At 41.8% G+C, this 288,358-nt stretch overlaps 5 protein-coding genes and 2 long non-coding RNA genes across 21 annotated transcripts in view; 3 read left to right on the forward strand and 4 right to left on the reverse strand.

Moving 5' to 3' along the window:
• Nucleotides 1–529: 529 nt before the first annotated feature.
• Nucleotides 530–2,267, reverse strand: LOC309533375. Its single transcript, XR_014220185.1, has 2 exons — nucleotides 1,842–2,267; nucleotides 530–1,718 (listed from the first exon to the last, which is right to left on the reverse strand). It is a non-coding gene; the product is annotated as an uncharacterized lncRNA (long non-coding RNA).
• A 1,170-nt stretch (nucleotides 2,268–3,437) lies between these two features.
• On the reverse strand, nucleotides 3,438–32,987 carry ZBTB38 (zinc finger and BTB domain containing 38). 7 transcript variants are annotated; one of them, XM_082223930.1, is made up of 7 exons: nucleotides 32,866–32,987; nucleotides 31,921–32,012; nucleotides 29,048–29,148; nucleotides 26,028–27,663; nucleotides 19,481–19,536; nucleotides 13,366–13,450; nucleotides 3,438–7,373 (listed from the first exon to the last, which is right to left on the reverse strand). In XM_082223930.1, the coding sequence occupies exon 7, from the start codon at nucleotides 7,362–7,364 to the stop codon at nucleotides 3,798–3,800; it is 3,567 nt and encodes a 1,188-aa protein (XP_082080056.1). In that variant the 5' UTR covers nucleotides 7,365–7,373; nucleotides 13,366–13,450; nucleotides 19,481–19,536; nucleotides 26,028–27,663; nucleotides 29,048–29,148; nucleotides 31,921–32,012; nucleotides 32,866–32,987; the 3' UTR covers nucleotides 3,438–3,797. The 7 variants fall into 7 exon arrangements, with proteins under 7 accessions (XP_082080056.1, XP_082080057.1, XP_082080058.1 ...); XM_082223931.1 differs by lacking the exon at nucleotides 26,028–27,663; XM_082223932.1 differs by lacking the exon at nucleotides 26,028–27,663 and having other exon boundaries at nucleotides 29,044–29,148.
• A 26,928-nt stretch (nucleotides 32,988–59,915) lies between these two features.
• SLC16A14 (solute carrier family 16 member 14) lies at nucleotides 59,916–74,560 on the forward strand. Of its 5 annotated transcripts, none has more exons than XM_082224330.1 (6): nucleotides 60,245–60,353; nucleotides 61,095–61,235; nucleotides 65,153–65,429; nucleotides 65,792–65,935; nucleotides 70,265–71,251; nucleotides 72,111–74,560. In XM_082224330.1, exons 3-6 carry the CDS (start codon nucleotides 65,168–65,170, stop codon nucleotides 72,260–72,262), a joined length of 1,545 nt encoding a protein of 514 aa, XP_082080456.1. In that variant the 5' UTR covers nucleotides 60,245–60,353; nucleotides 61,095–61,235; nucleotides 65,153–65,167; the 3' UTR covers nucleotides 72,263–74,560. The 5 variants fall into 5 exon arrangements, with proteins under 5 accessions (XP_082080458.1, XP_082080456.1, XP_082080455.1 ...); XM_082224329.1 differs by having other exon boundaries at nucleotides 60,270–60,353; nucleotides 61,091–61,235; XM_082224332.1 differs by lacking the exon at nucleotides 61,095–61,235 and having other exon boundaries at nucleotides 59,916–60,353.
• A 4,308-nt stretch (nucleotides 74,561–78,868) lies between these two features.
• FBXO36 (F-box protein 36) lies at nucleotides 78,869–104,515 on the reverse strand. Its single transcript, XM_082224662.1, has 4 exons — nucleotides 103,879–104,515; nucleotides 88,445–88,553; nucleotides 80,622–80,794; nucleotides 78,869–79,090 (listed from the first exon to the last, which is right to left on the reverse strand). The coding sequence occupies exons 1-4, from the start codon at nucleotides 103,972–103,974 to the stop codon at nucleotides 78,899–78,901; spliced, it is 570 nt and encodes a 189-aa protein (XP_082080788.1). The 5' UTR covers nucleotides 103,975–104,515; the 3' UTR covers nucleotides 78,869–78,898.
• Nucleotides 104,506–174,581, forward strand: TRIP12 (thyroid hormone receptor interactor 12). Of its 5 annotated transcripts, none has more exons than XM_082223820.1 (42): nucleotides 104,506–104,646; nucleotides 127,741–127,887; nucleotides 130,036–130,161; nucleotides 130,744–131,552; nucleotides 135,902–136,007; nucleotides 136,661–136,797; nucleotides 138,358–138,441; nucleotides 139,478–139,573; nucleotides 142,164–142,312; nucleotides 142,839–142,874; nucleotides 143,200–143,295; nucleotides 144,705–144,797; nucleotides 144,954–145,115; nucleotides 145,456–145,524; nucleotides 145,611–145,776; nucleotides 147,369–147,486; nucleotides 147,620–147,776; nucleotides 148,296–148,449; nucleotides 149,633–149,861; nucleotides 150,515–150,633; nucleotides 150,955–151,162; nucleotides 151,439–151,539; nucleotides 152,395–152,569; nucleotides 153,365–153,506; nucleotides 155,308–155,499; nucleotides 155,973–156,124; nucleotides 157,735–157,907; nucleotides 159,477–159,550; nucleotides 159,631–159,830; nucleotides 162,031–162,158; nucleotides 162,318–162,469; nucleotides 163,155–163,297; nucleotides 164,016–164,172; nucleotides 165,630–165,728; nucleotides 166,865–166,979; nucleotides 167,350–167,504; nucleotides 167,946–168,110; nucleotides 169,356–169,520; nucleotides 170,194–170,307; nucleotides 171,624–171,718; nucleotides 171,886–171,989; nucleotides 173,091–174,581. In XM_082223820.1, the coding sequence occupies exons 2-42, from the start codon at nucleotides 127,790–127,792 to the stop codon at nucleotides 173,285–173,287; spliced, it is 6,210 nt and encodes a 2,069-aa protein (XP_082079946.1). In that variant the 5' UTR covers nucleotides 104,506–104,646; nucleotides 127,741–127,789; the 3' UTR covers nucleotides 173,288–174,581. The 5 variants fall into 5 exon arrangements, 4 of the variants coding, with proteins under 4 accessions (XP_082079946.1, XP_082079947.1, XP_082079948.1 ...); XM_082223821.1 differs by having other exon boundaries at nucleotides 157,750–157,907; XM_082223822.1 differs by having other exon boundaries at nucleotides 148,377–148,449.
• LOC309533425 lies at nucleotides 158,877–159,465 on the reverse strand. Its single transcript, XR_014220238.1, has 2 exons — nucleotides 159,326–159,465; nucleotides 158,877–159,097 (listed from the first exon to the last, which is right to left on the reverse strand). It is a non-coding gene; the product is annotated as an uncharacterized lncRNA (long non-coding RNA).
• A 14,578-nt stretch (nucleotides 174,582–189,159) lies between the features above and the next one.
• DNER (delta/notch like EGF repeat containing) overlaps nucleotides 189,160–288,358 on the forward strand; it is a 112,676-nt gene continuing 13,477 nt past the window's right edge. The window contains exons 1-8 of the mRNA XM_082224145.1: nucleotides 189,160–189,552; nucleotides 243,027–243,323; nucleotides 246,082–246,176; nucleotides 249,420–249,586; nucleotides 255,885–256,030; nucleotides 262,042–262,195; nucleotides 265,104–265,217; nucleotides 274,834–275,058. Coding sequence (XP_082080271.1) covers nucleotides 189,292–189,552; nucleotides 243,027–243,323; nucleotides 246,082–246,176; nucleotides 249,420–249,586; nucleotides 255,885–256,030; nucleotides 262,042–262,195; nucleotides 265,104–265,217; nucleotides 274,834–275,058 — 1,459 coding nt within the window. The 5' untranslated portion in view covers nucleotides 189,160–189,291. The remainder of the gene's footprint in view (nucleotides 189,553–243,026; nucleotides 243,324–246,081; nucleotides 246,177–249,419; nucleotides 249,587–255,884; nucleotides 256,031–262,041; nucleotides 262,196–265,103; nucleotides 265,218–274,833; nucleotides 275,059–288,358) is intronic.

A 288,358-nucleotide genomic window follows, 5' to 3' on the forward strand; every position in this document is an offset into this window, starting at 1 on the left:
GGGGAAATGACTAATATGTATTTGGAATTCCTTGGGATCAGAAGCTATGCTGGAGGAGACCAGACAGAATGTTCCTGGAGGCTGGATTTGGCTGTCTACCTGGCTATCTGCACTCCAACCCTAAACCTACTCTAAACATTTCCCATTAAAACCACCTTATGTTCCACCCACCCATATTTATCAAGTTTTCACCAGACATCCTACACTCACTCTGACGCTCTGCCTCAGATACAGTAGCACTGTCCTTACACAGCCATCCAAATGATTAAATGAGTCATATTCAGTAGTCACCATTTGGTTAGCATTAATTTTTTTCCAAATATTTAGAATTAAAAGATTGTTTTATCACACCAATAGGTGTGTGAAGTTTTCATATTAAATTAGCATAAACACATTAATAAGGGATAAGGCACTTTCAAATCACTTTCTCCATATTAAATCACTAGCTTGATTCCAGTTCCTTCAGATTGACCAGTTTGAGGATTATCATCAGCATCAATCTTGCAAAAAATAAACTGGATTCTTTACATAGTTCTGAACACCAGATTTTAATAGTTTTTTAAACAAAAATACAGAGACCATTATGTAGCAAACCACTGTCCTTAACAATATGTAACATCATTCCTACCTTGTTTTAATTCTAGTTTGTCAGTAATACTTTACTCATTATTTTTACATAATTCCAATAATTATAAACACAATGCTGCCATCTTAAAACTGCTTTTCTATAAATTGTAGAGAACATACAGAATTACAAAGTTATTGTGTTTTATCAAAATATACAAAGCCCTCAAACATAACAGAAGCTATTATTTCCCATATTAATTGCACAATTATAGAAAATTATAAAATTATCACTATGTATAAATATTACACATTATTGGCTTTGGTTTAGAATCATTCGCATACATGTCATTTGAGAAAATGTCATAATTTACTTATTTGAAATACCTCATGAAAATTGTATTTCCTAATTGCAACCATCTCAAACCAAAGCAACCCAGGGCACAATTAACTTCCTTCAATACTGGTTTCAGTTGTGTGAAATAGTTACTTCCTGTGTATTGTCCCCTAAAACAAGCAGGTAAGTGTATTAGTAGCTCTCTATGCTTGGTGGAGCTGAGAATCTAAATACTAATATACAAGGTCAGTGTCAAGTGTGGTATAATGGATATTCTTTAGAACATTCCTGTTCTATGAAATGTAGACTATAAGGTTGTATCACTAAGCAGCTTGTGCCATTGCACAAGGAGTTTTCCTATATCCTCCGCCACCCCCCCTAAATCTGTTCTAGGTTTCCCTCCAACCCTCCAGAGATTTTGGGGAAGCATGGGGCACATATAGCTGTGGGGAACCCCTTAGCACTAGTGTTAATGCTTAAAGGTAAAGGACCCTGTAGTTGCATACAGCCCTGTGGGCTTCTACTCTTAGAATCTGAAATATATTTATTTCCCTTTTTGTATCCCTACAGGACAATAAAGCTGGCCAGAAGCCAGTGAAGGGGTTAGAAGCTGAGCAAGTGCCACTCTGCTTTGAGAGTTGCCTGTTAGCAGGTGGTACTTATGCTCCTAAAGGCCACCCATATGCCTAGGCAAAATGCTATGGGTGTGGATGACCTGTCAGCAGTGGGGGGGGGGGGAGAGAGAGTGTAGGGGAAAACAGAATGTTTCAGGGGTGTGTCAAGGGTACCTCTTTACCCTAGCCCAGGCATGGCCAAACTTGGCCCTCCAGTTGTTTTGGGACTACAATTCCCATCACCCCTGACCACTGGTCCTGTTAGCTAGGGATGATGGGAGTTGTAATCCCAAAACAGCTGGAGGGCCCAATTTGGCCATGCCTACCTTAGCTTGTGGCACCTGAGACATGTGTTTTCAAGGCCCATCCTATTCCTGTGATTGGAATCTGTTTTAACTTTTTAATTTTAAATAGTTGTAACCTGCTGGTGAAGGATGGGTAATAAATTTGATGATGATAAGGATATGTTTGCAGAGGCTGTGGAGGTCCTAAGCCCCCTCATTTCCCTGGCATGTCCTTGAAAAGAACCCAAAACTACACCAGCCCTGGTGCTGACATAACAATTTCCCTCCATTAGCATCAATGGGGAGGAATAGCAATTAAAAATGGAATAATAAAAAGAGAGAATAAACATTGCTAGCCCCAGCATGGTCACAGCTAGCTGGCTGGGCTTCAGATGTGGCTCTACCACAGAATCTCTTCACCACCATAGGATTGTTCTCTTAAAGGTCTGTCATTCTTTTTCCTGACATAATATACAGTGGTGCCCCGCAAGACGAATGCCTTGCAAGACGGAAAACTCGCTAGACGAAAGAGTTTTCCGTTTTGGAGGTGCTTCGCAAAACGAATCTCCCATGGGCTTGCTTCGCAAGACGAAAATGTCTTGCGAGTTCCTGCGGTTTTTCCCCCCTCCCCCCTTTTTCTAAGCCGCTAAGCCGCTTATCAGCTGATCCGATAAGCCGATAAGCCGCTAAAAGCCGCTAATAGCGCTAATCCATCAATGGGCTTGCTTCGCAAGACGGAAAAACCGCTAGACGAAGAGAATCACAGAACGGATTCTTTTCGTCTTGCGAGGCACCACTGTATTTCATAAAATTCTTGTCTTCCTGAATATTTCTCTTGAGACCGTGGCTCCTTTTTATTTATTTCCCTATCAACCCTATTATTAATTTGTAGCCCTAGAGGCCTTACCAGTGATGTGAGGAAAACACAACCCATCTCCCCCAAACAATATATTTCTACTATTCTTAAGACAGCTTACCCTCCCCTTCATATTACCTAATATGCAGTGCCATCAAGCCTGATCAAATTAAATAAAAGTGCATAACTAATGGAAAAGATCAAATATTTTCTTAATAGGGTGGATGTTAATTGTCTGCTGAAGAATCTTCCAAGACTTGTTCCCTCTGTTTCTAAAGTTCTGAGGCAAATACTGATCCTTTCATAGCCTATTTTGCCCCATCCATGCCAAGAGGGAGGTATCAGCATGGATAGGGGAGCTCCAAGGTTTGCTGAAGTACAAACAAAGCAGAAATAGAGGGGGAAACCAAAACAGCCAGTTGAGGAATTGAGTGCACTCAGTGGCCATGGAATGTTAAATGACAATTATGACACAAAAAACTGGGTGGTAGCAGAAATGGAATATGGTATCTTAGAGGACAGCTGATTGAACTCTAAGCAGGAAAACATTTTGTTGCAGGGCTTTTGCCAGGTCATTGGGGAAGAAAGGAATAGCTGTATATAGGAGATGTGCATGGATTTTCACATGAAAGTTATAGACTGACTGCTGTTGTATACACACGTGGGAGGGAGGGAAGAGGGTTCAGCCCTATGGACTGTTTGCCTTTTCTAGCTGTGTGATCAAGCTAGCCACCTGATAGCACTAATATATAACAAGCCTGTGACACACTTGCAGTACACTCTTAATAACATAGTGATTTATTAGAATCCATCCTCACATATATGAGAATGAATGAATGGTTCAGACTCTTAATAAACTAGTCATAATCCACCTCAATGGGAAATCATTTAAAATATACTAACATGTTTAAATTAGGCATATTTTTTCTTCTATGAGACATAAATGTCTACTTCTATAAAATTCTCATTTTAGCTTTTTCTGGCACATTTTTTCTTGTAATATATTAAATATATTTAAATGCAATACCTCAAGTTTTAGAACTTCAATAAGTCTAGACTATTATTATTGTCTATTAATTAAGTACTCGTACTTCTGGTCTCTCTTCTTTCTGTTTTCTTTGCCTGTTGTGTGTTTTTCTTACTCAAAGTCCAACATCTGATGCATAATTCTGAATGCCAGTTGCCTCATGCCCATCTGCATCAATTGCATTTTGACTTGGTAAAGGTTTAGCTGTTTCCTGCCCATCTGAGTCAATGAAGTGTTGACTTGCAAATGGCTTAGTGCTTTCATGAAATGGATAATCTTTTCTATCCTCTTGCTTGGAGCTTTTGAACAAATGTTTCTTCTGGTGCATTCCAAGGGCTGCAGCTGTCTTGCAAACTTTTGGGCACTGAAAACAGGCATATCCCTTCCCGCTATGCTCACGTTTATGCTTTTGCTCATGATTCTTTTTGGTAGAAAGGTACAAGAAGCTCTGGAAGCAAAACTGACAGTGGTAGCGCTTTTCACCTGTGTGGATTCGCTCATGTATTTTGAGTGTTTCATTTAGAGTGAATGCCTTGTTGCAGTACTGACAGACAAACTCCTTGACCTTTGAGTGGGTGTGTTCATGCTTCTGCAAGTTTCCTGCTACTGAAAACCTCTTCCCACAGGTTTTGCAAGGGTAGGGCTTCTCTCCTGTATGACATCGCATATGCATCCTTAGAGCAGATGGGCTCTGGAACCCCTTTTGGCATACCTCACAAATATAGGACCCAGAAGCAGTTCTCTCCCAGTGTAAATGTTCATTGGCTCCTTCAGTAGAAGAGCTCTCTCTTTTACAGAGTTCACAGGGAAGACTCGGCATTCCGCCATCATCTTCCTGATTAGGGACCTTTTCTTCAGGAATGTTCCGAAGTGCATAACTTGTGACGCATGGCTTTTCACTTTCTCTGTAGGAATTTCTGCTTTTGTACTTCTCTCTCCATTTTGCCTTTCTCATTTTCCTTAGTTGTTTAGATTTCTTTTTTGGTTTGTAATTGTAATATGGGCGCCACGGTTTATCATTGGAGTCATGGTCGCTTACATCATCACAGATTTCATTGAGTTCAATGTAGTCTGGTCGACAAACTCGAGGCGTACTTCTCTCTCGCTTTTCTCGTTCTGCAGCCTGAGTTGCATGATCTTCTCTGGATTCATATTTAGGTCTCCTTCCTTTTTTGTAAAACAATTTTGACCCCAAAATTTGTCTTTTCACAATGGCTTCATTCCCAATTTTAACTGTTATTTGACACAGAGGAGCCACATTGCTATCGGCAGATGTTCCTGGCAATGCAGGTTTTGCAATGTAGGTTTCAGTCTTACTTGAAGGTTCAAAGATACCAGTGGGTCTGTCAGAGATTTCTGTATTTGTCATATATTTTAATTCCTCCGATGTCTCTTCTTTGTCATACAGTGGTACTTTTTTCTTTTCCTTATTGCTTCTTGACCTACCATTGCTTTTGAGATCATCTGACCCATTGCTTGCCCCTTGGCTGGCCGTAATATCTGGGGTTGCTATAATGCTGCTTCCTATTGCATTGACAGAGTTACTGTGCATTATTACAGATGAAACTCTACCCTGGTGCACTATCACAGGGGATGCTGAATTATTGTAGTTAATAACAGAGGTTGGATTTTCATTGACATTGCTACTACTAAACGTTTGAAGAGAGTTATCATATTCCTGAGGACCAGAGTTAAGTTCTGTGAAAGGCAATGGCCTTTCTGTAGTATAAGTATTATTTTTAAGGTCTGATTCTGATGTACCACATTCCCAGGAAGAACTATTTGGAGGGTTCACAGGTACTGCCCTTGCATCACTACATGAAGAGGTTTCCAAGGAGACACTTGTGTTTGAAAAATTCAATTCAGAAGTGACAGTATTCTGAACGATGCAGGTACTAGAAGGTATTTCATTAACTTGCACATTTGCTTGCATACTTTCATATGTTGAGTTTCCGTAACTTTTATACGGCGCTCTTTTGCATTTCATAGGCAAAAGCCTATAAAGTTTGTAAGGATATACACCTGGCTTCAAGCCGCCATTGGCCGTTTTCTTATTAACTCCAAGCCGATGGTCAATTGCATGGAAAGATTTCTGGTGGTTTTTGAGTATGTAATACGTCATAAAGGTCTCGAGGCAGAAGATACACTGGTATCGCCTTTCTCCTGTGTGCCAGATTTCGTGTCTGGTACGGTATTCTGCCAATGCAAATACTTTGTTGCAGTAATGGCAAGGGTAAGTCCTTCTCCACGAATGGACATTTGAATGTCTTCGGAGGCTAGACAAGGTGACATAGGTCCGTTTGCAGACATTGCAAGTATAAAGTATTTGTCCATCAACGACGTTAACAAAGTGGTCCGTTTCTGGCATTGCGGAGTTTGTGACAGAATAATCGGGAATATTGTTTTCTGTCATTGCAGGCTCTAGGTTCACATACGAGGTGCCAGTTTTTCCATTAGAAGTTGCAAAATTATCTAAACAACTCTGCTCATTTTCACTTGGAGCACACAAGCTGCCCAATTCCCTGCATACTTGCTCATGTGTCTCTAGTCCGGTAGCACTTTCAAATTGTTTGCTGCAGTACCTGCAGACGAAAGGTTCTTGGGGTTGTGGGTGAAGTTGAAGATGAGTGCAGAACTGAGTCCCATCATTAAGTGGTTTGGTGCAACAGTTATAGACATGTGGAATGACTGTGACTACTGATCCAGAAATGTGATCCGATTTATTTTCATCTTCCTTCGAAGGGAGGACGGTATTTGGGTGGGATTTATCGAAAGAAATTGTGTGATCATTTACTGCTTTGTGGTGACCTTCCGCACTGGTTCCTTTGTGGTTTGATCCCTTTGCTGCAGGTACTTCACTGTCATGGGAGTTATAAGTAGCCTTTGGCATACTGTATGTTTGAATTACGGATTCAGCCAGAGGCATTGACTGGACAGCTTCAGGTTCTTCTTCACCCATTTTACAAGCGGCGCTATTTTCATTGTTATAAAAGGAATTTCGTTGAAAAGAATCAAAACCTGTAGTAACAGCATAGGAATGTTCCGCTAATGTGCTGGCTGGCTCCACATCTTTGCAAGCCCCATTCCTATCCTGACCAGTGCTGGGTGCTTTATTTGCTTCTGGAATTTTTTTAAAACTTGCTCTCAGATCAAGAGGAGAAAACAAATTATTACTATTTTCTGTCTCAAAAATTGAGTATGCATTTGTGATTCTTGGTCCGTTTGTGATAGCTGAATCGTCTTGTCTTTTTTCTTCTTTTACTTCACCCTTTTCACTATTGCAAAATGAGTATGGGCAAGGAGAACTTGAAGGCCCTTTTTCCATAAGATCTTCTAGAAAGGATATTCCCAGTTTTTTCCCTGCAGCTGCAAGGTCTAGGACAGTCTCCTGCTTTTTAACAACTACAGTGGAACTGTAGATATAATTGAGTATTTCTGTGAACACTTCAGCCTTGAGGTCGTTTAGCTCTAGTACATGTCCAGAAATACATGCAGCACGACTCAAAAATATATTTTTGAAATAAAGGCTTGAAGCAGCCAAGACGTTGCTGTGGGCTTTAAATTTGGTGTCTTCCACAATTATAGTAACATCACATAAAACACCCCGATTGCGTTGTTCATTTAGGATGGAAAGGACTGTGTCACTGTGGAAGTTGTCTTTGAGATCCTTTAAGTGGGACATGATGGTCAGCTGTATAAAATAAAAAGAGACAAAAAAGTTAACTGGATCAAAAAGCAGTATCATCTGCTGTTCAGTGACATCTCAATGCTTTATCTGACAACATTGCTCTTTCAAAAGACTATTGCACTATTCAATCTATAAGGATAATAGAATCATTTTCTCTAATAAAGAACTTGGTGATTCTATATGCTAACCAGCAGGTCAGTGAAAATGTAGACAGAACAGGAAATTCTGCATACTCATATGACTCCTCAGTTTTGCAGGATTTTTTTTAAAATTATTATTCTTTAAAGACATTTCTATGGGGAGGATTGGAGAGGAAATGCTTCTTCCATTCTTAATTTACTACCCCTCCAATATCTCTCCAAAGGGGCAGGCAGAGTCCCTAATAGCTTAAAGTAGTCTTTGACAACCTGATGGAGCAATCTAAAAATGAAGGTGAAGGCAAATAAATTTAAAAGGGGAATAAATGGATTTTAAGCTCCCCCTAATGGATACTGTGCACAGTATTTTCTTAATTTTTTTATATCATTATTATAGGTGTGCCCCCCATTTATGTGCAATCAACTCACACACAACCATGTATACAAACGGCGCCAGTAAATAAGTAATTCAAACCCGGAAATGGCGGGGGAGAGCTGGAGAGTCCCTGTGGCTCATGAGGAGACCCTCCGCAGAGCCAGAAGAGGATGTAAGTGAGGGCGAAGGAAGCCCCTAAGAGACCAGAGGTGTAGCAGGGCTTTGTTTGCACTGCTAAGCCTCCCCGCCTAACAGCCACCGCTGCCTTTCAATGCATCCTCCAGTCTCCGGCTAGTCCCAGAGCTTCAGTTCTAGTTGTGGATAATTTTGGTGCAATTCTTCTTTGTACCTAGCTCCCCACTTCACGTGATTTCACTTATGTGCACAGGGGCTTGGAACGTAGCCCCCGCGTAAGTGGAGGGACACCTGTAGTAATTTCATTTATGAATCACTTTATGTGAAGCATCTCAAAGCAATTTCAGCAATGCAATAAAACATATATAAACAGTTGCATATATAAAAACAATTACAGATATGAAAATGGTTAAAACAATTTACATATATAAAAATTTCAGATCCAGTACAGATATTGACTGCGGGGCAAGCAGAACGTCTGCTTCAAAAGCTTTCCCCCCTTGTGTTGTAGTAGTACTGTGCAGTTTTCTCTTCCGACTTAGAAAGGTTGTTCTCTGCACATCACTGCCAACTTGTTCAGTTTAAATATTTTGATAATCTCAGGATCATGGGTTTGACAAAAGATCATGTTGGACAAAAGATTCCTGCATTGCAGGGGATTGGACTAGATTACCCTCATGGTTGCTTCCAACTGTACAATTCTATGATTCCATGATCACTGTACAATGACAACACCGGGCAGGGGGTGGGATGGAAGGAGGCACAGAAGAAGCAAAGTGCATTGGGGAGGGGAGGCAAGCACATTGAAAAGTGTCTTTCCTTCCAGTAATCACAGGGGTCCAGCTGTGGTCAGGAGGTGGGGGTAATATATCTACCAGAGAGGAGGGAGGTTTTCCTTCTTACTCTCCCTTTCACATCAACTATGTCACTAAAGATGGGAATTATCTGTGGGATTGAGTGTAGGTATGTTGTAGGTATGTTGTATGTATGTAGGTATGCTGTATGAAATGTATGTTTGTTTGTTTGTATGTGTATTAATGTTGGATTATTTTAACAATATTTTTTTTTAAAAAAATAATAAAGTAAAAAAAGAAAAAAAAGAAAAGATGACTCTCAGCGCAAACCTAGGCACATTTACTCTGAAATAAGTCTGAATGAATTAAATGAGACACACTCCCAGGTAAATGTGTATGAGTGTACCCTAAACTATTCAGGTTTCTTCCCAGGTAAGTGGGTACAGAATTACAGTTTACCATCCTTTGCAGCAAAGAGCAAATATCTTGTTCCCCCACTGCAAACATTCCCTCTGAATGAACCCCTTCACTCCCGTAACCTCTTCTAGAAAGACATATTTCATATGCAACAAAGGGAGTAAATACAGATAAAGTGAGTTTTCTTCCACACTGATTTGATGGTCCTTCATTTTCATTATGGTTAATAATAATAATTTATTATTTGTACCCTGTCCATCCAGCTGGGTTGAATCTTGTGCACCAAATTCTTTAAAAATAAACCACCATGGTTCCAAGTTTTTATGGATACAAAGCTTATCTTAACCATCTCTGTCAGAGACTGAGAAGCCAAATTATCACAAGACAGTGTAATAAGCTTTAAACAGGCCTGATCTCTAATTGCCCTGTTCCAATTAAAGGCCTAGAAGTCCTGGTGAGGAAACTGAAACAGCTGAGCAATCAAAATCCATAGGATTGTTAGAGCCTGTGAAAACAAAAACTGCACTAAATGAGACAGTTTCAATTAACCCAGAGACAGAGAGGGAAGCACTTGTGTATTAGAACTTGCAGTAGAGGAGCATTCAGACTGAATGTTTGGAATTGAAAGACAGGTTATTTGCTTTTGCTGCAAAGGATGGCACATTGAGGCTACAATGAAAGTAAAACTGTTGAACTCAATTGGGCTTACTTTTGAGTATACATGCATAGGCCTGCACTGTGAAAGACTTAAATTCTATTTTGTGTAGGCAAAAGCAGTCAGGGAGTGGTAATGGAAGATGTACATTAAGAACTTTTATGCCCAGTCCTGGAAAACAAGACAAGTATTAAATGGCAATTTCGAAAGCAAAGCAGCTGTGTATATACTTAAATAAAAAATACCGTTGTAGTTTAAATATAAGGGTTAAATTTTTGGCACTACCTATAAAGTATTGTTATATGTTGTTTATAAAACTATATTAAGATGCTAGCTTTAAAATAGAAAACAATTTTGAAATGCATTTGGCAAAGGTCAGCAGTAAAATCAGTGGCACACCCCCCCCCACACACATATAGCTTAAGAGGAATTGTGAAATACAGTCTTATCAGAACTGCAAATGGACAAATTTCATAGCATTTTGCAAGTACAGTTTACAAGGTACATAACTCAAATCAATAATTTATGTCATCTTTATTGGATAATTAATTTAGGACCATATTCTGAAATTTGAATATAAAACCACACATATAAAACCAACTGGACTACTTTTTGTAGAAAACTGTATCTGTGCCATTATGTTGGCCATTAAAAATAATAAATCAAAACTCAGTGGATGTATCCTGATATATGCCGACGCTAAAGTTGTTCCTCCTCTTTCATATCCATAGATCTCAAATATTAACACAGAAAAGGAAATGTTAGCTAACAGTAATCAGAAAGTTACTGACCTGAAATTTGCATTAGTTAACATAGCTCTGGTTGGTCCCATATATGGAAACTTACATAATTATGGAGCTGGATGTACAAGAAAAGATCTAGAACATAAAAAGTACTGACAAGACTCCTGCTTCACGCAAGCAGCCACAACCCTACAGATAACACTGTATTAGCAACTGTTCTTCCTGTAGACAAGGTCTGAGATTACGTCAGCTTTGCTCATGTGATACGGAATTAGAAGCACAAGCTTCTGACGTCTAAAGGAGATTTCACAACTGAAGCTATTGATAGGGGTTATTTTTCAAGTCCAGAAATACATGTTGTCAACTTTTCCTCCGGATGTTCATATTGACAAAACATTACTGGGCTGATCTCCTGCCCACTCACTCCTGTGGACGATGCAGCACAGCGACCATGCTTTTCAAAGGAAATACGGCATAACTGTTCCTAAGTAGTAAGGTACTGGTGCTTGAGAATGCAGAGGAAGGCTGATTTCTAATAAGTAGAGGAAAATAATAGGTGCCATATAAACAAGTTGGGAACCCAATTGAGTTAGGAGGAGGAGTTTGGAGCAATGATGTAGTGGAGCAGGGATGGACAGGGACGAAGTGCAGTGGTACCTCGGGTTACATACGCTTCAGGTTACATACGAGTCAGGTTACACACTCCGCTAACCCAGAAATAGTGCTTCAGGTTAAGAACTTTGCTTCAGGATAAGAACAGAAATTGGGCTCCGGTGGCGCGGCAGCAGCGGGAGGCCCCATTAGCTAAAGTGGTGCTTCAGGTTAAGAACAGTTTCAGGTTAAGAACGGACCTCCGGAACGAATTAAGTACTTAACCTGAGGTACCACTGTAATGCTATTTATTTCACAGCTGAAATTATGGGGTCATCTCCTGGGGTGCTATTTACCAGTCCTCTGCATGACAACTAAATAAGGGTTTTCCCAGAGAGAAACCCAACTAAAAAATATGGAGCCCTCCATTGCTTATGCTACTTTTAAAACCACTCTGATGAGCCATAGACGCTGTAGTAATAACTGAAGTGAAAGCAGTAATCATTTTTGTTGTAGCTGTTGTTGACACAAGAACCAGTCAATCAGCTGTATGTTCAACATTTCAGAAAAATAGCTTTCCCCTCCTTCAGATCTGGAGAAGGTTGTAACGTACTTCTGAACAAAATGTGTTGAGCAGACTTCCATTGCAACCTAACCCCTAGAAGGATGTATGTTTTGAATTCCCCTCAATTCCATGAAACTCTATATGAAATCACACAACCCACTCGCCAACTATTCAGCATATCTTCTGTTTGTCTGTGTCTCATAACATATTCTCTGTCTCTTGCATACATAACCACAAGATGGAGCTAGGTACAAAGAAGAATTGCAGCAAACTAGTGGAAAGAAAAATTCCTGACGTAATTTCAATAATGTGAATGAGCTATTCATAAATAAGCTGTTAGCTATTAGCGGCTTATGATTAATAAACAACACTTTTTATTTTACCCTTAGCATCAGCATCTTTTATTTACTGAATTTGTTGTGCAACTAGAAATTGTCTTCACATTTCTTTAACATGGTGTTTCCTGCTTATGGATAATGGCTGTCAAGCAATAATTTAGACCCAAGGCTGTGTGTCTGTTTCAATACAGCTATTTCCCAAAATTATCCTCAAATCATTATCAATATCCCATTCTGTGTTTAATATGGCTAAAATAATCTTTTTGTTTTTGTTTTAATTGGAAAAAAATAGTCCTAGACTGAAAGAAGTCATGGTCGCCATGTTTGTTGTGGGCATGTGGGCTGACAGTATAGTAGCAAATCAAAGTGTAGGGATTAGCATATTGCACACGTCATGACAACAATCATGGGGCTGTGTTTCAGTAACCATATAATATCTGTTGTTCTGCAATTGGCTGAGACATCGTTGTTATCTCTTTAAATGTGAAACAGCTTTAGAAATTGTGGGAGGCAATGGTATATCACATCTCACTTCTTCTGCAATAGGGCACAAGGATTGAGCACTAGTCTAGATCCTTAAAAGAGGCTAGCTTTTGATCTGTTTATATTTCTCTAATATTACAGCCCTGACAAGAACCCAAACCACAATTAACATCACTTGGTATTTAATGTACGTAGAAAAGAACACAGCCAAGCTTAGAATAACCCAAGCAAGGTCTTGGAAAAGTAGGCTTTTGTCTTATAATTTGAAATGTATTTGTTTGCTGCCTGCATGCATTCGCTTAGAAAGGTATTTGCTGCTATTTGGGGCATGATCCAGTTAAACACTTTGAAGTCCCTTGTTTTCAAGCACATGCTTAATCTCTTCTGCTGAAATCCATGTGATTCAAAAGAGCTTTTGGCTGGATCATGTCCTATGTTGGTTTTCTTGCACTTAAAAAAAGGGATATTGGCTAAGCATTTACAGGCTTAATTATTATTATAATGCACACAGAGAATTTACACACACACACACAGATGAACTATGACCTGGGAGACCAGGATTCAAATCTCCGCTCAGCTATGAAGCCGACTGGGTGACCTTGGGCCAGTCACTGCCTCTCAGCCGAACCTCCCTCATAGGGTTGTTTTGAGGATAAAATGGGGAGGAGAACCATGTGCAACACCTTGAGCTCCTTGGGAGAAAAGGCGGTATTTAATTAATTAATTAATTAATTAATTAAATAATAAACATCTATACATACCTATACACACACACAAAATGTAATTTGCATGCCTGCAAATGATGCTGCAAAGAAAATGAAGCGCTCCCAAAGACAGAGATAATATCTGTAAAAGAAATACGTACATTACGAAATGCGATATAATTGAAAAGGTGCTACAATTAAAATGTCAGTGATGCATACCGAGTTTGCAAATGACAGGCACAAAATCAAGGGCACACTTGCCACTATTTCCTGAAACACTCCACAAATGATACCTATTTTGAGCTGCTGTCCTGCCTTTGTGCCTGAATGGTCAGCATTCATCAGCTCAAGCTGCCGAGGCCTGCAGTCGCTGTTGGCACATGCTCAGAACTTGATTACTTTAATCACTTACTAGGATTCGGCCAGGGAGACCCAGGCTCAAATATTTTCTCAGGCATTAAGCTAAACTAGGTGACTGTGGATCAGTCACTACGTCTCAGCCTAACCTCGTTTCCGATACCCTCAGATGTGCAGGGAATGGTGCTTTTTCGGTGGCAGCCCCTAAATTGTGGTTTCAAAAGAATACAGGTCTACTTCTCTGCTGAGTCATTTCCCCTTCTACTTCTGTCTTCTTGCAGCAGCTCTTCTTGCAAAGGACCAGAGCTGCAATTGCAAGCTTTGCACTACATCAAAGCTCTTTCCCCTCTCAACTGAGCAGGCAATAAGGGCTAGGTCCCTGGGACTTGTTCTGCTGCTGCCTGCGCTACAGTTGTCAAGAGACACTGCAAGCATGCACATGCACAAAATAAGAACTTTGAAAAAAGAATCCTAAATTGCGTTTCTCTCTGTTAATTATAGAGAAAAAGTCATGTTTAGTGGGCCAAAGACTGTTTGAGTTGATGGAGGCTTGCATATCATGAAGTTGGTTTGTAGTTCAAAATATACATCTCTTAGAAAAACTCAGAACAATTAAGGGAATTAAGGAGCTAAAAAAAAAAAAATCTAAATGTTGACTGATTCAGTATACCTTCGGCAGTCTTACAGTTATGCGTTAACTGTAGTACAGTGGTACCCCAGGTTAAGTATTTAATTCGTTCCGGAGGTCCATTCTTAACCTGGAACTGTTCTTAACCTGAAGCACCAGTTTAGCTAATGGGACCTCCTGCTGCTGCCGCGCCGTCGGAGCACAATTTCTGTTCTTATCCTGAAGCAAAGTTCTTAACCTGAAGCACTATTTCTGGGTTAGTGGAGTGTGTAACCTGCAGCGTATGTAACCTGCAGCGTATGTAATCCGAGGTACCACTGTATACGGTATGGCATACTTCATAGAGCAAGGGTGAGAAATGTGGGTCAAATGGTTTTGGGGACTCTCACCAAGCCATACATCCCCCTGAACCACACACACTCCACCCAGGACACCCCCCTCACCCGTCCTCCTTTGTACCCTCCTTGCCTCTGGCCCCACCCACCACTGGCATGTGACCTCTAGGAGATTCCCCCAAAGGGAATGTGACCTTTGGGCTGAATCCTCCACCACACCAGAGGACCTCAAGCTAGCGTAGGGGGTGCCGGACAGACCATGTGGCACACATAGCTCTGTCATCCAACAGATGGGATTGCTTGAGAGCTGCCACCCTCCGCAACACTCCATCAGCTGTTGCCTGAGGCAGTCACCTGACTCTAGCTAATAGGAGGGCCGGCTCTGTTAGTGGTAGAGCACATGCAGAAGGTCCTATGTTCAGCATCCACTTAAAGGATCAGGCAGAAGTAGACCTGTGCTGTGCCGCTTCATGTGAGAATAACCAAGAGCAACCGAAGCTTCACACCACAAATGTGCATCAAATGCATAAAAATCAAACTTATTCAAGGCAATGAAGGAGTGGCTGATTGCATGGGTATTCTTTTGAGATGCATGCTGATTTTTCTGATTGCTGGGGTCATTCAACAGGCCATGAGCACAGTGGGCCAGCACAAGACATTCTTGCTGGACCCGTAGGTGCCTCCCTCCATTGCACATATAGATGTTGACCAGACTGCCAGTTACTTCAAAACTGGTGACAGGACAGCATCTTCCACTGCAACTGGGGGCACTTTAGGGGGCACGAGACAGGCTGCAATGTGCCTTCCAATACTTCATTGCTGCTTACTAACAGCTCCATTAGGCAGTTGGCAAAAGCTGCAGTGCAGCAGCAGAGGTGCCAACATGTACAATGTGAGCAGAGCAACACATTACCACGTGCAATGGCTGCTGGGTGTGTGGAGCTTGTACTGGTAGCCTCACAGTCTGCTTGCTCAGTCTGGGCTTTTTTCAAGCTACTGGAAGAAGGTGACGCAGCCAGACAGAAGCAGCCAGAACAAGCAAGCAAAACCATCACCAGCTCAGGGGAATTAGGGTGGCTGCTGCCATATCACCCAGCCCAGTATCTACCACCTGAAGCAGCCGCCTCCCTTTGCCTAATGGTAGGGTTGACCGTGTGAGCTTCCCAAAGCATCTTGCCGGCCATGGCTGGAGGCAAAAAACTGGTATTGATGGGCTCTTGGTTTGTTACAGCTATGCAATTTTCAATGTTCTTTTCCTTCTGAGTCCGCTGATTATAGTAAGAAAACTGCTTGGAAAATTACATTAACGTGAGATAGTTCCCCTAATCAATGGTTTTTATGTTTAACACTGAGCAATGGAATTTTTTACTTATTTATTTCTTAAATTTATTAAATTTACACACTGCCCTTCATCTGAAGAGCACAGAGTGGTTTGCAGCAAGTAAAGGTTAAGCGGGCTCAAATATAAACAAGATTTTCTGTGTCCGTCCATCACGCCCACCCTCCTGCATTCGCATTATGGAGAAGGAAGTTAAAACAGCTGCATATAGCCATGTGCAAGGCAAACAAATTAATCCACATAGTTTAAGTCTGTGGTTCCACGGTTGAAAACACCATTTGCTGTTTCTGCTGAAGAGGTTTCAATATTATATCCATCTTTGCAGTGTGATTTTTCCAGCTGACAGTAACTACTGTTATGAGGTTGTGAACCAGAACTGAAGGTGCCCATTCTCTTTTGCTGTACATTTTCTTGTGTTTAGCTGTTGCCTCAGCTGGTAAGCTTCACACAAAAGCACCAAGTAAGAGCCACAACCCAACATATAAGAAGTCACACTAGACCAGGGGTCAGCAAACTTTTTCAGCAGGGGGCCGGTCCACTGTCCCACAGACCTTGTGGGGGGCCGGAATATATATATATATATATATATATATATATATATATATATATATATATATATATATGCAGGTTTTGGTGTCTTCGGGTGTCTTCCCGTGTAAGAGTCGGGGTGTCTGTGCGACGTTTCGACGAGGTCTCACTCGTCATCTTCAGGCTGGTGCTTTCGGCTTCTTGTTACTGGAACAGAGCAGAATCTGGTGTTTGAGTTCCTATAAATACTGTTGAGGGGTGTGGTGTATAGCCTCCAACGTTCTGGGCAGAGAGGAAGTTCCTAGATTAGTGTGCCTTTTCTTCTTTTGTTCCTTAATTACTTGAGGGATATCTTGGGTGATTTCATGAGTGATATTCTGAATACCACTGGGTGGGTCATTAAGTGTAGATTAGTTGCTAAAGCTTTCGTGTCTTGACCTCTTGAGCTTGTGAAGAGTTTTTCTGAGAAGATGGCTGTGCTGCATTTAGTTGTGCTCTGGCTTGGCTTCGTGTATAGGGGAGAGCTGTGGTTTTGTGCCTTGTGCCAGCCAGATGGAGGCTATACACCACACCCCTCAACAGTATTTATAGGAACTCAAACACCAGACTCTGCTCTGTTCCAGTAACAAGAAGCCGAAAGCACCAGCCTGAAGATGACGAGTGAGACCTCGTCGAAACGTCGCACAGACACCCCGACTCTTACACGGGAAGACACCCGAAGACACCAAAACCTGCATTCCTGTACCCGTGAAAATCTACGAAAGCATATATATATATATATATATATATATATATATATATATATATTTGGGGAGGGGAGAGAGCGAATTCCTATGCCCCACAAATAACCCAGAGATGCATTTTAAATAAAAGCACACATTCTGCTCATGTAAAAACACTAGGCAGGCCCCACCCCACAAATAACCCAGAGATGCATTTTAAATACAGTGGTACCTCGGGTTACATACGCTTCAGGTTACAGACTCCGCTAACCCAGAAATAGTACCTCGGGTTAAGAACTTTGTTTCAGCATGAGAACAGAAATCGTGCTCCAGCAGTGCGGCAGCAGGCCCCATTAGCTAAAATGGTGCTTCAGGTTAAGAACAGTTTCAGGTTAAGAACGCACCTCCGGAACGAATTAAGGACTTAACCCGAGGTACCACTGTAAAAGGACACATTCTACTTGTGTAAAAACACTCTGATTCCCGGACTGTACATGGGCCGGATTTAGAAGGCTATTGGGCCGGATCCGGCCCCCAGGCCTTAGTTTGCCTACCCATGCACCAGACCATGTTTTATTGTGACGGAAACAAGCTCACAGTGTGGGCAAAGCTGCTACGCCAGCTTCCAGGAAGGTCGGTCACTGTTGCTTATGGGTAGAAGTTGGCATGGAACAATCCAGCATAGCTGAAAGTGGTTTGGGAAAACAACCTGCAGGCCAAACTGGGATCTATGCCAGGCTTAATTGAGTCTGTGGGCTGCAGGCTCCTCACCCCTGCTGTATCGTATCAAGATATAAACAGGTGTGAGGTAGCAGCACCCTGATGTCCACTGATATTCCTAAGGTATATAGCAAAGCATCCTGACAAAGCTTCGTAAGTGGTAGCAATGTGTTCAGGGATGCGAACGACAAGAGATTTGGGAATTCAACTCTTTCCATGATCGGGGCCTTGAGTGAGCTTCTGCAGATCTGTTTTCTTCAATAACTGCAGCACCAATCCTTTGAGAATGGAAAATTCTCTCCCAGGTACTCTCTTCCTAAGCGCAGCTCTGAGCAATTTCCCCTCCCCTAACCATGCATTAATTATTATGAGCCCATGCTATAGGAGTGCGCATGCACCAGCGCACCTCTGCAGCTTTGTTCGTTTCCCCTTTATTGCTATGTGGTTGTCAGGAAATGGGTGACGGCACACATTAATCCTGGATAAAAGCTTGAGTAGCCGCTTAGGGCCACTGCCTATACAAAATACCTTTATTTCTTCTTATTTTTTTATTAAAATTCTATACCGCTCTTTGTCCAAAGATCACAGGGCAGTTTACAATATAAAAACACAAAAAAATCATGCCACAGTAACAAACAAAACAGTTAGGTAGCCGTCTTGGTCTGACACAGTCGAAATAAATAAATTAGTCCAGTAGCACCTTAGAGACTGACTAAGTTTGTTCTGGATATAAGCTTTCGTGTATCTGAAGAAGTGTGCATGCACACGAAAACTAATACCTAGAACAAACTTAGCTGGTCTCTAAGGTGCTACTGGCCTTTTTTTTTTTATTTAAACAAAACAGTAATAATAATAATTTATTATTTATACCCCGCGCATGTGACTAACACACCATAGATAGTTTAATTAGCCAAAGTTGTGGGAGAAGAGGAATATTTTTGCCAGGTGCCTAAAGATACATAAAGAAGGTGCCAGTCAAGTCTCCCTGGGATTTGTCGCCAATCTATAGCTGCTCCACCATACCCTCAATGATATATCTTGCTATAGGGTCATGATAATATAGCAATCATAGATTAATCTAGGAATGGTGCTGTTTTACTACAGCAACATGGTTAGTTGCTCACTTTATTTACACGCTGGGCCAAGCTGTCTAGTAAAACAGTGTTTTCTATACAGAAATTATAGACTTAAAGGCTATTTTCTAAATAAAAAAATTCCTTCCAGTAGCACCTTAAAGACCAACTAAGTTAGTTCTTGGTATGAGCTTTCGTGTGCATGCACACTTCTTCAGCTATTTTCTAAAACATACATTTCCCCCACATATTTTGAATGTTCTTTTTATGTTGCTGCTTTAAATCAACTTCATCAAAAAAATTAATTGCTGTAGTAATCAAGTAGAAAAGTACTCCAACAAGGATTTGTTTCAGACCAATACATATGCCCATTTCCTATCCTATCACTGTCTAGTTGTAGACGGATCATAGCTGAGTTGTCAAAGTCAAGTGGATATAAATTGGTCACGTGGCAACATTATGTCACTTACCAACAACTGTATCCGAAACAGCCGGCAACCATAAGGCTGGAGCCTGAAGAAGAAATCTAGGCGAAAAAAGGATGGAGTTGCCCAAATCAGAACTTGAATCAGGATGACACATTAACAGCACAATCCTATGCATGTTTTCCCATAAGTAAGCCCCACTATGCTCAGTACTCCTTAATCGCAGGAAAGTGGGTACAGGATTGCAGCCTAACTGCCCAGACTGCCCAAGGTTTATAGGTCAATGTCAGCAACCTAAATTTCATACAAAAATAAAATAAAATACTGGAAGTCAATACAGATCCAGACTCGGACATAATAGAAAAGGAGAGCTTCTTGCTAAGAGAACAAGCTGCAGCAGTCCTCATGATTACATGCTCCATAATACATTTCTATTATGATTTGCGGCACTTACGATAGCGGCAGTTTATTTTCAATGTCTTTCCTAGTGATTCCTAGTATGGAATTTTCCTGTAGCAAGTAAATTTCCTGTAGCAAGTTAATTGCTGGGTTGTGTGTCATTGCCATCTGCTGTGGCACTCAGTCAGGAGGAGAAGGGTTAAGAAGGCACGGGTGGATGCAAAAGAGGCAATAGGGTGCGATCCTATGAGGCATGTGCTTCCATGCATCTTCAACATGTTGCCTGGGCCTCTCTGGAGAAGCACAGGATTAAAATCTAACTAAAAATAGCAGTTGCCTGCATTTGTTTAGAGGGATTTGGTTTTTCTCGCATAGAAATTTATGCAGATTAATCAATCAATGGAGGATATGATGGGCGGGGAAGAGCTGTGGCTGTGAAGGGTCGTGTCTCGGTAATAAAGCATCTGCTTTGCATACTTTGCATGCTGATGGTTCCCAGGTTTCAGGAAGGGTAGTGAGACCCAGACTAACCACCCACCCCCATTTAAAACCATATCGTCTGCATCTGTGACAAAATAATTTTTGGAAATGGCAAGTAATTCCAGCATGAACGTTTGCTTAACTTGCTAAAGAAAGGAAGAAGAAATGTACCACCAAAAAGGGGGCGTGTAAAAAAAATATGTGTATGGTTATTTAGATACATGGGTGGTTGTGTGCCCTATTTTGCAGAGGACCAGAGGACAGTCCTCTATTTGAAGAGCTGCCAAGGGACAGTGGTCTTTCTGAAGGATAGGACTCTTATCATAAAGGCTGGCAAATCTAAATCCTGTTTATGAAACTATAAGAAGGGAGAGCAGAAACCTAGAAGTTATCCACCAGCAGTTAGGACCTGGACAGCAGACACAGGCCATCTAGTTTCCCCCATTGTGGAAATATGCATTCTGTTTCTTATTTAAAGTTTATTTAGTGGTGCACAAATAAAAGTTAAAATTCACAAACAAATAAAACACACACACACAAATATCCATAAAATGCATCATCATTAAAACAGAGCTAGAAACCAAGCAAAAATCAATTTTAAATTGTTATTCTTTCTAAATTTCTATCTATGCAGATAAATGTACACACACCCATTTTAAAAGGTGATTCTTATTTTTTTTTAGCAATGCAATAAATAGACAACCTAATTTGATCTTGAATATATGCATCCACTGTGGTCTTGTTTTCATGAGAGCAGAAGAGACAGGAACATGCAAAACATTTTAGAGACAGAATTAAATGTGAACAGGATTTTCCAGACCTGCAGAGAACAGCTATAGAACCCAGGCAAACATGATCTTCAAATTTACATTGTTTATATCCTTTCTTACACACATCCTGCCTCTGTAGTTTTCGACTTGGAGCCAACCGTTAGCAAACGTCCTTTCCCCAACCTTCCAGAAAGTAGACACGTCATTCATTTTCCTGCCCTCTGCCTCTTCCGTTGCCCAAACATGAGTTCCTTCCCCGTCGTTTCATATGCATGGCTCCCTGTGCTTTACTCTTTCCTACAGAGTATCACAGGTTCATGTTTTCCCACTGAGCTCAAAATGATTATATGATCCACTCCCATCCAGATTTCGCTTCCCCTCAGCAATTTATTCAATCCAAAACAAAGCATGTATGGCAGGAGCTGAACCAGACAAAACCATGTCCTTTTCCTGAAACCTGACTTAGGGTTGATATTACTATCTTTAAAAGCATTTAACCAAACATTGGAGAGCATATATTAGAGATCTGAATGGCTTTTGAAGTGCATTGAGGGTGGAGATACTGAAAAATCACCTGCAGGAAACATCTTTACAAATACATGAGAATGCATCGGAACATTTTATTGACATGCCAGGCACCAAAGCCTACAGGGAATATAGCAGGAGCCGAAGCAATCCTGAATGTACTGCTATGGTGATTCAGAAACTCTGTGGATTTTTATGGAGGTGAAGGATATAGGATACAAAATACAGATTGCACAATATACTAAACATCATCATCATCACCAGCCCATCCCACTTCATTTCAAAAGCCATTTGGAAGAACACGTATTTGCATTGTTTATGTTCTGAGAACGATGAAGCACTTTGCTGGATTGCAAGTCACCCACTATAGCTATATGGGTGAAATGATCTAACATCAGGCAAGAGCATGTCTCCTTCCTCTCCTCCCCATTGCAGCAGCACCACCCCAACTTGCTCCAGAGGGTCCCCAACCCTCCTGAGCATATGGGGGGCGGGGGCGGGATATGGGGAGCTGCCGGGAGGAAGACAGAAAAGTAAAGTTCTGCAAGTCCATTCCACTCATAGATGGACCCAGTTGGCTGTCTCCCATAGATAGATATGGGAAGTTCAAGGACTGCAAGCTGAACTAATGACTTCATGCAAGACATCTCTCTCAACCTCAGCCTTCCCACTACCCACCTGAAATCTGTACTGCTGGAAAACAATGCTGGGCATGGACTACTAAGATAATACCTGTGACACCCAGGTGCTATATGAATTCTTAGTACCTTACTGATTATAGAAGAAAGGGAGATAGCTGTAAGCACACATACACGTTCTTTGTGGAGACTGATGGGGGTCTGTCTGATGTTTCGTACAGATGGTGGTTCAGTCTCCCACAGTCATCTCAATTTATTTCAGCGGCCATTTGGAAGGGCACTGCTTTTCTGCTTTTCTGTTTAGCCATTTGAGGTTGATCCCTAAAGACCACTGTGTAAACAGCCAGTCCACAATTGCTGTAATACATTCCCATGGCCATTTGGAAATCCAGTGTACTCCCCATGGCCATTTAGAGGAAAATAATGCATTCCTATAGCCCATGCAGCGTTGTTCATTTTTGTGTGCCAAAATGGCTGAAACGGAGGAAAGGATGGCTGGTAAGTCTTTTGGGTACGTGTTGGTATGTTCCAAATCTCATAGCAAAAGACAGCATTTTCCTCACTGTAACAGCCAGTCAGCATTCATGCTAAATATTCAAACAAGGGAGCACTTTTATCATTAAACAAAACACAAGGCACCACCACTGCCATGCAAATAACCCAACTCTTTTGGCATAGGAATTGCTGGCCGAAAACTTCTGATTATTTTCCTCAAAAAGGCAGTGTGAATTTAGTCTTCATAAAATGAGTGAGTGAGTCAGGGTGAGTGAGAACGAGAGAGAAAATACTCCTTTGATGCAAGAGAGGAATCAAAACCCACCATCCTGAAACATATTAGACTGAAGCAAGAGGGAATTCCAAGAGCAATACTTTGTAAACCATCATTCACATCCTCTCCTGTGCAAAAGCTTAAAATAAATGGACATATAATAATATGCTTGGCAGTAAATTACTTTTTAAAAGTCCATGCATGAAATAAATTATGTTAATGCAAGCATCAAAGAACTGATGTGTAAAAGTTATCCCCCAAAATAAGTAATCAAAATTAATCACTTACAGATAATGAAATCATGAACCCCTGTACTGAAAAATATCGTTCAAATGAATTTGTTTTAGAAGCAACTTAATAAAAACAGAATGGGGACATCTAGCTTTAGTAAATTTATCAAATATCGTTATTTTGGATTTAATGTTGTTCTATTATGTCGTTCTAAAACAGCTGTTATCAGCCATCCTCTAGAATAGATGTATTATATTTTTCTTTAGTGAATTGGTAATCTTCAGAAAGAAGAGAAAATTAACATTGTACCTTTAAGATTGCTTTGCGATTTGCAGTAATGTAAACGTCCAATAGAATTATACTTTTAGTATTTCTATTAACCCAGTGAATCTGTTGTTGTTGATCGCGATCGATACATCAGCTTTAGTAGTATCGAAGTCAAGGACATGAAAAGAAAATGGCTACCATGCAGAAAAATAGCTTTGCAGTGAGATGTGCTTCAGTTAGAAGGAAAGAATTCATGTTTTCAAGGAGCTATATTAAATGTGTAGCAACGGTTAACAATACCTTTTATCCTAGGTTTGGTTTTTACAGCTCCTATTATACATGAGCTGCTTTTCATGAAATATTATAAATTTGAACTTGCATTAGGGTTACAGTAAATCACATATTAAATTATCCCCTCTCCCCTCTCCTTCTTTGTCATCTCACAACGTTGGTTAAACTGACTGATTCTTTTAGGTTCTGTCTACTAAAAAGTTTCTAATTATTGCTGAATGTAACGATGGAGAAAAGAGATTTAAACATAATTACAATTTTCAGCTGCTTACAATTTCAGCCATATTCGTTCAATACTGAGATGAAATTAACTATTTTAAGAACACATACATGTCCTGCGTGTGTCTCACTAAGATGTACTACTTCATACTGTGTGGTTGTTTTTGTGAGAAAGACGGTTGCATTGCTTGAAACAGTCAATTCAAGATGAGAGAAAGGTTACTGTTACATGCAAACCTCCTATCATTTAATGCATTATAGCTACCCAGAAATGCAGTATGAGATCATAATTTGCATTGTGGAATTAAACAATAATAACTGTCTTTGCATCTCTGCTACTGCATCCTTTAACAGGATTTGGTTGCCAAGGAAACTGGTTTTGGCCCAATGTTAACATGAAATACCTATGTCCCAAAATATATCCAGTGTCACACCATGATGATTTAAAAATTAAGTCACAGGTTAGCATATCTATACATGGCTGGTTTTAATTTGTTAACCCTTTGAAATAAGCCAGACTCAACAATTAATATTGAGTTCCAGATGAAAAGGACATATTTAGGTGTTTCTCTCTTTTGACATAGCCAGCATCTTAAAAGAAAATAAAGACTATAATGAAATACGTCCTTACTTTATTTCCGCAATATTTATAAGATAAACGATAAGACAAATGTTTATAGCAAACGTTGACAGACCGCTTCCTAAGGCAAAATTAAAATATTTTTTAAAAAATTTCACAGCTCTGTCCACAACTTACAGTTTTGTATCTTAGCAAACAGCTTAATCATGTTCATAACCGGGATCAAAATCCTTTGGACGATAAGCTTTTAAAAAACGCATTTGCTGCATAAGCGGTGCCACGCCCCGATTATCTAGTAGACGGGCTATTTCTAATTTCAAAATAATGTATGCTTTTAAATAGGGAAACCCATGCAAAGTCACGGCATTTAGAATTAGATCCTTTTGGGGGGGGGATAACCTGGTTTAATAGATCTCGGTTATATTTCATTTCCTTGCATCATGGAACGAGAATAGGTAAAAGCATGCAAATCTCCACCTACCTGTGTATATGTCTTAATGAAGTCTTAGCACGCCATTGCACCCAGCCATTTGTATACAAAGTGAGGGAGAGACGCTGAAATCTTAGACGTCTCAAAAAAATAAAATAAATAGCTCTTTTCAAAAAGCAGCTTGCTTGAATGGACTGTGATCAAGATAGCTGAACTTATCAATGGGGAGGACAGAAGTGAGTGCGTCTGTCAGGGAGGGAGGAGATGCCCTCATCCAAGGTGGTGGGTGGTTTTTTTTAATAAGCTGCAGCAAAGGGCTTCCTGCTCACCCCCCCTTTCCCTTTTGAGGGTTCAAAGCTGACCACTGCAAAGACCACTTGTCACATTTGTTGAAAATCAGCCCAGTGCTATCCCTGTCGAAAAGGAAAAACTCAGCAGCCAAAGCCCACTGCACAACACACGCAGACTGCGTAAGAGTTAAAAATAGATTGGACGTGCCTGCATAATAAATATGTCACTTCCAAGGGCTTTAAATTTGATATTGCCATTAATTAACAATACAACATCTATTATTTAAATAGCAGTAAAGGCAAGAGGAATAAGACTGACCCCACCTGGAAGCAGAGTTCGCTAAAAAAATTAATAAATCCAATTTTTTAAAAAATAAAATAGAGCTAATGCTGGTTTAGAATGCGACGATAAACTAACAGCCCACTGCACTGAAAATGAAATTGAATGCTAAAGGTGGCTGCTTAAATAGTTATGCCCATCAGGAAGCCCAAGTCTTCACTACGACATGATATGGCACACAGACCATTTACATACTCCCATTCGAAATACTAGGCATGGCATAATGAATTCTGTATCCACAGCATGCAGACAGCACAAGCAACATTAATCCTGCCTGCCATTTTAGGCTCGCAGCAGCAGCAGCATGATGCACACACTACAGCAGCACAGATCTGGTTAAACGGGAGGCAAGGAACCGCTCACCTTAAAAGCAGTATCTGATTAATGTTGTTTAAGTGATATTGCAAATCGGCTGCTGAATCTTAGAGCAACTGGGTGGGAGGGAACAAAGAAAAAAATGTCATCAACTGATGATGCAAGACGAATCGTTACTCTGCACTGCTCAGTCAAGCTCCATGTTCTGCAATGATACAATCTCAAGTATTTCAGATTCTGTAGCAAAAAAACCCCCCGAAACCTGTCTGCAGAGTGGCTGTCTCCATCTACCGAGAAAAGCAGAAGATTCCTTTCACTCGCTGGAGGGAGGGATGGAAAGAATATCTGCAGAAATATCTTATTGACGGAAGAAGATTTCATATAGTACGTATTAGGTCCTAGATATGTATCCCTATTGCTGTCTTTTTCTTAACCCGTGTAATTTGCTTTTTGTTGTTGTTAAGCACGTAATTGCCAAGCATGTAACAGACGAAATCATCATTGCTTAAACTCTCATTCTGCACCGGATTATCGAAAAGCTGAGCGTATTGACAAAATCGCAAGGACGCAGAGGGTCTGGCTGCAGAATCAGCTGTCTGCTTCTGTGTTGCTGCCTGCTTAACCACAAGCAAGGTTAGAGCTAAATATATCTGCAAGGCATAAACGGAAGCTATTTTGCTGTACAGATTACGTTACAAAATGCTCCATCCTTAAGAGCTCATAAGATGAGTGCCTATTAGAAAATGTTTTGCTGCTACCCTGCATCGCTCTACACATCAGGCAGTGAAAGACTGTGGAGACTGCTCTTAAATCTAGTGACCTAAATAATGCTAAGATGGCTTAAGTAATATACACACATACTCAGCACCAAAGGCAGGAAATGAAACAAGGGGTGTCTCATCAGAATGCAAGTACAGTACCAATTCTAAATAAAATGCAGTGCCCTGTATATGCACATCTTATGCTAAGATGGAGAGGATGGGATGCTTATTCTTTTCATTTTTTGTTATTGTCAGGATAGGTTTTTTTGTTTTCATCCTCAGAGGCTTTCCTTAGCTACGGCATCTGTGACATCTCGATTCCTGGCATCATGGAGGTTAACGCAGGCACATCTTAACGGTCCAATTTTTAATTCTGCAAATCCAAATAAGCTTTTAAAGCAACAACATTGAATTAAATTCACCAAAACACTATACTTCAACACCTCTAAACAGGCACTGATGCTTTTGGCCTTGGTTCTTGAGTTTTGTTGTTAAGATCAATAACACGTTTCACTGCATGAATAAGATGGGTATTATTCTAGACCGAGTCTGTGAGAATTAGTGGGGTTTTTTTAATGAAATGAAATAGAAAATTTTGAAACAAGGGAAGCTTAAACTGCATTAAATATGTAAGATGGAAGGAGAGTAAGAATAAAAAGGTGGATTGGTTCACTTTTTTTCTTTTTCGGTGCCTAGAATGTGAGAGGGTCTTCTGCTTCGTATTCAATGCCAGCATCTCCCCAAGGGGGGAAATTAGGGAGGGATAGAACAGCTGGCTACGACCACTGCTGCAGTCCCTTAAGGCTGAAGTGTTAGTTAAAAGGAAAAACAAACATCTGAAACGTACCTGCCTGGCTATATCAAGATCCTTTCTTTCTACGGCATGCCACTTTTCTTTTAAGCAGGTCTAAACGCTCCCTCTCCTGTAATGTGACACACAAAACTGAGAGCTGCTGAAATCTGGAAAAAACAGCTGAATATATTTCTGACCTTACTGGAAAATTCTCCTTGAATGTTATAGATCTGTTTAATGCTACATTAGCTCCTGATGCACCCACACTATTTATGGGAGATTAATTCAATAGGCAAACATGGTTTGGGTACATATTTCTGTAACGCCAAAATAAATGCTTAACAATAAATGCAGCCGCATCCTCAACACATTTATTCATGAGCTAGTCACGAGAGGTCATTGCTTGCAATCTATATTGTCAATTACGAACAATTGCCACTTAAATAACTGAAGACTGCCATGCAAATAAATATTTCATAGAATTCCAGCCAAAACGGTCCCACCTTCTCAGAACATCATTCCCGTTGTTTATGGCTCTTTTATAAGAGGAATAAATTTCTCTGCCTTTTTAAAAATCCCCCTTAAGACTTTTTTTTCCAGATTTTGTACATTGTGTCGCTGGGTTTATTGCTTGAGATTCAAAAGACCTAAAAGCTGGCATTTAAAAAATGTGCTTCTCAAATGTATGACATCAGTCAAGCAGCGGCAGAAGCAACCCAGAGACAACAGAGGTCGGGCTCACGAACACACGTGACACAAACAGGCTATTACAAACTGTGTTCTTTCCCCCTTGACAGGCTTATTGCAGTATATTCAGCTAACATTTCAAAACTAGGGACTATATGCAAGGGCAGATTTTGCATCTAAAGAAGAAAAATAATGGCTGGCATATGGCTATGCTAATGTACGGTTTTACGCTATTGTCTGCTAGTAGCAGCAGCAGAATTCACATGTTCACAGATTATGTATAATTACAATACCGGTTTTCATTTGGAAGGACTCTTTCCCCGCTTTTATATTTTAATGAAAAGCCCTCTTGTACTATTGTGTGTAACGCCAAGGACAATTCAGTCAGTCTCCAGGTGATCAAGGTCCATATGAAACATCTGATGTTGTTCTGTATCAGACCCGTGCAAGAATTCTCAAGTGCGAAAATTCATCATAACAATCCTCATATCCGTACCCCCATACTAAGACCATTTTTAAAAAAAATAAAAAACCCAGTTATTAATGGGGATGAATTAGTAAAGAGGGAGGGAGGGAAAGCATTGTGTAGTGTTTAGAGTTTTGGACTAGGGCTGGGGAGCTCTGGATTCAAATCTGCACTTAGTCATGAAGCTCACTGAATGACTTTGGGCTGATTGTTATCTCCCAGTCTAATTGACTCACACAGTTTTTTCTAAGGAGCGGAGGGGGGTAGAGAGCACTATGGGAAGGAGGCTGGATAGGAGGAAGGAAAAGAGAGACCCTGGAGGGACAGAGTGATTTGCAGGGAGCCAAGCACCCATACTTACCTAGGGGATAACTAGGCGCAATGGCTGTAGTTCTCAAGGTGCACGCTGTAGCCGTGACTCTTTTCCAACCAACTCAGGCAGGCAGGGGTGATGAAAGAATCCTGGAAAAGACATATGCAAAGGCCAGATTGGTAAGGCATAAGTCTTCTAGCAAAGGGCTACTGTTGATTGATTCTGGAAGCCAAGAAGGGGATCATGCCCCTAGTTTACACTTCTGTTGATTCATTACATACCGAGTACTATTTTCATTAGTGCTGTAAACCGAAGGGAAATAAAACATGTACTGTTTTACGGGTCCATCCTGTGTCGTTTGTGGTCATTGCTGGGAATATGGATGCTATGGGATCTGAGGTGCTCCTCCCCCCATCCCAGAACCCATGACATTATGCATTATCAAATCTGCCTCCTAATCAAATATTTCAGTTCATCTTTTCTTTTTGCCATACAGCACATAAAATTAACATGGTGGTATTATTCTTTTTAAAAGTTTATTTACACAAAACATTATTATTTTTATTTCATAAAGATTATATGCCACTTGATTTTAAATAAAGCAGTTTACAGAAAGAATATGTCAAGCATGCTAAAACAGCAAAGAAGATGCCTTTCTTTGTCTGGTCCTGGTTTGAGGTTGACAGGGGAAAGCTGACATCAGCAGAAGCATTTCATTCAGCACATTCAGCACATTCAGCTAGGAAGGGCCGCATCCCACAAGGCAAAGCCTGTCAGGACCCTAGACAGAACACTCTGGTGAGGACCACCTAAACTGAGAGCTCTTGCAGGTGCCTTTCCAAAGCTGGCTGGTTTGGTCCTGCTGTTGGTGGCGACGAAGTGGCTGTGTTTTTAAAGCAGGGTTTCTCAAACTTGGGTCCTTGGATGTTGTTGGACTACAACTCCCACCATCCCTGAACACTGGTCTTGCTAGCTAGGGATGATGGGAGCTGTAGTCCAACAACAGCTGGGGACCAAAGCTGTCAACGTTTCCCTTTTTTTAAGGGAAATTCCCTTATTCCGAATTGGTTCCTCACAAGAAAATGGAAAAGTTGACAGCTATGCTGGGGACCCAGTTTGAGGAACTGAACTTCTGATTCTGCAGAAGTTGGCTCCTACTGTGTGGGGGTGATAGGGAATGCAATAGAAACCTGGTGAGTTTGGAAAGCCAACTTATCTTCTGACCAAGAAGGTCCTGCAGTGTGGAATGTCAACTCTCTGAGGGGCACCTTCTCCTGATCATCGTCCTCCTCAAAGTTCAAGGGAGGACTGAGGTCAGAGCACACGGCATTGCCAAAACCAGCCCCTGCCCTAGAAGTGAGCTGTCATTGGCACCAACACACCAGGCTCTACTTCCAGGCCCCTACATAGGCCACAAACCAGATCCTTTCCCAATTGTAGGAACCGCCTGTCCTACTTTTGACCCAGTCGTCTCATAAAAGGATATTAAACTTCTAAGTTTTGTTGCACACCTCACACAACCTTACCGGAAGATGAAGGACACTACCAAAGAGATGTTTACCACGTGCAGGCTCACTGATTACCTCAGAAGCAACACCAGATTTGCAATGCTTTACAGAGGAAAACACCAGTAGCCACTTATATCTCAGTACTGGCAACGAAGTGAATGAGACTGTGTAGATAAAGAGGGCTGATGGAACATCTTCAAAATCTATGGGTGCTTCCAGACGTTCTGTTTATGCTAGATGACGTTGCGTCAAAGCAAGTGTTACCCAGCCCTTACCGTATTTCCATCACTTTCCATCTCTTGAAAAGCCCAGTCTTTGGGGGAAGTGAGCATGTAGTGCAACGCCTCCCAGTCAACTATAATTGAACAAACTTAAACTTTCTGATTTTTGAGGCGCAAAAGGGCTGTAGGGGAGACTGACAAAATCACACACCCTCTTCCACTGGTAGAATTCTGTGACCACGTTGGTAAAATTCCTGCTGGTAGAAGCTTATTTGTGATTTAAGCCATTAGCCTTATTCAGCCTTTTTCTTGGCTCCATTGTTGAACAGTTAAGGAGGAGATAGGCCATGCAGAATACCTTGTTCCAACACTGCAAACTCTTCCCTCGACATCTGTGCACACAGCACAAATATCTGAAGCAAGTGGGCCTTCACACATTTAGTTACACACATGAAGGCATTCCCTAGAATCAAAGAATAGTAGAGTTGGAAGGGATCAGTAGGATCATCAAGTCCAATCCCTAGCAATGCAGGGCTTTTTTTGCCCAATGTAGCTCTCAAACCCACAACCCTGAGATTAAGAGTTTCATGCTCTACCAACTGAGCCATCCCTCAGGAATTAAATATAACCTGATTGTTCGGGGAAGCCTCCATATGTACGTAAGCACAAAGGCCCATCACTACAGATGTTCATGCTGTATGAGCGAATGTCAGGTAAGGATTGGGCAACACTAGGGGTGAGACTTCTCAGCGTAGCCCACCTTCTTGTTTCTATATTGTTCAATGCAGGAATGAAGAAGACCCATACATAGCTAACATATTTTAGGAAGATGCATCCTTGGGCAAAATGAGTACAGCACCTTCTTCTCACGCTGCCACTTTCCGCGGGGTGAAAACAATATTAAGTTTGGGCCTAACCATCACAGCCCCAGTTGCTTGCACCCTAGACAGAAAGGTGAGGTGGTAGCTTCCCAGCTTTTTTCCGTCTTCTCCTTTGCCTTTTCAAAGCAATCTAATAAAATATTATAATCCAGCCTGATTTCTCCTAGGTATTAACATACTCATTAAAATAAACCTTGCACATCTTAGGAGGTTCTGCCACACAGAATATGCTGCTGCGAGTAGAGCAGATGTACTGAAACTCATGCGGCAGGCCTGGAGCTTGACAGCTACAGAAAAGACATTCGACGCACCTGTCAAGATACGTGGGTTTTCAGAACACAAGTCGCAGACGGAAGGCCCCAGCAGCATCTTGTTCAAAACGATACTTGGCAGCTTAAATTACCTTTTAAAAGACAGAACTGAAATTCACACTTGAAGATTTCCAATTCTCTGACACATATATACTTTCGTATACCGTAGGTCTTCCAGCAACATTACCAACATAACACCGCCAAGAACAAATCCATCTCTTGGGCTAGCAGAAGTAGTTTGCACTTTGAAATCTGTTCTATCTGTTGATCAATGCAATAGCCGTTCCTTTTTAATGCTCCTTGCATGCTCAGTTAATGTGTGTACAGGTGTGTGCGTATGTGGCTGGGGGTGAGGGTGAGGGGAGAGACCAGGCCTCCTTCCATCCTATACATATTCATAAGAAAATCTACAGAGGAAAGTTCCACGTTAGGGGAGGGGGGCTTCTACCAGGGTTCATTTGAACTTGTGTGGATTGTGGCAGAGTCTGAGCTGTGCTGCACTCACATGTTCAATGAATGCATGAACAATGCCTGCAAGGATCAAGTGCCGAATGGTCAGGAGACAATTGTATCATGAGAGACAAAAGTCGGAGGACAGATTTCAGCCCAACACTAGTCCAAACAGCAGCAAATTAAAACCCCCAAGAAGCACAGCTTATCAGAAACGAAACATTGCAGCCCAGCAACAAATCCTAAAGTCAATCCAGGCCCACCCTCACAGACCCAGAAGGAATGAGCCAAAAAGAGAGAAAGGGTCTTTGCAGCACTCACAACTGACTCGTCCCCACATAATTTACATCACTTCTCCCGTATCTCATTCATACAATGCCTGCTCGCTATTTCTTCTGAATGTGTATCCTGTACAATAGTACACCCTGTACAATCAACTTTTTAAAAAGCCTGAGCTTGAGCAAACCGTTTCGGCACAGCTCTTCCCACGCTGACCTGTCCCTGCAGAAGCAAGAGCAGCAGGCAAGGCGACTGTGGGCCGTCATTCTGAGGCCTAAGGCCCAGCTGTTCTGCATCCGGTGCACAAACTCTGCTCGCAGCCTCCTCTCATCGCTGCTGTACAGTGTTTCTGAGCCTCCTGGTGTTCAAAGAGGGGACTGGCAGTTTCTACAGCAAGCATGTAAAAAGCCCAGATGAGCTGGAGGGCCAGATTCTTAAGAAATAGTCGCTCTGGAATCTCGCCCATATTTTTTTTCCCAATTCCGCCTTCATTTTATGAATGTTGTTCATTTTAGGAACATCAGCTGGCTACATAACACACACCGCTCACTGCAAGTGTTTCACTTCCTCAGATAAACCTCATGCATGGAAAACACACTCTGGGAGCAGAGGGGAAACATGAGGACTTGCTGCAAGATTGCTTTGGCACGTGAAGTAGTGTGAAGGACAAGCTGGGGCCATTTCAGCTGTGGATTTACATATGAGTAAGTATGCCAGCTCACCCCTCATGCCTCCTTGGCCCTCAAAATTATAGAACAGTGTGGATTGCTGTGGGCTTTGCCCAGGGGTCATGGAAGCCTGAGGGCTTTATGCTTGAGATCCCAGAAGTACAGGAGCCGTGAAACTGCCTAATGGTACCAGCTGATAGGGCATCCCATCACTGTGTTGGGCGCACAGTAGTGGCGTACTTTGGGCTCTCAAACCTCAGTGCCAACCTGGTTGATGCTAAAATTCAGCGCTCCCCCCCGCCCCCGCCTCTCATGCTCCATTCCACAGTGTTCTAAGGCCTCAAATATAAAATAAATGTTCATAAATGTACAAGGCAAACACACACATAACTATATAAACATGTCTGAAATATTACAGGAGAGCAATCCTGAAGCCATTTTGACTCTCCCAGTGACCCCAGATAATCCTCTGCAGTAAGGGGGCGGGGGTGGGGAAAGCCCTCCCATTGTCTTTTTGCTTACAAATCCCGTCTTAAAGGGCGTGTTTGTGTGTATGAATGGGGTGAGCCTGTGACCTGGATTCAGGAGCTGAAGTATTTACCATCACAAAAGAATGGCCAAGCTGCCCAGGCAAAGCAATCAGTGACCATTATGAGGTATCCTGGCAGACAGGATTTCTGCTGTAGACTGCCTCCTGTGATGTATTTCTGCTGTAGACCACCTCCTTTTGTGATGTATGTATGATGTCTTGTGGGGTGGGCTACAGGGTGGGCAATTTCAAAAGTCTATGTAAGGGCTTGCACACCATTGTTCTGTTTTCTCTCCTCCCTCCTGCGTGTGGGGAGTGGGGACCCTCCCAAATAAAGATCAGGCTTGCTAGCTGCTTTGCTTCTCAATATACCCTGGTTGGCCTCTGATATTTTCTCCTCCCAATAGGGAACCCACCTAAAGACTCTATACAGGCTCTTATATAAGGGAAAAGAAGCAGGTTTTTCTTATAACAGTAGCATTGTTTGGGTGGTCCCTGCAGCGTGGCACCCGGTGCGACCATACTGGTCACACCACCCTAAAAACACCTCTGCCAACAGTTCATCAAGACACTATAGTCACTTCTCATTCTGTAATGAACATTATTTCAATAAGAATCTGACCAGGTTGCAGATCTAGGAAAAGATTTGTTGCAGATCTAGGAAAAGATTTGTTTTTTGCTAGCCTGGGTTCCTTTGGAAGGAAAGGTGGGGTATAAAATTAAGAAAGAAGAAACCTAGTGAACAGGGGTTCAGCCTTCAGACTAGGTACATCCTAACCTGGAAGAGTTTGCAGGTGTATAATGCATTGTTTTGCTTTGAATTGTATTTCATTCGTTTTTGAAATACAAAGAGAAGTCAGAAAAGGCATCCTATTAATGTATTAGCAGGTCTACCTAATGCCCATTTCACCCTTTATCTCTAACCCACCATGTTTACAAATGACCATTTAGCTCCTCCTAAGGGAAGAATGTGGGCAGGGCAGGGAGAGAGAGAGAGAGAAAATGATCAGAAGAAAGAAAGAAATAGGAAGATGAGTGAATAGGAGGGAGGCTGGTTGTTGGGGCCATTTGAGGTATTTGAGCCGCTCTATCCCTGTTTGTACACAACAAAGCACTGACGTCACACCAGCTTGCGGGTGTTTGGTTGTACCACACCTATTCAGCTTTCGTACCCTTTAATTAAAATTTCCCTGTACTTGTCCTCCTTTATTTAAAAGCTCCATATTAGGAGGGTTCTCATAATGATATCAACACTAACCTGTTCAGAATTGCTCACAGTCTAGTCAATAGGATGGCAACAAATTGCTTCAGGCAAACCTACTGTGTTTCCCAGATACAACACCCACAAACCTTCTCTCTAGAGGTTCCTCTGGGCGCTGTTCTCTGTGCATGTGCAACCACCCAATTCTCTTATTCCTTTCCCGCCGCCCTGGCCAACCCCATTTGTACAGGGATACTGTACTGTTTTATGCTTAGGGCTATTATAATTTGAATTTGCACTTTTCAAACTTCTGCTTCGCTTCCTTACTATTTGAGTTTGCCAGGTGGATTTCACTAGTGAAATATGTCAGCTGTTGTTGTGCGTCAGCAGCCTGTATTACAGAAAGAAAACCTGCTCAGCAAATATTCTTCAGCCTCAAGGATTTTTGGCCAGTTTCCAGGATCCCTGCACTGTTCAAACATGGTGCTAGCCCTGAAACCACAAAAATTTGCAACAGGATTTTACTGAGAAGTGAACTCCTTTTGCACTACAGTATATATGCAATTTTCAGGCATTTCTTGATGATCAGAATCTCAAAGCCATACACTCTTTCCTGCCTCACACCTATTTTATACGTCCTTGAACATACCGAAGCATTCTGTCAATCTTCTGGTCTCTGGCCAATCAGCTCTCAGCACCACCCAGTCAATCCTAATCCAAAAGCATAGCTGTGGCAAAGGGCTCCCTCCCATGTGCCTCTGAGCAGAAAAAAACATGTACTGGAACTGATAGGGCTGCCCAAAAATCAGCCCTAGTAGCAGAGATCTTCCTCCATCACTTGCTAGGCCTACAGCTGCTGTAGGAGATATGGGAGTAGACTGAGGTGCTTCGAAAACAGCCCTGTGTGGCAGCTATGGGAATAGTTTGTTGCCTCTTTAAGAAGTCTCAGAGCAAATGTTGTGTTCACCATAAACTGGTTGCAACCACTTGGTGGATCTTGGTGACTGGGAAGGAAAGAAGCAGCCAGTGGCGTAGCGTGAGGGGTGCAGGCCGCACTGGGCGCAACATCTGGGGGGTTAGGGTTAGGGGGCGCAAATCCACGGGTTAGGGGGCGCAAATTACTTGCCTTGCCCCGGGTGCTGACAACCCACGCTACGCCACTGGAAGCAGCTCCTAAATTTGTAGGCTTGTGTTCTGAAGAGTTCTGCCTTTCTGAAATATAATTTTGTTTGGAATCAGAAGGCCAGTAATAATAATAATAAAATAATAATAATAATAATAATAATAATAATAATAATAATAATAATTTATTATTTATACCCCGCCCATCTGGCTGGGTGTCCCCAGCCACTCTGGGCGGCTTCCATAAAAACCAAAAATACAGTAAAATATCACACGTTAAAAACTTCCCTGAACAGGGCTGCCTTAAGATGTCTTCTGAATGTCAGGTAGTTGTTTATCGTTTTGACATCTGCTGGAGGGGCGTTCCACAGGGCGGGCGCCACTACCGAGAAGGCCGTCTGCCTGGTTCCCTGTAGCTTTGTTTCTCGCAATGAGGGAACCGCCAGAAGGCCCTCAGCGCTGGACCTCAGCGTCCGGGCAGAATGATGGGGGTGGAGACGCTCCTTCAGGTATACTGGACCGAGGCCGTTTAGGGCTTTAAAGGTCAGCACCAACACTTTGAATTGTGCTTGGAAGCGTACTGGGAGCCAATGTAGGTCTTTCAAGACCGGTGTTATATGGTCTCGGCGGCCGCCCCCAGTCACCAGTCTAGCTGCCGCATTCTGGATGAGTTGTAGTTTCCGAGTCACCTTCAAAGGTAGCCCCACGTAGAGCGCATTGCAGTAGTCCAAGCGGGAGATAACCAGAGCATGCACCACTCTGGCGAGACAGTCCGCAGGCAGATAGGGTCTCAGCCTACGTACCAGATGGAGCTGGTAAACAGCTGCCCTGGACACAGATTTGACCAGGGCATGGACAGGGCCTCCATGGACAGCTGTGAGTCCAAAATGACTCCCAGGCTGCGCACCTGGTCCTTCAGGGGCACAGTTACCCCATTCAGGCCAGTACAGTGGTACCTCGGGTTAAGTACTTAATTTGTTCCAGAGGTCCGTTCTTAACCTGAAACTGTTCTTAACCTGAAGCACCACTTTAGCTAATGGGGCCTCCTACTGCCGCTGCACCGCCGCTGCACGATTTCTGTTCTCATCCTGAAGGAAAGCTCTTAACCCGAGGTAATATTTCTGGGTTAGCGGAGTCTGTAACCTGAGTCGTATGTAACCTGAAGCATATGTAACCCGAGGTACCACTGTATAAAACAAAACAACACAGTTAGCTTATATCAGAACCATACATTGCTTCCGAGGGTGCTCAGAGCCATTTGTTGTCGCCTGTCCGAGTTCTGTTGCTGAGAATCAGGAGCTAGGAGTCTCTGAGGAACCTTTGCCTGAGAGCAGAATCCACATGTGAAGTCCGACAGTCCAGAGGTCAGGGAATCCAGATGATTACAGAGCTAAGGGTCTAGTCCAGATGATGTAGAGTCAAGAGTCCAGCAGGAAGTAGCAAAGGGGTGCCAAGAACAACAGACATTTCCAGCATCTGACTGCTGCTGAGAGCTCTGTTTAAGAAGGCCAGAGTCAGCTGGTTCTCATCAGTGCCTTCTCCTCTTGTGAAGGCTGATCTGCTGCAGGTGGGGTCACTCTGCCTTATCACTCTTCAGGCTGCTGTTCAGCAGGCGAAGCTGACTTCTGGCCCATGACACCAATACCCTGAAGGCCAGAGAAGCAACTCTGGAGTGTTTCCTCCTATGAGGAGCTTATTGTTTATTTGGTCTGTGACAGAGAGAGGCAGAGAAAGGGAGAGCAAGCAACAGAGAGTCTCTTTCTATAATAAACATCTCATTTTTTTACTCAATTATTTTGTGTTTCTTTTTTCTTTTTTAAAAATTGGGCAATTTGGAGGAGTAGAGGATGGTTTTTGTATGTGTTGCAACAAATTCTGTATTAACCATTTACCTACATTCACTCATTAAAAGCTGCAGTAGCTACTAAATTAGGCCGAGCAGGTAAGGTAAATACTACACTTCATGAGTCATGTGTAATTACATAAAAGGTGTGTGGATCTTAGCAGAGGATATATACTTAATGCACAGGTATGGAGGATAATGCTGTCACTATTCTTTCGACCTTGTTCTTTTGTGGGTTTGTCAGTGAAATTCTAAAATGAGAAGCTTGTTCGGAGAAGATGACCTGGCCACTGAGATCTTCTGGGATTGATTTATTTTATTCATTATTATTATGCTACAAGGCGCATCTTATTTTTTTAAAGCGCATATCACATTTTGGTCCAATGTCATACCCTCCAACATTTATCTGATGAAAATAGAGACGTTCTGTTCCATAATGATAATTTTACTATTTATACCCCACACATCTTACTGGGTTGCCCCAGTCACTCTGGGCAGCTTCCAACATATATAAAAACATAATAAAACATTAACAAAACTTCCCTATACAGGATTGCCTTCAGATGGCTCAGGGGCCAGATAACTCCATACCCTCCAATGAAAATAGGGACATCCTAAGGAAAAGCGGGACATTCCAGGATCAAATCAGAAACCGAGAAGACTTCTCTAAATCAGAGACGTCCTAGGAAAATAGGGACACTTGGAGGGTCTGCAATGTGCATAAAACAAGTTGTGAAATTTATCAAATGCCTTGTCAGTTGCAAGGGGCTCTTCAGCACACTACCTGATGTAGAAATAATCCCGAGTGCAGGAAAACTGGAAAACGCTGCTGTGTCTGAATATCATGACATCTCTTGGTTGTAATTCTAGGATCAAGTTTTCATAGCCTTGTCCTTCCTTACTACAATCAAGGAGTGGCTTTACAGTGGTACCTCAGGTTAAGTACATAATTCGTTCCAGAGGTCCGTACTTAACCTGAAGCTGTTCTTAACCTGAAGCACCACTTTAGGTAATGGGGCCTTCCGCTGCTGCCACACCGCTGGAGCATGATTTCTGTTCTCATCCTGAAGCAAAGTTCTTAACCTGAAGCACTATTTCTGGGTTAGCGGAGTCTGTAACCTGAAGCATATGTAACCTGAGGTACCACTGTACTTTGCTTCCTTTTTGCAGAGAGTCATAATAAACTTTTCCAGACAACAGTTCCGTCTCTCTGGTTTATGCATCCTGCTTTTATTTCTAAACCGCTATCAGAACAATGGCTAAACGCTTCATGTTTATTACAGCTGCTGTTGCTTCCTGACAAACGTGTCAGATGTAAAGCATAATTTCACTCTAATCTGCGCCGGCCTTCATTACTTTCCCTCGTCAATCTAATTTCCACCTGTTCCCATGCTATCTCTTTCTTTCTTCTCTGCTCCAGTTGCAATCACAGCTAACATAATTCTCTGAGGTGGCGCCTGATAGATACCAAAGGCCCTGCAAAGCTCTGCTGAGTCATCCTAGTGTCAGAGACCGAGGCCTAGGAAATGAACCCATAAGCGATTCCCCTCCCCCCCCCAAGTGACACATTAAACATAATGGCTGGTGTCACTCAGGGCAGACTGTTGCTTTTTTCCTTAGCCATAATTACAGAAAGGCCCTGCGCAGGAGATGCAAAAATGTTGGGGGTCGAGGAGGCTCAGTTGTGAGGGAGTGAGAAATGTCCCTATTTTCATCTGAGGAACATTGGAGGTTATGCTATTGCTCAGTGGTAGAGAGCAAGCTTTGCATACAGGAAGTCAAAAGTTTCAATTCCTGGTATCTCCAGGTAGGGAGAAAGTCTCCTGTACAAAACCCAGGTGCAGTCAGTGCAGTGTGGAGTTGCTGTCCTGCCCCTAGGGTGGTGGTTTGGGGTAGGGTAGTGGCAAGGGCCGATCAGAAGGTCGGCGGTTCGAATTCCCGCGACAGGGTGAGCTCCCGTTGCTCGGTCCCTGCTCCTGCCAACCTAGCAGTTCAAAAGCACATCAAAGTGCAAGTAGATAAATAGGTACCGCTCTGGTGGGAAGGTAAATGGCGTTTCCGTGCGCTGCTCTGGTTCACCAGAAGTGGCTTAATCATGCTGGCCACATGACCCGGAAGCTGTACACCGGCTCCCTTGGCCAATAAAGCGAGATGAGCGCTTCAGCCCCCGAGTCAGCCACGACTGGACCTAATGGTCAGGGGTCCCTTTACCTTTAACTTTAGTGGCAAGGGCAATCAGCAGCGGTGGATCGGCCTCACTAATGCACCTATGTAGACCAGCCCTCAATGCTCCCCCGTCCTGCCAGTGGCGTACCGTGGGTTGTCAGCACCCGGGGCAAGGCAAGTAATTTGCGCCCCCTAACCCGTGGCTTTGCGCCCCCTAACCCGTGGCTTTGCGCCCCCTAACCCTAACCCCCAGATGTTGCGCCCGGTGCGGCCGGCCCCCCCTGCACCCCCCACGCTACGCCACTGCGTCCTGCCCCATCCCAAGCATCGGCCCACCACACTGCAGAAACCCTGGAGAGCAACTGCCAGTCACTGTAGACAAGAGCAAAGTAGGTGGACAGTCTGACCCCGTATGGGGCTGCTTTATACATTCACATTTACATAAGAAACGTGACATGTTCCTAGCCAAACTTCGCTTTTACGCATACAGTGGTACCTCGGGTTACATACGCTTCAGGTTACAGACGCTTCAGGTTACAGACTATGCTAACCCAGAAATATTACCTCGGGTTAAGAGCTTTGCTTCAGGATGAGAACAGAAATCGTGCAGCGGCGGTGCAGCGGCAGTAGGAGGCCCCATTAGCTAAAGTGGTCTTCAGGTTAAGAACAGTTTCAGGTTAAGAACAGACCTCCAGAATGAATTAAGTTCTTAACCCGAGGTAAAAGGTAAAGGGACCCCTGACCATTAGATCCAGTCATGACCAACTCTGGGGTTCATGACCAACTCCGGCGCTCATCTTGCTTTATCGGCCGAGGGAGCTGGCGTACAGCTTCCGGGTCATGTGGCCAGCAGGACTAAGTCGCTTCTGGCGAACCAGAGCAGTGCATGGAAACACCATTTAACTTCCCTCCGGAGCGGTACCTATTTATCTACTTGCACTTTGACGTGCTTTCGAACTGCTAGGTTGGCAGGAGCAGGGACCGAGCAACGGGAGCTCACCCAGTCACAGGGATTCGAACCGCCGACCTTCTGATCAGCAAGTCCTAGGCTCTGTGGTTTAACCCACAGCACCACCTGCGTCCCTAACCGGAGGTACCACTGTATTATTGAAATCGCATGAAATGGTACGGTTCGTGGACCAAGCACCCATCACAAGAGGAATGTGCAGGGTTTTTTTTAATTATTGCTCCAAGTTTTTTGACTTGGAATGTTTCAACCATGTAAAAAGCGCAGTTTCTTTGATATGAGGTCATGAAGTTTATCAAGAATGGAGGTCTGCTAAGCCCAGGCTTCCTCAACCTCGGCCCTCCAGATGTTTTTGGCTTACAACTCCCATGATCTCTAGCTAGCAGGACCAGTAGTCAGGGATGCTGGGAATTGTAGTCTCAAAACATCTGGAGGGCTGAGGTTGAGGAAGCCTGTGCTAGCCTAACAACAGACTTCGCATTGTCATATTTTTATGCGAGGGAAATGGCGTCACATAGAGACAATGATACCTGGGTAACTGTGTCAGAATCAGTTGTCCCAAGCTGGAAAACTAATGGCCCCACTAGATATTTTTTTTTTTAAGAACAACATTTATATACGCTCAAGGAGGTCAAAGTAGCAGTTTAACCTCAGGAGAGTACCATTGGGTTGTTTGGCTGTGGGCTAAATAAGAAACAGACTATATTATCATTGTTACCATTATTGTTATTTTATTTATTTCCTTTCTCATGTGTCTCAAGGCAATTTACAAATATACAACAAAAACAACAGAAAGTAGTCTGAAAACTACTAAATATAGACTTTGAAACAGTACAAAATTATCTAAAACAGATATTTTTTTCATGTAGCTGGAAAAGCTTGTTGAAAAAACAGGTGTTAAATTGTTTCTGGAAAGTAAATGAGGGGCAGCCACACTGAAAGACTGCTCTGAGTTACTATGGAGTAGGCTTCTGATGTCTTCGGCCCTTGAAGGAGAAACTCTCTTGCAGAATGCAGAATGACCTCACAAAATGTAAAAACCAGTTGCACAAATTTTATGGTATCAAAACCCGTGATTAAAATACACAGTGAAACAGTCCTATTAAAATATAAATATCTATAATTAAAACACACAATAGAACAATCTGATTAAAACATTGCTGCCATTAATACAGGAGACTGAGGTGAAGAAATCAGGGACTGCCTGTGCAAACAGGTGAGTCTTCAAAAGCGAGCAGAAAATCTGTCAAAAGGTGGCGGAAGCTGTAGTATACGCTGGCTGCATCCTTTGGAAGCTCCCTAGCTGCAAGAAATCTGACTTGATGTTTTTGAAATTTGTTCCTATGCCATTGGCTGAACTGCTGAAATTTTCACGAACATGCTGATTTTCAAACCTGTTAGTGCTCAGGTGGGGTTACAGGCTGCCAAGGGAAAGAGATACAAAGCAGCATTAATACTACCCTGGTGGGCAACTATTGGGATTATGATGAGGAAGTGTCTTCTACTGCATCCTCTCCTTCCACAAACCTCAGAGTGTGTGTTATGGTTTTTGAACGTTCTTTTGGAAGCCGAACGTCCAATGGGGCTTCTGTGGCTTCCAATTGGCTGCAGGAGCTTCCTGCAGCCAATCAAGAAGCCATGCTTTGGTTTCCGAACATTTGGGAAGTCAAATGGACTTCCAAGGTACGACTGTACTAGAGATTCCAGAGTGTACCATTTCTAGTAGCCTGTCTGGCAGAGCCTTGCCCTCTCTTTTTCCATGGTTTCCTTTACTTCTTGTGCTGTGTCTTTTCCACGAATTACCCTTTAAACTTTAAAGCAAAAATATAGCACTCAAGGCTTCTAGCTTTGGGGCTGAAAATCTGGTTTTAAAAATAATAGGTTGGTATATGCAGTTGTGTGAGTTGAATTATCCCTTGATGTGTGATATGGTTTAATGAAGGCTAATGCTGACTTGAAAGTGCTTCTGCACTACACTGAGAAACGGTTCACCCATTTGCTGAACCTTCTACCATCTGAAGTTGCGGTGGGTAGTTATTGTACTTTACCAAGTAGTTACTGTATTGATTTCTTTCTCGTCTGACACATATCTTGTTCAGAAGTTCTTTGTTCCGCAGCCCATAAACCACAGGGCTGAAGCTTTGTGCAAGTAAGAAACCAACAAAAGCTCCAAATTTTATCAGAACATGTTCTGATCCTTTTCCGATGGCTGTCAAGATTAAGGGTGGAAGAATATGGAAGCTCATTTGTACACCATGAATAATGACTGTTTTTCTGGCCTTCTTATTTGAACAGTTAAAATGACCGCTGAGCTTTCCTTCTCTCCACAGGAGAAAATAAACAGTTACCATGACAGCTGCAAGAAGCAAAATGAGAATACTTCCGGTTATTTTGGCAAAATCACTACCCAGGATAGTTGGGCAAGAGGGCTCTGCTTCATATATGTCCCTCGGATCTCCTTCTGTACGTTCCACAATGATCAAGCATGCAGATTTGAGGATTGTTCCGACCCAAACACAAGCTATAGCTTTGCGTTTCACCAAGTGTACAAAGGCCAGGTATCTCAAAGGCCAGCAAACTGCTAAGCAAGTGTTAATTGCCATCAAAGCCAGTGTTACCAGCACTGCTTCTGCAACTGCTGTTTGTACTCCAAAGGTGATCCAGATCCAGAATTGTTGCACTTTAAATGTTTGTATCGCGTTGGACACCATGCCAGAGCAACAGAATAAAGAGCAACAGAGAAGATGATGGCATAGGAGGAAGTATCTCACTTCCTTCACCATTTTAGAGTTCTGTCTCACAGTCTTGATTATTAATATATTCAATGCAGTTATGAATATGAAGTTAGACAAATAAAGGCTTCCCTTTACAACTACTAGCGTTTGTATTAAATCTGATTTGTTTGCTTGAGTTTCAGTCGTGGACACATTCATAATAGCCAAGTGTAGTTCTTGCCCTGGAAATAAATAAGCAATACATTTAGAACAGTATTATAACAATATATTTCCAGCTATTTAGTCTGATGGGGAAACCCAGACAGATGGGCGGGGTATAAATAATTTATTATTATTATTATTATTATTATTATTATTATTATTATTATTATTATTATTATTTACATGAACAGGATTATAATCTATATGCACTGGAGTTTTGAGCCACTGTGGTGTCATTGCTGGAGTAGAATCTAGAAGACCAGTGTTCAAAACCTAACTCAGCACTAGGGATGGAGAAATTTTATTCAGGATACATTTGAAGCTGACTTTTTCCAGTCCATACTTTCTGAAGGAACTAATCCTTTGAAATGTGCACCTATCCGAATTTTGCAGTGCCATTCTCCAACCAAATGCTGTTTACAAAATGGCATATATTAGGGGAAGTTTGCCTAAAAATGAAGATATTGGGTGGGGGGACAGCTTGCAAAAATGTGTACATTAGTCAAAACTGTATATTAAAAATGTGTTTATGAGGAGAAATTTGCCCTAAAATGCGATGAACTTTTAAGAGGATTTTAAAGGAAAAATATCTCTGAGCCACGAAGCTCGTCAGTTGACTTCCTTAGTTAATTTTTCAGAAAGGGCCATACTTTCTGTTTCCACTGAACAACTGAATCTTTTAAACTGGTATTTATTGAGCATTTGTTCCGATTGGTTTGCGGGGAGTTTATACGACAATGAACGTTCATCCTGATTGGCTTGCCCATCTCCAGCAAATCACCCAGAGATTCTGTATTCTCTTCTTCCCATCCCTGGTTTATAACAATAGACAGTGCGAGAAATGGAGAGGTGTCAGGCAATACTCTCTACTACCTTGATGAATAGCATGTAATCTGAAACTAGGAGGTGGGTATACTAACTTCCCCAAATAGCACATCTTTTTCTCTTCTACTATAAATGTTGAGAATAGCACAATTAAATTAAAACAACAGCAACAACAACAACCAGTAGTGTATGCGTGTTCATCATGCTAAATTAAACTGAGTGAAAGCAATGTCATGACAAGAGATTAGAAAACAGTTCTATACCATAGCAAATTTATAAATTCCAAGAGTTGGAATACATCACTTATTCAACTTCATACATCCCATATCTTACCTTTTCATGTTCTCCCTCTCCCAGGAGTAGATTCTAAATTTGAAGATTATGACTTCTCAACCTACAGTACCACATCCATCTAAGCATGATGACATCTTCAGAATGCAGACTCTTCATGGACCTTGATGTTTAATCCTAGTTTAGATGTTTATCTGATCTTTAAAACCGTGCTTTTAATAGTACGCTGATTGCAATAGTTTACACTGATCTGGAAATGCACTGAAAATTTAGACGTACCTTTCTTTGCTCTGTGCTAGCTCACACTGCTTCTTTTTGTTCCACCGCATCTTACTGAAATACCCTAGCAGAAAAGGAAGAAGAAGGAAAACTAACTCTGAGATTATTAATTGTGGAACTAGAGGGAGGAAATAAAACCAAAAACCCCAAAGAAAACCTTCTCATATCTTCCACCAGCTATTTTGCATTTGCTGAGCAAGACCAGTCTCTAAATTTCTATTTATTGCCTGGATCAATGCCTACATCATCTACCTCAACCCAAAATGCACAAAGTTCATGGAATATTAATTGAATGCAAGTTGATGATGCGTTCATAAAATAAAACATAAGACTTACTTTAGTTTCTGAGCTATGTGGACATAAGAGGCTGCCTTATATTGAGCCAGGCCACTGATTGTTTCCAGCTGCTGGTGCATTGTATCTCTCCAGGGTTCCTGTGAGGGATTTTCCCGAGCCCTTCCTCAAGTTGCTGGAGGCTGAACCCATGATTTTCTACATATTTTCCACCACTGGCTCATGGTCTTTCCCTACCTGTGAATTTAGATGGGTTTTATGTTCTTGATCCTATGTCAGAAAAGAAAGGTAAAGGTAAAGGGGCCCCTGACCATTAGGTCCAGTCGTGACCAACTCTGGGGTTGTGGCGCTCATCTCGCTTTATTGGCCGAGGGAGCTGGCGTACAGCTTCCGGGTCATGTGGCCAGCATGACAAAGCCGCTTCTGGCAAACCAGAGCAGCGCACAGAAACGCCGTTTACCTTCCCGCCAGAGTGGTACCTATTTATCTACTTGCACTTTTTGGTGTGCTTTCGAACTGCTAGGTTGGCAGGAGCTGGGACCGAGCAACGGGAGCTCACCCCGTCACGGGGATTCGAACTGCCAACCTTCTGATTGGCAAGTCCTAGGCTCTGTGGTTTAACGCCCTCTCAGAAAAGAAGGCACTACCAAAAGCATGCATATTTCACAATCAGGGCCGGCTCATCCATTAGGCAAGGTTAGGCGACGACCTCAGTCAGCAGGATCCACAGGGGCAGCAGATCCCAGTGTAAACCTTCATTGCCCTCTTGTTCATGGTGTAGATCTTCACACACTCCTTATTCCCTGGTGTGGAGGGAGGCTAAAGTCATTCAGAAGTACCCCCAAGCTGTGAACCCCTTTGTACTTCTGGATCCTTTGTTGTTGCTCGAGGCTCAGGCAGCCTTGGAGGCACAGAGTGAGTGCCTTCCACCAGCTTCTGTCATCTCTGCTCTGGTCACCTCTAGGTCATATTATTGCAACATGCTAATCTAACCTCTGAAGACCAAAATCTGCCTCTGAAGACAGTTTGGAAACTTCAGGTGGTGCAGAATTCAGTGGCCAGGTTGCTAACCGGGGCAAGACAGTTTGAGCATATAACACCGATCTTGGCCCAACTGCACTGGCTGCCAATTGGTTTCCAGGCCCAATTCAATGTGCCGCTTTTGACCTTTAAAGCCTTAAATGGCTCAGGGCTGCAATACCTTAAGGACCGCCTCCTCTTCCTATATGAAACAACCTTGACTTTGCAATCACCATCTGAGGTCCTTCTAGATGTGCCTCCCCCACAAGAGGTCCACAGGGTGACAACATAAGAATGGGACTTTTCTGTGGTGACTCCCTGCTTATGGAATGCTCTCCCCATATCTTCCATATCTTTAAGCATCAGGCAGAAACATTCCCTTTCTCCTAGGCCTTTGGCTAATTAAACCTTCTACGGCCTTTTAAACCAGAGGGGTTGGAACTATTGTTTTTGTTTGTTATTATGGTACGTATTTTTGTGTTTCTATATTGTAAACCACCCTGTGATCTTTGGGTGAAGAGCAATTAATAATAATAATAATAATAATAATAATAATAATAATAATAAATCCACATCTGAAATGTGTTCCATATTCAGTTATCCAGTTTCTTCTCTCCCCCCCCCCTTTTATAACAGTGCCCCTATGATTTTACCAGCAGAATTAAAGGAAAACAAGGCAGAAGTTCAACAGGAGACACTTTCATCCTGTTTGCATTTTCGTTACTGGGTGTCTGCTAGGAGGTGGCAAGAGAGAATCCTTACCCTATTGAATTTCTGCCCATCACAAAAAGCTTTTAAAGGCTCAGGCTCACCGAAGAAGGCAGCCCTTATTCACATTACAGTTTTGGCCTACAGTATATACTTCCGGTTTCTTTACATTTAACCTACTCTTGGTCTGAAGGAGTTAAAGAAATTACTCCTTCATGGTTCAAAGCGATTTTCATGAATTCTGCAGCAACCTGCTGTTCCCGTTGATAAGGAGTAAGATTTGCAATTAGTAGCTTTCCACCTATCAATGTCAAAGGCTGGAGGGCACTGAAGAGCATTGTCTCAGCACTGTGCAATTAGTTTCTCCCAACATCTGTCAAGCTCTTGCCTGGTCAAAAGAGAAGCAAGCTTTTGTTGTAGGAACAGCCACTAGTAATACGACAGGTAGTGACGAATAAGAAGTTCCATTACTTTTCTCATTACGGCAGAAAGATGCAACAGCTTATGCTAAGGATTTCCCATCCCCGACAATTCTATGAATGATAATTCGTAAATGGCATTTGCACCTTAGCTGAGCCCTCCGCTTTCAAAGAAAAACCTACCAACATGTTTTGACAGCACATGTCCTGATTTTGTCATCCACTAGGGGGCAGCAGAGGGCAACTTGTTGCTAGGCAAATCACAGCACTAACCAGGCTGAAGTGGTTTTAAAAGGTGGTTAAGGTGCCCACCTTTTTTTAAAAAAAGAAGTTCATTTGTTATGCACTTTATTTTTGTTGCAAAGAGCATCTGCTTAGATTCAAGACAAAAGATAGCTGTGGTCACCAGACCTGATTCACACACGCCACAGGCTGCAGGTGGCAATCTCCTTTTTGAATACTTAATAATAATAATAATAATAATAATAATAAATTTATTTATATCCCGCCCTGCCCAGCCAAAGCTGGGCTCAGAGTGGCTAACAACAGTAAAATAATACAGCATTATCTTACAAAACTCCCCGAAAGTAGAAAAGCAGCACAACAGGCAAGGAGGTGGGGATCAGAATCTTTCTCCCTGGTGTGCTACTTTTCTGTTTGCGGGGAGGCCTTTAAAAACCCCCACAACCAACCACAAGAACAACACACTGTGGAGCAGGAGTCAGCAACCTTTTTCAGCCGTGGGCTGGTCCACCGTCCCTCAGACCATGTGGTGGGCAGGACTATATTTTTTGGGGGGAGGATGAACAAATTCCTATGCCCCACAAATAACCCAGAGATGCATTTTAAATAAAAGCACACATTCTGCTCATGGAAAAACACCAGGCAGGCCCCACAAATAACCCAGAGATGCATTTTAAATACAGTGGTGCCTCGCAAGGCGAAAAGAATCTGTTCTGTGATTCTCTTCGTCTAGCGGTTTGTTCGTCTTGCGAAGCAAGCCCATTGACGGATTAGCGGATTAGCGCTATTAGCAACTTATCGGATCAGCTGATAAGCGGCTTAGCGGCTTAGAAAAGGGGGGGGGACCCACAGGAACTCGCAAGACATTTTCGTCTTGCAAAGCAAGCCCATAGGAGATTCGTTTTGCGAAGCACCTCCAAAACGGAAAACTCTTTTGTCTAGCGACTTTTCTGTCTTGCGAGGCATTCGTCTTGCGGGGCACCACTGTAAAAGGACACATTCCACTCATGTAAAAACATGCTGATTCCAGGACCATCTGCAAGCCGGATTGAGGTGATTGGGTTGCATCTGGCCCCTGGGCCTTTGGCTGCCTACCCCTGCTGTGGAGCATTCAAAATGGCACACCTCAGCTGCAGTCCAAAATAGCACACCTCCTACCTGTTGCATGCATATAGATGAGGCTTCAGCTACAGGGCCCAGGTCTTCCCAGGCTGCAAGGGCTGGGGTTGTGCTTCTATGAGATGTAAGGGGAAGGCAAGTGAGGGGACTGCATAAATGTCCCTGCCACCCACACCACCCTGGGGATAAAGCAGGTCTAAGGCAGGAAGCCTGGCTGTATGGGCATAGCTTCCCTGAACAATCTTGAACCCTGACTTTGCAGGTTGGGAGTCCTTGGACGCTGAGCCAGGATCCCCACTTCCGAGGTCCTGCATTTCATATGATCGGATGGAGGGCAAATGACTGGAGGTCAGTTGGGTGCAACTACTGATTACTCCGCTTGAAAGCTTCATATAGTGGACGCCAAGACCTCCTCCATTGAATGTACATTTCCTGTTTCCTATCGGGCACTTAATCTTGGCAACAGCAGGCCCCAACTTGCAAGACAGCAGTTCTGCTAGCCAGACTGCCGGGTGTTCCTGGAGACAAAAATATATGCAGAGCCAGCTCTCCCACAAAGGCAGGCTAGACAGCAGAAATTAAAGCACCCCTGCCTGCAGTGCTGGAAGCAGCACGTAAACCTATATTGTTTCTGGAATGGCTGGCCTGCCCTGTCAATCGAGAACATGTCCCAGAACCTTAATAAGCACCAGACCAAGACAAATCACTGACTGAGGCAAAGGGCAAGATTGTGGGTCGCTGGTAGTGCGCTGCCTTGGACTGCAAGCCCTCAATGCAGTGCAAAGTCCACTTTATGACAATACTGAACATAAGGAATTTCTGGTGTCTTGAGCCTGCCTGTCCTAGCCCTTAACCTTTGCCTTAGAGGGAGAAAGCATCAGCTTAAAGCCTGTGGCCTAACTTGGCTTTTTCTGCCAGCATTACTGTCTGCAAAGAATCAGGCGATGACTACAATCCTCTGCATGCTTAATTTGGATTCAGTCACGGTGCGATTTACTTTCAGGTAATAAGTAGGATCATCTGCTTCTGTGTGTTTAGAACCGAGAGCTGAGTTTGTCCTGGAATCTTATCTTAACCTTCTATTTCCAGGCATGATTGCTGTGATTTATTTTACAAACTTCTCTGTTGAAAGATTATTCTCTCAAGTAAGTACGCACAGGATCAGAGTTTTAGATCTTTTTCGTCATCTTTTCTATTGATGATATTGAGGTCAACTTTGGCCCAGTTGCTCTTTTTCTGTGGATTTGCAAAAATATCAACTCGCATCAACTTCAGTACATTAAAAGAGGTTGCAATGTCTGACTCTGAGCACTTCCTGAAGAATGGTATGCTTCTGGTAAAGATGACATCTCAGTTACGGGTCCTTTTTAAAATTAACAGAACTGGTGTGTGCGCAATACAGCAGTAACATGGATGTGGAAAAACACACGCCGCCACCACCAGGGATTTGAAAAATAAAAGCTGAATCTTGCGTTAATTTGACATTACAAAAATCAAATCTGAATAACACAAATTCAGACAACTATAGAGAAGAAATATGGGTTTAGTTTGTATTAAAGGGGGGGGGGGGGAAACCACACAGTAAATTTGGAGATCTATTGCAAAATGGAGTCCACTACAAAATGCCACCAAAACTGGAATCTATGGGCATCTTTAGTACACTGCCTCAAATCAGGATTTGCTGTTATACAAACTGATATGTTTCTCCTGGAGACAGGTATGAGTAATTGATGGATTTTATAAAAACTGGGGAATCGGTCGTTATTTGCTTCTTTGTCTCCAGCAGCCTTTAGGTATCGTCCTATTATCTGCAGACCACTTAGTAAAGTCTAACCTAAGTGAGTCTGCAATCTCCTTCTCCACTCTAAAATGTACAAATGACACTATTGGAAGGAACAGAAGCAACCGCTGATTGCAAACTCTAAAGAGTTGACAGAGCACTTTAGCTCCTGATCAGATTGGAAAGCAAAGCTGCAGGGGTGATGGACCACTTCCTGTAGGTTAGCAAGCTGGGTGTGGTCTGTGGTCACCCCTGCTCTAAAGTGGGTTCAGCATGACTTATCACATAGCTGACTTATCACATAGATAGAACTACAGAAAGAAATGGAAGATTAAAAGCAGACATATGAACAAAAAAATATATTTTTTAAAAGCCCTGAAAGAAGGCCCTAGATTGCTCTTAGGAATGACTTCGGTTGCTCTAAGGAACAGCTATGGTTTAAGATCAGTTCAGCCAACAAATTCATGGATAAATTATGTGATTGCCCATGAATAAAGATTAGACACGAGCTGAATGAAAACTATAATTTCCCACCGCATGATTGCAGAGAAAAGTCCTAAACTGTCACATTTATCAGGCTTCAAAAATTTGAATTATTCTAACAGAAAGGACAATGAAAATAGAAATAACAAACTTTTATATTTGGATGTATACTGGTACCTGGGCAAAGATGCAACTGACAATTAAAAACCTAACTAAAACATGTCCATTTGCATACAAAATACCTTTAAATGAAAAAATATCTTATGACTTCTTACTTGGCATATTTGAAAACTTTAAACATTATTGAAATAAACAAGCAATTACACACATAACTTAGCAAATTGGAGAAGCAATACACCATGCACTGGGTGTGTGTTCTGCACATGTCATTGAATTTTAAACTCTTTCAATATTTTTCTTGTAATTTTTTTTTCCTATTTAAAGGCCCCTCATAATCTGAGACCTTAAACTATAGCTTACTTAGTTTGTGTGCAAATCCAGCACTGTGAAGATTCTTGTGGCACTATAAAGATGAACAAGCTTATGACATAGCTTTCACGCATTCTACTTAACCAGATGCATTATTATTTTTTCCTGTTTCTTTTCTGCAAGACAAGACAGCACAATCCTACGCATAACTAGTAGGCTGAGCCCTACTGGGTTTATTTTGCATTGATAATGTTGTTGTTTTCTAGTGAAAATAGACCTTGCACAACCTTTTCCTTTTTTTTTTTAGGAAACCCACACCGAGATTAAAATGCTTTAAGTTTCTAAGAAAACTACACCTTGCTCAAACATGCAGAATTGGCTGTTTCTGGCACAACCTGTACTGACTCTTCAGTTTCCTCAACAGACCTAGAAATATTTAGGCAGGAGTTCATAACTGCTGGAGCAATAAGTGGCTTTTTCTACTTACCATCTGCACTTCATCCGACTGACTACCTGCACTGGTAGAAGGACACTCTGCCTTCCACCTGCATTAGATCTTCCCTCTCTCCATTTCTTTATCAAAAAGATTAATCCTTGGGCAAACGGAGTCTCTTTACTGCCCCCATTCATAACAGCTCTGGGAGACCAGGGAAATTAAGAAGCGACAGCAGTACCACCCCCTCTGAGATTCTGTATTCATGCTAATCAAGAATAAAGGAAAACACAGCCTTTCCTGTTGACTTCCTTTCAATCTTTTAAAATAGAAAACGCTACAAAAGATAAAAATGCATTGATATGTACAATTAACACATTGCACATTTACCCAATGTCTGCTGGAACAGTGATGCCACTGAGTGCAAATGTCATCTATGGCTGCATCGCAGTCTTCTCTGTGCTCCTCCTCCAAGTCTTTCCTGCCTTCTTATCCAGCCCCTATTGCCTCTTGATTATTATCTGTTTGGGATCGGGTAGGGTTGCCATATTTCAAAAAGTAAAAACCAGGACCAAAAACCAAAAAAAAGGCGATTTTCCTATTGACTTGCCTAAAATCCAGGACTAAGTGCAGCCTTTCGGAAATCTCTCCCCCCCCCCGTCAATTTCACCTTTGAAATCCCGGTAATGTCCACGAAAATCCAGACATATGGCAGGCCTAGAATTGGGCACAAATCTGCTTCAGATCACATATAAGATGTTGTTGTCATTTAGTCATGTCCGACTCTTCGTGACCCCATGGACCAGAGAACGCCTGTCTTCTACTGCCTCCCGCAGTTTGGTCAAACTCATGCTGGTAGTTTCGAGAACACTGTCCAACCATCTCGTCCTCTGTCTTCCCCTTCTCCTTGTGCCCTCCATCTTTCCCAACATCAGGGTCTTTTCCAGGGAGTCTTCTCTTCTCATGAGGTGGCCAAAGTATTGGAGCCTCAGCTTCACAATCTGTCCTTCCAGTGAGCACTCAGGGCTGATTTCCTTCAGAATGGATAGGTTTGATCTTCTTGCAGTTCATGGGACTCTCAAGAGTCTCCTCCAGCACCATAATTCAAAAGCATCAATTCTTCGGCGATCAGCCTTCTTTATGGTCCAGCTCTCACTTCCATACATCACTACTGGGAAAACCATAGTTTTAACTATACGGACCTTTGTTGGCAAGGTGATGTCTCTGCTTTTTAAGATGAGCCTGCCTAATTCACACTTTCCGAAACAATATGTGAAATGAACAACAATCTGCCTTACTATATCCACTTCTCTGAATTTTGCTGTGCACGTCTCCAGTCAAGTAATGTCTGTAAAAATGGACATTAAGGTAAAGTGTGCATATGTTTTAATTAAACATAAATACGAGCCTACGATGGAGGGGTTCACAGCATTAACATTCCAATAGGGTCTTGTTTCTCCCATAGACACAGCCTAGGATTCAAATAGACATCAAACATCACACTGTGCCTCTCTGGCTTTACAGCCTGCAGCTTTACCTCTAGGTCACATTACACATACTTTCAGCTCTAAACTTTGGCTTTTCTCAGTATCTGCAAGTTGGGGTGGTGGTATGGGCCCCACCCATTTGCTGTCTCACACAGAGCCTCCTCTTCCTTGGTTCTCTTAATGGCCCATCACCTAGGTGATTTCCTGAACACAGGAAGCTAGCCTGGCTTGATTAGCTTTTAACATTTACTAGGACTAGAGTGTCTGGCACCCAGTTTAACACCCCAAGCCTTGTTTAAATTCTAACACTTACTAGATCCAGGAATTTATAGTGGCCTGGCACCCACAAGATCATAGCAACATTAAGGAAAACTGCTTTCCGAAAAAATGTGTTAAGGGAAACCTACGCAAAAATGTGTACATTAAGATAAATTTGCACCAAAATGAGAACTTAAAATAATAATAATCTGGAGACTGATGTGGAAATCTGGAGAGCTGAGTTTAAGATGAGAAGAATGAGAAACTGAGAGAAGCCATAATCAACAGATTGGCATGCCTCTAGTTTGAGGATGTCATATTGTCTTCCATTTACACCAGGGGTCACCAAGGTGCCTGTGAGCACCATTGTGTCTTGGCTGAAATGGTGTTGTGGGCCGAATGGGGAGACCTGTCAAGCCTAATTATCCCTATGGGCTATAGGTTTCTCACTGCTGCTACATATTCCTATTTAATTTTAACAGCTCTTGTAAACTGCTTAGAGGTTTTGTTACAATCCAGTGGTATATGCCTTTCGATAGATAGATCGATGAGGGACCCCACATACCAACAAATGCCACATTTATTTGAAAGCAGAATCTTCCGTTTCGGTGGTGGGCAGAACAAGGAAGAAGCAGGCAAGGTGTGCTGGTCCAGGGGGGAGGTTACCGTGGGGCGAGGTCCAGGACCTGAGTCGAGGGTCGGCAGACAGTCCTCCACGGGCGAAGCGGGGTCCACAGCGAGGAGCCGGGCAAGGACAGGAACTCTGGGGGAACCGGACTGGGTGCTGGCTGAAACAGCTCTTCAACGACGTTGCTCCCGCAACTGGCCTTTATCTTCTCTGAGGCCAGGGGCGGTCCCAGCCCCCAGGAGACCCGCCCTCCTGGCCTTAAGGCGAGCACTCCTCCTGGGAGAAACCAGTTCCCTCCGCCTCTCTGCCCTGAGCCTCTGCAGTTCAGGAGAGGCTGAAGGGTTACTGGACCCGGGGGGAGACTCACCTGTAGGCACTGAGTCTTCAACCACCTCCGGAGCCAGAGTGGATTCACCTGGTGCCTGCGCCTGAGGATCCGGCACAGGTGCAGGCACTTCAGAATCAAGGCCCTGCCCCAGTTCAGCCAGCCCTGGAGGCGGGGACTCCTGTGCAGGCTGGGATTCCTCCAGTTCAGCCTCTGAATCGGATTCCCAGGAGATCACACAAGGGATTTCCTGAGATCAAGGCCTGTCCCATAGTTTTTCCTTTGGGCCAAGTAATAACTGAATGGAGCATTGGCAAGTCACACTCTTTCAACTACCCACCTAAAATTAGAATAATAGTGAGTTACCTCACAGGGTTGCTGTAATATGCTGCCCAGTATGAGGCCATTTTATGCCCTCCTTTGATGGAGGTGTGAGGCTCTGGCATGGTCTTAAGAGCCCTCTCCAGCCTCCTTGCAAAAGCCAGAAGAGCTTGCCCAGCTTTGGGAAGAAGATAGGAGGACTATAGGACCCTGTCAGAGCACCCTCATGCCTCCTTCCCGAAGCGTTGGCTGCACACACTGCCCAAATTCCGCCTCTGATGAGTAGTAGCTTTTAGAGTAAGTGAATCAAACAGGAAACACTGGATTTTGTAGCCCCCATGCAGAAGATCAGCCACAACTACAACACTGCCACGTGTACAGAACTCCAAAGTTCTCAAAATATTCTGTTTTTGCAGCAACATTTCACTAAAGATTAGCTCCATTACTACCTTGGTATACAGTGTTTTGAGATATCTAACAGCAGAATAAAAACCACATCCTGCACCCAGGAGAGGCAGAACGGGTTTATGTGAAACAAGCACAGCTCTAACAGGCTTTGTTGATGGTATTCACTGAAGTGTTTTCGTTTTGTTGAATGATAATGGTTAAATAACCACAAAACTCATTCTCCCAGTGCCAATCTGCGCACGAGGAAAAGATCGACAATAGAAGTTCCAAGGTTTGCACAAGTACAATTTTAAAACAAGCAAACACTCCAGTGAACACTGAAAATGATTTGTGGCCACAGAATGCGGAATGTGTGTTGAGAGAAAAACGGAAGTGGGTGAAATGGAGTATGCCATAAAAGGGCACAGCTGGCTTGTCAGGCAATGCTTTGTTAAAAGTCCCAATGGCATGTGTGGGTTAGGTAAAACCCTAAACACATCCAATGAAGATGTAGTTGGTTTTTTAAAAAACCACAACAACCAGTTGGTATCTGAATTTATTATAAATTCTTTTTATACTTGGAATTGCCTTGTAAAACCATGTCAAGATACTTCATGGGAAGTGATTCATATGTTCTGCTGAAAGAGATCCTTATCTTTTTACTGTCTCATGTTCCAGTGAAAAATGAAAGGTACCAAACTGACCACAGAAGGCAGGAAACACTCAGTTTTGTGCTTCCTTTGGTTTGGTGTTCCTTGATATTCACCCTAATGTTCTACCTTGTATTTCCTTGCTTTTGACGTTCAAATAACCTAGCCATATTCCTTCATTTGACATTTACAGGGGATCCTTTTGTCATCGTTGTCACTGGACCCTTTCTTAGGACAGGAATTTGATTTTCCTTAATGCTATAATTTGGAAAATTCACATATTGCTGGGTACTTTTGTTCTGTAGCTCTGGGTCCTCTTTGGGGTGACAAGATCATAGAATCATAGAGTTGGAATAGACCACAAGGGCCATCGAGTCCAACCCCCTGCCAAGCAGGAAACACCATCAGAGCACTCCTGACATATGGTTGTCAAGCCTCTGCTTAAAGACCTCCAAAGTAGGAGACTCCACCACACTCCTTGGCAGCAAATTCCACTGTCGAACAGCTCTTACTGTCAGGAAGTTCTTCCTAATGTTTAGGTGGAATCTTCTTTCTTGTAGTTTGGATCCATTGCTCCGTGTCCGCTTCTCTGAAGCAGCAGAAAACAACCTTTCTCCCTCCTCTATGTGACATCCTTTTATATATTTGAACATGGCTATCATATCACCCCTTAACCTCCTCTTCTCCAGGCTAAACATGCCCAGCTCCCTTAGCCGTTCCTCATAAGGCATCGTTTCCAGGCCTTTGACCATTTTGGTTACCCTCCTCTGGACACGTTCCAGTTTGTCAGTGTCCTTCTTGAACTGTGGTGCCCAGAACTGGACACAGTACTCCAGGTGAGGTCTGACCAGAGCAGAATACAGTGGCACTATTACTTCCCTTGATCTAGATGCTATACTCCTATTGATGCAGCCCAGAATTGCATTGGCTTTTTTAGCTGCCGCGTCACACTGTTGGCTCATGTCAAGTTTGTGGTCAACCAAGACTCCTAGATCCTTTTCACATGTACTGCTTTCAAGCCAGGTGTCCCCCATCTTGTATTTGTGCCTCTCATTTTTTTTGCCCAAGTGCAATACTTTACATTTCTCCCTGTTAAAATTCATCTTGTTTGTTTTTGCCCAGTTCTCTAATCTGTCAAGGTCGTTTTGAAGTGTGATCCTGTCCTCTGGGGTGTTAGCCACCCCTCCCAGTTTGGTGTCATCTGCAAATTTGATCAGGATGCCCTTGAGTCCTTCATCCAAGTCGTTGATAAAGATGTTGAATAAGACCGGGCCCAAGATGAGTGGGGGGAGGACATGGTCTCCTTTGACCAGATAGAAAAATTTGGATGGTACAGGAAATTATCTCAAGACAATAGTCTGAATCTGTACTGGAACATTTTTTTTTAAAAAAACCTGTTCTTATATTTGTAATTGTTTTTTAATGTTTGTGTTGTATCTAAATGTGGAATTTTTAATTGTTTTATATAATGAACTGTTTTTAAAAATATTTTACAGTTTTCTTGCTTTATGGTTTACACTGTTTTGTTTTATGATTGCATACTTTATTGTGTGCAACCCGCTTTGGGACCTTATGGTAAAGGGCAGGAAAGGAATATATTGAACAAATACAATAAATTTAACTTTTCAATTTACTAATTTCAGTGTGTTATTAACACACACACACACACACACGGAGGAGTTCTCATACACCAGTGTTTCTCAAACTTGGGTCTCCAGCTTTTTGGACAACAACTACCACCATCCCTAGCTAGCAAGACACGTGGTCAGGGATGATGGAAACTGTAGTCTAAAAAACAGCTGGAGACCCAGGTTTGGGAAAGCTGTTATACACAACACAATTGAAAGAACACCTGCAGTGTCTGAAGCTTAGCACCATTGAGAGTCTATTTTAAATAGGGGAAGGAGCTAATCAGAATCTGGAGAGTGGGAGGTGTTTTTTGGGGGTTGTTTTTTTAAAAGCCTTTTACTCAAGCAGCACAATCCTACAAAAAATAAAAATAAAAACGCTCTCCTCCCTCAAACAGCTGCTATAGAAGTGGAAAAATTAAAACACATTCATACACTTAAAACACACCACACCACATCACTAAAACCACACACAAAATATTAACACACACACACACACACACACACACACACACACACACAGAGAGAGATACACTGAACATGGACAGAATCACAGAGGGGAGACTTTCATCCTCATCTTGACATATTGGGCAGGGGGGGGTTAACTCACCCTTCCATATACATGCCACACTGGATCCATGGGGATCAGCTGGGGAGCAGGGAAGTGCTGCTTTTCTTCCTGTTTGTGTTATGCTAGGTAAAGGTAAAGGGACCCCTGACTGTTAGGTCCAGTCACGGACGACTCTGGGGTTGCGGTGCTCATCTCGCTTTACTGGCTGAGGGAGCCAGTGTTTGTCCGCAGACAGCTTCCGAGTCATGTGGCCAGCATGACTAAGCCACTTCTGGTGAAACCAGAGCAGTGCACGGAAACGCCATTTACCTTCCCGTCGGAGTGGTACCTATTTATCTACTTGCACTTTGATGTGCTTTCGACCAGCTAGATTGGCAGGAGCTGGGACCAAGCAACGGGAGCTCACCCTATCGGCTCAGTGGTTTAGACCACAGCGCCACCCACTGGGTAGGGAAAGTTAAATATTGCCCCCTCTTGCACTAGGATAGGGGTGAAAATTGGTCCATCCCGGCTTCTTGGTGGGGAGATTGTCAGGGTCTGGCTCATGGAACTGGTGGGCCACATTAGGCCCAGAGCCGCCAAGGTTTCCTCATGCTTGATCTAGTCCATGAAAGGGTGTGCCACAACAGATCTGTTAACAGGCTAACCTATGCATGGACATTCAGCAGTTAAGTCCCAATGAGCTCCAAGGGGCTTACTCCCAGGTAAGCATGCATACTAGTGCAGCCTTACTCCTTCAGAAGGTGGTGGGCTCTCCTTCCTTGGAGCTTTTAAAGCAGAGGTTGGATGGCCATCTGCTGTGGTCACTTTAGATTCCCGCATTGTAGGGGGTTGGACTAGATGACCCATGAGGTCCCACCCACCACTACTATGATTCTATGATACAAGACAAAACTTGGCAGCGTTTCACGATTCCAAGGCTGTCCTCATCTGAAAACTAAGAAACTAGTCCCTGGTGTGTTACTTAGAAAAGACGCCAGGGGTCTGAGCTCCTACGTGGGGGTGGTGAAAGGTCGGGGTAAGTGGTGAGAAGATTTCTGGAACGGGAAGCCAAAAGCCTTTCGTAAACAGGAGTGTAAATCTCTTAATCTTCCCTGGGGCTGTTTTTTGTCCTCAGGATTTCCACACGCGGGAGAGGCCTGTCTACGAACAACAACAACAATGCCCCGCTCGCTCCTTCTGCCGCGCTCTTCTCCCCGATGGCTCGTTGGGCTGGAAGGGGGCTTTTCCTGCCCTAAGCTGGGCTGCGCAGCAGTTGCCCCCAGCCAAACTTCACCCAGCGATCGCCAGAGGCCCCGGCAGCCCGCCAAGGGCTTCCAAACCTCCCTTGCGCAAAACCAGAATCAGCCGGTGCCTCGCACACATGGGCAGAGCGCGCCGACTTGCAAGCAGCCAGAGATGGGCCGGCGGTGCAGGGAGTTGGTGGAGGAAGATCACGCCGAGGCGAAGTGCCCTGGGGACAGAAGGGCAACGCTCGGGGGTCGAGGCCGGCGGGGGCATTAAGCCCCCACCCACTCCCGACCCCGCTTCCCTGCGTCCCTCCCCCGACACGGGCGAGGAGAGCTCCGGGCGGGCGTCTTGCCGAAGATGCCACTCCAGACTGCAGCAGTCCCGGGGACTCCGCCGCGGGAAGCAGCAGCAGCGGATCCGCCGCGCTCGAGAGGCGCCCGGGAGTAAGCGCGGCTCCCTCCGGGGTGAGTGGGTGGGTGGGTGTGCCAGCCAGGCCTGCCCTCGAGGCTGGGCACCGGAGCCTGGGCGGCCTCGGGCAAGCGGGGAGGCATGCATGGCGCGCCAGGCAGGCGGGCAGGCTCCGCACGCAGCGGCCGCGAAGCTTTGTCTGCTCCCGGCAGGAAGGTTTCCCGCTGCTCCCGCAGCCGCCGTGAGGTAACTCGCGGTCAGTCGCCTTGTGGCCTCGCCGCCGCGCGCGGTTCCTTCCCTGCTCCGCGCGGGGCTCCTCATTTCGCGCTTTTTACGCGGCCCGCTCCCCACAACTCCGGCCAGGTTTCTGCTCGCGGGGAGCCACTGAGGAAGGCGCCGGAAGCGAGAGCCGCCACCTGAACGTGCCATTGACTACCATGAAGCCACTGACTACCCCCTCGCCTTACGCTTGGGAAAATACTGTCCCCCAAAACGTGTTCTTCTTGTGTCTGAGGCGGAAACCAGGGGAGGGGTTTTCCATCCCTTTTTTATTATTTAGCACTGCCCTTCTCCGCCTGGGTGCGGAACTTTTTTTCTCTCGAGGGCCACAATCCTTGTGTTCGGGGTCGGAGGCGCATGTTTTTTGGAGGGCAGCGGAGGAGCTAGCGCTGTGGGCGTGGCTAGGGCAAAAGTGGGAGGGGCCACCCCTTGCCTCTCAACCCCACCATTTCCCCTTGTGTTTGTGACACCCCATTTCTCTCTCTCCCTCTCCCTCCATGCCTGGTTCCGCCAGATAGCCTTAACTTGCAAAGAGTTTTCGAAATTAGGCTGCGGGGGCTGCATGCCGTGGAAGTGTACAACCTGATCACTAACTCTGCAGTCCTAAACCTGGCTACTCAGATGTAAGATCCATCGAGTTGCGTGGGACTTTCTCCCAGGTAAGCAGGTGTAGGTACCTTAAGGCGCCATGCAGGACACAGCCTGCCAATTCACATGCTGCAGCCTGTGGTTTATTTTGAGATATTAAGCATGATAATCTGTTACGAGACTGGCTGTTGCCAAGTAAATGAACACAAGAGTACCTCTTGCAGACAAGAGACTTAAGTGGTGCGTAGTCTTGGAGTGAAGAGGCGCTTGCCAAGTATTTATTTTGAAATTTTATATGCCTCTTTTCAGAGCTAAGTGCTCTGGAGAAGATTTATATAAGTCATAACATCAACGACACTGCAGTATAAAACTACAATTTTAAAAGTAACTTGCCATAAGTAACCCTATTTCTACCTCTGAATGTTGGAGGACATGCAGTACTTTTTCATTTAAGGCAGCTAACAGGTGGCAATACTGATACAGGCCTGTATCCACATTTACACAAAACACCCCTGAGGGTTCAATGTGGTTTTTTACTTAGTAAATGTGTTTAGCATATACACATATACCTGGGAGTCAGTCCACTTGAACTCAATTAGTAGACATGCATAGGATTGCATGACTGGAGAGCAAAACCCCTTGAATTCGGTGGGATTTTCTTCTGAGCAGACGTGCTTGGGCAAGGCAAAAATAGATGGGTTGAGAACCAAGCAGGACTTTTGCAGGTGGGATGGAGAGAGAATCCTGCCTGTTCCTAAATAATTTCCCTTTATAAAGCAAAAACTTACGTCCAAGAAAGCATGCTTAGGATCACAGTCCAGTCTTCATTCACGATGACCGGTCACCAGATTTTATAAAACGAAGTTTGATTATAGTAATAGTAATAATAATAATAATAATAATAATTTATTATTTATACCCCGCCCATCTGGCTGGGCTTCCCCAGCCACTCTGGGCGGCTTCCAAAAGAATATTAAAATACTATAATACATCAAACATTAAAAGCTTCCCGAAACAGGGCTGCCTTCAGATGTCTTCTGAAAGCCTGGTAGTTGTTGTTCTCTTTGACATCTGGTGGGAGGGTGTTCCACAGGGAATAGTAGTTTAAATGAAACAAACCCCATGGCGATCATGTATGTGATACATTGGCTTTAGTAGGAAGGTGCTCAGCAGGACCATTTTACACATGATCTATGAACCCCATATTAGCTGTGCCCGTGTGAGAAGCAGAGGGAAAGAAGTAGAGGGAAGAGGCACATTTCAGCATTCTCCTGAGGATAATGGTTTGATACTGGCTTATTCCTATGCGGAAGGCAATTTTGTAGGAATTACTATAACACACATGGGGAGGATGATAGGAGTGGGGCTTCTGCTGCGCCTACCCATGCATAAACATACTGTACAGCAAAGCAGGTCTACAAAATATTAACAGCCTATGAGCAGATTGCTCATTTCTGTCCATGCCAGAAATGCCTTTGGCACAGGAAATTAGTTATGTTTTAAGAGATAGGAAAAATCATGGAACACAATGCCCCTGAGTTCTGAGTTACACACGTACCAATATTCAGCAGCCCAGAGTTGATGGAAACACTTCTATCTTTTGCTACGGATATGGCAGTAACTAGGAACTACCACATAAATTATGTCTTTGTTGTTTAAGTCTCATATATATATGTGTGAGAGAGAGAAAGAGAGAGAAGCCCTAGATATTATGCTTTGATGTGCTGTTTAAAAAGCATATTGGTCACATACAGCAATTATGCTTTAATCGTTGCTCCTTTTTCTTTTTAAAAAAAGTATCTCAGGACATGTCTTATGCTTTCAAAAACAGAAATGAAAATTCTCGTGTTTTTATGTAAGGGTTGCGATTGCAGACTTTTATAAATGGGCAGGCTTGCAAACACATTAGAAGTGATTTTCTCAGATTTGATATTTGGCTTAAACCATCAAGAGCAAGACAGAATACTGGATGGAGGATCATCTGGGAGGGGTGGGTGGGGAGCTGGAATAATTAGTATCATTCATGTGACAAACAAGAGGACAGTAGTGGCCTGTAGAGCTCTGGCCAGTTTGCCTCTCTGGCACAGCTCTCTTGTGCAGCCTTAGGAAAATCCTTTAAACTGCTTCTTCTTCTTTTTCAAAGCACCATGTATTGAATATGTGCAACTTAATATAGCTTTCAAAGGGCCCAGATTTACAGACATTCTAAGCATTTTATGCTCCATGGATATCTAGCCAAATCAAGAACTGCTGTTTATTTGCTGGTTAAATACATTTTTATTTCACCCAGGACCTCAGGATGCCACACACGTCCTCCTCCTTTTATCCTCACAATCCTGTGAGTCAGATTAGGATGCAACATAGCGATTAACCAAGATGACCCAGTGAATGAACCTCATATCTAAGCAGGGACATAACAAATTTCTAAATGGCAGTAGGAGACCTTCCTATGCAGTAAGTCTGAGGGTAGGTCTAACTCTGGGTGGTCCTACACATGGCCTGAGGGCTCCATGTGGCCCTCAAGTTCTTTTTTGGTGGCTTCTGCAACCAAGCGTGTGGCCCGCAGATTCCGTGTCAAAATGCTCTTGCCGCCCACTTGATAGGAAAAGTTGGCCTGCCCTGGTCTAACTGAACTATGGGACTTATCAATAAACATGCATTAAATCACACTGTTAACGAGTTGGGCCCTAAAATGTAAATAATCTAAACAGAGTTGCAGCTAATAAAATGTTGGGCTTATCTTCGCTTTACTTCAATCTCCCCATCTGCGAAACTGGCACATTCCTGTTGTGATTTTAGTAAGGAATGAACTACACGTTATGTGTAGTTGTGTTATTCCTTTATACAACGAAGCTGCAGGTGCTTCAATTTGAAATGAAACACCAATAAGGAAGGAAGAAGTGTGTGGGGAGGGGGATGGAACCTCCCTTTTACCTCGTGCTGTTTTTCTACTGAAAATTGCAAGCCTCTGAACTGCTCATAATAATAATAATAATAATAATAATAATAATAATAATAATAATAATTTATTTATACCCCGCCCATCTGGCTGAGTTTCCCCACCCACTCTGGGTGGCTCCCAATCTTAACGCCACTAGGAAAAAGGTATTTTGGACAAAATTTGTGGGAGGAAATAATGTCTTTCCCAGAGCAAAGACGACCTAATAGGGTTATTCGGAAGACAGTATCAATTATGGAAAGAACTTTTTACACTAGGAGAGCAAATGCTAATGTATTCTGGAATCCCAGTTATTATGTCAGTGTAGCATTTCGGACTTGCTGGCCTTGTTTGATTAAGAGCAAACAGCAGTCACTGATGTTTGGCGTTGCTGCTCTAAGGATGGTCTGCGGCTTTTCCGGCAGCCAGCTTGCTGCATGACACTTAGTTGTGTGGAGTAATCTGTGAGTGAATGGAAGAGACAAGGCTGGGTCAAGGCTGCTCTGAGTCAGCAGTGAGGTGAGGGCCAGTGTCCTATCCTAGTTCTGGGCAGCTGATGGCGTGTGCAGAGTTTTGACAAACAACCTTTCCTTTTTCTGAGTGTGTTTGCAGTGCAGATATCCAAAGATAAAAATACGTTGCGGGTAACAGTGTGAAAACATTTTGCGGCCAAAATATCTGTCCCTACAAGGGCACGGTTAAGTATTTCAAATCCTACAGCTGTGGCTGGGTGTTGAAAATCAGCTTCCAATTCATGTCACTTTGGCTGCCTACAGGTGACTTGGAGAGGAGCTGAAATTTCTCAGAGTACATTTTCCTGAGATTTTTCTTTTTCTCATCCTCCCTCTAGGAAAAATTGAGGCCATTTTTTTGTGGGTGGCGGCGGCTGCCATTTCCACCCTCCTGAAGTTCCAGGGTCTTGCGGAGGATGCAAAATGGTGGCCGAGCTGCCAACAAACCAGTTTAATTTGAGTTGATGAATAAAGCACCAAAGAAACTAAAATAAAAAGACAACCCGAAGCCTGTGAAAACATTTTCTGTTTGTTTCAGGATACTCAGTGGAAAATGTACGCCAGTCGCGAAGATGTTGGCTATGATTTTGAAGAGGATTCCAAAGACAGGGAGAAGAAGCTTATGGTGAATCCAGATGTTGATGGTGGATGGGCTTGGATGATTGTCCTTTCTTCTTTCCTGGTGCACATACTCATCATGGGATCACAAATGGCCCTTGGTGTTCTCAACATGGAATGGCTTGACGAATTCAGCCAAAGTCGAGGCCTGACAGCGTGGGTCAGCTCCCTTACTATGGGTATAACCTTGATTGTAGGTAGGTTCATAAGCCATTCTAGAAGAAATGGATATGCTCAAGATCAGTTCCCACAGAGATAGATACATTTATGGATCAAAATATTTAGCAACAGTCCCTTATAAAATATGATACTGTTTGCCTGTTTCCATTTTTCTGTAATCTCTGCCTGTCATGAGTCATGTTGTCTCAGTTTCATATATTGATTAGAAATAAGTGCCTAGATCTTTGAGAACCGATGTTCAGTACTTAACAGTTTTGAACAGGTGGCCTAATATTTACTGATCTTATTGCTGGTAATCAGTGGTTTCAGTGTGGTTATCCTCGGGAAGAGAATAAACAAAGCTTTAGGAAAACAATCCATTCTTCATGTTTTGGCACAGGTCCTTTTATTGGTTTGTTCATTAACACCTGCGGTTGCCGGAAGACAGCAATAGCTGGAGGGATCTTGACTGCTGTAGGATGGATACTGAGTTCCTATGCCTCAAATGTACATTACCTCTTTATAACGTTTGGGGTTACAGCTGGTAAGCATGCTTTAGTTTTTGAATATGCTTTCGGATTTTCATTGTAGTAACTGAATGCTAAAATAAACAAGCCTGAGTTTGCAAAGAGGCAGTCACCCTGACCTACAATCCCTTCTAAGCACAGTAACTCCACCACAAACATGTTCCTCAGCCTGTACGAGTATTCATGCATGTCAAGTGCACATGAGAAGATACATCACATGTTGGAGGTCAAAAGTGACACGTATGCAGCATCTACATAAGCACTTCAGATCACCTGCATAGATACCTTAATTCAGGTGATGCATGGTATTTCAGATTAGCTGGAAAGCCACAACCAACCTAAATATTGAATGTCTATATTTTGTTTCACAGCAAATCATACGCCCCTGTCACACTTCTTGGGCAAATGCCCAAGTTGCACTTGTTGCTGCTGATGTGAAATGGCAAGTTTGTTTGTTTGTTTATGCGCCTCCCATATAAAACATTTCTAGGGTGGTTTGCAAAATATTTAAAAGCAGAAGATGCAATTACAATAACACAACAATAAAACATGCAGTTTACCCATAGCTCTTGGACATGCTTTAAGATTCCAACGTTCCCCTTTGCCCTTCCAAACTAAAAGTACAATGGTAATTTGAAGGTGTGATGCAAGCATGTTTCCCCCCTCCAATGTCCTTTTTTCAACCATGCAGGCAAGGCAGCACTAAGATTAATAGTTAAATAAGACCAGTATAACTGAATGGCTGCATTTGCATGCCACAGTAAGCTATAAACCATCTGTTATTGTGCATCAGCAAATCACTCCCACTTCTATCCTCTCTACTACTTCCTGCTAGTGCGCAGAGGGGGGAAACGACAATCCCTAGCTGAGCATTGTGTCTGAAACAGGGATCATGATTTGTTTCACCCCAACCCACAAAGATCAACCAAGATTTCTTCTTGGCTTACCAATTGTGGTTTGCTTGAGTACTGGTTTGGACATAATACTAAGCCGGGGATCATGGTTTCTTTTCTTTGCACACTAAGAGCATGATTTGCTCATGCACAGTAAGTCATGGCTTATGGCTTGCTATGATGTGCAAATGTGTTGAGCATTTGACAAAATCCCTTTGCTGGAAACATACACCGGTTATTTCGTGTACAGAATGCCATATGAAGAATACAGCACTGTGGAACATAAAATGCTTGGTGTTCCTTTCAGAAGCAATGAAATGAATGTACAAAGCTTAGTGCATCAGCCTAAAGCAGGGGTTCCCAAACTGGTCTGCAGACTACCACTGGTCCGCAAGCTTTACTCAGGTGGTCCATGGCACGTCTGGGAAGAATGGTGGAAGCAGTGGCTGTGAATGGCAGGCACAATTATTATTATTATTATAGTGGTGCCCCGCAAGACGAATGCCTCGCAAGACGGAAAACTCCCTAGATGAAAGAGTTTTCCGTTTTGGAAGTGCTTCGCAAAACGAATCTCCTATGGGCTTGCTTCGCAAGACGAAAATGTCTTGCGAGTTCCTGCGGGTGTTCCCCCCCCTTTTTCTAAGCCGCTTATCAGCTGATCCGATAAGCCGCTAAAAGCCGCTAATAGCGCTAATCCGTCAATGGGCTTGCTTCGCAAGACAAAAAAACCGCTAGACGAAGAGAATCACAGAACGGATTCTTTTCGTCTTGCGAGGCACCACTGTACTTACTAAATTTGTCAAGGGATGCGGGTGGCGCTGTGGGTTAAACCACAGAGCCTAGGGTTTGCCGATCGGAAGGTCGGCGGTTCGAATCCCTGTGACGGGGTGAGCTCCCGTTGCTCGATCCCTGCTCCTGCAAGCCTAGCAGTTCTAAAGCACATCAAAGTGCAAGTAGATAAATAGGTACTTCTCCGGCGGGAAGGTAAACGGCATTTCCGTGCGTTGCTCTGGTTTGCCAGAAGTGGCTTAGTTATGCTGGCCACATGACCCGGAAGCTGTACAGCGGCTTCCTCGGCCAATAAAGCGAGATTAGTGCCGCAACCCCAGAGTCGGTCACAACTGGACCTAATGGTCAGGGGTCCCTTTACCTTTACCTTACTAAATTTGTATAGCGCCCTTCACCCAAAGATCCTAGTTGCTGCTCCAGCGCTATAAGATCCCAGCAATCTGCCAACAGGGTGAGTGGGATGGACCAGGATAGAAGGTGACTAGTGATGTGATAAGATAGGATAAGATAAGATACAGCACCTAGCACAGCATGTTACAATTGCTACAACAGGCAGAAAAATCATTAAGTGTCAAGACCCTTGGCAATTTCCAAGTGGTCCATGGGGGGAAAAGTTTGGGAATCCCTGGTCTAAAGGAACTAGATAGATATTGGGGTCACCTAAAGTAGTGTGTCATTTCAGGACAACTTATTCCTCTTTCACACTGCTGATCCTTATGAGCAATATTCACTGAGGTTCATTTGGGACACTGCATCTTAATCATATTTGATTTGCTCTTTCTCAGAGTGGATTTATGGTTTTGGTATTGATAATCTTTAAATAACCTTTCCTCTGAAGGTGGCATGACAGCTGGTTAAACAGAGTGGCCCGGGCCAATTCAAAAGTTTTATAGAATCATAGAATATTAGACTTGGAAGGGGCCCCAAGCGATAAACTCACTTGGCATATAAAACTTGGCAGGAACTCATACAAAGTTGCTTAAAGCAATATATTTGAGCGTGTGCCATAGGTAGAAAGCTTATGATCTTGATGAGGCTTATTACCGAGTAAGCTACCAGACATGGAATACTGTGTACTGTTCTGGCTCCTACAAGCAAAAAAGAGAGGATATTTTAGAGCTGAAGAAGGTGCAAAAATGGGAAACAAATTGATCAGCAGGTTGGAAGAACTGCCCTACAAGGAAATGTTCGGATTTGGGTTCTTTTAATTCAGAAGGGAAATGAACAATATGATACATGGTAGAGGTTTATAATTATCATGTGCGGCATTTGACAAAGCTTTACATTAAATTAATTTAGATAGGCCTTGAACTAGCCTATGCTCATTGTGTTAAGACAGATAAAATTGTAGATGTTTGCTGTCCCAAAAGACACCCCCTGCAGTATGAAAATACAATGATAAGAGAAAACAAAACATTATGACCCCGTTTAAAGGCATACAGAAGCTGAGTTGGACTTCTCTTCTGCCTCCTGGTAGGGTTATCCTGTTCAGTAGAATAAATATTAGTCTTCTCTCTTTCTAAGGCCATAGCAGACCCCATTAGAATAAGAGGAGAAATTCCACATTCATTCTCAGCCTGGAATGAGGGGCAGGTGGCAGGTGGCAGGTGGAGAAGAAACCTTAGGAATAAACTTCTTGTAAACTGACGACATAAGCACATTAGGTACTTAGAGACAGCAAAAACATATTCAGGCAGAAAGTATATGGTCCATTAGTCTGCAAATATTTTCTTCTTTTCACAGATGATGCCACAGTGTTGACATAAGAGCAGATTGTCTTTTCTGGGACACCCACTTAAACCAATTAACTTACTAGGAATTGTTTGAGCATCAGTGAAAGCAGAACTCAGAGCAGTTTCAGCTCTCATCTCAGAAAAGGAACAATTTTAAATACAGTAAAGTATATGGCTGTGGTGGTTGTGGAATGGAAGCCACAAACTCAATCCCTAGTTATTAGTCCTGCATGTGAAGTAGCTTCTACCTTTAAGGTAAACCATGTGTCTAATAAATCTGTGGCTTTTACCTGAAACACTGATGATAGATCCCATTCCAGCATGCATAATACTGTTTCTGGAATCAGGCTTTGGTGTTAGTTGAAGAGTCATTCTGGCTTTTGAGGTTGATATGACTTGAGTTTGAGATTATGTATGGTCTTTCTAGTGATGGAGATCATTCGTTTATTAAGCCCAGGTGACTATATTTAGGTCTGATCTTACAGGTCTCAGGAATTCATGGCTTATACTACTACAGTATCAGCTCTGGGATACACAGCTAAGCCTCAGTAGGCTGATTTAAACTTTGATTTGTGGTGCTCAGAATCAGCTGAGTGTGATCTGTTATTCCCAGTCTTCATCACGGCACATTTCTACAACACATAAAAGCTTTACAAAATACTGCCAAAGCATACTCCCATGTCTGAGAGCAGCATACAGTCACACCTTGTCATCATTTCTCAGCATTTGAAACCATACTGGAAGTTGCTTAGCTTTGCAAATGTGCTCAAAGTTTTAGTGCGGCACCACTAGGATGCTTGTGGAAGCCTAACCTTAACCCTTAGGTGAAGCCATACTGGATAACAATGTTTGGGCCTTGTGTCAATTTGCCTGCATGTGTTATGACTGCAGTGAAAGTTCTCCAGCTGATTCAGGAATCTCTCTTTTTCAGGTGTTGGGAGTGGGATGGTATACCTGCCTGCTGTGGTCATGGTAGGCGAATACTTTGAGAAGAGAAGAGCACTTGCCCAGGGACTCAGCACAACTGGGACGGGGTTCGGTGCTTTCCTGATGACAGTTCTGCTGAAATACCTTTGCATGGAGTTTGGCTGGAGGAACGCAATGTTCATCCAGGGCGCGGTCTGTCTGAACCTGTGTGTTTGTGGAGCGCTCATGAGACCAGTTTATTACAAAGAGGAAGCCGCTGAAAAAAGCGGAGAGGGAAACGTCAGCAAGAGCCACACAAAAGCTCTCTCTTGCTCTGCAGAAACACTGGCATCTAATGGCATCTTACAGGAAGAGGCAAAAGAAGGGCAAGGTAAGGAGGAAAAGTCTGACATTTTTTCAGACTTGGAAAGCAAAGATGTAACCAGACACTGGAAGAATATCTATGCTCTTTGCGTGCTGAAGAGGGCGAGTCAGCTGACCCTTACAATCCAGAAAGGCTTTCGGACCTGGTATTCTAGTTACTTCGGCGCTGCATCCCTCTTCACCAACAGAAAGTTTGCAGCCTTTGTGTTTTGGGCCTTATTTGCATACAGCACTTTTGTTATCCCTTTTATCCATCTTCCGGAAATAGTGAAGCAATATAGCCTATCTGCACAGAACGATGTATTCCCTTTGACCTCAATTATTGCCATTGTCCACATTCTTGGCAAGGTCATCCTTGGCATCATTTCTGATTCACCCTGCGTCAGTGCTTGGAATGTCTTCATGGCAGCCAACTTCACTCTCGTCTTCTGCATTTTCATTTTACCACTAATGCACACATATGCTGGGCTCGCTGTGGTCTGTGCCCTCATAGGATTTTCCAGTGGGTATTTTTCACTCATGCCTGTTGTTACTGAAGATTTAGTTGGGATTAAGCACCTCGCAAATGCCTATGGAATCATCATTTGTGCTAATGGGATTTCAGCACTCCTGGGACCACCTTTTGCAGGTAAGTGCAAAGTTTTGTTTGTCCAACTTTATAGTCCATGCATACTTTATAGCCCCTAGAGTTCATAGTGAGAGCCAGGGTGGTGTAGTAGTTAAAGAGTGTTGGACTAGGACCTGGGAGACACGAGTTAAGATCCTCACACGGCCATGAAGCTTGCTGGGCGGCCTTTGGCCAGTCACTGCCTCTCAGCCTAACCGTATCACAGGGTTGTTGTGGGCATTAAATTGGGGGGACGGAACATGTGTGCTGCCTTGAATCCCTTGGAGGAAAAGGTGGGATATAAACACAATAAATAAAATAATTAGTGAATCATTGCATGTACGATTACCATTCATTCTCGCCCACTCCACGCCCTTCATGGGCCACATTCCTGGTCAACAAATATACCTTGGTACATTCTTGATTTTAAAGAAAGGAGTGCCCAGTGTGGTAGACGTTGTTTGACAAGATAACACAATGCTCACAGGGCAAATTTGTAGATGGAACTTCACCAACATCTGCTTTCTCACAGATGTCTAATCTCATTGGCTACCAGCCACTACCTCTGACCCTTTGTTGGCTGACTCTACCAGACCCTCTGGCTTATAGCATACTTTTTTTCTTGGGGGAGTTTTCTGCAGATGCAGACTAGAGTAAATCAGATACCAGTTAGTGTAAGGCATAGCAACCGCAAAGCCATACAATGCATTGCAGAATGGTTTCTATGAAAGTTAAATGAAAGACAAATGGAGGTGGGGAAAGAGACTGAGCATAGAATGATACCAAGAACTATGCTATGATTAGAATAAATAATGTTCTCTGCTCTTCACTGATTTATTGATCATAGCCTATAGATAACAGCCTTGCTCTTGTTTTCCAGGCTGGATTTACGACCTGACACAAAAATATGACTTTTCTTTCTACATATGTGGCTTGCTTTACATGGTGGGAATCCTCACTTTGCTCATACAGCCTTGTATTGGAAAGATAAAGCCATCACCGGCAAAAAACAGAGAAGGTGGAAAAGTATAGCACAATGTACTGAAAGCTTTTTTAAACAGAACGTCATTTCATTATTTGGTTTTCCGGAAATGGTACTAAACAGTACATCTAATGGGACCAACTGGAGTGAAAGTCAACATCTTTGGACAGTAAATAAAGCTCACACTGCCACTATCAACGGACTAGTGGAAACAAGACTACAGCTGGTAGTTTTATTGGCACCTTTTTAAAAGCTGAACATCCTACTGACATAATGGTGCAGCTTTGATCAGTAGCTGAAAATCAGTTCTCTCTTTTGTTATTCACAGAGGTTTGACACAAGCACAATTCAGCAGACTGGAATGCAGTTACTCCTTATTTACACTAACAGGAAAAAGAGGGGGAAAATAATTAGCCCCATTAGGAATCACACATATGAGAATCATCTCTATTGGTTATTCCAACTGTTGATAAATTAGTTGTTGAACATCAGCCAGACGCCAACCTGTGACATGTTACTACACAAATTAATGACAGTTTCTGGGGAACCTTTGGCCCTCTGGATGCTGTTAGACTCTACTGCCCATGAACTCCAGCCAGCTTGGCCAGTGGTCAGGGATGATGGGAGTTGTAGTTCAGCAACATTTGAAGGGCAGTATGTTCCCAACTCTTGTTTTAAGGACTCAAGCTAATGAAAATGGTGTGTTTTTTTTTATTATGGGATAAATGATTTGTGTCTGCAGACCATGGAGCAATTTATTCTATTTGCGCTAGCTTAAATAACCTTGAGATAGCAACATGGGAAAGAAGGAACAATGGCAACAAAAGTCCAAAGCTTTAAGTAGTTACTAGTGGGGAGCAGCTACATCATGGTTCTTAGAATTAAAGGATCAGTAGTGAGGCTGAAGATTCACTGCTGCTGATTTCTTGTTTACATATTTAGCCAAAAGGTAGCTGCCAGTCGGATTGACCTGACAGTGTCTGTAGATCCTAGTTCAACTATAGCAGTTACTATTAGTCCTAGTTGCAGAGGTACAGTGGTGCCTTTTCCTCTGCAGAGTTCAATTCCAGTTTTTCTTGCAGCAGTATTATCAGGATAACAGAATAGGTGGGAAATGATGATTGTTTATTTAATTTCACAAGAGTTGATAGGAGCAGCTCAGAATCGCCTTCCGTGGCTTTGGTTAAATTAGCACAGCCAGAGCATATGTCAGATCTCTTCCCCCCGTGTAATTGCCATGTCACATGCCTCTGCTAAACAAGCAAGGCTGGAACATACAGCCTGCTGATGTTAAGGGGCACCAATCATGGCCTCTGCAAATGCAGCACTAAGGATTGTGGCACTCTTCACCATCTCAATCTCCCTCCCTAAGCTTAAATAGCTTCTTCTGTAGTGCCCCCCTGCCATACAGCAAGCTGTCCCTGTTTGTGCATGGGAAACAGCTTCTGAAGCTCTGCAACCAAAGGACAAAGCTAGTTCCCAAAATTACTGCAAAGGCATTAAGGTCTACCATTGTCCTAGCTCTTGGAAGTCCAGTGTATGATTCTTTTCCCTGCTGCATTATGCCTCAAAAGCAGGATTGGATTGTAATAACGAAATAATTTAGATGTGGAAGTATTTCTGTCTAATTGTAAAATACAGTAAGGACTATGTTGCACATCAAAATGCAAACATGCAAAAAAAAAAATTCTAGGCACAGCAGTTTTAGTGCAAGGTATTTTTTGGGGGGTGGAGAAGTGGATGATTAATTCTTTTCAGGCTGACTGCTTTTAGAGCTGGAACTTCTTTCCCTAATATACTTTTCTAGGATTCCAGATGGTGTTTGCAGTACAGTACATGACTTTAGAGTTGCAGGGACCTGTTGCAGCAAAATGAAAAAAAGGAAAAGGGGTTAAACATCCCAAATCTCTGCTGCTTCAACACTGCAGGTTGTTCCCTTCTGAAGAGGCTTAGAAAACATTTAGCCTTTGGTGTCCTGCCTTCCACTACTGTGGAGAACCATCTCATCTCCCTGTGATTTTTGCCAAAGACAATCTCGTATGTCAGCTAGAAAGAATCTTTAGTGTTCACTTAACTGCCTCCCAAAACACTGCAGTTTAACATTCCCTCAGAGGGTTTTGGTCTGGAAAAAAATGTTTCCAAATGCATACAGAAATCCCTGGCTGCCTTACTGTTTGTGTAATTTACTGTACTGTTTTTAATTATATTGTGTAACCTCAAGGAGCCACTTTCTCAGGGTGAAATTTATCAAGGGTATATATTTTGTCTGAGAAGCAACTCCTTAGAATATAATACAGAATGTTCGATTATATATACAGAGACCAAAATATATACATTGTAAACCTGAATACGGCTTTTCCAAACTGTGTTTGTATGGGTTTTTGTTTTTGGTAGAGAGCACAACAAAACCTTTAAGTGCGTTACATTTAAAAAAATTATGAGAACATGGTGGGGCAGTATAGAATTGGCTGGTTCACACATTTACCCAGTTAGTGATCCCTTCCATGTGGCAGCAGAGGAAGTGCTTTTATCTAAAGCAGAGTTTCTCCAACTTTTTGAACTCAAGTCACTTTTCCAGAATTTACTCTACCCTCTGCTGTTGACATCCCTGAACCAGTCTCTTGGGCTGTTCCATATGTAAACAATAGAGATCCTTGTACACATGTATACCTTTCCCTATATAGGGATCTTGCTATATGTACTGAAAACCTGGCATTAGAAGAGCAACAGAACATCTGTTTTCCTCATAAAGTCATGCACAGCAAAACATCAGAAGAAAGCAGGGTTCTGAACTCTTTCCAAATTGCACCTAGATGATGATACACCAGTCATCATTTTCTGCCAGGGGGCATTTACTGTATTTTTTGCCCTATAGGACGCACTTTTCCCCCTCCAAAAATGAAGGGGAAATGTGTGTGCGTCCTATGGGGCGAATGCAGGCTTTCGCTGAAGCCTGGAGAGCGAGAGGGGTCGCTTCAGGAAGCTATCCGCAAGCCTGTGGGGCCCGGCGGGAACTCCCGCGGGCTCCAAAGGCTTGCGGATAGCTGCCTGCAGCCTGAAGCACGGCACTGTGCACCCCGGGCTTAGGGCAGCTATCCGCAGGCACTGCAGGATTACGGATAGGTGCTTGCAGTCCGGGGAACACGGCACTGCGCACCCCGGGCTTAGGGCAGCTATCCGCAAGCCTGCGGCGCCTGGCGTGAGTTCCTGCCGGGTGCTGCAGGCTTGCGGATAGCTGCCCTAAGCCCGGGGTGCGCAGCGGGCTACAGCGCCGCGCTCCCCGGGCTTCGGATAGCAGCAACCTCGCCATCGCTCCCAGACCCGTTCTGGGGGCTGGGGAAGCTCGGGCTTCCCCCGCCCCCAGCCTGGCAAGCTTGGGGGGGGGAATAATTCCCCCCCCTTTATTCCCCCCCTCAAAAGTGTGCCCTATAGGGCGAAAAATATGGTAATTCACCCATTTTTTCAGAATTCAGCCCCTCTTTGGAACATTGCCTCCCCGCTTTACCAGGCCTTTCACGAGCCAAAGGAAGTCTGTGCTACACTCTGAGAACCACTGACCTAAGGTAACGAATAGCATGGGCATTACACATGGAGATGGAATTTGCACTATTCTTCCCTTTCAAAATGAGGAAAGGGAACACAAACCACAGAGCAATCATAATGGGGGGTTGGAGGAACTGAGCAGCTAATTCTCCATTGGCTTTTGGATCCAGCCTTTTGTGGGGGGGAGTGGATCTGGCACCATAATGCCCTACTTTTGGAGCTTTCTGCTGGCTACTGCTGATGATAGCTTACTGCCTACTGGGCTGGAGGTGGGTATTCCACTGCAGCAGAGCCACCTCCATTAGGGACATTCTCCACTGGTGGGAGACTGGTGCATCCTAACCCGAGCCATCAATGTTGTGGGATATAGGACTGCACCATCAGGATACAGATATATGGGTCTCCTGCAGAACATGTTCCTTTGGATGTGGTGAACAGGGATGATTTCTGGTACAAAAGGTTATTTCTGGCCAGGGAAGTATGTGAAGCAGCCTAATGTTTGGTGCTTTGCAATCATTTATCTTTCAACTATTTTATTAAGGGTGCTTATTTTTGTGTAAATTAAATTCTTGTTTAAATATGTAAGTGCAACGCTGGAATCTTAAGAAAATGTAGTACTGTAAAAGGAAAATAATGATAACATGTACTTCAATGACAGCTTTTGTTTTGTTGCTGGAATGCTACTGGTAATTTTATGGAGACGTCTCACAAATTTACTTATATGAAAGGCGGATGTTTATTGCTTTGAACTGTAATTCATTTTTCTATTTATTCACATTATTGTTAGTAGCATTTTACCATACTTACTAAAATGTATCTTCTGTGTCATATACATTTATATAGCACATTTATATGATAATGAAACTTTTTAGTAACTTGCAGCACAATCCTCAACCCCACAGCACTGCAAAAGAAGAGTTTGGATTTGATATCCCACTTTATCACTACCCAAAGGAGTCTCAAAGCGGCTAACATTCTCCTTTCCCTTCCTCCCCCACAACAAACACTCTGTGAGGTGAGTGGGGCTGAGAGACTTCAGAGAAGTGTGACTAGCCCAAGGCCACCCAGCAGCTGCATGTGGAGGAGCGGAGACGTGAACCCAGTTCACCAGATTACGAGTCCACCGCTCTTAACCACTACACCACACCGGCTCCCAATCATACAGTGGCACGATCACCCTACTAGGGACAACTATAGAGATAATCCAGTTTGCATTAGAAACAAGAATGGACAAATGGTTCAACTTTAGATCAGAAGTGTGATTAAGGACTGAAGAAGGATCACGATGGTCTGTAACTCTAGCATTTTTTTAAAAAAATCTCTGACACCAACAGCTGAATATTAAAATGGAAGTCAGTTGCATCATTCATTAGCCACTGGTTGGAGCAGTCACAACAGTTGCTAGCAAGGTTTGTCCCTCATTTTCAGAGGGAAAAGGTGCTGGAAGTGTTGTGACTGGCCAGACTGGCTGCAGTAGTTTCAGTGGTACCAGCACAACTACTAGGCGATGGGGCGGGGGCCTGGGCTCTTAGGTGAGTGGCATTTGCCAGAGCTTGGCTTCCTGCGCTGTCACTAGGGGAGAGTTGCACCCTTTAGGCTTCAATTCCAAAAGTTTATACATACGTACTTATGATTATACTTGAATTACATAAGAACCCTTCAGTTTACATCAAGCAATAATGAAAATCTGTGGTGTAACATTAGCAGATTAAAACACAGTTCAGAAAAAAATAATCCGTTTCAGAACAACACTAAGCACAGGAAAACATTTTCACGTTATTTATCCATTTATTTAAAAATATTGTTCATTCAAGACACATTTTGACTGTAAGTGTTCTATAATAATACTTAATATTTTCACAGTATTTTAAAATGTACTGCAAAAAACCCTTACTGATCATTTAAGACAAGATTTAGACTCTAATACTTAATTTTCAACTGTTTCTAAAATCAAGGAAATCAAGTCATTAAGCATACCCTAAGCAAATTATGTTTAAGGACATAAGCAAACCTGAACATTATTGAAAAAAAGTTAATTTCTCTGCCAAACTGAAGGTGAAATACTTGTAAGGCCTAAATTTTGAGTGGCACATTTTATAAAATATGGCAAAACAGAAAATGTACTATATATCATTTTGAACTGTATCATAAACACTGGAGCAGAAGGCAGATAAAGAAAGTCACCAAACCATATTAATCTTGTTTTCAGCTCAATATTAGGATAGTCTTAAAAGTATTACAACACCAAGTAACAACATTGCATGTCCTTTGTAAACATTAGTGGTAGCTCGAAAGCTGTAGCCATGGTTGGAGCAAATAATACTTTTCTGGACTTGCAAGTGGATATTCCTGTTTTAGGATGGAAAGTGGGGGAGCAGTGTCATTGTTCCAGACCATGCAGTTCTTTATGCTTTTGTTAAAAAGTAGGTTTAACATTTGGCTATTTAAAATATAATAGCCTTCAGAAATATTTACACAGTATTCAACCCTTTTTTTAAAAAAAGTCATACTGTAGTTAATCAGGTCCCTCAAACTATGTATAGATGTTTCATATCTTACAAAATGAAAGGGAATTGTTTCTTTGTGAATTAAGTTGCAGCTACAGGAAACATCAGTTGCTTTAAGCAGCTTCCTCCTGGTAGCTGCCATTTTATTTCCCCAGAATACCCTGGATGTTGTGTCATTTCAATGCATTTTTAAAGGAAAATTGCACCCAGGCCTGGGGGTGGGGTGGGCGCCTTCATCGTTTTTGTGGAAGCTAATACTACCCTTACCACCATCAAATTCCCTGGACTATGCCTAGGTCTTTCTGGAAAAATAAATTGCAGGCTACAAAGAAGTGGCTTCCATGACCAGCCCTAAGAAAAAGCAAAATAAAGACAATGCAAAAACAGGGGAGTGATGAAAACAAATGTGCTGTAACTGAAGGAACCTCACGAAGTTTTTTACCCAATGGAAACAAATGAAATAACGAAACAAAAAAGTTGTCCTTGCACACCTTCATAATGAGTGTTCATCAAGGCAGGACCCACATTAATTTTATACCTGCAGCTGAATTTCTTTTCCCCAGAAAACAAAGCGAGACATTTATGGAACAAATACACACATTAGAGTTGTTACCACCAGCTAGGAAAAGCGCTCCTTTAATCTGACAGGCTATCTGATGATTCAGTTTTCATCTGCCGTCTTCTTCTGAGTTGGAGCTGCAGTTGAATTTTGTTAGTGAAGAAGAACTGCTTCCAGCCCACCTCGTGTGCCAGGGATCTCATTTCTGAGGTAATTCTGCCCGATAAATTTTGTACAATCATTTCCCATAGTTTATCCGAGTTGCATAACTATTTGCAAAAGAAACAAAAACGTATTAGCCTTAAACATTAGACAAGTGTCATTTTAAAAATACAGTTATTTGAAGGAGAACAAATATTTGAATTACTGCTGGCTGTTTGATTTACAGTAATGATGGGAGCTTTTCCAAAGAAATGAATGCCTGGATATTGCATTACCTTAACTTTCTATAGTGTTGTTAATTACAGTATATAGTATTTCCTACTTTGGATTGAACCATCTACAGATTCTTTCAAGCTACAATGCCCTTGCATTTTAAAACACATAATTATTGCATGGGAATATTCTGCTACTTTACTCAATGCGTTTTTTCTTTGCTTTGCTGTGCTGCCACCACAGATGGATTGAATCACCTTTGTCTATGCCTCAGTGCTAGCATTTGCCACTTCCTGACTTCAGAGTAGGCATATACAGAATTACAAAGTAAATCTCACTTTTTCATTTAACCAAATTATGGATTGGAATTGCACTTTGCAAATGAAATATGACATATTAAAATAATCTACAGAAAGAACTACTCTGCCATCATGTCCCGCACCACAAATCTGCTGTAATGCTTTCAGATTGCAGAATGAAATATAGAATCCCAGATACTTGGGGCTGCCCAATGTTTTCTTATTTAAACATGCATACATCAGGTAATTAATCTGCGGAAAGATTATATGGCTCCCAAACGATACAAGAAAACTATGCCCTTGCTTGGATTTCTCTTTTGCATTAGGCATTAGCTCCCTCTGGTGGTGTTTTGTTTAAGTCAGTCATGTGCAAGCATGTGCAGTCATTTTAGTGAAATTGTCACATGCTGTGAAAAATAACTGAGGGAGGCAATAAATTTCTGATTATGTATTACATCTCATCTAGCAGGATAACAAAATCTTATGACAGCTAGAGATACAATGAAGTTTGTCTTCAAGAGATGGATGTTTAAGGCACAGAGGTCTGATGCAGGAAGGGCGCAGGAACGGGTGTCTAGAAAAGGGTCAAGCATAAATATTAAGATAAAGTCGAAATAAATAAAAAAAATCAAAAAATTGTCCAGTAGCACCTTAGAGACCAATGAAGTTTGTTCTGGGTATAAGCTTTTGTGTGCATGTATCTGAAGAAATGTGCATGCACACAAAAGCTTATACCCAGAACAAACTTAGTTGGTCTCTAAGGTTCTACTGGACAATTTTTTAACTTTTTAATTCATTTCGACTGAGTCAGACTAACACGGCTACCTAACTGTATTAAGATAAAGAATACTGTATGGCAGTGCACTTTCCTGGATGAACTCAGTTTAATAAAGCTGACCACATCATGAGTTAGCTTTTTTACACTAGGAGCCCAGAGAATCTATATCCCCAGTCCCTCAAAATGTTTATTTACATGCTCATGCAATAACTAGCACTCCTTGGAACTTTTTGGTAATTCATCATGACTGGACAATCATTAGACAGACACTAACTGAAGGCACTCGTCTTTGTTGAAGCTAAACTGCAAGTGAACACATTTCAAATATTGCTTTTTCTTCTTTTTTACCGTTTCAAATCTGTGAGATACTTGAGAAAGTCTGGCAATATCTTCAAGATCCAAATAGGACATGATGTACAAAAGCAATGGATCAGGAAGACGCACTAAGAAATCATAATTCCCCCGGCACATGTTGAAGATATGATCCAGAGTATCTGCTCCAAACACGATGGCTATTTGAACTGTGTTAAAAAACAAAAAACAAGACTTATACTATGTTCCAAAGGATCAACCATTCTTCTAAATGTACTGCTAAATATAGTCAAAATAAAAAAATTCCTTCCAGTAGCACCTTAAAGACCAACTAAGTTAGTTCTTGGTATGAGCTTTCGTGTGCATGCACACTTCTTCAGATACACTGAAACAGAAGTTGCCAGATCCTTCTATATAGTGAGAAGGTGGGGAGGGGTATTACTCAGAAGGGTGGTGCGAATAGGAGATTGGCAGATAGCTGAGATGAGCCTGTTGACGACTCTTAACGACTGTAATAGGTCTTACAGGAAAAGGCAAGGGGTGAAAAGGTGAGAAATGGCTTAGTTATGTATAATGGGATAAGAATCCGGCAAGAACCTTGGGGCAGAGCCTGCCGGCATGCCGGCAAGAACCTTGGGGCAGAGCCAGTGGTAGGTGGAATCAAAGACCATATTGGGCAGGACTAAAATAAAAAATGGGTGTGGCGTCCCTCTTTCTCTCTTACCCACCCACCTTTTTCTGTTTTGTACTGTCCTTGCCAGCAAAGGGGGGGGCATTATTATTATACGATATAATACACACGAACAGGGAATCTTTTTTAGACTGAAGGCCAATTTTCTCATTGCCAACACTGGAACCATAAACCATGGTTGGTGCACCCTGTTTTGCTACTAGAGTTGAAGCAGGAAGTTGCTGCCCCAATGAAGTCTCCTTTACCTGGGTTGTGTGGCAGCACCTGCAAAGTGGCAGAAGCAGGTTGTGGTTGGATCTCATGAGATCTTGCAGAGAACTCACAGAAGGTGTGAGATCTCGCCGGAAGCTGCCGCTGCTGCCTCTGGCACTTCTCTGCTGTTGGAAGAGGCAGCAGGGTGGGCCTTTGAGGGTGCATCCTCTTGGCATTCTACCACCCAAGGTGGTTGCCTCAGCCTGCCTCATGGATGGGCCAACCCATGCACACAAATTCACATGTACACACTTCTTGTTGTTTAGTCGTTTAGTCGTGTCCAACTCTTCGTGACCCCATGGACCAGAGCACGCCAGGCACTTCTGTCTTCCACTGCCTCCCGCAGTTTTTGGTCAGACTCATGTTGGTAGCTTTGAGAACACTGTCCAACCATCTCGTCCTCTGTCGTCCCCTTCTCCTTGTGCCCTCAAGCTTTCCCAACATCAGGGTCTTTTCCAGGGAGTCTTCTCTTCTCATGAGGTGGCCAAAGTATTGCAGCCTTAGCTTCAGAATCTGTCCTTCCAGATCCTGGACTCAGGGCTGATTTCCTTCAGAATGGATAGGTTTGATCTTCTTGCAGTCCATAGGACTCTCAAGAGTCTCCTCCAGCACCATAATTCAAAAGCATCAATTCTTTGGCGATCAGCCTTCTTTATGGTCCAGCTCTCACTTCCATACATCACTACTGGGAAAACCATAGCTTTAACTATACAGGCCTTTGTTGGCAAGGTGATGTCTCTGCTTTTTAAGATGCTGTCTAGTACACACACAGCAATTATTTTTGAAAAAAGCCTTCTATGGAGCCAAAAGCCTCCTATTGGACGGAAAAGCCCATGGGTTGAATCCAGCTAAGATAATATCCATTTAGAGATCCAGCCCAGTTTGAGATTCAAGGATACAGTGCAACTCACAGAGTTTAATCCACCAGTAACCTATCTTTCTTATGCATAGGATTGCACTCTATGGTACAAAATTTGTTCATATGATCAATTTTTCCAAGATTATCTTTATTATAAATAGTTTAATCATCTGGTTGCTATCTTAAAGCTGCCATCGTAAGATACCTGGATGAATAGCAATTGGTCAGGCTAAAGGTTCCCTTCTTCTGATGGAAGGACTCCTTCTGCTGAGGAGGAAGGATGCACCCCTTTTAAAATATATTTTGCACTAACTTACTGAAAACACACCAGTATATCAAATTAAAACCACAAACAAAACACACAGCTGCCTAAATGTTACTAGAATGCTGACGTGTAGAGAATCACGAATTTCCCAAGGCTTGTAGGCAGATTATCAAATGCAAAATCAAATTAAATAGCATGACAATGCCCTGAAACCAGGCATAAATTGGCAAGTGCATGACTGCTGCTGAACTTGGTTGCTTCTCTCTGTGTGATGTTTAAATGCTATGATGAGCATTTAAAAACCATTATCAGTTCCTGATTATTTAAAATGGTTTGTATCATAAGCTTTCTACTAACAGCTGGAAGTACCTACGTAGGATAATGACTGGCTTAATGTTTTACTGACAAAATTAATTTATTTTATTTTATCTTTCCTTGAGGAACAAACATTTTACAACAGCGCATTTGGGAACGTCTTCTTGCATTATAAGACACATAAAAACTATATCATGTATACCAACTACTGAGAGGCAAGTCAAATGTTAATTAATAACTTTAAAAACTAGAGATAAAATTAGCTAAATGGTTATGGAATGTTGTATATTCAGTACTTTGTGCCACAGAGTTGGAATAAAATCTTCATCTATCAACAGCTCATGTAAATACTATCTCCAGCTCCATTTATTAACCCTGTCATAACCTTGTTCACAAATCCATAAATTCCCTTCTCAGTTTCCACAGATATTTAGACATAAAGCTTCCTAAGCTGGGAGAGATTCAAAAGAAATAGAAAAAAGCAGGGCTGGTTAATTTTTTATTCAGAACCTTAATTCATGGCTGTGGCCTTCTGTCAACTGTACAACATGGACAAAGGTAATTCTATGGCAGGATCTGATGGGATGCAGTGAATTTCTGGCTGAGCTGGGAGCTTCCCACCACAGTTGAGTTCAGCCAAAAGTATGCCAGTATAACTTGCCTATTCTGGATCAGCTGGGGCTCAGCCAGCTGAGCCAAGGCCAGTGTAAGTTCCCAAGAAGGGGTGGGGGCTTAAGCTGGATCCTAACTGTCAGCTCAGTCATGTGACTTGACAAAAAGGGTAGTTTAAGTCAAACTCTATCCTGTAATCTTATTTTCCTTCTGACAGGCTATGGCTGGCTCACCTGGCCATAGTCTTGCTCCTGAAAGGAGTTTGGTTCCGGTGTAAATTTATACCAGATTGATTTATGCCAGCTTCTTGAGCATACACTTGCTCCCTAAGGCACGGCTTGCAAGGAATGGTATTTTCTGAAGAAGCCTCCTGTCAGACTGGTTTCAGAAAAACCTTCGGACCTCACTACTCCCTGTTGCCTTGTGCCTTCTGCTCTTTCCAGTCTAGTCTATTTCCTGGACTACTACTCCTGCTGGCTATACAGTGGTACCTTGGGTTAAGTACTTAATTATTTCCGGAGGTCCATTTTTAACCTGAAACTGTTCTTAACCTGAAACACCACTTTAGCTAATGGGGCCTCCTGCTGCTGCCGCACTGCTGGAGCACGATTTCTGTTCTCATCCTGAAGCAAAGTTCTTAACCTGAGGTACTATTTCTGGGTTAGCAGAGTCTGTAACCTGAAGCGTATGTAACCTGAAGCGTATGTAACCTGAAGCGTATGTAACCCAAGGTACCACTGTATATCCATATCCCAATCCATTTTCTGAACTCATCATACATATCTCAGTTCTGCTGGAGAAATCTTTTGGCAGTTGACTCCAGATTGATCCCCACAGAAGCCTCTCTGTCAAACTGTGTGGAGTGATCATGCCGACTATGATCATTTCTCCCTAAACTGTGTCCGGACTGAATTTCTGTTAGATTTTCTGCCTGTAGTTCATTACTGCAAGGAGGCAACACAGAAAAAACATGTCTAATTATTTGCGGTTGCAAGATATATATTTTCAAGCTAAGGCCTGATTTGTCACAGGATAGTTGTGCTACAGATTCCTGAAACCAAACCAAGTCCCTGCTCTCTTCTGCTGCCTTCCAGAACCCATACTCCTGCCTTGTTGTACAGGATGAGGCCACTTGCGTCATTGCTGCCTTTGGAACCTGCCCTGGCCTACACTTCCTACTTCTGGCTGGTGACCTGTGCCTGCCTTGGACTGCTCTACTGCCTTTAGCTTCCTCAATTGGCAACCAATACTTCCAGACAGCCTGAAAGCTGATTGCTTTGGGAGTGGGGTCTTACCCAATTAGGCTCTAAAGTACTCCTTCCTTCCTGACCAGTGAGTTTCTGTTGCCTGCTCATGACTTAATACACATCAAACAAGACTACCCTAAAGCACAGGACACAGGAGAGTGGATTATGAGGCTGCCTTACACTGAACCAGACTGTTTTCAACACAGCACTGTCTATTCCAATCAGCAGCAGAAAGCCAAGGGCTCACATAAGAAGCCTGTTTTAGCCCTGCTACCTGATCCTTTCAGCTGAAGATGCCAGGATTTAAACCGGGAATCTTTTGAATGCAAAGCACAGTCTCTAGTGCTATAGGTGCTATCCGAAAAAATATTCTGTATGGCACAAATGCCCCAAAGGTTGGTCCATAATGATCTATCTATCCCAATTACTTGAATAGCTGTCAGATATTGTTATCTTAAACATTTATATGTTCGCCTTTACCAATGACTGCAACGCAGTTTACAAAAATGAAAAGCAAATGGAAGGAATAAAGAGCAATTAATAGCGAAAAAATTTAAAGTCAATAAAAATGTTTTAAAATGCCCGAAATAATGGTTTTCCTGGTACTGAAAGAATATACAAGTTGATGTCAGGTATATCTCCCTAGGGAGGGCAGTCTGTAACTACCCTCTCTCTTGTAGATGTAAGCCTCACTTCTGATGGAGGCGGTATTCGTAGGTCTCTGTCCGATGACCTTTGTGTAAAAACAGGTGAAGTTCTATGTGCAGACTCACCATACATATGGTAGAACTATTCCAAAATGATTCATTACAGTGGAAGGGTAAATCTGATATGATTTTGAATATAATGCTGGGTTGCAACATGCAGTTAACTTCCTTAGTAGCGATTACCGGTTTTATCAGTAATTTTAACACTGAGGGTTAAAAATGTAAAATTAGAAACAACACTAAACTCACTTTCCTAAACCAAAAGTATAGTGCTAACTTGAACACACATAACGTTCAAATGCAGTATACAAACTGGTGTGGTTCCTATGTAACACTAAGCCATCATTTGCTGAACAAGTCGGGATTTGGCTGACATATGTTCAAACAACAGCTTGTCTTGTATGGTTTTTAGTTTGCTGCCCCACCCTCCTTTGCATATGAAAGAACAGGCTTGTAGCATGGGTGTGTTACTGGATCTATCTGTCACTAGAGGTCTGGGTGACATCAGTTGCTAGGATTGCTTTTTACCAGCTTCAGCTGGTGAGGTAATCAATGGCTGTTTCTGGATGGGGATAGCTTGATCATTGCCATCCACACACTTGTAACAACTGGATTGGATGACTGCAAAGTGCTCTATGTGAGCTTAATCTGAAAGCTACTAGTTCAGAATGTGGCAGCTCATCTGCTCACTGGGGCAGAATATTGCCATCGTGGTATGTTACTATTGACAGAATTGTACTGGCTGCCCATTCAAGGTGTTGGTATTGGATTGCAAACCCTATTTGGCTTGGGACCAGGAGACCATCTTGGCTGTGAGTCCTGGAAGACCTGCTCCTTGCCTTGCAAGCCTTTTTTCACCTGGTCTGAGAGGGTGGGGCCCTCACTGACTCCAGCTACAAAAGCTGAGGCTGTTGAAGAGAGCAGATATCATCTTGGCTGCCTCTTAGTGCAGTCCGAGGTCATTGAGCCTGAGCTTCCACAACTGCCGTCCACCATGAACTGCCATCCACCATTGGTGGCAGCAACAGCAGGTTTGTTCTATGCTTATGATAATATGCTATTTTCTTGTTAATTATGCAGTTTTAAATGTGCATTTTATATTTGACTTCTTTTAGTACTGTCTTCTTTTGAAATGTTTAAGATAATATTTTGTTTCCTGTTAATTATGTTGCTTTGCTTGTATACTTTATATTTGACTTTCTTTAGTAATGTTTTATTCTGGATTATTTTATTTGGTGTTTTTGATATGTTGAATGGGGAGTTGTAGTCGCCGGCGGTTCCGAGGGGAACAAACCAATCACATTCTCTTCCTCTTTCTCCTTGTAATGGCCAGTTCCAGGAAGTAGGTGTTGTTGAAGATGACTGTCAGTTTCCCAAGATCCCAGCGCCAACCACTCCAGGAAATACCATAAATACACAGGCTGTTACCCCGCTAGGCCTTCGGTTCAGGATCATTGGATCAACAATGATGAGGAACATGGGTGCGACAGGGAATGCTTCCCAGCTCTTCTTAGTGTTTTTATCACTCCTGATTGGGCTCCCTGTTGTGGTAGCTATGGATACGGGCGATGCATCCTGATTCTGTTTCTCAGTTGCATTGGATTATGTTCCTGCCTGAGCTTATATGCAAGAAAAGGCAATGGAAAACTATGATGGAAGAAAAAGATGTCTCTGTCAAGCATAGCTACCTTGTTTTATGAGTTTCTGGCTGTTTCCAGTACTGGAGCACAACTCATCAAATCCTTATTGCCATGCCGTGTTCAGGAGTAAGGACTGTGCCGGACTGGAAGATTTTGGAGAATTGCACCCTACACTCATAGGAATATTTCTTGGGATTAAGATGCTGCCTTAATGGGGAAGTCTTCGTTTTGATTGAATAGGGAATATTAACATGTTACACAAGCTTTGTTGAAGCACAATTATGGCTTTTTTCTGGTATGCTTCCTTTTCTTAATTTCAGTAGAACTTGCATGAAAGTTCCTGATAGATCAGGGGACGATGTTGAAATGACCAAATATTTTCTATATATCTTTTTTTAACTATGATGTTTTATTGTTCGCAGCGTCATGTTCAGTATTTTAAAGATACTAACTATGGTGGAAGCTTTCGGTATTCTAAAGGTGTTAAACAAGGTGAAGGGTCGCTGATAACTCAATCAGATGATGGATGTAACTAAATCAATAAACTTTGTGAGTTGTATGGTATAAATGGCAGCATGCAAGCTTCCTTAGTTTGTGTGCTTAATTCTTCAGGGATTGAGGACAAAGTCTGTCTGAATTTAGTCATAACCTGACTGAATCCAGTATGAAAGAAAGAATGAGAGAGAGAGAGAAATAAAGAAAGAGAAAGAGAAAGAGAGAAAGAAAGCTGTTGTAAACCACTTTGAGATTTTTTCTTTAAAATATAAACTGGTACAGAAATGAAATGCATAGTAATACCTAAAAGAATGTCTCATCACATATATACCCAAATGAACATTGTACTCTGCAGGAATCATAGAACTGTAGGGTTAGAAGGGACGCCCAAGGGGAAACTGAACTTTCAAAAAACTAGGGACATGCACCTGCACAAGTTGAGGGCAATTTTTCATTGGGTTTCCACCAAAACCAGTATATGTGTGGTTCAAAATCACTCCATATGAAGTTAAAAGAAGGTATCAATTCCATCCCCAAATTAGTGTTTCTTCTCAAATCCTCAAAAGTAAAAAAAAAAAATCTTGATATAAGAAAGCCAAATAATAGCACTGTTGTTGTCATCTTTTATAAGGAAACTAGTGCAGTTTCTATCATCTGAAATGTTGCTGTGACAGATCACCTTTAAATATGCTATTAATCTAGGTCTCATGCAAACATGAATACAGATGATGGATTGGAACATACATCAGACTAAAGCTATACTTTTAGTATCTTACTTTGGAGAGAAGGGTCATCCAAGAAGTCTTCATGAGTTTCTCTAAGTTCTCCAGGCCTTGCTTCACGAAATTCACTCCGAAGAGAAATTTTCCACCACCTGAAAATTACCTATAAATGAAAATTTTGAGAAATCTTAGCTGGTGGGTTTTTTTTGGTTATTAATGTTGTACAGCCACTTTGATTTTTTGTGTGTGAAATCACACTGTATAATGGTATTATAATAAATAAAATAAGTAAGTGGCCTCTGTGGCAAATAAAAGCTTGCACCAATTACGAATCTTGCTGGAGAGAGATACCATAGCCTCAAGTCATCAATGCTCTGCTAACTTCTAGACAAGATCATTTTAATGCCACAAGGTTGCCTTTGAAAATGGTTCAGAAATTGCAGTACAGTGGTGCCTCGCAAGACGAAAAGAATCCGTTCTGTGATTCTCTTCGTCTAGCGGTTTTTTCCGTCTTGCGAAGCAAGCCCATTGAAGGATTAGCGGATTAGCGCTATTAGCGGCTTTTAGAGGCTTTTAGCGGCTTATCTGCTGATCGGATCAGCTGATAAGCGGCTTAGCGGCTTAGAAAAAGGGGGGAAGGGAAAAAACCAGCAGGAACTCGCAACACATTGTCGTCTTGCAAAGCAAGCCCGTAGGATTCATTTTGCGAAGCGCCTCCAAAACGGAAAACTCTTTCGTCTAGCGAGTTTTCCGTCTTGCGAGGCATTCGTCTTGCGGGGCACCACTGTAAATATGCTCACAGCTGTCTTATGCACTAATGGGAACAAAGTATTGAGGACACATCATGCCAGTGCTAAAATGCCTGTATTGGCTCCCAGTATGTTTCAGAACCTAATTGAAATTGCTTGTGTTTACCTTGAAGCTCTTCACCATTTAGGACAACGGTACTTGACAAATCACTTTTCTGCATATGAGCCTACCTGTGTGCTGAAATCATCTTCAGGTGCCTCTTCCTGGTCTGTCAGCTGCCAGTTATAGTGAACGGCAATGAGGTAAATTACCATTTTAGTGAGAGAGAGGCTAATCTAACACTTATTTTGGTTCCAGGTGAACCAAATGCATCCAAAGATTTTCTCAGGCATTTTAACATTAATATTCTGTGGTGATTTTTATGCTACTCTGCCATCTGCTGTTTCAGATCTCATTGCCGTTTTCTTGGATATATTTTTTGTTTTCTACTATAATTTTTCTATTTTTAGTGTAACGTCTGCCTAGAAAAGTTTGCTTGAACTGGAACTTCTAGCAAACAACTAAAAAAATGAACAAAAAAGAAGAAAGAAATCGAAATTTACTCCAGTGACGATAAAAGTAAAAAAAGACAGTAGCAAACACCAGAAAAAAGAAAGAAGCAGGAAAAAATTATTACAAACCGAGGGTACTAAAGATATCTTCACCTATTGCTAACAATGAAATTTGTGCAGAATGAGTAATCTAGGGGAAAGCATCAAAACAGGACACCATCAGCTCCAATGCCAAAAATTGTGGTACTGTCCCCATATTTAGAACATCCTTATTGTGGAAAAAGCTTATCAAGCTTTCTATCTATTCCTCAGCTACATGGAGGGCCAGAAATTCTAGAAATGTAGCTGTAAGCTAATTTATGAAAAGGATCATGATGGAGAAATAGAAGATTGCTTGTCCTTCACCCATATATGCACCTCTTTGGTAACAATTAAAACCACAAAAGCCTTTTAAGAGAATGTAAATCAATTTACTAGAGGATGAGCATGCATTTACAGTATTTTTCTTTCTCTTTTTATTGTTATTATTAAAGGAAATTTCACTGCAGAGACAAACATATAATAATAAATTTCATACCTCCCACAATATGTAAACACTGGCATGTTTACTTTTTCAGTTAAATTGTACTTTTTGGGACGGAATGGCTCACTCATTAATGCAACAAAATTAGTTCCTGGGATATCAATTTATGCATCAATTTATGCATCAATTAATTTTCCTGAAGGATAAGCTAGGAATAAACCCAAAAGGGCATTGTTTATTTCCTTCTCAATATCCATAATGAAAAATACAGAGGGGGTCTGATGGTAGCTTAAGAGCCAACAACTTTACGGCTCACCATATGCTTTTACACGCCAGAGTCCACTTGATAAGATTTGGAAATTGTTACTCTCAGGTGGTGGACAGAGATGACTAATTAGATGCTTATTATGGGACCTACTGAAAAAGATCCCCTCCCCTCGGGATTACTAAATTGCCTTGTGATGTTTTGGCATAGGTCTGTGTAATGCCATGTGGGGACTGTAGTGCAGGGTCTAGCGGTCAAGCAGCGACATGTTGTCATGTGTTCTGGTACCCATGTCCTTGGTTGGTTGGTGGAATGTGGTGGTAAAGGAAACATCAGCACCTCTAGCCACATCAGTGGTAGCAGTCTTTTACCCCTGACCGCTAGGTCCAGTCGCGAATGACTCTGGGGTTGCGGTGCTCATCTTGCTTTACTGGCCAAGGGAGGCGGCGTTTGTCTGCAGACACCTTCCGGGTCATATGGCCAGCATGACTAAGCCGCTTCTGGCAAAACCAGAGCAGCACACGGAAACGCTGTTTACCTTCCCGCCGGAGCGGTACCTATTTATCTACTTGCACTTTGACGTGCTTTTGAACTGCTAGATGGGCAGGAGCTGGGACCAAACAACGGGAGCTCACCCCGTTGCTGGGATTCGAACCGCCAACCTTCTGATTGGCAAGCCCTAGGCTCTGTGGTTTAGACCACAGCACTATATGGTAGGCAGCTGTATTGTGTTTCAATACCACACATTCTCCACTTCTGCTCAGGTTTTCCTTGATATGTGGATGTAGAGTCTGATGTTGGAAAGTGACAGCACAGGTTCCTGATAGAAACAGGAGTTGCAGGGACACATCTTTATGACTCATAGGCTGGGAAACCTGCCACCTCCCACAGTTGGGATTACTATCAGTGTACACAGCTGTCAGGAAGAATGGACAATTTCTAACTGAAAATGAATAAGGGGTTAAATTGATCAGGTTGTTCTTCCTAATATCTCAACAAATGAAACCGATTTGTCAAAAAAAAAAGCGTTGGGGGGGGAATACGAGAGACATTGCACATACCTTTGTAAATAAAAAAAATCTTTAATAAAAATACATTTTTAAAAAACTGATCAGGTTGTTAACAGGTGCCAGCAACAGCTACTGGCCTTGCTGGCCTGTTCTGAGGAATGCTGAACATGCAGGCACAAAAGCAGAATATCAGTTTGAAACACGTCATACAAAATATGGCCAGAGCATTCCACTCACATAAAAATTAAATGCATTTTTGATTTTTGCTGAATTTTATTAACCTTATTATTAATATCAAAACTTACAAATATAATCAAAGGGAAATATTAATCATAACACAACCTTTTTTTGCAGATGCAATATTCAAAAGAGCATTCTTTCTAATAGTTCTTCCGTAACTCTTTATATGGTTTTCTTTTCTTTTGGTCCTTCTTAAAATTTAACTCCTAATGCTATCAAATCAGTATCTTCTCTTAAACAGGATTTTCCTTACCATATTTTTTTTTTAAATCTCAGAACAATTCATTTTGCACTGTTTTCATCCCTCCCTATTTTTTTTAAAATCCAGTAAATTAGTTTCACAGATTTAATCAATATCCAGCACTTTATTTCCCTATCCATTATTCCAGGTACTTCATTTCTCTTCAAATACTGAATGCCACAAAACCTTTGCTGCTGTCAATAAATAATAAATTAATTCCATTTCTTCTTCTGAAATTTTTCCTTCCATGCAAACCTCTAACAGGGTATAATAGTACTTCCGCATTCATTACATCTTTAGTCTTTGTTAATATCCATGCCCAAAATTTCTGTATGCTCGGATAATCCACCATATATGGAACATATCTGTTTTATAATATCTGAATTCCCAGCATTCAGCTTTTTCTTCGGGATTAATCTTTTAAAATCTACCTAGTTTTATGTCTTCTCGGTGACCTTATGTGAGACAATGTGTATTCTTGAGAAACAAGATCCAATTACGGTTTAATGTGAGTAATCGAAGAGATGGCTCACATTTCAGGTCTATGAGGAAAAACAATTGTTCAGAAAATGAAATCACCATTAAAGTGTGGAAAGGCTTCCATCTTTATTCAAAGCAACAATCTGTCTTCCCTCAAGGAGCCACAATAGGTGTTTGGAGCTTACCTAGGGGCATATCATTTGTAGTGTTCTTTGTTTTGTTTTGTTTTTCCTTACACTGGGGGAAATCTCCAAGGGAATGGGAAAACCAAAATGGAAAATGGAAATGTATTTGTTATCTATAGCTGTTCAACCCTGAACATGGAAAGCATACACTTTTTAGGACAAATACATTTTTTAGTCTGACCCTTTTTATTTCTTGTTCTAGTGACTATTACTCTTTTTGGATCTAGAAGTCACGCTGGTAGACAACGTAAACAGCATGATCCCTCCTAGAGTGGTTGTATGGCCTTCGAATTGTGAGAATTATGTACATCCTATAGCTAGGACTGATTTTATTAGGGCAATTAAGATTGTACTTGTAAGTATGCTAACGACTTACTTCTCAGTAAGCATGCATTGGATTGCACTGTGTAACATTCAGGCTTTGACAAGCAATCTGAAAAGTTTCTTAAAAAGTGTTATTTCAGTGCAGATAGAATACGAAAAAGCTTGACTGACATGTTAAAAATAATTTATTTGCATATTTAACTACAGTAGAACGCCATCAGTTAACACCAGAAGTTGGCATGTCATACGGTCAAATGTTTGCATTTAATTAGTTACAAGGAACTGTCTAAGGAGCACATGATAAATGAAGCAATTATATCAAAAACTGAAATCAAGAACATGCAATAATCTTTTTATACAGTTACTAACTCATTAGCAGAAAAATAACAGGCTGTTTAGAAACTGAGATATTGAAATGAGCCACATCATTTTGATTTGCAAGAAAATTAATATTAAGAGCCGATTAACAGAATAATAAGGGAAAGTACCGTATGTATTCCTACAATACTTTTTTGGATACTATGCTCAGATTGTTTTTAGAAATAATGCCATTTAAAATCACATTCCTGTTTAGAGAATTGAACGAATTTCCATGTATCTTATATGAAGGGGTTTCTCATAACAAATCAAGATACAACTAATTTACTTTTTTTTTTTTTTGCATCTTAATGGCCCTCACAACTACTTACAAGGAAAGAAGAAATAATTACAATAAAAGCAAATATCATATGCTGAATAAAAAAAAGCAACAGCACAGCAGTAAAAGTCAACTGTTCCAACTTGCCATCTAGATATACAGAGACTATTCCAATAGCACCCCTCTTTCAAGTATTCCATAAATAAGACATCACAACAGAAAAGGCCATATTTCCAATTGCCCCTCACCCAGTCTTTGGGAGCAGGTCTATCTGGACTAAAGTCTCCAATAAAGATTCTAATGATCTTGGGATAAAGGCAGACAGCATTTCCATCAAAAAGATGGGGTGGTTTTATGCTGCCATTGTTATTTGCAATACAAATGTACATTCTTTTGTCCCACTGTATGCTTTGGTTAAACTGGTTTTTCAGATTTTCACCTTGCCTCAAGGTGAAGCTGGAAAGCCCCAGTTCCTCTACTTAGAAAGGAACATTCAGTATATATGCAAACAGCTGTTGGGGGCTACTATTGGCTAATGCCAATGACATCAACATCACCTCACACATTTCTAGAGCAGTTTGCTACAATTTTCCATCACATTTTTCTTCTGATCCCCATTCCAAAGTAAAGGATAAACACACTGCTTGTTAACACATACAACTTTGTAGTGCAAAAATGATTCTGTAATACTGTGCCTCACTCTCATGAAAATATGCACCAGAGAGTATGGAGAATACAGAACAAAAGTGGTCCTCAGAGCACTGCGACAATTTGCAAAATAAAACTGAGTCTTAACACCGCTTTGAGGTTTTTTCTGCAATCAAGCAGTATATACATTTTATGAAATAAAAATAATCACACTACACTTTTGCAAAAAAAAATATCTGTGTGTAAATATTGCAATAAACAAACAATTGCTATATATACACAAGAAGCAGACAGGAAATGTTGCAGTTTAATATGCTAATTTATATGCAGCAGAAGCAATGATGCCTTCTCTGCTGTTCTCAGTCCCCCTGCCCACCCACAAGATGGCCCAACAACTACTACTGCTGCCTTGTCCTGAGGAACAACTGAAGTCACTTAGATAACCATGCCCTAGAAAACTGAGAAAGAAGGGAAATTGTGAAGTATTATTAGTATATATTTATATCCCACATTTTCCCCTCAAGGTGGCTTACAGATAAAAACAATCGCTTAAACATAGGAAAAATAATAATTACAAGCAATTAAACATTAAGAGAATTAAAATGTTATGTGTTTATAAAATCTGTTTAAAACTTACAAATAATTACAATAAAAACAAAAGTACTTTGTATCAACCTGAAACAAGATGCTTAGAATAGTATGGGGCAGCTTCCTACAGAATTGTGATGTTCCCCCAGTATTATTCGTGTAGGGTAGATTAGATACATCTACAGAGAAGGAAGCTTTGCCAATACCTGTTTTTTCAAAAATGTTTATGGTCATTTGCAGCTACTGGTACCATCCTACATTACTTTAGCAAAACCTGTTAGCAGTGTCCATTAAGTCATTAAGTTTAAAGAATAAGTAGCAGTGTAGACAGAATCATACTTTGGAATAAGGTGCCAGAGTTTGTCAAGTTTGCATTTTTAGTAAAGAAAATATTGGTTTAAAGTGTAGCGATCTTTCCTATTCTAATTTATTCAAGAAGGTTCTAGAGGCTTCTCTGTGTGATACAAGCTGGTGGAAGCTAGAAATTTCTAGCTGACAAGTAAGCTTCTATTCTGCCTGGAAACAAGCAAAAGGTTCCTGATGTTTGGGTTACAGTGGTGCCCCGCAAGACGAATGCCTCGCAAGACGGAAAACTTGCTAGACGAAAGAGTTTTCCGTTTTGAAGGTGCTTCGCAAAACGAATTTCCTATGGGCTTGCTTCGCAAGACGACAATGTCTTGCGAGTTCCTGCTGTTTTCCCCCCTTTCCCTCCCCCCTTTTTCTAAGCCGCTAAGCCGCTTATCAGCTGATTCAATCAGCAGATAAGCCGCTAAAAGCTGCTGAAAGCCGCTGAAAGCGCTAATCCTTCAATGGGCTTGCTTCGCAAGACAAAAAAACCGCTAGGCGAAGAGAATCACAGAACGGATTATTTTCGTCTTGCGAGGCACCACTGTATTCCTTCAGAGAAGCTGAACAGCCGGTTTAAACTGGTTCTGTTACCTCTTTCTCTCAAGGTCATATAAATAACAGGCCAGAAGGAGATTGGGTTTCACTTTCTGTCTTTCTTTCCTTCTGGTGTGGTGGTCTCTATGATCCTTAGGGTCCCTTCCAATTCTACAATTCTATTCTAAATAACAGGAAATATACCAGTTTAGTTACAATTCACTATTAAAGGGGATCAGTTATGTTATAAAACAAACCATTCACCATTATAAGCACACTGAGTGAATTATTAGTTCTATAACCACATAAAGGAAATGATACAAACATTTGGTTAAATCAGACATACAATACCCCATATATGTGAAATCTGTTAATATACAGTCTGTTTAAATTAGTTGTTCATTTGTTAGGTGACTCACTAAGCACAAGAAAAATGAGCACAAAGGAGCTAACTACAGAACAGATTGCAATTCATGAACCTTGACTCATTTGTCTGACAAATTTTAAATTAGCATACACACACAAAATATTAAAATATTGGATATGTTGGAAACTTGGTCAAAACAAACCTTTACATTAATTATGCCATGGAGCAGATATATTGCTACGACACTAGTGGAACCAGTGCTTTTTTTCTTGGGGTACACAGGGTTATGCATACCCCAAAACGTTTTGTGAATCTGTGTCTGGCCTCATTGAGGGGCAGTATTTCAATATGAGTAGAAAAATGAGAGTACCCCTAAACATTTTTTTTTTAGAAAAAAAACACTGAGTGGAACTATATGAACTACATAAAGGCTTATTATTGCCTACTGGCCCTAGGAAGGTGAATTTGCTGTGACATGCTTGCTAAGCATTTTGAGGATAAACTACTTCCATCCTATAGGATTTGATCCTGCTGAAGAAAAGTGCTTTCTTGTATTGGATGAGTTTCAGTTGCTGCAGCCTGAGGATATGGTATTTGGCTAGGTTTGTGCAACCACTTGTGTTTTGTACTCTTGCACCTCATGGCTTATAAAATCTGCTAGAAAGGGGGCAGCTGAATGGGCCAGGAAGGTGATTAATGCATCAAGAAGGAGTGGTCCCAGGTGTCTTGCCAAATGCAAGATGGTTCTTTTAAAAGAGATTCAGACGCAATACAAAACACAAGCAAGTGAGAAGATTTTATTTCTAAACTGAAAGCAATATATACATAACAATCATGCCCTTCCCTCTGCCACTTGGAAGCCCTCAAGAACCGACGAAGTGACTCCTCCAGGTAGTTTCAGTCTGTGCATAGGCCAGTCTGTGCATAAGCTTCTGAAAGACTCTGCCCAAACCAACCAATGTTATAAATAGCCACCTCCTCCCAATGCCTCACTTTAATAATTTCCAACATCAAAGAAGGTTTCCAGCACTATCCTCCCAGACTGATTAAGGCAGCTGGGGGGGGGGGTTTCATCTCCTCCCAACTGATTAGGACACCAAAGATTGTTCTCACACCTTCAAAAACTTAAAGGCTGGGAGGGAGGGGGAAGAAACAGAGGCAGGAAGGGTAACCATGTTAGAATCATGTGACTTCCCGGTATAGGGTGATATATAAATTCAACAAATAAATCATCATCATCACTAACTCCTCGATATACATTTTGTCTTCTGGATGGATTTCCCATACACCAGGCTGCCTGAAGGAGGTGGCTGCAAGACCACTGCTGAAGAAGCCTTCCCTAGACCTCAAAGTTCTTAATAATTTTAGATAAGAACATTGCCCAGAAAGGGGACATTTGCTGCTTGAGTGGTTTGGTACCAACCAGATCCAGGTTGTTTTGGAGGAGACAGATTTTCTAGATCCATTTCAATTGAGATTCAGGCCTGGTTTCAGTGTGGGAAATGCCTTGCTCATAATGTATGATCCTGTGCCAAGGGAGAGAAATGGGACAGGTGTGACTGTTGATTCTTATTAGATCTCTCGGTGGCTTTTGATATCATCGGTCATGGTATTGTTCTGCGTCAGGTTGGGGGGCACTGCATTGCAGTGGTGCTGTTCCTATTTGGATGGCTAGCTCCAGGTGGGACCTGACTGCTCCATGGATTCTCCTGTATGAATTCCTGCGGGGTCATTTCTAAATTGAATTACACTTCCTCTGAATGACTGGGTTTGTTGTTTGGGGGTTCTGGATTCACTGCTGTCACCTGAGGCACAGGTGGTCTTGTCGCACAGAGTGCCTTCCATCATCTTAAGCTCATGGCACAACCACAGCTGTAGCTGGGCAGGGTTGCAGTAGTCCAGGCATGGGCAAACTCCGGCCCTCCAGATGTTTTGAGACTACAATTCCCATCATCCCTGACCACTGGTCCTGTTAGCTAGGGATGATGGGAATTGTAGTTCCAAAACATCTGGAGGGCCGGAGTTTACCTATGCCTGCAATAGTCTCAAGTCTAGCAGTCAGGATATAGTCCAGAGTCAAACCTGAAGTGCAGTCCCATAGAGTTCCAGGAGCATTCAAGCCAAGGTCCATCAACATGGGCAGTTGAGCAGACACAGCACTTCAGCTCTTTTGCCCTTTGGAACTTGGCATGCTGATTGCAGCATCTGGGCTTGATGAGGCATATGACCCGCACCCGTACCAAGCCTACTCCAGCTGAGGAATCACACACCTCCTCCCAGAGCTAGCAAGCCCTACCTGGCTAGCTAGGTAGCTGGGCTGTGGGCCCTTGCCTGCCTCAGCCTTCTTGAGTCCCCCTTCCATTGCTCCCTACCTCTCAGTGCCCACCATGTTCATGGAGACAGGCCCATCACCCAGCTCTGGTGATGGATCTTGCTGCTATGGTTCCTGCGCACTGATCCTCATTCCCTCACCATCCTCTGTAACCCTGTGAGTACTTCCTTCCCCATCCCCTGCATGCCCCAGTGTGTCCTGGCTACAATCCTCACAGGGATCTTCTTTCACCTCTCCCTTCTTGCTGTCATCTTGCCAGTTCATGGCATACAGCTTCCCTAGTGAGGGGAAAGGGTTCAGTGGAAGAGAGTCAGCCAGGATCCCAGAAGATATTTTTGGGGAAAAGGTATGAATGTATGTGCATGTGTGAACAAATCTGAAAGCACTGCTTATCTGTGACTACTCAGAAAAATAACGTGCCATTCCTGTGTTCCCTAATGGAACTATTGGGTAAATCTGTCTGTCATTAAAGGTGCATATGTAATCCTGAACAGTATGTCCTAGTACATGCATATTAGCAGAGAATTCAGAGCAGCTTTGCTAAAGGAAAACAGTGATAGGTGTGGCAAAACCACAGGCTGGGATAGGCTGATTTGGCACACAATCTGAAGAAAAATAATTTATATTCAGCATCCAGAATCCTTAGGTTGCCCTGAGGTGGAGGTTGGTTAAAGCAGGTACTAAAAATCTGGAACTCTCAGCAGTCTTCTACTAAAATCTTTACTGAAAGCTGAGAATTGGTAACATGACATAAAGGGTTAAAAATACTTTGATGAGCATTAATCATAACAGTAAAGAACAGTAGCATAGTAACTTTATTATAATTTAATGCAGGCACTGCCAAACTTGGCACTCCAGCTGTTTTGGGACTACAATTCCCATCATCCCTGACCACTGGTCCTGTTAGCTAGGGATGATGGGAGTTGTAGTCCCAAAACAGCTGGAGGGCCAAGTTTGGGGATGCCTGATTTAATGTCTCTCTTCCTGTACAATTAAACATTCTGAAGAACCTGAATAGCAACAGATGGCCACATAGATTATTAATTTTAAAATGTACTCTGTACTATGAGGCATATCTGTTAACACATATGAAAGATTGGCAAGTCTCATTTTCTATGAATACCCCAGCATGGGCAATTTTAAAAATTGTTTACCTAGTAGCTTTCTGGATGGCTGAATAAAAAAAGGACCAAATGCCCTCTTCAATCTAGAGAAACTATAGAAAAATACTTTCTATAAACACCAAATTCACTAAATTAAATAGCTGACATTTGGAAGGCCTATATTGATCTCTATGTGTAAACTAAGATGGATGTATTGATGATGTATAAATGTATTGTTAATGTGAACTGACAATGTTTTTTCCTTCTTCTTGTATTCCCCACCCCCATTTTGTTTTTCCCCCTTGATTTTTTATTGCAATTGACTTTAATTAAAATATTTGGATACACAAAGGTATTAGAAAAATTCCTTCCAGTAGCACCTTAAAGACCAACTAAGTTATAACTTAGTTGATCTTTAAGGTGCTACTGGAAGGAATTTTTTTATTTTGACTATGGCAGACCAACACGGCTACCTATCTGTAAAAGGTATTAGAATAAGTCATATGAGGCTAGCTGATAAACCACTGTGGGAAGGGAAGGGAAACACTTATGAAATTTTGATCTAGTTGTTAAGACTTAGGGAGACAGGGCTGGGCTTATCCAGTATTTAAGATGAACAGTGTATGAGTTTTGGCACAACACAAGTTCTGTGAATGTTGTTATCTATGAGGTTTCCGGCTGGACCAGCCACATCCAAAATATGAGCTATCCCTTTATTATTTGTAAACCTGTTATGTATAAGATATAGTAGGATTAATCCTCCAAAGTTAGCACCTCTGTCATGTGGATGTCAGTGCTCAGTTAACCATGCACATGCTTTTATTCTACTGAAATAAACAAAACTTTGAAATACACAACTTTGGAGGGCTTATGCCCATTCTTTTTTAAGGAGCAGGGTGAATGCGCTACATCATTGTGAACATCCATAGCAGGGTGGGGAAACTCCAGATGTTAGTAGACTCCAAATCCCATGATCCCTTACCACTGGGAAAGCTGGCTGGGGCTGATGAGAGTTATAGTCCAAAAACATCTGGAGTGTAGAAAACCCTAGTCTATAAGACATAGACCTTCATATATGGTTACATTTATCTATCCTTCCCACAACAGAATTAACGCTTGCTAGGACAAGATTACAAGGCATGTGATGAAGCCACCTTGTTGAAGCTAAGCAGGTCAATGCTGGGATAGGAAACCACCTAGGAATCCCATGTAACACATTTTAACTTCTGGGATGCAACGAAGGCAGGATATAAATGTACTAAATAGCAAGTTCTACTGAAGCAAGAAAATTGTTTAAAAAACCTCCAAGAAGTGAAAGCATCACTCCTGAGCAGTGATTTACATATAAGCTAAACAAGCTATAGCTTAGGGCCCCACTCTCTTGGGGACCCCCCAAAGAATTAAAGAAAAGAAACTGTATGTACATTTCCAAAATATAAGATAAAAAACAAATAAAATTAAACTTATATACAGCAACCGTGTTTTGTGTTGTATAGGCTCCTATTATGTAAGTATTGGGCCCCGCCTGCTAGCCTGCTCCCTAAAATGTAACTTGTTTGCTCATTTCTATATCAATTACTTTGATAAAATACATATTTTGTTATTTGCAAATGGCTTTAGATACCTATCAGGTCCATAAATTACCATATAGCATATATTCAACACAAAAAACAGCGACAATTTGTTGTTGACAAAAGACCGTTGGACATATAAAGGGCCCCATTACCTTCAGTAGCTTAGGGCCTCATCAAACCTAAATCCGGCCTTGTTCCTGAGCAAGTAGTGGGCTGCCCCCAATGAAATCTAATGTAGCCTGTGGAAAAGAAGGCCAAGCACAATACATACTGTTGAAATGATTAATTTAATGGAGGAGGTAGATATGAATACACTCTGCAAAAACTAGGTGTTCAGAGGATAGAACTTGTGGATTTCAGTGTTGTTAATATGCTTAAAATCAGCTGTAACACTCATCCTTGCTGTAGAGAAAAAAATCCCCGGAGGGTGGGGGGAAGGAGACACAGATGCCTACATTCCTGTCATATCATCAATCCTCTCTGAAATGGTTTCATGTCCACACCTCCCACATTAACAGCAGTGCCTTTTCCTGCAATTTTATCCTACCCATTTCTGGTTTAATCTAATCTTTCCAGCTGTCTGCATTCTTATAAAATACTTACTCTTCGTACACTTCTCGATATAATACTAAACTACACTGTTATTCTCAAAGTTATATCTCTATTTAGAGTCTTTCTTAAGAATGTTTTGGGAAGCATCCATGAATCACTCATCTGACTGCACTTTTCAAGGACATTTGAGTCTGGATAGATTAAAAGAAATAGCTTCAATGGTATAGTTTTCTGTTGGAAGAAGTGGGCGGTTGAGAAACACTTTGGTTAACTAGGTCTGAATGCTTGAGCTGTCATAAAAACGATTATTTTGCAAATAGAGAAAAAAGTTCTGAACAAAATTAATGTTAATGTAGTTTCTGAGCACTTCAGAATTTTGCTACAAAGTATAAGCTCATCTCTTCTCCAGATGAAAAATTTCCCTCAGAAGTAGCCCTGTAGATCTCTCAAAGATCATTTACCTATTATGCCCCCCCACCATTTTATCTCTAGCTTGTCCATGTACAACCACAGTGAAATCTACGGTAGTTTGAAGGGAAGACAAAGGAACAATAAAAGGAAGCAGCAGGTGAACAAATTCACTTATTTGCAACCAAACTGTTAAAACTAGATGTTTTTATCAGTGGAACTTATGAAGTGCTTTTTTCTGTAAGAGGACTTAATGAAATCTTATACACAAGTATTTATGTTAAAATTGGGGCTTTTTTTCAGCCAGAGGTCACTGGAGCTCAGTTCTGCCACTTCTCAGGTAGGCACCACTGCCATTCTAAGGGAACAAAAGCCACTATATTAAAAGCATACTGACAGTATTCTTAATTCTTTGGATTCTAGAGTGATGTTGCAGCAGTATCAGGTCAAAGAAGGGCAATGATATGGGATACTGTCTCCCCCTGAACAGACAGCCACTTTGATTTACATATACACCCACTAAAAATAATTTTGCAGTACCAGGTATAGTATTTCTGCATACGGCTCTCTCACAAATGCTGAGAGCTTAAAAACAAAATACAGTAACTTGCCATAACACTCTCTCTGGAGGACAGATATTACTTTTACTAGAGATTAAACCTTACTTCTCAAACAGCGGGTCAAACCCACCTGGGAATGAGCAAAAGATGCTTGGAGTGTGCATGTAAAATTCCAAGAAGAGAAAGGATCTGAGTTCCAAAGGTAATATTGTTAGCTATAATAGCATCGTGACAACATTTTACTGAATTACTGAGTAAGTAACTCTATTAGGATTTGATGTTGGAAAAAGTATTCGCAAATGTTGCAGAATGCAGAGCACCATTGGGTATTTGGCGCAGAAATGCAATCTGGGAATTTGCCAAGTATACAGCCCTGCAACATATTGGAGTCCAATTGCCTCATATTTTTCAGGTGAAAGAACGGAGGAATGTTTGAAAAAAACACACACACAGTCAAATTCATGGTCAGAGGCAAAAGTAAGCAATAAATGTGAATTTTGTCACTGTATCTTATATTGTAGGTTTTTTTCACAATTGCATCCCTCTCCATCCAAGCAGAAATGAAAGACTCAAAGATGGTGCAAAGTGGTCCAATGAGGAGCTGAGAAGGGTGTGTGGCCTGAGGAGAGCACTGAGGGCCAAAAAGAGTCCTGGAGGACTGCATTTGGCCCTTGGGCCTGAGACTCCTCATCCCTGTCATGGATGGAGCAGGATATGTGACATAGAAATAAGAACTTTCGTCTATTTAGAAATATAACTCCTTTTGGAAAACCCACCTCCATGGGAGATGCCTGGGACTATAGGATCCCTTGTAGATGAGAAAGCTCAAAACGGGGACACGCATAAAGAAAGGTGTGCATTTAACCAGGTACAATGTGCCTTAAATAAAGGCAGCATCTAGGATTAGGGGACAGGACTACCAAATCCCAGATTTAGAGAATGAAGCCAGGAATGTTCTAGTAGGGAGGTTTAGCATGGCAATTTAATTATCAGCAAAATGTTTTGCTTAAGTTCTAGTGGACCCCATTTCCTTTCCTGAATGAGAAGCAAGTCGAGCGCGCGGAGAATTTCCCCTACACTTTTCTAGGATGCACCTGCTCAGTCCTAGGAAGAAGTAACGAATAGCCCTAAATTCAAGTGAGGCAACTTCCATTACTTTTTTCGCTATTAACGCCAGGCCGTCGCCGCTCACCCGGTAGCAACAGCGAGGAAGGAGGAGGAGGAGAAATCTGTGGAGGACCCCCTGAGAGGGGAGGTAATTCACTCACCTCCGCCTTGGTGACAAGGAGCTGGTAGAAGTCTTTGCTGGGCGACGGGGCCTGCCCTCGCGCCTCGAACAAAGTGTCTGGGAGGAGCGACGCCATTTTAGGACGCCAGCGGCCAATCGCTATGGCAACCAGGAAGGGGCGGCCGCACGGAGAGGTCACGGGAAGCCCAGCCTCCCCTCTTAAAGGAGACGGGCAAGCTCCTCCGTGCTGGAAGTCGGCGGGTCTTACACCACCCGCGAACGTACGGTGAAAGAAAGCGGGGGGGGGGGAAGTCTCTAAATCGGGGCGAAACCGCCAACGGGGAGGCCGCCGCCGCCAGCGGCTTCGCTGACCCTGTGGGGGATAAACGCTTGCGCGCACCCCGGGGGTGACGACCCCAGCGGAGGGATACCTCTTTTTCAGCCAAGGAACGTCTGAGACGAGCGGAGGGGGACGGCAAGGATAGAACCGCCGCCGATCCTTGACGTGTGGGAGGAGAGGGGGGGGGGCTGCCGGCTCCGCGGCAGGGAGCGCCAAGGCGGGCAGGAGGAGAACACCCGCTGCTGGCGAGTGGGGGGGGAGAACGGGGGCCCCCGGGCCCCTTTGGGGGTAAAGTAGTCCCCGGCCTCCCCCTACGCCGCTGGAGGGGGTACGGTGCGGAGGCAGACGGCGCACTGATCGGTGCTGCGGCTTCAGCTGATAATTGAAGGGAAGAGGCGCCGGGCAGGACAGAAAAGGAGCCGGAGAGCCACAGAGCGCTTTTGCAGAGGCCGCGTCGGGATAAACTAGGTACTGTGGCTCGAGGCGGACCAGGCCTGTTTTTCAACGCCGGGGTTTCTGTGGGAGGGAAAGCGACACTTCGGCTCCCCCCCCTCCTCCGCCCGTTCTTCGCCGGGGGGCCGGAGTCGGGGAATGTGGGGTGGGAGGGAGGCGGCGTTGGGTTAGAACATGACAGGGGGAGGTTGGTGGTGAGGTAGTCCCGGGCCCGACGGGGGCGGGTGGGAGAGAAAGGGGAAGGTTGGTGGTATGTGTGTGTGTGTGGTGGCTTGAGGCCTTGAATAGGTTTTCAGGAAGTCCTCGCCATAAAGAGGTCTCCTAATATGTACCTAATATACAAGGTGTTGGGGGGGGCGGAGGAGGAGGAGGAAATACTAAGCGGAAAAGGTTGGCTTCTTTCTCCCCGACCCCCTCGCTCCGTTCCTAAGCGGAATAGTGAAGAGGAGAAGAAGCAGCCAGGGTGGCAGAAATGGGAGCTGACAAAATGGCCAAACGGCTGCCTGAAGCTTTATCGTCATTCAGCCCTTCCCTTCTTTTCTTCGCCTTCCACGCTCCCGTGTAAGCGGCTCTCTGTTCATGGGGTGAATCTGGACCCCACCTTTTATGCCTGTGTTTACAGGAGCGCAGGATGCCCCATATCGCAGCCCTGCTCCTCTTTGCGGGCCTACCTTTAAACCTTCCCTCCCTCCCTCCCCCCCCCCGCCACGGTTAAGATTGGCGTTCTGGCTTGTGTGTGATTAAATACAAAAGGACAATGTCAGTGTTGACACTGCGCCCGGGTTTGTATTCGGCCCTGCTTCACAAACTCCCCCCCCCACCTCTTCGCTAGCCCTTGTCCTCCCCAGGGGCCCCTTTTTATTTTGTTTTCTTGAAGTGAGCTACTGAGTCCCACTGAATTAGGCGTAGGGGAGGGTGGAAAGCAGCCCCCTTTTAGCCCAACGGCGGCGTCGGCGTCGACAATAAAAAAAAAGAGAAATGCTAAATGATCTGCTGACTCCATATTGGCCTGGCTTTGGGGGCTGGGGAAGGGGGAAATCGTACTCTGCTAAGCGGAAAAGGGTGTTTGTTTATCCAGTCCCTTTCGGCACTTGGTCCCATTACCGGAGCAGATTCCTTTCACCCCTATAATTTTAGAGTTGGTTTGTGTTCCTGACGCCTTCGAGAAGAAACTAGCGTGAGGCTTGTTTGCATAACGCGTCGTATTTGGATATTTACATTCTTTTTTTCTCCTCCACGCCTCGCTTTTGTATCTGCCGACTACTACCGGGCTAGCATTCAAACTGATACCGGGGCTTTTGCCAGCCGTACAGGCCCAGCTGCCTGCTGTACAACTTTTATTGTTCCTCCTAATGGCCAGTCCTGTCGGGGTGGGGTGTTCTTCGCAGTAGGGTTTTTAAAGGCATCAGGAATTCGAAAAAGTTTAGATTAGGAACAAGGAAACATTAGGGCGGGGCGAGTGGAAAGTTTTATCGGAGGCTTTAGGGAAAAACAACGATGTATGGAACAAAGGTCCTGCCTGTATCAGAGGCCTACATACTAGGCCTGACTATGTCGCATTTACACAGAGGAAAGAAATGAGATCTTGGCATTGGTCTATGGATTCAGTGCCTGCCATGCATTTGAGAAACGTTTCTAGAATTCGTGTAGCTGGATTTCAGGATTGTTTTCATACTGCAACCAAGATTTAATAGTTCTACTGTGGATTTTTTTTTTTAATGAAAGTAGTTGTTCTCATAACCCTTTTCATCAGCAGGAGAATTGATTTGATAACAGATTTAAGGCAAGATCCCATTTTTTAAAAAACAAAGTGATTTTCATAATTGTGACTTTATGGAAATACCCTTGGTACTGTTAGGCCTGTCCAACATTTTTTTCAAAAAAATATTAAGGGGGGATTCAAGGAAAATGGGGCAAGATTCTTTGCAGTGAAAAGGAGAAACCTTTCATAGCAACCCAAAATGAAGTTTTCTTCAAAACGTGTATACATAAATGTGAACAGAAATGTTGCCCTTTTGGGGGTGGGAGGGATAGTTTTTATTGCTTTTATTGCATTCAACGTATTCTGAAGAAAGGCAACCAATAACTTTGAGACTGTTTAAAAATTCTGATATAAAATAAAGCTCTTTTAAATTTAAAGATTTGTCCACAGTTATACATTCAGTCCACCAGAACCTTCAACTAACTTTACCTTTTAAAAAGGTAAACATTATTACCTTTTATTATTTAAGTGCAGCTTTGAAATTACTGCTTGCCTTTCTCTAAAATTTAAGAAACCTGATGCATTGGAAGTGGTCTATAAGATAAAAGGTGATGCATGTATGGAAACTAATCTCCAGCACCATCACTTATGTATCAGCAGGTGTTGTGTTGCTGCTGTTTCTGTGTTTTGATAATTTTTTTATGCCTTTCTTTCAGGTTCCTCTGACTTTCCTCTATCTTTGTGTTGCACACATGCATACAGTTAAATCAGGGGTAGGCAACCTAAGGCTTGTGGGCCAGATGCGGCCCAATTGCCTTCTCAATCGGGCCCGCGGATGGTTCGGGAATCAGCGTGTTTTTACGAGTAGAATGTGTGCTTTTATTTAAAATTCATCTCTGGGTTATTTGTGGGGCATAGGAATTCATTCCCCCCCAAAAAAAATAGACTGGCCCCCCACATGGTCTGAGAGATGGTGGACCGGCCCACGACTGGAAAAGATTGCTAACTCCTGAGTTAAATGCTATACAAAATAAGAGTGGCCACCAGATAGAAGGCTGTGTTTGATGCCACTTTAGATTGATTGCTAGGAGTTACATCCTCTCTTCTGTAAGAGATATGAAAGGCCGTGAAGGAAGCTGTAGAAGATCAAGGCCCTGGGGTTGTATTACAAGATAATACAAGAGAAAGATAATATGAAATAAGAAGTTAGGTAGATATGGGGTGGCTTGAGAAACATGGGAAGTGTACCAAAGTTATGTTGTTCATTTACAGTAAACAATTTTAATATTGTGGAATCTAATCAATGGGGTCAGTGTTATCTGCTATAGTTTTGCAGCTCTGATACTCCTGAGGGTCTTGTTACCTTGGTGTGTAAGTGATGCTGGCACCCAGGAACTAAACAGTAGTTCAAGAGAGAATGAATATTTATCTACCATATGCTTTGGACTGGTAGGGAGCTACATCTAACAAGAACCAGATTGTAACATGGAGCAAGGAGGAGGTTGTAAAAAGGCCCAAATGACTTGCATGCACCTGTAATTAATATAAAAAGACACCCTGAAATTGATAGCTTCCGATAAGGCTGTTATTTAAAAAAAAATTTAAAAGACAATTTTCATAAATGATTTTCTTTCTTTAGCTTAGAAGCTATTTTAAATCAGAATTGGCAAATTTCAAGATATCTAACCTTCAGGAACCATTGAATATATCTGGACAGCTGTGGTAGAGCAGGAACTCTGAAACTATTTAAAATGTTGTAGGGCAGGCAACAATTGAGTTAGGAGAATAAAAGCATCTCTTTTCCACACACCTGAGCAAGTTTAATAACTTATTTCCTCTCCCTACAAAACCCTGGTAGAGATTCTGTTTGTGGGGAGATTGGGATATCACACATAATTCTTTATGCCCTTTCCATACTAAAGCATTCATTGGAGAAAGGCATGGCACTTAAAATTGCTATAAAAACCAATGTCTCCAGTGAACATAATTTGGACTTATTTTACATATTGGTCACTATTGAAATTTAAGTGAGTAGCTGAGTTGCCTGCAAGTGTTGTGGAGTTAATAATTCAATAGGTTCAGATAAGCCTGGATGCAAGGACCTCTAACTAAATGTGAATAAAGTGTAAACCTCAAATGCCACATTTCTAGAAGAAGTTAACCTGGCTTAGAATCTGGGCCTTCATTAATGCTCTGCGAAAGATAACAAGCTGGTGCCTGTGAATTGGATCTGAATTCCAAAGCAGCATTATCTAGTCCGTAGTTAGCCCTACCAGCTTCTAATCAAGGCTCAGTAACAATTTTTACTTAGCGTTCCGCTTGAATGAGAATTACTTATATATGTTAAGATTGCCTTTCCATAGTAGGCAAGAAATAGTGAAGAACTGCTGCTGGACAATTAGCTGCTATTTAATTCCTCAGTCGCTTAACCACTGACTTCCTGGCAATTGAGTATATGCTGCATACCTGTGAAGCCATTAATACAAAATGATGCCGATTAGGATTCAATATCTGTCCAATCAAAAACACTGTCAGTATTGTCGATCCTTTAACATTATAACAAAAAAGATAATCAGCTTCAATAGAGTAACAAGAAAGTTGTTTTGTGACCCTATGGCTAGCTTTCAAAAATTGCCATCATTTTTATTCCATGTTTATGCATCTCTTTCCCAAGGACCTCAGCGTGGTGTACAGTATCTCCTCCATTACCCTTGCCACAACCCTGGGAAGTAGGTTAGGCTAAGTAGGAGTGGTCTAATGTTGAAGTGATCATGAATGAATGGGAATTAGAACCAGAGTCTTCCTTATCTAGTGCAGCACTCTACATAACAAGGCAAAGACCTTTGCCACTTCCTACTTGTATTTGGAGATGACTGCAGCTATAAATGGGTAACTAGTACTAGATTTAGCCCCCTGGCTACTGCAGAGGAAGGGACAACCTGTTTTTCCTCTTGCTGATGAATGTTTCTGTAATTAAATAAAAATGGTAGGCTGGCATCTACCCAGTGGCATGCTTGGAATATATGACAATGAGTAAATAGGCAGTCAGTTAACCTGTTTCAGAACTTGCATGCCTGTCTTAATGCCACTTATTCTGATCATCTGTAAGTGGTTGGATTGTTTGAGCCCCTGAGCAAGGACCTGGAGAACAGAATAGCTCCTGAAAATAAATCATCTGGCATATATTTTAATTGGTGCTCAGTGAGTTCTTCACTTGCAGAATTTCTGTTGCTGGAAATTCTACTGAAATCACTTCTTACCAAGTCGACTCCAGTAATTAAGGTTTAATAATTTTTGTTCTTGTTTTAAGGTGCCATAGACTTTTGTTTTTGCTGCAAAAGGCAAACTGCTTGGCAGAGGTATTTGGAGCTAGTCTTCGGTTTGGCTGAAAGTGAGTTTCCCTGAGCTTCCTTAAATCACCTAGCTGGCCTTTTCTACTCCAACAGTACTGTTAGGTCAGCCTAGGAATGTTTACTTCAGTAATAATAATAATTTATTCAGCTTACATACTGCCCTTTATCAAAAGATCAAAGGTTGATGGACAACATTAAAAACATATTTTACGGAGCATAATAATAAAAACATAAAACAAAGTATAATCGTAGACAGCACAGTAATAAAAATAATCATAATTACATTCCCCCCACCTTGAACAAGCCATAGATAATTTAATGGCTGAAGGCCTGGGTAAAGAGGAACATTTTTGCCTGGTGCCTAAAGATATGTAATGACAGTGCCAGGTGAGCCTCTCTGGGGAGAGAATCCACAGATGGGGAGCCACCACAGAAAAGGCCTGTCCTCTTGTTGCCACCCTCTGAACTTCTCAGAGAGGAGGAACATAGGGAAGAGTCTCAGATGACAAGCACAGTGTCCACGTCAGTTCATATAGGGAGAGGTGGTTCTTAAGGTATTGAGGTCCTGAGCCATGTTGGGCATTTTGAATTGGACCCGGAAACTAATCAGTAGCCAGTGCAGTCTGGCCTGAATTGGCATTATATTCTCAAATTGGTGAGCAATTTGGCCACTGAATTTTGCACCTGCTGAAGTTTTAGAACCCATTTAGACTTGATAAATACCAGTACACCAAGGCCCTAGGTTGTTTACTGGAGCTGTTGTGTATATAGTTTGGAAAAAAAGAAAGTGTGCATTTCCAATCAATATTATTTCTTCATCTGCTGGGCTCATAGCTAGTTTTCAGTTAACCTAGCATACTGTCTTGGTGAATAAAACAAAGTACAGTGGTACCTCAGGTTACATACGCTTCAGGTTACAGATTCCGCTAACCCAGAAATAGTGCTTCAGGTTAAGAACTTTGCTTCAGGATGAGAACAGAAATCGTGCTCCAGCGGCGCAGTGGCAACAGTAGGTCCCATTAGCTAAAGTGGTGCTTCAGGTTAAGAACAGTTTCAGGTTAAGAATGGACCTCCGGAACGAATTAAGTACTTAACCCGAGGTACCACTGTATAAATCAAGTTTAACTAATATTTGGTCTTCAGCTTTTCTGGTGTGTGTAGTTGCTTGAACTCCAAGCACCTCCAGCTACAAAGTAGCAAATATCCTGGGATAAGAAGTGGCACTCCAACATTAAACACAGGGGTGTATCTAGCATAAGAAGTTTGTTGTTAAGTTTATGCCCTAATGGCTGTAGATTTTGTCCATCTGTTTGGCTGCTGGTAGTTAGTTATTGGTTCAAAGGGATGTGCTTGATCAGGGGTAGTCAACCTTTTTATACCTACTGCCCATTAGTGAGCTGGTCTTTGACCGTAATAAATCATCTATCTACCGCCCACTAGTGCATCTTTCTTGATGGTAAAATTTCCTTACCACCCACCAGTGATTGATGGAAGGAGGATTCAGCTTGTGCCGTAGAACCCCCTAACGCCCACCTAGAATCCTGAGACACCCACTAGTGGGCGGTAGGGACCAGGTTGACAACCCCTGTGTTGGGGACTAGAGTGGGCGTAGAAGCTGGGTAAGGGGCGGTGGGAAGCTTGCAGTTGTGATGGTCAGGAGAAAATGTAGTGGAAAAACAAATACAGCTATGGACACAAACCAAGGTATCTGGGCCTCTGAACCCAAGCAACCTGAAATAGGATACAACAATTAGCGGTAATACAACTTTAATTATATATAATTCTGGATGCGATATGAGGAGTACAACTGTATATGTACCTTTTAACTCTGATAGAATCAGCTGAGCTGTTGATAGGATTTCAGTAAATGATTAGGAGACTGGTGGTGATGTACAGATATCTTGGTTCTTGAAAGATGTAGCTTGCTTAACTTGTCTCATGTGTTAGACCAAGACCAGAGATCAGCTAAAGCCTCTAAAAGTGCACTGTCCACCCAACTGCTGGCTTTCTAGATACTATTTTTGGACATTATGTTGAGATGACCCAGGCTTATTCTTGGCTATTTCTATCAGGACAGCAAGTCTAGCTACTTGGGGCTGGTGTGAATCCTTGGCCCTCCATTGCATTTACTTTTGTATTAAATAATATTGAACCTTTCACATGTGGTTCAGCTTGGGAGCTGGGGAGATAGCATGTTCTGAACATGGTTGCTGTCCTTTAATTTGGGAATGTTCATGGATCCAATGCTATCACTGGAGGTTCAGGTAGCTTCAGTGGCTAGCAGTGTCTTTTTCTAGCTCTGGCTGGTTCACTAGCTGTGGCCCCTCTTGGGCAGGGATGACTTGGCCACGGTTTCCATGCTGTGGTAACATCCAGATCGAACTATTGCCATGTGCTCTTCATGAGATTGCCTTTGAAGACTATTTGGAAATTTAAACAGCAACAAATGTGCAGCTCATCTAATACCTGCTTTAATACAGCTGCGCTGGTTACCAGTTTGTTTCTGGATCCCATTCAAAGTGCTTATGTTAGTGTTTCTAGCCCTAAATGACTCTGGCTTAAAATATTTGAAATGCTATATATGGTATGGCTACCATATACTCTCTAACATTGGTGTCAGATGAAGTTTGGTGCTCTAACTGTGCTTACAAAGTCAAAGGTTTCTCTCCTTTTCCCCATCCAATCTTCAGACGTGGTGTATCTGCCAATCATACATCTTGTCACTGCTGAATCTAGATTAAGCAGCTTTGCTGAGGAGAAGGGGACTTGATTGGAAGGAAGTAAATTTAGTACATATGTGAGGTAAATACTGGAATAGGTCAGCTTGTTCAACTTTAGCATATTTGCTTCAGTATGTGCAAAGTAGAACTGTGGCAAAATGCCCTCTGAGAGCTGCGGATGTTAAGTATTAAGAAGTTGGGAAATACAGTAAAGTAGAGCAGTGATTCCCAAACTTTTTTCTCATGGCCACTTGAAAATTGCTCAGGGTGTTAGTGGACCACCTATTGATTTTTCTGTCCATTGTAAAAGTTGTAATGCACTGTGCTGTATGATTTTTAATTGTATTTTTGTGGCTCTTTCCCCCCTCTTTGATTGTATTTTATTACATTCCAGTTTGAATTCTAATACAATCAAGAACAATAAGCCACAATTAAAATCAATTTGAATATTTAATTTGTACACACCACAGCCCCTTCATGGATCACTGCCTTGCTGTGGCGAAGGGGCTTGAATAACTCAGAGAAGCTATGAACTATGCCGAGCAGGGCACCCAAGATGGACAGGTCATAGTGGAGAGTTTTGACCACAGACCACCTTCATGAAACATGTGTACAACTAGTGGTCCAGGGACCACAGTTTGGAAACCCTTGAGGTAGAGAAATAAATGTGTGTTTTGGTCTAGGAATATAGGACTGAAAACACTGTGTATTTGAACAAAACTTGGATTACAGCTTGTGGGTTGTCAGGGGTGAGACATAGGTTGACTTTGGGTGACTTGGCTCCCAGTGGGTACAGTAAGACTAGAGGAGGAACAATATACTGGTAATCTCCTCTCTGGGAGCCTGCACACCAGTGTGGACTGCCCAAAGTATATCTTAGCGTTATGTGCAAACCAAGTCATGCTGAAGGAATTTCTCTTAAGGTATTTGCTAACAAGATTATTTTAGTTAGAGAGATGTGCTGCTTATCCATTAAACATGTGAGATTTGTTACCTATTATTATTTTTTAATTTATGAATCACCTCTTACATATGTGTTAGGGTGATTCAGAAATATCATAAACACAGCTGAAATAGTTTTTAAAACAGTACAGAAATAACTGAAGAGAGATGATCATTTTGTACTGTTTTTAAACCTAAGGCAGATAACTTTTCATCCAGTTGGAAAAGCCTGTCAAAACAAGAAGGTATTCAGTTGATTCTGGAAAGTACTGATAGTGGGTGTCTGTCTTATCCTGACAGGAATGCTGTGCCACAGAACAGGGGCAGCCACCCTGAAAGCCCTGCTCTGGCCACTATGAAGTGGTCTTCTGATATATTTGGGACTTGGATGAGAAACAGTCCTACAGAAAGTCAGTCTTCTCAAGTATCCTGGTCCTGAACTTTGTGACCTTACAGTGGTGCCTCGCAAGACAAAAAGAATCCGTTCTGTGATTCTCTTCGTCTAGCGGTTTTTTCGTCTTGCGAAGCAAGCCCATTGACGGATTAGCGCTATTAGCGCTTTTGGCGGCTTATCGGATCAGCTGATAAGCAGCTTAGCGGCTTAGAAAAAGGGGGGGAGGAAAAAAACCCCGCAGGAACTCGCAAGACATTTTCGTCTTGCAAAGCAAGCCCATAGGAGATTCGTTTTCCGAAGCACCTCCAAAACGGAAAACTCTTTCGTCTAGCAAGTTTTCCGTCTTGCGAGGCATTCGTCTTGCGGGGCACCACTGTATATGTTAGTGCCAAAGCATGGAATTTGGACCACTAGCAGATTGACAGCCTGTAAAAAAAAAAAAAAAAATCTCCCAAGCATGATGCTGGTGGTTGTTTGCCATCACAAGAATCCGAGTCACCATGTTCTGCAACTAGCAGCAGCTTTCTGGACCAACCTCAAGGGTAGCCCTCATATAGAGCATGTTACAATAATTCAGCCTTGAGGTTACTAGGGCTCACAGTATCCCAGTCCAGCAATGGCCATAATAGTCTTACCTGCTGGAACTGATAAAAGGCAGTCTTAGACACTGAGGACACTTGCACCTCCTCCAGGGAGTATTCAACCCCATCCAGATGGGCAACATATTGACTTCCCAGATCTGGGAACCACTCACCAATGGGAGCCTCCATCTTGCCAGGATTGAGACTCAGTTTATTAGGTTTCATCCAAGCTAACACTGCATACAGACACCTGTCCAGGGCCTTCTTAACCATTCCAGATTCATTTGCTACAGAGACATGGAGATGTATGTATTGTTGGCATCTTGCCCCATTTTTCCTAATTATGGCAACCAAAGGCTTAGCATAGATATTAAATAGCAGTAGAGATTGCATGGTGCTCTGTGCCACCTCAGAGTTTAAGAGCCAAGAAACAATCATCCAGTTCAAGATGGTTTGAGCATATAATGCCAATCTTGATCTAACTGCATGGACTGCCATTTAGTTTCTGGGCCCAATATAAAGTGCTGGTTTTGACCTATAAAGCCTTAAATGGCTCAGGACTGTAATAACTCAAGGACTGTCTCCTGTATGAACCGCCCCAGACCCTGTGATCATAATCTTAGGCCCTTCTCCGTGTGCTGCCTCAGTGAGAGGTCTGCAGAGCAGAAACACGAGAACAGGCCTTTCTGCTATGGCTTCCCACTTGTGGAATGCTCTCCCCAGGGAGTGTCTACTGGTGCCTTCATTACATATCTTTAAGCATCAGGCAAAAACATTCCTCTTCTTCCAGGCCTTTAATTAGCCAATCTATGGCCTTTTAAACTTTTCAGTAATAATCTAGATCAGGAGTTGTCAACCTGGTCCCTACCGCCCACCAGCGGGCATTTCAGGATTCTAGGTGGGCGGTAGGGGGTTCTACAGTACAAGCTGAATCCTCCTTCCATCAAGCACTGGTGGGCGGTAAGAAAATTTTACCATCAAGAAAGATGCATTAGTGGGCAGTAGGTATAAAAAGGTTGACTACCCCTGATCTAGAACCATCCCTTAAGGCAGTGTTTCTCAGACTTGCACCCCAGCTGTTGTCGGACTATAACTCCCATCATCCCTGACCACTGGTCCTGCTAGTTAGGGATGATGGGAGTTGAAGTCGAACAGCAGCTGGAGACCCAGGTTTGAGAAACATTGCTTTAAGGTTAAACCATAATCATTGCAGGATAGATTCCCCATCTCATAGACTGTCTGAGGATACCATGGTCAATTGTATCAAAAGTTCATAAGAGACTGAGCAAGGGTTTACTCCCCTCCCTCTAAAGGCTGATCCAGTCCTGAGCCCAGATCAAAACCCAGATAATTTGCTTCCTACAATAATGTCTGAAATTTCGCTCAGTATCTTACCCTTAGGTCAGGGGTCCCTTTCCCTTTCCCTTAAAGTGGGTATTTTCAACTGTTAAATGCCATCAGGTCCAAGGTGAGGTTTAAGAGTGGCCACACAGCTGCCTCCTTCAAGGTGCCAGGCACACCCCTCTCATACAAAGGCACATTCACCACACCCTGAACCCACCCAGGCTAATTAGCCATGACAGACAAGGGTTGTGAGGGGGAAATAGTTGAATGCCTTTCACAAGCACGTTGCTAGCATCATCAGGCTGCAAAAACTGAAGGTTCTTCTAATGGTGGGTGGTCCTGGAATCTCAATTACATAGTTAAAAACAAATGCAATGCTATGACATGTATCCTTAAAGTCATGTTGACTTTAGGAATATTATCAATTGTTGAACCTTACTGCTTTATGAAGGTAGCAAAAGCTGATGTTTGATCACATATGCCCAACCTGGGCCTAAAGTAAGTGTGTGTGTGTGTGTGTGTGTGTGTGTGTGTGTAGATATTACTCTTTGAGGCTGGTTACCAAGACAAGTTTTTGTGATTTCAATCTTCTTAGAATATTGGCAGCTCAACCTTGGCGTATATATGTAGAAGAGCAAATATACCCAACTTAGCTTCATCATCTCACTTTGACGGCTTTCATGAGCAGAAGGTCAATATTAGCATGGAATCCTTTAGGAATTGGATCTTTGTGAATTCCTGTGCAAAGTGACCTGAATCATTCAGACTATTGTCTGCATCAGAACTGAGCAATCCGCCACTTTCCCCCCTTCTCGAAGTATTGTGGTGCAATATCTTTAAAGGGCAGAGCTATATGGACAATGCACAGACTTGGTGCTTTCACTTTCTTAGTATAAAGTCTTAATGGTGCACACATGTTCATTCTACCAATGCAGTGACCAACCTAATGTAAAATCCTAACCAGCTAGGCCTGTGTCATTATGAAAAGTGCAGGTGCATCCTGCTTGCAATTGAGTTCTTGTGAACAGAGATAACAGTTGGATAAGTTGAGACTGTGTGATATAATGGAGGGCAGCTGTTTTCTTAAGAGAGTTATGGTGTAGAGGGAGCAAGTGCTTATATTAGTTTGGCACTGTGTGTCTAACAGCAGGATAGGCCCGCATTCCTGCTATTGAAACTGGAAGATAATATATAATAAAATAGACTACCACTTAGAAAAGGATTTTATTTTTTAAAACCGTCAATTTAATATTTGACCAATAAATTGAGTGGTGTCACAGTCTACATTTTAATAATGACATAACAGCAGGTTAGAGGAAGAAACAGGTGGTGTGCCATCCTGACTTCCCGTTGAAAATGGTCAAGTATGCATGTAAAATGTAAACCATAAATGTCAGTTTAACATTAACATGTAGGAGTGTAGTGCTGCCTGCTGCTGAAAAGTTTATGCTGCACTCATTTCCTGCTCTTGCTGCTGCTGCACTGAAGACAAATCAAACTATAGCAGGACTTGTCATATCCCTCCAAACCCAGATTCATGGTTTGTTTCCCCCAAGAGCAAGCCTTGGTTACCCATGGCTTGTTTGGAGACAAACAAACCATGAGCTTTGGTTCAAGCATCCTCACAAGTCAGACTGATTTGTTCCCCGGCAGTATGGCAGCAGTAGGAACAGGGCAGGCTTATAAACTAATAAGACAAATAAGCCAGTGTGGTGTAGTGGTTAAGAACGGTAGTCTCGTAATCTGGGGAACTGGGTTCGCGTCTCCGCTCCTCCACATGCAGCTGCTGGGTGACCTTGGGCCAGTCACGCTTCTCTGAAGTCTCTCAGCCCCACTCACCTCACAGAGTGTTTGTTGTGGGGGAGGAAGGGAAAGGAGAATGTTAGCCGCTTTGAGACTCCTTAAAGGGAGTGAAAGGCGGGATATCAAATCCAAACTCTTCTTCTTCTTCTTCTTCTTCTAAAATAAGATTAACTTTTCACGGCACCAGCTTCTCTCCAAGCAGTGGAGCCCATGAAGGGTATTCCAGATAGGGTGCCATGGTTCTTGGTATCTGCTACAGAATTCTGTAGGACAAATGGATGTGCTCAAATGGGTTAAATGGCCTGCCCACATACCTGTCATTGGGGTTGGCTGCCATCCATGGAAGGTAGGAAGGCACTGTTGGGAACAGAAGCTTTGCAACTTCCCTTCCTATGACGTTTCTGCAATATACAGGCTGTCCTTCAACACATCCTTCCTGTTATAATGGCATGCAGTTTGTTAGTCATGTGTTTAAGAAAATTAATTAGCAACACTCTTCTTAAAAAACAGTACTTACAGAGACTATGGAGACAGCACTGGCTGCTGATGTCAGTAAGTTCAATGTGGCAAAGTCAGTGTTTTTTTCTGGGGGGATGCGGGGGTACACATACCCCCAAACATTTTGTGAATCTAAGTTTGGCCTCATTGAGGGGCAGTATTTCAATATGAGTAGGAATATGAGAGTACCCCTAAACCTTTTTTCTAGAAAAACAACAGCACTGGTTAAAGTAAACGAGTTGTGATCTCAAATACAGCTGATAAGGGGCAAAAGAAGCTTCTTACTTCAACTCTAGGAGTCAGAAGGTGCAGGTTGCTGCTTTAGTCACTTGACCATGTTTCTTCCCTCTAGGGCTGTGGCAGACTAAACATCTTCCCATTGTGTCTCTTCTCATAACCCAACTCTGCCAGGAGCAGTGATTGGGAAGTGAAGGGCAGTTCACTACGTAACAAGTGGAAAAATTACCACTGTTGGTTCATTCTTTTGAAACTTTTTTCTGAGCATGTTTTGTTTCATAAAACTTCAGTTTTATAAATGAAAAATTTCCTTTGGATTATGTCTTTTTGCTTTACAGTAGTACCCATGCTACTCCAATTTAGTAACAGGAAGGGGATGAATGTATATGAACACATGTATGGACACGACACTTACTAGATGATCATGGACTGTTCAGTCCATTTAATAAGGGAAAGTTTAACCAAATGTAGTTATGGACTGGGGTATAAATAATGAGATAGGTATGTTGTGCACATGTTAGTCTCTCTAAGTAGTGAGAGATTTCAAGAGTGCCAACATACAACTCAGGCTTAGATGAAGGACATTCTGTGTGGTTTTTGTGTGATGTTTTTATTTACACACAAATAATATTGCTACCCTATTGGATCTCTCATTGTCCCCTTGCCCTGCAAGCCGGAACTTTGGATTCAGCGCACAGAGCAAGTCAAGCCTGAGTCTGTTTCCAGCCCAGTTTTCTTCTTATACTTGCCCCATTGCATTCCCTCCAGACAGACAGGAGAGAAGCCCCCCCCCTTATTCTGCTTCTGAAAGCATCAGTTAGTAGTTTCTGTGGCAACCAGTCAGCTGAATTCTTAAGTCATGCAGAGAAATACTTAACACATAGCTAGAACTATTAACTTAACAAAGAAGCTTGTTTGATCACTTTAGCAGTTTGTCTTTCTATCCCAACCTTGGGCTTTGAGGAGACCAGAAGATGCCAACTAGGCTACCCGCCCCCCAAAAACCCCACAACCCTCTAAAACAGGAAAGGAAAACTCAGAAGCAGATAAATGCTGATCACAAAAAATCCTATATATATACTACCATGAACATCCTAATTCCAAAAAGCATATGAGAGTAAATATTGTACAATAAAAATGTTAATGTGAATTATCAGACTTGATATTGAAGCCACAATTGATGGTGTGTCCAGACTGAATTGAGATGTAGAAGCAAGTATTAATATATATTTGAATATTGCTTTCAGTGAGCATGACCATGCTTTATCTCCAAATTCTGAATAATCTCATTGTTTATGTGATCTGTAGTGAACAAAGGCAGTCCTTTTTCTTATCCTTCAGTGGTGAGCTGAGTGGTGGCTTATAGAATAGGGAGAAAGGGTTAGCCCTGGTATAAAGTGCACATAGATTGCATCATAGAACTGTAGAGTTGGAAAGGGACCACAGAGATTATCTGGTCCAACCCCCTGCAATGTAGGAATCTTTTGCCCAACATGCGGCTTGAACCCACGCCCCTGAGATTAAGTGTCTCATGCCTTACCGACTGAGCTATTGGCGTCTGAATAGGATCCATGACAATCCCCAGCACTGGCATGATGTCATGAATGCTGCTGTCAGCAGTTAAGGGCAAAAGTTTGATCTGACTCATTAACTGGGGCATTTTTTGGTTTGTTCGCTTTTTAAAAACAACTGGCCAGCTGATTAAATCTTGGCTGCCTCAAAAATGCATAAATGTTAACATTTTGCATAGTGTAATATATGTAGTCAAAAATAAAAAAGTGGGGTAGTTACATATGTCTCAGAAGAAGTGACATATTGGATATAGTAACAGAATAACACAATTATATCTAGAAAGAAATATTTTGTTGTTTTGAGCACATACGTTATTTTATTAATAGAAGAAGCATTTTCTTCCTTAATTTTCTAGAGATTAAATCCCTAGAGATTCTACTCTGTTCAATTAACTGAAAGAAAGCTGCAGTAATTTTCATCTAACTAAAACACAGAACCGAACTGTTTTGGCGGGAGGAGGTGCAGAGGAGATTGGTGGAAAGCCCCATTGTGTTAGCGGGACTTGTTGAGCTGGCCCTGCCAGAGCAACTGTTCAGTTGAATCTGGCCCAAAATCTTTGTTCCTCTGGAGCTACCTGATGTGAAAATGAAACTATAAGATAAAAATGGATTTTAGCAAGTTTTTCTTTTTTCTCCTCCCCCCCCAGCTCTTTGTACAATCTTCCCTTGATTCATATTTCTTAACTGAAATAATAATTTGGGTCCCGGTTCTGTCTTGTGCTTTCATGCACAATTGACTCAGAAGGGAATCAAACTGAGCTCAATGGAACTGACACCTAAAGTATGTAATTGAATTGCTGTTTTAATATGGGTAGCTGATTTACCTTCAGCATGGTAAAGTTAAAGGGACCCCTGACCATTAGGTCCAGTCATGGCCGACTCTGGGGTTGCGGCGCTCATCTCGCTTTATTGGCCGAGGGAGCCGGCGTACAGCTTCCGTGTCATGTGGCCAGCATGACTAAGCTGCTTCTGGTGAAATGCTGTTTACTTTCCCGCTGGAGCGGTACCTATTTATCTACTTGCACTTTGACATGCTTTCGAACTGCTAGGTTGGCCAGAGCAGGGATCGAGCAATGGGAGCCTACCCCGTCGCGGGGATTACCAACCTTCTGATCTGCAAGTCCTAGGCTCTGTGGTTTAACCCGCAGTGCCACGCGCATCCCTTCAGCATGGAAGGTAGTACCTTTTAGATAATGGGTACTAATATTGCTCCTAGGAAGGGGCAATCTGAGGTGGCCTTTATACTAAAATAGAGAGAGGCCTACATTTAACTTCCCATAGTTCTAACTTACATTACCTCCAAAGTATATAGACATTTCTAAGGGAATTTTAATTTGTACTGTACTTCGGATCCCAGCAGTTGATCATTGGTTACTACACTGTCCAGTTTCCCCCCTCCCTTTTCTTCTCTTGCCTCATGTTTTGGTAACTCTGGCCTCTGTTGTAATTTCTGTAGCTGAGATCAGAATTAAAACAAAAACTACATCTTGCTTAGCATAGTAACAAAACATAGGATGGATCAACTGTAGCATCCCTGATGCAAATCTCTTCTGCTGCAAACTGACTTTTTCCGCACATTCAGTGAGTGCCTTAGGCAAGTCATAATTCTTTCAGTCCGCCTATCTGACCTGTTGTCCTGGTTCATATGTAATGCTAAGCCCAAACTATGAACAAGCAATCATGTTTGCTTTGCTTTGTAACTCTAAGCCAAACATGGCTTAGCTCCCAGCAGCACAATAGCATCTGCACTGTGTGGGGGAGCAAAGTGCCTGCCGTTTTCTAAATGTGCCCCCAATATGCTTGCTCATTCATGGTTAGCCATAGTTTGGTTTAGTGTCCTCTGTGAGCAGAAATATTATTAAAAATAGCTGAAATAGAATATAGGAAACAGTTTGAACACTTTAAATGAGATAAATTAAGAATTAAGTAGGCAAATGGTGACACAGAGTGTAGAATTACAGGGTGGCAATGTAGCCTTGCAAATAAGCCCACAAAGTCTAATAGCCCACTTTTTTCTAACATGCATTATTTTTTAAGCCATTTAAAAATGAAATTATTCTCAAACCCTTAAACTTTTTTAATTGCCCTCTACGGTTGATATGGTACATGGATTGTTTAGAAGCAATAGAATAAGGATTACTGTTCTGTGTTTATAAAGGATCCTGAATAGATGGAAGATAATGAAGGGGGGGAAGATACTAGTATTTCAATCTTGTAGTAACTTCAAATAAATAAGTGCCTTTCCTTCCTCCCAAAGACCAGAAAATGTTTCTAGTCAAACTGAGTTGTGTAGCCTGTCCTTAGGTATACTTACCTAGAAATATATCAAAGGGTGTAACATCATGTGATCTTGACAGGTTGGTCATGTGGGAATCTGCCTTAATCTTGACAAGCAGTTCTTGTCCAAAAATAGACCTTGTCATTTCTGCCTTCTGCCTCAAAAAACCTTAGTTGAGATATCAGACATGTGCATATGTTCATAAGTATTGCATGTACTGTTGTCCTTTAATTGCAATATCATACTTATGCATGAACGAAAGAAGGGCATGATAATGTTTTCTGCTTTGCAGAAGTGACTTAAATCCACCTCCTGCAGAAACTGTACTAGAAATTGATGGTGAGAAATGAAGTTTGTGAATTCCCAGGTTATGGACTAATTGTTAGTTTTGATGGGACATAAATCATTAAGAAAGTGTTGGTAGCCAGAGCTATGAAAAAAGAAAATTACTGGCTAGAAAGATAGTCACAATTTCACCCTTGCAGTAGAGGATAAAAGTACAGTACCCGAAATTACTGTATTGAAATTTCTCCTTTCCTTATGTAAAGATATGTACTCATCTGCATTTTTTTGTTGCAGCATGCATGGAATCTAGTAACAGTTGCAGAATCTAGTAACTAGCATTTCAGATTCTTCTAAAAATCAAGTTTCTGCCTGTTATTCCATAGAGACATTAAATAAATAGTAGTGCAGTGGTGCCTCGCAAGACAAAAAGAATTCGTTCCGCGAGTCTTTTCGTCTTGCGATGTTTTTCGTCTTGCGAAGCACGGTCCGTCGCAACTTTGCCTCTTCAAGCGGCTTTTTAAAAAAAGCACAAGACGTTTTCGTCTTGCGAAGCAAGCCCATAGGGAAATTCGTCTAGCGAAGCAACGCAAAACTGAAAAACCCTTTCGTCTAGCGAGTTTTTTGTCTTGCGAGGCATTCGTCTTGCGGGGCACCACTGTGTTTGCAAAAGGCTTCTGTACTTTCTGTACGAGAGCCAGTGTGGTGTAGTGGTTAAGAGCGGTAGTCTTGTAATCTGGGGAACCGGGTTCGCGTCTCCGCTCCTCCACATGCAGCTGCTGGGTGACCTTGGGCTAGTCACACTTCTTTGAAGTCTCTCAGCCCCACTCACCTCACAGAGTGTTTGTTGTGGGGGAGGAAGGGAAAGGAGAATGTTAGCCGCTTTGAGACTACTGAAGGGGAGTGAAAGGTGGGATATCAAATCCAAACTCCTCCTCCTCCTCCTCCTCCTCTTCTTCTTCTTCTTCTTCTTCTTCTTCTTCTTCTTCTTCTACTGCAGGGGACTAAAAGATGACTCTGCCCTTGGCACTGACAAAAAACATTCAAACTAGCATTGTATAACGAGTTGCATATGCACAAACCATGCAAACACAATAAATTAAACAGGTAAACAATGTAGTTTAATCCACCTAAGGATATAAGAGCAGAAATCTAGCTTGAGTTTCAGATAGCGATTTTGCAGGACTGGCAGTAACTTTTAAAACTGAAGTCAGTTTACACTCACCTCACAGAGTGTTTGTTGTGGAGGAGGAAGGGAAAGGAGAATGTTAGCCGCTTTGAGACTCCTTAAAAGGGAGTGAAAGGCGGGATATCAAATCCAAACTCTTCTTCTTCTTCTTCTTCTAGCTAAGACAATAATAGGTGCTTACATTATAATTAAATGGCTTGTGGCCTAAACATGGTTCTCTTTTTAAGAATGGTCCAGACCTTTTTAGAAAATTAAGATTATAAAGCAAGTATAAATTAACAAAAAAACCTCCACTGTGAGTTTAACATGTTTTGTTAAGGGCTTTCCATGTTCACGGAAACTCCAAAAATGTCAGGAAACTTTATTTAGGCAATATGTGTATGGTGTCTTGTGATGTGCTATATTGTGTTTGGTTCAAGCTTCATCGCTAACTTGGAGCAGGATGTATGTCAGTGACGGGAGAAGTGGAGCAAAACCCCTAATGCATTTGGTCACTGGAACAGAAACATGGAGTTCATGCAACTGAAAATATTGTGTAGGGGTTTGGACTAGATGACTTCTAAGGTCCCACCCAACTCCCGTCATTCTGTGTGGGTGGTATTGCTTGCCAGTTGGGTACATGTAATGTGGAAGAGTAAGGTCAGTTGCATAGATTCCATGTGTCTGTTCAACTGAACAGACAAATCTGGATTTAGGTATACCACATTTAAATTATTAATTTTAAAAATTCATTTTTGGTTGGTTCTCTTGCCATTATACTAAAAATTTGGGGAAATTGCGAATGGATTTGTATACATTTTAATGCCTTAAGCATTCATGCCAGGTGACTGATGGAACCTCTAGTCCTGTCCTATCCAAAAATATTAAAAGCTCTACAAAAGAAGGCTTAAGCAGAACCTATTTAGTACAATGAAGCTTCTGTGTCAAACCACCCCAAAGCCATACATGTTTTATAACATTTTGGCAAGCTTATGAACAAATGAAACAGAACCTTTTGTGTGCACGTTAAATACTTGAACTGCGTTACTGTTACACTTAATAAAATGTGACCAAACAGACATGGCTATGGTGTAGTCACAATAGGGTAGAACTGAGGAAACTTGAAAGAAACTGGAAGAAAGGAAGAAGAATCTTGTTCAGATGGCATCTTGCTCCTGCAAGAGAGGATAAATAAGCACAAATCATTCAGATAACTGTTGGAGTGTTTTGGACAGAACATTCTTAAGATAAGGCACTAACTTCTGTTCAAACTTGTTACACCCTATAATTTGCTGTTCTATCTCACAATACTTAAATCTGTTACTGAGAACTAATACTGGTATAACAGCTGTTTCGGCCCAGAATGCTACTATATTTGTAATAATGATGCTAAATGTTGATTAGTTGTAACACCTAGCCATGAGGTCTCTCTCTCTCTCTCTCTCTCTCTCTCTCTCTCTCTCTCACACACACACACACACACACACACACACACGATTACAGCTTCCTCCCTATTCTTTAAACTTCAGAGCTGAAATAGTTTTGTCTTTGCACAGAGTCTGTATATAACTGACTGTAAAGAAATGGCACAATCTGATTCATCAGCAAAACTGGCAATTACTAAACATTAGAAAAATACTAAAAGGTGAGTTTAGAGGAATATATGAGTAAATCAAAGCTAACCTTGTAGTTGTGAACTGAAAGGTGAAATTACAAGAAACCGCAATAAAGGCTTAAGTAAAAATCGTGGTATTCCATATTACAAACCAATATATTGGTATTGCTTGCATAGCATGATAGGCCAAGCTATGGCTCATCAGTTAAGTTTGGCTTAACATGTCTAAAATCACACTTGCAATTAAGGTCTCTTTTCACTAACCACATTTGGATGCCAAGGCTTGTTTTTTGCTACAGCTTGTGGTTAGTGAGGCGATACCTTAATCATGAGCCTGAGTTGGAATGATACGCTAAGTCAAGCGTTGCCTTAGCTCAGCTTGCTGCCAGAGCAAAAAGGATAAGTAAGGATCAAAGTGCTCTTAAGAAGAAGAGTTTGGATTTGATATCCCGCCTTTCACTCCCCTTAAGGAGTCTCAAAGCAGCTAACATTCTCCTTTCCCTTCCTCCCCCACAACAAACACTATGTGAGGTGAGGTGAGTGAGGCTGAGAGACTTCAGAGAAGTGTGACTAGCCCAAGGTCACCCAGCAGCTGCATGTGGAGGAGCGGGGAAGCGAACCTGGTTCACCAGATTACAAGTCCACCACTCTTAACAACTACACCATGCTGGCTTAAGCCTTTTTCTGAGAGCCCACACATTTGCATGTTCCCAGTAAGCCATAGTTCACCTTACTGTGTCGTGTGTGAAAGTTTGTGCTTTTATAAGTACAAATATTTTTGAAATCAGTAAATAAAGCATGGTTTTATATAAAACTAAGCATAAGCCCATGCACTACCATAAAATGTGTACTGGAATAAGGAAGACCTTGTCATGCACCTGTTCAGCAAGGATTTTGCCTGTAATCTCAGTTGGGAGTGAATTCACAGACTTGGGCTTGCAACACTGAATTGATAATTTTGTCTTTTCTCCCAGAACTTTCGGCAATACGGTACCTTGTCTTTCAAAAACCACCTCACATTTAACACTCACCTCTCATTAGCAACTGAAACAAAGCCTGTATATGTAGAATAGCATTTGCCCCCATTCATCTTATTCATTTGCCCTCCTGTACTATTGAAACGATGCTGGCAGGATCCTCTGCTCTGTCTCTGTGCTTCTGTGTTTATTGTAAAGCACTATGATCTTGTACTTCAGGGGTGGGAAATCTGTGGCCCTCCAAATGTTGTTGGATTACAAAAAAGGCCATTCCTGGCAATTGGCCATGTCAGCTGGGGCTGATGGAAGGTATATTCTCAACAAGATTGCTTACCTGGAAGTGATTTCCATTTAATTCAGTTGGGGCTACTTCTGAGTGTGTAAATGACTGCAGCATAAGCAAAAGGTATTTTCCTACCTGTTTTCTAGATAATTGTTTCCATGCTAAGTCTAAAGAACGGGTGGAGAGCGAAATACTGTGAATGGTTTAAGTAAAAAAATGTCATGGTCAGCACACTTCTGGGACTAGCCGCTGCACTTGGAAATGGTGCAAACGTTAGATTTTTATCACCAAGGACATTGGCATCGCAGTGTAGAGCTTTACTTCTGAGGTCATTAGCAAAGTAATATGTTTTCAAGCCTCACAGCTGTCGTATGCATTTTTGCTCTTCATAAACCCTTAAAATGCAGTGCCACAATGTAGTTGCTGTAACATTCCCAAAGTCATTATTTATCTTTAAACATTGGACAATTTTAAATGCTATTTATTGACAGTGTATGCTGAAATCATGCCTTTGGTAAGGTCTTCCTTCCTTGCAGATTAGCCAGCTTTGAGCTTCTCCCTGGCATATTCATCTGTGGCCTTTTAAACTCGGGGGGGGGGGGGGGCTAGTCATATTGTTTTTGTTTGCTTCTATGTTATGTATTTCTCAGTTTTTATAATGTAAACTGCCCTGTGATTTTGGGATGAAGGTGGTATAGAAATTTAATAAACCAACTCTTCGTAACCCCATGGACCAGAGCACGCCAGGCACTCCTGTCTTCCACTGCCTCCCGCAGTTTGGTCAGACTCATGTTTGTAGCTTCGAGAACACTGTCCAACCATCTCGTCCTCTGTCGTCCCCTTCTCCTTGTGCCCTCAATCTTTCCCAACATCCAGGGAGTCTTCTCTTCTCATGAGGTGGCCAAAGTATTGGAGCCTCAGCTTCACAATCTGTCCTTCCAGTGAGCACTCAGGGCTGATGAATCTAGTTGGCATCAATGGTGGCTGACTAGCTGGCATCAATGGTGGTTGAAGCTGGGTCCCCCCCCCCCCGAGAAAGCGATTACTATGCTTCTTCAACCTAGTGATGGCCAAGGGGATATTGTGTATATAAGCCCTTTCTGATTTGGTTAAAATAGGTTGATTTATTTATTTTTAATCACTGAATGTGTTCTCTTTCTCTTTCTATCTGCTAATGTATCCTAGCAAGCAATGCTTTAGAAACTTTAATAAGTGATATTTGGTCATTGTTTGAAATGTTCGTTGGTATATAATTCTGTTTTCTCTAAAATATTGTGAGGATTAATTAACCTTTATCATAAGATGTAAACATTGCAACAGAGGCCAGATATTCTCATTGGGGCTCTGTTTTTGTCTTTCAGTGAATGGTAGTGTCTAGAAAGGGTATGTCCCTTCAGGAGAGAGGTGCCAATGTCCAACCGGCCTAGTAACAGTCCAGGGGGCTCACTGCGACGTTCACAAAGGAACACTGTCGGGGCCCAACCGCAAGACGACGCAGTAGGAGGAAGGTATGACTCGTTATCTACAAACGTCTGATCATCGGAGGATGATTAACACTTGAGGGGGGATAACCCAATAAATCTTTTTCTTTATTTAGGCCAGATAACTATACTTCCCTTGTATTTATTAGTATCTCTGAAATGTCTCCTTTTGGCCTTAACAGCTAGAATTGTGAATATAAACATAAAATGCACAACCTCCTTCTAAGCATTGAACTAGAATGCCTAGTTCTCAGGGCTTAAGCAGATTTAGGTTTAAAGTCTTGTTCTATGGACTGAAGCTCACATGCAATCTTTTGGTTCAGGTTTTTAGTACAGATTTCTTTGGAAAAGAGACTAAAATGGCCTGTTGTACATTTGGCTTTATCTTGCAGCAAGAATGTAAAAAGAATTTTACATCTGAGTGTTGATTTATGCACCAGCCTCTCAGCATGGCATTACCTTGACACAGCAGATATAACGTATGCACATAGTTATTTGGTGTTGGCATCCATCTGTCTTCAAGGACAGTGGAGTGCGCCTCCAGGGGTAAAGTCAAACCACTGCATTAGCAGCACTGTAGTGACCTCTCCTTTCCTTCTATGTGCATAAGAGCAGGACTTTGGAAGTTTTAATTTCAGTTTAAGCTGGTCATGGCTTCCTCTCATGTCTGAAACTAGGAGTCATGGTTGGACAATAAATATGGCCAGCCTCAAAACAAGCCGATTTCAGACCATGGGTTCTGAAGTTGATGGTTTTTTAAACTACGTAAATTGGAGTCCTTAATGTCTTGAAAGACCAAATCCCCCTCCACTGCCCAGTAACATCATTAAGATAAACAAATGGAACCTGGTTAGACTTCCATGGCCCTATCATTGTTGCTTTGCAGTAACACGGATATGGGCTTTCTCAGTGGTAGCGCTGGTTTTATGGAATGTACTTCCAACCAAAATACTCGGGGCAGGGGCATCTACATTAGTTTTCCACTGGCTTTTGAAGCACTTATTTATACAAATATCTTGACCTGGATATTTATCTTTTAATAGTTTGTTTAACTGGTTTTTGATGCTTTGTAAACCATTTAGAAACATATTTTGACATTCAGGGATGCATAATAAATTTTAAATAAATTACTCTAAATCCAGAGATACAGCAGCATCTTTTTAATAATTACTGTATGCCCTGTATTCTCCACACAAAAGTTGGTGAATCTGACTTGACAGGATGTGGTATGACTGACTAGATTTATGTTTAAACAGATGCAGCTTAATTTTCAGATATTTAATTCAAATGCTATTAACTTTAGAAATATTGAGTAACTGAACTCTCAAGTGGCCAAGATATATCAAGCAATTGGTCTGCATAATTAAGAAGGAGATGGACTCTGGTGGCTGATCATATTACTTAACCGTGCCTGGGCACATCTCCCTCAGCATTACATCAGTAGTGCATGTGGCAGCTTGTGCTTCACCTTCTCTTCACTTATTTCTAATTTCTGTATTACACAGGGACAGTGATTCTTCTCCCCCCCCCCATTTCAAAGGGTAATGGTAAACTGTTGCCAACCACTAGCATTTCTTTATTCACAGGAAATTAAATATGCATTAAAACATCAGTCATTAAAAAACCTCCCTAAACAGGGCTGCCTTCCGATGTCTTCTGAACGTCAGATAGTTGTTTATTCCATTGACATCTGATTTATTTTGGTAAACAAAAATGCTAAATGTATATTTGGTGAATAATTGCTCAAGTTACAAATAATTTTATGGAGCTGCAGGATTTATCAACTACAGAATCATTGTGCAGATGTTTATCATTTGTGTAGAGGGAAGGTGAGAAGTTTGGAACATTTCTTAGTTGCCTGTATGCATATTGTTAGTAAGAGGAAATGCAAATGAATATAGGAAACTACAAACTTCCAAATAGGTTCATGATTCCAAATCTCTGCTTAATGTCAATGATTGAAAGACTGAAAAGGCCAGGAAATATCAAAGAATACTAATTTGAGATATAATTTCATTTGAGAGAGTTGATGTCTTGATATACCTAACTTTTCTCCCTAGAACATCTTTGCATAGGCTTAGTAGAAAACTATACTGCAAATATACTCCATGTATACATTTGTGTTTGTATGCCAGTTTTCCTGATAGCTTTCTGTTCTTAATTATTTGCTGACAGGTCACATTTAGGGCAGGCAAAACATAAGGCACATAGCCCTTCTGAAAGTAGAAAATCAGTATCAAAGGCACCCAAAGTGCAGTCCAATACTACTTCTGAACAGTCCAAGGGACAAGTTTCTAAAAGGTAACTTTTATTTTTCTGAATTTACAAATATAACTTCAGCAGTATATATTGTAATCTTCATTGTCGTATCTGTTGTAAGCAATAACAATTTTATTTATGGGTGCTATATAGTTATATGTGCTATGTAAAGAAGTGCTTCCTTTTGTCTACCCTGAACCACCACCACTTCATTTGATGACCCCAGTTTCTGTAATATCTGTTATTTCTTGAACTGCAGACTGGAAACTTTCCCCAGCTATACTGCATTTTTGAATATCCATTACCTTTTTTGGTGAAAATTCTGAAATGGAAAAATAAAATAAAATGCAATACTGAAGTGGTCGCTTTTCATTATTAATTGTTTAGTATGTTAGAGACACACATGTTGACAATACAGGTTTCTGTAAAGCTTTCAGCAGTACTGTATCAATCAAAGTTGCTTACTAAAATCAGAATTAAAAGTTTAATGTAGATTTTTGCATTTTAGATAGTTACTTTTTTTACTATTATAATTTCCTTTCCTTGGAATACCACAAATTAAATAGCTGGATGACTCTGTAGATGATGATGATAATTATACTGCTTTTTTCTCCCCCTCAACAGAGGCTGTACCTCATCTGCTATTATAATTCCACAACAAGAGACTCTGGACACAGACAATACTTTGGAGCGGCAAAAACCGGGGCAGGTGCCTAAAAAGGACAGTCCTCGAGGAGTGAAACGCAGTGCTAGCCCAGATTACAACCAGGCAAATTCTCCTAGCCCTGCCAAAAAAACCAAAGCACTTCAGCACGCTGATTCTTCCTCAGATTTGGAAACAAACAAGCCACAGACTAAGTCTAAGAAAAGACACTTGCATCAAGAGCAGGAGTCAAAGTCTTCACAATTGCCATCAACAAGCAAGGCTCATACCAGAAAGGGTGGAGCTGCCAGTGGCTCCCGAAGCCAGAAACGGAAAAGGACAGAGACCTCATCCATTGTAAAGAGTCGTCCACCAGCTGAATCGACTGGCAGTGAAGAGAGACCAGCAAAACCCACCAAGCTGGCTTCAAAATCAGCGAGCTCAGCCAAAGCTGGGTGTAGCACCATCACAGATTCTTCCTCTTCAGCCTCCACATCCTCCTCCTCTTCTGTTGTTGCTTCTGCCTCTTCTGCTGTTCCTCAGGGTGCCAGAGTGAAACAGGGGAAAGACCAGAGTAAGGCCAGGCGTTCCAGATCTGCATCCAGCCCCAGCCCACGGAGAAGTAGCCGTGATAAAGAACAGAATAAAATAAGTGGCTCTTCAAAGTTTGATTGGGCTGCTCGTTTCAGCCCCAAGGTTAGCCTGCCTAAAACAAAACTGACTCTGCCAGGCTCTTCTAAGCCAGAGGCATCAAAACCCGGGCCTTCAGGATTGCAGGCTAAACTAGCAAGTAAGTTGAAAATCTTTTTACTTATGTGAGGGCTTGAAATTTGACCACCTTATGTAACATGCTTATTGTGCAGGATTTGCATTAAATAATATAAGAAGTAATTTGCAGGTGAGAATCATGGGGAGGGGAAGGAAGTCTGTACAACTGTTATACCCAAGGAGAAGCTACTGTAATACTTCAGCTATAGATGCAGAGGTGCATATTTGAATATTTCCCCATAGGGGGACAACTCCATGTTGAAGACAGGGTTTGACCTGATCTATTCAGCATGCTAGTTTTCTGGATGCAAAGATTTAATCCAAAATATGAACTGGTCCTTAGTCTCTATTCCAAGTTGCTTGTCTTATTGTACAATAACTTAACATTGGCTACGCTTTTTAATATGGACCCTGAAATATTTTCATCCCCTGACATCACCATGTTTATATATAATTTCCCAAGGTTTTATAGTCTTTCTCTGCTATGCCTTAGAACTATGTGTGTTTAGTAATACTACCCAGGAGCACAGTCCATAACCTCCGATTAAGTAGCCCAGAGGTGCTTTGCAGCACCAAATCTCTTTTTTCAGCCTGTGGAAACTGGTGTGCGACCCAGACTGCTGTTGAATTGGTTTGATATTTTGGAGAGAGGGAGGTTGTTCAGATGTGTTGCTTTTATGATGTCTGTTTCATACATTAGTGACATCATCATCCCTATTATTATTATTATTATTATTATTATTATTATTATTTACTCCACCCAGCATATATCAAAACATAATAAACATCAAACATTAAAAACTTCCCAATACAGGGCTGCCTTCAGACGTCTTCTAAAAGTTATGTAGTTCTTTATCTCCTTGACATCTGAAGGATGTTCCACAGGGAGGGCACCACTACTGAGAAGGCCCTCTGCCTGGTTCCCTGTGATTTTGCTTCTCACAGTGAGGGAAACAGCAGAAGACCCTCAGAGGAGGACCTCAGTGTCTGTGCTGAGCAATGGGAGTGGAGATGCTCCTTCAGGTATACTGGGCCTAGGCCATTTAGGGCTTGAAAGGCTAGCAGCAACACTTTGAATTGTGCTCAGAAATGCACTGGGAGCCAGTAAAGATCCTTTAGGACCAGTGTCAATGGTTTTGGCGGCCACTCCCAGTCACCCATCTAGCTGCCACATTCTGGATTAGTTGTAGTTTCCGAGTTACCTTCAAAGGTAGCCTCACGTTGAGCGCATTGCAGTAGTCCAAGCAGGAAATAACCAGAGCATGCAACCACTCTAGCAAGACGGTCCACGGGCAGGTAGGGTCTCAGCCGGCGTACCTTTAGGCTGAAGGAATACAAATTTAATAAATAAAATCTAACCAAGGCTTAGCAGATAAAACACAATCTTCCAGTAAAAAAAGGAGATTTAGTCTGCTGGCAGGAAAAAGTCTTCACAAACTAAGAGAAGACAGTTGGGATGCTATGACCATTCAGAGAGCCCTATTTCTTGACCCCACCAGTTGTGCTTCCACCATAGTTGAAACACAGAAGAGCCTCACACTTAACTTCATGAGCTGGGTGGCTAGCACACGACCAAATTCTGGTTATTGTAAATCAGTACAATCAGAAGACCAAATGCTTAACAGTAGAGAATAGGGTTTTGTTTTTGTTTTACATTGTCCATATAGTTTAGATTTCATAGGTTGAAATAACAAGGACAATGGGTATCTTGTAGCAAGGCTAAGAAAAACCTCTAATTTAGGCCTTACAAAGCTGCTACTAGTCAGAATAGGCCACAATGTGTTTTCATAAGTGGAGGGGTGCTAAGAGTGGCAGAAGGGTCATTCTTGGTAGTTCCTCCACCATCAGAGGCTTGGGTAGTGGTGGGCTGAGAGAAGGCATTCTCTGTGGCAGCCCCCAAGTTGTGAAACTCTCTCATCACAGAGGTGCTCCTGGCACCTTCATTTTACAACTTCCTGCAGATTCTGAAGACACCTCTTTACCTTGGCTTTTGGCACTTGGCACTTGAGGTGTGTATTTTTTAGCGCCTACCCTATTTTTGTGATTTTAAGTTGTTCTAAGTCATTTTTATGTTGTATTTTGGTGTTGTAACCTGCCCTGGGACCTTGGGAAAGGAGGACAGGTGCATAATAATAATAGTAATAATTTCCAGTTTGAAAGATCAAGTAGGAGTTGATGAGAAAGTCCTTTGCTAAGACTTGTGCTTATGTCCTAGATGTATGGAGAGCTTGTGCTTATGTCCTAGATGTATAGGTAGTAGTCTCATCTTAAGGTTATGATACATAAATGATCTTAGGAAGGCTTATGCTGGTAAAATAAATTTGCAGCTTGCTATCCGATGATGGGAAATGGTTGTTTTTGCAACCTGTGGCCTGAATTCGGGCATATGCAAGGTTTCAGAATCCTTCTGAGCCTTGAGATGGGTAGGAGTGATAGGAGGAAATTTATCTCTCAAGTAGTTAATGACTCAGCTATGTCTGGTAACTGAGCAGCTAAAGCATTTTCAAGTCAACTTTGCAGCAGGTTGCTTGGATGCTCTTAGGCATACACCCTGGTCTGATGGTAGATTAAACCACATAACATGGTGTGGGACAGAAGCTACTAGTCTAAACATTGTTCAGCTAAGTTGCTCCAGCTCCCAGATCAAGAACAGTTCCGAGTTCTTATTTAAAAATTGGTGTTAAGTCTCGAAGATGATCAGAATATATTTCATTTTCTACATAGAGTGCCTCACTCCTTAGAAAAGGGATAGGGTCCACTTCTGAATGCATATTGTAGACGCAACCTTTCACAACCACTAACCTCTCTTGGTTTTATCACGTATGCTAGCTATTATTACCAAAATACAGTGGAACCTTGTGTTACGGATGGGATCCATTCCGGAGGCCCATCTGTAACACGGAACTAACACAAGCTGAAGAGCCATGTCTGTGCACGTGCACAGCGCGATTTAGCAGTTCTGCGCACGTGCAAGTGGTGAAACCCAGAAGTAACCCGTTCCGGGTTGCCACGGGACACAACACAAAAACATGTATCCTGAAGCGGACACAACATGAGGTATGACTGTGTCACTTCAGTAGTTTTCCATGCATTCATATCCCATAGCCTTTGTTCTAAACTTCTGAAAAGGAATAACCTTCCTTTATTTAAACAATGCTATTGTTTTGGATATCTTTTGCATTCTTACTGTTAGAACATAGATTTCAAACTCTTGCATATTTAAAAATAAAAATTTGCTGCTCAGTCACATTTCATAGCTCTTCTGTAGGTTCAACTTCCCTCTAAAATGGAAATTTACCCCAAAGTACTGCTTGAAATCTGTGTTCAAAGTTATATCACAAACTGGTACTCCTAAATACAACTGTTAGTTTCCTTCAAAAGAAGCTTAAGGAAAAATGCATAGCACTTGAAATGACCCCGGTGGCAATGCCTGCATTTCTAGCTTTAGTTCAGATTGTCCCTTGTGAGGCCTTGAGGTCCTTTTAAGATGTAGACCAAGGACATCACTCTGTTCACGCATAGTACTTAATCTAGGACTTTGGCCTTCAATAAGTGGATCTTTCACAATGTTGCTTATACTTCCTTCACAGGACTAGCAAGGATTTTGTCTTATGTTTCCCATTATTTTATATATGATTTTTTAAAAAAGTGACTGCCCTGTTAAGACCCTAGCTTTAAGGAGAAAGGAACTTGTTCAGCTGCAGTTGCTGAGATTCTTCCATCCATGCATACTCTTTGAATACCTGCCCTTCAGCTAATAATACAAACAAGTTCTGACTTGGCTTAGTTCTGGTAACCTTGGCTTACTGCTTGTGATTTGTTTTGGGGAGACTCAGGAAGCCAAGACTGGTTCCCATGTAACACTAAGCCAAGCAGAGTAAAGGTAGAAAATTCTTCAGTATGCTCCAACAAGCTGTTTGTGGTAAGTCATGGTTTACTGTGATATGCAAATTAGCCCAGATACTTCAGATGGATTCTGATGCATGCTTCAATAAGTTTTCTTTCTTTAAAAAGGCTTTGCAATTCAGGGTGGAAGAAAATCTTGAAATTTGTCATCTATTTTATGGTTCAAGTATTGGAATACAAGTTCAGCACCATACAATGTGGACCTTTCCCCCATCTTTTTTTTAAAGAGGGGCATAGCCGGGCAAGATTATTGCATATAATGTGATGTTGTTGTTAACCACATAAATACATGCAATACAGAAGGTATTGTATCTGATAGAGAATAAACACAATTTGTGTTTTCCCTTGAATCCATCATTTGGTCAAGAGGAGGAAGAATGTGCAGCTTCGTTTCATTTTCTGAAGCACAGTCTTTGTAAAGAAACTAGAATTGTCTTTGTTTCAGCTGTCTTTTTCTCTCTTTAGGCTTAAGAAAATCAACAAAAAAGCGCAGTGAATCACCACCTGCGGAGCTCCCCAGTTTAAGGCGGAGCACACGGCAAAAGACCACGGGCTCCTGTGCTAGTACCAGGTATTTTCGAACTTTAAAAATTACATGTATGTTAAGGTTGTGAAGATGAATTTGTGTTTGAGGGAATCTCCCCGAAGAGTTTAGAAAGCACATTCTTATTGACAACCTATATTTGTGTCGTGGTGGCTACAGGATAATATGCAATAAACCACCCAAGAGACAGGATAATTTAATACAGGGGCCCAATTTCTCAGCGCTGAAATGGACACTACAAAATAACCTAACTTGTTACAAGAGAAGTACAGCCCAATTCAGATAATCTAATTACAGTGCTGTTAACTAGCCTGGTGTGAGGTCTTGAAGATGTTTTATTACTCACCAGCTGTTTTGAACAATACAGAAATTCTGTTTTTCAATAGAAATTAGGAAAATAGAAGGAAATTTCTTTGTAGGCATATCTGAACAAGTAGGTATTGAAGTCAGCGAAGCATGGATAATGTTGATAATGCATCTCTTTTTCTCAACATGCCTCTCATCTGCTTCATCTGCAGATGTGACTGTTTGAACTTCCCTTTTAAAAACTTTTTGCATATAGTTTAACTGTTCTGTTATGACTCCATGTCTGCATGGTTTAATTTTGAGTACTGATAGTACCAGCACTGTAGACCACATAGCGTAATCTCGATGGTTTCTGATGATAATTCTGTTTTCAGTCGGCGAGGCTCTGGCCTGGGCAAAAGAGGAGCAGCTGAAGCTCGCCGACAGGAGAAAATGGCTGATCCTGATAACAACCAGGATGGCGTTAATTCTTCAGCTGCACGAGCTGATGAGGCTCCACAAGGAGCAGCAGGTATGGCTAACTAGTGTCACTCAACACTGGCACAGAAAAAGCAGTTATTGTCCATAAATTGTTTGTATTTGCTCTGCCTAGAAATGTCCATACTAGTACACTTAAGTAGCTGAGGTTACATGCTTTATTCAGTGCTCCATTTTGGCCAGATTTAAAAAAGGAGAAAATGCTCAAAGGGTCTTTGGACTTGAGTTACTTGAAATGTTTCCGCTTTGTGATCTGTTATACTCCATTTGAGACTTTGGAAGACAGTTTATAATATAGCATAGAGGCTTATTCAAAGAGGACCCATTTAGCATTCCCAAACCATGTACCTAAAGTAGTTCTTTAGCTTCAAAGCATATTCTGCCAACAGTTTCCTCTTAAGAACCTCTGGATGGGACTGCTATTTCTATTTTTTCTTGCACCAGCTACACTTAGCGATACCTATGTTTCTATTCAAGTCAGTTGAAGATAAATTTAGATCTCACTTTCTAAAAATATGTGGTCTCTTACTGAGGTTTCAAGTTTGGCTGAGATTCTTGTTAAAACAAGGAATCCTAGCTAGTATTAACTGTGGTTTAATGTTGATGTTTTCCTTTAAATATATTTGTCAAGGGACAGTGAGGGCAGGGTGTATGTATGTGACTCCTGATACCTCTCCTGTGGTTAAAAAGGAATGAGCATTCATTTGCCTTGGCTCCTGTCCAATATACCATGTGCTTAATAGGATCATAGATCTACTGACTTCATTTTGGTAAGAAGTGTTGCTGAATATAAGTAAAGCCATTTGCTCAATGGCTGTTTTTGCACGTTAGTTTTAATTTGCTTAGTTTTGTTTATACTTCTATTAACAGGTAATAGAAGCATCTTAACACCCTTCACCTTTCATTGTATTGGGCAGACGTATGCACTCTTTCTAGGGAGTAAATCCCAATGAATCTATGGAATTTAGTTCTGAGTAAACATGCATAGATTTTTGCTGTTAGCAACTTACCTTGCAAGCAAGCAAACCAATAGTACCCTGAACAAATGTTTGTCTGTTCCACAAGTCTGTGGGAAGTGTTTCCTCTGCCTCTTTCACCTCTGTGGTTTTGTGAAAGCTACAAAGCTGCTACACTAGTCTAATCCTACAAACTGTATTAGTGCATATCTGCTTGGCAGCCTTGTTGCAGGGTGCAAGGCACACCAAGTTCTGATTATAGCTCCTAATTCTGAATATTCCTGTCAGTTTTCTGTTCAAGCAAATATGTTTGAACTATTATTGTTTTATATGGTATAATGCCATTGCCCTCTGTTTTAAATTGCTTATTTACTAAAGAAAAAGAAGCCCCAAAGTTTCAACCATATTGCATGGCTGAAAGTTTAAGCTGACCTTGTGTGTTCAAGTGCAGTCATTCCATACTATGTGGGTCAAGACTAAAAATAAACCTGCTTTTTTGTATGCCCATTCCTATTCCTACTGGAGTCATTAAAGGTTTTCTTTGACTACTTTGGAAGGAGGATTTCAGGAAGAGTTAACAAGTATGTATACTGTGTGACTTATTAATATAGTGCCACTAATTTTTTTCCTTCCTGTAGCTTCTAGTTCTGTTGCTGGGGCTGTGGGCATGACTACCTCTGGTGAAAGTGAATCGGATGATTCTGAGATGGGGAGATTGCAAGGTACAAACTAAGAGGCTTATGTTACACTCATGACTACAGTAAATAAATATTAACACAGCTTTTAGATTTGTTCTAAAATGTTAAGGATTTTTAATGCTGCACTTTTATATTCTTTGGGAAGGAAATGTAGATCAGTCAGCATTAATTTCCCGGGACTTGTATGTCTTTTTTCACTCCTTCTACTCCAGTTTCTACTCTGATTATTGATGGCATATCACTTAAGTGAAATCTTCATGGTTAAAATAAAAAAATACAACTTTTGAGGTGAGAAGGTTGGAAATGGCATTGGGTGATATCCAGCCAAATAGTTCTTTTGAGTAGACAGAATTAAGTTAGAATAGATTGATTGAAATAAATGTACATAGATTACAATGGGTCTGCTTATCACTGGATGTTGCCCATTCTGATTTCTGGAACTGCATTTGCCGTCATACACTGTAAAGTCAAAGTTTCATTATTGGAAGGAAAAGCTTTTATGGTGATTAGAAATTGTTTTATCTTTTTGTTTGGTCTAGCGCTGCATCCTCTAAAGACTGGCTTCGTTATCTTCTAGGTGGTAGTTGGCAGTCCTTGCTCTTAATTTTTTTTTCTTTTTAGAAGAGCAAAGAGGATTCAACTGCTTTTTGTCCTTAATAGAAACCTTTAGCTGTCTTAAGTAGTACCATTAGTAGGTATTAGAACTTTCATTTTCAATCAGAATAAATAGGTTATCTAAGTTTTCGTTGTTTTAAGTAGGGGTTCAAGTGGGCTGTATGCTAGTAATTATTTTAAACTCGTACTGCTTTCAAGGCTTGGGGCCGTTGACTAGGTAAATGCATGTAAAATATTGCTTCTAAGTTAGCAGTTCTAGCTCGGCCCATATTAAAATTCTTCACTGCACTCAGATCTTGATTAGAATTGGCTCACTATTGTTATGGTGTAGGGTTTAATCATCCTAATAATCTGTGCTACAACACTGAAAGTCTGTGATGTGAATTATAAATTACGGTGCTGTGCATGAGTTTCAAATAAGTTATATGTATATTTTTGTCTCTAGCTCTGTTGGAAGCTAGAGGTCTTCCTCCACATCTGTTTGGTCCTCTTGGTCCTCGAATGTCGCAACTTTTTCATCGGACAATTGGAAGTGGAGCTAGTAAGTAAGCTGCTTCATCCAGGAAATTTCTGGAATTACTACTCTTGGGAAGTTTGTCCCTCCTCAGCCTTATAGCTTCTTGAAGGACTACTTCTAAGACTAAATTCTCAGAATACTTGTATCTTGTACTGTAACTTTTATTAACAAGTAAAAAAACAAAAACATCCTATTAACTGGCTTTTGTCAAACCTCCACATTTGTGGATTTCTTCATAATCACTTGAATTATATTTATTGCAGCCGATGGGAAACATATTTAAAGCAACCTGTTTAAACAACTACTTCTTTCTAGACTTGAATCGCAGGGTTTGGATGATCCTTTCTCTGTCTCTTAAGCCAAGTTAAATCTGGGGTTTTTGTCTACATGCACAGCACTTTCACCATGATTCAACCATTAATCCTTTTCCAGCTTCACAATGTGACTTAGGATTTTGACATGTTCCATATGTGGTGGGCATCATTTTATGATTTGGACAAAGGGGGAAACTTTAGTGCAGTAAAAACAAGGCTGACCTTTAACATTCCTGCCAAATAATGTTTTATCATCCCAAGTAGTTGGATTGAAAAGTATTAACCACTGCTTACGAGGGGTCCAAAGGACATACACCCTGCCCCATCTCCAAATTAGCTTTTGGGTAACATTTTGGCTGCTATTGGCATGGGGGCACCATGCTTGACCGTGTCTTGTGCTCAAACTAAGCACTGAGATGGACACAATGCTGTAATGTCATTGTATGATTTAGAGTGGCTGAAAACCTATTAGGACACACAGACACACACACACCTGATACTTTGTTCATTCTGCATACATTGGCTATGGTTGGCATGGGATGGTGTATTGCACATGATTATTTCTCTGGATTGGATGCCAGTTCTGTGCCATCTTACATGGAAGCTTGTCTTTGATTGTACAAGGCTTTTTTTAGCTATATGATTTGTGGTGGCTCAGAGCTTGGGGTGTACACCCCCTGTTCTTCATTTCTAAACACTTTGGCTATTATTGGAATTGGAGTGCCACGCTTGACACTTTCTTGTGCCAGAAAGAATCATTGGGATGTACCTAATTCAGTACTGTCTTCTAGCAAACACTTTTCCTCGAGTTGTGGGTGGGTGATTGGAGACATGGGTGCACATTCCCAATTTCACTGGCTATTGTTGACTAAGGGGTGCCATGTTTGACAGTGTCCAAGAGTCACTTCCTATTTGGTTGGATCATGGCCCCTTCTAAGGAATCTGAACAACCACATGGACCCACAGGGAGGGCCTGCAATGCTAGGAACAGTTGTCCCCATCTGTCCTGTAGTAAGGTCAGCCTGACAGCTGGGAATGAAAAGTACCCATCTTCAACCTTTAGTATGTTTTTTTAATGCTTATCTGGTTGTTCTCTCAAATAATTGCTTTTGCAGGAATCCTAAAGTTTAAATGTGTTTTTCACTATTTTTATTGTACTTGATGGTTAATTAGAGGCTTTCTGGTTTAATAGTGGTTCCCAGTGCAGTGGTTCACAGTTAAATCCCCATTTAATAAACCAACATTGTCCAAACACAGCCTCTGCATAGTTAATCAAATATTTCTACAGTGATTCAGTCCATTGACCAAGGTGGTTTACATTTTCTAAGCTTTCCTAAATTAGGAAGATGTATCTACTTACCTTGCTGTTAGAAGTTTCATCAGTAGCTCTGTATTTTAAGTAAATGATGCATATGTTAACAGAAGCACTAGCCTGTGACATAACCAGACTTAGATGTACGCCCAGTCTATTGACACTGTGAAACTTTGACTGGTGAGATGCAGTTCAGAAACACATTGTTCTCTAATCTCTCATGATTGATTAAAACTGCATATTTTGACTAAAGGTTTTTTGTTGTTGGTACTTCACTGTGGAGGGTGTACCATGAAGAAGAAAAGTTTTTGAATGTTTAAAACAGAATCGGGATCCTCTCAAAGTTTTGCCAGTGTAATTATTCCAGTATAATGACATAACACTACAGCATAACAGCCTAATTCTCTACAGTTAGGCAATTCTCTACAGTTGGCATAGGAAGACAATATACAATTTAGCTTAATGTCCTCCGGGGAGGCATCTGTCATTTGGCATCAGTTCATCACTAGAAAGCCTGAAGTACAGAAAGCTACAAGTGCAGTATTAGCAGGAGTGAGAAGAGGCTTAACTGTGTGTGTCTCAATTGCAGGTGAATTTGGAACTTAATTTTGAATAGTGATTCAGAACTATGTGCCCATAGATCTACCAGGGTTTGATCAGGTTGAGAACTCTGCTAGCTAAAAAAATGATCTTAAATTGTCTTTCTATTTCTGTTCCTATCTTATCAGGATGGATTCAGTTTGCACTATCTCTTGAATATTATAGTGCATTTCGGTAGCTTAAAGCACATACTGTTGGTTTATTTGGTAGCTGTAATCTAATAACATTTAAATATCAACAAAGATGCATATAAATGCAGCATTACTGACTTCCTGCTTTCATATTTATGATAGGCAGCTAATGAAAATGCCCTGTCTCTCCTAATGAACTATGATAATATATTGTGGAAGTGGAAGATTTAAGCTTTCAAAATCCCCAATTTTTCTAGGTTCTAAAGCTCAGCAACTTCTACAGGGGCTCCAGGCTACTGATGAAAGCCAGCAATTACAGTCTGTGATTGAAATGTGTCAGTTGTTGGTCATGGGGAATGAAGAAACTTTGGGAGGATTTCCAGTCAAGAGTGTTGTGCCAGCTCTGGTAAGGACCAGTCTTCACTCATTCATTTGAACATGTAATGTATTATCCACTGTGTTTTCATGAAGAAGTAAATGCTTCAATAACTGCATTCTCTCTAAATGTTTTAGAGCAGTATGTTTCACCAATGGCCTTGGCAAAAAGTGACATTTTTAAAGAAACAGCAAATTACTGATTGTGTTTCAGACACCTAGGGAATAAATATGCATCTTGTCTAGCCATTCTGAGATCCAGTGTAGGGGGTAGGGGTTTGTATTTGAACTGGATAGACATGGGTTCAAATTTTTGCTCAGGCATGAAGCTGTGTGGGTGGTCTTGAGCAAGTCTCTCTCAGCCTAACCTATCCTATAAGGCAGGCATAGGCAAACTCCAGCCCTCCAGATGTTTGGGACTACATTTCCAAGCATCCCTGCCCACTGGTCCTGTTAGCTAGGAATGGTGGGAATTGTAGATTCAGCACACTTATAAATTACTAGAATTTAGAGAAATTGTTCTTGCAAGCTGACTCATCCTTTCGTATTGTTTGCAGATAACATTGCTGCAGATGGAGCACAATTTTGACATTGTAAGTATTTCATGCACACTTTGTTAAATGCAGCTTCAGGTAAATCTCAAAGCAGGCTTTGCTAGTTTGCACATTCTAGATAGCATTGTTAGATCAATGGCTGCTGGTCATGGTGGCTATATGCTAGGTCCAGTACAAGAGGCAGAATGTCTCGTGATAACCACTTCCTAGGGAACAACAGTAGGGAAGACCTATTACTTTTTATGCTCTACTTTTGTAGGCTTCTTACATGCATCTGGTTGGTCATGGTGGGAAACAAAATTCTAGACTAGATAGGTTTTGAACTGCTCTAGCAGGGCTCTTATGTTCTTATATCTTTTAATAGATGAATCATGCTTGTCGAGCCTTAACCTATATGATGGAAGCACTTCCCAGATCATCTGCTGTTGTAGTAGATGCAATTCCTGTTTTTTTGGAAAAGGTAATACTGTTAACTAACTTTATGAACTTAACATTTGTTGTAACATAATGTCTTATGAAGCAGTACAAAGAGTAATTTTTCTCAACCTGGTATAAAGTTTTAAGATGGACTCCAACACCTGGAAAAAAAAGAGAATTTACTTGTTTCTTTTAGCTGCTTTTAGTTCCCTAACATTTCTAGCCGTCTGATTATATTTATGAACAAATATGATAGCATAGCAGGTATGTATATATGTTATACGTGAGTGATGTATGACCTTCAGATATTGTTCCTGGAATCTAGTGCCAGTTCTAATACCATTCTAGAGATGAGAGGCCTAGCTTTGTATTGTTTATGCATGTTTTGGGGCCAGTAAATCCTATTGGCAGCACTGGTGTCTCCTGTCCCTGGGGTCTCAAAAGTCCATGATTATAGGACTTGTTCTCTCCCCTGCCCCAGTTGCTGGTTGGCTGCCACACCCTGCTGGCAGCTCTTGCCTTTGCATAAAATTTGCCAGTAGAAACTAAAAGAACTGGGACTTGTAGTTCTTGACAGAGCATGTAATGTGGCGTGGAACATTGTCACTTAAAACAAAGTACACACACACACACTCATACTATCTCTCACTCACTCACTCTTCTACGGGGCCTTGGGCCAGAAGCACCTCACTGTTTAGGATGTTGCTTCTGTTCATGTTTCTGGTTGGCTCTAGCAATATCTGGACACTGTATAGAGAACATAGGTTTCTTCTTGGTAACAGGCTTGCAAGCCTGGACTAATGGGCCTGGGTAAAGTGTTTGCTTCTGTCCTACCCACAGCCCTGTAAGCTGAATACATCAAAGCCAGAAGTTATGGCTGAGTTTACAGAACATTCATTTGAGTAGTCAAATGTATTTGGCAAAGTGTAAACTTAAAGACTCTGCCAGTTCCAGTAATCCTGAATTTTCTGTTCAGTCTGTTCTGGAGGATTCAAGAACACTGTAAATTTCAGTGCTGTGGTTGAGTTAAATCAGATATAATAATAATAATAATATAAAAAATTAAATAATGATAGGTAGTAGTAGTATGGGGTAAAATGTTACAATTTGGAAATGGTTTGTATAATACTGTACACAAATACTGGACAATCCCTTTTTCTTTCCATGTGATTAAGTAAGGAATCAGAATGAAGCACACCAATGTTGTATAAAATAAATATATATCTATAGTATAGGGTACATAACAAGAGCAATTTAATTACTGTTACATAATGCTTAAGCTTTTGAGTGAATATAAAGTTTTATTATAAAGTGTGCATGTTTAAAGGTAATGGACACTATTAAAGTATGGTTCAAAATTTGAGCCTTGGGAAATGATTGACAGCATAGATCAATTTCTAATCTTGTTTCATATCACTTTAAAAACTAAATATATGCTTTTATTTGTTCTAGCTGCAAGTTATTCAGTGTATTGATGTGGCAGAGCAGGCACTCACTGCCTTGGAGATGTTATCACGCAGACATAGTAAAGCTATTCTGCAAGCAGTAAGTATTTCTTCTGATTAAAAAAAAGGGGCTATTTTTAATCTTGATTGTTACCAGAGTTTTAAAGAGCACTTGCTCCAAGAAACTTCTGTATCTCTCCTGATGATCTAAAGTCCTCTCTTTGCTTGAACTGGTTTTGTGTGTTTTGTATTATAGGGAGGCTTAGCAGACTGTCTGCTGTATCTGGAATTTTTCAGCATAAATGCCCAGAGGAATGCACTAGCTATTGCTGCCAACTGCTGCCAGAGCATCACTCCTGATGAGTTTCACTTTGTTGCAGATTCTCTGCCATTGCTTACACAAAGACTAACCCACCAGGTCAGAAACTGTCTGGGTCAGCTATCTTCTAATTGTTCTGATATGTGAATCTTAGATTGATCTGCATGTGCTGTGGAGAAATTTCACCAGACCTTAAGAGTAGTACAGCCCCCTAAAGGAGATAATTTTGGTTATGGAAATATATTGATATTAAGAAGTTTGTCCCAGTTCTTGGGTTGTGATTCTTGGTTGTGTATTAGCTTGACTAGGTCCTTTTTTATGCTTTCTCAGTTAACTCTGCCGAACACTGTAATAGGACAATTCCAGGATTGCAATTCTTGATGTACCTGCATGCCAAATCTTGTGTATTGAAATGTAATACTTGTTTTCAATTTCTTAGGACAAAAAGTCAGTAGAAAGCACTTGCCTCTGTTTTGCACGCCTAGTGGACAACTTCCAACATGAGGAGGTAGCATCTATTTTCTGTCTTCAGCATAATGTTGAAAAAAGGTTTTGACCAAATGATACTTAAAACCCTCTTTCTTTCCTTTGAAGAATCTCCTCCAGCAAGTTGCCTCTAAGGATTTGCTCACAAATATTCAGCAGCTTCTAGTAGTGACTCCTCCAATTCTGAGCTCAGGGATGTTCATCATGGTGGTGCGCATGTTTTCCCTTATGTGCTCCAACTGTCCTACACTAGCAGTTCAACTTATGAAGCAAAGTAAGTGCATGTGTAGGCTCTTAGTATTCTGTTTACTAGATGTTATAGTGTCTGTAGGACTGGCAAGTGAAATGATAGCAAATAGTTAAATGCCCGCTGCAGCAGCTTCATTAACATATAGCACTCTCTCCATTTTTCTCCAAGAAAATGTCATTCCACAGGGCAACCAAAGCTGTTTCATTGCAAAATCTAGGCATGAAAGCTGAGTGAGATGAATTGAGAACACAAAATTGAGTAAAGCTTTTCCCTTGAATAGCAACTGCCACTGGGTAATTTCTAGTAATTCTACAAAACTCAAAAGATAGCAAGCTACTGGATCTTTAAAAAATAGATAAATAGTGATAGTGGGATCCTGCAATGAGCAGCTTCTGTTCTGCTTGTACAGCAAATATTTCTCAGATTTTCATTTCAGCTCTAACTTTTTAGTAACAAAACATGTTTTCAAGTCTGCAACGTGACAACATACATTTGTAGTTGAAGGCTTAAACAAGATAGCTGAACCAGAATTTCAGAATTTTGGTTCACATGCTGTTTCTAATGAGAAAAATGTCTCTATCTTGTCATTTAGTAAAATTACACATTGCTTTCCAAACCTGGTGCTTGTGACTATCCCTGGTGTACTCTTGACACAGCAAACTGAGATGCATCACTTAGAAGTGTGTGTGTGTGTGTTTTTGTGTGTGTGTGTTCACCATATGAAAAGGGCAAAACAAGCACATGGAGACAAAGAAGCATGCTTAGAGAAATGTGGAGCTCTGGCACAGATCAGCAGCAGATGGCGTGGTCAGGAGGTGGCACTTACGACTGCCTAGTAGCAGAGTTGTGGTTGCTTGTGTGGATGGAGAATGGGAGGGGCAAAGCAGGAGGGAGGTTGCTGCTGTGTGAACACACTGGTAGAGCTGCTTCTGTTGGTGCATTGGCACAATGCCAACCTCCCTCATGGTAAGCAGCAGTAACTCTCCTGCCCAAAGATGGGCAGGTGCGCTCGCCTCCCCTCCCCTCCCCATCTCATACTGATTTAGATGCAACTCTGTCTTGACAGTAGATCTGACAGATTTCACACTGTACAGAACTATATTTTCTATACTATTTGCAATCCTAGTCAACAGTGGGGTGGGGAGAGGGAATGAGCTGTAGGCTCCAATTACAGCCAATCAATTCCTTTGTGCTAATTAATGCACTGGTTTCTCTTTCTCTCACCCTAACAAATGCCTGTAATGTTCACTAGGGACCCTGGCCTCCTGGTGACCCCCAAAGTCGTTGCTAAGGACCCAATATCAGTTTTATTTTGTGCAAAGTTGCCAGCATCAACCTATAGTATAAAGAGTCAGAAGATTTTTCCATTTCCCCCCCAGGGTGAAATATACCTCCCCAGGCACACACACACTTGAAGGCTTATGCTTTAGAGAGGATCATGTGTGCAGTATGGTTTTGGGTTGCTTTCAGTTACTGTTACTGTGTACACTTAATTCTTGCAGTAGAAATACACACTAAGTGCATTCTTCTTGGGATTGCTCCATTCTGAGAGCATTCTTTAATGCTTACTACAGACATGGCAGAGTAACATTGTGATTGATTGTTTATGCTTAAAGATATTGCAGAAACTCTTCACTTTCTTCTTTGTGGAGCCTCCAATGGAAGTTGTCAGGAACAAATTGACCTTGTTCCAAGAAGCCCTCAAGAACTGTACGAGCTTACATCACTTATCTGGTAAGGCTCTTTTTTGGGGTGTGTGTGTGAGTTTTTCTTTCAGGAATGAGACCCCCTTTCGTAATACACTGGCATGAAGTCTAGCATTACACAAAAATCTGCTGTTAATTTTGTTTGTTTTTGCTCTTTTCAGTGAATTGATGCCTTGCTTACCGAAAGAAGGAATTTTTGCTGTTGACACCATGCTAAAGAAAGGAAACGCACAGAACACAGATGGTGCAATATGGCAATGGCGAGATGACAGAGGTCTTTGGCATCCCTATAACAGAATTGATAGCCGGATAATTGAGGTAGTAACCCACACACCCCTGTATAAGAAAAGACATTGCTTACTGTTCACTCTTGTAAATGTATACATTGGTTAACAATTATTAATAAAATTTTAGCTGTGAAATGGAAATAATCTCCTCAGGCTAGGTTAATTTTGAAGCTTATGTATAGTCATTTTCATGAAATGATGGATATTTTTGTCTGACTTAGCTGAATATATCCATTAAAATAGTTTCCTTGCTGATACTGTATAGTACAGGGTGAAAACTTTGGAATGTTAATTTTAAACTTGTAGTCCACAAAAAATAAATTTAAGCAAGTGCTTAGGGTAGCTTGCAATATGAAATCAGGACAATTAAACCATAAAGCAGGCAAAAAACAATTTTTAAAACCTTATTTGTGGCATGACCCATATATTAGGGTGTTACCAACGCTTTCATTTTGTGCCCATTTTATCCCTCAGCAGCGGGGAACACGGTATCTTCATTTATGTAAACTCAAAACTCATACAGAGTTTAAACTTACATATTTGTCTTCAGGCAGCTCATCAGGTTGGTGAAGATGAAATAAGTCTGTCTACGCTGGGGCGTGTTTATACAATTGACTTTAATTCTATGCAGCAGATCAATGAGGATACTGGAACAGCACGTGCCATTCAGAGAAAACCTAACCCTCTAGCCAATACCAACACTAGTAAGTACTATTTTAAAAATAGTTCCCACATTTTGCTTTTGTAATTAAGGCATGTCTCCTATACAAAGTTTGGTGTCGTTCAGATACCTATCATAAGGAACGAGATCCTATTTAGGGCCACATGCTTTCTAATATGTAATGATGAGAATTTCCACTCTGCCCCTTTTAGAGTGTGAAAATTAGGTAAATGAATTTAAATTCAGATTCTCGTTGATTTCTCTGCACCTTTCAATACCATCAATAATGGTATTACTTTGAAGTGACTTTGTGGGTTGTTGGTGGGAGGTACTGTTTTGAAGTGTTTCCACTTCTCCCCGCAAGCCTGCTACCAGACAGTAGCAATGGGCAATTTTTGTTGCACCCTGTGGGATCTATACTGTCCCTCCTGCTATATGAAGCTGCAGGGAACTGTCACCAGGGGATTTTGAGGAGGACACTTAGCTTTCTCTCCCCATAGCATCGGAGAGGCTATGCCAGTGCTGGACTGGTGCTGGATAAAGGTCAATAAACTTAAATTTGAATGCTAATAAAATGGAGCCCACAGTGGGTTGGTGTTCATGCATTGGTTTCTACAAGACTGGATTGATGAAATGCACTCTTTGTGGGTTTTCCCTTGGGCTTGATCCAGAAGCTGCAGTTAGCGCAGAATGCTGCAGCATGACTGCTGACAGGAGTGAGTCCTTGTCAACATATAGCACCTCTGCTCAGAGATCTGTACTGGCTGTCAATTTGCTTGCTGGATCAAGTTCAAGCTGTTACTGTTATCATAATAAAGCCCTTAACAACTTGGGACTGGTTTACTTACGAGAAGGCCTTGCCCTACTACTGGGCCCACTCAACCATTTCAGTCTGTGGAATTGGCACTACTACAGGTGCCAAATAATATCTGTTCTGCATTTGTAAGAACTTGATCATTTGGTGTGGTAGCATGTGCACTTCAAACATGGTAGTGATTTTTTTCCTTGGTTGTATTGTTTCATCTTTTTGTAAACCACTTTGAGGTTTCTTTACAACTAAGTGGTGTGTATAAATTTTATGAAATAAATAAATAGTACTTCCTGGTACATTTTTTTTTTTTTGGTAAATTTTATGCTACTATATGTTACCTTGAGGGGTTTAGGCTGGATAAAATTAAACAACGTGTCATTCCTTGATATTTAATGGTCAAGTTATTTTCCTGTAGGTGGACATCCAGAATCAAAGAAGGATGATGCTCGAGCACAGTTAATGAAAGAAGACCCAGAACTGGCTAAATCTTTCATTAAAACCTTATTTGGTGTTCTCTATGAAGTGTACAGTTCTTCAGCTGGACCTGCAGTAAGACACAAGTGCCTTAGAGCAATTCTTAGGATAATTTATTTTGCTGATGCTGAACTTCTGAAGGATGTGCTGAAAAATCATGCAGTATCAAGGTAATTGTTATGCGCACTTTGATGCAAAACCTATTGTGAATGATATTGTGATGAGTCAGATTCTTAACCCAGCAGTTCATTTGACTAAAACAAGAGTCTCAAAATGCAATCTGCCTCTTAAGATATCTGGTTACCACTTGAGGCTTCTGTGTTTAGCTGTGATTGCCATTGTGTTCTCTAAGAAATGAAAGGCACAGCGTTTTTAATTAATGAATACCCATTGTTCATTAACTATAACTGCTTTCTAAATTGCGTATATGCAAAGGATGTGTGCGCTTTTTTTTTTTATGGTGACAAAATCCCAAAATGCTCATTATATGGCAATTGGTCTTCAAATGAGCTATTGACTGATTTGCTTGTTGACCAAGGAGAAAAAGTAGATACCAGACAAAATAATTTAAAAAACCTATTCGTAAACAGAAAACTTAAACCCCAGGATTGGTTGCACATCGTGGTTGTCTGTGTGAAAGCAACAAGTCAGGCATGTTGCTGTGCAGTGCGTGAAATTGATCTCACAGTACCAGGAATATAACATTCCTTCCCACTTTCAGCAACCTGCCCAGTACTGAAAATGTCCTCATTTGTGTATGCAAAATGTAAATGAAGCTGCTTTCATCTTGCTGAATTTTGTTTGTCTTCATTTTCTTTTTCAGTCATATAGCCTCTATGCTGTCAAGTCAAGACCTTAAGATAGTAGTTGGAGCCCTTCAAATGGCAGAGATCTTAATGCAAAAGTTACCTGATATTTTCAGTGTTTACTTCAGAAGAGAAGGTAATGGCAGAAGTTAGATTCATGTGTAGCTCTTCATGTGCCTTGTATTGTTAAAAATGTGCCTAGGAGCCAACTCCTAGGGGCCAAGGACCCTTTGCCCCTCCCCAATAAAATATTGGAGTGGGAGGCCCCCCCCAAAAAAAGTTAATGAGTGTTGATTTTCAAATGGTGTGCGTGTGCAAGGTCTTGTATAGATTATGCTTAACCCCCCCCCCCCAATTTCATTCAAGTTGGCACCCATGGTCATGTGTTTTGAACAAGCAAACTGCATTGAAATATATGTCTCTTTGTCACTGAAGGTTATCTTTCTTTTTTAAAAAGGTGTAATGCACCAGGTGAAAAATCTTGCAGAATCGGAGGCTTTGCTGACAAGTCCCCCCAAAGCATGCACTAATGGCTCAGGAACGCTGGGTGCTACTACAACAATAAGCACTGGAACAGCCACTGCTGCTAGCAATGCAGCCGCAGACTTAGGCTCTCCAAGCTTACAGCACAGCAGGGAAGACTCTCTGGACCTGAGTCCACAGGGGTGAGTGTGTTTGACTTGGTCTGTGAACAAAACGCTACTAATGGCATTGCTGAGAAATAGGTTGAGGTCCCACATTAGAATGCTTTATTTGACAGACATATTAAAATAATCTGAGCAGTCTGCTAAATTGGAAGAAAAATGCTAACATACCAGTTTATTAGTTGAGATTATTATAATTTAAAATCCAGGTTGGTTCAAATATATTACAGTTTGGTTCAAATGTAATGTATCAGGCCTGGTGCATGTATGACATGTGCATTTTTTAACATTTGACAGCCGATTAAGTGATGTTCTGAAGAGAAAACGATTGCCAAAACGTGGGCCCCGGCGGCCAAAGTATTCACCTCCCAGAGATGATGACAAAGTAGACAATCAAGGTAAGCTCTTGTTGTGACTACTTAAGAAGCAGTGCTGTACAGTCCTCAGTAAAGAAAGTTTTCTAGTTCTGAATATGCCCTAAATGCCTAGATGTTGGCAGACCTGTAAAATAAATATTTCCAAATCAAAGCAATGACGTTGCATTTTGAGCAACTGAATTAACTGATATATTTTTGACCGGAAACTTCTTGTTTGGGCACAAATGTTTTGGCACAAATGTTTGCAAATGGAAGTAAATTTTTGTTGTTTCTGGAAATCAAAGTTTTCATTAAATGCAGAAGAAACGCTATCTGCTCCATACAAAGCTTAAAGTGAAGGCTGCTGCTGATTCCCACCCCCTAGCAACCCCCCCACCCCTTTATAGATGATACCTCCTGGCTGTCACTGAAGTTCAGTTTACTTGATTTTACTTGCTTCCTTTAGCTGTGTCTTTGTGTGTAATGTTCTTTTTCTGCTACTGCTGTGACAATTCTTTCTGTAAAAAGAAAGGTGGAGCATATTAAGCTTTTTTAAAATGAGAGGAATCCATTGTACACAGTGCTGGTGACCTTTTAGTAGTGTGTGGACACATGATAAAATGGATTCACATAGCAGCTTTAGAATTGATGTATGTTTGTGTACACATTTGATCTGTAAACATTTAAATCACTTTGAAGAGGCACCTGATAATATTTTATTCCACAATTGGGAGCTGTAATTGCTTATCTCATAGCTTTGCTTAGGAGGAAAACATGACATGCATTAAAAGGGAGCAGAACTCTCAATGTTGGTGACTTTTAATGCCACTTGGTAAAGCTTAAGACTTTTTAAAGCTTAAACTTGAAACTTTCTCTCCCATTCTCTTTTTCCAAAAGCTAAAAGCCCTACAGCTACTCAATCTCCTAAATCTTCCTTCTTGGCAAGTTTGAATCCTAAAACCTGGGGAAGATTAAGCACACAGTCCAATAGCAACAACATTGAACCAGCACGTACAGCAGGTGTGAGTGGTCTGGCAAGAGCTGCCTCAAAGGACACAATATCCAACAACAGGTATAATCATACTTCACTACACAAAACTCCATTCAGTGAAGCCTATAGTGGCCCAGTTCACATGCCATGGTAAACCAGAGTTAATGGTTTACTATGAACATTGATCTTGGTCACATTCTCCTGCAGAACAGACCATGATTCCTGGCTTAGCATTGTGTCCAAACCAATGTTTGTTTTTAATCAAACTGCAATCTTGTAACCAAGGTTTGTTCTTGGCAACAGATCAAACACCCACAGTAAGCCCAGGCACCATGACCTGTTTCTCCAGCTTGCTGGTGGGGAGGACCAAGGTGATCCAGATCAACATGTTCACAGTAAACTGTTAACTATAGTTTACTATGACATGCAAAAAAAGTTTACTATAGATTACCTGTGTTGTCTGTGGCAGCTTAGTCTTGGTTTTAATAGAAAATTTTGGTAGGAGAGGATGATGAACTTCAAGCTGGGACAGAATGTGCCAAAATGAAGTTTACAGAATGGGGAGTAAAAGTATATGTATGGAAGGCAGAGGATAAATTCTTAAAATCATAGGACAAGCAGAGTAGAGGGAGATGAGTTTGCAGGGACAATGAAGTTATACTCATGAGCGATCTGGATAAAGTGTCTATATTTAACAAACCTGGACTAAAGTGCAATGGGAGTTCTTTTTGGTGGGAAGAAAATTCTTGACCTTGCAGCTTTTCCTACCTCCGAGACTTCTTTGCACCATGAAAATGTACTCAAATTGTGCAGGGCAGTTGTGCTTAGTATGCCATTGTTAAGTGTTCAATATATTAAACTGTACATTTCTTGTAGAGAGAAAATTAAGGGTTGGATTAAAGAGCAAGCCCACAAATTTGTGGAGCGTTATTTTAGCTCTGAGAACATGGATGGAAGCAACCCTGCACTAAATGTGTTACAGAGACTTTGCACTGCAACTGAACAACTCAACCTTCAGGTTAGAATATCTTTTTAATCTATATTGGAATGAGAGGACAAACTTTTCACAGGAAGAACGAATAGTTTAATACTACTTAGAATGTACACATGGATAAGCCCCAAGCCTTTTCTGCCTTTATTTATTAAAATAGTGAGGTCATCGGTGCTTATTGCATCCAGCTTCTAAGCTTCAGAAGTTGTCTGTTTAAAAGCCATTGGTGTCACTAACTTTTCCATTTTGCAGTTCTTCTATGTTGGAGGGTATATTGGTATGTTGTCACTTCCAATTTATGTATGTCCAGTGCCTTATGATACAATAAGAACCACTACATTTTTGTTACAAAAACAATTTCATAACTGAAGTAAGCCAGTAATCTTCAAATAGTGCTCCATGAGCATTGTAACTATATGAATATTGGGACACAATCCTTAGAGTGGGTGATGGATGCAGTTTTACACACAGAGGATTCAATAGATGTTTATGTAACTTGGTGGGGAGGGGAGAGGGTATAATAGATTTGGACATCTAATATGGTGGATTGCAACTCCCATTATCCTGTATAGCCACGCTGTCTGGGGCTGATGGGAGTTGGGCAACATCTGAAGGACATCACTTTAGCTACCCCGTGGTAAATTCCTGGTGGTGATCTAGCATGCTGCCATGTGCTTGTGTAGAAGGTCAGTGAACAGGGGACTCTTAAAAGTGTGCCCAGCTCTGCTTTTAGGATGGATGATGTCCTAAATCTTAAAGATTACTGGAATTTTAAAAGGCGATGAATGTGCAGCCAGCAAGTTGTACAGTACGGTCAAGCAGTGTGCTAGTGCATGCAGCTTGCGCTCTCTCCAGGCATAGCAGGTACAACAAATGAAGAAGGAATACTTCAGTGTGATGCCCAAATGCGGAATTCTAGTTGGTTGGTTTGACTTCCAAGCAAGCCATGATTTGTTGTCCAACAAATTTAGGAGTAACAGACCAGAATCCTGCGTTTAGACATTATGCTAAGCTATCACAACCTGATTTTTGTTCTGCCTGCTTATGTGAAGAGAAGCGGAGTGGGCTTCATGCAGTAGCTCACTGCTTGATCATATCATAGTTCAGGTTATTTGGGATTCCTGGCTTACCGTTATGTGCAGAGTCAGCATTTCACTGTTTTAAAAGGCCCTCCTTACATAATTTTCTCACACAGCTACATAGTCAGTGTTCCTGCATGGTGGTATTGGCATACAACTAGTATTTTCAAACATCAGCTAGTTTTAAAAGTTCTTTGGCGCTCATTTAGTGATGATCATATCCTGTTTGGTAAGCAGATATCAAGCCACAGTTTCGTGATTTAGATGTTTTGGGGAAATTGTGACATAAACCATGAGAGAGATGCTGAAGCTGGCACACGAAGGGGCGGGGAACATGTGGGCACATTTATTCTTAGCTCAGTAAACATTGAACCAACTTGTAGAAAATATTTCTGAATAGACTTTCCATTCAAGCCTCTCCAGGAGTCCTTTTTGAGGGGAAAACATCCTGGATGACATTACTTAGGCACCCAGTTTCAGTGTAATGTTGAATAGCTGAACTGTTACGTTCTCATAAGGCCGCTACATATATGCTGCCTTTTAGTGGTGTATTGTCATGAACTTTTCTGCACATGCTCACTTAAGTTGTGTAAAGTAAGTAAGGCAGTGCAGAGTATTTGTAAAAAATCTGGGATATGTATTCCTCTGGATTTGAGTATTTGTTTTTAAATATGCTGGTTCTTGTTCCATTTGTGGAATAGTTCCTGGACTACTAAGCCTCATTCTCATACAGAGACTGTTTATTTCAGGTGGATGGTGGAGTTGAGTGCCTTGTAGAAATCCGTAGTATAGTCTCTGAGTCTGATGTATCTTCATTTGAGATCCAGCATAGTGGGTTTATGAAACAGCTGCTGCTTTACTTGACGTCTAAGAGTGAAAAAGATGCTGTAAGCAGGGATGTGAGATTGAAAAGGTTCCTTCATGTGTTTTTCTCTTCTCCAGTAAGTACCTACAGCTCCAGTATTAAAGGGGTCGCTTCATTCTTGTGTTCATTTTTTACTCTTTCAAGAATCTAGGGGAGGTGGTATTAAAAGACATAACTGACTGGTAGCCATATATGGCTTTCCTCTTTCCCCAGAGAGAACTTGATAGGCAAATGACTAAAACAGGCTTTGAAGATAATATTTTATCTCACACACAAAAATTGTGTTTTTATGTACTTTCCCCCCCTTAGTTGGGTTAAACCGTAGTTTTGGATAAACAGGCGCATTTTGTTTTGTGGAAGTCAAATGCTTGCCTATGTTCCTGGTGAAATATAATCATTGGGTTTGGGTTGCCCATAGCATGTGGAATATAAGCTCGCATTTGCCTGTAGCCTGCCTGCTTTGTCAGTATTTGGTCATAGAGTTACTCAGTGACCACTTGGCAAAAACTATTTTAAAAATTAAATAATTAAGCAAAACTTTAATTTCAGCTTCCTGGAGAAGAACCCCTTGGAAGATTAGAGCCATTAGAAAATGCACCTTTGTTGGCTTTGGTCCACAAAATGAACAACTGTCTTAGTCAGATGGAGCAATTTCCAGTTAAAGTCCATGACTTTCCAAGCGGAAATGGAACAGGGAGCAGGTAAGGATTAATTCTCAGGTAAACGTGTCGCATTTCCAGAATGTTCCTGGAATCATGAATTCTGCATGGCTAAGTGGCCCATTGTGTTGTGTTTGCTGTCCATTTTACCATTTATGGTCATAGCAGTTCAAAAACCTGTAAAAAAAACAGTGCTTTGCTTCTTATGATAGTGCTAAATTCAAAATAATGAGTAGGTATTTTCAAACTCCTAAAAACCATATTTACAGCTTCAACATCATTAGCATAAGCATCTTTAATGAACTTCCATAAAGGTTGTTCTTACTTAACATTTTAATATAAAATTCCAGCTTCCAAATGTTGTTTGGAACTAGAAGGGGAGAGTATGACTTACATCTTTGTTGAATAGTGGTAGTGTGGACATGGCATACAACTAGTAAGACCAAAACTATATTAATCAATTTTAGCAGAATACTAGGGCTAAATTCATTGCTCTCTACACACCATTCAAAAGCTATAATTGAAACAGTATTCCTATTGGATACTTGGTGAATAGGTAGTTCAGATTTAGAAGTAGTTAGAGACTCAAGATTTTTCTGGTTTCAAGATGAGCACTTTCCTTGGTTGGTTTTCCAAATGAGTCCTTTTGCTTAGCTGATTTATGAAATTCCATATTGGATTTAAGGAAAACACATTGAAGTACCTCTTTCAGATATTTGACCAAAACTCTAGAATGAGATAATAGTTGAAGCCGTATTCCAAATCCATGTGTAAGTCAAGCAAGTCTGTGTCTTTTTGTTCCTTATAAATTTTGCTGTCCGTGTCTTAAACGAATTAAGTATTTTTAGTCTAAGCAATACAGCCAACACTTTGTGTGTGTGCATGTATGGTTGTAATATTTGCTATTGTATGCATTTCTGTTTTTATCAGTAAGTTTTTAGCAAGTAAGAAATGTACAGCAATAACTACAAGAACTGCTAATTTTTAAATAAGTTTGTGGATCTGTTTCATTAAAATGTTAGATCCTATGGGTGATATCCATTTTTAGTATAATACCCACTGAAATTAGTGGAGAAGTAAATTGCTTTCTGTAGGTCTGTTCTGAGTATGACTTAGCTGGATATCACCCTGTTTTTTCTGTTTTTCATTGGATTTGTTGAACTGGGAGATATTTAATGACTGTTTCCACACTATAGTGACAGAAAATTTTGTGAATATAATAACCTGAACAAGCAAACAAAAATGAATCTAAATCTCTTACAAATTGATATACATGAACATCTAAAGCAGCAAAATACACTGAAATAGCAGTCCAATATCTGATTACTGTTTTCTTATCAACACCTGAAGTGCAATCCTCTGCATGTTTACTCAGAAGTAAGTCTCACTGTATTCAGTTGGGCTTATCCCAGGTAAGTGTGCATAGGATTGTCACCTTGCTCAACTTAAACTGGCCTGAGGCACATCTTCTGTAATAGTTTTGATTAGGTTTCCGTCTATGACAATAGGTGATGGCAAATTAAAATGCATGCAGTTTTAATAATTTAATTTTAAAGTCAAAGGCAGAAACTATTTTTATTGCTGTAATGTATTACATGTCCACAGGTGAAAATAGAATAACTGTAGCAACGTTTTTCATAAATTATCTTGAGTTTTTCTCTTAACAGAGGATCGCAAGCTTTAAAATTTTTCAACACCCATCAGTTAAAATGCCAGTTGCAAAGACATCCAGACTGTGCTAATGTGAAACAGTGGAAAGGTGGACCTGTGAAGATAGATCCCCTGGCGTTGGTACAAGCCATTGAAAGATACCTTGTAGTTAGAGGTACCTCTTTTCCTTATGATACACTGTAAAAGTATGGTAGTTGCCTTGTGTGTCAGTTCTTGCTGTATGTGTCATAAAGGGTCTCATTGTATAGCTTGCAAATTTATGAAGTTGTAAATTGACAGTAAAATCTGAACCTTTTTATTGCCTGATTATAGTTCAATAATCATTGTATAGATTTTCAGGTTGATTGAGACTGTCTGTCAATCTCCAATTAAAATGCTCCCCCCCCCCCGGTGTATTCAAGAAAGCAATCTGCCCAGCCCAAATGGTCTCTCTGGTTCACTTTATCACTTGTTGCACCAGAATTGCTGTGTTTGCTTGTATGTAAATAGCAAATAGGTATCACCAAAAACCTGGGAAAACTTCAAGATCCCACATGTTAAAAGTTTCATACCACTAGCTAAAAACTATTGTTGCTAGTGGGAGATATTTACAAGATAGTATTTTGGAGAGCTAATACTAAAATGCTTCACTCTCCGTCACCATGGACTGCTCAGACATGTTTCCACAGATGCTAGACATCTATGTTATTTCCCCTGGGGGCAAGAATAGGGAGAAACAGATGGCACATAAGTGTGGATTGTTCAAAAGTGGACTTTTACCCTAGTTTATAGAGCTACATAACTATCATAATTATTGTCAATTTTGAAGCAGGGTATCTTTGTTGTTTGAGGTGTTAGGTCAAAAGGACAGTAGATTGCTTCTCGTATCTCCAGACTAAGCCAAAGGTCACTAGCAGACCAAGCAGCAATGGAACTTTCTGTATATTTTTTCTCAAAAGTTCTTTGAAAGTGTTTTCAAAAAACGAATTCTATTTGAATAAAAGAGGGAGGGTCTTCACTTCTCTAATCTAGCGCAGTCTAATCTAGTTCACATCTCAAGTTTACTCCATAGCAACCAGCAAGATGTCTTTTGGGAATCCCACAAACAGGAATGAGAGCAATAGTTCTCTTCCTCAATTGATCACCTGCAACTGGTGTCCATAGGAATTTTGCCTCTGATGCTAGAGGTAGTGTGCTGCCATCATGACTAAACTATTGCCAGTCTATCCATGTATTCTTCTAAACCCTTTATAAAACTATCAGAGTTGGTGACCATTGTGTCTCGTGGTAGCAAATTCCATAGTTTATGTCCTCAGTGCAGAGGTCTGGTTACTCTGCAGTTCTGCACATAGGATGCTACTAAAGCTGCATACAGTGGTACCTCAGGTTACATACGCTTCAGGTTACAGACTCTGCTAACCCAGAAATATTACCTTGGGTTAAGTACTTTGCTTCAGGATGAGAATAGAAATCGTGCTCCGGCGGCGCAGCAGCAGCAGGAGGCCCCATTAGCTAAAGTGGTGCTTCAGGTTAAGAACAGTTCCAGGTTAAGTACGGACCTCCGGAACGAATTAAGTACTTAACCTGAGGTACCACTGTATTGGCAAGCTGTACTGTTGTGAACCATTTTTAATGTTTCTTAGATAGTGACTTATTTGCGTCTGGGAATAGAATAGTATGAGAGGTGTTTCTTGAAGCCTCTGTAAAACACTTTACAAGTTGCACTGTTGTTGTCTGTTTTTAGGTTATGGCAGAGTGAGAGAAGATGATGAAGATAGCGATGATGATGGATCAGATGAGGAAATAGATGAATCTCTGGTAAGGCTTTGTTCAGTTTTGATCTCCTTTGCTCACAGCTGGAAGGTTGATTTTTAACTTCTATCCTTTCCTTCACATAGGCTGCTCAGTTCTTAAATTCAGGGAATGTGAGGCACAGGCTTCAGTTCTACATTGGAGATCATCTCCTGCCATATAACATGACAGTGTATCAAGCAGTTAGACAGTTCAGTTTGCAAGCTGAAGAGGAAAGGGAATCAACAGATGATGAAAGCAACCCATTAGGAAGAGCTGGCATATGGACAAAGACTCATACCATTTGGTAAGTCAATCAGAAGAAGGGGAACAGTCACTGTTGTCACTGAGTTACAGATGCATATTTGTGTTTGTAGCCCTCATGTGTTAAACTTATTGAATAATTGTGTAAAATATCATTTTCACTCTTCATTATATTAATATGAAGTAAGAATCTGTTAGGACAGTAAGATTATGGACAGCACAAATTAATCTGGATTGCTTTACTGTGAAGTAAAGTAAAGCATCCTGTTCAAGCAGCAGATTTGAAAGAGGTTCCATTATTGCTATCACTAGTTTCCTTTTTCTTTTTACATGTGCTGTTATCTGGTTGCAGAGTGCTTGTATTCAAGTAAATATAGGATCTCCCTGTTTTTCTCCATAGGTTAAGGGGAGCAGGGGAGGTAAAATCCCAAGGCCCAAAGTATTGAGTGAACCAGACATACTTAGCAATGGTTTGCATATAATGCTAGGCCATGGTTTAGCACTACGAAGATGAGCCTGAACCACAGCGCTAAGCTCTTCTTCCCCTTCCCCTTCCCCTTCCCCTTCCTCTGTGGTGAGGAGGAGGCCTTCTTCTGAGTTTACTTCAAATTTAAAAGAATATTTTGGGTACAAACCAGAATTCCTAGTTTCAAACAAAGACTAGCTGCTAAGAAGGCCAACATAAACCAGATTATAACACATTTTTAATTAACCACTATTTTAAACCAGGATTCCTGGTTTGTATGTAATGCTAAACCAGGATTATTTTGAATTGGAAAGTACCGTATTTTTTGCCCTATAGGGTGCACCTTTTCCCCTCCCAAAATGAAGGGGAAATGTGTGTGCGTCCTATGGGGCGAATGCAGGCTTTCGCTGAAGCGTGGAGAGCGAGAGGGGTCGGTGCGCACCGACCCCTCTCGCTCTCCAGGCTTCGCGCAGCTCTCTGCAAGCAGTGGGAGCCGATGCTGGGCTCCCGCCGCTTGTGGAGAGTTTCCTTCATGCTGAAGCCTGCGCGCACTGAGCTCAGCGCGTCCAGGCTTTGCGCACCTCTCCGCAAGCAGCGGGAGCCTGGCGCTGGGCTCCCACGGCTTGCAGAGAGCTGCCTGTTTGGGGGCTGGGGTCGGGGGAAGCTCGGGCTTCCCCTGTCCCAGCCCCACGCCTGGGGAAAAAAAAATAATTTCCCCCCTTTATTTCCCCCCCAAAAAAACTAGGTGCGCCTTATGGGACGGTGCGTCCTATAGGGCGAAAATACGGTAATATTTGCAGAAGTTGCCATCCTTGTGTAGGAGGAGGAGTGGGGAGTGTGTTAGCCCAGTGCTTTGCTCATGCTTTCTGAGGCTTGTCCACATAGCACTCAGTGATTTACTGGTAAGTGTGTAGCAGCCCAATATTTAGGAGATCTGCGATTGATCTTCAGGTTGTTGTTTTTTATTAATTGTACCTGTTATGGCCTGGTAGCTGCCCTGCCCATTCCCCGCTTTGTCAGCTTGCTGATGAAAATTGTTCTCTCCCGCTGCTGGTCACCCATGGCAGCAGTGGAGAATATAGGAACTTATACTCCACTTCCATAGGGCTTGGAGCAGTTTTGAAGGGGATATGGTTAACCCTTCTGCTGCTGCTCCACATAAATTGACAGACCTCCATAGCTGCACTTCCATGTGGGGAAATATTGGGAGAGCAATTATGAATCTCTTGTGTAATGAGTAGATTGGTTCTCAGTCTGGCACTAAAAGATAGACTTTTAATAATTCTAATTTTATAGGTATATAGTATTGGATTGGCGTGCTCTTTTCGCACAGGAAATTACTGCTCCTGTAGATTTCATTATCGGGTCAGGTAAAGGTAAAGGTACCCCTGCCCGTATGGGCCAGTCTTGACAGACTCTGGGGTTGTGCGCCCATCTCACTCAAGAGGCCGGGGGCCAGCGCTGTCCGGAGACACTTCTGGGTCACGTGGCCAGCGTGACATCGCTGCTCTGGCGAGCCTGCACCAGCGCAGCACACGGAAACGCCGTTTACCTTCCCGCTATAAAGCGGTACCTATTTATCTACTTGCACCCGGGGGTGCTTTCGAACTGCTAGGTTGGCAGGCGCTGGGACCGAACAACGGGAGCGCACCCCGCCGCGGGGATTCGAACCGCCGACCTTTCGATCGGCAAGTCCTAGGCGCTGAGGCTTTTACCCACAGCGCCACCCGCGTCCCGTATCGGGTCAGGTAGTCAGTAACATAATGCTTCTTTTTAGGTACAAGCCAGTGCGAGAAGATGATGATAGTAATAAAGACTGTGTTGGTGGTAAAAGAGGAAGGGCCCAAACTGCTCCTACGAAAACATCCCCTAGAAATGCAAAGAAGCATGATGAATTGTGGCATGGTAAGCATTTGGATCACCTGCAAGCATAGAGGGAAGGTTGCATAATGTTTTATTTGAAGCACAGTTTAATTAAGATCCTGTTGCTGACTGTTACATAAAGAAAGTAAAAATATATGAAAACCTTTCTCCACTGATTAATAGAATCTATCCCTTTTTCAGATGGGGTATGTCCTTTGGTCTCAAATCCTTTGGAAGTTTATCTTATATCTTCGCCACCTGAAAATATAACTTTTGAAGATCCTTCATTAGATGTTGTTATTCTTCTGAGAGTTTTACATGCTATCAGTCGTTATTGGTATTACCTGTATGATGTGAGTACACTTGTTGCTGTTGTGTTTGAATTTTTTCTGATCTTTGGTTAGATTTGTCTGCTTAGGAACTTCTAACTGTATTGTATCTTTGTAAACTACTTAGAGACTCTTGTAGTAAGCAGTATGTGAATTGTTTATATAAATAAAATAAAGAAATAAAAGTTACTGCACTTCATAGGTGAGGCAAGCTGGCCAAGCATTCTGGCTTCTCCAACAGAATGCAATTCTCCAGGTTCAGGTTCAGCAGAAAAGGGCTCACAAGGCTAAAACTACCACCCACCACACAGCCAGCAATAGTCCTGTTAATGTCACCTGCCTCCACAATAGTACAAAGCAAGCTATGCCTCTCTTGTAACCCTAGTGTGCAAACACACTTCAAGCCACAGTTTCAGTGCCTGGCTTTAGCAGAAACCATTGTTGGGGTTGACCATAGTATGTGGCAACACCAGATTACATGTGCATCATGGTTAATGCTGAATAGCGGGGAAATGTAATCCAAAGTTGAGGAGAAAGTGAAGGAGCGTGTGTTCATTTGGCTAGTTTCTGACTTGCAAGATGTGTTTTGCAGGGAGCCCATGCTAGGCTAAAGGCACAGTCACTGCGTTCCTGTGTTTTGTAAACTTGAACAGTCTTGGTAGTGAATGAGTTTTTCTAAATAGAAGCAACTTTCTTTTTGACATTGCAGAATGCAAGCTGTAAAGAGATTATTCCAACATCAGAATTTATCAACAGTAAACTCACAGCAAAGGCAAACAGACAGCTTCAAGATCCCTTGGTGATAATGACAGGAAACATACCAACATGGCTGACAGAGCTTGGGAAATCATGGTATGGAATTTGATTATAAACCATTATTGTACTGTGGAGATTTTGAGCAGACTCTTCCCAACACTAGAATTTTTATAAAGGAATGAAGGAGTGAGGGAGATGATGCAGAACTTTGAAATTTCATATTGAGCAGGTCAGGAGGAATTCTGAAGTTTATAGGCCTGCAACAAAACGATTTAAACAGGATAGGTGACTTTTAAGAAGAGGCATCAAGTTTTAAACATGAATATTTTTTTCCCCATGATATCTAAATTTCTCAAGTGGAGTCAGGTTGCCATATGCTGTTTCCCTGTGCAATGGTTTATTCAAGCTTGAGGAAGGCTTAGTTGAAACCAAATTTAAGGCCTTTTTCTTTGTTCCAAAAATAATATTCACAAACTTCAAGGACTAAGTAAAGAATGTTAACAAGGTCCAGGTACTGCCCACATGGCAGGTCTTTTTTTTTTTCTTAAGAGGCTTCCTCTGCATTCAGCATGGAAACATAATTTGTTATCAAGCCAGTCTTTTTTGTAGGCTTTTTTGCAAGCTTTTCTTTTTTAAAAAAAAATGCATTGTTTTAATTGGTATTGTAAGCTGCCTTGAATTTATATATAGAGATAAATATTTTTAAATAAATAAAATGTTTTAAATAAAACATTTTCAACTGTTGTCATATTATAGCCTTGCTTAACTTCCAAATAATAAAGTTGCAGTGTAAAACTCATCTCTCTTTTTACAGTCCTTTTTTCTTTCCGTTTGACACACGACAAATGCTGTTTTATGTAACTGCCTTTGACCGAGATCGAGCCATGCAGAGACTGCTGGACACCAATCCAGAAATCAACCAGTCCGATTCTCAGGATAGCAGAGTGGCACCACGACTAGACAGGAAGAAGGTAACTTTATTATTGGGGGTGGGGGCGTGGCAGAAAAGAAATGACCTCATTGAACCCCTCATAGGTTTAGAATAAGCTTCTTTTCTATAACTGAATTGCATTAGTTATAGGAAGAAGTTGGGGAAGTCTGCAGTTCTTCCAAATGATCACATTAAGGCCTTTTCAAAGCTACTGTGAGGGAGTAAATATGATTGTTGTCATGGTTGATGCTCGCTTACTAATTTTCATGTATTCTAGAACACCTAAATCCTCTGATCTGTAACCTGAAATGAATTCTTGCTTCAATAATGATTTTTTTTTCTTCAAATACAATTGCAAATGCAAGGTGTAGGGAGATCCAGTATCAAATACAGCAGAATAGTTATGGAGGGTGCATTTGGCTTGGGCAAGTGGGCACTAGGACAATAACAAGCGGTCCTGTTGCTTGAAGGCAGGAAAATGTCAGTTTTCCAAAGGAATCTTTTGACTCACCCTTCCCTTGGAGTGATAGTTCATTTTGCTGCCTTACTTGAAGAGAGCTTATGTCTTGCTTGGGCTCTTGTTGGTTTGTTTTACTTTTAGGAAGTTTGGTGGTTTGTGAGTGGGATGAATGTGTAATTGGTCAGGTGAGGACAATGACGATGGGAGTGGGATTTTTTTACTGATTCCCCATTCCCTGTGTAGCGCCCCCTCCCCAAATACGCTCTAGGACCCTTTGGAACAATGTAGGAGGCAGTGGAGGTCAGAGGACTGCATTTGGCTTGTCTCTTAGTGCAGACCCAGGTCATTAGGCCTGATCTTCTGCAGCCGCCACTCACCACAAACCACCATTGGCAGAATTGGCAGCTTTAAATGTGCATTGTATATTGGGCTTCTTTCCATAATGTTTCCCTTTGAAATGTTTAAGATAACCTTTTTCGTTAAATGTGCATCCTGTACTTGATCTCCTTTTATAATGTTTTATTTTGAAATCTTTAAGATAACATTTTAGTTTCCTGTTGATTATGTTGGTTTGAATTTATACTTTATATTTGATATTCTGGATTGATTTCTTTGATGTTTTAATGTAGGTTGTAAACTACTTTGAGACCCCCCCCTTAAAAATATAAAGTAGTATAGAAATGAAATTAATATATAACAACAAATAAATACAAAGAAGCAAACAAATGAGAGAAGAAAACCCTACGCACCTCTCTCCACTGGATCAAAAAGTCTTCCGTCAACGGAAGAACACAATTTAATGCAAACCAACCTTAAAAATCAAGGCTTCCTGTAATTAATGCAATGAGAAAGGGATTTTTACTAGTTTTAGGAAAATACTTCAGTATCCAATGCAAGTACTACGCTACATAAAATGCCCTCTAAATATATAATTTAGAGGGCATTTTGACTCAGGCTGTTATCTGTTATCTTTGCTTTCAATACTACAATTGGCTTGTGAAGACTAAAAATAATACCTGCGTTTCGTTGACACACAGCGCACTGTGAACAGAGAGGAACTGTTGAAACAAGCTGAATCGGTGATGCAGGATCTGGGCAGTTCAAGAGCAATGTTGGAAATCCAGTATGAGAATGAAGTAAGTAATGACTATAGCTGCCTGTCCCCGCATGCACGGGTAATTGTTTATTTCCCAGTTGCAAGGACGTTCAGCAGTAGTCTAGAGTGATCCTGTTGGCACATCAGTCTAAGTCATGGTTTGCCTAGCTTGCCGTGGTTTTTCTGAACATCTGGAGTCAGCTAACAGATCATATTTTGCTTTCTGTTAGTATGGCAAACTCACAGCAGCATAGCCACATTGACAACTATGGGGCTGTCTCAGTACACTGTGGGTCTGACACATGCTGCAGATCATTTCCTCAACCTGGTTTTTGCTGCAGTTCGGCCTGAAGATGGTGCCATAGAATTGTAGGGTTGAAAGAGACCCTGAAGGTCATCTGGTCCAAACCCTTGCAGTGCAGGTTTGGTAATCAGGGGTCTTAGAGCCACATTTTTGTCCGGGTTGTTGAACCATAGCTTGTTTTAATTATGGTTTGGTGTAACATGTGAGCTCAACATTTTATTAGGCCACCTCAGATGTTTGTCAAGCTACATAGCAGCTAAAAAGCAAACCAAGCTTTGGAGGAACAAGTTGTGGCTTATTTGTTTGGTTTAGAGTTATATGGCTTCTGTGGAAAGGCTTGCCAAACCCTTAAAGGGTTCTGTTCAGAGTGTTACAAACATGTGGTTTTCTGTCTACAAATAGGACTGATGCCCTCTGATAAGATAGAATATGGTGCCAAAATATTTCTGAAAGGATTGCTTGCAGTTTGCCCTTCATTCTTTTGAAGCAAATCAAAATCCCAGCACTGTCTTGGTACTCTCATACTATAGTTGTAGCATGCAACTCTGAAACCAAAATCAAGTGTCCAGTTGTGATACAATGATGCTTTTTCCAGTACAGTGATTACACAACTATTTTCTATCCCTGCTCCATCTTTCAAAGCATCATTCAGAGTCCCCTGCAGCAATATCAATATGCAAATGTTTTAAGTTCTGAATTAAACAATTTGTCTAACCCCCCCCCCGAGTTTAACATAATTAAGCTGCTTCTGTTGCACATTTCTGCCAACAATTCCTCCTCTACCTTCATTCCTGCAATTAGCATTTCTTGTTGCAGAAAACATGTTTGGACTTTTTACATACATCTCTAAATTACTATTCTTTTCTCAAAAGGTTGGCACTGGTCTTGGGCCCACACTGGAGTTTTATGCACTTGTATCTCAGGAACTACAGAGAGCAGACTTGGGCTTGTGGAGGGGTGAAGAAGTTACTCTTGCTAATCCTAAAGGTAACTATAATGATCATCTTGATATTTTCAGAGGGTGGAATTTTCAAAGCTTATACTGCATTGCTGCAGGAGATAAAATTGTATCCTTTATGTGTAGCTTTAAAGTATTGAAAGGAGCTCCATAAACCGTCCTTTAACAGAAACGTAAATATTATCCGTGGATTATACTTGCTTTGACATACTACTAACCTTTTGCTCTATTTTGGAGCAAGATAATGCAGTTGCTGTTGTAACCCTATGTTGTAAGCTGACTGTATATCTAAGTGTAGTTCATCTCCTTGAGTTAGTGTTTTAAAACTAGACCATTAGTTTGAGCCAACTTATGACTTTGACTTGTGTACAATTCTACTGTTTGTGTTTCATTAAACAGGAAGCCAAGAAGGGACCAAATATGTTCATAATCTTCAAGGTCTGTTTGCACTTCCCTTTGGCAGAACAGCTAAACCTGCTCATATTGCTAAAGTTAAAATGAAGTTCCGTTTTCTGGGAAAACTGATGGCAAAAGCAATCATGGATTTTAGATTGGTAAGAGTGGAACTGGTTTTAAATTTAAAGTAGCCTCTGCTATACAATATAGCCTTCAAGCTGAAATTGCAATTCTAAAAGCCTGGCTTCAAGGTTCTAGTTGTGAAAAACATACTGTTGGAAGTAGCAGCTTCTGAATTTAGATGGCTAATACATATTAATGATCCCCAAATGATTAGCTACATACAGCAATGGCTCTCTTGTGCATTAAAGTAGTCTTCAGCTTAAGTATGTTAAGTAGTGCAATAATAGAGTAATTGGAAACTTAATACTTAAACATCATCCATGGCATTTATACAAATGGCATATACTAGATTAATAGCAGACAAAGTGCAATTTAGCCTTTTTCAGTTGTTACTTGTTGGCATGCGGGTATGTAGAGGTTTACACGTCCCTTTAAGTTTTGTTTTCAGATAAAGGGAAACTGTTTTTTCCTTCTAGGTGGACCTTCCCCTTGGCCTTCCTTTTTACAAATGGATGCTGCGACAGGAGACGTCGCTAACATCTCATGACTTGTTTAACATTGATCCTGTAGTAGCCAGATCAGTATACCATCTTGAAGAAATTGTGCGGCAAAAGAAAAGACTTGAACAGGATAAATCGCAGGTAGGTATAATTATAGAACAGAAGATGCCAAATGTATCCATCTGTCTTTCTTACTTGGTAGCTAGACCTGTGGCAAATAGTAGTCCATTTGATAGATGCCTTGGCCATGGCTTAAGTGGTAGACGGATTACAGACTGGCAAGAAGTGATTTCCGTACTGTATTTTCATAGTTTAGTTCTCATAGTTTTCATAGTTTACTTCTATATTCAAAATTGTAACCTGGTTAATCTAAACTACAGTTAACTTATGAAACTGGTTTGATTCAACTATCATTTGAAGTTGACTTGTTTCAGCTAACCATTGTTAGGATTAACCACAGCGTGTTCAGGGTTTGGATGACATTTCCAAGCTTCTCCTTGTGGCTGCAGCAGAGAGCATGTAAACCTGAGGCTCTCTTCAGCTTGTTTTCATAAGATCAAATTCAAATTGTGGTTTAGCATTTAACATTTTATCCAATACAGCCAGTGTTTTACATAAACATGCCTGCACAAATCTTGGATTCATGCCTCACCCCCTCTCTTTTGTGTGAATATTTAAAAGCAATGAAGTGCTTTCAAGTAATGAAAAGAGTGCTTTCAGATATCCAGCCCTAGTTACCTCTGACATCTGACCACAGGAACTGGTTGAGAACAAGCAGAGTTCCACTTGAAAAACGTGGTTTTAACAAACAACAGTTCCCAAGCTTTAATGTCTTATTTACTGTGATAAGTTTAAAATGGCCTTTGCACGAGGGTACAGCATGTTTTATTGTTGTACTTGGCCATACTTATATTTTGTGAATGCTGCTGGTCCGTTTCCTGGTAATTTTGTGACCTATATACATAGCTAAGGCTAAGTTGAATGTTAATGGCATCTTATTTTCTTGGATTTTTACTTTACATTGTGCTCAAGCACTTGGGCCTGCTGATACCCCGTAAACAACTTTTAATAAAAGTGAAAATAACTCAGTGTTGTGCTTATCTAATCCTTCCAACAGAACACACCTTTTTTCTTACTTGATGAAATTATCCCCCCTATCCTTCCCCCATGCACTGTTCTAGGGGTTCTTCTGACACCCTTTCCCCAGCAGATTTCAGGGAGATGCAGGGGAATGCAGTGGGGAGGAAGGGTCTGTTGTGCCAGCAGGAGCCCTTCTGCTGGCTTCCACAATTGTGGAGTTAAATGAATGTTAGCCACTCTATGAATATTACACTATAGAAGGCTAGACCTAAAATTTCTAAGTTGTCACTTACATTTTATCTTTAGACCAAAGAAAGTCTACAGTATGCGTTGGAAACACTGACCATGAATGGCTGCTCAGTAGAAGATCTAGGGTTGGACTTCACCCTCCCAGGCTTTCCAAACATAGAGCTGAAAAAAGGAGGGAAAGATATACCTGTCACCATCCACAATTTAGAAGAATATCTCAGAGTAAGTAACAAGAATGTTGGAAGGGTCTGCTGGGTCCAGAAGTCTCTCCCCCCCCCTTTTTTTACTAGAGTATTAACTGCAAACAACAATGACTGGTCTATATGCATTACCCTAAAGTATTGATTCACATTGTGTTGAAGTTAGTAACCAAAGTCCCATAGCTCTGAACAGGTCAGGGCTCCCCAAGAGATGTGACTATTTGAACAGTGTAAATGTAGACCAAATAATTAGCAGTTTCCCCCTAACCAGTAACTGTGTATATATGTGTGTTAGTACAGTGAGTTAATACATTTTTCGAGAGAGTCATCTATAGTTGAAGTGTCTACCTAACTCTCTAGTACTGGCTTAATTTTAATTTTACACCCAGTAAGACGAATGTACCAACTTAGCCACAATTCGAATTGTTGTTGTTGTTCTTCACGAGACCAGCTTTGCTCTCTTGGTGACTAGCCAGTCCTGAAAACATTGCTGGCCTTTTACTTTACTATTTTCAGTAACTGGAAAATAAAGGGTGTTGTTGACTTGAAGGACAGTTCTCAACCTTGCTTTCTTTTTCTACAGTTTAGGTACTTTAGTTTCTTCTCCCCGGATCATCATCTTTCTTAATAATAATGCATTATTTAAAATTGCTGTAATTTTACAGTTATGTGTTTCTCTGTGTGTGTTTTTGCAGCTGGTTATCTTCTGGGCACTAAATGAAGGCGTTTCCAGACAATTTGATTCCTTCAGAGATGGATTTGAATCGGTCTTCCCCCTCAGTCACCTTCAGTACTTCTATCCTGAGGAGGTTAGTACCCTTATGCCAGGTGCAATAACTTGGTTCATCTAACCTGCTTGCTCAGCTTTTGATGGTGTGCATGTTGGCTCCCTCGGCCAATAAAGCGAGATGAGCACTGCAACCCCAGAGTCTGTCACGACTGGACCTAATGGTCAGGGGTCCCTTTACCTTTACAGTGGTGCCTCGCAAGACGAAATTAATCCGTTCTGCGAGTCTCTTCGTCTAGCGGTTTTTTCATCTTGCGAAGCAACCCTATTAGTGGCTTAGCGCTGTTAGCGGTTTAGCGGCTATTAAAGGCTTAGTGGCTATTAAAGGATTAGCGGCTAAAAGGCTATTAGCGGCTTAGAAAAAGGGGGGCAAAGCGGAAAAAAATCGGAACACTCGCAAGACGTTTTTGTCTTGCAAAGCAAGCACATAGGGAAAATCGTCTTGCGAAGCAGCTCAAAAATGGGAAACCCTTTCGTCTAGCGGGTTTTCCATCTTGCAAGGCATTTGTCTTGCGGGGCACCACTGTACCTTATGCGAGGAGCTGGAGTTCTGTAGGAGGGTCCAGGAGTCTGTTAATACAATTTTCTCAGCACCCTTATAAATACAGACGTATCTTTGAATGCGAATGGAATCTGTTCCGGATGTCTGTTCAACTTCCAAAACGTTCGGAAACCAAAGCACTGCTTCTGATTCGCTGCAGGAAGCTCCTGCAGCCAATCAGAAGCCGCTGAAGTCCCGTTGGACGTTCAGCTTCCAAAAATAGTTCGCAAACCGGAACAGTCACTTCTGGGTTTGTGGCGTTCAGGAGCCACAATGTTCAAAAACTAAGCTGTTTGAAAACCAAGGTACGACTGTATACTGTTTCCAGACTTACTGTGGTAGTCATGAAATTCAAATCATTTCTAACTTTTCTAGCATGTTGTACTTAAATATTCAAATGTACATAGTAAAGAACTACATGAAAGGACTGTAACTCTCACAAAATACTTAATTCTATATATCATAGTTCGGTCCTGAATATTTTATCTTAAAAATTCAGTAATTATCCAAAGAGATTTGGCTTACTGTGTTTGAAACAAAGTTGATTTTAAGTTTTGGAAGAAATGAAAGGGGTTGAGAGGAAGGACACCTTCAAAAATTTGGATTCTGAGTTAGAGAATCAGAGTTAGCATGAAGGTTCATCTCTGAAGTTTGGTTAGGTGGTAATACTTTTAGCCTGTGTGCAGGGAATTGTATTAATCATGTGATAATTCAACAACAAATTGATGATCTCTCTTCTCTCTCTCTCTCCCTCCCCCCCCCCCCCCCCGGTTCCACTCTGGCATTCTATGTTATAGCTGGATCAGCTTCTGTGTGGTAGCAAAACAGATACTTGGGATGCAAAGACATTGATGGAATGTTGCAGGCCAGATCATGGTTATACACATGACAGGTAATCACAAAGTAATATAATTTGTTGCTAGTTGACAGTGATCTAATGTGTGGAATGTCTCAAACAGCTTTTTTGTGCTGTAGCTTTATTAAGATAGCCACTTGTTGATTCCTCAGTGGATCTTCTGTTTAACAATCTCTATCCCCCCCCCCTTTTTTTAATTCTAGTCGTGCTGTGAAGTTCCTGTTTGAAATTCTCAGTAGTTTTGATAGTGAGCAGCAAAGATTATTTCTCCAGTTTGTGACTGGTAGCCCTAGACTGCCAGTAGGAGGTGAGTGTTTTTATAATATTGGCTAAAAGCAAGTGCAAATGCAATAGCTATATTCATAAGTTGAAAACCATATTTACTATGTTGAATCCTCCAAAGTAAAAACTCTATTGTGCTATAAGCTAGTAGAAGTCTATCCTTCTGAACTGTGTACTAATACAACGACTTTGATTTAAGAGGGATGGGGAACGTGTGACCTTCAAACTCCCACCATTCTGTCTGTAGGCTGTGCTGGCCAGAGCCGATGGTAGTTGGAGTCCAAAAACATTTAGAGGGGTAACTGGTTTCCCTTCCCTGATTTCAAAATAAAGTCATTGACAGTCAATTGGCGCATGTACACAAAGCCTACTGAGTTCAATAAGACTTAGCTCCCCATTAAGTATGCATTGGGCTGCAGTCTTACTTAGCCCAGTGCATAAGAACCTATAATAAAAGCCGAGCATCCCTATGTTTTGCTAATAGACATAAAGGTGAGTGTTAACATTATGTTCTACTTGTCTAGGATGAGTTGCTATTGTCTCTAGGCAAAGACTCATTTTGTCACACCAGTAGAACTTCATATGGAATGACTGTACTAGTATGATATATGACTAATTGTGGCATTTGCTTCGTTAAGAGCCTAAAATTCTTGGCTACTGGGAGAGGAGCAGAAATGATGCGTAAGCAAACTTGGTTGGAGCCCCACCATGGTTGCTGCCTGTCCCTTTGTTGTTAAAACATCTGCTTCCTCTTTAATGTTAGAGGCCATCTGTGTGCAGCTTCCAAAATTGCTCTGTGAATGACAAGCTATGAAGACTGCACTCATGATTCTAGAGTTAGAATTATTTATATTAAACAAGAGTGTACCACATGCACAACTGACATTGCAGTGCTACAGAGGCAGGCTACATTGGAGCCCATAAGCCTTTTAATGCTAGAAAAGTGAGTGAGCAGGTGATTTTGCAGGGGTGAGGGATTCCGTTTTCACACGGCTGAGTTAATCCACCTAAGTAATACAGAAAGCAGCATGAAGAATGCAGTCTTTTTCTGAGACCAGTAGCTTAATGCTCTTAAACTTTCTTAATATTAAATCTGTCGTGAACTTCGTTGTTTTTTTCTTCTTAGGCTTTCGGAGCTTGAATCCTCCACTTACAATTGTACGCAAGACATTTGAGTCTACAGAAAATCCAGATGACTTCTTACCCTCAGTAATGACTTGTGTAAACTATCTCAAGTTGCCAGACTATTCAAGTATTGAGATAATGCGTGAAAAACTCTTGATAGCTGCAAGAGAAGGGCAGCAGTCATTCCATCTTTCCTGATCACAATGAAAAATGCAATGTCTGCCTGTTACAGCAAAAAGAGAATCATGATTCTTTTCTAAATGTATCATCTGAGTCGAGGAAACGTAACGCCTCCTTGTAGAAAACGGCTTGCAGATTATAAACAAAGACACTAGGTTGATACTCATTAAAGGCCCCATGGACTTAAAAGTGATCAGGCCCTAAAGTTGTTGTGACAAGGTTTCTTTAGCAAGTTCTTGTTTTAAATTATCATTTATCGATGAGTGAAGTTTAACTTGCTTTGCTGTGTGAAATTTAAAAAGGGATGTTTTTTCAGGCTGGAACAATAAATGTTGCTGTGCAGTTTAATACTGGGCTGTGTGTATCCATCTAGCCAAGTCTGCAGTTTTTTCCTCCCAAAGACAACTTTGTACATAAGTACAGAAATTGAAAAACATGTATTGGCACATCTAGTTAAGTAGACTAGTTCTGTGTACCATCACTTGCCCCTGATTTCCCTCCCTCATGTATTGTCTGATGTGCAATCCACATGGCTCTCTGTGTACTCCACTCGCAACAATTGTTACATTTTGGACATGGGCATTTACTGGTCCATGTTTTCTCAAATTAAGAAATAATTTAATTTTATTAAATATATTGTCAATAATTCCGCCTTTGTAAGTAGGTAGAATCTTTCTTATAGCTTAGTTTAATGTAGTAGTAGGATATATTGGCTACAATCTTTACCAGAAAATACTCTAGAACCATTCACACAGTGATTTAGGCAACAGCCTCTTACTGGTGGGCTAGGATGAAATTGATTTTTCTTGTGTAGTTGAAAAACTCAACAACCGATTGGTCTGGCCAATATTTATGGTGTGGCCAGAGCATTTTGAATTGATGTAAAGTTTTTTATAAAGTCGAATTAGTATTTTCCTTCCCTGTTCAATCCTTTCCCCTTGATTTAAGTTTTTTCCCCCTGTACGTCCTCTTCTGTCCCCTAAGCCCTCCCCTAGCACCTTGCCCCCCAGCACTGGTGTGGATCAAAACAGTTCAGCATTTCTTTTGACACAGATAAAACACATGTAAGCAATGCTCTGTCCGATTGTTTTCTGTGCTGATTTCTCAAATCTGCAATAATTTACTTCATCAGGTTAATGTTTTTACCTGAATATAAATAAAGTTTGCTTCACCTTTTTGTTCATAGTTCTGTACTGTATGCATAAGTTCAATTGTGTAAATTATTCCAATGCAAGTAAATCATCTTAATTCTCCTTGGCTAGCTAGCCACCTTGTCATGGATGATTTACCATTAAAACAAGAGTTTGCAAGATCTGGTATTCTTTTATTTTTATATGAGTTCAAAAACAAGACTATTCCAAAACATTCCCGAGATGTACATCCTGTATAGTTCATCTCTTAAATGAAAATCTGATAGCGATTACTTTATTCAACTTTGAGAAATCAAAATAAAACACTTGAGTGCTGTTAATTTGGTTGGATGATCAGGGTAGAATATCTATGAAACATCAGCAAGTTTCCTTTTCAGACGAAGAACCTGTACACAATGTACTTCAGTACATGTAACTGACATTCTCTTTTAAGTTAATGTTCACTGAATTAAATGGGACTGGCCATACTGTGCACCACTGAACTGTGATGGGAAGCTGAATGTGAAATCCTTGTGCAAAGACTCTGAGCAGTCTGTCAGATTAGAACTGAATGGAAGTGCATCACAGTGGACATAACAATTGGTCATGCAGAACATGGCTAGCATTTCGTAGAAACCGAAAGGCAGTGTTAAAAAGTATGGACTGGTATTTAAAAACTGTTCTGATAACGCTATCAAAACTTGGCACAAAAGACTCGTGTTTATAGTGTGTTGATAGCAACTTGTTCTTTTTTTTAAGGTTCTATATTTTAAAAAGACTGACTTATGTAAAAATATTTTGTATTAAAATATCATCTGTATTGATATTTTTTTACCCATGTTGTCTCCCTACAGAACCTGGCTTTCATTGACTTGTAGTTCTTAAATTTAAATAGTTTATACTAGCAATCCAGTGCCTGAAAGTCCATGCGGCTTGGGGGGGCTGCCATTTGAGAAAAGCATGTCTGTACACTTAGATATGGGGCTGGTGGCAGCTAAAGATTGTATTAAATGCAACAAACACATGTATCTAACAGAATGGCTTGTGATGAAGCCTAACTCTGGCATTCTGGATGTTTGTAGAAAATGCTTGCAAACTCTGGTTTCCCAGAGCATAATGTGGGGCACTGATTGGTGTCCTGAATGACATATCTCTGCAGTTAATAAAAGGATTGACAATAACCGCTTTGAAGAGATCAGTAATGCTACAGATAGTCTTTTATGGGTTGCTATATTACCAGTTTTCTGTAGGTTATCACTGTTACCAGGAATAAAATACTCATCTTAAACTAGACTAATTGATGAACTGTAGTGCTTGAAAGCAACTACTGAAGTTCAGTGACGATGGATTCCTTGACTCCTACTTCAGCGTTCTCTTGTGCAAAGCTGTGTGTAATCTAAAGAAATAACTGAAATTCCGCCTAAGCAAAATGAATTTAGCAATAACTACAGTGGTGCCCCGCAAGACGGAAAACCCGCTAGATGAAAGGATTTTCAGTTTTGGAGGTGCTTCGCAAAACGAATTTCCTATGGGCTTGCTTCGCAAGACGAAAATGTCTTGCGAGTTCCTGCGGGTTTTTTTTCCTCCCCCCCCTTTTTCCCAAGCCACTAAGCCGCTTATCAGCTGATCCTAAGCCGCTTAACAGCTGATCCGCTAAACCGCTTATCAGCTGATCCGCTAAGCCGCTAATAGCGCTAAGCCGCTAATGGGCTTGCTTCGCAAGACGAAAAAACCGCAAGACGAAGAGACTCGCGGAATGGATTCTTTTCGTCTTGCGAGGCACCACTGTACTATGCAAATCAAGCAGATTTATGAATTGGTAACTGGTGAAAGCAGAGCTTTCCAAACACTTCATGTTGGTGACACACTCTTTAGACAGGCATCATTTCGTGACACAGTAATTCAGTTTTACTAGAGAACCAGAGGTTAAACTAGCCCCTTTCCAACCCTGGGATGAGTGGGTAGCATTCACACAACACTGCAGTTGATGAGCTAACGTTGCAACACACAGTTTGGGTTAAAGAAGAGGAAGCGGTGAATGGGCAGTTCTCACAATGGAATAATGTAAGAAGTTGTGTCCCCTAATGTTTTGAATTGGGTCTGTGACTTGCTCATCAATGATCTGGTGAGAAGGGAGTAGCAATGTTTGATGATAATACCAAGTTATTTAGAAAAACAAAAATAGCTGATGAAGAGCTCCAAAAGGATATTTCCAAACTAGACAAATAGGCAGCATAATGGCAAATTCAATTTAATGGAAGCAAGTGTAAAATGATGTAAAACGTGGCAGATTCCTAACTTTTAGACTCAAATGGGGCCCAAGCTAGCAGTTAGTGAGCAGGAAAGGGATCTTGGGTTTGTGATGGGTAGCTCAATAAAAGTGACAACACAATGTTGGAACATTGGGAGAGGTCAAGAATAAAATGACCAATGATAGCTGCCCATTATACCTTTATAGAAGTCTGGTGTGACTTCACTTGAAATATTGTGCACAGTTCTGGTCATGGTACCTCTAAAGGGTATCTTGGGCAAAAGGTACAGAACCAGCTGCCTTTTGCAGATAGTCTGCAACATTTGAGATGACTATAGTTTGGAGGGGAAAAGGGAAATAAGGATAGATAGGATAGAAATTCATAAAATTATACACAGTACTGAAAGAAGACAGTCTTCTTCCCACATAATACTAGAACCGGAACCCATCCAATGAAATTGTCCATGTAGGTTGAAAAGTACTTATTTTTGTCTGTCTTGAATCTACGCCCAGAATGGAGTTTGGTAGTGCCTATCACTTCATCTCGTGTTATATTGTAAACTGCCCTATGATCTTTGGATGAAGGGTGGTATAGAAATTCAATAATGATGATGATGATAATAATTATTATGGAAGGGAAGGGCTTGGTAGTTCTACTGTTCTCAGGATTTTGGGGGCAGCAACCTGGAAGAGGGCTTTATGTGTAGCAGCCTCCAACTTGTGGAATTCCCTCCCTGAAGTTGCCAGATGCAACTTCACTATACAGGTTTCTGGGTCTGCTGAAGACAAATCTCTTCACCCTGGCCTCTTGACACTTGAGATGTGTGCTTTCAGGAGCAGCGCTATTCCTGTGACCTAATTGTAGCCTACCCTGGGACCTGCTGGTTTAATAGCAATAGCAGATACCAGTTGGCCACTGTGAGAACAGAATTGGGCCTCTTATCTGATTTAGCAGGGCTACACCTGTGAGAACATTTTTCTTAAGTTTGCACAACTGATTCTGTAAGACGAATCCTGTAAATCTGCGGAATGCAAAATACTTTATATTGCTAAATTTGGCTCCTGCTAATAATGGCCGAAGGATACAACGTCGGAAACTGCTCCTTCCAACTGAAAGCATTTTGACAACCCCACTGGTTTTGAAGTTTCAGACTTTGACAGTATACAGTGGTGCCCCGCAAGACGAATGCCTCGCAAGACGGAAAACTCGCTAGACGAAAGAGTTTTCCGTTTTGGAGGTGCTTCTCAAAACGAATTTCCTATGGGCTTGCTTCGCAAGACGAAAATGTCTTGCGAGTTCCTGCTGGTCCCCCCCCTTTTTCTAAGCCGCTAAGCCGCTTATCAGCTGATCCGATCAGCAGATAAGCCGTTAAAAGCCTCTAAGAGCGCTAATCCGTCAATGGGCTTGCTTCGCAAGACGAAAAAACCGCTAGACGAAGAGAATCACAGAACGGATTCTTTTCGCCTTGCGAGGCACCACTGTACTTTAAAGCATATCTGTGAAACTGCAGTGGTAGGAACCGAGGTTTGTTACTTTTTTAAAAAGCTGGTTCTATACAAAAGCTGAACTGTGTCCAGTATCTCACTTTCTGTATAATACAGCTACATGAGTCATGCTACTTCCACAGCTGAAAATCATCCCTACTTCATGTGATGCAACTTCATTAATACATCTTGGCTGGGGTGGAAATTAACTTCCACGATGCCATTTTCCAGACACTGCTCATTTCCAACTTCTGAAAACTAGGGTTGGGCTGTACCAACCTTTTAGTCTGATCAGATAGCAGGGTTCTTATGCTGAAATAAACATTCCTGTATGGGTATACTTCTGTATTTGCAATCATTCATCCATTTTTACTGAACAAATAGCTGTTGCTTCTGCCCTTTGAGTTTGTGGCAGCAATAAATATTTCCTCATTCCCTTTTTGTCAAACACATGTGAACAGTGTGGAATGAGTACTTGAAACTAAGCTTCCATACATAATCCTTGTCTGTTTGTCCCTTAGCATTAACCATGAAAATAGTGTCAACACTTCTCTACTTATCTAAGCTACTGTTCTAGTCATTTGTGACCTCTCCTTCCTTGGGTCTTTCCCCCAAAGAATCCCAGATTCTTGAGTTGGTGTTCCTAAATGTGTGATCCTGTTTTGAGAACTGGGTCATATTAACATAATGTTAAAAGCTAAGGAAAAGCAACCCTTTGTTCATGCAGAGGGAAGAATTCTCATCCTGGTTTTCCATATAGACGTATTTTTTTGTCTTCTAAAGGTATAATTCAGCAGCCTAAGTAGTTTACATTGTACCACCTTTCAAACATCAAAGTGGACAAATCCATAAAAATCACCTAGGCTACCCACTTTTGATTACTCCAGGGGTGGCAAACCTTTTTCCAGCCAAGGGCTGCATTGATCATGGTCAACCACCTGGGGTCCATATGTCAACATGAGTATGGATTAATTGTTGCCATCCTTTTTGTTTTTGAGGACACATTTGGAGGGGGTCACAAAAACCTCTTGACATGACAGAATTGCAGCAGTCATCATAGAATTGGAAGGGACAACAAGGGTCATCTTAAGTCCAACTTCCTGCAATGCAGGAATCTTTTGCCCAACATGGAGCAAAATGTTTTGCTTTATTTATTTTTAATATTTTGGAGTCCTGAAAAAAAATCTAGGGCATATGCAGCCCATGGCCCACAGGTTAGACCGTCAAGAACCACCTGCAGCTGGAAGTATTAGGGTCAGTCAGTACCCATGTGGTTTGAAGAAGAGGATTTGGAAATCTTGGTGCTGCCCATCTTTTAATGGAAGTGACTTCTTGTATAGCAGTGCTCAGTAGCAGTCAGGAAAATGGGCCTCATAGGTAAGAGAAACAGTTTTCTGTTGTGCTGCTGTTTTTTCATTAAAGATTTGTTTATTTTACAAGCTGCATAACATTACTTCTTGTGTTCAAACTTTTCTGAGGTTTTAATTACTGTGCAGCCTTTCTCATAATACTTCCTTTCTTCCCTAATGCTTTGGAATCGAGGTGACCTTGAGGACACATTGAGAAATGGTGCTTTATATAATATGTCCATGTTCTTTTATTAATTGCCAGTGGGCTTTCTGAACAGCTGCTGTGTGTTCCTTCAATCAACGATCCACATTTCTAAGGCCTCTTTCTTCTCAGTGAATCCTTTAATTTTAGAGTGTACTGTCTTGTCTAACGTACATGACAGAAACATGAGAGACACTTAGTTTGTAAAATAATTCTGAAATGGAATGATAGCAGAACAGAAGGGAAAGCACTATTTTCTAAATTTTAAAAGTTCATAGAATCTTAGAGTCGGAAGGAACCCAAGGGCCATCAAGTCCCATCCCCTTCAGTGCAGGAATCTCAGTTGTATCTAATATAGTGCTAAATTAGAGACATTCAGTGGTAATCTTGTTTCACTGGCAAAACACTTTACAGCAGCAGAACCTTAATTGTGTAAGAGATTGCAGGTTTCTGGTAACCGTTGCACACCAGATTTGTGCAATCTGTTGCACAATGAGCACAAATGTTTCAGTGGAATCCTCCGTTGTGCAACATTAAAATTCATCCATCTGCTAGTACAGTACAGTGGTACCTTGGGTTACATACGCTTCAGCTTACAGACTCCACTAACCCAGAAATATTACCTTGGGTTAAGAACTTTGCTTCAGGTTAAGAACTTTGCTTCAGGATGAGAACAGAAATCGTGCTCTGGTGGCGCGGCAGCAGCAGGAGGCCCCATTAGCTAAAGAAGTGCTTCAGGTTAAGAACAGTTTCAGGTTAAGAACGGACCTCTGGAACAAATTAAGTACTTAACCCGAGGTACCACTGTACATGTCATGGACTGGTTGGACACAGAGGAATGGTGGGAGGAACCAGTTGGGGAACCCCCAGGGGAAGAAGGCTCAAAGCCAGGGGAATGATGGTGAGACAACATAGAGAAGACTGGAAGGAGGTGTCTGAAACTGAAGAGGTAACAGGGCTGTGGCAGAGAGAAGTCCGGAATCAGAATCAGAAGCTGAAGCAGGAAAGTGCAATGAGGGAGATCAAGAGGCAGAGATGAGTCAGGCTGGTGAAGAGGCATGGGAGTCCGCCCCCCCCCCCCATCCTGTTGTGACAAGCTCCCCTTCCCTCTGGTCTCCCAGAACAAGAAGAGGCATTAAGAGGGCAGAGGAACCTTCAGTCTCAGCAACTGGTTCATGGGGGCAAGACCTAGCAGAGATGAGTTGCTGTGCTCATTAGGCCTGACACTCCTGAGCTGATCATGTTTTTGCTAATAAAGAGTTAACTCCAATTGCATCGGTGTGCTTTATTGCTGGCTTGCTCCTGACACTACAAGAGCCCTTCTTCTAGCTGCAAGAGACCGCCAAATACAGCCCCAAAGTTGCAAAGCAATTTTTTAAACAATGAAACCCATTTTACAAGGTGATCGCTCTTTCACGTTCATGATGAACAGTGCAATCCTCTGCATGTCTACCTATAAGCAAATCCTATTGAGTTCAGTGGAACTTGATTATTGCGCAGTGGAAGTTGTTCCATTTGCACAAAGTGCTACATTGACTGCAACCCATTGTTTCCTACGTGGCCCAGACTGCTTGTTAAATCTTCCACTTCGCTATACTATAGGCCTGAATTTATAACCCCTTGTTTGTCATTCAACACACATACAACGTACCACTCATTTTGTGTGAAGGATGTGTCATTCTGTGTTTTACTGGAAACGGGGCTATAAGGTCTGAGATGATTACCGTAAGTCTATCAGAACAGAATGCTTTGTCGTTTCTGTGAACTGAGAACGTTGGGGATCTTTCCTACAGAAAATGGGGGGAAGCAATAAGGAAGAAAGCTTTAAGCACTTGATAGAAAATAAATACTGTGATGTGTACGTGTTCATGCATACTAGTGAACTTTTATTTGGTTTATTAAAAATTACCATGAAGCTGTTGATAGCTTCAATTGACTATAGGAACGCAGAAGTTATGTTTAAGCTGCTGAACAGCGTGAAACAAATCTTATAATGTCAACAGTTCCACATGTGCACAGGCACCTGTTTGAGGCAAGGAGTGTTACGATATGGATGCAATGCAGTTGCAAACTGCTAGCTTGAAAACAAAACATGATGGGAATGTTGGGACTGTCCGTGGGAAACAGTGGGACAGTCAGTTCACAGGGTAATGAACCAGAATTTGCTCAGAGTGTAATTTGAGCTCTTCCTCTTGCTCTTGTACAGGAAGTACAGGAAGTCTTTGTCACTTGACTGCTGGAGTTTGAAGAGTACAGACATGTTTTCTGTAATGCTGCAAAGACAGAAATAAAGGCATGTAAATACGTTTCTGTCTATCTCCTTTCCCTGCCGGGGGGAGCAGGAGGGAGTGGGAGGGTTCTTCCCACGTTTGGGAAGAATCGCCTATCGAGACCTAGCCTGGATCTTGCTGGGGAATGCAGCCAGGGAGGTCAACAGGAGACCAAGCCGGGTGCCTGGGAGAGTTGCCAGCTTCTCCCGATAAAGGCTTGATTTCCGACAAGGAGGTCAACATTTATCAGAGACCATTCTAGGCCAGGGAGGGGTGGAGAGCTTGTGGCCATCCATACATTGTTGGACTCCAGCTCCCATAAATCCCAGGCATCGTGGCCCAAGGTCAAGGATGATGGGAGTTGTAGTCCAGCATCTAATGGGAGGTTTTAGGTTCCCCATCCCTGCTATAAGGTAACAAAGTAAGGTGAAGGTAAAGGGACCCCTGACCATTAGGTCCAGTCGTGACTGACTCTGGGGTTGTGGCGCTCATCTCGCTTTATTGGCCGAGGGAGCCGGCGTACAGCTTCCTGGTCATGTGGCCAGTATGACTAAGCCGCTTCTGGCAAACCAGAGCAGTGCACCGTTTACCTTCCCGCCGGAGCGGTACCTATTTATCTACTTGCACTTTGACGTGCTTTCAAACTGCTAGGTTGGCAGGAGCAGGGACCGAGCAACGGGCGCTCACCCTGTCGCGGGGATTCGAACTGCTGACCTTCTGATCGGCAAGTCCTAGGCTCTGTGGTTTCACCCACAGAGCCACCTGCGTCCCGTTGTGGTAACAAAGTAAAATGTATTAAATGCCAACTTGTCAATAGCTCCTATGGTTCCTTCCTTTTGCTTTGTATCCTCAGCAGTATTTAACTGAATTTTCACTTGCAAGATTGAGTCTTAAGTAGAATATCTCTTTAATAGTGGGTATACATAAATGCTATTTTAGCCAATTACCCGTGAACATATTATTCATCCTATATGCAACAGGGAGTCAAGTTTTTCCCTTTATTTACCCTTGCTTGGGTTTGAAATGCATCGTTAGCCTAATAGCTTATTAGTGCAGCTTGAATCAACGACAGTCTTACTCAACCTTATATCTGAGGATTATCCATATCCGAGTAGCTGAAAGAATTAGAGGAGATCATTCTGTTTTGGATAAATAGCAAATAAAGATATTTTAAAATCCCCTGGATTTCCCTGTTCACGAAACATGCACACGCGCATACCTAATCACAGATTGCTTCCCATAATAACTCCACATTGGGATATAAAGAGTGGTGCAAAGCATATATAACTCCTTTGAGAGAACTCTGTGATTTAAATATGGATTCCAAATATGCACAGCAGAGCATAACTCTGGGCTCCTGGGGAATCGCAGAATGTGCTCACTGCAAATATTACAGCTTTACAGTTAGTGCCATTTCTAAATCGAAATTATTAATAATATTGGTCAGGCACGAGATACATTAAAGGGACTGCTCTAGCACAATCAGAACAATTAAGCCATGTTTTCCTCAGTGTTTATTTTCCTTAATAGCTGCCAGTATTGGGCCGTGTATGTTGCTAACAAATTAACTGATTACAACAAAAGAAAGCAAAACCACTCACTTGCATCTGGTTCCTTATTTCCGCTTTATGTGCTGATTTAAAATGTTTGCGGGTCTATAAAAACAACAGCAGAAAATGCAGCCAAATTGTTCCCTGAGGTGAGGAGCCATATATTAATGTGTGTGTGTGCGTGTGCATCTTTTGCTCAAGTAATGAGAACTCTGGGAAATAAGAACAAAACACTCAATGTAAAGATATATGTGTATAATTTTATCTCAGTATCCAGAAAAGGTACGTTGCCTCTTTGTCATGTGACCTTGTCAATCAAAACAGCATTGTCGATAGGATGTGATGCAGCTTGGAAAGCCTTTCCTGCCAGAAGACAGATTGGTCGTGGCTTTGTTACAAGTGATCCCAAGAGTGCTTTATGTGGTTTTCTCCTGTGCATGTTTTTACACTGTAAGATCTGTTGAAGCCAATGGCACTTCCACCCACATGAATGGGGAGACGATCCAGTGAGTCCTTTTTTGTAAGTCCTAATTTTTTTAAAAAGGTCAATATAATAGTCAATAATTAATTAGAATATAATTATTAACGAACTCTCAGAATATCAGCAGAAAATAATTAAACAGAAATTCACTCTCAACCATTACAATAAATTATTCCTAAATTATAATCAATACATTAAAAAAAAACCCATGTGGGAAGATTGAATTGAGCAACAAGATCACATAACTTATGAAATTATTAAAAGATTCCACCTCCTCAAGCCCTCTTCTCTCATCCCAGAAGCTTTTGCTGTTCTTAAAGCTATGGACTGGGAGAGGCTGTTGCTCAGCTGGACCTGACGGAGGGTGGGGTGGTGAAGCTCTTTCACTCTTCCCAAGCTGGGAAGACAGTGAGGCAGAGTAAGAAGGTGTTACGGCTAGTCAAATTTCTGTGCCTCTTTCTAGTTACTCCATCCCACTCTGCCCCTTGAGCCCTCCTCAATATTCAACATTTCTGTTGGTTGTGGGATGGTGATGGGGCTGAAAAGGCCTGGTGCTTGTGCAAGAGGCTCATCATGCAAACTTTTGAATCCAGACCTTAGCCTGAAATGAGCTGTTTGTGAATGCTATTAATGCGGGACAGAAAACAGCAGATAGATGTAAACCGACTGTACATTCTAGCCAGTGTAGGTGTTAATTCATGGTGTGTGTGTGTGTGTGTGTGTTTTCTTTGTGAAACAGCCTTGATTATCAGGTGCAAAACAAATTTCCTCCTGGAATGATGACTTCATGCATTGCAGTTATATTCATGTTTACTCAGAAGTAAGTTCCACTAAAATGGGACACGGGTGGCACTGTGGGTTAAAACACAGAGCCTAGGGCTGGCTGATCAGAAGGTTGGTGGTTCAAATCTCCGCGACGGGGTGAGCTCCCATTGCTCGGTCCCAACTACTGCCAATCTAGCAGCTCAAAAGCATGTCAAAGTACAAGTAGATAAATAGGTACCGCTCCGGTGGGAAGGTAAACGGCGTTTCCGTGCACTGCTCTGGTTCGCCAGAAGCAGCTTAATTATGCTGGCCACATGACCTGGAAGCTGTCTGTGAACAAACACCGGCTCCCTCAGCCTATAGAGCGAGATGAGCGCCGCAACCCCAGAGTCGTCCACGACTGGACCTAATGGTCAGGGGTACCTTTACCTTTAAGTTCCACTAAGTTCAATGGGGCTTACGTGCTAGTAAGTGGGCATAAGGTGCTGTTCAAGTGATGCAGAACATTTTGTTCAAAGCCCTTTTGCTTAAGAGAATTAAGGCATTCAGGCTACATCCATACTCACTAGATAACATCTAGTGCCCACCTTCCAAAGAAAGATGAAACAATTATAGGAAGTGAAGGGACACAGCTGAAATTGTTTTCTGGGACTTGAAGTTACAGCTATGTTACATCCCATTTTTTCTACTAGGAGATCATATGTCATACAGGGTTCTTCTCCCCAATTTAACTTCACAATGACCCTGTGATGTTTGTTACATGGATCAATAGTCCAAGGTCGCCCAGGGAGTGTTTTGAACCCAGGTCCTAGGTCCAACACTTTAACCACTACATCACATGGGCTTTCTGTGAAGTGCTCCTTCACATATTGAAATGACACATGTATGCTCATCTGTAATATTACAGATTGGAGGTATGTTCAGATCATATTTACTTCTTGATAAACAATGCAGGCAGAAATTCAATACACACTTTCCTTGCAGTGAGACGCGGTTCCATGTTTCAAGGTTACGGCTGCCATATAGCTTTCAAGGACATGCAATGGTCTCTATATAGAAAAGTTTGAGAAGATGACTGGTGTCCTGTTCTCACTATGCCTTTTTAAACCAGTAACTCTGTAATAGTTGTGAAGGCATAGTTTCATGTGGACTCTTAGTCTGTAATGCACCACACTGGCCTGCTGAGGGCTGTGCAATAGCAATTCATGACAAATAGAGGATTTGTTCCCCTGAGGGTTTTGTTGAGTTCATTTATCTCCTACTAACTGACACTGCTGCAGAGGAAGGCTGGACGGATCGACTTAATTTTTATTTTTACATTACTAGAACCAGAAATCTAAAAGCAGAGTGAGCTGCAAAATAGTGGCTAGCATGTGAGCAGGGACCTGCTCTAAGAGTTAAAGAATAGGGTGCCTCTGAGCATATGCACAGCCCAGGAATTTGTTTTCAGCATCAGAACTGAATTCATAGTCCTGTCGCACACAAATCCAGTCCTGATTTTCCTCCTAAATTTTATTAATTGCATGCAGCCCTGGGCTCCTTTGGGAAGAAGGGTGACATATACATTTAATCAATGAATGAATAGACAAATTTAGAAGGGGGAGGAATTCATCCCTTTTTTTTGTAGCTACTGTTGTCAAAGGGTTGGGAGGCAAGATCTACTGCAAATCACTCAGAGATCTACCAGTATATCCCAATATATCTTCTATTGCTCATATTGATTCATACCCACAAATTAATATATTTATTAGAAGTATGTGTGTGAAAGCACAATTGGGTGTTTGTGATTGCTTGGGGTTCCCCTGCGCATAAACAAATGTGTCTTCCAGAGCCTGGGAAGACAGGGGAGAGCAATTCTCCTTCCCATCAAACGTGGTTTAGTGGACAGAGGACCTGGATTGGGGAAGTCTGGACCTGGATTCAGATTTCACTTTTGCCATGGAGTGATAATGTGGTTTTGGCAAGCCTCTCTCTCTCTCTCCCTCCCTCTCTCTCTGCTTTCCTTCTCTAGATGAAAAAAGAAAGCAACATTGTTCTGATGGTGAATGCTGTTAAGAGAAACGGGAATTGCCAGAAATTGTGATGGTACTCAATAGCACAGAGGAAGAGGCTTGGGGTTCATGGGCATGTGAATACAAAGTTGAAAACTGAGTAACTTGATTTTTCTGCCTCCCTGTAATATTTTGTATGGAATTATTATTTTGGAATTATGGGCAGGATACTTTTTAAGTGTTTAATTGCATTGCTTTTTATACTCTGTAAGCTGCCCTGGGACCTTCTGGTGACGGGCAGGCAAAGAACAATATAAATACTACTACTACTATTATTACTACTACTAATAATAATAATATGAACTGTAAGGCCAGTAGAGGGAGTCAGTGTGGCACCAAGTGTATAACATGAAAACTCGGCATATAAGGACTGGAAGACTTTGAGAAGTACTGTAATGGAAAAACGCATTGCCCTTCACATCAACTTGATTAGACTAGACTGTGATTAGTCTAGTAACAAATTCAATCTGAGCAATCAGTTTGGCTTAATTCAGGCAACACTTTCAGTTGCCGTCACACACAATACTGGGAAGTTGCTATTTTATATAAGAGCTGGCAATATGAAGCTGCCTTAGATCACTGCACTCAGTATTGTCTAACCAGTAGTGGTTCACCAAAATTTCAGGCAGAGGTCTTGACCAGCACCTGCTACCTAATTATTTAGGCTACAGATTAAATCTGGGGCCTTCCAGATTGCCAGGCAGGTGGTCTACCATTGAGCTACAGCTCCCCCCTATAAATACTTAAATGCTCATGACATTTTGCAGAGGGCTGACCTCTCTTCCATTCCACCTACCATATGTCAAATACTCCAGTTCTCACCATCTATTTCCACCACCCACTTACCGCCAGTTTCTCCGTCCTGCTGAGCAGAGGCCAATATTTGATCTGGAGAAACAGTGCCAGCCCTCCTTTCAGAGTGGCAGAATGAATGCTGGCTGGGGAGGTCGCCAACTCTCCTCCTGCCTAAGTTCTCCTCCCCATCACCATCGCAGATGTTGTTTCCACAAGCAAAGCAGCAGTTGTGGGTACATGCTACCTTATGTAGGCTTGTTCTTGCACCAGGTTTAGTGCAAAATGATACATGTGTGCATTTGTGCTTTTGCTGGATCAGAAGGGCTAATGGGGCACTGCCCCACCAATTGCAGGATGATCCACCACTTCTACCTGTGAGGCAGCAGAAGTGTTTGGCCTTCGCTGCCACAGCCTTGGAGACATAGTGTTGGCAACTGGCGATTACACAGATAACAAGTGGGTCAAAACGATGGTGTGCAGAATGCATTCTGATTGAGGTTCCAGCCGGCCACACTCCTTTTCAAGATACTCCAGTTTTCAACCAGCAATAATCGTGCCTCGAATTAACTTCATTACTCCTTCATACCCCACAACAGTCAGCATTCTGTTCACTGAGCATAACTAATCTTCTGCAATCTGTTTGAAGGTCCATCTCCACTCCCCCCGGAGGGAGATTATGATGTACTTCTGCAAATCACTGAGGTCCCCCAAACCCCGCAACAACTTTCCTTTCAAAGGGGTATGGTGTCGACTTTTTAGCTACAGAACGATTCACGGTCTGAGAACTGAAGTGTGGTACGTTTTCTTTCTTAAACCCTGTCTGATTGAGAATGGGAACCAGTCACACCTTTTCAAATTCACTGGGGACAAGGGCACCATATTCTGTGAGGCATAAATCCCGCTGCTGTTAAGGGACAGGGAAACGTCCACGCGTGTGTTTGCATGTTTCACGGCAGCTTTAGGACGGGCTGCAACTCAGAATCAGGCCCGGATGTCCTCAGGAAGAAGCCTCCGGGCGCCCCCTTTCCTGCCTCTTCTCTAGGAGCACCAGCTGGTTCCTTCGTGCGCCAACCTCAAGCCCACGAGGCCCCCAGAGCTCCTCGCACTTTCGACGAAAGAGGCACCGCAGCCAAGGACAGCCAGAAGGAATGGAGCCTGTCTTGCAAATCACACTCTCGTACTCATGGAGAGGAGGAGTTGTTGTTGTTCATTATTCTGCTCTCCCTCCACAGAGCTCAAAACAGCTTACATGGGTTTTCCTCGTTCCCGCCCTACCCCATCGTCACAACCACCCTGTGAGGTGGACTCTGGCAACAAGCAGGCTGAGGATTTGAATCCTGCCCAGCTGGCCCTTGTCGTCCTATTACCCCTCAGTGGCGTAATGGCGCCCAGGAGGTGAACTCTCCCACCAAGGACCCAGCTTGCCCGTGGGCGCGCGCGCGCGCGTCCCCGCCCTGCGCCCCTCTTAGCGCCAGTGCGCTCTCGGCGGCGCTGCGCTCGGCGGGAGCGCCCTCTTCCGGCTGCCGGCGCCGCCGCTTCTCCATGCCGGCCACTCCCTCCCCAGTCTCCGCCCGCGCGTTGCCAGAGCCGGGCAGCAGCTGAGGCGTCTCCTGCGCCTCGACTTCTTCTCGCCGGGAGCCGGAGGACCGAGAGCCGCGCTCTCTTCTCGCCTTCGCCCCCGGGAGCCGCCGCCATGCCCCGCGCCGCCCCGCTCCTCCTGCTGCTCCTCCTCAGCCTGGCCCAGCGCCGCGCCTGTCTCGCCGGGCCGACCGCCGCGCCCCTCGACAGCCCCGCCGACCCCTGCCTCAGCCAGCCCTGCCGGAACAACGGCACCTGCTCCTCGGCGCTGGCCAAGCTGCCCGCCGCGCCTCACCGCCTGCCGCTGCTTTTCCTCTCGCCTCAGCCTGCCTATAGCTGCGCCTGCCCGCCGGGGGTCACCGGCAGCGACTGCCAGGTAAGCCCGGCGCGGAGACGTGCCTCGTCTGCGCCTTGCCGGCCGCCTGTCCGAGCCCTTTGGAAGTCTCCGGCTGCCATGTCTCCTTATCCCCCTCGCGATCTTGCCTGCTCTTTCCGCCCGTCTCATCTCTCGCCCTCCCTTCTCCCACCCGTTTCCCTGGGTTTCCATCTGCTTGTGGATTCGCCGGATCCCCTCCTCCTCCCCTCTTATCTCTGTGCAATTTCCCCTCTTAGCACTCGCTGGAGGAGAGATCTCCCTCTCTCCCTCTCCCATCTGATTCGTGCAGTCACGTCTGGTTGCCTTATTAAGCCCCTCCATGCAGATCTCCTCCCTGACCTCCCCTCACTCCCGATTTCCATGTCGATTTGGCTTTAAGCAACTGCCTCGATGCCCCGGGCCGTTTCTCTTCAGCCCTCTCTAGTAGCGGGAGGGGTCCTCGGGCATCTTGTCTGCGTGCACACGGGCAGACCAGACGGCTGGGGCTCCGTGCGCCTCTTCGTCACTGCGGATGCGGGTGGCGGCGCCGGGAACGAGGGCAAAATGCTCGAGGGCTCACGACGAAGGGCATGATGGGCACCTTGAGGAGGTGCGCCCCCCATGGCTTTCGCGTGTAGGTTATTAGGCTCGGTAAAGCTGAACTTGGTTTTCCCCTTCAGTGATGGATGATGGGTTTTTGTGGTTGTCACAATCGTAGGTCTCGTTGGGTGAACCTTTCAAGCATTCTGCTAACTGTTGGTTGACTTAAACCAGAGCGATGTTTCTGCTGTGCTCAAGGTTAAATCTGAATATTTTAATGTTGCTTGCTCTCGCCGCCTCCCCTTCTTTTGGAGAACAATTTCGGTACTTTTATTTACAGATCCTGCCCCTGTGCTTAATATACTAGTGAGTTTTTTGCCACTATTGTCAAGATCAGGGTTTGTTCTTAGACTTCAAGTCGTTTTGTGGTTTGACTACGTAATGGGTTGGTAAAATATAACTTGAGCAGCTGTGTTTTTAAAAAAAATCAATTTCTTATTTATGAAGAATACAATGAAGGCTGAAAACTGCTTTGAAAGGCTTTACTAATAATCCCCATTTGCTCTGGTTTTTATTTTTTATTTTTAATATACAGCTTTTAATCTTTTCCACTTTGGTGGGGGGAAAAAGATTATTACTATGTTGACTTAAAAATGGTGTACTTGCATCCCTTCCATGGGGGGAGAAAAGAAATGAAAATGTCAGTTTGGTTTGGTTTCATTGGATACAATCGGTGGAAGCTTCAGTCCTGTTCCTACTTACTTGGAAAGACTCACTGAGCTCTGTTTAAAACATGCTTGGACTATTATGGAGAGGGCAAATTTTTCTGCATTTTTTTCTTCTTCATTTTAGGATGAACGGCAGAAGAGTCTGTGACCTTTCTTTTCTTTTTCCGGAGGGGTAGCTGTTGCAGTAAAAATATCAAGAGTGTCTTGTGACACAATAAAAACCAACTAATTTATTATGTTACATGCTTCTGTGTGAACTACCTTCCACTTCATCTGATACATGAAGGATTATCCTGAGTCAGGTGCCATGATACGCTTTCTCCTATATATTGTTAAAAGAAACACACCAGCACCAAAGCTGTAGCATCTGTGGATCCAGGGAGGACGAAAGCGTTGGATATTTAAAACAAACAACCCCCTGCAACACAGATATTGCTTATTGAACTTATTAGGGAATAATTATTGAGAGAGACTGAAAGTTATGCGTTTTGTTTTATAGAGCATCTCTTGCCTCCTTTCAGCCATACGAGTCCACCACATTGTGTCAAATCAATTAGATTTAAGTGAATTAACTGGAATATTGTTGGTTTTTTAAATCTAGCTTAGCAGTCTCATTAACAAGAGTTTGACTGTTCACAGGGTGTCTTGTGTGCTAGGAGAGAGAGAGAGAGAGAGAGAGAGAGACCAGTGTGGTTGGTGCTGCCTGCTGATGGCTATATACTGTAATATGTGTGACACAGATAAATTGTTCTTCTAAATGCCAGAACAGCCTAATGCTGATTTGCAAAGGCCTGGAGCACGGCTGGCCCAAAACATTTAGGCACTGGAGGTGAACTGGGAAGAAGGGATGAGTGAAGATCTACAATGAGAACGGGGTGGGAATCAAAGCAACCTTACCTGACAGTTGAAGTGGGGATCAAAGTCCATCACTGCGGGGAAAGGGGTCTGCCCTGAATCATGCCAGGTGGGTACAGAGCTCAAGAGACTCCAGAGGGCATCCTCTAGTGTTGGGAAAAGACCAGCAGTGCCTGCTATTCACCAAGAGGTCTCTAGGGGTTTCATTCCACAGCAGCCTCTTGGTGAATAGGAGGTACTGCTGATGGTCTCTCCCTGGAGACAAGCAGCATCTCCTATTAGCCAAGAGGCCACTGTAGCGGCAGCATTGTGGAGCTGCCATGGGGAAGCAGATCTGGCCTCCAAGGATTGTGCCATAGCTGTCCTTGCCCCACTGCAGAGGCGGTAGCAGTGGGTTATTCATTTCTTGAAGGCCTGATCTGTTGCCCCGGTGGATCCTGCTACCTGAGGCAATTACCTCGCTTTGCCTTGTGGGTGGGCTCTTCCTGCCCTGGAGAAAGAGGCATTGCTTTCAGGAATGTCTGTAAGGGGCCAGAAAGGATTTTCAGGTTAATAAAGTCACAAGTGCTTATGAATCTGAGTTAAGCATAAAAATATATTGGAACCTTCCCATTGAAACCAGAGACCCTAATCAATGGATTGCAGCAGCTAGTCAGTTGGTGGCCATAGTATGGCTGCATTTCCCCACTTGCTTCCAAAGATGCATGTAGCCTATTCAGAAGCGCTTGGATAAACTTCACCATGCAGATGGAACATGGTATTCAGATGCTCACCTATTTCAACAGCATAAGTAATGCTTTTGCCTGTAGATCTCTCTTAAATGCTTTTAACTTTGGCTGTATAGGGTCCAATAAGTTGTTATGGGGTGTGTGTAGAAACATATCAGACAGCTTTTGTATGCTCAGGCTAAGTTTGTCCATAACTAGTAAGATGTAAATCCATGATTCAGTCATCAGGATAGTTTACTTTTGAAGGTATTGATGGGACAGCAGAAATAATGACAAATTTTTATTTAGAAGAAGATGTAAACTCCAATATAGGAATTACAACCACATTGCAATAGTTAGATGGCATCTCTAGGACAGATAAATGCTTAAATGCACATCTCTCTCGTCCCACCCCAATATCTGTAATATGTAATATCTGTAATAGTATCACAAGAATTGTATCTGATTGGGAATTGGGGTTCAGAGTAAGAGGCAATTTCATCTAAAAATTTGGTAGCTAAAGCTAAACACTCTGCAGTAGGATTGTTAAAATAGCCACAGTGTATAACAAATTTGGATGCATTTTACAGCACTGTTGGAAGGAGAAACAAGAACGATGACACAGTAGATGCATTCAATATATAAATATTTTAATAGAGATTGTTATTGGATTTCAACAAATTATAATCACAACACAAAGTTCTTCTTTGCACCTCCCCACTCCTTTCTGGGACAGATGATAAATTTATTATGTCCTGCCACAACTGTGTTTGTGAACTCTGTGGATGCTAGTTGCTGGAATGTTTGTTAGAAAATCTTATGAACAGCTACCATATATTTCAACAAAGTCATTCGCATCATGTGTGCTATTCCAAGGTGTGCACCCTTTTTGTCAGTTTTCTGATATAGCAATTGTCCATACAGTCCGTCTCCATCATGTGACTTGTAGATGTTCAAGTCCTTTCCAATTCTGTGTGCCATGTTGGGCGTCGTGCTGCCACTGAAAGAAAAGTAGTAAGTTCCTTGTATTGCAAAGTGAACTGGTCTTCTTTGAATATTGCCGGTAAACCCAGACTTGGATTACAGTGTACCTGCTAGTTTGTAATATTGCTTATTTCTATAAATGCTTTCTCCCAGAATGGCTGCACGTGTTCACATAGCCACCACTTATGGATGTCATACCAACTGTGTTACACCCTCTTCAGCACATCGTCGAGGATGCTTTCTTAATAGAGTAAAATGACATCTATATATGAACTTAAAACTGTGTTCAGAATATTTAAAAAGTATGCAGCTCTTTTCTACCAGTATGGCTAATCTTGCCTGACTTTTTAAAAAAGTTGCAAGCAATCAGTTGCTGTGGCAACTGGTGTCTGTCTAGAGCAGAAGAAAATCCATGCAACTTGTTGCTGCGCATCATTTTTGGGGGTACATGTATTAGGTAGTGTATCCTTTTTTTTAGTTGTGTGCCATCAAGACAAATCCAGTAATCCAGTAATCTGTCCTTTGCAGGTGTGTGTGTTACTGTTTTTGTTTGTTATTCTGTTATACATTTTTGTATTTTTATGTTGTAAACTGCCTTGTGATCCTTGGATGAAGGGCGGTATAGAAATTTAATGAATAATTAAATAAACATAAACCTATGTGTTACATAGTGACATGTGTGAGGAACAAAGCCACCATTTCCTGCTGTACCAAATTACAGTGGTACCTCGGTTTACAAACTTAATCCGTTCCGGAAGTCCGTTCTTAAACCAAAACCGTTCTTAAACTGAGGCGCACTTTCCCTAATGAGGCCTCCCGCCGCTGGTGCCCTTCCACCGTTCGGATTCCGTTCTTAGACTGAGGTAAAGTTCTCAAACCGGGACACTTTTTCCAGTTTTGCGGAGTTTGTAAACCAAATTGTTTTTAAACCAGACTGTTCTTAAACTGAGGTACCACTGTATAAGTTTAAACTCCAGTGCAATTATTTACACGTATTTCCCTCAGGAGGAATGCTTTTAAAAAACTGCTGCTGTGCAGTTGAGATGAGCAGCCTTAGTGTAAAGGTTGTATCCTGGAGGGAAAAGGCTGTGCTTGAATTGGCCCTAAATGATCCAAAAAAGCAATTATTATATACAGCAGCCAGGCAGCTGTGCATGGAAGCCTTCCTGAGACCATCCTTTCCAACTCATGGTTTATAGGACAGCAGTCTTAATGTGTTAAGTTGGGTGACCATGATAGTTTATTGCCAAATTAAAATGAGTTGCTTTTTCCTATTTCTGATTTCTTGAAATAACTTGATTAAAAAAATAATCATTCTGTTGCGGTTCGTTTCAAACCCATCACTGAAACTTTCAGATTCATTTTCGTGTAGCTGATTTATCAGTTGTGTTTTGATTTTATGCATAGAAATAGGCTGTGCAATTAATTGACATCTTCAGCTTTGTTTTGCTGAATGCTTAAACCCTCTCTGCCTTCTGTGGTTTGGCATTGGTACAGACACTGAGGAATTTGCCTCCTGTTCTGTTTCAGAAATAATGAATTCCTGGAATGGCTTTCTGTGTCACCAGCACTTGTCTTTAAGGCTGCAGTCCTCCAACCACTTACTCCATGCCACTGAATCTTGGCAATAATATTTCAAGTTAATAGATTTGAGTACTACCATGAATTACCATTCTTATGCCCCGCCGCAAAATGTGGCAGCTCCTGTTTCCTGTTTCATTCACTTCTATGTGCCATGTTCTACTGACAGATGGTATGCCATTTCTTTGTAGTGGAATGTGTGTTCTGCCTTGCGCTGTTTGTGAATAAGACTCATATACCACAGATGTACTTTAAAAATAAGTTTTAAAACCATTTGCCCAGATTTCAACCAAAACACGGCACTCCAGGTTCAAATTTAAATTCTTTCTCCTGTTAGAATTGAAACATTGGTTATCTCCCATGTTGTCAGTAACGTGCTACGTTTTCGGCTGTGGTTGCCTTCCCATGGAATGCATTTCTGTTGGCCGTATGGATCTTCTTCCCTTCCGTCCCACACAGGCGCTGTGCACCTGGGAGAAGCATTCGTGAGAAGAATGGGAAGTCCCATTGTGGAAGTCTGCTTGGACGATGCTTGAGGTCTCCCAATGTACTTAATGCACTGTATATTTAATTGTTTTATTCTCATTGCCACCCATAATGTGTTCTTCTGCTTTCGGGTTTTGATCATTTCTGACTCCTGCTTTCAAGTTCTCGCATTTCCTCATAGGAACCTAAGTCCACCTAGCTCAGCATTGTCTATCCTGAATAGCAGTGGCTTCCCAGGGTTTCAGATGGGGACTATCTGGAGATGCTGGAGACTGAATCTGGGACCTTCTGCATACAATGTAGATGGTCTACCACTGAGCTATGGCCCTTCCCCTTCTTGACCATCAATACTTTCTTTTTATTCTATGTTCCACATTTTCTTTTTTTTAATATACATTTTTATTAGTTTTTACATATATTTTCCAAACATCTCATCTCATCTCATCTTATGCAACATTTTGGCCTGAGATTTCCACGTCTAATGATTTTCAAACCTCATCTCTTAATCTTACATTTGTTATCCTAACTATTACTTTTAATAATCCATAACTTAAAATCCATTCTCATGAATCTTTTCTGCAATATTTCATATAGTTCTCCTTACAAAACTTCTCGTAGTCCTACAGGCGTAGTCAGTTGGTTACAATTGTCTTCCAGATAACTCAGATATTTACTGCAATCTTTCAAGAATTTCTGGTCCTGCTGGTTTCGAATTCTCCCTGTCATCTTATCCAATTCTGCGTAGTCCATCAATTTCATCTGCCATTCCTCTTTCGTTGGTAGTTCTTCCTGCTTCCATTTCTGTGACAATAATACTCTTGCTGCAGTTGTCGCATGTACAAACAGTTTTTTACCTTGTATTTTAATGTCAGTGCCTACAATACCAAGTAAAAATGCTTCTGGTTTTTTAAAATAAATTTATATTTCAACATCTTTTTCATCTCATTATAAATCATTTCCCAGTTTCTTACATTCCCACCACAGATGATCAAAAGTGCCTTCCTTTTCCAACATTTATTACTTTTTAAATAAATTTTAGCTAATTTCACTTCTGTAATATACCATCTATACATCATTTTCATTACATTTTCTTTCAAAGCATTGCATGCAGTAAATTTTGTTCCTTCTTTCCATAATTTCTCCCAGTCTTTTAGCTGTATATTATAACCAGAGTCTTTGGCCCAATGTATCATAACCGACTTAGCCTCTTCATCTTTCAGATGCCATTCCAACAGCAATTTATACATTTTTGACAATGTCTTAAATTTGTTATTTAATATTTCCATTTCAAATTTTGACTTAGTGTAACCAAATCCATTTTTCTTTAAATCTTCTTTAACCATTTCATTAATTTGGCAGTAGTGCAACCAATCATTTACATATTCTTTTACCTCTTCATAAGGTTTAATTTTCCAATTATTTCCCCCTTCTTTTACTAACTTTTCATATGTGGCCCAATTTTTACTCATATTTATCTTTTGTACACTCATAGCTTCCAAAGGTGACAACCACCATGGTGTTTTACGTTCTAATAGGTTTTTTATACCTATCCCATATTTCATATAGAGATCTTCGGAATATGTGGTTTCCAAATCCTTTATGCACTTTTGTTTTGTCATACCATAAATATGCGCGCCAACCAAACCTATTATCAAATCCTTGTTCCATCTTTTCTGTCAGTATCCTTTAACTCACCAACTCATAGGAACATGTTCTGTTTATAGTCATCATCCCTCCACTCTGTGTGTTCCATTCATATGCAATACTCTGCCTTCTGCCATATGGATGGCTTTATATTTGGGAAACTTCATTCCCAGGGGCTGAACACAGGCCTCTCTATGCTGCCCCTTGGGATGTACCCCTCCACCGGCCACAACTTCTCACTGGCTATGCTCCATGCCTTGCTTTTGCTTGGCTGGAATGTGTTCCTGACCTGGGATAATTCCTCTTGCTTGCTTGGATGGAAATTAGTGTGTGTGTATATAGAAACTAACAGACTTGGTGGAGATGGCAAAATTAACATGTTTAATCAGAGAATAGTCATTGTTAACATTCGTTAAAGACTGGAAACCTCACACACACATATATATATATATATATATATATATATATATATATATATATATAATTTGCGTGAAGAAGAAAATGAAATAACGATATCTGGATTTGAGGATTAAAGTTAATGTTTATTTATAGAAAGTAGCTTTGTTGGGTGTTGGATTGAATGAAGTGAGTATTGTTTTTATATAGCAATATAGCAGACAGATGAAGAATAGGAAGTTCTTTACTTTCTGAATATTTTTTTCTATCTTTCTCTTTTAACTTCTTTTCTACTCTTTCTTTCTTTCTTTCTTTCTTTCTTTCTTTCTTTCTTTCTTTCTTTCTTTCTTTCTTCCTCCCTCCCTCCCTCCCTCCCTCCCTCCCTCTTATTTCTCTCCCCTCCCCCTTTTTATTGTATTTAGATAAAAATCTTGGTTTGATTAAAAATGGGAAACGATATTAAGTTTTGTATTTTTTTCTATAAACCTTAATAAAATTTATTTTTTTAAAAAAACCTCTGACCTCTTTCACATTGCTGCACCCACTTTCGCTTTTGGTTACACCCATGTTTGGTATCTGGTCCTCCCATCACTGGTATGTGGCCCTTTGAACATCAGCCGAAAGGGAATGCAGCCTTTGGACTGAAAAGGTTTCTCAACTGTTCGTTTAAAATCAGTGGTGTCCAAACTTTTTTCAAAGAGGGCCAGATTTGATGAAGTGAAGGGCTGAGAGGGCCGACCAAAGTTGTTGAGGTTTTGTAGGATTTTACCCCAGAAAGTAAACTGCCAACAGGGGCCAGATTAAGCCAGATTTGGCCCCTGAAACAACCTTTAGGCATGCCTGGTTTAAATGAACACTGAAGACACAACTCTTTTTCCCTCAATGTTTCCCTCTTATCTCCTCCTCTATTTCTGTACCCTTTGTTACACCTTCCTAATTTCTGTCATCTTCACACTTTGAGCAGAGTATTTTATGTAAAATGTTTAGTTTTTTTTTAAATTAAAAAATAGTTCTTGGTGGTTGTTTTTTAAAAAGAAGTAGTACTACATAAATCACCACATATTTTCCCCCTTCTATGGTTCGGTATTGCATCTAGAGATGATTTCTGATAGTGGAGTACTGTTTTCATTATAAACCCTAATTTAATTTTTGGATGATAATGGGCTTCATTTCTATTTGTACTTCAAGGTCAGATTGTATTCAAATATTTACACTCTTGGGCTATTCATGTAGAAATTTCTGCAGACTAATGTTCAAAACCCCTAATAATTTAATCTTATGAGAGAGAGAGAGAGAGAGAGAGAGAGAGAGAGAGAGAGAGTGTATTTCTGGATTACTCATGCTTTTCTATATATTGTTGGACACATCACACTCCTACCAATTGAGAATAGGAAGGATTTAATTTCCTGTACTGACAGACGGGCTGTAATCTAGGGGGCTGCTCATTTAACTCCATGGCACCAGCTTTTAAAATAATTTGCAATGCAGTACAAACAGCTGCTGCCAGTGGAAGAGTCAGAATACCCACTTTGCATATCTTAGCCCTTATGTATAACTGAAAAGAATCCCATGGCTTAAGAAATTTGACTACATTCCTGAACTTTGATGGCCCAATTCTCACTTTATCTTCCTCTGCTGAAAGACCGTAGATTTATTCGAGCTGAAATGGGACCTCTTTTGTTGTTCAGTATCCAGAAGGTATTTCCTCATTAGGTCTTTTGCATTACTGAGACCTAAACTTAGTGGTGAAAAGCCAAAATTCTTATTCTCCTCCTCCTCCTCCTCCTCCTCCTCCTTCTTCTTCTATGGCGATAACTCATAGCCGAGTAAGATTGTCTTCCATGAACACAGTTTTAACAATGAGTCCTTAAGTGACTGGAGGCCAATTCTGGATCCACATGTCCTTCCACAGTGGGGACATAGGTTTCTGGGCGGGAGTTGATTACGGTGAGGGTTTGTCAAGCATGCCTTCCTCTTAGCATGTTTCCAAAATAACATAAACCTAACCTCATGGCTTCTTTCAGTGGCTTTCATGTGAATCAAGCAGAACTACCAGCCAGCCAGTAGGGTCCAAACTGAACTGTAGCCAGGCTTGTGTGAAAATGGAGTGGAGACCAGCTTCAAATTGCAGAATAGCATTCAAAACACATCCCAGTACAGAGAAAAATTGTCTAAGGAATTTGCGTGTTCAGACCCAGAGACCTCCCCGCTAAATAAACACACATTTGACTCAAATTTTAGTTTTGGTTTTTGCCGGAATTTAGGCCACAACTTTATTGATTACAGAAAAGTGAGTGGTTGCATAGGCTCTGGTTCGACTAGCTCCCTACACCCTTGCAGGTAGCGCTGACCCAGGGCACCAGCATAGGTCAGCCAGATTAAACCCAGCAACAAGGGACCTACCAATCGGGTGTTGTGGCTGTCCAATATACCCACCCACAACCAGGAGGTCAGTCTCCAGGTCTCACCGCAATATGTGCCCTCTTTAGGGAGGACATGATTTAGATTAAATTACACAACTTCTAGTGGGCTTAAATTGGCATCAACCTAGATTTGAATTTTGTAAAACAATTGAGCTAAAACAATTGATCTTAAAAACTTCAGGCACACAGGTTTAAAACTATGATCTTTTGCTTGGAAAAGGCACATTAAAGTTGCTTTACATAGCCCCCCCCCAATTATTAGTGTATCCAAAGTGTTGTGTAACACATGGATAGGAGACATGCTTCAAATAAAGTACTCTGAAATGCTAGACACGTGTGCCATCATAATGATTTGTGATTGTGATCTGCCAGATTGCAATTTTGATGAAAGGCTACTGGGTTTGTCACACTGTAGCAGTACGTTGATCACACGCTTCCAAAGCACTCATTGTTTAGTGGGGCCAAGCTTAACAATTAGGTTTAAAATGTGATTCTGATACAGTACATTTACCAGTTCCAGCCCAACTTAGATTTAAGAAGAAACACTGTAACTGTTGTGAAAGAAATGTAATACAATTTTAAAGTAACATTCACTTTGGTTTTTTCCTCTTGGGAGCTCATTATATCAGGCGTGCCCGGCATAAACTCAGCTCCCTTAATTCTATTTATTAGTTTACATACTGTTTATTAAACTTATTAGTTGCTTGTCACCTAAAGGTGTGCATGCAACTTATATCAGAGAAAAAGATATGCAGATACATTATATCATGGGGGAGGGGGGAAGCCAGGGGAAAGAAATCATCTAATACGTTAATATTCCATACAATGTCTCGGGAAAACAAAAAGAGCACACCAGTTCCATAAACAGTAATAAGAAAAACGTTAGCAATAAAAACAAATACAACAATTCTCCCACTCACTAACCAGCAGATAAACAAAAATGCAGTGCCTCTCCCTAGCACTCAGACCATTCACACTGACCTGACAAGTCCCCACCTGACCCAAAGGTCAAGACCAGCTGCTGCAAATCAGTGGTGGGTGGTGGTTCTGGGGTCCTCCAGGAATGCTCTGACATCTCTCTTCGCCCTTCAGCGGGGAGCAGCAGCAAAAGCAGAGCAGTAAGATGGTGACAAAAGTTTTACCTGCTCTGCAGTTGTATCTACTCAGTGCCATTAAGTTCACAATGTGGCTTACTCCCAGGTAGGTATGTAGGAACTGTCAGCTCTGTTCTTTAGATATTTTTAAATATATTAAATACTAATATCGGTTTTGGACCACAGCCATTATGACTAATAATTGGGGATGATGGGAGTTATAGTCCAAAACATCTGGAAGGCATCAGGATGGTGAAGTAGACACTTTCCAGTCTTGTAGAACTATGGTTATATTTTAGTATTGCCTTTCATCTCTGGATAATATTGAATTTCTGTGAATTGTAGCAGTGGCATTTGCTTCAAACTCATTCAATTTTTGTTCGGATTTGTTATCTTACTCATTATTTATAGTTGTCTCCGTTCAGGAAGACCTTTTCTGTCATTGAAAGATGGAATCCCCCCCCCCCCCGTGCCTGATTAAATTTTAAATGCACCATTTAGAGGGGACAAATGTAACAACTTCTTTGTTTAAATAAAATCACCATCTGATAGCACTGTCGATGTCATTCCCTCCCATTCCCATCCTTTGTCAAGGTGTGTTAATAGCTAAAGGAAAGCTGTGCCCCAAATATGTACTTTCTTAGATTCCTACCCCACCTAGCTTGCAAGACTTAAAACAAAGAGTTAAAAAAAATAGGTTCTAAAAACACATTATTTTAAGCGCAAAAACTGTTAAAATTTCCCAAAAACACTTTGAACCAAACCATGGGTACCAAAAGTCAAAGCAGAGTGATTTTATTATGCTCCCAAAGGATTATTGGGCTTGAAGAGGTAGTGAAGAGAAGAGAAGGTAGTGAAGAGAAGGAAATTTCAGCAATGAGGTACAACCATCAGGATCACCTCCTCTAGCAGCAGCGCTTCTTCCTCAGGTATTGAGTTTATTTGAGTGGATGCACCCACATGGTATGGATTAGGACAAACTTTCAGTTGGCTTTAGAGATCAAAACATGGCTTGGGTAAGAAGCAATGTCTTTTGGATGCAATGCTCCAAACCTATTACAGCCCTGCCAGTCAAAACTGAGTTGTGCTGGGAAGAACATAAGAAGAGCCTGTTGAAACAGAGGCCCAACTTGCCCAGCCTCCTTTTCCCACAGTGCCTAAGCAGATGCCTGTGGGAAACCCACAAGCAGCACAAGAGCACTCAACCCACCTGTGGTTTCCAGCAGCTGGTATTCAGAAACATTGCTGCATCCATTGGCAGAGTCAAAGCCTAGTCATCATAGCTAGTAGCCATTGATAGCTTTGTTCTCCCATGAATGTGTCTAATCCTCTTTTAAAGACATCCAGATTGGTGGCCATCACTGCCTCTTGTTCCACAGATTAACTATGAGCTGTGTTAAGAAGGACTTCGAAAAATCAGTCCTGAATCTTTGAGCATTCAGCTTCATTGGATATCCATGCTGTTGCGTGGCGAGTTCCCGCCCCCCACCAAGATAAATAAACACACGAGACACCATAATTAAGGTTAATTGGGCGAATTAGGCCACAACTTTATTGAATTCAGGAATGAGAGGCATTGGCTTAGGCATTGGTCCTAACGTCTATCCGGCTCCAGCCCATTTGCTGGAGACACGGTGAAGGGTTAACACTGATCGGGGGAGTCTCCCGCCGAGGCACGTCGACTAGGAGCTCCCCCGGGTCACCGCTCTGGGGCGTGCCTTTGGCCCACACCTCCATAGGCTTCGGACAGGGCCACGCCCCCCGGAGTCCTTTAACGGACCACCCTTCGTTCACTGGGGGGAGGTGATGGCGTTCCTCCCCCCCACATCCTCTTAACCCCTTCTTACCAATGCCTACCACCAATGCCGAAGAGTTGTGACGAGTTGCTACGAGGTAGGCGAAAAACCAAAGGCTGGAAATTGCCAATTGGGTAAAATTCCTACCATGCCCCTTGCGGTGACAGGCCGAAGCCCATAGCAAAGTCAGACCTACCTAAAGCCCAACTAAAGGGAGGGAGGGTGGGGAAAACGTGGGGCTAGCCGGAGAAGAGAGGGCGAGCCCCCTCCGCTCCGGCCCTAAATAGGGCAAGCCACGCCCCCTCCAGGCAGCCGATTGGCTGGCTGGGAGGCGTGGCCGGACGGGATTCCCCTGCTCTCGCGGGGGCTGAGACCAGCCCCCGCTCATGTGGGGAAGGGCGTGATGCCCGCAACCCCACCTCCTGGGGCAGGCCCGGAAGTGGCTTTCTAGTATGATGAGAGAGAGAGAAAATGTGTCTTTAGCTCCTTTCTCAATGCCATGCAGAATTCTATAAGCTTACATCATGTCCTCTCTTCCTCGCCTTTTCTCCAACTGAAGACTCTCAAACGCCGCAACCGTCATCCCCTTGATCATGGATTTGTGTAACTATGGTATCGGCAGTTTTATTTTCAATTTCTTTCCAAATGATCCCTTGCAGGGAATTGACCTTTTTTACAGCAGCTGCACACCGGGTCAATAGATTCACTGAGCTATCTACTGAAGCCCCAAGGTCTTGTTCCTGGTCAGTCACCTCCCATTAAGACTACATGGGCCCTGAGATGCATCACTTTACACTTGGCTCAAATACAGATTAAATGTAGACGCCTCTCCATTTTTAAGCAAAGTGTTTGAAGCGATATAAAAGGATTGCCAGTTAACCTGCCACAATCACGGAAGGCAGCCACTCGCAATTAGCCTGTGACAAGGATGGAAGAATATAATTAATCAGTATTTTTACATATACCCCTGAGGTTCAAAAACCTGTATTCTTCTTAGAAAGCTTACCATTAAATTAACTTGGATTGAGAAAAATATTCAGATAAGAGCAGCACCTCTTTATACGTGCTGCCCCCTAACAATTATATTCATAAATGATATCAAAAGAATGAATTTGTGGCCATTCATTAGCTGGACAAGAGTCACTAATGGCTCTTGAGGTTTTTTCCTATTTGATTTTGTAACGTTCACCATTGCTTAATAAATTCTACAAGGGTTGCATGGTAGTTACATATCTATGAAGCAGATATGGTAAACGTGAGAAAGCAATAATTAACGGTATAGAAAATATAATGCTTTTTTGTACTAAGGTAAATAGACTGTATCTTAATGATTAGCTAGAATTTGCCAGGCATAACAGATTTATCTAGACAAAGAAGGTTAAAGAATGGTTGTTTTTGTGGGCAGGGGGAACAAAGAGAATAGAGCTGAAATAGGGGGCATTATTCCATATATTTATGGATTGATTCATGTTGGATTGAACTCTGTTCTGGAGGGTATCCTATATTCAGGAGTGGAAAATAAGCTTCTGCAATGTGAAACGGGAGAGAAATCAGAAAAGCTGTACAATTGAAAGTTTCATAGGAAGATGTCCGAAAAGGAAGTGAAATGACCAACAAATGGTGCTTCCTACAATGGAAGGACTAATTTCTGCATAATTCAGTTTAAGTGCAACAGAAAGATTTAAGCATTGTTCTGACAGCTCAGTAAACCTGTCTTTGCTCTGAAGCAACAATTGTAAATGTAGTGTATATTTGAAATGATAAATATGTATTTATATGAGTCAATATTATACTGCCTAATGGCTTTAAATGAAGTCCTTTCTATATATAAAAAAATGTAGGGAAAGAGGTGGACCAAAGGTGGGTCGTGAGGAGTACAGAGAAATATGCAAGACCATAAGAGTAACCTATAGAGGGGATGCAAATTATGCAGTTTGCTGTAAGAATGCAGCAAATAATGGTAGACTGACTAGTCCATATTGGTAGATGAGATTAAGTGGACCTGAAATGCAATGAATTAATAATAGTGTAACTTCTTTGTCTAGCCTATAAATCCATCTGTCAAGATGTTTAAAGCTGAAAGGTTAGTAAAAATAAACTCGGCTGAAGCTCAGGTTATAGTTTTAATTTCATGTGTCTGTCCTTTTGTCATGTTACTGCTATTCTCTGGAAGTCACTGCTTCCTGAAACATCTGCACCTCTTCCTTGAAAACTAAATGACATTTGAAAATGTACCACCTTCTTATCTCTCTTCTGTCATTTCTCCTTCCACCCATTTCCTTTTATGCCCCCCCCTTTCCTTCTCAAGATTGTAAGGTTGCGGACGGGCTTGTTCTTTAATTAGTATTAAATGCTAAGCTTTTGGAGAAACATTATTATTATCCATGCTTAAAATTTTAATTAGTAATTTAAGCATGCATGCATGCATGCATGCATGCACAAGTATCTTATACACATCTGATTCTTATTAAATAAAATTTTCATTATAAAAATGAATTAAGCACATGTTCAAACCATAAGCCAATCACTTCTTATAGTAGTTTTTATGAGAAAGCATCCTTATTTGTTTTTCTTTAAGAAACACAGAGGCCAAGTTCCCTTAGGCCCAATTACAGATGCCACACTGCCCTCCCTCTTTTTGGACTGGAGGAATAAGAGTTTTCTAAAGGGTAGGCAGGCACCAGGTTGCAAATGGAACACAGAGCAGAGTTTAAAGGAATGTAGGGAGCTGTCTATGGTGCTGAAATAGTGCTGGGGTTCTGTACTGTGAAGGAGGGAGCCACTTCTAACAGAGAATAGTTACGTGCACTCCAGCGCTGGGTTTGGAGAAGAATGCACAGCTTAGTACTAAAACTGTAAGCACTTAGAAAGGTTTGAAAGAGGAGGAATCCCACCAGCAGCTAAAACAGTGGCTCGTACTTTTGAGAAGTGTGTATGAGGAGTGCAGAAGGAAGAGGGGACTTAAACTGCTTAAAGAAGAGGAAGTTTAATTTGAAGAAGTAATGTTCTACTTGGGAAGAAGGAAGTGTTTTGAAGTAGTTGGAGCTTGTGTGTTCCAGTATATCAAGATGTTATAGTTCTTGTTTTTGGATTGTAATTTCAAATGTTGTCCTAGCAATATGAAGCCTCTTGGACAACCCTAGTATTGTTGACTTCTTACCCAAAGAGAGTGCTTGTGCTTTCGGCAAGATGTGTATGAGATATTTCTTCAATTTCTGCCGCATTATGATGGGAAATACTTCTTTATTTATTCTGGCTCCTAGGCTGCTATAGGCACATATGCCCCTTTGGGTCAGGAGCAGGCAAATTGTAATCAACCCACAGGTCTGAAAAACATTTCTGGTGGGCGGGAAGGAATTTTTGCACATTCCCCAATGTAGCAGAAGTAGAATCTTCCCTAAAAAGGAAATTGCCACACAAGGCATTGAGTTCAAAAGTGAACAAAAAACATAATATTAAAAAAGCTTATTGCAGAAATATTGTATATACCAGTTGGGGACTTCACCTGAAAGGTAATCTTATGAAAATATAGTAAATGCATGTGCAGATATTTCCCACCCAACTCCTGCAAAGCAATATCAGCAGAAATGACAAACAGGCCAACTAGGATATGTATGTCCTGGATTTCTGAATCCCTCATTATGATAAACATGGCATACATTCATCCACTTGAGTCATCTTGATGTCCTAATCTCCACGTACCGTATCCTCCATCTGTTGCTCCTAGTGCTGACTCCTGCAGAGTGACATTCTGTACACTACAGGAAAAGGGGAAAAAATATCAAAAGTCAGTAGCCAGTTGGGGAGCAGGTCTTACTGAAAAATACTTATTGACCCCTAGGACGATGATCAGTGACATTGAAGGTCCCTGAGAAGGATTAGCAGGGATTAGTACTGTAAATGTTTAGAGCTCTGTAAATGAGATTGCAACTGGTTCTCAGGGAGAAATAGAATCCAATTTGTGCTTTGTGATGAGTTCGCTTCTCAGTGCTAATATGGGTACAGGTCAGTGTAAACCTATGCCCATCATTCTGTTCAGCAAATGGGATTCAGTATCAATAGTAAATAGATCTGCAGAGTAAGTTGGACATTTTATGTGATTATTTTTCTAAAGAGATGTGCATATAAGGGGAGAGGGGGGGAGAAACAATTTTGTAAAGCAGACTCTTCAAAAGTCCACTCGGAGTTATGTTGCCTGAGAATTGGACAATGCTAGTTATGTAGTCACTGGAATGGACACATCTTTTAAAGATGGTCATCTACCTGAGGCTTAATTTGCAGCCCCCCACATGAGCTATTGATAGAGGAAAATATAAGGCTGGCATTTAAAATATGTGGGTTTTGACGGAGGCAGGCAGAGCAGTAGAAGTCTGCGTGATCACCATGTAGACTGTTGGAAAGCCATGGAATTTGATGAGGCTTTCAATGGGGAGACTGCCGACTGCCAATAATACGACTAAGCTCCACCCTTTAGACCAGGCTCCATCCAGCTGGGAAAAGGCTGGAGGGGAGGAGGTTTCTGCTAGCAGCAGCAAAAGCAAGCACATGTTTTGGAAGAGCTGTGGTGTCTTGCTTGGTCAGCCAGCGTTGCCCATATAACTATCTATCGGTGGGGTTCAAAGCACCCTTGAATGTGCTCCATATATGCAAATTCTACTCTTTCCAAACTGATGTCCTACGCAGTTCAGCTTGTTGTTTGCACTCTTTTAATAATTTATTGCATCTCAAACTAAGCTTTGTATATGTGGTCTCTAATTTGTAAATAAAATATGCAATGAAGATGGTTGTTGCATTGGAGAGGGAAACCATTATTTGGCTCTTCATGAATTTTAATAAGCAAGTTGCCCCTTAAGAATTGGGCAGCACTGTTAATCCTTCCACAAATACGCTATCATCCTTTCCTGCAGTATATGTAATTTTGAAAACAGGATATTTCTTTCCTTGTCTCAGATGGATCAATGTGGCAATAAAGTGTAATGAAAACAATTGGGTTTCTCTGTACTATTCCCTCTTTACATTTTTTTCTATTGCACTTGACAAATGAATAATAGATACCTTGCATTGTTGTCTTTATATGTTTCTTTGGGGAAATTACTAGTGTTAGCTAGCTTCATGGCTGAAAGCTTCTTTGATTTCTTTTTTTTTGTTGGTTTTTTAAGTAGGGAATAATATTTTTTATAGTTGTTACAGACTATCAATGGCCAAACTTTCAATGTTAAGAGACCTGTGCCTTTAATAAATGCAGAACAGAGAATTTCAGTAGGTACAGCATTTCATGTCAGTGTTGTCAGGATTTTGAAAAGAGGTTTCCTAACTTCCTCTACAGTTAGAGCCTTTACGGTGCAATGGTGGTGAAGTAGGATTTCTTCATGGCAATTACTGGCACATGGTATTCATGATCATGTGCTCCAACCTGCTTCAGCCAGCTTCACTGAGAGTTTTGCACCATTTGTGCTCCAGTCATCACCCAAGTTCTTTTATTGCCTGAAGCTCACTGGGAAACCAATGTGAATTCTAGTCTCTATAGCAATGGAGAGAGAACTTAGGAACAATCCTATTCATGTCCTTTTTGTAGAGCCAAAGTATCGTAGAATTGGAAGGTACCACAGGGGTCATCTAGTCAAACCCCCAGCAATGCTCGAACCCATGAGCCTGCTATTAAGAGTCTCATGCTGTAGGGAGACCAGGGCCACTACAGCAGCTATATCATCTGTAAAATACCACAGATCATTCAGAAATCTACCAGGGCAGACTATTGCGATAGCCCCCACATTCCTACAAAGAGAAATGCCACCCAGTTAAAATATCACCGGAAAATGATCAACCACTGTTACGGAACTATGGAACCATTGCCACAACACTCAATTTGAAAACCAGCTCAATTGTGTGCCCTGCAACAGCTATGTATCAGGTCAATGATGTACTGAGGCAGTCCCATGGTTGTCACTGAGACCAGATTCAGTGTGTTTAAGTCTCCCATTAAAATTGTTTTGGGGGTCCTCCAGCTCCACATTAAGGAACAGCCCAGGCAAAGAGGCTGTTGGGTAATGGGGTGGGCAGTGTGCAGCACACACAGGATCCCTGTTCTGCCTCTATAACCCAGCCACACCAATGGAACAAGATCATGAACATTTTTACTTATCTGTGTAACTACAAATACGTTAGTCATCATGTGATGGCATGGAAGACAAGGCACACTCTTCCAGTTAACAAAAACTTATTTGCCTGCTCATGTAGCAACATTCCTTGCTCTGAACATTCCTTATTCAGACAACCTATTCTTGGGTGTGGGGTTCCATCTACTGGCCCTGCTTCAGGCCTCCACATGTTCATAACTTTTGGAGTTGTATCCACTGGCTCCATCTTGCACCATCCCATAATCAGGCTTTGTTCAGAAGTTGCAGTGAACGTGTTAAGGACTAGGATTTGTCTCCTCTTAGGCGTATTCATTGTTGTCTGAAGACTGCTTCTGTTGTAGATTTTCTGAAAGCAGAAGAACACTTAAAAATGAAGTTTTGAAATGTTTTTCACCATAAAATACTTTGAAGTGCTGGCATCATTTGTTGTGCATTGTTATTTAGTGCTAGGCTATGGTTCTTGATCAGGACACTGGCTCTGCAAGCTATATATAGTTAAGATTTTTACTTGAACTAACAAGTCGAATGAGAACAGTATTGCTTTTATTTAAGTAGATTTCCTTTGGCATTTGTAGAGCAGGAAACAATGAGGAAGTCAAGTAAATAGGTTTTAACCCCCCCCCAATTGTCTGTGACACAAACAGTATAATTAAAGTAGTTGGGCGCAGTTAACTAGAGGTGACAGTCTCCAGGTTTTGCAAATATGCTGAAGTTAATGTGAATTGAGCGGAGAAAGCATTTGTGCACATCTACATTAAGACACTGAAAGCTTGCAAACTGACAGTGTATATTGATGAATCAGTATACATTGCCTCCAAGTGAAGTTGGCGAATGTGATACATACAATGGTTTGGGTGCGTTGCTTGATCAGTATGTATTGTCTCCAGTCAGAGATGATGCATATGACCGAGTGACATTCGAAATTCCGGTCTTACACAGTAAATTTGTACACATTCTTCATGCTATCTTACACAATCACTACTGTTTATGCACTATCTTCATTCAACACACAGCAGCCATACAGCTTGCATTGCAGCTGGATCCCAAAGAAGAATGATTAATTTACCACGGGCCCCTTCATTGCTTGGAATTCCTATTGAATTCCCGTGTTTAATTGATTTTTCTTTTTTACACAGGAGGCTTTCAAGATCTGGCATCTAGCTAAAATGCTGCAAAAGGCATTAGTCAGTTTTGAATGAAGGGCAACAACCTCCCTCCTTTTCTTGATTTTCCTCTTTTTTGGCACGCACAAGAACCTTGATGTCTCTGAACAGAGCCTATTAATTAATTGCTGGTTTCCAAACTGACTTATTAGTATTCAGAGAAAAGGCAAGTGATGGTGATCCTAAGGTGACTGGATGCAATATAGGACACATCACCTTACATTTAATAGTTGTATATAGAATGTATGAAATGTATGAAAGTCTTAATTTTCCCTTCACTAGATCTGCATTCATTCCTTTTGATAGTTTGTAGGAGATGAAATTTCAGCAGCTGTAGCCTTTGTTACTGCAGTTCATTCTGACATGACCATCTTCAGTGTAAATTGTACCGAAAACTCTGAACAATGCAAAACACTCGGATTTGAGCTGTGCTTGAATACCAGGCAAGTACTTTCCCCTTTCATTTTATTCTAAGACATCACTGGTTGCTAAGCAACAGAGAGGCTGAGTTCTTAAACCTTCCCCTCCCCTCCTTCATGCTACAGCTACTGTCCCATGGGGACAGGAGAATCTTCAGAGAGATAAAAATATTACCAGACACATTTTGATGGTTACCAATTTTAGTGAATGTTAAGGAATAATTCCCGACTCCTCAGCACTGACAAAATACAGGAAGTGAAAGACAATTAAAAGCATCCTTTTTTTTTTTTTTACTCAGCATGTAATTATACATGAATCAAAGATACAACGGTAAGATAAAAAGCAACTTTGTAAATTACAATGAATGTTGAAAGGCAGAAAATGGCAGCAGATAAACAAAACTTTATTCACAATACAGCTCTGGAAGGACCTATGTTTTGACTTTGTGTAAGACAGTTTCCTATCTTCTCTCCCATATCATTTAGAGCTATCCTGCTGCTGGACTGAGAAACTTGACAGACGAGAGTGGTTGACTTCCTCAGAAATGTCTGCCCAGGTGGTAATAACACATGCCAGATCACTAAGGCCATAGCTCAGAGGTAGAGCATTTGCTTTGCATGTAAAGAAATCTCCAGGTAGAACCAGGAACAGTTCCCTGTCTGAACCTTGGAAGGCTGCTGCCCATCAGCAAAGGCCGTGCTGAGCTTGATGGACTGTTGGTCTGATGTAGGATGAGACAGCGTCCTATGTTTCAGTTGCTGAAGACAGTTCAACCACACAGTCTCCTTCAGTGGCGCATTTTAATAGGTTAATTAACTGCTTCAGAGTTTATAGCATCTTGGTATATATTTTATACTGGCAATGGTGTGCTGTGAAACCAAAGGGACCAAATGTCTACAGGCACATACAGGATGGCATTTTGCCCATAAAATCTGTTTCACACATGGACTGCTCACCATGTAATTAGATACTGGGAGCTGATCTAAGAGAAGCAGATTGCACAGCAGTTTGCAAATGGTTTATAATGTACAGTCATACCTCGTGTTGTGTTTGCTTCAAGTTGAGCGTTTTCAGTTTGCGTCCCGGGTGACCTGGAAGTACCAGAAAGGGTTACTTCCGGGTTTCACCACTCGCGCACGCGCAGACGCTCAAAATGACGTCAAGAGCCAGCGTGGTGTAGTGGTTAAGAGCGGTAGTCTCGTAATCTGGGGAACTGGGTTCGCGTCCCCGCTCCTCACATGCAGCTGCTGGGTGACCTTGGGCTAGTCACACCTCTGTGAAGTCTCTCAGACTCACTCACCTCACAGAGTGTTTGTTGTGGGGGAGGAAGGGAAAGGAGAATGTTAGCTGTTTTGAGACTCCTTTGGGTAGTGATAAAGCGGGATATCAAATCCAAACTCTTCTCCATGCGCAGAAGCGGCGAATTGCAACCTGCACATGCGCAGACACGGGTTGCATTCTGCTCATGTTGTGAATGGGGCTCCGGAATGGATCCTGTTCGCAACCAGAGGTACCACTGTATGTGAAGTTTGGCATTTCATAAGGGTTTCATAGGGGATTGTATGACACTGCCAACATGGGCTACCATACGTCTGGATTGTCCTGGACATCTCACCCATTTCCACCTGGACACTGCTTGCGGTTGCAGTATTCTGGATATGTCTGGGAAATTCCGGACGTATGGCAACCCTAGATTAGTTTTGTATGGCATCACTTGGCAGGACTAAAAGCTTTTTCAGAACTAGAAAGCTTGGAGTCCTTATGCTGCCTTTTAACTTCTCTGTGTTGCTGTTGTTGCTTCTTTCACAATATAACGATACCGACTGCGGGTTCAGCAGTAGATCTGAATAGATGTTCCAGAAATTGTGTCATGTTTACTAAAGAATATTTTAGGCTTGATAGACTGTGTATTGGGAAAGCGATGACGAGAGAGTTCTGTAAGTTAATTAGCTGAATAAACAGTGTGAATAGCTGCAAGAACCTCAGGTGTTCTGGGTAGAATGGAAAGGGAATGCAACAAAAGACAAAATATTTAAATAGCTGGTAAGAAGTCTGGAGGAGCTTGTATCCTCTGCTGCAAAAGGATTTGATTATTTCTGCAGCCAGATGCCTTTCCTGAGGTTATAGAAGTAAAATTTAAAATGGGATGGCTTTAATAAAAGGCAACTGAAACCAGGATGTTTTTGCAGTTACTTTACAGCAGCTTTTGTCAACACTAGCTGGGTCATTATTTTATTTTTATTTTTAAAAAAGCAAATGTAAACCTGATTGCAAAGTAGTTCGGTATGACGTGGAATTCTGTTTTAGCAATATATTTAAGACCAAATCACACAAAGCTAATACAATATGCTGGTATAAAGTAGTATAAGGTCGTGTGAGCCAGTGTAGTATAGTGGTTAAAGTGTCAGGATGGAACCAAGAAGAACCTGGTTTTAAAGTACTGCATAGCCGTGAAGCTAAACTTGATTTCTCTGTGTGGTTTTTAGCCATTGCCAAGTGTGGTAAGCGTAGTGGGTTATTAACCTGATTTTACTTGAAGGGTGATAGGACATTTGGCCAGTGCCTACTGCCTACTGCCATTACTGCCATATACAGTGGTACCTCAGGTTACAGACGCTTCAGGTTACAGACTCCTCTAACCCAGAAATAGTACCTTGGGTTAAGAACTTTGCTTCAGGATGAGAACAGAAATTGTGCTCCGGCAGCAGGAGGCTCCATTAACTAAAGTGGTGCTTCAGGTTAAGAACAGTTTCAGGTTAAGAACGGACCTCCGGAACAAATTAAGTACTTAACCCGAGGTACCACTGTACAGAAATAGTTTATTAAATACAAGGTTGGCTTCATCCACAAAATATGGCTTCTGATCTGGGATGGAAATTTAAATGACTGAGTTAAGCTTGGATTGGACAGGCATTCTGGACCCTTTCAGATGTAAGTCATCATGTACCATCTACTGCTCAGCTAAGAGCATTTTCCATACCTCAGTATTGATAAACCTAGAATGCATCTCTGATTGCCAGGCATACAACTCATACCTAGTGCAACATCTTCTGCTTTCCTGAAAGTATTTTTCCTTTCTCTGGTCAGTTTCCCCTGTTTACCCTAAGGACTGAGTTCTTTGCTATATTCCAAAGCTTTCATAAAAGCATTTCCAGAAACAGGATTAAGTCTATCACATTAATTGATGTAGATATAACTGAGTGAAAGACATTGGTTTAAATGAATAACCTCCTTTCAAAAGTGATAGGAGAAACTAAGAAGCAAGAGTGTGAAGCTCTCCTAAATTCATTTTACGTTGAACAATACTGTGTTGGAGTGTCTTATGGAGAGTACATTCTCATTTTGAGTTATGAGTGGTGTGATAAGATGTTAAATTAGGTTTCACTCCTTAAAAGCATATTTATAGTAAGGTATTATCAACAGCAATTGATGGTACTGTTGCTGCTGACAACATTCTACATAGGAGGATGTTGCTGAAACACTCACAGATAGTCTTGTTAACACTACCTGTGCTTGTACGGTTTAAGAGCACTGTAATTAGAATCCATTTTTTCAGCAGATATAATAACTAGGGGAGTCATCTCAAGATACTGAGCTGGATTTTCTGCTTATCTTGTAAGCACAGTGCTGATAATTGTTGTCACCACCCAAAGCTTACTTAGCAGTGTGTGGGTTTTACAAAGAAGACAACTGCCAACAGTAGGTTTACATTCTAAAAGACAAGACACAAAAGGATTGGGGAGGGAAGAAAAAAATGTGCGAACTCAAGGCACCAATTCCTAAAATTGCAGAGTTTTTATAATGAGTAGCTTGAATATAAGTGGCTCATGGAGGTGGGACAAACCCTGACTACTTTTGCCTATGCTTGAGAAACTACAATATTTCTCGTTCATCACATATAAACCAGTAGATGAATATGTGAAACTTTTTTCTTTCCTCCACTGTAGTCAGCCAGAATCGTTTTCTGATTTTCCTCACAACTGCAGAACGACACTTCCTGAACAACCACATTTCTCTAAATTTAAAGCAGCATTGTACATTGCTGGCAGAAATGGAATTATTTCTCATGGCACTATTTGAGGTTGTGCTAACAGTGTAAATTAAACATTTATAGGTCATATCAGTACCTACTAGTAATTGGACCTTCGTGCCTTGAAGAGCTTTGCAAAAGACTTCCAAAATATCAGATGTTGTCTCCCCCACCTCTCAATACCCCATATAGCCATACATGTTTGGCTATTTTATTTTATTTTTTAGTTGTATGAGAATCTTAAAAACCAAGGATAAATACCTAAATAATATATTGGGAAATGGACAAAAGAGAGGCAGCAATGCTGTTTTATGCCATAGCCCAGTTATGGAATTTGATTTTTATTGAGAATAATTTTAAAGCCCCAATCAAAAATTCCTGAAGCAGTGTATATAAAAATATACAACCAAAATCAATAATATACAAATAAAATCAGCAAGATTGAAAGACAAGTATATATAACGAGATTATGTCCTGGCAGGGTTGTTGAAACAAATAGGTGTTTAGCAGGTACCTGAGACAGTACAGCAATAGTGTCTTCCTGATAATGTTAATAGGCAAGGAGTTTCAAACCACAGGTGCTGTCTCACTGAAAGTTCGGCTCCTCACAGATGTGGAGCAAATCGGGTCCTCCCTTAAAGAGGGCACGTGTTGTGGTGGGACCTGGAAACCTAACCCTGTGTTGTGGGTGGGTACATTTGGATAGCCACAACACCCGATTAGTAGGTCCCTTGATACAGGGTTCAATCGGGCCAATGGGACGCAGGCTAAACGGATCAAGGGACCTATATATACCTATGCACGTGACCCAGAGCTTCCTCTTTCGGTGTCTGCATCGGAACACCCGCCCTCCTCTCCCTATATTTAGGGCTTGCGCGCTTGACCTTGCTATGCCGTCGTCTGTCATCTGTTATTGGGACAGGGGCACGGCAGGAATTTTCCCCACTCGGCTGATTGGCTGTTGCCATTTGGGTTTCGCCTGCTGCATAGCAAATCGTCACAACTTGTAAGGTTGCGGATAGGCTCTGGTTCAGGTGATAGGGATGGGAGAATGGGGGGGGGGGATTTTCTTATCATGCATGGGAATGAACACCTAGACAGATTTTTAAATGACAGTGTGTGAGGGTGAGAGCCCATCAATCTGAAACTGTTACGATCCAGCCGCGTGCCTTTTCAGTTTCAGTTTTCCCTCCCTGTATCATGCTATGGACATGCTAGCAGTTATAAATATCTTTACATTAATTATTTGTTATACAAATTTATTTATTTACTGTATTTTTTGCTCTATAAAACTCACTTTTTCCCTCCTAAAAAGTAAGGGGAAATGTGTGTACGTCTTATGGAGCGAATGCAGGCTGTGCAGCTATCCCAGAAGCCAGAACAGCAAGAGGGATTGCTGCTTTCACTGCGTAGCGATCCCTCTTGCTGTTCTGGCTTCTGAGATTCAGATTTTTTCTTCTTCTTGTTTTCCTCCTCCAAAAACTAGGTGCGTCTTTTGGTCTGGTGCATCTTATAGAGCAAAAAATAAGGTACTTGGAATATGCCAGCAAACAGTTCAGTTTAATGACCCAATCTCCCAGTATCTTGAGAATAAGAGAAAGAGAAATATTTTCTTTCTGTGCGGAACTCTTTTAAAAAATGCTATATTGTTCTACACACAACTCAAAGGGAGAATGAGTGCCTGTGATTTTAAAATGGAATCTTACGATCTGTGCTATCTGGCATGGTGCAGATTTGAGGCAGGACCCTCCTTAACTGATAGGCCTTAAATAAACAAGGGGAAATAAATACAAGTTTACCTGTACTAATAATTGCTGTTCAGAATCTCAAATCCATTCTGTAGAAGCCAGACACACAAATAGCTTGAAATTCACTGAGAGTTGACCAAAAAAGTAATGAAAAATGTGTCTTGACTACCAAGGAGGAATGCAGGCTTTATAGATGGATATTTGGTTCTTACTGAGCAGTGATTTATTGAAGAATGAAATAGATGAAGTTTGTCAAATAAAGGAGAGCCTTTTTGTGAACTCCTACTGCTTAAGAAATGATTTTAAATGACAGAAATGTCTATGGTGGGGAGCACACACACACATACACACAAACATATTGTTAAATTTTAAAACAATCTGACAGTATTGCTTAGATGGTAACTTAATCCAAAACGAATGGGTTTTTTCTTATTAACTATTTGGTTTTACTTTGTCTTGTGACTGCTTGGATTTTTATAATAATAATGATAATGATGATGATAATGATAATAATGATAATAATGATAATAATGATTTTTTGTACCTCGCCCATCTGGCTGGGTTTCCCCAGCCGCTCTGGGTGGCTTCCAACAAAGATTAAAAATACATTAAAATGTCACACATTAAAAACTTCCCTAACCAGGGCTGCCTTCAGATGTCTTTTACAGTCTTTTAACTGTGTACACACCGTATACTTTAAACACTCACCCCAGGAATCCTGGGAATGGTAGTTTATTCCTCACAGAGCCACTTTAAATGTGCTTTAAATGTATGGTGTGTTCACAGCATATATCTGTGAGAGGGACATATTTATGTAGAACAAGTTGTTCCTTTATGTATCCAAGTCATGCAGACCTTTAAAGTAAGCATTCTCTGAAGTGTATTCAGGAGAAGCAAAGGCAGCTCTTCATGTATAGATGTGAGATTATCCCAAGATCTGACCCCACTTATATCAGCAGCTGCATTTAGCCAGCAAACAACATACACACTGCCTTGGGTTCAATGACAGATGGAAGGCTGAATAAAAATGTACAGAAATAAGGTTTGTACTAATTTCAGTTTCTGGCAGTCTTCAAAATGAGCTCCACTAAGAGTTCAGTAGGTTTTGGGTAGGAGTTAATGGGGGTTGCAAGCTCCTCAAGGTGGTATAAGGATAGAAAGGTTAGTGTTTGTGGGTAAGTGATATGGGCTTCTGGAAATAATATGTCCAAAGCTTGAACTCTGAATAGTGAATAGGGTTATTGACATATGTAAGCTGTTTTGCTGTGAAATGTTGCTGTGAAACGTTTCTCTTGTTGGGGAGAAATAAATCCTACGATTGTGATTGAACTTAGTCTGATAGCTGTAAGTGGAGTCTCATAGCTGTAAATGGAATCTTAGTTTGGGGCAGGTGACCTTGAAGTATATGAGTCAGTGAACAAATTGCATACAATACACAATTTTGTTTTACTGCGTCTAAAATTATAAGCTATCTGGAAAGAACTTCTGCACTGTTAGAATACATTTGCTGCTACGCATGCACATGTGCTGATTCATAGTGGGATAGCAAAGGACAGGAATACCACAAAACTGTTAATTTCAGGGCCAGGGATATGAAGGCAATCTCTTAGAAGTTGATGTCTTAGCTAGAGGTTGATAGAGCCATTGATTGGGTCATGCTATTTTCGTATCCACATAATTCCTAGCATGCTATCAAAGCAAAGTAGGGTTCCCCCTCCCCCATGTTGAGAGCTGTCTGAGAGATTTAAGTGATTCAGATATTTTGTATGGGTAGTAGCAGAAGGTTGGGAAACAGAAGCCAATTTTAAAGCTTACTAATCTACTTCATGCCGGTATAGTAAGCCCTTAGAAAGGACACCCCATTCTTCTTGCCTTTGCACACAGGAACACATTTCTGGTCAGCTTTCAAACTTCAGGGTGCCTGATGCAGCTATAGTTTCTGTTTATCAATTAATTACACCCCCTGGGTGCTGTAGAATTCTGATAATGTGTCATTTCTACACCACAACCTAAAGAACAAAAATCAGACCTACGTTAGCCTGGATCACATTTTGCAAAACACACTGAATATTTTTTGTCTGCAGGATGGAAATGGCAACATATGCTTACATTTGATGTCCAGTTGGCAGTACTTGGTACAATACTTGCTCGGGTGAAATGACATCAGGTCACTTGATTCTGTTCTGCAGGAGCGCTGCCTTTTCACACACAGGAAAAACATACAGCACCTTTAATACATGAGATTTGGTTCCAGGCATCAGCTGTTCACATTAAGTACATGAAAAGGAATGCTACTGGCTATTTCCAGGGAGCTTTTAAAACTGATTCTACCAAATATGGAAATACTGGCCATTATAGGAACACCCTGTAGGGAACTGATTTGGTGAACACAGAATGGATTTATATCCATATGCAGAAGTTTTAATCCCCGACCCTGACAGACTGGATAATGCTAACGCTTCATCCTTCAGTAACTCACTCAAGTGTTATTCAGTCTATCTGTGGCTGTTTTCTCAGGATTCTTTCTACCAGAGTTGTAGCATCTATAACTTCTGATAGGTTTGGGCTGGATTGTAAGCAGCTACACTCTCAATGCTCAGTTGCTTATTAATAAGGTTGATGGCCTTTTTAACAACGCAGTGAATATCTGCCAATGGTCCAGATGTGCCATCAGATTTTCTTATGAGCTACAGTATAGGGAAAGATAAGCTGTGTGCACCCATATGAAGAGCCTCTGCTAGATTAGGCCACTGACCCAACCAACCCATAATCCTGTTCTCCCAGTGGCCAACCACTTCTTTGGCCCCCACCCAGTGGGGCTTCGTGGGAGAGTCTGAAGAGAGCCTCTGGCAAGGGAGTAATAGCCAAGTCTCTCTTCTCTGGAAGTTGGTTAGCCAAGCCAGTGAGCTCTGCACATGTTTCAGGGGGGTGCTGAATCAGTGCAAACAGGAATTGAGCTGAAAGAGGGAAACAGTCACTCATGCATTGTGGATTTTTATGGGGACATTTCATAGGCATAATAATGCTGGGCACACTGGTACCTGTGGGTACCACTATGGCGACTTCTGCAGTCGACTATTAGGCCACAAGAGTCAGGGACTGGACTTTCATCAATGTACAGAAGATAGTATGCAACCTTCATTTCTCCTTTGCATATGCCTACATACTACATAAAGACTTTTTGTTAGTTTTCCCGGACAATTTTTTAAAAAATTGTATAGATGGCATTCCATTTTGTTTGAATTCTTTTTCTTCCTACGTATTTTTAAAAAATGCATGTTATTCTTCCAACCCTGCCTTCTCTTCTAATCCTGTTTTCTTTCAGCCGAGGCTTTCGCCTTCCTGAATATGATCACTATAGCTGTGTATGCAATATGATGGCTGGCTTTCCCTCTGGGTTAATATTGACTTTACAGAATGTTCTGTTTAATCCGATATTTCACTAGAGGAAGGAAAAGGGCAGTACTAGAAGCAAAACAGAGGCCAAGCTGATAGCTGTGCCTGAACCCATCATTGTCAAGCCCTTGCTGTTTTTCATAGATTTCCTGATCAGTCCATAAATTCTTTGGAAGAGCTACGCCACACGGTCTCTTGCTTCCTTGGGGAGCATCACTCATCATCTTTTATTGTTTGTTTGTTTTCTGTTTCATGCTATAGGGGTGTGATCTCTCATATCATTTATGGCTCAGAAGCCTTACTCCATGTGATTCTGAGTGTGCGGTAATGAAATGATGGCCCCAGGAGTGTCACTGAATCCGCAGATGTGACCATACTCTTTCATTGATACAAAAGGAAAACAACAGCAGTAAGGAAGTGAAGAAGGAATGTTTGGTGATGTAAGATTTGCCTTCGATCTGCCGCATCTGTTTCCGCCTTTTACACTGTGCTGTTCTGTTTCTCTTCCCTCCCCCAAATAAAAGTGTGATGGAAGTTCTATGAAGCCACTTTTCAAAGTTTGTTAGAGCTGCTGAAGCCAGTTCTAGAGCAGGATTGTGTAATAAGGATGAATCACTACCATTCAGTGGAACATGTGCCTGAAGACATAGAGTGGTAGTAAATGCTGTTCTTACACAGAGTACACCCATTGAAATCAATGGGCACAATTAACTTAGGTTTATTAATTTCAGTTGGTTGACTCACTGGGACTTTGTTGAATACATTCCATAGTGTCAATAAAGCTTCACCATAACTAAACAGAGTGTCATATTCTAAAAGAGGATCTATGTTTAATCTGTTTAAGCAAAAGAAAAAAGAAAAAGTAATGAGACTTAAACATCTTAAAGGCTTGTTAATTTAGGCATCATCAAGCTGGTGCCTCTGAGTCCACATGTGCCTGCCAGAGCCTTCTGTGGTGCCCATAGCAGCACCCTCCTCCCCTTGTTCCATTGCAATTAGGCTTGGGGGAAAAACCCTATTGTAGCCAATAGAAGGTTTCATTCGAGTTTCATTGAATGGACAGATCACAGCTGAGGTGGGAAGGGTTAACACTCTCTTTCCAGCTGCACATCCTCTGCCATAAAAAATACTTCCCTCTGCCACAATGAGGTTTGCCCCTCCATCTCATATTTGCTGCAATAAATGGTTTCACCCAAGCATTATTACAAGGGGAGATGGGCAGAGTGGGGGTCGGTTCTGCAAATGGCTGTGTCAGCTTACTCATTCCAAGAGGTGCCCCCCCACTGCCAAAAACTCTGCTTTTTACTCTTGAAAAAAATTGGTTGCAATATAAGGCCTTTTTTAAAAAATAAAATAAAAAAAGCCTAAGGGTTCATAGCTAGGGGATGAAAAGGTTACCTGTTGCCTCCCCAGTTGCAAATCCTGGAATTGCTGTTCTCTGGCTACAATTAGGCTTGGAAAAAACACACATTGGCTACAATAGAATGTTTTTTTTAAATCCTAATTGCTGGAGTAGGAAGCACGGGTGGTGGAAATGTAGGGTGGGTAGTGCCCATTATGGTGTATCAGATTTCCAAATGTACTGATGGGCCCCAAAAGGGTTGCCTAATCAATTTTGTCATGAGCTATCATTGGCTGGGCCTACTTTTAATAGTTGCAGACACTGAATGAGGTTAGAATATGTGACCTTGAAATTAGCAGTTGTCACAGCTCATCACTGGGAGTCTGAATTGTTGGTAAAATATTTCCCGGTGACGATAATCACATAAGATGAGAATTTCAACATTCCTTGGTAAATGGTGGTTGGGTTTTTAATGGTGGCAATACACAACATGCACACAGCGCACAGAAATATGTTTTACTGAGAAAAAGAGAATTGTGCTTGCAACAAAAATACAATAAATGCATTATCCAATCTGTTGTTGCACATGAAGTCTCTACCCTGATTTTATTTAGATACACTGCCATTTGTTGAATATTTTCACGCATTTTGATTCAGCAGTTCCATCTTCTATCAGTCCCCTGACATATTTTTGCTCGGAATAAAAAAAAGAGACTGAATTGTTCACCAGAATAATTTTTGTAGGTTGCCAATGTGTGGCTTATGTCTATGACATTAATGTAGAAATGGACTTGGTTAACCTTATAAACTGGAGTAGATCATTGTGGCAGAAAATTGCATTTATGACCTTGAAGAATGTGCAGCTGAATTGAGAGTCTGGCTTTGAATCTCTTGAGCACAGTAAAAGGGTTGCCAGGATAGAAATATTGTCATAGGGATCCTCTCCAAATAAAGAAAGAAAAACCTGTCCAAGTTTAAGTAAAACAAGAAATAATATGGTTCAGCACATCTTGGCAGAAGTCCCAGGTGTACTCTTTCCAGGGACAAGTTGCATGAAAAGCAACAGAGAGCGGGCGGAGATGTCCAAAGGAGAGACGAGATTGACACTCCTCCCTAACAGGGAGCAGGTATATCACATCAGAGATGCCTGAAGAATCTAGCCTTCCACAAGCTATAACAAAGCACAGCCAGCCACAGACTTAAGATATGCATATCACATACAATATTATTTCTTAATATTTTATGTCTCTGTTTTGTTTGTAAATTTACATCTTCTTTATTTGGTGCTGATGAAAGCAAAACAAAAACAGTAGTATGCTGAGTTGGTCATTTTGTGTTAAGCCTCAAGTTGTTACCTGTAGAAGTATATTTCCTCTGGGTGAATTAGGCCTACAGTTCTATAAACACTTAAGCTGGAAGTAAGTCCCATTGAGCTCAGTGAGGCTTACCTCGTGCTATAGGATTACACTGTTAAGCACACACACAACTCTAAAGAGGGAAGTCAGCATTCTCAGGTGAAGGAGTTTTGTCCATGACTGGGGGTGGGGGAAGGCGGAGGTGAATGCAGTGTGGAGGAGGGGATGGGAAACCTTCTTTTTGCAAACCTCCTCACATTAACTTATCAAAGCCACTTGTTCTAGTCAAACCAATATGGAACATGCTTTAATCTTTTATTTTAAATTAGGCACCTAGTTTGGATACTGAAAATTCCTGTTTTCCGTCTCCTAATTCCTCACATTGCCTGTCACCCTTAGGTCTTTCTCCTTTTCTTGGTTATTTAATTAATGTTTTCTTTCATTTGGTGTTATCATAGTTAATTATGCATTTTCATTTACTTATTTTCCTTATTTGCGCTTCATATTGCCAGTGTCATGTAAACATCTTCAAATAAAACAAAATGAGCCCACTAGTCTGAGTTCTGACTAATGACATGTTGGGAAACTGTGATAACTGGGTGTTTGAGATGCATTCCAACTGAGAATGTGGGAAAGCTATCAGAAGCTTGAAGTACACGTGCAAACCTTGTTTTGCTAAGCCAATGGGAGTGAACTTTAATTTGCATGGAGAAGCTACGACTTCTGATAAAGATCTGTATTAATGTGGGAACATGCAATGTGTCTGTCTGTCTGTCTGTGTGTAGGTTACACAAGTTAAAACATTTATTTGTAGTCAAACATAATTTTCTCTGGATGGATAAAAATGTAACAAAATCAACTGACTTTCGGATTCCATAACACAGTGATAATCTTTATGGATTTACAGTCGTACCTTGGAAGTCGAACAGAATCCGTTCTGGAAGTCCGTTCAACTTCCAAAACGTTCAAAAACCAAAGTGTGGCTTTTGATTGGCTGTAGGAAGCTCCTGCAGCCAATTGGAAGCCCCGGAATCTCCGTCAGACATTTGGCTTCCAAAAGAACGTTCAAAAACCGGAACAGTCACTTCCAGGTTTCAATCATTCGGGAGCCAAAGCGTTTAAGAACTAGGCTGTTCGACTTCCAAGGTACTTGGACTTTACAACTGTACTGGGAATTGGCTCTATATAGTCTTTTTAAAAAATTGCTTTGTTTGATTTCTGTAACCTTACTTTTAATATTTCAGAAATGTCCAACAAGGTATTAAGGGCTCATTTGGCCTTTGAAATATTCACTACTTAGATAAGATTTATTTACAGAAATGTGTTTCTGTCCTTTTCAACCGAAATACTTACTTGCACTTAATTGTGCAGCTGTAGCTCATCTGCATCTTAGTATCACCAACCATTCTTTCCCCAAAAAAGAAATCAGAGAAACATAATGCCTCTAGAGCTAGATAAGCTGGTTTCAATTTGTGTTTTATTCTTGTTTTATACTGGGAAAATGTTATATTTTATCCTTTAGTATTACTAATCATCGAGCTACTATTTTAGGCTCTTTAAAAGTTGCTGAAGCAATAAGCTCATTTTTATCTTGATGCGGATATGCAAAAAGAAACCATGAAAGTTTAGGCAGAAGCGTGACTGTCAAAGCTGGTCTGCCCATGAGGCGCGGTGATACAGCTGCCTCAGGCGTGCTCTTTTGCTCCCCTCCCCTCTTCCCTTTGTGCCAAAGAAGGCCAGTTTGGCAGCAACATCTCAAATCTGCGAGGTGACGATGATTGACGCAACTAAGCTAGGGTGGTGCTGTGGTCTAAACTACAGAGCCTAGGGCTTGCCGATCAGAAGGTCGGCGGTTCGAATCCCCGCGATGGGGTGAGCTCCCGTTGCTCGGTCCCATCTCCTGCCCACCTAGCAGTTCGAAAGCACGTCAAGTGCAAGTAGATAAATAGGTACTGCTCCGGTGGGAAGGTAAACGGCATTTCCGTGTGCTGCACCGGTTCTCCAGAAGCGGCTTAGTCATGCTGACCACATGACTCAGAAGCTGTCTGTAGACAAACGCCGGCTCCCTCAGCCTATAGAACGAGATGAGCGCTGCAACCCCAGAGTCGTCCGTGACTGGACCTAATGGTCAGGGGTACCTTTACCTTTTAAGCTAGGGATGGTTATAGTTCTCCTTCATGTCTACAAACACGCTCATGTGCTCCTAAACTTCCACTCGGCGTTTTCCCCAGTCCTTGCTCTGCCTTCCCCAGCTTCGCTTCTTGGGCTCTGGAAACGGGAACCCACAAAAGTGCGCAAGCCCCATCCCCTCACAAGCTTTCTCTCACTCACACATACAACTCCCCTCTGGTGCTGGCAGGAGCTTGGGAGCACAGCAGCAGGCAAAGTTTGGGTGATGTCAGTGGGCCTGTGTGGTTCAGACTCCAATACTTTAAAACGGTGTGTAAACTAAGATGCTGTTATGAAGAGCCGCATGCAAGGCAGTGGCTCGGGCTACAGGAGCAGATGCTACTGCCACAACAATCCCTGCAGCCAAAGTGCCAGTTCTGTGAGCAGTGCAGGTGGTGCTGTTGTGGCCCAGGATGGCATTGTGTTAAAATGGGAGGTGCGTTTTGTGAACATTTCCCCTGCTTTTGGTGAACTTGTATACAATAAAAATGTTTGGGAATATCTTTGTAGAGCAAAAATATACCACACATGCTCCTGCCCCTGAGCATCTTTTGAGCATCTATTTCCTTGGAACAAGGTATTGCAGCAGCCACTTGGCTGCTGCTTCAACACAATTTGTTTGTTTGTTTTGAAACGGCTTATCTTCATAGCAATAGTATCCTGTAGCCAACCAGATTTGGTTGTATGAAGACATCATTGAGAGCAAGCAGAACTATTTCAGAGGGCATTGCTCTCACGCTGTTGGCCTTCAGCCAGATCTAAAGGACTAATACATGGCAGCATAGTTCAGAGGAAGAAGGCTGCTTTGAAACACAACAAAATGGTGCTGAAGCAGCAGGGAACAGCAAACTAGCACAAAATTTGGAATTTTTGGGGCTCCTGTTTCATACCCAAAGTAATCACTGCTGAATCTCTGATGCAACCCTACATAATAGTCTAGCGAAAAGATTTAAAATTCTGGGGCTCAGGTATGCACATTAATCACCTGAATGCTTTGCACATCAACTTGCATGTTTGAATTAGCCATGGCAGTTGTAGTGTTGCAGAAAGAATTTTAATGTCACCCAGTGTCACTTAGTTTGTCAACCTCATGGTCTGCTAAAACAGTAATGAGGAACTTGGCCAACTGAAATAAATTGACAGGGTATGTTTAAACTTGGATCAGATCAGTCACTTATAAAGTGATGGGTGACGTTAAGCATAGTATGCTCAGTAGTTTGAGTCTCCGAGTCTCCTGGGATGTGAAAAATCTTGCCACCTAAGACCAGTTTCTCTCCTTTTCAATTTAAGACTAACAGTGTAGTCTCAACCATATTTATTCAGAATTCTGGTGAGATTAATGGAAAGTGTGTGTTCTGAGTTGTGACCTTAAATGCCCTTTAAAAATGTGTGTACCATGTATGATACACATCTGAGCCCCATTGTATGATACACATGTATGATACACATCTAAGCCCCATTGTATTTTCACTGTGACCTTTGTATTCAAATTCTAATTTTCAAGACTCATACTAGTCAGGGCTTGCCAGATAAATTGCATTGGTGGCATTGATAAACATTCTCTATATCTGCAGCTGGACACAGTGGTTCTGGACCTCTGAAGGCAGGATTATGTAACACAAGCAGCCTTGACCTAGAGACTTCATGCTGCTTATACGTTCAATTCAGTGGCATCTTAAATATGCTATGCAGTCTTATGCAACGCGATGTACAGGATATGCCACTACTAGGCTTGAAATGCTCTCCGCTCCTTTGGGAGGAAGGGTGGGGTAAGAATGTAATAAACAAACCAAGATTTCTGTTTTAAGAGCATGATTTCTTTTAAGAGATGAAAGAAGTTGCACTTAATGTGTTGCTTTCTATTCAGCCCTTTTCAGTTTTCGAAAAAGCATCTTTGATTTTGATCACCCCAAACAACTTTTGACGGTCAGTACCAGGATAAAATATTGATGCTGTACTCATGGATGTACTTTTCCATAGAATCTATAAATAGCTGAGTTCTGCGAGCATGAGCTGCATTATCACGTAGCCCTAAATCGTTCCAAGGTGTCCAGTCTGTATTTATTTTTGAAATCAGATGAGCCCAAGAGAGCCACTTTACTCTACAAAACGTACTGTCTTATGTGAACAAGGAGAAATTGTTATAATGGTTTAGACATCTCCAAATAGGTTGCCATCTTTCTGTCCTTGTGAAGCTAGAGTAAAAAGGCTAAGCTTTTGAATGATGAAGGTCACTTTCTGTAGAGCTATACTACTGACTGTGTTTTGGAGTTATTTGGTCTTATTCTTTTTAAACAGCCCTATATGTGGTAGCAGTACAACAGAGAGGGGGAAATAAAAAGAAACAATATTAAAAGTCTTTCTGAAAGCATGCAAGCCCAGGTGGTATTTGCCCACAGTTTCTTCATGAGAACAATGGACTTCTGAGTGTGCAGTCAAGTGGCTGCATTGCTGCTCCAACATCCCATAAGCTGCTGGTTTCCCCAGTACAAGTATATGATGAACAGAGATTTTGCAGATATTGGGGCACAGATTGATAAAGAACCTTGTCCTACCCCTGAGGGAAAAAGTTCAACCTATTTGTGCTGTAGTTTGGGATTATGTCTTATACAGAAGAGAGTCTCATACAAAAATGTGCAGGGTGAATTTTCTACCTTAGGAAAAAAAGTTCTTAATAATTTTTATATTGCTTAATTGTAAAAACAACTAAGTGGTTTACATAAAATGCACATTAAAACTAAATAAAAAGTCAGAAGCTAAACAAGCAGGCCTAAAAAATTCAAAACATAAATGAAATCAGGTTTTAAAATATATATATATTTTAAATGAGTGTATTAATGGAGTCCATAGCAGTTCCTTATAGCATGGCTGACTCTACCATTGGGCAATGTAAACTGTCTGCCTCAGGCAGCTGGTTTTTGATGATATAAAAGGGCAGCAAATTGTTAGTTTTTTAGTTTATTATCATTGTATTTTTACTGCCAATGATAGGGCAAGGTTCCTCAGGTGCCAAAATAACTCTATCCAGTCTCAAGTACTATGTACAATGACTTGGTGGTGGAGTCATTTGATGCACTGCTCCAGGCAGCAAAAAAGTTTTGGGCCAGCCCTGCCTTGCTTGGCAGGATATTACCATGCATATTACCAGGGAGTGGTAGGTATTTCTGACCAAGAAATGCATTTGGACAACCCCACCTCAACATGTGGGCTCTGACCAAACATCAGCCCAGACATAGAGGTCACCAAGGGTAAGGAATGGATTTAACACAGACCACCCCTCACCCACGCAGTGTGTTCTTGTATATATACTTTAATTTATATAAATGAATTGCTGCCATTCATCCAGCATAATGAGAAGACCAAATACCAACATTGTACAAACAAACTGGGCTGACTTAGGAGGCATGGACTCCTACTGGTCAGTTTTCATGTGAGCTGCATCACAGACATACCCATACGAAGTAAAAGGCATTAAGAGTAAGTGACGTCCAGCAGCAGCCAGTTCTGGCTACGGTACAACACAGGCAATAATAATAATAATAATAATAATAATAATAATAATAATAATAATAATATTTATACCCCACCCATCTGGCTGCGTTTCCCCAGCCACTCTGGGCAGTTCCCAACCAAATATTTAAAATCCAATACAGCATTAAATATTAAAAACTTCCCTAAACAGTGCTGCCTTCAGATGTCTTTTAAAAGTAAGATAGTTGCTTATTGCCTTGACAACTGATGGGAGGGCATTCCACAGGGCAGGCACCACTACCGGGAAGGCTCTCTTCCAGGTTCGCTGTAACCTCACATCTCGCAGTGAGGGAACCACCAGAAGGCCCTTGCTGCTGGACCTCAGTGTCTGGGCTGAATGATGGAGGTGGAGACGCTCCTTCAGGTATACCTGTCATAACTCTCTATTAGTGGTAACTCCTTTAGCCTTTCCTCTGTTTATCAAGCATATATTTTGTCATCTTTGACTGTCTCTTCTGAATTGCTCCAGTTCACGTGTCAGCCTTCTTAAAATGTAAGCCAACTTGTGAGGGCCCAGGTGTGCTGAAAGGAGGGGTAAAATGTTTAAAACAAAAGCAAAAACTTGCAAATAGTTATAGTAGCATACTGTGTTTTCTTGAAAGTTTTGAATGGTCCATTAGACTCATTGATTAGGTCATAAGATTGATGGTTGCTGTTTGCTTTTGCTGAATCATACGTGTCTCCAGTAACGTTTGAGCCGGCATGGCAGAAGCCCCCACCCCCAGGTAGTTGCAATAGTGAAAGTGGCTAGTATAAGAAGAAAATATATAACCAGTCCCTTTTATATGATCTTCAGGTTCAAATATTACCAAACATGTGTAGGGTTGTGCAAAAGGGTAGATGATAATCACATCATCCCTAGATGAGCCTTAAACTAATTCAGTGACGCTGTTCTTAGCAAAATAGTGGAGATTAGAATGGCACTGTTGACATCATGGATTCTTTTGCTAATCCCCCTGAAATTTCTATGATAGAAGAGGCTTAGGTCTAAGGTAATGAAGGCAGATGAATTGGTAAAAGCAAGTCGTGGCATTACTTGAAGGGTAAGGAAATGATAATTTGGTCAAGGCAGTGTAGCAGCCATTTGAAGGGAAATAAAATATATTTAAGTAAGTGAAATTAAGAAATTCTTTACAGCCAAGGTGTTACTAAGTCAAATGATTTAAGATAATAGAGGGGTAATTTTAAAACAAGTCTTCCAATTATGGATAGAAGGTCTCTGATATATTTCTTAACTTAAGCATAAAAATGTACAAATCCTTAAGAAAGAAGTTGTATATATGTATATGAACATTTTCATTACTGTTTATGACCCAATTGGCAAGATTAGCAATTTTCAAAAGTATTATTCTACAGGGTAGCACAAATGCAGTATACATGAACAAGGGAGATATACCAGGAATCCAATTTTAAATGCTGTAAAACAATTGGATAAACTGCACCATATTTTTTAAAAATAGACTCAGGAGTTCCTGTTTAAGGCTCATCTGCCACACTACTGTAGGTCTCTCTTGTGCTATAAATGATGCTTCAACTGCAGTACAACATAAAAGGTGATACATATACCTTTTTTAATGCTTTTCTAATTCCATTATCTGCATCTGAGAAATGGTTTTTTGCTTGAAGAATCAGGCATATCATATTTTGTTGGATCATGCAAATGGATTGTATTCAGGTGGGTCCATATACTCATGTGAGACTCTTTGCTCCAGTGGAGATGTTTGTGAATGGAAGAGGGAGGGCGATGATATTCTGGAATCTCCTCCTCCTTCTTGCAGTCTCCCATGCTGTTCCAAAGGGTCTCCAGGGATGGATCTAGACACATCAAAGAAGCAATTCAGTTAAACACATTGTAAACTCATACGGGGAAATCCAGTAGGGAAAGACAGGTCTCCACAGCTCCATCTGGTGTCACAGTGTTATATCGCATATACAACACATATAAAACACCGTTTCTTTGCCAATCTAGCTGAGTCCCAGTTCTCTGAAGCAGATCTAGAGGGGTGCAGGGGGCTAGAAACATAGAAAGTTCCCTTATACTGAGTCAGACCATTGGGCCATCTTGTTCAGCGTTAATGGATTGAAGAGCCTTTCTAAAATACAGTGGTACCTTGGTTCTCAAATTTATACCATTCAATGGTTCAAAAACCAAGGCACGGCTTCCGATTGGCTTCAGGAGCTTCCTGCACTCAATTGGAAGCTGTGGAAGCTGCGTCGGATGTTCGGCTTCCGAAAAACGCCCGCAATCCGGAACACTCACTTCCAGGTTTGCGGTGTTTGGGAGCTGATTTGTTCAGGAGCCAAGCCGTTTGCCTACCAAGGCAATTGTATCCAATTGTAAAGGATACAATTGAATACATAGGGTTTGTCCCTATGTGTTAACTGTTGCCACATGCTGCTATGAAACATACAGGGCTGTAGGTTCTGAATACTGTTTTGCATTCATATTCGCACAAACGTGCTTGAGGATTTTGATGTGTAAGTTGCATAAATATTTTTCTTTTACATACAAACAATGGGGGGAAATCCAGGAAAGTACATCCTGTTAGTGCAACAGCATTTGCTTTGCAATGGAATTTATCCCTTCTATCTACCCCACACATTGCCCAAAATCTGTTCTGGCAGCAAGTTCTACCAGTAAGTGGTAGACTCACTTCAGAGTAAAAAGAGGTAAGTTTTAGCTGCAAGGGTTACTTCAAACCTGTGAAGACTTGGTTGCTCTGACTTTCTAGCTTGCTGATGTGAAATTTAAGAACAATCCTATACGTGTCTATTCAGAAGTAAGCCCTGTTGACTTGCTCCCAGGTAATTGGTATAACATTGCAGCCTCAATGAAGCAGAGCATTTTGCTTGACATGTGTTGAGAAAGACTCTCCTCCTGGAAGAGAGGGGCGTGGTTGTGGGCGGGAGCCGAGCTCCACCCCTAGCAGGGGGCGTTAGCCCCCTGCCTCCCACTCACCTGGCTGGCGCCCACGCCCATCGGCAGGCACCCAGCCAGGTGCCTCCGAGGGGGCGTGTACAGCAGCCTAAATGCTGCGGCGCCAGCCCCTCCTTGGCCTCACTCTTCGCCGTCCCGTCGCGAGTCACCCACCCTCCACTCCCTTTGAGCTCAGGGTCTTAGTTTTCTTTGGCCTTGCTATGGACCTTAGGTTGGTTGCCCTAGTTGTCCGGGGGGCCTGGTAGGAATTTTTCCATTTGGCATTAGGCTTTTTGGTTTTTTCGCCTACCTTGTAGCAATCGTCACAACGTTCGTGGTATTGGTGGGTAGGTTAGGCATTGGAATAATGTGTTGTGGTGTGTCGAAGGGCTAGGTGTGGCCATCGCCTATACCTTCAATTTTTGGGTATTCCATTAAAGGAATCTGGGGGTCGTGTATTCCGTCCGAAGCCTGCTTGGCGGGAGGCCATGGCACGACCCTCGGTGACATCAGGGGAGAGCCTATAGTTGGATTAGCATCAACAGGCTCCACCTACTGGTGAATAAACCCCCTTGTTTTAGACTCACCCCTCTCTGAGGGGGTGGAGTCAGCTGACGTAATCCAATGCCTAAGCCAATACCTTTTCACTTGCTGTAATCAATAAAGTTGTGGCCTTTTCTTGCCCATTAACCTTATATCACGTGTCCTTGTGTATTCATTCCACTTTACGGGGATCGGGTCCTCGAACCACAACTGATGTCATGCCAATAAAACCTTGTTCTCCCACCTCCTTATCAACCATCCATATTGCCCTTGTGTCATGAGATTTAATTACAGTTTCTAAATATTTCATCCTACAAGTCTAGAGACTTCTAATGATGTGAATATGGCACATGAAGTGAAAGCAAACAATAATAGCCAAGCATACAAAACTATTTTTGGAAGGAAAACAAACATCTAGTGAACTTTAATCATTTCTTCCTTATTGATGGCTGTGCACTTTTGGAGACAACTATCCGGTGAGGCATACCATGCTCAGCGTAAGGATTCAGAGGCATAAACATCCACCTCCCCATGTACTTTAAATGTAGGCGGTGGTACTCACTAGGGATGCCTGGGAAATTTCCTCTTTGTGAATTCCCCTACGAAATGACATGATCTGTGCCTCTTGGACTAAATGTTCAGATAATTTACCATATTTTTCGCACTATAGGACACACCGGCCCATAGGACGCACCTTGTTTTTTTGGGGGGAAATCAAGGGAAAATTTTTTATCCCCCCCCCCAGGTTTGCGCAGCCATCCCCAAGCTAGAAGAGGGAGATGGAGCGCTCCGTTTCCCTCTTCTGCCTTCAAGGACAGCTTGCCCCGCTGTCCCCCGAGTTTGTGGGGCTGGCGGGGGGAGAAGCAAGCTTGCTTCTCCCCCCCGCCAGCCTCCAGATCAGGTCGGGGAATAGCGGGGTGGCGGCGCTGCGCCTCCCCACTGTCCCCAGCTTTTGGGCTGCAGGCTGCTGCCCGCAAGCCTTGCGAGCCCGCGGGACATCCCGCCGGGCTTGCAAGACTTGCGGATAGCTTCCTGAAGCCTGGAGAGCGAGAGGGGTTGGTGCGCACTGACCCCTCTCGCTCTCCAGGCTTCAGCAAAAGCCTGCATTCGCACCATAGGACGCACCCAGATTTCCCCTTCATTTTTGGAGGGGGAAAAGTGCGTCCTATAGGGCGAAAAATACGGTAACTGGGTTTTGCACTTACCTGACTCTCATGACACAGTTATTTGCAATTTAAACACATCGCAAATGCATTTAAATAATATTTTGAGAGAAAATACATATTTAAATAGTGTGAGAAAAAATGCACATTTTAAATGACATATTTACATATTTTGAGAGGTTTTTTTGATATAAAAATTGCAGATTAATGCAGAAATGGGATGGAGTGAAATTATGGGTAAAAACGTATGACAGTGGCATGGACTGGGTATAAGGATTTGTCTTTCCCTAATACCTGCTCCCGTCTGCTGTATTTTTCTAAGTCACTATCAAAACACTTGTCCTTATGACGGGAACAATATGAGTGAAGGGAAGAATCACACACGTTATGGAAATTACTGGGGATGTAATGTACATTCTGTGAACATAAAAAGACCCTTCTGGATCAGGCCAATGAGCCATCTAGTTGGGTATCCTGTTTTCGTAGTGGCCAGTCAGATGCCACAATCGGAAACATGTAATCAGGATGCAAGAATAAGAGTACTCTCACCTCCTGCGGTTTCCAGCAACTAGCATTAAGAAGCATTACTTCCTTCACCTGTGGAGGAAGAGCATAGGCATTATGGCTAGTAGCCGCTGGTATCCTTATCCCCCATGAATTTGTCCAGTCACTGCCTCCTGTGGGAGCAAGTTCCATAGTGGAGAGGAGAGGGAGGGGAAGTTATGTTTCAGAACTGTACCCCCATCGTTCAGCCCGGACACTGAGGTTCAGTTCCCAGGGACCTCTGGCGGTTCCCTCACCGCGAGAAGTGAGGTTACAGGGAACCAGGCATAGGGCCTTCTCGGTAGTGGCACCCGCCCTGTGGAACGCCTCCCATCAGGTATCAAAGAAATACAGTGGTACCTCGGGTTATGAACAGTTCTGCTTATGAACACTTCAGGTTATGAACTCCGCAAACCCGGAAGTAGGTGTTCTGGGTTGTGAACTTTGCCTCGGGATACGAACGCAATTCGCTTCCGGGGAGGCCTATGTAGGGAATGCGCACCTTGGGTTAAGAACGCTTTGGGTTAAGAAAAGACTTCTGGAATGAATTAAGTTCATAACCTGAGGTACCACTGTAAATAATTATCTGACTTTTAGAAGACATCTAAAGGGAACCCTGTTTAGGGAAGTTTTTCATGTTTGATGTTTTATCGTGTTTTTAATATTCTGTTGGGAGCCACCCAGAGTGGCTGGGGAAACCCAGCCAGATGGGCGGGGTATGTATGTATGGTATGTATGTATGTATGTATGTATGTATGTATGTATGTATAAATAAATAAATAAATATTATTCACAGCCTGAAGCCTTTGTGCTAGCAGAACTGCCTAGATGTATTTTTATATTGTTGTAACTCATCCTGGGACCTTTTGGTGAAGACTGGGTAAGGAATCCAGTAGTCGTAGTAGTAATTTGGCTTAGGTGATTTAGGTGCTAAATAAATACAGATCCAAGGACTGATGTATCACTGAGCAAAGAAACATGGCAGTGAGATACTGAGTGCTTCCTCTGGAATAAGCACCTTTGTAGATCTGATCTTGGATGTCCCAATTTCTGGACAATTGTGTTTGCAAATCTCTGTGATACAGGATAAATTTAGATGATATCCTTCATAAAAACCGGTGTTGATCAGTGTAAGAATCTTCAAGTGGGTCCAATTTTTTTTTTTTGGGGGGGGGAGGAAGCTCATGAGCTATGAAGAAAAAACTAGATGAAAATAGTTCACAGCTTAACTTGAGATTTGTTTTGGTTGTTTTTTTAATGAATGGATTTATGTATGCTAGTGCCTCAGATGTAGGCCATTGTGCTTTGGTTCTCAGTTAAATGGAACATTTCTTGAGGCACTTTTTGCTGCTTCACTAGAGTAAGGGAAATGGTTTATGCGCATCTATTACATTTGCTGGCAGATTTTTTATTTTTTATTATTTCATGGAATATTCAAAACTCGTAGAAGTGGAAGCACAGCCTGGAAAGAGCCCAGAGTAGTTGTCATATACAGCTAAAATTGATGATTTAAATTATCTCATGGGATGTCAATCTTACACTGGATTAAGTTGGTTATTTTAGTTATTAACAATCTTTAGTTATGTACTAGGAAGCTGATTTTATGCTTATTGTAAAAGGCACCATGATTAGGTTAGCAGGCTCAGTTGCACGCACATGGGTGTTTCAAGGCAGCTGTAATATATATGTTACACTGACATTCATGCAGCAATTGCAGTTGTCAACTATAATGTGTAGCTGCTCCAAATAATGTTTGGTTTAATACAATGCCAGTATTTTCCTTAAAGTACAATCTATTGTACTCAGAAGTCAGCCACACTAAGTTCAAGCTGAAGATCAATATATATAGGATTGCAGTCTAAGAGGGTTTTGTGTGCAGTGAAATATAGGCAGGTTGCAAGATACATCATATGTCTATTGGAAAATGAACCTCTATTTATGGATGGAGATAGACCGAGGTAGTTACTCTCTTTGATATACAGGCAACAGCTGATTTACGCATGTCCAATGGACCAGTTAGACAGAAATGACTGGGGAGTGGGGTAGGAACAGAGAGTGGGGCAGGGTTATAACAGGGTGGAGTGCGCTGATGCGTGCTTCACTGTTGTGCACAATGACGCAAAACACAACCCCTGTTCACATTAGGGGGTACATCCCTGTACAAGGGAGAGGTGATGGGTGAAGTTGATCCCAAAGTGGTGGTTTATCATCATCATCATCATCACCATCAAATTTGTATATCACCCTTCATCAGAAGATCCCAGGGCAGTTCACAACAGAAAAATACAAAATGATAATCAGCCAAAGGCCTGGTTGAAGAGAAACATTTTTGCTTGGTGCCTAAAGATATATCATGAAGGCATCAGGCTCCCTGGGGAAAACTTTCCACAAACGGTAGCCGCTGCAGAGAAGGCCTCTTCTCATGTTGCCACTCTTGGGACCTCTTGTGAAGGAAGCACACGAAGAAGGGCGTCAGATGATTGCAGGGTCAGTCCTCAGCCATTTAAGGCTTTATAAAACCAGTACTTTGAATTGGAGCCAGAAACTACAGTATTTTTCCGTCTATAAGATGCCCCCATATATAAGATGCATCCTATTTTTGAGGACTCAGATTTAAGAAAATGGGGGGGGGAGAGATGTATCCGTGTATAAGATGCCCCCTAATTTTTGACATTATTTTTTAGGAAAAAAACCTAGTCTTATACATGGAAAAATACGGTAATTGGCAGGCAGTGCAGTCGGACCAGGATCAGTAGGACTGGAACCACTGCAAAGCGGTTCTACCCACCCCAACTCAGGATGCTGCTCCAGAAGGATACCATGTTTGTGTTACAATATGGATGCAATGCGGCAGCGAGCTGCAGCTAGCTGGAAAGCAAAACATGATGGGAATGTTGGGACTGTACCGTGGGAACAGAGGGACAGTCTATTCACAGTGCTGAGCACCGGATTTAGCTCAGAGTGTAATTTGACCTGTACAGGAAGTAGAGGAGGTGGAGTTTGTCTCTCTGCTGTTGGAGTTTGAAGAGAGCAGACGTGTTTCTCTGTAACGCTGCAAGGACAGAAATAAAGACATGTAAATACATTTCTGTCTATCTCTTTCCTCTCCCTGGGGGGAGCAGGGAGCAGGGAAGAGTGGTGTGTCCTTCTCACGCTGAGGAGGATCGCCGATCGCGACCTAGCCTGTATCCTGCCAGGAAACGCAGACAGGGAGGTCAACAGGGAGATCAAGCCGGGTGCCTGGAGAGTGGCCAGTTTCTCCTGAGAGGCAAGATTTCCTGACAGTTTGATGGTATTGAAAGCCACTGAGAGGTCAAGGAGAATTAATAAGGACACATTTCCCGCCTCTCTTCCAGCAGGCGTCATCATACAAGGTGACCGAAGCAGTTTCTGTACCAAAACCGGGCCTAAACCCAGATTGAAACAGATCTAGAAAATCAGCTTCTTCCAAGAGTGGCTGAATCTGGTTCGCAACCACCCACCCAAGAACCTTGCCCAAGAAGGGGAGCCCCTCGGCAGCCTCGGCTTTTTCTAGCTCCAGTCAGTCTGGGCCCTGCCCTCCTGGATCAGGTGGAAGAGCCTACAAGCCAGGGATCAGAGCCCTCAGGATTCACAGCCAAGATGGTTTAGAGCAGGCATGGCCAAATGTGGCCCTCCAGCTGTTTTGGGACTACAACTCTCATCATCCCTAGCTAACAGGACCAGTGGGCAGGGATGATGGGAATTGTAGTTTAGAGCATTTTGGCCATCACTGGTTTAGAGCATTGTTGATTATTATTTTTTACATATATAGAATTCCTGGTTCTTTGTTAATGTAGAGAATTCCTACTTCTTTGTTAGGAGATATGGACTATTTAATAGCACTGCAGCAGCAAGGGAGTTTGTAGCATTGCACCTCTTCTTTTCCATTGCTGCACTGATTACCTGCCTTTATCTCACACCTGCTGAGAGGCAAAATTGAACTAGCTGGCTAAAGCAGGCAGGGGAGCGGAATGGACCAGAGGGATGGCAGAGCTTTTAAGAAGGCTGACTGACCATACATTTTTATAGGAAGATTTGGCAGAAGGATTTTTTAAAAATTTATTTACACTGGTCACAATTACTCACAGGTAGAAATGGCTTTATAGTTGGTGTGTGTGTGGTTTATGTAATAGTAATGCTGGTTACTCTCTCTTGTTCTGTTTTTTTTTTTGGGGTGGGGTGGGGAGGTTAGCCAAACCCCAGACCCCACATAGAAGTGATGGAAGTGGCACTGATGTGACTCACTTTAGGTTGGGAGTTTTGGATTCTGACTCATCAGCTGAAGGCCAGGAGCTCAAAGAAAAATAACTTGAGAGTATTGGTTTACCACATTATAGGTGTGAACCAGCATAACTACCTATTTACATCTTTTTTCATTTTATTAAAAATAGAAAGGGAGTGAGTTCACTTAAGACTTTTGGACCTGCTTATTGGTGATGGATCAGGAGTTTTCGTTCATGGAAACTCCATTGAATTCAGGTCCCTTCCATTCTGGAAAGGGATCATTTTATGACTAGAAGAGCATCTCTGGCTCCAACTCAGTGTGAATAGCTAGAGAAAATTGCTATAGGCAATGTAATTGTACTTTACTCTCTTTTTTTGCATTCTGTCCCCCTTGGAAAAAGAACTTCTTGTGCAGTGTAAGGTCACATTGGTGTGCATTTGTCTGCAAACCTCATATTAATTGGGGTGAAACTTGTCTTGTGATTCTTCCCCCATCCCAGTTCTTGCTTTGTCAGCTAGATTCTGCAGCTGCTGCCTTGTACCACCGTATCTATTAAGTAGAACATGCAAGATGACAGTCAGATGACCCAGGGATAAATACAGAAACAGACAACAGAGCACATGCTGCATCTATTTGTACTTCTGAAAAACTGAGATTGTTACGTAGCTGGACTATACGAACATGATTTGCTAATACATTTTGCTCAAAGTGTCTCACAAACCATGCCTTTTGCATATACTAGTGCAACATTTCCCACTTTGAAATGTTTTGAAATGAAAGTCGTAAGCAGAGTTTCTAAATGAACTGAGCTTTGTAATCGACTTGCTAGTTTGCTGGCATTGTGCACAAAGCCAGCCTTGCAAATAAACTAGTAGCCCAAATATTTGTAAACTATGCAGCCTGCCCCATACTTACCTACACATCAGTGACTTGTACCATATCTGTGTCCTAAAGGAACTGAAAACCCAGAAAAGTCAGTCTCAGAATGCATCTCAGTAGCTTCTCTGCTTGCTTGCATGACCAGACTAGATAAAGAATAAATAACCTTGGCACATGTTCATTTTACCAATGCCCTCCCCCCTCAAGTAAGTGAAGAATTATGAATTAGAAGGATATGCTCTTTGCATCCTAGCAGACATTTAACTAAAAAGAGGGCACAGTTGTGCTTTATCAGCTAGTAAAAACATTTTCTTTCCAGTAGGCTTTTGCCTGCTAAGGTCATTTTTACCTGAGATCACTGCCACTGGTGCTTTTAAGTGGATTTTCTCTGTTGTGTACTATATACAGTATATATTGGTTCTCCCCCCCCCTTTTTGTATTTTAACATTTTTTATTGTATTGTAATTTTAAATAGTTGTAAGCTGCTCTGAGTGAATAATAATAATAATAATAATAATAATAATAATAATAATAATATTTATACTTCGCCCATCTGGTTGGGTTTCCCCAGCCACTCTGGGCAGCTTATAGCACATATAAAAACATAGGAAAACATCAAACATTAAAAACTTCCACATCTTGTGATGCATGTCATCCTCTCACCCTTCTGTCTCCTTTCCGATGCTCATCAAATCACCCTGGGATCTCAGACGCTAGCCTTAAGGAACAAGCCACCTGGACATGCCTGATCAAAATGAATGGGAGTGGCTAAGAGCAGTCAAGTAAGCTCAGCAGCCAAAAGCACACTGACTCAGGCTTTAAGGACAGAAAAAGTTGCCTTGTCTGTCATATGGTGGAGAAGTGGGAAAGGATACCATGAGTCTGGTATCATGGCTGGCTGTTTGGGGCTTGTGTGGCTGGTAAACGCTGTGTTATAAACATCTGAGCATCCATTGGATTTTGAGGTGAAAGCAGAAAGGGCTGTGCCTCAGAGCACATGGGTTAGATGAGGACAAGAAGGGCAGGGGTGTGTGTGTGCATGCGATGCTTGAAATGCTTTTAAGGAGTAGTTGGTCTACTTAAATTTGTGAAACGACAGGAAGTGTTTATAAAGGCCATGAATATCTTTCTTATGACAAAAGGTGATGCGTTGGAGGGACAAAAACATAAGAAAAGCCCTGCTAGGTTAGACCAAAGGCCAACCAGATGCCTTTGAGAAGCTGCAATACTCACTCTGCTTGTGATAACCAGCAACAGGCATTTGGAGACTTGCAGCCTCTGGCAATGGAGACAGAAGGTGGCCCATGGTGGTCTTATCCTCTGTGAATTTGACTAATCCTCTTTTGAAGCCGTCCAGGAAATAGAACAGAGACTTGTGCATGATTCAGCTGTTACTTAATAACTGGTTTGTGTTGAGAATAAACCGCTCGGGGGAAATATGTGATTAATGCACAGCCATGCCAAAAAAGGACACTGGGTCATGTGACTTTGGAGGAGCATTGGAGTGCTACGTGCAAAGGAAGAAGGATGGCAAAGCAGTATGGAGAAGGTAGGGGATGCATAGCTGCTTCTAGAAATCCTCAGAAATGAGGCTGCCTTGTACTAAGCAGCATTGCCAGAAACTGTACTATTTGAGAGAAGTACAGCTTATTATGAGGAGGCTTTAGGTGGACTGCCTAAGCATATTGTACCCTGTAAAGATCTGCAGCTCTTACATGAAGAAATAACATTATTCATTTTTTCCATATTCCAACAGATCATTTTCTTCCTGTAGAATTTAATTATTTTCTCCTTATCCTCTTCCTTAAGCTCTGTAGCCAGGCATAATATTTCCTAATGTTAGCATTTCTGTTGAAATATTATTTATCAAGGTTTGTGAAATGCTCTGGTTCAAAAAGCCTCATCATAAGGATGTTAATGATAGACGTTTACAAAGTTTCATGCTTACGAGATGAAAGCTGCTACTTCCTGAATCTGAATTTATCTGCAAATTACCCAACCTGTTTCTGCTCACTGTGATTTTGTTTTGTTTTTTAATAAATAAAACTAAAGCAACACCATCTTGAAGTACTTACTGGACTATGATAAAAAGACAGAAGCAAACCATCTTCATAAATCTGGATTAGAGCTCCTTTAACATTTTTTGTTTGTTTGTTTTCTGCATAGCAATTACCGTATTTTTCGCTCCATAGGACGCACCTGACCAAAAGACGCACCAAGTTTTTAGAGCAGGAAAATAAGAAAAAAAAATCTGACTCAAATGTTGTACTAAACTATTTAAAACAGCAAAGTGGGTGCGCCTGTCCACTTTGCTGCTTTAAAGCGAGCCACGGTATGAAGAGACTGGAAAAAGGACAGACATTCCATTATAATGTAGCTGTTTTCATTATCACTGGGAAGTCAGTATTGGCAGCAGTCACAAAAATTAAAATTTGAGCATTTTACTGTTATTAATCAAGAATATTAATAGTCAGGGAGAGAAACCAGGGCTGTGCAAATGAGAAGTGCTTGGAGTATGGAGGAACAGCAAAGAGATCAAATGATTGTGCTCCAGTTCCTAAATCTCTGAAGTTTTCTCAAAACAGGCATGGTTGTTTTGAAAGGAAGATTCAAAATGGGGTGACTCAGCAAAGAACTGAGGAGGAAAAGAGGGCAGATAAATAGCTTCCATTCAATAACAAGAGAACACAATGTTTTTGGTTTGGTATAGGTGGACTGTACTTGTAAGAATTTGTATAATGAATTATAGATTTGGAGTGGAATATCAGTGCCTCTTTTCAGCAATAAAGATTAGCTGCGAGGAACATGGTCCACACACAAACACACAGGATGTCCGGTTATAGTTGTGCAGTTTAATCTGTTCCTGAGCCAGATGCCTGCTCAGTTTTAGCTGAGCTCACTATTACTGGTTTGTGGAGATGCTTTGCATGTATTTATGACTATTTCTGCAAAACTGCTACTTGAAGAAATCCCCAAACTTAATATTTTTAAACTTCAAATGGAGCTCAGAATCCAGTTAGGCAATCCTTTGCAGTTGAATTAGGAGGCACTGAGAGACAGCAATTTGCTGCTCCTCCCCCCCCCCCACGAGCATCCCAGGAACACACAGCCTTCCCTCTGCTTGCAAACCTTGCCGGGGCTTCAGGGGAAAGCGGAGGCTGTAGGCAGAGCAGTGTGGCTCCTCCCCCCACCCCCAAAGAGCACCCCAGGAGCGCGGGGCAAAGGCGCACAGCCTTCCCGCTGCTTGCAAACTTTGTCGGGGCTTCAGGGGAAAGCAGAGGCTGCCGGCAGAGCACCGTGGCTCCTCCCCCCATCCCCGAAGAGCACCCCAGCAGCGCAGGGCAACAGCGATTTGGCTCCAGGGACCACGCATTCGCTCCATAAGACGCACAGACCTTTTCCCTTCCTTTTTAGGAGGAAAAAAGTGCGTCCAATGGTGCGAAAAATACGGTACATGGTCTCCAGAACATTAAAGACAATGGCATCTGCTTGAACATTGCAAATTTGAACTTTTAAATCTCTTAAAATAGATCTCATGTACACAGAAGCAATGTTGCAATGTTGAACAGTTGAATTAGACTTAGTTTGGTTTCATTCATCAAGAGCTCCATTTATTTATTTATTTCAAAAAATTCCTTGTGATGATAGAACGATTGAAAGAAGGGAAAGCTTTCACCTTTGATGTGGGTATGTAGAATGGATTAAGAGAGAGAGAGAGAGAGAGAGAGAGAGAGAGAGAGAGAGAGAGATTAGGATACATGTATGTGGATCCTACACAATGAGAGAAAGTGGGGGAAGGTACCAAAATAAAGAAATAGGTGGGATGATGCAGAATAGTGTACTGAAAACACTTTCTTTGTTAATTGGTCCCAATGTGTTTTGAGAGCTCTTCCTTAGGGATACGGTGCCCTATATTCTAAACATTACTAATGAAATTGCTACACTATTTAGAATGGAGTACATAGATAAAGGGTTTTCTTGAAGTGTGTACTGGTGATGATTCCACAAGAGGGATCAAGTGGCTTCATGACCTGTAAAAACAGATGAATCAGCTAAATGCACAAGCAGCGTCTATTATCCTTTCAGCTCTAAAAACAGCTTTTATTTTATTTTTTAAAAAATAGGTTTTTAAGCCATAGCAGTACTTTCCATAGAAACAAATATGAAATTTAGCAATTGTTTCATCAGCACCAGTTTTGAAAATGAAATGCAACACAAGGCCATTTTTTATTTATTGAATTTCACGTCAGGCAAGGCCGTATAGTATCAGTGACTGGGTAGAGTCATATCAGTAATATCACTGTGAGCCTCAGTTAACTCAGCCAAGAGCGAGAGGGAAGGATACCTAGATGATTTTTTCCTTTGGTTCATACAACCAGCACACTACATTTTTAGACATTGAAACCTTCCTAATAGTACATGATTCCACAGCATTCCTTTCTTAGGACTTTCCTACCTATCGTAGCCAAATCTTTGTTTGTTACTTTGCCTTATGGCACCCACTAGAATATGGCAACTGATTCACTGAAGTGTGAACAAATAACCATATGCAATCTCTAATGCAAAGCCTTTGAAGTCCTTTAGGCTACTTAATGAGTATTAGTCAACTACCATTAGTGGTTGAACATGCAAAGCTGATGTTGTAGTATTAATTGATTCATTATATTGTTTCTCTTCAGTTTGTTTCAGATCCATGTGCCAGCAATCCCTGTCACCATGGCAACTGCAGCAGTAACGCTGGTGGATATCTCTGTGTTTGTAATGAAGGCTACGAAGGTACAAACTGTGAGCACTCGTTTTACAGTCCTCCCGTCTCTGGCTGGACAGAGTCAGAGGCACCAATCCAAAACAGGCCAGTATTGGCCACTGTTGAACCTGACATGGTCTTGCCGCGGTCGCAAGCAACAGTGACGCTGCCTACATGGGAACCAAAGGAAGGTCAGAAAGTTGTGGATCTAAAATGGAATGAAGTAGAGGTAAGACCTTTTATTTCAACAAAAAAAATGCCAAGTCGTTTCGGAAGTTGCATATAAATGACTTTGCATATGGAAAGATTCTGGAAAGTAGCATAGAAAGAAATCTTCTAATTAATTCATTTTAATGACCAGGACACTTACCAAACGAATGGTTGTTAAGTTATAAATTCCTTGGAATGTTTTGTTGCATTATATGAAGTGCAGAGTCTTGCTAAGCAAGTGGTGGGCTAGGAGTCAAGCAACTTAATGCTCACAGTGCCATATGGGTGCAAAGAGTGTGACTGGGACCAAGGGAAAGAGAAAATGCCATTCTACAGAAAATGCACACAGCTCTGATAGTTATTCATATTGTAATGGCAAAGGCCTGTACCTGATTGAAATCCAATATATAGCCAAGATCTTGTATTTGATTTGAGTCCAGTATGTATAGAAGTTTTTCAAAAAGCAAATTAAAAGAAACCCAATGAAATTATCCTACCCCATTCTTAAATCTCTCAGAGCAGTGGCTCCCAATTAGCTAAGTACTGTCCCCCCACCCCCATTTTCCAAAAGCTAAGCCACCTCCTACTTTTGAAAATGTGTTTTTGGGCGCCACAATCTGTACCATATTGCTACTAAACCTACGATCTGATTGATCAGCTAGTTTTATAAAATCATTTTATGAGTAGACGGGGACTTTGGTAATCTTTCATCATATGGTGCCCCAAGACAGGAGTGAGCCAGCAGTAAATCACACCAAGCAAGTTGGAGTTAGCTCTTTATTATCAAGAATAGGTTCTGCACAGGAGTGTCAGACCTAATGAGCACAGCATCTCTGGCAGGTCTTGCCCAACATGAAGCAGTTGCTGAGACTGAAGGTCCTCACCCCCCCACAGGGTCCCCTCCTCTCCAGGGTTTCCCCCAAGCATTCTGAGATGGTGCTTGTGTGAAGCTAACTTCTCCTCTGCCCTCTTTATGCCTCTCCTGGTCCTGGGAGACAGGGGGAGGGGAGCTCACTGCAGCAGGAGAGGGAGAAACCCATGCCTCTTGGGCTCCCTCTTCTCCTGCTTCAGCTTCTGCCCTTGATTCTGGACTTCTCTCTGCCACAAACATTCCCTCCACCCACTCACTAAGCCCAGTTACCTCTTCAGATTCCCGACACCACCTTCTAGTCCTAGAATCATAGATTGTAGAGTTGGAAGGGACCCTGAGGATGATCAAGTCCAATTCCCTGCAATGCAGGAGTATGCAGCTGTCCCATACGGGGGTCGAACCTACAACCTTGGTGTTATTCACACCGTGCTCTAACCAGCTGAGCTATCCCTTCTCCCTTCTCTCCCGCTGACCACTCATCATCATCTCACCACCAGTCCCCTTGCTCTGAGCCTTCTTTCCTTAGGGATTCCCCAGTTGGTTCCTCATGCCATCCTCTGTATCCAACCAGTTCATGACACCCTGTGCGAGGTCAAAATTTTGTGTCCCCAAAATGGATCTTCTCAATTTTGCGCCCCCCCTTGGCTCAGCACCATCCGCATGCCCTAAATACAGTGCTGTTCGGAGGAACAGACTTTTGCCTGAAAACCTGCCTTGCAATGAGATGCACTCATAGGTCATGGATTTATTTCGTTGGCAGGTTCTCTTGGCTCCATTTTCCCCCTGGTAGAAAGCTTTCTGTCGCTGGGAAAATGATAACAGGCTTCTTTGTTGCTGGGATCAGGTGGCAGAGCATTGCTATCTGTGATTTGTTGAAACTCTATGCGACAGTAAGCGTAGCTGAGAGATGCTATCAGCTGTTCCTGCTACAGTTCCTGAAATCCCATGAGCTTCTATTACCCGCTGTTAAAAGGGCTGTGCTGCAATCTCTTTGGTATCTAGCGTATTACAATGTGAAAATCCATTTATGCTTTTCTAAAGGACTGACTGATACCTTATAAAGGCAAAGTTAAAGTTTAAAGGCAATCTGTTAAAGCACAGAACTTCAGACATTCTTTTTTTAAAGGTAATATTTCAGGTGAAAATAGTAGTTTCCTGTAGGTAATTAAAACCTGCAGCCCTGCTGCTCTCCCATATCTACACACACACACACACACAGAGAGAGAGAGAGAGAGAGAGAGAGAGAGAGAGAGAGAGGAATTATATTCACTCAGCTTCCATCACATCTATCTTGGCCCTTAGACCAGAGGTGGAGAGCTACTTTCAGTTAGGGCAGATGTAGAAGTGACCAGTCCTCCGCAGGCCACATTTACAATTGGGTGAGGTTAATCCTGTGACAGCATATGTCAGACATGGACTGACATGACTGGCATTTGGCAACAAATTTGAACTGCATCAAAGGCAAGTCACATCTGAAAGGGAAAAGTTGGGGTAGACCATGCTCCTGATTGTTCTTCTTCAGCCGTTATCTTCCATTCAGTGCTGTTTCCATTTGTTAATGAATGTGCACTGCACAAGGGACAACTGGGAATGCAAAGAAAGGTTTCTACTTGTTCCTTTGCAGCTGCAGGTTTATCTGTCCCATGTCTGTAGTCACATGGTATCAGGTGAGTGACTGGTGGGCATTGGCTGGCCAAATGGCCATGATGGCCACATTGGGAAGGCTGGCAAACCTAATTAGGCTTGGGGTGGAGGTTCTCCATCACTCCCTTAAACTGTAAGACTTTGTGTGATTTGTTTATGTTGGTGAATACCAGTTTCAGTTTTTCTGTGTGTTATTTTTACTGTTTAAATAGCATTGGGCATATGAAAAGTCCTGATAAATACTCTTTCCCCCCCCTTCCAGATAATCCCTGATGTGGCTTGTGGCAATGCTAGCTCCAATAATTCTGGTGGGGGGCGCCTAATCTCTTTTGAAGTTCCACAGAATACATCTATAAAGTAAGAAATTTGCTGCACCTTAGAATTATTACACAGATATGCTTAAAGCAATTTTCATTGTCGAACTCATTACTCTCAGATGTTTTATCCAGGAGTGGTAACAAGTAGGGTTTTTTTCTAACTGTTTGATCAGAATGCTTGCTTTCTTTTTGAGGTGGGGGATGAGCAAGTGTTCTGCTACTATCAGTACTGCAAGATAAGGATATGTTGGAGGTAACAGGAAAATTCACAGAAATTTAGGGAGCAAGCTTTGTGGTATCTCTGATGTAACTGGTAATAGAAGACTTCTTGCTCACCCCCAGATTAAATTGCTCCAGTTAAATACTAAAAATAATTGTTGCTACTTGCTTGTCCCTGCTATCTCCCCTCTTGCTGAAGTCAGAAGATTCTCACTTCCGGTGAAGAGGGGAAGAGGTTGGTGGTAACAGAAAGTAGATAGCTCTCTTCCAGGCAGAAAAGAGCCAGTGTGGTGTAGTGGTTAGAGCGTTGGACTAGAACTTGTGAGACCAGGGTTCAAATTGCCACTTGGCCATGAAGCTTACTGGATGACCTTGAGCTAGTCAGTGCCTCTCAGCCTAACCTACCTCACAGGGTTTATTTTGAGGATTAAACGAGGAGGAGGAGGAGAACCACGAGCTCCTTAGGAAAAAAAAAGTGTGAGTTAAACACAGTGAATGAATGTATGTCTTTGTGGAGCACCTTCTCATCTGCAAATTACATGTTCCACTACTTTAAGAGGAAAGGAGGTGAGCAGGTTACAGAAGACATCATTTCTAGCTAGGGGTTATGGGATTTGTAGTCAACCAAAAAGGGAAAAGAAGAGGGGATCAAGTCCCATGATACCCAGCAGTACTGTGCATGGGGAACTCTGCCATCTGCCCCCCCTTTCCCAATGTAAGGGGTTTTTGTTTGTTTGTTTTGGTTTGGGAAGAGGGAAAAGGTGATGGAGGCAAGGTGCATTGTTAGAATTTGCTTGAAGTGGCTGGATCCTACTTGAATTAAGTCCTGCCAATTTGATATGGTGGATTTCACCTTTTATAGCTTCTGCTTCTTGAGTACTTGTCCCACCTCTTAATTCTAACTGTGTTTGCAACAGAGCCTTCCAAAATACTCATTGATGCACTGTGGAAAAAGTAGAGGAGGAAGGTGAAGTGAAAGAGACAGAGACCCATTGAAACTGAGAGGAATGATTTGATTAAGAATGTCTACAAAGCCCACTTGGTGTAAAAAGGCCGATGGGTGATGAAAGAACGATCAGTTTGGAGAGGGAAGAATGATGAAAAGCAATAACATTCTTTTCACAAGTGAGAAATTTGACCTTCAGAAAACCTAACAACAATGCAGATGAAGAGCGGTTGCTTTTTATAAAAAAAACCATAAACTCTAAATATTTGCATTCAAGCCACAACAGTATGATTTAATTAAAGCTGTGTTCTTAATCTGCTGTGATTGAATGACTGTGGATATTACTGTGGCATACTATTGCTACTCCGGAAAAGATGGGCCATTAATTTTTCTGTGCTCCTCAGAAAGTAATTAATTAATTATTAATTGACAACTAGGAACTTAAAAGGAAACATTTGTCAAATTTAGCCCTCTTTCCTTCCTCTCCGGCTCTCTTGCCTACAGTCCTCATACTTCCAAAGCTTCCTTAACTTATTCATTAATTTCCTAAAAATAGCATTCAGTCCTTCTGTACTTAGCCTGATGTGACTTCTCCCAGATTCTCCCCTTCTTTCTACTTGGCACGTGGAATTCATTGTAGCGCTAAGGAGATCTCTCTGGTGGTGCAAGCCTTGCTGCTTCCTCCTATCCCTGAGTGCTGTTCCAGGGCTTCTTTTGACTCCCCCGATCCAATTTGGGGGTAGGGTGGGATAGGAAGGAAGGTGAAGCCCTTTTGCACTTTCAGGACTCAATATGTTAGCTGCCGCATTGGTTGAAACCTGCCCCCCGGCCTTCTCCTTTGTCGTCCAGGCCTTTGCTGCCTCTTTCCCCTGAAGATTCTGAAGGCCAGAATACATCATCCATGCCGCTTTTAAAGAGCGCACTTCAACTATTTTGAAGAAATAAACAGCCGCAAGGCCTTAAACTGGAATGTGGTCCAGCAACAGTTGAGTTGCATGCTGAGTATCCACATTTTACTATACACAGTACAGTGTGAGACTGTCTACACTGACTGGCAGTGGTTCTCCAGGGTTTCAGACAGGATTCTCTCCCAGCCCTTACCTGGAGATTCTGGGAACTGGACCTTGGAGCTTCTGCATGCAGAACTGATGCTGTACCATTGAGCTGTGGTCCTTCCTGTGTAATCTGCCCCTAGAGGTTTGGTTTACTGCAGATAGCACCTTTTGGGGAAAGTAGAAGCTGCCCGAGGGCACTTTGCAGCTGGAAACTGATGCAGCTGGACCCTGATCCAGTTGAAGTGTCAACGATGGAACATGTAGTTTGGTACTAATTCTCAGAATATCTCCCATTGTCTCCCTCTTCTGTCAGCCTTTGCTTTAGCTCCTTATACTGTTTGTTCATTCAGCTCCTTTACCTCTGTCTATTTACCAGTAGGACCTCACTCATTCGTTTGTTTATTACACTTATTTCTCAGCCTTCTTCAGGGGAGCTCAGGGCAGCTTAAGCATCCGACCGCTTCCAACAACCAAGAACCCTGTGTGGTAGGTTAAGGTGAGAGACAGTGATGGGCCCAAAATCACCCATTGAGCTTCCTGGCTGAGTGAGGATATGAACCCTGTTTTCCTAGCTAGTCCAGCACTCTAACCACTCACTCACTCACTCTCTCTGTTGAAAGAAACCTTCCTGGGGCAGACTTTTTAAATAGTCCAATGCCCACACAAATGGGCCTAAGGTTAGAGCTGGCCTAGTTAATTCCCTTCCATTGGCTGGAACAGGAAGAAACATAAACAAAGGAATAAACTGGGTGGTTCACCACCTTATCAGCAAGCAAAGCTTTGGAGGCAGCAGCGACTCCTCTGTAGATCTTTCTCCTGCCTCCAAGTAGGTCGATTGCTCTGTTAATGTTTGCTTTGGTTTTCATCCTGACCTCTTTCATGAGTCAAATGCTTGGGGAAATATGTTACAAATACTTGTTGCATCAAGTTGGCCGTCTTTTGATTCTGGATCATTATTGCCTTTTTATATTATTGAGTGATATACCATATGCTCAGACCTTCTTCTTTTTTTAAATTCCATGTGTTTTGTTTAGTGTTTTGACTCTTCTTCTCCTCTCTTTAGCATAAGACAAGATGCCACAGCTTCCCTTATCTTGTTATGGAAGGTCACAACAGAAAGATTCAAGCAGTGCTCGCTTATAGATGCCACAAGTGTCACTCTTCTGCAAGCAATGGGTGGACTCGTCCTGACAGAGGAAATGCTTGTGTTAGGAAACAACTATTTCATTGGTGAGTTTTGATAACACTGTAGATTTCATATCCCACCTTCTGATCTGCTCAGGATGGATTTCAATGCAAATTAAAATAAGTACAGTGGTACCTCAGGTTACATACGCTTCAGGTTACTTACGCTTCAGGTTACAGACTCCGCTAACCCAGAAATAGTGCTTCAGATTAAGAACTTTGCTTCAGGATGAAAACAGAAATTGTGCTCCGGCGGCGAGGCAGCAGCAGGAGGCCCCATTAGCTAAACTGGTGCTTCAGGTTAAGAACAGTTTCTGGTTAAGAACAGACCTCCGGAACAAATTAAGTATTTAACCCGAGGTACCACTGTATACACTAAAGCAATTAAAAAACAAAACAAAACCAGCACTAGCTGTCATCAAATGGCTGTAGGCTGAATTCCTTGAGCGTCCCTTACAGACAAGGTGCATCATCTAAAGTTACAAATCCAAGTTATTTATGTTTCTGCCAGTTTAAGGTGCTTTTTAAAAAACCATGTTTTCTTTCTTAAATCCTTTCTCTCCCATATCAGTTTTTATTTGTGAAAGTGACACGGGCCAGAAACACATTGGTTTGTCCAGCTCTACTGCAGGTTATGAGGGTGTCTTCTTCTGACTCTTGGCCTGGAATTTGAAGTTTGTTCCAAAGCTTGGAACCTGTGTACAGTGGTGCCCCGCAAGACGAAAAACTCGCTAGACGAAAGGGTTTTGCGGTTTTTTAGCTGCTTCGCAAGACAAATTTCCCTATGGGCTTGCTTCACAAGACGAAAACGTCTTGCAAGTTTGTTTCCTTTTTCTTAACACCGTTAATACAGTTGCGACTTGACTTCGAGGAGCAACTCATAGAACGCGGTGTGGTAGCCTTTTTTGAGGTTTTTGGTGATTTTTGAAGCTTTTCCAAAACTTTTCCGACACCGTGCTTCACAAGACGAAAAATTCGCTAGACGAAAAAACTCACGGAATGAATTAATTTCATATTGCGAGGCACCACTGTACCTAATTTGCAGTGCCTGTGTACCTTTTACTCCAACAGATAAGTGAACTCCTAAGAGGAAACTGTAGCTATTTTGTCTGACTATCAAAAGTCAGCATACCTGTAGTATTAGCTATGAAGGTCATGGTTGCTCTGGTAGGCTGTGTTGTCGAAAATGAGTTCAGGTTATGGGTTCATACTATACCTTAATCTCAGCCTATTGTGGCTCCCTCTCTGTTCCTTTATCCTCCTTTGAATGCTGCAGTATGCAGTATGGAGTTATGCACACATCAGCAAAGGGGGAAGAAGGCGGCTGCAGAAACTCTCATACGGCAGAGAACTAGAGCAACCTTTCAGCATAGGAGCTCATGTTATCTTTTAATGTCCAGGAATAGCATAACCTTATTCAGGAACACAACCCTCTGACCATATAAGAATGCAATTGCTCTACAGTTTTGGATTGGATTCCCCACCTCATATCTCTGCCCTCTTCCAAAAAACGCACATAAAGATGGCAATGAATGAAAAAACATATTTTTCCTTAGCACAAATGAGTTTTGAAAAGCATTTTGCAAGATTCTAACAGTAATTAGTTGATTGTGTAGGAGCAGATTTTATTAGCTACTTTTAATCTTTTCCCTCATTGAAATGAGTAAGATGCAAGAGATTAATGCAGTTTTTTCTTTGATCATTGGCCTACATCATCTACTTTCTGATCTATTGCTGCAAAATTTAACCTTTTCAGTCTGATAAATCTTTTGCAAGTTCTTCCAAATAATTCTCGTGTGCCAAACACAAACCATTCAAGGAAGTAAATTATTTGCTTTAGTAGTGCCTCTTGGTATCTAATTAACTAAATTAGCAATTGCTTAAAAGATGCTCAAACACCACTGCAAGAAATTCAACAGGCGTCTGCGCCAAGATGGTAATTAGCCAATCAAGTGATTCAGTGCACAAATAGTATCTGTGTAGGAAATAATGTACTGCATCGAGAAATTACCAGCAAGCATCTTCTGATCTGGTCATGCAGTGTGAACATGTGCACATAACCCAGCTAGGCTATGTGTGAACTTAGGAAAAGAAGGAAGGAGACCACAAATGTGAACAAGGTTATTATTAGTTTTAAGATTGAGTCCAACACATTTCAAATAAGTTCTTCCTCAGCGGTACTCATGAACATCCTGGTGGCATCTGCACACTGTCACAACTTAATTACAGCTTTTTTTGCTTTCTTTCCTCCCTATGCAAAACTGACACCCGTTGCTTGATCTTGGAACTTTTTGTCAGAATGAAGTATATTTTGTACAACACCTGAATAGCCCCTTATCAGAAGATTAGGCTGTCAAAAACCATAGTTATGACTATGCAGTGCTTCAAGTTTTAAAGATATGTATCTGGCTACACACATCTTCAGATGAGGTAGCTAGGTAGCTTGTTTCAGTTCAGTAAGTCATAGTAATACGTTGTCACAATCTGGTGGTGATCGGTGCACATATCCCTAGCTAGATGGAAGATTGCAAACAGTTTTGCACTGGACAAACTATGCGTCTGCAGAGCTATATGTGAATAGCTCTATAATAGCTCTATAAGAGAAATAGGAATTGTGCTTAACGAGGGTTTGGGAGCAGCCACAACTCAATGGAAGAGTGCATTCTTGCATGCCGAAGGTCTTATATGAGATTTTTGGAATTTCAAGGTATCGGTGGAAAAACCCCCTGTCTGAAATTGAGATGCCACTGAGATGATACTTCAGAAATGGACCAATAGCTTGACTTGCTGAAAGCAAGACAGGCTGGGTCTGGTTATTTACTATTTATAACAAATATTTACATACCTCTATTCATAAAAAAATTAAAGCAGTACACAATAACCGTACATAAAACCATACAATAAAAACATATGTTTAAAATCAGAGATTATATTATAAAAGGATATGTTCTTAATTGCCATCATAAGCTTTGTGGCATAGGAAAGTTTTCAACAGGTGCTTAAAGGTTAAAATAGAAGATGGCTTCCTAACACTGAGGTCCACCTCCGAGGGCCTTCTGCTGGTTCCCTCACTGCGAGAAGTGAGGTTACAGAGAACCAGTCAGAGGGCCTTCTCGGTAGTGGTGCATATACCCTGTGGAACGCCCTCTCAACAGATGTCAAGGAAACATCTGACTTTCAGAAGACCTCTAAAGGCACCCCTGTTTAGGGAAGTTTTTAATGTTTGAAGTTTTATTCTGTTTTTAGTGTTCTGATAGAAGCTGCCCAGCCAGATCATCACCATCATTATCTCAATTTGCAGACCAGGCTGGTGAAACCAAAGGTGCAGTTTCTGGTTGCTAGTAAATGAGCCATGCCAACTTGTGGGACGAGCAATGGTGCTCCTGCAGATGACCTCAGTGATCAAGTTAGGATATAAAGGCTTGGGAGACACTGAAGATACCCTGGACCTAAGTTGCTCAGGGCTTTGTGAATCAATACAAGGACCTTGACTTTGACTTAGTAGTAGATGGGTAGACAGTGCAAATGTTTTAACAATAGTGTCACATGTTGTCAACTGTGTGAATCCATCAGCAGTCTAGCCACTCCATTCTGCATTAGCTGGAATGTCCAAACATAGGTCCCACATGGAGTGCATTGCAGTAACCCAGCCTTGAAGCTACCAATGCATGGACAACAGAGGTCAAGTTACCCCTGTCCAGAAATGACTGTAGCTGGCGAACCAGACAAAGTTGGTAAAAATGTACTGATGACATATTGTTCCAAAACTTCATTATCACTCACACAGGCAGAAACTGCTGCTAATTTTTTATTTATTTTTGTAGTAGCAGCAAACATGATATATAAAATATTAGATGAGGTATGGGAGTTCCCAATATAGCTTGGGACTATCAAGTTGTAAAATCTCTTCCACTCTGGTTCTGTCTAAGGGAGGGTGGCTATATTTCCTTCCCCATCCCTCCTCCTCAAAATTTGATAGACTCAATCACAAGTGTGCTTTTGGTCGTTTAGTCGTGTCCGACTCTTTGTGACCCCATGGACCAGAGTACGCCAGGCACTCCTGTCTTCCACTGCCTCCTGCAGTTTGATCAAACTCATGTTCGTAGCTTCGAGAACACTGTCCAACCATCTCATCCTCTGTCATCCCCTTCTCCTTGTGCTCTCAATCTTTCCCAACATCAGGGTCTTTTCCAGGGAGTCTTCTCTTCTCATGAGGTGGCCAAAGTCTTGGAGCCTCAGCTTCAGGACCTGTCCTTCCAGTGAGCACTCAGGGCTGATTTCCTTAAGAATGGAGAGGTTTGATCTTCTTGCAGTCCATGGGACTCTCAAAAGTCCCATGGACTGCAAGTGTGCAGCCAGCACATACAGTTGGATCAGGGCCTATGTATAGAGTTTTAGCAATGAGAATTATTTTGTAGGTCATGTTTAAGGTCCTTAGTAATGCAAAGAATCTCATACTAATAACTCATGAACATTCCCCCTGGCAATGCGCTCTAGGCTAGTTTTGTAGTAAACGGTCTTGGGATAAATGATAGAGGCAGATAAAAAAGAGAAAGTGTGCGAATGGCATTTATTTGTTGGATTCAACGGGGCATTAACTGCAAAGTTAATAAAGCAAATAGTTGCTTTATTAAGTGAGTCAGGCGCAGAAGTAAGCATGTCATGGAAAGTAAGATGTATTAGCTTCTTTTTTCAGTTAAATGAATTGCCATTGTGGGCAGCCTTCTATTCCCACTACACACACACACACACACACACACACACACACACGCACACGCCATGGGAGTGAATCTGTATCATGACTTGTGATGTTCCCTTTGGGCATTGTGTTCTAAATTAAAAATTAAATGCTGCTGGGTTGCTGAGGACAGCCAAGCTACCTCTTGAAGTGGTGGCAATAATAAATAATAATAAGCTTCCCCACCCCCATTTAAAAACTGAGAGGGGATGGGGGAGAGGGAACTTTCAGCCATCTTATCTAGAAGGGCAGGTCCCTCCCAGATTTCTTAGACTTCAGTACACATACCCTGACACCAAATCATAAATTTAAGCAGCCATGCTGCACTCGGAAGCCTGCCTGCTCATTTATCCTTCTCCTTGTCCTAGGATATGGCTATATATTGTGCTACTTATTCATTACAGGCACCACAGCAAATACAATATTCCAGTTACGGAGCAGAATTTCCCAAGAAGTTGAAACATCTGAGAAAATATGGTCTAACTCATTAAAAATGGAAGTGGATTTCCCATTAGAAAAGTTCAAGAATAAGGGGGGGGGGGGTTTCAGGATTAGTTCTACTTACCTTACAAATGTTAATTTTTGGGGACAAAAGCAACATTAGGATTAAATTTAGAAGGGAAGCTAGGGCTCCCCCCTCCCCCTCATTCAAATGCCTCAGGAGGGGAAAAAGTCCAGCTTACATATTTTTCTGTCTCACACTTTTCCGTAATTGTGGTGATTTGCATAAAAATGGAACATTTGTTTCCTTAGAGCACTGGCTGTTAAGTCTGAGAGAAAACTTAATCTCATATGCATTTCGGCAGTATTCAGCACTGCCAAGAGTTATGTTGCAAATAGGTTATAGCTTCAGGTGAGGAAAAACAGCATGAGCAACAGAATTGCAAATTCCGCACTTGGTTTTCTTTAAATGTACACAGAAAGGGGAGAGAGCAAAGAAAACTTATTCAGAATAAGCAGCATGATTGTTTTTCTCAGCATGGCTACTGACATCATGCCATCGTGGGCTTTTAAGAGTTGTGCTGTTGCAGCACAACTGATATGCTGTTCCAAGTCGCAGTGTAACACATTGCAAAATGTGTGTATTCTCGCTTCCAACGCATCTTGATTTCTGTTCGAGGAGCCATTCACCTCACACAGGGCAATCCACAGTTTCCTCCCTTCCCACTCCAACCCCCCAAAGACCAAGTGTGCTTGGTCTTCATTGGCCTGTTACTGTGTGTATATGAGAAATGTTTATACTTCTGCAAACTTCTAGGGTTCCACCAAACATCCCTCTTGTTTATCAGCGACCCTCTTTCTTGAGGGGTGTGTGTGTGTGTGTGTGTCATATTCCCTGGCATTCACCACCTCAGCTTGCTACTAGTGTGACTTCTAAGCACACATTTCACATTTGCTGGTATAAGGGAGCCTGATTGTGTCATGGTGCAGGGAGTTAACCTTTCCCCTGTACCTACACGGCATCTTAAACACATGTCTCCCCCATGTCTGGTCTTCCTGGTCTAGTCACATGACAATGATTTGGCAAGTTGTTATTATTTTAAAAAATAAATAAAAATAAATCACAATATTTTAATAATAATGTATTTGGTCTCTTTTCCTTAGGTTTTGTGAATGATTCTGTCGCCAAATGCATTGTGGCTCTACGCTTGACTGTGATAGTAAAAGTCAGCACATGCTTGGCAGGAGAAAGCCCGTCAGATGACCTTCCGTGTTCAGGGAAAGGAAAATGCATCACAAGAGCATCTGAGGTAAGAGGCATCATTATGCCTGCTGCATGGAGTGGGACAGAGGCTGGAGAGGGCTGAGGAAGGAAGGAAGGAAGGAAGGAAGGAAGGAAGGAAGGAAGGAAGATGGATCAGTATCCCACCTTGTCCATGAGAGGCTCATGGGGACTGATGGATGACCCACATTGGGCAGGTACTAGGCAACACGATTAAATGACTAAACAACAACAACAAAGGCCACAGGAAGCGGCAACTAGCTGGTGGATGAACTCCTAAAGGGCAGCTAGAGAGCAGCTATTGGGAGAAAACTAGTAGCAGAATACCGGATACCTGTTGGCAAGTTTATGGATAGTTCTGACCTCAGCCAGGACGAAACTGAGCCATTTGTATAATTATCTAGGCTCCAGTGTCTGAAGTGAACTGCCTTTTACCCTTGTTGAGAAGTAACCTTTTAGAGGAGCTGTGCTCTGGGCTTAGGATCCTTCACAGCTTCCATTCACTGTGATTTCTTGGGAACTACTCATCATCTCTGGCAAAAAGGACCAGGTAATTGGATGGACCTGTGTAGTTGGGATGGTTCCTCAGAGGCTCTGGGTGCCTGCTATGGGGCACTGGTTTCAGGTATATTAGTGCCATTTAATTCCCAGGCTTCTGTTCCTGTTTGTGAAGCTGGTTTATTGCAGGATTGGGGGTCCTCTAATATTGCATCTCCCAGTTCTGCATTTGGATCGCCTGTGAGTATTTTCTTCTTTATTTTATTTTTTGGCAAGAGTTCTGCTAATTTTAAAAAGAAAAGAATGAGAAGAAGCCAGCAATTAAAGCCTTCCCTACCCAGACAAGAACAGAAACTGAAGGATGTTGCAGCAGCTCTGCAAGTTGTTGGACACCTTCAAGGCCCTTAATATTGCTAATGGTTATGCTAATTGTGGATAGCATAACCTCAGTAATGTGGAAACAACTATAGTATTTCATTCTAGGAAGCTATTGTTACAAGGTGGTGTGAATGAATTGTTAGAAAATCAGTATAAATCAGTGTTGCTGTACTCATCACAAAATGTTTTATTAATTTTTCAGTTTTTGGAAGACACTTGAATATGCTCTGTGTTTTCCAGATAGTTTTGCGTGTTATGTATGCTTCCTATTATTATGTTGTATTGTGTCAGGCCTGGTTCTGCTCCCAGACTTTGCACAGTTCAAAGCATTATACTTGGGATCTTAGGCTTAATCAAGTCAGATAAATGTTATGTGCTATCAGCCTTCCTTAGCACACTGGAAGGGGGAAAGGTGCTGTTATTAGTGCTTCTGTCACATAGAATAGTTCAGCTAGGATTCCTGGCACAGCAGGAGATTGCAGACATCTGAGGTCTTTGCAGTGACCTTGCCACGAGGATTGAAATTGTTGGATATTCAGAGGTGGTTTAGCCTTCAGTGCCAACATTTATTAGTTACCGAAACTACGAATCTATGAAATCCCCAAGTATTTGGGTAGAGGGGAAAAACCTAGCAACACATTCCTCATATGGGATTTACAAGGACATCTGTCACTTTGGATTTGGAAACTGAAAATGGGTCTTATTCTTAGATGCCAAAGAGATTGAAGCTGCACTTCCGTGTCGGCTTGCCTGAGGACACGCTGAATTCAGTAAGACTTGCTTATGAGTAAGCATGCATAGGATTGCACTGTGATTCCGAACAGCAACTAGTTAATTCTGTTGAAAGCTAAGTCAGGCTCCTCCTGCAAGCAGCTGAATATTCCATCAGGCTATAGGAGAGTAAAAGAGATGGGACCACAAGGTCTCTTCATAGTTGTTCCTATGACTTGCATAGACCCCACTCTTGCAAATATACATGCTCAAATTCATGCTATTGAAACCTCACTTTTGCCTGGATTGTGTTTCTCCTGGGTCTTACACTTGACAACTAGTTACAAAGCCCTCGAGGAACAATAGCTCAACAAAACTGCTATTAGCAAAGAGCTCACAATATTGGTACTTGGAAATGTCATGTCGTTCTTTCTGCCATCAAGATGTAACCAGTCTCCAGTCTCCTTTAAAGTACTTTTTGAGCTAGCATATAAAGAGGCTTGTGTAAGATGATCAGTTTTATAAGTGCCATCAAAGTACTGCTAGGTTAGCCACCCAATCGTAAGTTCGCATAGAGCTTAGATTGAATGTTAGTTTTGCCCAGGCTATTGTTTCCTTTTCCTTAGCAATTCCCCCCACAATTTTATTATTGTATTTTTTGGTCTGCTAGTTGCAGGGCAGAACTTTAAGCCAATAAAACTTGACGCAAACAGTGCAATTTAATCAGTTGGCTCGTGGGAAGTGTAGGCTTAATTAGGTGTGAGATCTTTTGCCACTGTTTTTTTTCCACCCGGGGTGAGAGATGTCCAGAAATGGTAATTTTCCTACATATTACAGCAATTGGCTGCCCAAACAGTATGCTTAATGTGAATCATCCATAGCGTTGGGTTCCTTCTTTCTCTGATTTTATTCACAACCCCTTCTCAAATACTAAGCATGTTCCTAAACATGAAAATCCAAAAGGAATTTTGCCATAAACAAGCATTGGTGGCAGTGGCTGGTGCTTCCGCTGCCAGAACAAAGATCATTTCTGGGATCATGATCTTTATATTTGGTTCAAAGGTATCTGAATGCACAGTAACAGACCACCTCTAAGCTCTGCTTACCATTCCATAAACAACTGTGGTATTCTGTAATGCTGGAATGGTCAATAAAAGAATTGCTGGACTGCCTGTGATAAAACATTGAAAAATGTTAAAAAGGGAAAAAAATTAAATCCACACCTATCCTTATACAGTTTTGTTTATTTCCTAAACTTATTTATCATTTAATACTAAGTCTCTAAGTGGCTTCCAAAATAGCGATCAAAACTGAAAAACCACAATGCAATGCAACGCAATATAAAACAATCAAATCCCCCCTAAACAAAAACACAAAACATTGTGAAAACATCTCAAGAGTCAATGATCCCTTCCTCCTTTAGCCATCCTCTTTCCTAGTCATATATTGACTCACAATATACTACACTCACCGCACTAACACCATGCCCACACTCAAATTCTGTTGTGGATCTATACAAATCGTGTAGTAGCTCCTCCTCCTCCAATACCACTCATTACAATCTAGTCCCACATCTAACACACATCTGCCAATACACACAAATACATCATTCACCTAGCTACTCCATTATCTTCCTCTCAGTCACCAATCTATTATCGTTGATCACTCCTTCCACGGTACGAAAAATGCAATGCAATGTTTTTGTTATCTGCTCCTCAGGTGCATCAGTGTCGTTATATATACATTTAGTAATGTTACCTTGTGGTTTACAGTTTGCAATGTATTGCCTGGATGGCCATGCAAGGCTGAAGGAGATAAATATATGCAGCATTATTTTATTTATTTATTTTACAGATTGATAAACCACTTTACTGCCGGAAGCTATCAACGCAATGTACATTAAGATAATAAGAGTTAAATTACAAAAGATGCAGACTCTTAAAAACAATTTAAACCATACTTGCAAATGTGCAATTAATATTCCATGAAATTATTGGCTCACACTTCAGAGAAAACCTTAAACAAAAATTGACTTCAGTAGTTATCTAAATATCAATATACTAGGTGTCGGCCTAATTTTTTATGGTAACTGATTCCATGAAACTGGAGAGGCAACTCTAAAATTCCAGTTTCTAGTGGAGGTGGGTTGTGAGCCCCACTTTGAAGTAGGCCTACTCAAGAGTGGGGAAGACTTCCTTTCCCTTGAATTTGGGCCTGCTAAATTTGAGGAAAGCTCATATTGTTGAGCCTCCCCTTTTTGAATATTCACATCATGCCTGCTAAAGGAAACATGAAAGTAGTAAGTAAATAGCTTTATAAATATTCAGTTATTTGTAAGCAGCTGTTCAGGTTGGCTTTTACAAAGGATTATGACAATCGGTAGTTTTACTAATTCTTTGCTCTTCAAATAAATGAGTATATGTCACCATAAATGTTAACTCTGTGATGGGAGGAAGATGACAGCTGCTTAGCTAATAACTACTAATGGTACCTAATCATCTCTGCATAATAAGTTGTCTAAGTCCCAGTGCTATTACCTGTCTGAAATATTTCTCTGGAAGTGTTGAGACATGCTTCATTGTCAATATTTTCTTAAGAATAAATTGTTCTTTCCATTTCTTTGTAAATTCTTACAATGCATCATCTTTTGACAGAAGTACCGCCCTTTTCGTACATGTTGAATTGTCAAGCTAGTTTTGTTTCTTACCTTCTTTGTAGTTCTCCAATTTATATTTTACATAATCCTTAGCTTTAATTGGAATGGGTTCATATGCTATATTGGTACAGTAAAATAGGAAGCCTCTTTGAGATGTTGCATAAGAAGCAAATAATAATAATAATAATAATAATAATAATAATAATAATATAGCAGCAATGCTATATTATCATGTCTACTCAAAAATAAGTCTGACTCAGCTCAGCGGGACTTATTCCACATCATTGGGTTTAGGATGGGTTTTCTCTGTTTAGTTGGTTGCTTGTTAGCAAAACTCTGAAGAAATTATAGGTAGCATAGCCAATATGATGCCCTCCAAGTATTATTGGACTTCAGCTCCCATCAGTCCTACTTTGCCTTGGCATGTTCTTTCTGTGGTACAGCAGGAGCAGGGGAGAAGTGTTGCAGGAACCATTGTGCATTGTGCTCTAGCACATTCCCACCAAACTATGGTTTGTTTCAAACTATGGTTTGATGTGATGAGTGGATTGGGCTGCTGAGTTTCCCCCTTTAAATAGGCACATATTTTAATACATGTTATGTCTTCTCAGGAAACTTTTCCCATTACCTAGCATTTCCCATCAAGAATAGTTTAAAGACTGGAGGAGAAAGGGCTCCTCGATTTGCATAATGACCATCTCAGTGTTTTCTGTGAGGTAGCGCAACAGAAGGACAATCCTTCTAATTCAGCAGTCAGAAAGACAGGTGGAAAAGATGAGAATTAAACATTGGGAAAACGTGACTAGAACAGGAAAATTAAAATAGTTTAATTTGAACTATTTTTTTTTTGACAAATGGGTATGATAGTTTCAGACAGGACCAAGAAACTGCTTTGGAAAGGCAGATGCTCCTCATGAGAAATAATCTATATTTGCTAAATATAGGACACCCCTGCGATGTGAGTTTTTGCAAGCAAGGCTGGACATAACAAACACCTTATATTTAGCTTTTGGTTTATATAAATGCTTGATAAAGGCAAATGTACTGTGGAGATTTGTGTAACAGTTGCATAAAAAGCGCTGCAGTTTCTAGGACAACAAAATAACTGTTGTGTAAGCTCCCCCTCCACCCCACATTTCTAATAGTAGGGGAAATTATCACCAAGGTACCAAAGAATAAATGCTGAATATCTAACATACAGATTCAAAATACGCCGCTTACCAGAAGATTATTTTTGCTCTGCCTCTTTTGTATTTCTTCCACATCTCATAGGGCATCTCGTAGCCAAGAGCTGATGTGTTATTCTTTTTTTGCTTATGCTTTGCACTGCATCTTGTAATGTACAAAGAGAGTTTGCATAGGAAATATTTGTGCAGTTTCTTGGAAATAATCTCCACTGTACTCAGTGATGTTGTATCAAGGAATCATTAGCTGCATGAATGTGAAATTCTGGCTAAATAATTAGATTTGATTTTTAAAAAATGTGTCAATCCTATATTTCACTTTGAATTCTCTCCACTCTTTGTGCTTATGAAAAACAAAACTAAAGATGATCCTTTTTTTTTAAAAAAAAGTTTAGTCTATGATAAAGCTTGTGTTAGGCTTAGTTGGCAGAAATCTTAAGTTCCGTAGCAGTTTTTATTGCATAAGTACCTTTCATGTGTTATTTCCCCCCCGTAGATCTTTTAAGTTTTCTTAATTGATAATTCTCTGTAACCTTGATCAAGATCTTGGTTTCAAAAGAAGCTTTGAGGTTTCATTTTTATAAAGTTCGTTTTATAATCTGTTTGTTCTAGGAAACTTTTTTCTGTGACTGTGAAAGTCAGTATTTGGGTGGTCTCTGTGAAGAATTTGATGCGTGTCAAAGCAATCCGTGTCAGAACAATGGAACCTGTGTGGACATCACAGAAAAGCATGATGGAAGCAATTTCACCTGTACTTGCCCTACTGGTATGTTTAACATTGTGCTTGGAATTGTGTCCTTTTGCGTAGTGCAGAGGTTTTTCAACCTTTTTGAGTCCACAGCTCATTAACCAACCACATTCTTTCTGTGGCACCCCTGTGGGGCTCAAGAGCCCAGATATGTCACCCCTTGCCTGCAGAGCTGGCAGCCTCTCACCTTTTTCGAACACGCTCCCTTGTGGAGTGTTCCCTTAGGCCCCTCTCCTTGGGAGTCCTCTGGGCAGCAGCTGCTGCTGTCTCTGATCTCTGAGTTGCTACCTACCCAAAAGAGGTGCCTTCCAGAGGCACCATTCGTCTGTGGAACTAATAATAATAATAATAATAATAATAATAATAATAATAATAATAATTTATTTATTTATTCCACAGGGCGGGGGGCCACTACCAAGAAGGCCCTCTGCCTGGTTCCCTATAGCCAGGGCTGCTGCAATTAACAGCTGTGCAAGCCTTTGGGAGGCAGAGACATGAGAGGGCATCAGAGGAGGTGGGGAAAGAAAGAGGGACAGAGGCCAGTGTTGCTCGCGACCCCCCTGACCATGGTACACTGGTTGAAAACCACTGGCATAGTGTCTTTAAGCTTTGCTTTTCAGAACAAAGTCCTGTATTTTTTGAGAATGAGAGTCAACTACATGTTGCCTTAAACATGCACTCCGTATGGCTTTTTAACTTAAAAGTAAGGTCCCCTAATCAGGGCTCTCCTAATCAGGATTGTGGCATGCGTGTCTGGGGTGGGGTGGGGTGAGGTTTAATCCTGTCCACCCACATGGTTGCAAATGATAATATCACCAATCAAAATGCCAAATTTCAAAAGGAAAAGAAATGCCCTTATTGGTTCCAATAAGAGCATTTTCTTCTGCTGCTACTTGGCATTTTGAGGGGGAGGGTTTTTTTTGGTTTTACAAAGATTACAGTGAGAAAGTAACTTCTTCCCATGCACTATGCTCCTAATCTATATCAGGCTCCTGCACCTCTTTCATATAAAAAGAAGTAATTTCCTGGGGAAATTACTTACCTGGGCTTAGAATTGTATTACATCTGCAGCAAAGCCACAGTAGAAATCGGCAGGCATGGGTAGTGAAGTCATGCAGGATTGGTTAGACATAAGAAGAGGTGACCTGTTTGATACATAGCTGTGGTAAAGATCTTCCCTTCCCCAAGACCAGCCTGTCTCTAATCCACTGCAACAGCATAAATGAACGGCACTCTAATATTATCTCCTCTTATCGGAAACTTCCCTTAGCCTTGTTGAGTGAAGGGACCACAATTTAACCATCATTAAATGTTGGAAGTGCAGAGCTACCTTTTGCATAAATGGCAGATATTTCATGTCCTGTAGGCTTGATATTTCTGTACTGCATTTCAATCCCCCACCTCCACTTTACAAATACAAAGAAATAGTTTATATTAACATTTTGAACCTGAGTTAAACACTGGTGGTAGGAGGAAATTAACTCTCGATTCACGTATGTCTTAATCTGTTACATTTAATAAAAATATGCAAATGCACCCAAGCATATCCTTAACAAGAAAGATATGCAAATATAGTTAAGTAATGCTTTAAATTCTATTAACTGCAAAGTACATTTGAGGAGATAAATTAGTCTGTAATTGAACTTGAAGTAGAGTTCCTTGAATAAACTGTATAGTTAAGTTCATAAGTGAGTGAAATCTGTTCATTCAGTACACATGAATATAGCTTGACCATAACAATATCTGAGAGAAAAATAAAAATGGAATGCCTCCTCAGTCATTTCAAGTGGGTTTTTCGTTTTTGCTTCAGAAGCTATTGTAAACAAATCCAGACTTTAGTTTGAAAGTATCTGGAAGTGATGGTAGCATAATTCTCCTATGTTAGACTCGATATAGAAATTGGGGAGGCTGGAACACGAGAGGCAAGTTTTTCCATGCCCAAATTTCCTCTACCATAAGGACAAAAGATGACCTTGCAGGATTAGATAAGTGGCCCACCCAGGCTAGCATCCTATTCCCACCATGGTCAACCAGATGGCTGTGGGAAAAGAGTGGGCATATAAACACTCTTCCCTCCTGAGCACATGAACACTCTTTCCATTAACTGGTATTAATGAGCATAGCCACCATGGCTAATAGGTACTGATAGCCTTACCAAAAGCCAATCTAGGGTTGTAAACCATGGTTTGAAGTTGGATTGGTTCCCTAATCCATAGTTAAGAGATTGCCAGTCCATGTCAGGTTCACTCCATTCACACATAAGTTAACCCCCCCCCGTGTGTTTATCTCTCTCTGAATTTAAATACAGTGGTACCTCAGGTTAAGTATTTAATTCGTTCCGCAGGTCCGTACTTAACCTGAAACTGTTCTTAACCTGAAGCACCACTTTAGCTAATGGGGCCTCCTGCTGCTGCCGTGCCCCCAGAGCCCGATTTCTGTTCTCACCCTGAAACAAAATTCTTAACCTAAAGCACTTTTTCTGGGTTAGCGGAGTCTGTAACCTGAAGCGTATGTAACCTGAAGCGTATATAACCTGAAGCGTATGTAACCTGAGGTACCACTGTACTTATTTTATCACTATATATAAAAAATATGGATTTTACCTCAGTGTGCACATTTCGAAACGTTTTCCCTAAATGCATGTGTCTCCCCCCACCCCGTATTTGGTTATTTTTCCTTTGGCCCAGAACTCTATCACAAAATTAGGAGAGGTGCAAAATCTGAAGGATAATTACAGTCCAGTCCAATTATTAGTGTGTGAGGTATAAATCAGGTTGGCTTGTTTAAAAATGCAGACAGGATGAAATTTTCCGTCCCTAGCTAAGACTATCTGCAGCATTCTGCTTGCGTTCAGACCTAACAATAAACTGCTTCCAATTTCTCCTTGTCTCTGTGATTCAAAACAAACCATTCCATCATGCTGAAGGATATACTGGAGTGCTGTGTCAGTCAGAAGTTGACTACTGCAGTCAACAGCCATGTCAAAATGGAGGTACCTGCATTTCTAATGTTGGCGGATTCAGCTGCCAGTGTCCGGAAGGTAAGCAATAAATGTTGCCATCTTTAAGAAGGCTTGTGTTCTCTGTTGGGGTATTTATGTCTCTATAGTCCGGTTTACTGACTCCTTAGAGTAATTAGGGAAAACCTTAAGCAGCACTTCAGGTTGCACTTTGTCACTCCTTGTCTAGAATTTAAAATCTTATGCTTAATGAATTTCACGGCATATCTTATCCAGCAAGTTGCAATTTATTATCATCAGTAAATACAGTATTTTTCAATGATATCCAATTGAATTTGATGCAGTGTTTTAGGAAAAGATGGGGAATGCAAGCAGGCTCATGAAGTATGTGGTTCCTATGATCAGCAAATAGGCAGGATAATAGGACTGTGAATAACTCTACAGCCAATGTGTAATATAGAAGACCACCGCCAGAGAACACTGATCTCCTGTGGGATGGTCTTCCCTGGAAAGGTGCTATTTTGGTCTGCCTGGTTGGTGTAATATGTGTGTGCCTTGCACACTTGCTTGCTTGCTTATTTATTTATTATTCATTCATGCATTTTTTTTTAGTCTGTTAGATTTATTATCAACCTTTTATCATAAGGTCCCAGGATAGGTTATAATGATGAAATACACAATTGTTTATTTATTCGTTAAATTTATATCCAACCTTTCCTCCCAAACAAGCCCAGGGCAGCAAACAACAAGTGATAAAACAATAAAAACTTCTTAGAATACAGATGCAGACTGGGAAAGATCTCAACTTTCTCAGTTATAGAACAGTGACAGCCATAAAACAAGGTAAATGTAAAAGCAATTAAAAACAATTCCACACACACACACATATGTAATAGCTCCTCTACTGATTCAGTCTAGGATAAAGTTCTCCACGTAAAAGTTTTATTGAAAGAGAAAGGTCTTCTATATACGCTGAAAAACAGCAGGGATGGTGCCTGTTGAATATTGTCATGGGAGTGAATTTCAAAGGGCAGGTGCCACCATACTTCAATTAATTTGCCATTGAAAATTGCAGTTTGATTACCTTCAGCAATATTTACAATTATAGCCATGTATCCAACTGAATATGATGCAGTGTGCTACAGAAATAAATAAATGCAGCAGACTCACGAAGCATATGTGTCCTGGGATCAAGAAATAGCCAGGTTAATAGGATCCTGACTAACTCTACAGCCAGCCGCTACACACCATTAGTAGTATCTCCAGACAACACAGATCTTCCCTGACATGGTGTGCTATTTTGCCATGCCTAGTTGGTGTGATTTGCATGCACATGCTTGCACTGGATACATGGACAGCCTGCGGTCTTGTGTTGAGTAGTGTGGGATTGTTGTCATGAAGTGAGTAACCTCATGGTTCATAGATGGCGGTGGGGTTGCTACATATGTGGGTGCGTCTATCAGTATTGCTGTATTGGCTTCTGTTTTTATACAACAATTGTGGAGTTGACTGTGCCATTGCAAGTGCAGGGGATTGTGATGTAAGCTTTGCCAACGTTAGCCTTTATGTAGCAGCTGTCTAGCAAAGCAGGGCCCTAGGATCACCCAGCAGATTTCATCTTCCTAAATTCATGCCAGAGATGTGTCAAATGGGAACATTGTGTGATGGCAGGAAGCATAATTTTTTTGTAGCTTGTTTCTGCCTGGAAATGCCTGTTGTGTAAGTTGATTTCCTCTCAGCTTTTATGGAAGCTTTCAATAATAAAGCCTTCATATTAGTCATCGGTGCTAAAATGTTGATTCAGAATTTCACCCAGGGCTAAAGACATTGCTGTTTCCAGTCTGTTCCTTTTATCAAAGCACAACATTATTTCTTGTATACCTGGGCTGTATTGTGGATCAAGACTTCTTTTCTCTTTTTATACCATATCCCAGCCTAACAATTAAAGTGTTCTTTAATGGTTTAACACTGGAGTCTTATCTCTTGTTGGAGTAAAATGGGTGACCCACTTAATAGCTAGGCAGAGACCTAGAAACTGACACAAGGTCAGCAGTTTATATCTGGCATTTTGAATTATTTTTGTGCCTCCTCTGCTTCCCCCAGTGAGTATATAAATAGTAACAGCACTTGGTGAGACAATCGGATATTGGCACTTAGCCAAACCTGAATTGGCTTCCTAAAGCTATTCGCTCCAAATTTATTTTAACAAAATATATTCTTGTGTTATTACAAAAGAAAATTGGATATACAATTTTTGACCTCATTCAAGGTGGGCTGTGTTCCCCACCCCCTCCAGTTCTACTCAAGGAATTCACTAATACGAGCATCCCTTCTTGACTTATTGTGGCATTTTTTTTAATAGACCATGTCATGCAGACCCCAGTTAGCTCTGGGGCTTGGTAATGCTGAGAGGGCAGCTGGTGAACAGCACAGCGCTTGCAGGTCAGCAAAACCACTGACAAAAGAATTCCAGAAGCTTCTAGCACCTTGGCTCAAACCATTTTCCTTGCTGTTTGAATGACTGTGAGCTAAAAGATACCTAGCTGCACAGAGCAAATCAAAGTTTAAGTTTCTTGGTGGAGGTGGAAACCCCCTATTAGCACAAGCAAGGTTGTATCTTCACCTCATTATTCAGGTAGTGTAGGATCTCAGGAGATCATTAATATCAAACGTCAGTCAAGCATCACTGTATCACATTACTACTGACTTTGAGAAACCTGAGATCTTAGGTACTTGTTTCTGTAAGTCAAGATGACCCTCTCTTGTTAAGCAATATTTTTGCAGTCACCTTTTGAGGACCTCCCCACTCTTTTCTAAGCTTTTAACACTAAAACCTATAGTTGTCTTAGAATACCAGAGTTCCCTAGAATTTCTTTTCCTTTCCTGAATTCATTCTTGCCTTCCATAGGGCCTCCTTCTTTACAAGCTTCGCTAGCATCCTGTTTCCTCTCCCTATGTCTCTCCTCCTCTTCCTTTGAGCACTCTGTTGTCTTAACTAAATTATTACCCATGGTGTATTGAGGCCAGTGGTTTTTAACTTGACCTGGAGTGAGCAGTGAGGTGGCCAAGTTTGCTGACGATGCCAGATTATTTGGGGTTACGCAGATAAGAAAATGGCTTCTACAGATATGTTCTGCTTATGGGCTTTCCACAGGCATTTGGCTAGCCAAACCCAAACCAAGACTGTACTCCAGGGTTGTAGTGGGAAACAATTCCCCCCAGGTCAGAAGCAGATAATGTGCTTTCCAGAAGCTGCTGGACTACACCTCCCATCATCCCTGACCAATGCCTTAGTAGCTGGGGCCGATGAGAGTTTTGAATACGGCAACACCTGGAGAACAACGGTTGTTCATGTTCCTGATGTGTTTATTCCTTTTACATGGATTTGCAGACATGTTTAAAGACATGCTTCCAAGCGAACATTGTAACAGCTGCCAGTCATTATTGACTTGCAACAAAATTTTCTTGCAGAGGTCTGGGACAGAGCATTTTTTGTGTTATGGCAGTTACCTGTACAATAGAATGGTGCCACAGGTCTCCAGTTAGCTGCTCTAAATATGTTGCCTAATTGACCTTATACTGCAAAATAGCCTAAGCATAGTAGTCTAGTGCTGATAACTGCTAGAAGATAATAATTTGGCAAAGAAAACAATGCATTCAATCGTTCACACTGGGGGGAAAAATCACATCAATTTAGTTTCTCCCCTTTTCACCTCTCGTGAGAATTAGCTTTCTCTTGCATGCCATCACCCACTCCATTGCCTTTATTTTGAGGCTTGGGGTGGGAAGTGAGATTAAAATACAGACACATTGCATTTGTCTGAGAGATAGCAGCTTGGAAAAGCAGGTGTGTTAAGTTGCACATATGGCTATTTTTAGACTGCCCTGAAATTTTCAGGGAAAAGGAGTCCTTCTCTGGGGAAAATCTTGCTTTCCTTCATTGTGCTTAATTGTAGCTACATGCTGAGAAGAGATTGTGCACTCTGAAATGCTAATTTTCGGCTCCCTGGGAAAACATAGACCATGGGCTAGAATACACTCAAAAGCCCTGGAGTTTGGGAGAAGCAATGTACAGTTACTGTAAAATAAAATGAAGTAATGATGGAAATACATAACTTTGGGAGAAAGGGAAAAAGAGGAAGGATGTGCTGTGAGTTTGACTGTCAGGTTACTGTGACTTGATTCCTGTAAACGAGTCTCTTACTATAATTTGCATGATCGGCAGTTGAGGACTTGACAAAATAAGATTAGTGGTGCTCAGTTACTGCTGGGCAATTTATTTGCAGATGTGGGGTCTGGGACGTGTGTTTGACAGGGAATTAATGATGAACAATCAGGCTTCTTCTTCTTCTTCTTCTTCTTCTTCTTCTTCTTCTTCTTCTTCTTCTTCCTTGAATTTAGTTAGGAGGAGGGAAGTAGAGAGATGTGGAAGTATAGCTGCGATTAGGTAGAACTGGATGTATAGCTTTCTCGGAACCTGATACAAGGTAAGTGGATTTGCCTCCAACTGAAGGCACCTCCCGATTCCACCACCCCTACTGTAGCCCAGCCATGGCCCTCCCATGTCTTTAAAAAAATAGTGGCTAATGGAGCCATTATAGGATGTAGGGGGACTTGTCTGTTTTCCCCACCATCCTTTAATTCAAATTCTGGTTCTCAGTATCTCATCTAAAATAAACCAGAGCTGCCCCCCGCTTGGGGAAGTGCAGCACGTAATAGAAGCATGAAATATGTGGTGAGAACAGATGATAAAGGGAGCTAATAAAGAAGTTTTAGTGCATGACCCATTTGCATCATAAAGATCAGATCTGTGGGCAAGGTGCCAAACTCTTGAGCTGCAGGAAATGAGGAAGGCAAGATTCTCAAGCAATTAACATAGAGAAGGCATTGGAGAGCATTGGAGAGAGAATGATAAAAAAGAATTGGTAAAGATAAGTTTCAGATTTAGCAATTCATGCTTAAATACTTCTGTAATTCCTGTTGAGTATCATGTTTCAGTTGTATAATATATTAAGGAGACTAGCTGCATTCATTTCACTTTGAATTTCAGTTCTAATTTCTGCCGTTCCATATTTGACCTCCAAGCCGAGCAAGGCTTAGATTTGAATGTGAACTTCATTTTTTAAAATAGTTTTCCACCTGCCATGTTTGATTAGTTAAAATCTCAGGTTAATGACAGAAACCCTTATGAAAGTGGTTGAGATGATTTATGGGCAAATTAATAGTGCTCTCTCTCTCTCTCAGAATGCTAGAATGCAGGAACCTCCTGAGTGGATTTCATTGGTTTTGAGCCTTTGCAGTATGGGATTCCCTCAGTTATCTTCAAGGTTATTCTATGTCCCTGTGTGCTTGAAATGATGTCTACTTTGTGTCTGCAACATTTACTACAGCCCCTTAATTTTAGATTACCGTTTTGTTATGTGGCCGCCACTTGAATGGGGTTAAAAGATTATTATTATTATTTTATAGCATAAGATTTATCTCCTGCTTCATTGTAATAAAACCTTTTAAAAATAATAACTAATTTAGACAAGTTCATGGAGAAAAAGGCTGTAAGTGATAACTAGCCAGGATGAACTAGGATCCATGGTTTTCCATCTTCAGTATGAGCTTACCTTCTCAGGTTGACGAACATGGCTTGATTTAAACTCTAGGCACATATGGGCAGCTCTGAAGTGTCAGTTGCACTCAGACCATTGAATGTTACTAAAGAAAAAGTAACCAGTTCAACAATGGGCACAGTACTCAAGAAGGCCAGCAGTGCCAGATTTAGAGATTTAGGGTGGTGCAGGCAGTTCCTCCGCAGAGGATGTCAAAACAAGGGAGTGCAAAATCATCATCATCTGTATTTATATGAGTAGCTGCTGAGAAGACCCATAAAAAAGCAACTGTACCAAAAAGAATTATTGTGAAAATAAGAAGTAATTGGTGGGGCACCAAATTTTGTCCTCACTCTGGGTGTCATATTACCAAAGTCCTCCCCAAGGCCAGAGTGAATCAGGATTTAGATTCAGACAAGCAAACTTTCTTAATGTTTTGAGTTTTGCATTCACTATGGGAATCAGGTGAAATTATTTCCATAAAGCCTTTCATGCTATAGTTTGGGCTAGTTACAAGAGCTTGCAAAAATATGATCCAGTGAATATTATCTATGGAGTCCATATATTAGAAATTGGTCAGAAAAAGACTACCGTATTTTTTGCACCATAACACTCACTTTTTTCCTCCTAAAAAGTAAGGGGAAATGTCTGTGCGTGTTATGGAGGGAATGCCTATGGGTGGCATGCCTATGGATTTTCCTCCTCTAAAAACTACGTGCATGTTATGGTCGGGTGCGTGTTATAGAGCGAAAAATACGGTAGTTCTGTTTGATTGCCAGTCCTCTGTGATTCAGAAGTAAAAATTCAACCCCATGTTGGGTAAAGCTTTCCACCAGTATGCATCCAGTGTCTTCTCACTGCTTAAAGGGAACAGGCAGCTTGCTCATAGCTCAGCAAATTGTCAGTCTACCCCTGCAGCCATCAGCCATTAATATCCCCCTTCTAACTCAGTTATCCATCTGTTCCTAATGTACTGCAGGCATAACCTACTGCATATCAGAATTAGAAAATGCAACATTCTTATACGCTCCCTGGAACAACTTGTGAATATACAGTATTTGCAGAACACATTTGTATTAGCTGATCATTTACTACTTTTGAAACTCCTCTGTTGTTGTTTTTTAAAAATCATTATTATTCGTTTACATTCTATCTTGTAATTGATTGGTTTGGGGCCCATGGAACCCGGATTCAAATTCCTGCTTTATCATGAGGTTCACTGCATTAAATAGGATAACCTCACGAAGGAAGAGTGGCATGCACATGTAATTTTAAAAAAAGATAAAATATCGGCTTCATCTGGGGTGTATAAGTCTACTCTTTGTTGCTGAAACACATTGTCTAGATTGGCCTCCGTTTTTCCTTTTCGACCCTGTTCTTGCAAATTTTTGTTCCAGTTTTGATTACTTCTTTCCTGTAATGTGAATTTTGTGTTTCCATTTGACTTTTGTAAAGGAAAAATAAAAACCATTTGTCTTGTTTGCTTGCTTGATGTACCCAACTGTGTGTTTCATATCTGAATATTTTATAATCACTAATCCTAGATGCTAGCTTCATTTATCATGTGTGGCTATATGTTTCTAGGATTAAATATCCAGTGTGATCACCAGACACTTAACAAAGCAATGCTGCACCCTCTCTAAAAATGCAGTACGGTGAATGATTCCCTCCCAAGGCTATTAACTGCTATTGACCATTACCAAGCCAAATAATTAAGCCCCTTCTTGATAATGAATCTGTACTCATTATGGTGCTCTCTAATCTGTAAAACATTTCCTGGATTCACTTTAGTAACAATCTCCTGCTGCACTGCAGCTGGATTAGGGTATCACCTTATTCAGTTATTTTACTGATTTCTCCACATATTGCAACTTTAATTCAAATGTCATGTCAGCAAAAAAAATAAAAAAAATCTTCATATTTCTTGAACAATGATATTTATATTTGTTGTTATTTTGCCATTTCCTGTTTGTTCCTTGCCAGTGGTAGATTTGCAGTCTCATTAAACCTTAGTGAGCTTCAAGCTTTCATCACACTTCTTATTACCAATAATATTCATATCCTGAAGGCTTCCTCTCTCCCTCCTTCCATTTTGTTGGTGAAGGAACTGTAAATATCAAAAACTGCTAATAAATGCAGTGCTTAAATGTGTTTTTTTTTCTGGCAGTTTTTCATGTTTATACTGTAAGGTTCTTCCACCCGAGCGTTTATTTTTCCATTGGCTTGACTTGTCTGGAAATCTACTGTTAATTAATTAATGGTTCACTTTCCACCAAACATTAACAATAAAAGCATATAAGTTTCTAATCCAATACAGATACAGACTGGTTTTTAATACTGGTTTTAAACCCACCTGTGGGAGTTTTTTGTGGCAACGTTGCCAACAAAATAGGTATTTCTGTAAATACCTAATCAGTGCATTTATTTATAGTTCAATGGGACGCGGGTGGCGCTGTGGGTAAAAGCCTCAGCGCCTAGGGCTTGCCGATCAAAAGGTCGGCGGTTCGAATCCCCGCGGCGGGGTGCGCTCCCGCTGCTCGGTCCCAGCGCCTGCCAACCTAGCAGTTCGAAAGCACCCTCGGGTGCAAGTAGATAAATAGGTACCGCTTACCAGCGGGAAGGTAAACGGCGTTCCGTGTGCTGCGCTGGCTCGCCAGATGCAGCTTTGTCGCGCTGGCCACGTGACCCGGAAGTGTCTCCGGACAGCGCTGGCCCCCGGCCTCTTGAGTGAGATGGGCGCACAAACCCCAGAGTCTGTCAAGACTGGCCCGTTCGGGCAGGGGTACCTTTACCTTTACCTTTACCTTTAAGGCTTAGAATGAACATTGGTGGCAAAGATGGCGGCCAACATCAAAGAGCATAAGAAAAGAATACAGGCCCAATTACAGTATTGCATCATATTCCCCACTATTAATATTGTTCCTAGTTCAAATGATAGCACAAGAAACACATTTTTTTTCTTGATGTTCCACAGCGAACTGAAAGCATAGGGGAATCACCGTGTTAATAAATCAGAGGGAAGAGTGAATGGATAATTCGAGAAAGAATAGCTGAATTCTACCATGAAATTCAGGAGCACTTAGGGGAGGAGGCCATATTTAGTAGCAGATACATCATTGTGGGGAGGATAAAGAAACTTATCTGAAACAAAGATCAGCGGTAGAATAGCCTGAGGGTTTTATCATGGGCATAATGTAAGCATATTTTAATAAATATTTCAGATGAAGGGCATGCTGTGGAAAATTCCATGAACACGCATCCTATAAATGTATTTGGTGTCCTTAGCTGAGAGGAGAGAGTGTTAGCTGTGACCCTCCCTTTACATTTAGGTTGTGTGGATATTACAGTGGTACCTCAGGTTATATATGCTTCAGGTTACATACGCTTCAGGTTACAGGCTCCACTAACCCAGAAATAGTGCTTCAGGTTAAGAACTTTGCTTCAGAATAAGAACAGAAATCGTGCTCCGGCGGCGTGGCAGCAGCAGGAGGCTCCATTAGCTAAAATGGTGCTTCAGGTTAAGAACAGTTTCAGGTTAAGAACGGACCTCCGGAACGAATTAAATACTTAACCCGAGGTACCACTGTATTATTTATTACATTTGTATACCACCCTTTATCTGAAGATCATAGGGTGTAAAAATACAAAACGAGAACACAAAATACAAAATAAAACAAAAACAAACCAATAACTTCCCTTCCACAAACACATTTAAAAGACCATAGAATGTTAGTCAGTCCAAGTCATGGTAATAGAGAAACACTTTTGCCTATTCAGTGAAGGCACCAGGCAGGCCTTCCTTTGGGAGAGCATTCCACAAATGGGGAGCCACCACAGAAAAGGCCCGTTCTCATGTTGCTGCTCTCTGGACCTCTTGTGGAGGAGGCACATGAAGAAGAACATTAGATGATGATTTCAGGGTCCAAGTCGGTTTATATCGAGAGAGGTAGTCCTTGTATCTGTATCTAAGCATGTGTTAGGATAACTCTAGCCCCCCAAAAAATCTGTTTTTAAATGGTGTTAAGGCTCCATACTTTGACAAAAGTTTGGTAAATGAAAAGCGTGCATGCAAATAAGTTCCACTTGTTTTGTTTTAGGGTACCTGGGAACATCTTGTGAGGAAAAAGTAGATGCCTGTGCTTCATTTCCTTGCAAGAACAATGGGACCTGTTACACAGACCGGCTTTCCTATTCTTGCAGTTGTAGCCCAGGATTTACAGGACCTACCTGTGCCCAGCTGATTGACTTCTGCGCTCTCAATCCTTGTGCCCATGGCATCTGCCGCAGTGTCGGAACAAGTTACAAATGTCTCTGTATCCCAGGTTTGTATGGCCCTCCTGCATTCCGTCAGATGCTCTTGGCATCAAGAAACATGTAGGTGGAAATTGCTTCCTTTTTCCTCTTTAGTATATGCATGCCGGCAATACATTAGTTTCAGTGTGCTATAATGATAGGTATTGATGCATTCTATATTTAATTTTTTTTAAACCACACAGAATGAACATGCAAATTGTTTTCTGTATAGCTTGTCTGGTATCTGATCTGACATTTTAACAATACTGTTCCAGGATACCAATTTTAAAGTGATAACACTAAATTAAGTAGCAATGTGATTTGAAAACACACACCAAAACACCTTACTTTTACAGATACAGGTTTTACTCATCACAGTGAAAGGGACTTCAGAAATACAGACCAGGAATGAAAAAATCAGGCAGCAAAGTTTCTTAAAGAAAAAGTTTTTTTTTTATTTGGATTTTTGTCAGACAAAAAGCAAATAGGGTGCATTCAGGAAAATGAAGAATGCCCACCCCTCCTTGGGGGTAGCTAACTCATATACCTTCTTGCAAAGCACAGTTCAGCCCCTTGGCATCCCTTTAGCCAATGATTGACAATTTCCTATGGTCATTGATGCATATTCATTAAAGCTCAACCAATTAATAAATTGGTGTGTCCTTTCGGTTCCAAGTTGCCTATTCCACTAGGTGGCGCTACTGGCTTATAAACTAATTAACCTCCTTATTAGTTCCAGGAAGTACTTGTGGTTTAGCAACTTCACACCTAAGAGTTATATCTGGACCCTGGCGGTTAGCTACATCCTGCTTGTCAGGGGTCGTTTCTTAGAAATGGCTTAACCTCAACTGGCAAACTTCCTGTCGGGGCAAGCTACCCTTAACCACACTTGCTCTTTGCAAACAGGAGAGAGGCTTTGCTCTCAGAAAATGACTTCAGGCTTTTAGCTTCTAGTTTGCTCTCTAAAACGGTGTCAGAGGTTCTTAGCCTGGCTCTCCATTGGTCATCCTGACCTTCACCCCTGCATTCCCCCCTTTCCAGCACGAAAATGCTGACCGGTCACGGTTCTCCATTTTCGCTTGATGGACCTATAGGTACAATATCATAGAGAGCCAGGAAATGTACACTCCTGTGGATACACGGGCCTCCCTCTATGACCCTGTCAAGTCTTCAAATATGGTGCTGGGGAACCACGTAGGTGGTGTTCAGAATCTTGACCTCGCACGCATACCCAGCACTCAGACCTGTTCAGGCTCTTGGCCACAGCTGTGGTCATGTTCAGGAAGGTGTTCTCCCTCCACCCGGTGGCCATCTGAGAGGTGAGAACCATCAGGAGGCAGGGTATGATCCACATCCTGATTCGAGGAATGTTCGGTGGCCCAGAACAAAGAACTGTACCACCAACATAGAAATACCACAGGCCAAAGGGATGGGGGCCCACGAAGGCCAGGTCATGTGGGCCTCTAACTCCTGGCCCTACTGAGGCGTGAACAGCATCTACACACAAAACGTTCCCACTCTACACAGGGAAAAGTGGCCGCCTGACACTGATACACTGCTAGGCCTCGGGAGCTATAGGGATGGCAATAGACTCTGTAAAGTTCAAAGGCTGGTCCTACTGGGTGGAGGTCACCTACGTGGTCTCTGACCAGGGCCTATGGAGGCTGAAGCCTGGGGTGGCAACCCTTATGCAGCCACAAGAATACCCTACCACATTCAAGGGTATTAGATGTGGAGTTACCAGGCCCAGTAGTTCAGGCAGTATTCTGGGATTTTTGGGAGGCTCGAGCCACCACGACAACCACAGGTGGGGCTGCAGGATTTACTGGCACTTGTTCAGCAATTTCAATGCGCACCTGGTTCAGGCTCCCTCCCCTGTAATATTTGCATTAAGATAGGCTCCATCCCATGCAACACCTGGATTAAGATTAGGACCTGGTCTACCAGATGAGGTTGGTACAGTGCTCTACCCCCTGAGTGACAGTTGGTTACCCCCCCACAACAGCAAGAGCGGTCCAGAACTCGATAGATTTTGACCGTCTCTGCAACTTCCCGTAGGAGCAGTACCCATGTGCGCTGGACAGTGGTGTGGAAGAGAAGCCACAGTGGGGTAGTGGGATGTTTCAATACGGCAACCTCATCAAACCCCTGTTCCCAATAGCCAATGAGCACGCCATTTCTTACCACTGGCAAGACGAACCAGTCGTAGCAGAGGTCCGCAGGCCAATAGGGTCGGTATGGCTCGGTGGGGTCAGGTCAATAGGACATAGAGCAAATCAACACAGAACATAATAGAGAAAAAGGGGAAAGTCCTTGTGAAAGTCCTTGTGATGATCAGTCGCAGGATCTCGTTGCCCGTGGCCCAACGCATTCCCGGTAGCGTCAGACACAAGGTGATGATCAGACGCGTGTGATGCACCCAGGGAATCACGTCGGCTATTCTCACCGCAGTTGGGATGGAGAGGAGGACGGTATACGGGTCTCGCCACTTGGGGATGAGGGGGTTGCGCTTCCACGCTGTCACCCGGCTGGAACTGGTGGACCGGCTCAGCGAGACTGCACGGTGTAGGCTCGAGGTAGTACCTGGAAAGGGAAGCAAACACACACGGGGACAGGAATTGCACTTGTTCCTGAGTGATGTGATCTCCCACCCGCCCCAAACTGGTGGGGATGTCTCGGACGAAAGCGGGTGGTCTGCCATACAAAAGTTCAAAGGGTGATAGTCTCAGTCTCTTGGTTGGAGCGCTCCGAATCTGAAACAAGGTAATGGGCAGGACATCTATCCAGTGTAGTCCAGTCTCCTGGGTCAGCTTGGCCAAGTGGGTCTTCAAGGTGCGATTCATAAGTTCAGGTTTTCCCAAACTCTGGGGTCTGTAGGCCGCGTGTAGCCTTCAGTTTATCTGCAGCACCTTGCACACTTCTTGCACAACTTCATCAATGAAGGCAGGGCCATTGTCACTGCCAATACTTCTGGGGAGGCCACTGTCCAACCCGTCAGGGTGCAGACAAACACAAGCAGGTATTTGATGCCCCTAACTGGAGGTAGTTCAGTGAAGTCCACAATCAGGCTTTCCATAGGGGTAAAGGTCACGTGTTGTACACCCGGTGGGGGAAGGTGGCCTTGCCTAGGGTTGCTCTTGGCGCACAGGACACACTTTTGGGAGATAGCAGCAATTAGTTGGGATAGGTTGGGGATGTAGAGTATTCTCCCAAGGTGTGCTTTAGCAGCTGGGCTTCCTATGTGAGTAGACTCGTGGTAGTTCTTTACAATCACGGTAGCCAGATGTTGGGGCACAAAAACACGGTTTTCTGGTAGACGGAACCATCCCTCCTGGAGTGTTGCTCCTTCCTGGCGTGCCCACTGTTGCTCCTCCGGTGTGTAGCGTGGTTCCACATCGTCTGGAGTGAGTTGTGGGATGAGGGCTGCGTTGAGTGCTGGTGGAGGTTTCAAAGCTGCTTCACGAGCTGCGTTGTCTGCCTTCCGGTTGCCCCTAGTGACCATGTCCTGGCCTCTCCGATGGCCTTTGCAGTGCATCACGGCAATCTCTTCGGGACCCCATGCTGCTTCCAGTAACGTCTCAACTTCTGGACGTTAGCCTTGCATCCAGCTGCCAATTGCAGGGCAATGTCTTTTGCTGTTGGACTTCGCCTCAGAGCACAAACAACTCTTGGAGACTTTGGCTTTCTTAGAACTCTTGGAACGGCTTGCCTGGCTTGCACCCCCACTTCTGGGTGCTCTGCTGCCTGAGGAACAACTTGTAACTGCCTTCCTCTTCCCTTCTCTCAGCCTCTTTCCAGCCCACAGTCCATCACACAGATTTATTGAAGCGTAGAAACAGCTTCCCAAAACAGCCTCAGCCCCCTCTGGGCTTGGTACTTTTTCTGGGCATCCTCTAGCCCCCTCTGGGCTTTCTGGGTGTCCCACAGCCCCTTCTGGTCTGGCTGCCACTGTGGCCTGACATGCTGTCTTCAGTTCCTGCCACACGACCCAGGGCTTCCTCCCTTGGAATATTGGCAACAGCCAAGAATCAAGGCTGGCCCTTAAAATGGCTAGGACCCTTTGGTCTCTCTAGAACATCAGGCACGTCTGCTTCACAAGCTTCCACTGCGCCTGCAGACTTCTCAATGGGTTGGGCAAAGCCTGTTTCAGCCTGTGTACCCCTTATATTCCATAAGGGTGAGAACCGAATGGGGCACATTCACATGCATCTCCTGGCCAAACATGAACTTGCCTGCTTCTTCCACTAGCGTGGCGGTGGCAGTGACAGCCCACAGACAGGGTGGCCAGCCTTTCACTGTGGAATCTAATTGCTTGATAGTCTCAAAGGCTTCTTGTTGGGCCGGTCCCCACTCAAAGGGGTCTCTTTCTCTTCCTCTGGTACTCTCATTTAGAGGTTTTGCTAAAATACTGAAGCCTTGGATCAGGATTCTACAAAAGCCTGCTGCTCCACAACTTTAAGCTTGTCTTTTAGGGATATCACAATCTCTGCCTTTTCTTTTTTTTTGCAGTGACCTTTTGACAATTTCTAGATGGTCAATATGTTCAGCAAGTTGTCTGGATAAATTAGCTAAATCTTCATCCCTTTTTTGCATTTTGTAAAGTGAGCTGGTTGTGTGAATCTTTCACTGATTTCAGCTCATTCACAAAACTTTGTTCTTTGTTTTTCTTTTAATTTTAGTAACTTGTTCAATTTCTCCTTTGCAGAGATATGTTCATCGACCTGGGATTTAAGATGGTCTGTTTCCTCCTTACATTCTATTTCTGTTTCTTGCAAATTTTTAGCTGATTTACTTATTTGTTCTTTAAGCAATTTAATTTGTGACTCACACTCCATGAGTTTGTTGTTTTAAGTTACATCACAAGTATTGATTGCAGAATGAAGATCTTTAACTGTTTGGCTAGTCTCTTTGATTTGCCTAACAAATTCTTCATTCTCTTTTGTTTTACTAGAGTTTTCAATTTTTTTTTCTCAGCCAGTTATGATTTTATTGCACTTAACTGTTCAGAAAGTTCTGAAAGCTTTCTGCCTCCACTGTTCACACCTTTGGTTTGTACATCTTTCAGCAATTTCCCTGTCTTGCATTTCATACTCTTTGCATTTGATCTGACATTTCAGAATATTAATCTGCTCAGAATACACATTTGTATTTGAAATAATAGCAGAAATTTCTTTGTCTTTCTCAGCTAAAACCTCTCTGAGGTTGTCAAATTCTCTTCCATGCCTCTGGAGGTCTTGAATTAGTTGAGACCTCTCTTCTAAATGACTTGTGTTTAATCTATTAAGTCCTTCATTTGTCTGCTCAAGATCCTGTTACATTAATTCTATAGCAGCATCCTGTTTCATGCTCTTTTCTTTTATTTTCCTCTGTTAATGCAGTAATAACTGCTTACTGTTCTGTACACTCTTCTCCATAAACACTGCACTTCTTTTGGACATCTTCCCTCTCCAAAACCTGACATGAGGGAGTGACTTTGCAATGTTCAGTCCTGCATTTCTTCAACCAGGGGGGGGGGGTTGTCATCTACAACCTTCAGCCAGTTGTCTATATAGGGGATCTGGTCAGGATGTCCCCCCCCTGGTCTATGCCATAGTCTCCGCTGAATCCTTTCTTGAAGTTGTTTAACATGCATTGAAGGGGAATTACTGGACCTTTCAAGCCTTTCGAGCCTCCCCCTCCCATTTTCAGTATGGCCCTGTACAGCGTCCCCACACCAAACACTCACACATTCATTTCGCAACTTTTCTCGCCCAGGTGCGGTCGCCCGACTGGGAAACGGAGTACTTGTTGCTACGACCCCAGGGGAATGCCCCGGGGTAACACACATACATGCACAAAATGCCTCTCTCGTTGGACGCTTGCACGACACACTTAACCACCCTGTGCCCCCCCTTTTCTCTCCTTCCTAATACCAAAGCGTGGGTGGTTGGGTCAACCCTTCTCCTTAATGCCACTATCCACGCTGGAGATTTGATCAGGATCTCCCTTCTCCTTAATTAACAGGAGGATTTTATAACCCCTCAGGGCTTGTTGCCATGTACTCACCCCAGCCGGCTGTTCTCTGCCCTGTCCTCCCAACCTCGGCTCTTCAAATCCGTTGTCCTCTGTCCCAGGATACAGCAAGAGGGTCAAGTTGCCTTCTGTCCCCCTCCGAAGAAAAGGTTCGGTGTGCACCTGGAAGCCAGGAGGTCCGTTGGCCCTCCGCCGTCACTGCCCATAGGGCAAGGGAGCTGCCTCCTGGTCTCTGAGGACACTTAAAGTCCTTCTGATCCGAGTCACTTTTGGCACCAGAAATGAAAGGGACTTCAGAAATACAGACCAGGAATGAAAAAATCAGGCAGCAAAGTTTCTTAAAGAAAAAGTTTTTTTTTTATTTGGATTTTTGTCAGACAAAAAGCAAATAGGGTGCATTCAGGAAAATGAAGAATGCCCACCCCTCCTTGGGGGTAGCTAACTCATATACCTTCTTGCAAAGCACAGTTCAGCCCCTTGGCATCCCTTTAGCCAATGATTGACAATTTCCTATGGTCATTGATGCATATTCATTAAAGCTCAACCAATTAATAAATTGGTGTGTCCTTTCGGTTCCAAGTTGCCTATTCCACTAGGTGGCGCTACTGGCTTATAAACTAATTAACCTCCTTATTAGTTCCAGGAAGTACTTGTGGTTTAGCAACTTCACACCTAAGAGTTATATCTGGACCCTGGCGGTTAGCTACATCCTGCTTGTCAGGGGTCGTTTCTTAGAAATGGCTTAACCTCAACTGGCAAACTTCCTGTCGGGGCAAGCTACCCTTAACCACACTTGCTCTTTGCAAACAGGAGAGAGGCTTTGCTCTCAGAAAATGACTTCAGGCTTTTAGCTTCTAGTTTGCTCTCTAAAACGGTGTCAGAGGTTCTTAGCCTGGCTCTCCATTGGTCATCCTGACCTTCACCCCTGCAACAGGAGGAAAAATAGCTGGATGAGGTGATTACAGCTGTATGTTATTTGTATTTGCAGAAAATTGAAAAAAACACGCTTTATAATATGACTATGTTGCACAGTACCCATGAAATAGTAGGTTTTACAATCACTTTGACATGAGAGGCCATGCATTGTAAAGAACATATTGTTGCACACTACCCCAGGTTTTGGTTTCCTTGGAATGTGAGACAGCAGAGATGGTGATGCCTTTATGATATGTGGTTTATTTACACATATTTACAGCCTGAGCCTAATATGGATGGTCTCACAGCATTACCAACACCCCCCCCCGCAAAGTCTTGCTTTTTTCATAGTCACAGCCTTGGAATATAGCAGAAATCAAGTTCTGTCTCTCTGGCTGCTGCCTACTTTTAGCCCTGCTTACACACCACCGTCTTGGCTATTGTCCTTCCAAGTATCAGCCAGGTGAGGAGGGGAAAAGGCCCACCCATTTGCTCAGAGGACAAAGAGCAGCCTCTTTTGTTATACAGGCAACTCCCTGTTCACGTGGTGGTTACCGTATTTTTTGCTCTATAGGACGCACCCAACCATAGGAGGGTTGTTTTAGAGGGGGAGAACAAGAAAAAAAAAATCTCCCTCTCTGCTCAGTGCCCCTTCAGCAAAGCTGCAGGAGAAACAGAGCTCCCCCCATTTCTCCTCCCGCTTTGCAGAAGGGGTGCTGCGCAGCTCTCCCTCTCTGCTGAAGCCCGGAGAGTCTTGCTCTCCCGGCTTCAGCAAAAGGATCCTGAAGCCTTCGGAGTGCAGCGCGAGTTCCTACTGTGCTCCAAAGGCTTCAGGAGGCTATCGCTGAAGCCTGGGGAGTGAAAGGGGTCGGTGCGCACCGATCCCTCTCGCTCTCCAGGCTTCAGTGAAAGCAACACAAAGCCTCCGGAGCATGGAGGGAGCGCTCCCTCTGCGCTTGGAAGGCTTCGTGTTGCTATCGCAGAAGCCAAGGAGCCTGCATTCGCTCCATAGGACGCAAACACATTTCCCCTTAATTTTTGGAGGGGAAAAAGTGCGTCCTATAGAGCGAAAAATATGGTATGTTCCAAGGCATGTAAGTGAAATTATGTGTATTTGAAACACCATTGAAAAAGCTTGCAAAAACCCATTCTGCCCCTGCCTCCCCCCCACACACACTTTATTTGTCATTTTCGGGTCACTTCTGGGTTTGGTGCAATGTGTAGTCGCGCACATATCTGACTCACGTAAAATAGTCTCTACCTATACTATATTCTTTTTTTACATGGTCCTCAGGACCCTTAACTCCCAAAGAAACTTGCCTGACTACTGCAACAATGGAACCCTTCATTAGATTTTGGCCCTTGCCAGATCCTGGACCCCAGGAATTAGAAGGAACTCATGCAACAAGGCAGACTAATTTCCTGCACTCACAACAATATAGGGTAAAGGTGGTGGAAACATGCTGATTCATTGTCTATATATTATATACGGCTTTTTCTGTTCTGTATTCAGCTAAAAAAAGCTACAGTGACAAAATAGTAAAGGTTGGAGCTCTCACAGCAGTTCTACATAGAGTAAAGGCCTATTTTCTAAACCAGCATCCTGCTTTTCCCTTTCAGACTTTAGCAGGGATGGAAGAACTTGTTTCTGTGATCTTTGTGGTACTGCTGCCTATCAAATGCTTCCATTGCTCTCTTTTGCCTTTTAGGATCTGTGGTGCTCTTGCTCTCAGGTCACTGAGGACCGTTGGAGTAAAGTCATGAAAAGCAGAACAAATGATGAGTGCATTTGTGTCGATGCCGATCATAGTGCAGACTTAAGGAACAGAGTTGGAACTGACCAAATTCGGTGTGACTTTTAAACTCAGTATCAAGTCAAGAGTGTAGAGTTTCAGCTTAAAAGGGCAGCCAGTTATCAAATTGCGGCTTTAATTTATTTGAAATGCGCGTTGGTGTATAGGTTTTCCAAGGGCGTGCATAGTAGCAATTTGAATAATATCTCTTGCAACATATATATTTCCTCCTAGCTGCGGAATATTTCTGAGTTTATATTTGTGCTCCTTTTGTGTGTTTCTAGTCACTTTGCTTCTTATGCCCATGCTAAGTGTCCCTTCCCCATAAAAAAGGTCCAGTGCTAATTATTGGGGTGGGGGGAGAGCTTTCTGAGCAGGAATGGTGCTATAACAACAACAACAACAACAACAACAACAACAACAACAACAACAACTTATTTATACCCCGCCCCTCATAAAATACAATAACCTATTAAACATTAAAAACTACCCTAAACAGGGCTGCCTTCAGATGTCTTCTAAAAGTCTGGTAGTTGTTTTTCTCTTTGACATCTGGTGGGAGGGCCGGTGCCACTACCAAGAAGGCCGTCTGCCTGGTTCCCTGTAATTTGGCTTTTGCAGCTAGGGAACCACCAGAAGGCCCTCGGCACTGGACCTCAGCGTCCGGGCTGAACGATGGGAGGTGGAGACGCTCCTTCAGGTATACTGGACCGAGGCCGTTTAGGGTTTTAAAGGTCAGCACCAACACTTTGAATTGTGCTCGGAAACGTACTGGGAGCCAGTGTAGGCCTTTCAGTGTGACTCTTAATTGTTCTCTCCCCTTCCACACTCTCAACACATTTTTCACAGTTTTGCCCTTCTGTGACTTTCATTAAGAGAATATTTGATGGATGGAATAAAGAGTGTCAGGCTCAGTGGCCGCAGGTGTCCCTGGAAAGCAGTGGTTTCACACAAGCCTCACCCATTCTCTCAGAAATTCAGGCCACACTGGAGTGGCCCTGATCACCACCTGCATGTGGCTCTCAGAAACTTGGCCATGGGGGAAATACAGCTCTCAGGCTGAAAAAGGCTCCCACATAGGAACATTGGAAACTGCCTCATATTGAGTCAGACCATTAGTCCATCCTGCTCAGTATTTTCTACTCTGCCTGCCAGCAGCTCTCTTGGGTTCCAGGTGTGTCTCTCCCAGTCCTACCTGGAGATGCTGAGAATTGATGCTGGGTCCCCCTGCATGCAAAGCAGATGATCTACCAATCTTCCACACCCCATAACAGAAAATAATTATTTGCTAATGGTGTTCCCAAGTAGTGCCTTTGAAAGGGCTTTTCTTGGGACAGCTGGCTAAGATGTATTGCCTGTGCTGTTTATCATGGATGAATCAGGGAAGGAAGAAACCTATAAATTCTGTTTAGTTCTGGTAATCAAAGAACCCTCCATCCCTCCTGCAAATCCACAGCAAGATATTTTAGCTTGTTAGAAATAGTGTTCAGTTGCTTGCTGGCTAGCAGTCAGACTGGTATTTTCTAGGCAGCAAGCAATGGGAAAGAAAGGTGGCAGCATGGCTTTTGTTTCTTTTAGTGTGCAACATACAGCGTCAAGGCTGCCAAGAGAGCAGCTTCTGAGCTTCCTTATGCAACGGTGGTTTCGGAGGTTTTTTGTTCATGCTTTGAGATACTCTCTGATCTTCAAGCAGTTCTTCATGCATAAAGGAAAAAGGTACATGTGCTCTAAAGGTACCTTGGAGCTACTGATAATATGTAATAGTATGCAGGGCTCTGAGTTACACATGCAGAGGATTTAAGAGGGAGATGTGTTGAGCATCAAAAAGCTCCATTGTTTGGAGAAAGAGGAGAAAAAGCAGAAAGGCAAATTCATGAGGTCATTTCCTCTTTTTTACTGCAAAGATGCCACTGTCAAAGAGGCCTGTGCATTGCCCCCCCCCCTTTGTAGGCTTCCCTCTTATGCATATTCAAATACTCAGATAACCACTTGCTAAGAAACACTTGCTTGATTTGCAAAGATGCCTGCAATCCTTTTAAGAAGCTCTATTGAAATTATGTTCAGAGGTTGGCAGGGGCAATGAGAGGCAGTCTTTCCGAAACATGTCTTACATGTGATTCTGTTCTGCCGGTGATGACATCAGTATTTGAGAGCTGGCAATCAGGGACTCAGTACTGCAGCTAAAATCCTGGTCCAGCAGGCTATACTCCCGGACAATCATTAATTTTAAACCAAAGTCTGGTTTTGAACGTAAAACATGTGACATGGTTTCCGCTGCTTGATGTCACCCTTTTGTGACAATGACAAAGGACTCCAGCCTCTTGTTCCTGAACATGGAACAGGGTTTCTGGGACCCTTCCGCATGAAAAGCAGATGCTGTACCACTGAGCTGCAGCTCTTCTACATAAATAGTTAAATGCTCACGGCATTTTGCAGATGGCCTTGTGGAATTATTCAGATGTGCCTCAAGCCACCACACCTACGGTACCAAATATGCAGGTAAACTTGCAAGGTTTGCAGGCCATGCTGACTTCTGCATATTTACCTAATTATTATGTATTCATTACGGGGTGGAATTGGTAATATTTAGCTATGTAGCACTTTTCACAAATGAAATATATTTTGCAAGTCTGAAAATGGGATTCATATTTTGGCAGGGCTTTCAGGGATCGTAAGATGAGATGCATGAAAAAGGCTGATGTATGAATTTTTACAGGTGGTTAGCTCAGCATTGGTTGGAGGCAGAATGTTGGTCGTTCCGAATAGTGATCAGGTCACTCATGCTTCTGAATTAATGTGTTGCCTGAAAGCACTAAACTGCGATAATTCACGGATAGGAAGTGAGATGAACAAGATGAAGGTGAAGGGGATCCATATTAGGAGACATTAACCCTGTTTTCATTTCCAGTTGTGTGTGTGTGTGTGTGTGTTCGTTGAACCGAATGAAATGGGAAATGGGTTCACTGGCTCAGCTCATTCATTCAGTGTGAAAGCTTCTCTGTACGCATACACAGCTGTTTGTGCATAAGTCCTTCCACGTGGTGAGAACCCCCTCTGTGATCAGGCTGTTACACTATATACAACTGCACACAGGACCTGTTTCACATATTCCACTGGGAAGACCCGGCCAGTGGATGCACTTCTGTTTCCTTTTTCCACACTTGATTAAAAGTAAGAACAGTGTCTCTTTGGATCCATCCTTTCCTGCTTGCAAATGTTTCTGTACTGGCAACCCCCTCCCCCAAATACAGTTGCATTTTATACCCGGAAGTGCATTTTACATTAGGTCCAGTCGTGGCTGACTTGGGGGTTGCAGCGCTCGGCTCGCTTTATTGGCCGAGGGAGCTGGCGTACAGCTTCCGGGTCATGTGGCCAGCATGACTAAGCTGCTTTCTGGCGAACCAGAGCAGCACACGGAAACGCCGTTTACCTTCCCGCCGGAGCGGTACCTATTTATCTGCTTGCACTTTGACGTGCTTTCGACCAGCTAGGTTGGCAGGAGCAGGGACTGAGCAATGGGAGCTCACCCGGTTACGGGGATTCGAACTGCCGACCTTCTGATCAGCAAGTCCTAGGCTCTGTGGTTTAACCCACAGCGCCACCTGGGTCCCTTGTGCATTTTATACCTGGTTATTTATTAATCTGGCATATCACGTGAGAATCATCAACCCCTGTATGTAAGTCCTCTCTCCTAGTATCACGTCCATAACTTGAGGGTGCATCACTTTCTCACCTTTTCCAAGGCCTCTGGTTAATGGGTTAGTTACCCTCGTACCCTCGCTCATAGCATAACTGGTTTTCCTGGCGGCTGGTATGCAGGGAAGGAAATTGGTCATTTCATTTGTGTGTTAAAAACCTATTCCGAACTTGCATTTAAAAAAGAAAGTTACAGAATATAAAAACTTTTTGTTTGTTAATTTAGAGGTGACTTGTACATGGGAGAAGACTCTCCTTTGCCTTTATAGGGCTTCATCTTATTCTTATAAATAGCATTTCCCCCCCGGCTGACATCAGGAGAGGTGGAATTGACATTTTTCTAACTAGCCGAATGAAAATGCGGTGTCCTCCCTTCTTGAAATTTAAGAAGTGTGGTAGGTGGAAGCCACCCTCTAGTGGAGAAAAATGGTATTTTCACCACAGACTTGCAGTCTTCAACTGGTTGCTCTATAGAACAGGTTGATACTCATTTGTAAAACAAGTCATTAATTTAACATGTAAATCAGAGTGTTTCCTCACAGCCAAGGCTGTTTGGGGGAAGGGGGGGGACTTTTTCAGTCACATATAATTCAGAGGTATGCATATATTGAGAGTTACATGAGTTTATTTACAATAGCATTTTCTTGCTGTTGTTTTATTTTATATATAAGAATTCAGGTTAAGCCTGCATATGGCAGTTTTCTTGTGCCTGCTCCACTGTGTCTTATTAAAGAATGGCCACAAAGTAATGGCAGTTTATCCCTTATGAGGACATGAAATCATGTGAAATCCAATTGATTTCAGGTCTCTGGTGAAATGAGTAAGCCTTTTGTTTCTATGGCACAAAGGGCTGGATCCAGCCTCAGTCATACTTGGAGTAAACCCACTGGGAGTCAATTAGTTATGATTAATG

The sequence above is a fragment of the Podarcis vaucheri genome (assembly GCF_965113315.1).
Source record: "Podarcis vaucheri genome assembly, chromosome: 5".
NCBI classification, from domain to species: domain Eukaryota; kingdom Metazoa; phylum Chordata; class Lepidosauria; order Squamata; family Lacertidae; genus Podarcis; species Podarcis vaucheri.

Excerpts from the sequence above, each read along its gene's own strand:
- ZBTB38 (XM_082223931.1), bottom strand. The coding sequence starts at position 7,364 with ATGTCCCACTTAAAGGATCTCAAAGACAACTTCCACAGTGACACAGTC.
- SLC16A14 (XM_082224332.1), top strand. The coding sequence starts at position 65,168 with ATGTACGCCAGTCGCGAAGATGTTGGCTATGATTTTGAAGAGGATTCC. Across the intron at positions 65,936-70,264 it reads AACGTTTGGGGTTACAGCTG|GTGTTGGGAGTGGGATGGTA; the intron begins GTAAGCATGCTT and ends TCTCTTTTTCAG. Across the intron at positions 71,252-72,110 it reads CCTGGGACCACCTTTTGCAG|GCTGGATTTACGACCTGACA; the intron begins GTAAGTGCAAAG and ends CTTGTTTTCCAG.
- FBXO36 (XM_082224662.1), bottom strand. The coding sequence starts at position 103,974 with ATGGCGTCGCTCCTCCCAGACACTTTGTTCGAGGCGCGAGGGCAGGCC. Across the intron at positions 88,554-103,878 it reads TCCTTGTCACCAAGGCGGAG|GTAATTTTCAGGTGGTGGAA; the intron begins GTGAGTGAATTA and ends TTTCATTTATAG. Across the intron at positions 80,795-88,444 it reads GGATGACCCTTCTCTCCAAA|TTCAAATAGCCATCGTGTTT; the intron begins GTAAGATACTAA and ends TTTTTAACACAG.
- TRIP12 (XM_082223820.1), top strand. The coding sequence starts at position 127,790 with ATGTCCAACCGGCCTAGTAACAGTCCAGGGGGCTCACTGCGACGTTCA. Across the intron at positions 138,442-139,477 it reads TGAGATGGGGAGATTGCAAG|CTCTGTTGGAAGCTAGAGGT; the intron begins GTACAAACTAAG and ends TTTTGTCTCTAG. Across the intron at positions 152,570-153,364 it reads GACACAATATCCAACAACAG|AGAGAAAATTAAGGGTTGGA; the intron begins GTATAATCATAC and ends CATTTCTTGTAG.